The sequence below is a fragment of the Pseudophryne corroboree genome, chromosome 1 (genome assembly GCF_028390025.1).
Source record: "Pseudophryne corroboree isolate aPseCor3 chromosome 1, aPseCor3.hap2, whole genome shotgun sequence".
NCBI lineage: Eukaryota > Metazoa > Chordata > Amphibia > Anura > Myobatrachidae > Pseudophryne > Pseudophryne corroboree.
Window position 1 is genome coordinate 405,350,903 of NC_086444.1, and position 242,376 is coordinate 405,593,278.

The 242,376-nt window shown below is 46.1% G+C and overlaps 2 protein-coding genes across 6 annotated transcripts; one reads left to right on the top strand and one right to left on the bottom strand.

Annotated features, from left to right (window-relative positions):
- Positions 1 to 30,118: 30,118 nt before the first annotated feature.
- UBE3B (ubiquitin protein ligase E3B) lies at positions 30,119 to 173,222 on the bottom strand. Of its 3 annotated transcripts, none has more exons than XM_063913237.1 (28): positions 173,137 to 173,222; positions 172,216 to 172,289; positions 170,625 to 170,796; positions 170,357 to 170,477; positions 168,397 to 168,456; positions 168,008 to 168,112; positions 167,831 to 167,927; positions 142,768 to 142,853; positions 134,203 to 134,285; positions 126,553 to 126,658; positions 125,179 to 125,299; positions 118,462 to 118,639; positions 106,812 to 106,981; positions 96,284 to 96,451; positions 86,261 to 86,432; positions 85,936 to 86,054; positions 85,302 to 85,416; positions 83,975 to 84,074; positions 83,257 to 83,376; positions 70,287 to 70,463; positions 70,098 to 70,208; positions 69,880 to 70,017; positions 69,074 to 69,139; positions 67,102 to 67,160; positions 42,964 to 43,146; positions 41,518 to 41,629; positions 41,315 to 41,407; positions 30,119 to 32,582 (listed from the first exon to the last, which is right to left on the bottom strand). In XM_063913237.1, exons 3-28 carry the CDS (start codon positions 170,783 to 170,785, stop codon positions 32,391 to 32,393), a joined length of 3,213 nt encoding a protein of 1,070 aa, XP_063769307.1. In that variant the 5' UTR covers positions 170,786 to 170,796; positions 172,216 to 172,289; positions 173,137 to 173,222; the 3' UTR covers positions 30,119 to 32,390. The 3 variants fall into 3 exon arrangements, with proteins under 3 accessions (XP_063769307.1, XP_063769305.1, XP_063769306.1); XM_063913235.1 differs by lacking the exon at positions 173,137 to 173,222 and adding an exon at positions 172,906 to 173,110; XM_063913236.1 differs by lacking the exon at positions 173,137 to 173,222 and adding an exon at positions 172,800 to 172,899.
- On the top strand, positions 173,186 to 241,741 carry KCTD10 (potassium channel tetramerization domain containing 10). 3 transcript variants are annotated; one of them, XM_063913238.1, is made up of 7 exons: positions 173,186 to 173,308; positions 174,540 to 174,753; positions 189,974 to 190,143; positions 197,804 to 197,890; positions 206,150 to 206,202; positions 238,733 to 238,928; positions 240,754 to 241,741. In XM_063913238.1, exons 1-7 carry the CDS (start codon positions 173,201 to 173,203, stop codon positions 240,967 to 240,969), a joined length of 1,044 nt encoding a protein of 347 aa, XP_063769308.1. In that variant the 5' UTR covers positions 173,186 to 173,200; the 3' UTR covers positions 240,970 to 241,741. The 3 variants fall into 3 exon arrangements, with proteins under 3 accessions (XP_063769308.1, XP_063769309.1, XP_063769310.1); XM_063913239.1 differs by lacking the exon at positions 173,186 to 173,308 and adding an exon at positions 173,624 to 173,734; XM_063913240.1 differs by lacking the exon at positions 173,186 to 173,308 and adding an exon at positions 173,758 to 174,411.
- The last annotated feature ends 635 nt before the right edge of the window (positions 241,742 to 242,376 follow it).

A 242,376-nucleotide genomic window follows, 5' to 3' on the forward strand; every position in this document is an offset into this window, starting at 1 on the left:
AATCCAAAGTTGGTGAAGAATGGTGTTGAAGAAGATGAAGAATGATACTGGTTGTTATGACAGAACTCGGCCCAGGGAAGTAATTGAACCCAGTCATCTTGAGAGGAGGACACATAGATGCGGAGGAAGGACTCCAAGTCCTGATTCACCCTCTCAGTTTGACCATTGGTCTGAGGATGGTAAGCCGTGGAAAACTTTAGCTTGACTTGGAGGGCTTGACATAAACTTCGCCAGAATTTGGCTGTGAATTGAACTCCTCGATCTGAGATAATTTCTTCTGGAAGACCGTGGAGTCGAAAGATCTCTTGTATGAATACTTGAGCCAACTTGGAAGCTGACGGAAGACCGGTGAGAGGAATGAAGTGTGCCATCTTGGTGAACCGGTCAACTACCACCCAGATGGTATTAAACTTGTTGCACATGGGCAAATCTGTAATAAAATCCATCGACAAATGGGTCCATGGTCGACGGGGAACAGATAGTGGAACCAGTTGCCCCGCAGGCGACTGGCGGGATACTTTATGTTGAGCACACTTTGGGCAAGATGCAATAAACTCCAAAACGTCCTTTTTCAGAGTTGGCCACCAATAAGACCTAGAGATAAACTCCAGGGTTTTTTGGATACCTGTATGTCCGGCAAAGCGGGAAGCATGGGCCCAATGCATGAGCTTCTTCCTTAGTGTCGGCTTCACAAAACTTTTCCCTGATGGGGGCGTAGAGTCCATCCCTACCGTGGAGAATGCCAACGGATTTATAATAGGATGCTTGTCTGAAGACTCTGACTCATTTTCTTGCTCCCATGAGCGGGAAAGGGCATCGGCCTTGCGATTCTGAGAGCCCGGACAGAACTGGAGTTTAAAGTCGAACCTGGAAAAGAAAAGTGCCCATCTGGCCTGACGAGGGTTGAGACATTGTGCGCCCTTCAGATATAGAAGGTTCTTGTGGTCTGTAAGGATGGTGATTGAATGAGAAGCTCCCTCCAACAGATATCTCCACTCCTCTAGAGCGAGCTTGATGGCTAGCAACTCCTGGTCGCCAATGGCATAGTTGCGCTCCGCTGGGGAGAACTTCCGTGAGAAGAAACTGCAAGGATGTAAATGGCCATCTTTAGCCCTCTGAGATAACACCGCTCCTACTCCAACGGAGGAGGCATCCACCTCTAGGATGAAAGGAGAGTCGATGTCAGGCTGTTTCAGGACAGGCGCAGAGATGAACCTCTGTTTTAAAAGATGAAAAGCTTGCATGGCTTCTTCAGACCACTTGGACGGGTTAGCACCCTTCTTGGTAAAAGCAGTAATAGGCGCCACAATGGTGGAAAAGTCTCGTATAAACTTTCGGTAATAATTGGCGAACCCTAAGAACCTCTGGACCCCTTTGAGGGTTAAGGGTACCGGCCAATTCTGGAATGCTTGTAGTTTCTCAGGATCCATCTCTAGTCCGGAACCGGACACAATGTACCCTAGAAACGGAATGGACTTGACTTCAAAGATGCATTTCTCTAATTTGCAATAGAGATGATTGACACGGAGACGGGACAGAACCTCCTTTACCCAAAAACGATGTTCCTCTAAATTGTTGGCAAAAATGAGGATATCGTCTAGATAGACCACGACATGACGGTATAGAATGTCTCTGAAGATCTCATTGACGAAATGCTGGAAGACAGCTGGAGCATTGCTCAATCCGAAGGGCATGACGAGGTACTCATAATGTCCGTCACGGGTGTTAAATGCGGTCTTCCACTCGTCACCCTCACGGATCCGGATGAGATTGTATGCACCTCTCAAGTCCAGCTTTGTAAAGATGGTAGCTCCGCTAACTCTGTCAAAGAGCTCAGTAATCAGGGGTAAAGGATAGCGGTTCTTAATGGTAATGTCGTTCAAACCTCTGTAGTCGATGCACGGCCGCAGACCACCATCTTTCTTTTTTACAAAAAAGAAGCCTGCGCCGGCTGGAGAAGAAGAAGGTCGAATGAACCCCTTTGCTAGGTTCTCTTTAATGTATTCCTCCATAGAATGCGTCTCGGGCAGAGACAACGGATAAGTTCGGCCTCGAGGTGGAACCTTCCCTGGAACGAGATCAATCGGGCAGTCCCATTCTCTATGAGGAGGAAGGATATCAGCAGAAGCTTTACTGAACACATCCGTGAAATCTTGATATGGAGGAGGTGGAACATCAGACGACCTGGGGGAGGAAGAACAGACAGGCAACACTTTAAACAAACATGTCTCAGCACAGGAGGGACCCCATGCCAGGATTTGCGTAGTCGTCCAATCAATTGTAGGATTGTGAAGACGGAGCCATGGAAGGCCCAGGACCACAGGATGTGTGGCTCTTGGAATCACTAAAAGTGAAATAAGTTCGGAATGAAGAACTCCCACTCTCAGACGAACTGGTAGAGTCCTTAGAGCAATAACTGTATCAAAAATTTTACTGCCATCCACGGCAGTTAAGGAAAAAGAGGAAGGAAGTCTCTCGGTGGGTAGGGACCACCGTTTAACATAGGCTTCGGTAATAAAGTTCCCAGCTGCTCCGGAATCCAGGAGGGCAATGACGTTCTGATAACGTTGAGCAACTTGAAGCGAGACTGGGAGATTACAATCTTGAGGAGATGGAGAGGAGATCATTACTCCTAGCCGGCCCTCTCCTTAACGAGCTAGGACTTGGAGTCCCGGACGTTTGGGACAGGCATTAATGGTGTGAGACGGAGCTGCACAATAAAGACAGAGAGACTCGGAGAGACGTCTTCGGCGCTCAGCAGGAGTTAAACGGGAACGGCCAATTTGCATGGGTTCATCTTTAGTTGGTGACAGTTGGCGAGGAGGAGGAGCAGAAGATTTTGGAGCAGATGATCTTCCACGCTCAGTTGCTCTCTCTCTGAAACGTAAGTCAACTTTTGTACAAAGTGAGATTAGCTCATCTAACTTGGAGGGTAAGTCTCTGGTAGCTAACTCATCTTTAATACGCTCGGATAAACCATGCCAGAATGCAGCATACAGGGCCTCGTCGTTCCATGCCAGTTCAGATGCCAGGATCTGGAACTGTATAAGATATTGTCCTACAGTATGTGATCCCTGGCGTAAACGGAGAATCTCAGACGAAGCTGAAGTTACCCGGCCTGGCTCGTCGAAGATGCGCCTGAATGTTGACACGAATGCAGTGTAAGAAGATAGCAGGGTGTCGGACCTCTCCCATAACGGTGATGCCCAGTCAAGGGCTGAGCCACTGAGAAGTGAAATGATGTAGGCAATTTTTGTACGGTCACTGGGAAAATTGCCAGGTTGTAGCTCAAACTGAATCTCGCACTGGTTGAGAAATCCCCTGCAGAATCTTGGAGATCCGTCAAATTTTGCTGGCGTTGGAAGATGAAGACGTGGAGCAGAAACGGGTAAGGTGGGTGGGGTTATAGTTGGAGTCACTGTGGTTGACGCCCCAGATGCGCCTGATCCACGGAGAGTTGTCTGAATCCCATCCAGCCGAGTAGAGAGATCCTGGAGACAGCGGATGATGTGGCCCTGTGCAGCCTCCTGATGTTCAAGTCGGGCTGCCAGTTCTTGCATCGGCCTGGCCGCTTGATCCTGGTCTCCGGCTGGATTCATTTGGTCAGTGCTTACTGTCACAACTGAGGGCCTGAGCTGACGGAAGGCAGCCTCAGTTGTAGGGGCTGAGATGTACCGGAACCTGGGAGGTTGTATCAGACCCCTGTACATGTAAGTAACATGAAGAGAAACCGCCCGAAGGCGTGACCACGACAACTTGAGTAAAAGTCAATGATATTTATTTATGACAAACTCCATGCATCACAGTAGCAGTAAAAAGTAACATAAAAATCAGCAGAGAAATAATAATACAGTTCCTGGGTACTACAGGGTGGCAGGGGCCACAGAGCTCTGGTGGTATGAGACAGTTCTTATTATCTGCAAGTTGGAAAGTCCTTACCAGGCTCAACTGTAGCAATGAGGAAAGCCCAGGGTCGTACCTGCTGGTGTTCCAGGGAAAGCTGGACTGCTGTAGATAAAATGCTGCTGTGGGTACTGGTTAGAACCAGACAGGTGTTGGCACGGAGTGGATACTGGCTGGAACCAGTTAAATAATAAATAAAGCTTGAGAGCGATGCAATGTAGATGAAATGTAGAATTTGAGAGCGGAGAAATAATAATACCGGTGGAGAGTGGTAAACTGCAGAAAGGACACCGGCCCTTTAAGAGAAGCTGTACACTGCTGGAAGCTAAGCTGGAAGCAGGTGATGTTGTAGCTGGAAACAGGTGAGTCCAGAATGGATCGGAGAGTCAGGCTACACCGCAGATGGAATGCTGGTGCGGGTCTCTATAGCAGAAGTCTGGAGACAGGAGCTGGAACCTGGAAGACATTCACAGAAGAGAGACAAACTGGAACTAGGTTTGACAACCAAAGCACTGACGCCTTCCTTGCTCAGGCACAACCTATTTATACCTGCAGCAAGGAAGGCATTGGCTAGGCAATTATGCAAATTAATAATACTGACAACGGATTGGTAGGAATGATCAGCTGACAGAATCCAAGATGGCTGCGCCCATGCAGACACTTGGAGGGAAGTTTGGATTGTAATCCATGTGGTCTGGAAAACAGTAATGGCGGCGCCGGCCACCGGAGACAGGAGACGCCAGGCTGACAGATGCACATCCGACCACGCGGACACAGCGGAGGCCGCGGCTGACGTAATCGCCACTCTGAATGCAGAAGCTCAGGGACGGCGGCGGAGGCCGCGGGAGACGCCATGCCAGATGTATAAGGCGTTACTGTGACTGCGTCCAGAGAGACAGGAGAGGATGCGGGAATGTGCACATCAGGATAACAGATGGGATCCGGTCCTGGAGCGCTGAGCCAGCCTTAGGAGGCATCTGATAGGTAAGAAATGGCGTCCAGATACCCGGATCGTGACAGCGAGACACTTTGCCGTAGCTAAGCACTCTATGGGGGATCTTCGTCACTTAATTATAGATCATATCCCCAAACATATTAGGGGAGGCGACAGGGATGGCAGGCTTCTGCAATTAGAGGCCAAGTGGATTTTTGAGCTCAACACTACTAATCCAAACAAGCTCAATGAAAAAATTAGCTGGAATATCTTTAAATAATGCTGCTAGTTATCATTGAGCTACTATTTGTTACCACATTGGGGTGCCAGCTGGATACAATAGATGCAGGTTAACAGAGGCGTAGCTAGGGTTTTTGGAGCCCAGGGCAAGAGGGAAAATGGCGCCCCCCCAAAAAACAAAACAAAAAAACAACCAGCAAAAGAAGCAAGTGCGCGCGCCAGAAGGGGTGTGGCCATGCACCAGAAGGGGTGTAGCCACTGAAAATGGCCCACAGTGCCAGTTATATAGCCCCACAGTGCCAGATACAATGCCCCACAGTGCCAGATACATGCCCCACAGTGCCAGATACATGCCCCACAGTGCCAGTTACATTGCCAGATACATTGACAGATACATTGCCCCACAGTGCCAGTTACATTGCCCCACAGTGCCAGATACATTGCCCCACAGTGGCAGATACATTGCCCCACAGTGCCAGATACATGCCCCACTGTGCCAGATACATGCCCCACTGTGCCAGATACATGCCCCACAGTGCCAGTTACATTGCCCCACTGTGCCAGATACATTGCCCCACTGTGCCAGATACATGCCCCACTGTGCCAGATACATGCCCCACTGTGCCAGATACATGCCCCACTGTGCCAGATACATGCCCCACTGTGCCAGATACATGACCCACTGTGCCCCACTGTGCCAGATACATGACCCACTGTGCCAGATACATGCCCCACTGTGCCCGATACATGCCCCACTGTACGCCCCCCCCCCCCGGTCACTCACCGCCTGTTGTGTCTGTGAGGGGAGGAGAGCGCAGCGCCTCTCCTTCTCTTCACCGCTTCCGGTCTCCGGCGGCTGTGTGGCACCGGTTCGCCAGGCAATCAGGAGCCGGTCCGCAAGCTCTGATTAGCTAACGCCGGAGACCGGACATACGCAGCACTGCTGGCAGCGCTGCTAGTGCTCTGGCGGCGGTGAGGGGAGGGAGAGACGCTGCGCTCTCCTCCCCTCACATTTCGGCGTGATGGGGGCGAGTGGGGCATGTCCCACTCGCCCTACCCTTGTTACGCCTCTGCAGGTTAAAGGTTATATCAGGTTTATATATATGATATTTACCTAAGATTGGATATCAGCATTCAGACACTGAGCCTACGGGGGTGTCACATTTTTGTTTGGCCATTAAACCCTGTTTTAATCCTCTTGTTCCCCTGCATGAAGTGGTGTGTCCAGCTGCTATCCTGGTAACAGTATAGTGGATTATTAGGTTGTGTACATGTCTTGTTTCTCATTTGGTGCTGGGTACTTGTATTTTAAGTTCACTCTTTTGGTTTGACACGCAGCGCTGCAGCCCAGCCGTTTAGGCATCTGAGGTCGCTATGACTACAAGATGCGGCTTGATGACATCATCAGCAGGGAGACGGAGGAGACGCCGGAGAGCGCGCGCGGTCGGGCGGGCGCTGCTTCACATGGCGGGTTTTCTTTTGGTATTTAAGGTATGTAAATTGTTTTGTTAGCTTATTGTTCATCTTGACAAAGGGGGTGTGAGCACCCCGAAACATTGGACCATTTGTGTGGAATACAACTTTGATCATTACAGACTCTGAGTGCCGCCCCTTCTTTGTAACACTGCACCATTTGAATTGCAGGGCACCGGAGCAACGTTGCTTGTAAAGAGGGAGTGCCGGTCCGCAGTAACTCTCTCTCTCTCTCTCTCTCTCTCTCTCTCTCTCTCTCTCTCTCTCTCTCTCTCTCTCTCTCTCTATATATATATATATATATATAAAATGTGTATGTATGTATGTATGTATGTATGTATGTACGTACGTACGTACTTACGTACGTATATTTGTTCTTCATGGGCTCAGACATGGACCAAGGGTATACACATACCCTTCATTACCCAACTTAAAATACTAGCGGGGTTTAAACTAAACAGTTTAAGTCCGATATCTCTTCGATATAAAATTCATAGGTCTGTTCGTCTGTCTTCCTGGTTATGCATTTAGGACACCCCTGCACCAATTGCGATGACACCAACGTGAGATGGTCCAGTTGGATCCAAGCCAGGTTTTAAGGGGGTTAAGGTCCTGGTTGGACATCACTGTGGAATGCACCAGGAATAATTTTAACCCAGGGACCCTGTCCTGGGCCTTCCAATGCATGGATTTGGAAGAAAACTTCACAGGTAAAAGTAGATCCCAGAAGACATACTAGTGGGTTGAGGTCGGTCGGACCTCATGATGGAATGCCCTGGTCAGAAGTTTGATCCAGGGAGCTTGTAATGAGTCTTCCCCTGGATGGATTTGGATGAGAACTTTAATGAACTGTAATAATTGATTTATGGTTATATCCAGAGCCGGTCATAGGCATAGGCAAACTATGCAATTGCCTAGGGCATTTGATATGCCTAGGGGCATCATCAGCTTCAGCTGATTAAAATGATATGCGGCATGCCTATATTCTGTATGTAGCATTTCATATACAGATACAGCCACAGTCTCACACACTGTATTGGCATGCTGCATATCAGTTTAATCAGCAGAAGCTGCTTGTGCATCCTAGCCACATAGCAATGCAAATAAGGTGCATTTTCGTTAAAAAAAAGTGCCCGACGTTGGCATTTATGCAAGATTTGTGAGGACACATCTGTATCCAAGCAGAGGCAGAGGTCACAGTGTTAGTGGAAGTGTGAGTGCTGTGTGCATGTGAGTGGGTTGGTTGTGCAGTAGTGTTCAGAATATGTGTAAGGAGCATTATGTGTGTCATGTAAAAATGCATTAATAATGTGCAACATATGTGTAAAGGGCCACTATGTGTGTCATTATGTGTATAAGGGCATTAATAATGGGGGTAATTCTGAGTTGATCGCAGCAGAATTTTTGTTAGCAGTTGACCAAAACCATGTGCACTGCAGGGGAGGCAGATATAACATATGCAGAAAGAGTTAGATTTGGGTGGGTTATTTTGTTTCTGTGCAGGGTAAATACTGGCTGCTTTATTTTACACTGCAATTTAGATTGCAGATTGAACACACCCCACCCAAATCTAACTCTCTCTGCACATGTTATATCTGCCTCCCCTGCAGTGCACATGGTTTTGCCCAACTGCTAACAAAAATCCTGCTGCGATCAACTCAGAATTACCCCCAATGTGCGGCATATGTGTAACAGGGTACTACTGTATGTGTGTCATTATGTGTATAGGGGCACTAATAATGTGCAGCAAATGTGTAGGGGGCACTTTGTGTGTCATTATGTGTATAAGGGCATTAATAATGTGTGGCATATGTGTAAGGGACATTATGTGTAAAATGGCATTAATAAAGGTTGTCATAATGTGTAAGGTGCATTATGTTTATAAGGACATTAATGTGTCTCATTTGTGTAAGGGGCATTACTCTGTGGAATTGTGTATAAATGCATTACTAATGTGTGGCATTATGTGTATAAGGTGCTCTACTATGTGGCGTTGCAAATAGAAAGGGCACTACTGTGTTGTCTAATGTGAATAAAGAGCAATAAGGTGTGGTGTAATGTGAACAAGGAGCAATTCAGTGTGATGTAATGTGAATAAGGAGCTCCACTGTGAGGAGTAACGTTTATAAGGTAAAGTGATACTACTGTGGGATGTAATATGAATTATGGACACTATCGCAAGATAAAATGTGACTAAAGTTGCAGTATTGTGTGGCGTAATTGGAATTGGGGTTACTATTGTGTGGCCATGCCCCTTCCCAGCAAGAACATGCCCCTTTTTGGGCTGCGCGTCAAATGTGCGAACTGTTCCTATTTACAATATAGGGGGTACAAGGACTGCTATGGGTGAGGGGTGATGGTGCTGGGAAAGAGGTGCAAGGTCAGAGGCGGAACCAGCGGTGGTGCTAGGGGGCACCAGACAAAATCTTGTCTAGGGCATCATATTGGTTAGGGCCGGCTCTGGTTATATCGGTCATTTATCTAAAATAACTGACAGAAATGGAGGTGGGAAAACAGAAATATTTTATACCCAAAAGCCTTGGAATAACAACATTGACAACAGAAGCAAAACTTTAAACCCATCTCACAATGGAAAAGCGACTATAAAACTTAACAGAAAGAAAAGCTGGGATCAGGGCTACTGCTGACACCCAAAAAACAAAAACGACACTAGGCAGCCACCTCACGGGTGTGTTGGAAGAGTTACTAATTATTTTTTATCTATTGATAACTTAATAACTGAAAAATGTAAACCCAGTTTGCATTTTCCAGTTGTTTGCAACAGTGAAACTTACACTACGACCACTGAATTTTATTTAATGCATAGCCTGTAATATGAATAAAGCATGCACTTTATTTGTCACAGGGCCTAATTCAGACCTGATTGTAGCCACCCTGACATGCGGAGGGACACCCAGCAAAGGGCTAGTCCGCCCCGCATGTCTGGCCCTCTCCCCGCCACATGGGTGCGATAGCATCGCACAGCGGCGATGCTAGCGCACCCGATGAGAAAGTCCCTACCTGCGCAGCATTGCTGTGCTGGTAGGCATCTTTTTGCCGTGTCCCAGGTCACAGTGGCTGCATGTGACGTCACGCAGCTGCCATGGCCCGCACGGTCCGGGCACGCCTGCATTGCCCGGATTGCACCCCCAAAACGGCGGACAAACGCCGCCGGCCTGCCCCCTCCCGCCCACCGAATGCCTCTGTATGTTAATCATGCAGTGGCGATCACTGGGCTGAGATGCCAATCATATCTCTGGCATGCGCACTGCGGCACATGCACAGTTCAGACCTGATCGCCCACTGTGCAAAAATGCGCAGCAGCGGTCAGGTCTAAATTAGTCCCAAAGTGCAACAAAATGCATGAATTAGAACAATAATGTGTTCATTGCCTGCATATATAATGAGATTTCTGTCCAGTGCCAGACTGGGGCAAGAAGAGCCTACTGGGGGGAAACGTAGTAGTAGGGGACCATTCTTAGGGGTGTGGCCAGCCAATAGAGGTTTGGCTAACCAAGAGAGTAATGGGGAGAGATTCCGCATTGGATTATCGATTTTAAATTATAATTATAGTTACCAACAATCAACCGGATACTGAAGGTGGTTTAATCCCTAGCAACAATGTATGGGTGTTGGTGGTGCTCCCAAGACTTGGTAGGTAATATGAAGAGCAAAAACAATTTACCTTCCTGAACAAGTTAGTCAGGTAATAAAGAAGAACCTTTTTCTAGGGCACACCTTTACCAATTTTTGGTCAATAAGTTTAAAATAAAAAAAAACTTAATTTACCTTAAGAACAATACAGACACAAGCAAATATACAAAAAACAAACAAAAAACTCATTTATATCATAATCACCTCATGTGAATATAGACCTTGTATAATATAACTAGCATCCCTTACCAATTTATGAAAATTATGTACCATATCTTTGACCCGTATCTATGCGGGTTTAGGAGGGAATCGGGCATTTACTATTTGTAGTGGGAGTGCTGCCAGAAATTCTTTGTATACACATATATATGTATATGTATATATATATATACAAAAAGCAGTGTGTACAGGTGTGCTGATAATTAAAAGGTAATAGTTCTCAGTCCACAGGTAATCCACTCTGGGCTGTAGCACAGGTGTACATCAACACCGCAGCAACTCTCCTTACGAAGTAGTCTACGAAACATGTTGATGCTGTGCTTGCCAGACGCTTGATCTTCTCCACTCGCACTGCACAGGCTCCCTGAGTTCGTGACGCGATGTCCTGATGGGTACGGTCTGGAAAATATTCAGCCGGCGCGGTGTAAGGTCCCGGGTCCATGTGTCAGCGGTATGCAGTTTTGCCATTGTGGAATGTATTATACCATCTGCTAACCTGCCCATGGTGTGGGTTGTTCAGGGTACGAGTCCTGTAGAATTACTTGATGTTTTTATTTCATTTGTGTTTTTAAATAAAAATTGATTTGCACTATGAGCGCACTCTCTTCACTCTCTATTTTATATATATATATATATATATATATATATATATATATTGCACAATGACTCGGCACTCACTGTTATGATAATACTGCTCTGGTGCCTTCCGGGGTTAATTCATGTAGAAAACAATCCTGGCAAGCGGCGGCACTCAGAGTCTTGTCACGGTCATTTAAAGTGCAATAGTGCTTTTAATTAGTCACTCAATGTATGACATTTCGGGGCCACAACGCCCCTTCTTCAAGGTGATACATCTTGAAGAAGGGGCATTGTGACCCCGAAACGTCATACATTGAGTGACTAATTAAAACACTATTGCACTTTAAATGACCGTGACAAGACTCTGAGTGCCGCCGCTTGCCAGGATTGTTATATATATATATATCAGTGCCGTAACTAGGCATTTTAGCGCTGTGTGTCAAGAAACGGCATTGGCGCCCCCATGTAAGACAGGGGCAGTGCTCGCCGTAGGCGCGCAAAAATATATATAGTGGCGTGGCTTCATGGGGAAGAGGCGTGGCCACAAAAGAATACCAATTCATATTACAGTGCACAGTAGTCTCCATTATTCAAATTACGCTGCACAGTAGTGCCACTACACCAGGTAGAACCCCTTTTACACATTACGGCAGACAGCGACCCCCTTTTTACACATTACGGCAGACAGCGCCCCCCTTTTTACACATTACGGCAGACAGCGTGCCCTTTTTACACGTAACAGCAGCCAGTCCCCCTTTTTACACATTACGGCAGACAGCGAGCCCTTTTTACACGTAACGGCAGCCAGTCCCCCTTTTTACACGTAACGGTAGCCAGTCCCCCTTTTTACACATTACGACATTTTATATATATATATATATATATATATATATTGATGAAGAAGGCGGCACTCAGACAGGCTTGGAAAGCAGTAAAACTTTTGTCAGTTTATTCCAACATGTTTCGGGGTAAATCCCCCGTCCTCAGGGTCATCATAACCAAACTGAACAAAACACCATACATATATACCCATAACAATTACCATTAAGACTCTAATCATACTCACCTGCTATCACGCTGCTCAGACCCGCCGGACGCTCAGCAGCATTTCCTCGTTGCTCAGCAGTGACGTCATTGGGACGCGCCCCCGTTCGGTAACCATGGGAACCACCGGGCACGATCTCTGTACACTGTAGATGTAACCAGGGACTCCATGCTGCCGGCCCGTGACGCTGTCAGGCTGCAATAATGCAGGGAGGTGCCTAAGCAAAACCAACATGACATAAAGACATTAAACACATACAGTGCTATGACAAATCAAAAACTGTCCCACCCCCACCTGTCAGTAATGAATATATCGAACTGGTAATGGTGCCATTAGATTAATAAATACCAATAAAGCAAAAAAGCAAACAAAAAAAAAAAAAAAAAAAAGACAAAATAGCAGGAACATAACTTCCGCCAGAGCTCGTAGCAACAATATTATTTACTCTGATTATAATTACCATAATACTATATTGCTATAATGGTGCCTCACATAAAACAATTTAAGCCCAGATTCTCATTGAGGCCCCGCGGTGATAGCGTGCCTAATTTGAAAATCCACCTAGACTCCCTCTGAAGGAGGACTCTATCACGGTCACCCCCTCTCAGATTTCTGGGGACATGGTCAATTAGTATTGCCCTGATGCTGGGTACCCCATGTTTGTGCAGCAAACAGTGTCGTGCAAACGGCTGGTCACTATTGCCCTTTTCAAACGCTTTTTTTATGGCACTTCTATGTAGTGCCATGCGTTCCCGAAACTGGCGAATAGTTTTACCTACATAGGCTAAGCCACATGGGCAAATTAATAGATACACTACATGGGTAGATGTACAAGTAAGGCGATGGCGAATAAGCAATTTCTTGCCCGTATGGGGATGGTTAAACGTGCTGCCAGTCATAAGGGTATTGCACGTGGCACAACCCAGACATCTAAAACACCCAAGTTTAGTTCTTAAAAAATGGGTTTCCTGTGTACCTGTCATATTAGAGACATCCAGTTTGACTATGTGATCCCCTATATTACGTCCTCTAGTGTGACTGGGTAAGAGTGACGTATTGGCTAAGGATGATAGTGACCCCTCAGTCTGAATGATAGGCCACAATGATTTCGCCCTACGTACCCTCCTGGTGCTAGCTACTGTGTATCTATTGACCCAGGGAAGTTTAGGGCCACTAGTAGTGTGGCTACGGCTTGAGGGGCTAAGGGCCTCTGTTCTAGGGATACTAAGGGCCTTGGCCCTGGCCTGTTGTAAAATGCCTAGTGGGTAACCCCGTTCTGCAAATTTTGCCTGCATGGCATCCAAGGCTAGCTCTGTTTCTTGAGGATCAGACGTGATGCGTCTTACGCGCATAAACTGCGAAAAGGGTAAGCCCTTACGCAATGGGGCCGGGTGAAAACTAGAATGCTCAAGCAACATATTCCTGTCAGTTTTCTTAACATACAAGGAGGTGGACACTTGTCCCTCCTTAACAGTAATCAACACATCTAAGTAGTTAATGGAAAGGCTATCAACTATGTAAGTGAACTGTACAGGGTGTTGAGTGGCATTATGGTCCTCCCACAAGGCAATCAATTCTTCACGAGTCCCTAGCCATATTACTAGAAGGTCATCAATATACCTTCTATAGTATAGTACCTGTGACATAATGGCGGGATCAAGGTAAAACATGTGCTTCTCTAACTGATACATAAAAGCGTTAGCGTACGACGGGGCCACTGCGGACCCCATCGCACACCCCGCTAGTTGGAGCATAAACCGACCATTAAAAATAAAGTAATTGCGAGTGAGCACCTTCTCTAATAAACTAAGAAAGAACGAAATCTCAGGCCCTTGGTAGGAATCATTATCCTGAAGCAGACATCTGACTGCTTCAATGCCAGCTCCATGCGGAATGCTCGTATACAAGCTGGTAACATCTGAGCTGCACAACAACGTACCCTCTGGTATATTACCCAGAAGTAGGAGCTCACGTAGTAAGGACGAAGTATCCTTAAGGTAAGAAGGAAGGGATTGAATACATGGGTTTAAATATGCATCGAGGTACACCGACACTGGATGATACAGCGACCCCCTGGCAGACACAATGGGCCTGCCAGGAGGGTCAACCAGTGTCTTGTGGACCTTGGGCACAGTGTAAAATAATGGAGCCCTGGGATGCTCAATGGTAAGTGCTCGGACCACTTCACTGGAAATGGTACCGGCTAAATTGGCCTCGTGTAGAATAGAATCAAGCTCAATTTTGTATTCTTTAGTGGGGTCCCTAGTGAGTTTTTTTTAAACCTTACTGTCATTCAGCTGCCGTTCACATTCTTTAACATAATCAATGAGATTCGACACAACGATTGCCCCCCCCTTGTCAGCCTTACGTATAATAATGTCGGTGCGAGCCGACAATGTATTTAAAGTAACTATTTCATCTTTAGATAAATTAGGATAAACACAGTCCGACAAGGGGGTAAGTTCCTCTGTTTCAAGCATACGTAGGAATGTGCGTATAGATGGGTTGAGGCTTGGGGGATCAAATTGAGACCGAGGGGCTATACGCCGCAACTGGGCAGGGATCTCAGAATTCGAAGCATCAGCTTTGTGGGTGTTGAAATGTTCCTGCCGTCTAAGAGATCGTCCCAAGCGATATACCTCAACTTTCCATTCTAAAGGGTCCGCCGGAACAGTAGGGACAAAAGAAAGGCCCTTCGCTAACAGTCGATATTCTTGATCAGTAAGAGGAACTGAAGACAGATTAAACACCAACTCTTTCAGGCTCTGGGTGGTTTTGGTGCGGGCAATTCTTTGATTTTGGCGCGACCTCCGCGTCCTCTCCCTCTTCTTGCGTGGGGGGTGCGGTTGGATCGCGTCCGCACACCCGATGGGCCTTGGCCTAAAGGGAAGTTGCCATCCGATTGTGGTAAGGACCCAGATGCTCCTTCTGAGTCGCTAGCTGAGGTACTAGCTCCTATTTGTTGTTCACGCCTCCTCCAAGGGTTAGACCGCCACTGTTGTTGGTCCCTAGACGTCCTGGAACCACCCAGCCATGGGTATACCTCCCGTTGCTGATAATCCCTTTGGACGGTAGCTAGTTTCTCTTTCTTAAACCGCACTAATTCCTGGCGGTATCGCTCTATTTGTGTAGAGTAATCAGAGTAAATAATATTGTTGCTACGAGCTCTGGCGGAAGTTATGTTCCTGCTATTTTGTCTTTTTTTTTTTTGTTTGCTTTTTTGCTTTATTGGTATTTATTAATCTAATGGCACCATTACCAGTTCGATATATTCATTACTGACAGGTGGGGGTGGGACAGTTTTTGATTTGTCATAGCACTGTATGTGTTTAATGTCTTTATGTCATGTTGGTTTTGCTTAGGCACCTCCCTGCATTATTGCAGCCTGACAGCGTCACGGGCCGGCAGCATGGAGTCCCTGGTTACATCTACAGTGTACAGAGATCGTGCCCGGTGGTTCCCATGGTTACCGAACGGGGGCGCGTCCCAATGACGTCACTGCTGAGCAACGAGGAAATGCTGCTGAGCGTCCGGCGGGTCTGAGCCGCGTGATAGCAGGTGAGTATGATTAGAGTCTTAATGGTAATTGTTATGGGTATATATGTATGGTGTTTTGTTCAGTTTGGTTATGATGACCCTGAGGACGGGGGATTTACCCCGAAACATGTTGGAATAAACTCACAAAAGTTTTACTGCTTTCCAAGCCTGTCTGAGTGCCGCCTTCTTCATCAATATATTACTAGAGGTCTTCGCCTCCAGGAGGGCACCGCAGCACCTATCAACTTATGAGTGAGTGCCGAGTACATAGTACTCTATATATATAGATTTCTATATATATAAGCCAAAGGAACAGGCGGCACTCGGAGACTTGCACAAAGTAGGTGAAAAATAGCCAGGTGAGTTTTAATGAAGTCAACGTTTCGGGGGACGCACCCCCTTCCTCAGGACACAACACACTAGGGCAGCACACCATTGAAATACTAAAGTGTTAATATGTGTTAAGAAAGAAGCAGAAGCTATAGGTTAGAAAGTGCTACAGAAATAAGGGTGTTAATAAAATACTCAAAAGAGTAATATTAGTGAAAAAATAGGAGTGTTACATAAGTGCTAAATAAATAATATGGCGTGCTGCCCCAAGGTAGCCCAGTCACACCAGACCTGAGGGGTACCACTCCCCAAACTCACATACAGCATAATAATAATAATAATAATAATAATAATAATCACTATGGGTCATACAATTGCTTAATGTACGCCCACATGATAATGGCACATTACATGCAAAGTGAGATATTTCAAGCATTTATTTGTTATAATTTTGATGATTGTGGTTTACAGCTTAAGATAACTCCAAATCCAAAATCTCAGACAATTAGAATATTACATAAAATCAATAAAAAGAAAAAAGGATTTTAAATACAGAAATGTCGGCCCTCTGAAAAGTATAATCATGCATATGTACTAAGTACTTGGTTTGGGCCCCTTTTGCATGAATTACTGCCTCAATGCGGCGTGACATGGATTCTATGAGCCTGTGGCACTGCTGAGGTGTTATGGAAGACCAGGATGCTTCAATAGCAGCCTTCAGCTCTTCTGCATTGTCCGGTCTCATGTCTCTCATCTTTCTCTTGGTAATGCCCCATAAATTCTCTATGGGGTTCAGGTCAGGCAATTTGCTTGCCAATCCAGCACAGTAATCCCACGGTCATTGAACCAGGTTTTGGTACTTTTGGCAGTGTGGTCAGGTGCCAAGTCCTGCTGGAAAATGAAGTCAGCATCTCCATAAAGCTTGTCTGCTAAAGGAAGCATGAAGCATGCTCTAAAATGTCATGGTAGACGGCTGCATTGACTCTGGACTTAAAGCACAGTGGACCAACACCAGCAGATGACATGGCTCCCCAAATCAACACAGATTGTGGAAACTTCACACTGGACTCCAAGCATCTTGGATTGTGTGCCTCTCCATTCTTCCTCCATACTCTGGGACCTTGGTTTCCAAATGAGATGCAAAATTTGCTCTCATCAGAAAAGAGGACTTTGGACCACTGAGCAACAGACCAGTTCTTTTTTTTTTTCTTTAGCCCAGGTAAGACGCTTCTGACGTTGTTTGTTGTTCAGTAGCGGCTTGACAAGAGGAATACGACATTTGAAGCCCATGTCCAGGATCCGTCTGTGTGTGGTGGCTCTTGATGCACTGACTCCAGTCTCAGTCTACTCCTTGTGAAGCTCCCCCACACTTTTGAATGGCCTTTTCCTGACAATCCTCTTCAGGCTGCGGTCATCCCTGCTGCTTGTGCACCTTTTTCTTCCACACTTTGCCCTTCCACTTAACTTTCTATTAATGTGCTTTGATACAGCACTTTGAGAACATCCAACTTCTTTTGCAATTTCCTTTTGAGGCTTTCCCTCCTTGTGGAGGGTGTCAATGATGGTTTTCTGCACAACTGTCAGGTCAGCAGTCTTCCCCATAATTGTGAATTGTACTGAACCAGACTGAGAGACCATTTAAAGGCTCAGGAACCCTTTGCAGGTGGTTTGGATTAATTAGCTGATTAGGGTGTGACACTTTGAGCCTACAATATTGAACCTTTTCACACTATTCTAATTTTCTAAGATTTTGGATTTGGGGTTTTCTTCAGCTGTAAGCCACAATCATTAAAATTATAACAAATAAAGGCTTGAAATATCTCACTTTGCATGTGAGTCTATATAATATATTAGTTTCACCTTTTAAGTTGAATTACTGAAATAAATGAACTTTTGCACAATATTTTAATTTTCTGAGTTCACCTGCACTGTCTGCTCAGATTCAGCCACATTTAGCAAAGGTGATTGGAAGTCACTTCACAGTACAGATGACCTAAAACATACTGCGAAAGTAACCCAGGAGTTTTTAATGGCAAAAAAGTAGAATATTCTGCCATGCATAAGTCAGTCACTTGATCTCAATCCTTCGAGCAAGGATTTCCCTTGCTAAAAAAAAAAGCTAAAGGCAAAAAGAACCATGAACAAACAACAACTGAAGACAACTGCAGTAAAGGCCTAGCAAAGCATAACAGAGGAAACTCAGCATTTAGTGATGTCCAATGGTTCCAGACATCAGGTAGGCATTGCCTGCAAATGATGATCAACAAAATATAAAAAATACACAATTTATTTATAATTCTGTTAATTTGTCTGAAAATATAAAATTGGTTGAAATTCCTAAATGTTTCATACAATACTTTTGTTCAACCCCTTCAATTAAAGCTGAAAGTCTGCACTTCAATTGCATCTCTATTGTTTCATTTCAAATCCATTCTGACGGCGTACAGAGCCAAACTTATGAAAATTGTGTCAGTGTCCAAATATATATGGAGATGCGGTCAGGATCCAGACAGTCAGAATGCCGACAGCGGACACAGGATCCTGACCATCTGATATCATCCCTGTATATGGGCCTAACAGTAAAATGTTTTTGTTTGTTTTTTTAATGACAGGGCACCATTTAAATAGCCAAGATATAATACATTTTGACATATAAAACACTGGGCATCGCTGGTGGTTTGACATCGATTGTTCAAATGACTTAATAGTAAATACATTGGTTTGGGGAACATGGCTGGCAGTGTGCAGTGGTTTCGAAACCCTGGCAAAACTGCTATGTAGAAAATGTACAGTATACCTCTGTGGCAATTCATTTCTGAAACAGGTTTCCAAGCTTTGAGCATGGTCTAAACCACACTACCAGGAAAACTATAAGCTCTAAGGATCATGGATTCAAAAGCCATGCCACTGACGCCAACCAAAGTAAACATTGACGATGAAAGAGGGACTGGTCCCTTTGATATGCTTAGAATATCTTTGTCTCTGCCAATCTAGTGCTACCAGAATCCCCTTTCTTTTCTACAGAAGGGAACAGACAGATCAGATTGATGTTCCAAGGAACTGACATGGTGACTACCACAAATGAAAGACCTCATGATGAAGAAACCATTTCCCAGTAATAAGGTTTTGCTTGCTGAGTAAGGGTTTTCTTCACAGTTTTCCACCCATAAAAACTACTAATGACTGGAACATTGTAGTCCACCCAATGCATGATCCTAACGGTCTTTTTCAAGGCCAAGGCACTCTTGGTGCCTCCCTGGTTATTAATATAAGCCATGTCTATGGAGTTTTCAGAGTGTAGCTTGACAGTCCTTGCCTTACTCGCAAGAACTGGCCTTACCAACCAGTCCACTGAAAATTTTTCTGAACTCCAGCATGTTTAGCTGGAGCTTAACTCAACTGGAGTCCAATGAATCTGTAACTATGACTGAAGAACAAAAGAACCCCAGCCTCACAGACTGGTATCCTACCGTCCACTCGCTGAGGGAGAATGGATGTCACCAGATTCGAGTGTACCTTATTCTATTTATAAATCAGTTAGATTTGGAATGCCCAAGAATAAAACTCAAAAGTGGATGACATTTTGCAAGGCCAGTCATGCAAAAGTGAACTGACACCTGTCTGTGAGCCAGCAAGAACTTCGACAATCCATGTTATGGAGAGGATCCTGCCCTCTGGTATGAATACTCTCTGTTGATAGGTGCCATACTGAAGGCTTAGAAAGGTCATCCACTGCAAAGGGGTCAGCTTGTTTTATCATAATTGACAATCCAACCATGAAAGCAAAGAGTCTGCAGCAAGGCAAGGGAATTCACTTTAATTGGAAGGTAATACAGTTAAGGGATGGACCATCACCATCACCCTTAGATCTGAAAAGGGCAGCCATGTTTGTAAATACCTTCAGCACTGCTGCCAGCCTGAAGAGTAGGGCACAAAATGGGAAATTACAGAACTGAATGGCAAACCTGAGTGGAAAATGGAAAGTAAACCATGTTGCTTTTCTATTTGAACAGTAAAATACCTAGACCTTCGTCGCCAATTTCTAGCATGTGCAGTACACACTAAATTGTTCACCCCCACTTCCCAGAAGAATCTTCATCAGGTTAAGAAAAACCTCAAGATCACAGCCTTTCCCCACCTCACCTTCCTCTTGGGTGGAAAAGTCAAGAGTCTGACTTCTGCATATGGGAAAGCACTGGAAGCTCCCACTTAAGTGTTCTTAGTAGCAGTCATAACCCTAAGAAGGAAAACAGCTGCAGCATACCTTACACTAACTGTTCCAGGCCATGAGAACCAGTCAGGTTGTAAAGTGTCACTGGAGGTCAAAGGTCTGTGACTGGAGACCACAAGTGACCGTGTTGCTTCCTATGGGTATGACTTCCTAGTGGAAAAAGATGAGGTACATTCTGCTCCAGTGTTTGGCATGCTGCAAGATCTCCATGATAAGCTAAGCCATAGACAAAGCACAGCCTGGGATCTGTGAATTCAGGGGTGTGCTCACAGGCAAGCTTGTATGCTGGTCTTCTGCTTCACATGACAGGCACAGGGTATCGCCTCCGCTAAGCTGAACCCTGGATATGTTTCCCCTTCTGGGAAATAAAGGAAGTGATGGAAGAGGACAAACAGATGCAGGTTCGCCAACCAGAGGAAATCTAGCACACCAAATACACTTGTACATTACTTTCCTGCATATGGTAAGGTAGACTGGGAGGAGCCAGAAATTGCATGTTTAGGTTGTCTTCACAAGTGGGAAGTCACACAAGGGATGAAGTTCTGAAGACATGAAATCTCCCCAAAGAGCCCAGCAAAGTAGGATGGCAACCATCCAAACAACAGCCCCCTTGGTCATCCTAATGCTTAGCGTGGGGCTGCTAGGACAGGCAGCCTTCACCTAATACATCTCAGCACCATGCAACCTGCACCCACCTCCTTGTGCAATATTTAGTGAAGTCATCCATCTCCCATCGGTGTTGGGAACCAATTACCTTGTTGTGGCTCCTCCCGTGCGTGGTTCATTGCTGTACCTGGCCCAACAGCTAGGGGCACAGTGGTCACGGGGCACTACCTTTGGCAGCAGTGGTACAAACCAGGCGCAGCCACTTCCAAAGCCCACTCCAGGCACCACCAATTGTAGCTGAGGAACACTGATGAAAAAAGTCCAACACACAATGAACTAAACATAAAATGTTTAATAAAAACATGAAGGCTTTATCAGCAGCCCAAAAACCATCATCCATCTACTGGCCAAAAACAATCATCCATCTATGGTCTGCACCAATAAGGTATATACAGGGTGGAGACAGAGCATCTTAATGCTAAATTTTAAGTGCCCTAGCCCTCCAGTATCACATACTAAACCCCATGGTGTTCCAGTGTTCCTCAATGATAATTCACAAATATCACCTGTAAAATATATATATATATATATATATATATATATATATATATATATATGTATGTATGTATGTATCTATCTATCTGCAAATAGAGGAAGAAACAGCAAAGCGCCTATAGTGTAGTATCCTTTAGTATAGTTTTTGTCACACACAAGAATAATATTGCGTACCGGATTACAGCTTGACACAATGCCTGTCGATCCCCTGGTCTTTTAAGTCCAAGTCTCTGTCGAAATCTAGATAGAGTCAGGAAACAGGGCATCGCTATATAGCGTAGTAATTACTCAATAAGTAGGGTTAAATTTTGTATATCACATAAGGTTTACATGCGTACCAGATAAAGTAATAATTTGTGCATATCAGTATTGGTGCTTGTATCCTGGTCCTCATCAGAGGGAGGTGGTCATAGGATAGCCTTTGAACGATATATCAATGCTCCAATCAACAATTTATATCAAAAAGGTCTAATTTATTAAGTGTACAAAAATAATAAGATTTTACTCACCGGTAAATCTATTTCTCTGACGTCCTAAGTGGATGCTGGGACTCCGTAAGGACCATGGGGAATAGCGGCTCCGCAGGAGACTGGGCACAACTAAAGAAAGCTTTAGGACTACCTGGTGTGCACTGGCTCCTCCCACTATGACCCTCCTCCAGACCTCAGTTAGGATACTGTGCCCGGAAGAGCTGACACAATAAGGAAGGATTTTGAATCCCGGGTAAGACTCATACCAGCCACACCAATCACACCGTATAACTCGTGATACTATACCCAGTTAACAGTATGAAATATAACTGAGCCTCTCAACAGATGGCTCAACAATAACCCTTTAGTTAAGCAATAACTATTTACAAGTATTGCAGACAATCCGCACTTGGGATGGGCGCCCAGCATCCACTACGGACTACGAGAAATAGATTTACCGGTGAGTAAAATCTTATTTTCTCTGACGTCCTAAGTGGATGCTGGGACTCCGTAAGGACCATGGGGATTATACCAAAGCTCCCAAACGGGCGGGAGAGTGCGGATGACTCTGCAGCACCGAATGAGCAAACTCTAGGTCCTCCTCAGCCAGGGTATCAAACTTGTAGACTCTTGTAAAAATGTTTGAACCCGACCAAGTAACAGCTCGGCAAAGTTGTAAAGCCGAGACCCCTCGGGCAGCTGCCCAAGAAGAGCCCACTTTCCTCGTGGAATGGGCTTTTACAGATTTAGGGTGCGGCAGTCCAGCCGCAGCATGTGCAAGTTGATTCGTGCTACAGATCCAGCGAGCAATAGTCTGCTTAGAAGCAGGAGCACCCAGCTTGTTGGGTGCATACAGGATAAATAGCGAGTCAGTTTTCCTGACTCCAGCCGTCCTGGAAACATATACTTTTCTGGGCCCTGACTACGTCCAGTAACTTGGAATCCTCCAAGTCCCAAGTAGCCGCAGGCACCACAATAGGTTGGTTCACATGAAAAACTGATACCACCTTAGGAAGGAATTGGGAACGAGTCCTCAATTCCGCCTTATCCATATAAAATACAGATAAAGGCTTTTGTATGACAAAGCCGCCAATTCTGATACACGCCTGGCTGACGCCAAGGCCCACAGCATGACCACTTTCCACGTGAGGTATTGTAGCTCCACGGATTTAAGTGGCTCAACCCAATGCGACTTCAGGAAATCCAACACCACGTTGAGATCCCACGGTGCCACTTGAGGCACAAACGGGGGCTGACTATGCAGCACTCCCTTAACAAAAGTCTGAACTTCAGGCAGTGAAGCCAGTTCTATTTTGGAAGAAAATCGATAGAGCCGAAATCTGGACCTTAATGGAACCCAATTTTAGGCCCATAGTCACCTTCTGACTGTAGGAAGTGCAGAAATCGACCTAGCTGAAATTTCTCCTTTGGGGCCTTCCTGGCCTCACAGCACGCAACATATTTCCGCCATATGCGGTGATAATGGTTTGCGTTCACTTCTGTCCTAGCTTTAAATAGCGTAGGGATAACTTCCTCCGGAATGCCCTTTTCCTTCAGGATCCGGCGTTCAACCGCCAGGCCGTCAAACGCAGCCGCGGTACGTCTTGGAACAGACAGGCCCCCTTCTGCAGCAGGTCCTGTCTGAGCGGCAGAGGCCATGGGTCCTCTGAGATAATTTCTTGGAGTTCTGGGTACCAAGCTCTTCTTGGCCAACCCGGAACAATGAGTATAGTTCTTACTCATCTCCTTCTTATTATTCTCATTACCCTGGGTAAGAGAGGCAGAGAAGGGAACACATACACCGACTGGTACACCCACGGTGTTACCAGAGCGTCCACAGCTATCGCCTGAGGGTCCCTTGACCTGGCGCAATATCTTTGTAACTGTTTGTTGAGGCGGGACGCCATTATGTCCACCTATGGCCTTTCCCAATGGTGTACAATCATTTGGAAGACTTCTGGATGAAGTCCCCACTCTCCCGGGTGGAGGTCGTGTCTTCTGAGAAAGTCTGCTTCTCAGTTGTCCACTCCGGGAATGAACACTGCTGACAGTGCTAACACATGATTCTCCGCCCATCGGAGAATCCTTGTGGCTTCTGCCATCGCCATCCTGCTTCTTGTGCCGCCCTGTCGGTTTACATGAGCGACCGCCGTGATGTTGTCTGACTGGATCAGCACCGGACGGTGTTGAAGCAGGGGTCTAGCCTGACTTAGGGCATTGTAAATGGCCCTTAGTTCCAGAATATTTATGTGTAGGGGAGTCTCCTGACTTTTCCATAGCCTTGGAAGTTTCTTCCCTGTGACTGCCCCCCAGCCTCGAAGGCTGGCATCCGTGGTCATCAGGACCCAGTCCTGTATGCCGAATCTGCGGCCCCCTAGAAGAAGAGCACTCTGCAGCCACCACAACCGCGACACCCTGGCCCTTGGAGACAGGGTTATCCGCCGATGCATCTGAAGATACGACCCGGACCACTTGTCCCACAGATCCCACTGGAAGATCCTTGCATGGGACCTGGCGAATGGAATTTCTTCGTAAGAAGCTATCATCTTTCCCAGGGCTCGCGTGCATTGATGCACCGACACCTGTATTTGTATTAGGAGGTCTCTGTCTAGAGACGACAACTCCTTGGACTTCTCCTCCGGGAGAAACCCTTTTTATTCTGTTCTGTGTCCAGAACCATACCCAGGAACAGTAGACGCGTCGTAGGAACCAGCTGCGACTTTGGAATATTCATAAACCAGCCGTGCTGTTGTAGCACTTTCCGAGATAGTGCTATTTCGACGAACAACTGCTTCCTGGACCTCGCCTTTATAAGGAGATCGTCCAAGTACGGGATAATTATTTCGGCCATTACCTTGGTAAATACCTCGGTGCCGGGGACAGACCAACGGCAACGTCTGGAATTGGTAATGACAATCCTGTACCACAATTTTGAGGTACTCCTGGTGAAGAGGGTAAATAGGGACATGCAGGTAAGCATCCTTGATGTCCAGTGATACCATGAAATTCTCCAGGCTTGCAATAATCGCCCTGAGCGATTCCATTTTGAACTTGAACCTTCGTATATAAGTGTTCAAGGATTTCAGTTTTAGAATGGGTCTCACCAAACCGTCTAATTTCGGTACCACAACATTTTGGAATAGTAACCCCGGCCCTGTTGAAGGAGGGGTACCTTGATTTCACCTGCTGGAAGTACAGCTTGTGAATTGCCGCCAGTACTACCTTTCTCCGAGGGCAGCAGGCAAGGCTGATGTGAGGTAACGGTGAGGGGGAGTCGCCTCGAACTCCAGCCTGTATCCCTGTGATACTACTTGCAGAACCTAGGGATCCACCTGTGGGCAAGCCCACTGGTCCCTGAAGTTCCCGAGACGCGCCCCCACCGCACCTCTCTCCACCTGTGGAGCCCCAGCGTCATGCGGTGGACTCAGAGGAAGCGGGGGAAGATTTTTGATCCTGGGAACTGGCTGACTGGTGCAGCTTTTTTCTTCTTCCCTTGTCTCTGTGCAGAAAGGAAGCGCCTTTGACCCGCTTGCTTTTATGAAGCCGAAAGGACTGTACCTGAAAATACGGTGCTTTCTTAGGCTGTGAGGAAACCTGAGGTAAAAAAATTTCTTCCCAGCTGTTGCTGTGGATACGAGGTCCCAGAGACCATCCCCAAACAATTCCTCACCCTTATATAAGGCAGAATCTCCGTGTGCCTTTTAAAGGCAGCATCACCTGTCCACTGCCGGGTTTCTAATACCCTCCTGGCAGAATGGACATTGCATTAATTCTGGATGCCAGCCGGCAAATATCCCTCTGTGCATCCTTCATATATAAGACTACGTCTTTAATCTGCTCTATGTTAGCAAAATATTATCCCTGTCTAGGGTATTAATATTATCTGACAGGGTATCAGACCACGCTGCAGCAGCACTATTTATGCTGAGGCAATTGCAGGTCTCAGTATAGAACCTGAGTGTGTATATACAGACTTCAGGATAGCCTCCTGCTTTTTATCAGCAGGCTCCTTCAAGGTGGCCGTATCCTAAGACGGCAGTGCCACCTTTTTTGACAAACGTGTGAGCACCTTATCCACCCTAGGGGATATCTCCCAACGTGACCTATCCTCTGGCGGGAAAGGGTACGCCATCAGTAACTTTTTAGAAATTACCAGTTTCTTATCGGGGGAACCCACGCTTCTTTACACACTTCATTCACTCATCTGATGGGGGAACAAAACACTGGCTGCTTTTTCTCCCCAAAAATAAAACCCCTTTTATGTGGTACTTGGGTTCATGTCAGAAATGTGTAACACATTTTTCATTGCCGAGATCATGTAATGGATGTTCCTAGTGGATTGTGTATATATCTCAACCTCGTCGACACTGGAGTCAGACTCCGTGTCGACATCTGTCTGCCATCTGAGGTAACGGGCGTTTTTTTGAGCCCCTGATGGCCTTTGAGATGCCTGGGCAGGCGCGGGCTGAGAAGCCGGCTGTCCCACAGCTGCTACGTCATCTAGCCTTTTATGTAAGGAGTTGACATTGTCGGTTAATACCTTCCACCTATCCATCCACTCTGGTGTCGGCCCCACAGGGGGCGACATCCCATTTATCGGCCTCTGCTCCGCCTCCACGTAACCTTCCTCATCCAACATGTCGACACAGCCGTACCGACACACCGCACACACACAGGGAATGCTCTGACTGAGGACAGGACCCCACAAAGTCCTTTGGGGAGACAGAGAGAGAGTATGCCAGCACACACCAGAGCGCTATATAATGCAGGGATTAACACTATAACTGAGTGATTTTTCCCCCAATAGCTGCTAGTATACATATATTGCGCCTAAATTTAGTGCCCCCCCCCTCTCTTTTTAACCCTTTGAGCCTGAAAACTACAGGGGAGAGCCTGGAGAGCTGTCTTCCAGCTGCACTGTGAAGAAAAAATGGCGCCAGTGTGCTGAGGGAGAAGCCCCGCCCCTTTTTCGGCTGACTTTTCTCCCGCTTTTTTATGGATTCTGGCAGGGGTAATTTATCACACATATAGCCCTGGGACTATATATTGTGATGATTTGCCAGCCAAGGTGTCTTATATTGCCCTCAGGGCGCCCCCCCCCCCCCCCCCAGCGCCCTGCACCCATCAGTGACCGGAGTGTGAGGTGTGCATGAGGAGCAATGGCGCACAGCTGCAGTGCTGTGCGCTACCTTGTTGAAGACAGAAGTCTTCTGCCGCCGATTTTCCGGAACACTTCTTGCTTCTGGCTCTGTAAGGGGGCCGGCGGCGCGGCTCCGGGAACGAACACCAAGGTCGGGTCCTGCGGACGATCCCTCTGGAGCTAATGGTGTCCAGTAGCCTAAGAAGCCCAAACTACCACCTGTTAGGTAGGTTCGCTTCTTCTCCCCTTAGTCCCTCGCTGCAGTGAGTCTGTTGCCAGCAGATCTCACTGTAAAATAAAAAACCTAAATATACTTTCTTTCTAGGAGTTCAGGAGAGCCCCTAGTGTGCATCCAGCTCAGCCGGGCACAAGATTCTAACTGAGGTCTGGAGGAGGGTCATAGTGGGAGGAGCCAGTGCACACCAGGTAGTCCTAAAGCTTTCTTTAGTTGTGCCCAGTCTCCTGCGGAGCCGCTATTCCCCATGGTCCTTACGGAGTCCCAGCATCCACTTAGGACGTCAGAGAAATATAAGAAATAAATAGCTTAGCTTAAATTACAAAAATGTCGGCAGGAGTAGGTCAGCAAATCAGCAAGTCAGTTTCTCAACGCGTTTCGCCCGAATTTGGGCTTCATCGGGAGGTAATCTCCTGATGAAGCCCAAATTCGGGCGAAACGCTTAATAAATTAGACCTTTTTGATATAAATTGTTGATTGGAGCATTGATATATCGTTCAAAGGCTATCCTATGACCACCTCCCTCTGATGAGGACCAGGATACAAGCACCAATACTGATATGCACAAATTATTACTTTATCTGGTACGCATGTAAACCTTATGTGATATACAAAATTTAACCCTACTTATTGAGTAATTACTACGCTATATAGCGATTCCCTGTTTCCTGATTCTATCTAGATTCCGACAAGAGACTTGGACTTAAAAGACCAGGGGATCGACAGGCATTGTGTCAAGCCGTAATCCGGTACGCAATATTATTCTTGCGTGTGACAAAAACTATACTAAAGGATACTACACTATAGGCGCTTTGCTGTTTCTTCCTCTATTTGCAGATTTCCCTTTGGGCTACGCATACCTAGTGGCACATTTTGAAGAACTGAGCAGCCACCCGATAAAACGGGGAGAGTGTGGACTGTTGGTTAATCAAACCTTGAACTAGTTTGAAAGAACTCATTTACTGGACTGGTCATTTGACCAACTTATTTCTGACTGTAGATTGCACTTTTACAGTGAGGTACTACACATAAATTAGACAAGCGCACTGATTCACTCATTTACAATATATATATGTATATATATATGATACATTTGTTGGAAAGTTACAAAGGCAAAGAGTTATACTGCAGTGAAGTAGTGGTTTTGACCAGGTTTATATACCACATATAGGGTTGCACATACAGTATTTTATTCACATTGTTTATTAATCATCTCTGCATCCAGTGGATTGGGTATCAACATTCTCCTTGGTGGAGATAAAGTTGAAATAGAAAAAAAATCCAACACAGTGTATAATCATTTAAAAAGGCTTACATCAATTTCAGAATTTGGTCTGAACGCCAAAACATTAGCAAATTACAAAGAACAAAATCTGAAACCAAAGACACTGAGCACACATGGTTCAGAAATAATCATAACCATCATTTCGTTGTATGTGGGAAAAGAAGCAAGACACAAGAGATGATATAGGGCCTAATTCTGAGTTCATCACACCAGCAAATTTGTTAGCAGTTGGGCAAAACCATGTGCACTGCAAGGGGGACAGATATAACATGTGTAGATAGTTAGATTTGGGTGGGGTGTGTTCAAACTAAAATCTAAATTGCAGTGTAAAAATAAAGCAGCCAGTATTTACCCTGCACAGAAACAAAATAACCCACCCAAATCTAACTCTCTCTGCATGTTATATCTGCCACCCCCTGCAGTGTACATGGGGGGTAATTCCAAGTTGATCGCAGCAGGAATTTTGGTAGCAATTGGACAAAACCATGTGCACTGCAGCGGAGACAGATTTAACATGTGCAGAGAGAGAGAGTTAGATTTGGGTGGGGTGTGTTCAATCTGCAATCTAATTTGCAGTGTAAAAATAAAGCAGCCAGTATTTACCCTGCACAGAAACAAAATAACCCACCCAAATCTAACTCTCTCTGCACATGTTATATCTGCCTCCCCTGCAGTGCACATGGTTTTGCCCAACTGCTAAAAAAAATTCCTTCTGCAATCAACTTGGAATTACCCCCTTGGTTTGGCCAATGGCTAACAAACTTGCTGCTGCGATCAACTCAACTTGCTGCTGCGATCAACACCCATAGACCAGTGTTTCCCACACTCGCACTACAAAGTCCTGGTTCCAAGAATATCCATGTTTGAGCTCAGGTGACTACATTAGTTCCTCAGTTATCTTGATTTAGCTATCTGTGCTCAAGTATGGAGCTTAAAACATGGACTTTTCAGGAGATGAGGAGGGCTGAGTTTGTGAACACTAATATAGGAGTGTATCCAATAAGTGTTGGAAGCTGCCGTCTTGTCGGAAAGGCGGCAGCTTCCGACAGGTTTAGGTCGGAAGGGGTTCTGACCTATTCAATAGGGGGCCAAGCTGTCGGAATGCACGCAGATCATCCGAGTGTATTGTCGGAAGAGCGGCCAAACCAGACAGGTTTTAGCCCTGCTTCCAACAATGTCAATCCAACTTTAAAAAGAGTCGGACTGACACTGACGGGAACGGGCAAAACCTGTGGCCGCTGTCACCGCTCAGGCACCGCCCTGGGCGTGGTCTCTGTGCCCCTCACACATTCACAGGTTCTCCTCAGAGTCCCCACCCGGCTCTCCGTTTGTACACCTGGACACCCCCTGATGAGCGCCTGTGTACAGAGGCTGGACAGGTGCTGCTGCGGCGGCCGCAGAGTGCAGGTAACGGAGGGATGCGGGGCAGCAACAGCGGCGGCGGGAGCGCCATGTACTACCTGATCTGAGCCCCGCAGCCGAACACCCCTCACACAGCAGCTGCCGCCTCGGAGAGGTGAGAGACTCCTCATCCTATATACATAGCGCTGGGTCTCTGTCTTCTGGCTGTTCAATAGTATAGTTTTCTTTAAATAACTGTACTTCTTGCTTTGTAACTTCTTAAGTTCAGATTCCTGAACATGCAAACCTCTTGTATGCAAAAATAAGTTTTGAAACAAAAATAAAAGGGTGTATCGATTTATTGCAAAAGAAATGATGAATAATTTATTTAGCATTTGTACAAGCAGTTAATGGATGGCAGGACCTTCCCCATTACACAGTACGAGGATGCCCCTCATTGCCTTCTGGAGTAGCAGTGCTTGCAGATCTGTACCCTTCAGTGGCTTGCTGTTCCTATAGCAGATGCAGGATGAAGTAGTAGCTCACAGACTGATGGCAGCATCTGACAACGGGGTAAGAAAACAACCTCATGTCTCACTCTACAGCTATTTACAATTTCCATTATAATGAAAAACAAATCCCTATTAAACATATAAAATGCTATAATAAAACAGTTTTTGGACTATGATGATTTATTAAATGATGTTCGTAGTATTTAGATGTGGATGTTGTGGATAATGTCCATTTTAAATCAAACCAAATAATGACATTATACTGGTGCTATTTATGTATTTCTGACCATTGTGCATCCTACGAGATCTCCAGAAGATACAAGTATAAGGGTAGGAAATTGTGGGCTTACAATTTTAACTGTGTTCTATTAAATGTTCTGCATACAGAAACCCAGCGTTTAACAGGCTAGAATAAAGCGATTTTAAATAAGCCTTTTACAGTAACATTTCAGCCTGCAGCAAGTTACCTCCAGTCTTACAGAGAGAACCCACAGAATATATTTGGTCATAATACATATGGGCATAAAAGAAGTCTCTACCCAGTTCCTAACTTTGCACAGCTTTCAAAATAAGTAGTCAGTTGGTCTGCCTGGTGCATGGCCGCTAACATATTATTTGCTACCAGCCTCAACATAAATATCTACTGTTACTATATGTGAGGCGATGATATATATATTGCTCTTGGACCCCTTGACAGAGGTCCAACTGGGGATTGAAACGTTAATGCAACCAGCTTCTGCCTCTGCCGAATAAACCTACACTTTTAACTTCAAGTCTGGTAAGTGCACCCTCTAATTGATTTATACATATACAGTATATACAGGGTGATTCAAAAGTCGCAGTACACCCTTTTGTTTGAAAAACTGTGCTGGAAATGGGAAATCTAAATACTCCAGTAAGAGATGGGTGAGGTGGGCTATCTTTTAAGGTATGTACCGAACATGGGCACCATCTTGAAATCAGCCATCTTGAATCTTGAATCTAAGTCAGTTTTCCCATTTCCTGCACAGTTTTTGAAACAAAAGGGTATACTGCGACTTTTGAATCACTATATATATATATATATATATATATATATATATATATATACATACATACACACACACACACACACACACACACACACACACACACACACACATAAAAGCAAGTCATGGTCCTAAGGAAACAAACTAGGTAGCACTCAAGACCTTGACAAATAGTATCAGTATAGAAAGGCATGGCCACCCTGAAACGTGGATGATTTAGAATTGCTTATTAGCATACATCCCCACATATATCTGTAACGAGATAAACACCAACATACAGTAAGATAAATCAGTGGACTAGAGCTATGCACAACAGTTATCCTATCTAAGCAGGGACACATGAAAATATACTGATGCAAGGGATAAAAGGATGGCATTACTGGAGTTATGGAAAGAGAGGTCATTAGGTTATTCGATCACTTGATCAAATTAAGGATCTGTGCAATAAATAAATTTCTATTTATAGAATGTACTTTTATACCAGAAATACATATTTATATACATTACAGAGGTGGACAGTATGCTACTGATCAGAAATAGGGAAGCAGCACTAGTCTACTGGTAAAACTAGTTATAGATATTGTGTTTATACTCTTAAGAAAACAAAGATTTACTTTGTAAGACCAGTGTAAAAATAGTGCCATAGTACTGTATGTACTGTATGTTACAATGGCCAGCCTAGTGTTGCATAATGTGATCCCCAACCTTTACTATGCACAGTGCCTATTCTCTGACCTTGACTAATGAGGACCTACTGAGTACACCAGCGTGGGCGCAAATCTGTCCAAACAGCTTAAACTGGTGTTCTTACATTATTACCTAGTTCTCAAAAGGACACATTTAGAATAAAATGCATGTTTTTTTGACATTTTAGAAACAAAACACATTGTCTGCAACCGGAAGAATAATCATATACACAACAATACCAGGGAAACAGCTAAAATTTGTGATAGATTGTCTGATATTTTAGCCACTATGCTGCACAAACTTTAAACAATATGGTCCGCAGGCCTCATTGGCGGGAAATTGATCCTTGACGTTAGAACATCAGAGATGAAATCAAACCAGGAGTGCTAGGACAGCTCAAAGCCAGTGTTCATGCTGATAGCATAGCGGAGTTTCTCTCTCAAGATCCCCTTCTTGCTGTAGTTGGGTAGTTTTAGGAGGTTGAAACAGGTAGAGGAGGTGGGGAGGCGACCACCTGGCTCCCGTTTCCTTATGGTAAAGAAACCACGCAGAACGCTACCCAAAGTGTCTCCAGTATCCTAGAAAAAGGATAAAAAATATTTGTTAAATATTAACAATGCTGTTTGCATTTATGAATTGTGATATGGGCAGTTGTAGAATCCCATAGAATAGACCAATATACCAGCAGTAGCTGCAGAGCCGACCACATAGTGCAGGGGGGACCCACTTAGCACATATGTTATGATGTATGTAATATATGTGCTGGCTGGTTCCCTTGGGGACAGGCAGCGCTGTATTAGGCACCGTATGGCACCTGGGACTCAGCATAAGTCTTCACACTTCCTCTAAGCCCGCCCCCAGACTCCTGTGAAACTAGCCAATGGGAGTCTGGGGGGGTGGGCTTAGACTCTAAATAAGGCTGGAAAGGGCCTATTCAATTGTTGCTCTGATCAGACGCCCATTACCAGTTAAGGCTCCTAACAGCTCCGGGTTTAGCCACGCAAAGCGACTAAACCCGTCTACATCGCTTGAATGGCTGCCAACGTACAGCTTTGGGCACCCAAACTACATATTTCAACACATTTTTTCTCGCACCTCCGGAGGCTGCGAGAAAAAATGTGACTGCTGTGGCTTATGGGCGTCTATCGGATAAACAACTGAATTGCTCCAACAGGCGCTCATTCCTTTAGAAGGCCAGCAGGTGGCGTGTGCCACAATTGAATCTGCCCCAAAGTGTCTGAAATTTGTATTTAACTTAAAACTTACAATCAATCAGGTTTGAGCTATACCTTGCCAAATCAACTGTGGAAAAGAAGGAAAAGTGAGTGTATACTTTTTATTTAACAGCATATTCCCCGGACTCTACACCGTCTGGATTGTGTAGTGCTTGACACACTGTCCAAACTAGAAGATTAACCCAATTCCTCTACTCAATATTCTTCCACTACCTCCATCCAAGATCTGCACAAAGGCAACACTTGTGACGTTTCCTAGCATAAGCCAGGTAAAAGGTCTCTAGAATGTTCTTTATAGAAGAGGAAACTTTGACCAGACTTTGTACAGATTTGACCAAACATTGACTTTCCTCGTGTGATGTTGATAAGTGACGTTCTACTTCTTGGAAATACACACCTCTGTGTTTATCCAAGAGGTGAATGGACAAGTTAATTTAGCTTAGGAGAATAAGGAAAATGCAAAAGCTAATAAAGAAAGAAATTTGAGGGAAGAAACTGGCAACTTGACAGAACTCACAGCCATGTAGTTTTTTTTCTAGGCCCCATAAAAAAAAAAAACACATAAAGGAGACCTACAAAAAAATATTTGGTGGAAGGCTACATTCCAGATACTAGGCTAAGCAGGATTTTCCAGCTTTGTAATAGACATCAGAGGAATAGGGTTTCTGTGCCCGAGGGATGTTCTCAATAAGTGGGTCAGCAAAGATCATACACTTAAAATCATGGCTTTAAGAGCAATCCAGTTAAAGCCAGGTTTGCTAGACAATAAAAAGTCTAAGGATGGCATTAATGTTGATGGATTGGCAAGATGAGTGTACCAGGACCATCTGGTGTCATTCAACAAAGCTTTTATCCCTATTTCTCTTACTTTCTGTGGAATCTAATGAATAAGTGGAGTCGGGGGGAAATAGGTAGATGAATTGGGACTGCTAGCACATGGATGAAATATAACATTGGGTCTTAAAGCCTAGTACCAGAGGACAGCTTGTGGTTTATTTGTGAAGTTAATTTTCCTATTCTATTTCCAAGGACTCTCAGGTCTGAATAAAGTCTGGACCCAGGAGAGGATGGGAACATTTTGGGAAACCATGAAATATGGAGGAGAATTAAAAGTGCTCCCCCATCCTGGCCCTCAGAGACTCAGGGGTACCCTCTGTCACCACTGAGAATTTCCCTCATTGTCATACCGACATACTCAGGGACACCCTTGTTTGTTGTTGTGCTATGTTAGCGATTTTTCAAAATGGTATGCCCCGTTTTTCATTCAAACACATGAAAAAAGAAAAAAATGCATGATCATTTTCAAGTACAGATGTTATTATGAAATGTACGGCAAAAACCACAACCCGTTTCTTAGTGGTGATTACAAATAAAATACATTTCTTTTTAGTTCATTTTCTTGAAATTTCAATGGAAAAGAGCATTGGGCAGGGTGTCTTTGCATTGGGAGCAAAAATAAGCAAACTCCTGCGTAAGTAGAATCTTAAAAAACACAGTGACCGTAAAGGAATTGTGATTCTCCTAGATAGTAACAAACAAAAAAAGTCCACTGCCTGAGAATATTTCCACAATTTCAAATCTCCAAAGTTCACTCTGGTTTAGGCGCTGCTTGATAATGAGGACTGATGCAGGTACAGTCAAGATTATCTTATAATATAGTTCTGGAATTTGTAACAGACATAGCACTGATAAAGGGTATTTCATGTCTGAATACACCTTCTTTTTGCAAAAGCCGGCTGCAGGAGCGAGCTTGATCACCATACTGTCCTCCCTGGCCAGGACACTGGTGACCAGGACAGGAGGACTGGCATTTCTTCAAGGCTGCACAGCCTTGTCCAACCAACCTCTTCACCTGTGCAGAGAGGAGAGTTGGAGATCCCTCATTATACAAAAATAGCCACAATTTTAAAAGAAAAAAAAACACAAAAATAATAATAATAATAAAATAGGGCGTGTACTATGCCAAACCACCTATGAACGGAGAAAAGAACTGAAGGAGCAGGAGAACATGTTATAAGCAGGAAACAGAGGTCAGTTCATGTTTTCCATTGCCCCTTGTTATATGGGTGAATTATCTGTGTCCCACAATGGCTGAGGGAAAAATAATGCATCTGTGATAAACAATTACAGTAATTAAAACATTCTCAACGATGACCTTATATTTGAAAACATTATTATGGGATAAAAAAAACTGTAATGAGATTATAAATCATAGCATATATTTGCTGGGCGCAGGTATGCAAAAATGCAGGAAAAAAATGTAATGGCGGCCACATACACTGCGCATGCATGTGATCCTGACATGTAGGCAGATGCTGCGCACGCAGGCGAAAAAAGCGGGTTTCTGTGCAAATAAATGTTTAAGTCAGTGGCTAAGGTGGATGAGTAGCCTGACAAAGCTGACCCAGAGTTGTAGCATAAATATACGTACTTCTGGGCGTGAGATTTAATGGATGATCAGAACGATCATTATCGGGTCAGTTGCTGTGTAGGCTGTTAGATGGCCATACAGTTTCACAGAGCATTTGTGAAAAATGCCTCCTGGATGTTCTCCATCTTACAGTAACACTGTCCTACAGATTGGTGTTAATAAAAGGAGAAACCAAAAAATATACAGTTATGGTAGACTTACCGTCGATAACTCTATTTCTCCGAAGTCCTCAGTATCCACAGGATAACGGGGGTCATTCCGAGTTGATCGTAGTGGTGCTAAAGTTAGCATGGCTACGATCAGGCACTCAGACTTGCGGGGGGACGCCCAGCACAGGGTTAGTCCGCCCCGCATGTCAGTGCCGGCCTCCCCCGCAGAAATGCAAAAGCATCGCACAGCGGCGAGGAGTAACTCCCGGCCAGCGCAGCTCCTGCGGCTGGCCGGGAGAATCTCTTCGCTGCCCGAGTCGCAGCAGCTGTGGTGTGACGTCACGCAGCCACGGCGGCCCGCCCCCCCCCCAACGGTCTGCCCACGCCTGCGTCGGCCAGACCACGCCGCCATCCAGCCCCCTCCCGCCTAGCGACCGCCTTTGCCTGTCAATCAGGCAGAGGCGATCGCTAGGCCAACGACGGCCTACGGCCGTCTGGCATGCGCCGGCGCAGTACTGACCCGATCGCACAGCTGCGATAAACTGCAATGTGCGATCAGGTCAGAGTGACCCCCAACGTTGGGATATGAGGTAGCTTCAGCCAAATGGCACCAATCGATCAAAAGCTTCCGGCCTCTCAGAATGTAACGGGCCAATCTCCTATATCCCCACCTCCTAGCTCAGGCAATTCAGTTATTTTCCAAAGCTCAAGGCAGGAGCATCATAGAAAGCCCTAATCAGGCTAGAACATCATACATACACACTTCCATACAAGAAGGAAGAAGTTAGTAAGTATAAAGATCCTCAAATCAGGCGCGTCAGGGTGGGATCCCTGTGGACTTCAGAGAAATAGAGTTATTGACGGTAAGTCTACCATAACTACATGTTTCTCCTGCAGGGTCCACAGTTTATCCACAGGATAACATTGGGATGTCCCAAAGCAATATTAGTGGAGGGGACACTCCTGATTGGACAGGAGAATCCTTCGCCCGATTGGCAAAGGTATCAATGGCATAATGTCTAATGAATGTGTTAATGGAAGACCATGTGGCTGCCTTACATATCTGTTCAGCTGAGGCACCACACTGTGCTGCCCATGAAGGACCTACCTTATGAGTAGAATGAGCAGAGACATTAGCTGGAACATGGAGATCAGCTTGAGAATATGCTTCTGAAATAGTCATCCGAAGCCACCTCGCCAGTGTTTGCTTGTCATCAGGCCATCCTCTCTTGTGAAATCCGTAGAGAACGAAGAGAGTATCTGTCTTTCTGATGGCACTGGTACGATCCACGTAGATCCTTCAAGCACGGACTACGTTCAATGATGCATCTCCCACAGAAAAGTCCGGCCCTTAGAAAGCCGGAAAAGTGGAACTTGGAGACCACCTTAGGAAGATATCCAGATTTGGTTCTGAGAACTGCTCTATCTGGATGAAAAATCAGAAAAGGAGGGCGACATAATAACGCCCCTCAATCTGAGACTCTTCTAGCTGAAGCAATAGTCAGTAGAAAGAGAACCTTAGCTGTCAACCATTTAAGATCCACTTGATTCAGTGGTTCATATGGAGCAACTTGAAGTGCCTTAAGGACTAAAATTTAGATCCCAAGGAGCTGTAGGAGGAACAAAAGGAGGTTGGATGTGAAGCAATACTTGGAAAAAAGTGCCAACATCCTGTACAGTAGGTTAGAAATTGTCTTTTGAAACCATACAGTCAATGCTGACACCTGAACTCTCAAGGAAGCCACCCGTAGACCTTTATCCATTCCAGCCTGAAGGAATGCCAGGACTCTGAAAGACCTAGGGTCAAGCTTCCTGGCACTGCACCATTGAATATAAGCATGCTATATTTGGTAATAAATGCGAGCAGAGGTTGGTTTCCTTGCTCTAAGCATTGTTTGAATTACCTGTTGTGAAAATCCTTTTGCTTTCAGGATAGAAGTCTCAAGAACCATGCCGTCAAAGACAGCCGATCCAGGTGCTTGTAATAACAAGGACCCTGAGACAGTAGATCTGGACGTTGAGGGAGTAGAAACTGAGTATCCGCCGACAGCCTCTGCAGATCTGCGTACCAATGTCTTCTAGGCCAAGCCGGAGCTATTAGTATCACGGCGTCCTTTCCCTGTTTGAATTTTCGCATCACTCTGGGCAACAGGGCGATCGGTGAAAACACATAGGCTAGACGAAAGTCCCATCTCACTGACACAGCATCCACGAAGGTCAGTTCGGGATCCTTTGTCCTTGACCCGTATGCGGGAACTTTGTTGTTCTGACGAGGAGCAATGAGGTCTATCTCCGGCAGCTCCCACTTGTTTACCAGAATCTGGAAAACCTCTGGGTGTAAAGGCCATTCGTTTACATGAATGAACCAGGATTAACAGGTTGTCCAGGTATGGGAAAATTCTTATCCCCTGATGACGGAGATAAGCTGCCATCACCACCATAATTTTGGTGAACACTCTTGGAGCTGTAGCCAGTCCAAATGATAGGGCCTGAAACTGAAAATGTTGCAGAAGCATAGCAAACTTGAGATAGCACTGATGGGATGGTGCTATAGGAACATGCAGGTAAGCATCCTGGATATCTAGGGATACCATAAAATCCCCCAGCACCATTGCCAAGAAAATAACACGTAAAGTCTCCAGATGAAAACGAGGAACCCAAATGTATTTGTTCAGAGCTTTGAGATTGAGAATGGGTCAGTATGACCCATTCAGTTTCTGACTAGAAACAGTTTGGAATAGAAACCTTGTCCCTGCTGAGCAGGAGGGACTGGTACTATCACCCCTGATTGTAGCAATTTCTGAACTGCCTCCTGTAAACCCTGGCCTTTGTTTCCACAGAAGACCAGCTGGTACAAAAAAATCTTTGTGGAGGGTGTTTCTTGAAGGCAAATGCATAATCGTGAGATACCGCTTCTTGCACCCAGGCATCTGTGGTGGACTGCTGCCAGGTCTGTGCAAATAGAAGAAGTCTGCCTCCCACCCTGGGGGCAGAGGTAATGTAGATTTACGCACCAACCGAATGACATGCGTATCTACCTTGGGAGCAACCTCCCTTTTCAAACAATCCCAAGCCGGAAGAGGATAATGAGAATTCTATTTTTTTCGGAATTCTGAACTTTTTACTGGGTGTAACCCAAGCCTCTTGCATGATTTCTATCAGCTGTTCTGACTCTGGTAAATTCAGTTCTGACTGTTTTGGGATGTTTAAACACAGGTGCCTTGGATTTTAACACAGGCTCTCCTGCCTCCTCTAAGGATAGAATGGCTTTCATAGCATTAATTAGCTCTGGTACATCTACTGAGCTGGGACCTACATCCTCGTCTCTGTATGCAGACTCAGAATGCAAGGAACCATCCACCTCCTCTGAAACATGTGTAGACTGTGAAGATGTTGGTTCATGTCTGTGTGATTTACTTTCCACAAGTCTTTCAGCCTGTTTTTGTTGAAAGGCTGCGGATTCCTGGACTGGATGTGATAAGACCCAGGGGGAATGTTGCATATAAGGGGTTAACTGGGTAACGTATCCCTGGTATGGGAGCTGGCATTATCCGCTCAGCTATACTGGATGTTTGTGCATATGAAGCCCATGGGGGTTCTGAATGAACCTGTGCCTGCCTGGATTATTAAGGAGGCTTTTGTGAAAACTATAACAGTTCGCACATATTCCATTTTGTACCAGATCTTGAGAGGTTAACCCTGCTTTGCAAGACAAACATGATATCAATGTTGGTGCTGCTGTGGAGAGTGTATCCTCCTCACCCTTGCCTCTCAGACATAGTAAACAAATCACACACCTGTATGGTGTTAACTACACAATTTGTGACCGTATTCACTTTAAGTTTGCTATAGTGATATACAATCCGATCCCTTCCTGCCTTGCACCAGCATTGAGAATCGGTATAGACATCGGGGATGTCCTAAAGCAATTCCTCATGGGAGGGGACTCACTGTAGTGGACACAAGAACCCGGCGTCCAAAGGAAGCATCCTGGGAGGCAGAAGTATCAAAGGAATAGAACCTGATGAACGTGTTCACAGAGGACAACGTAGCTGCCTTGCACAATTGTTCTGCGGACGCACCACGGCAGGCCGCCCAAGAAGGTCCAACCGACCGAGTAGAATGGGATTTGATAGCAGCACCATTCTAATCCATCTGGCCAATGTTTGCTTATTCGCAGGCCAGCTACGTTTGTGAAAACCAAAAAGTATAAAAAGGGAATCTGACCTCCTGATAGAGGCAGTCCATTCCACATAAACACAGAGAGCCCGTACCACATCCAAAGATCTTTCTTTGGAGGACAGACCAGAAGAGATGAAGGCCGGAACCACAATCTCCTGGTTAAGGTGAAAAGATGATACCACCTTAGGCAAATAACCAGGGCGAGTTCGAAGAACAGCCCGGTCATGGTGAAAAATCAGAAAGGGTGAACGACAGGACAAAGCGCCTAAGTCCGACACACTCCTAGCTGAGGCAATAGCCAACAGAAATACAACCTTAAGTGTAAGGCATTTAAGGTGCACAGACTCAAGAGGTTCAAATGGAGACTCTTGCAGGGCATTTAAGACGGCAGACAGATCCCATGGAGCCACAGGAGGGACATACGGAGGCTGAATCCGTAGAACACCCTGAGTGAAAGTGTGAATTGCCAGGAAGAGAATTTTTCTCTGAAACCACACCGACAAGGGAGATATATGAACCTTGAGGGAGGCCAGATTAAGGCCCAAGTCTAGGCCTTGTTGAAGAACCTTGTGATTGTGTCGAGATGCCATCAGGTCTACATCTGGTAGGCCCCACTTGTCCACTAGGAGTTGAAAGACTACGGGATGGAGACTCCACTCTCCAGCGTGCACGTCTTGGCGACTGAGGAAGTCCGCTTATAAATAGTTGTTTTTTTGAGGTGCACTCTTAAATTAATAGTTATTACCTCTTAAGATGTGAACAGAGGATGTACTAGTATACCTTACAAGAATACACCCTTAGTTTAAAAGACTTTTTATTGTTAAAAAAACAATGAAAAACTTTTTCAAGAGTTCATTTCATACACATTCTCTTATACATAGAACAATGTCCAATGTTTTAAAAGTTTACATGTCTATAGATTTCGGATGCTTCCGGAGGTGGACACCCGGGTGGACATGCTTCAGGAATGGAAGTGCCTTTATTATGTATGGAGATAGATATATAGATATATAGATATATATATATATATATATATATATATAAACTCCTCAGAAAATCACGGCACTGGAGACTAGGTGCACAAGAAAGTATAACTTGTATTACCGGTACAAGTCAACTAGTCTCCAGTGCCGTGATTTTCTGAGGAGTGTATGCTGTTTCAACACTGGTGCACGGAGACCTGCTGTTTCTCAGAGTTGGAGTGCCGGCTGCTATGGACTATGTATGTATATGTATATATATATATATATATATATATATATACACATATATATATATAAATAAAACCTGTAGGTTGTTTATAAGTATCTCACCTGATCATCTGATACTTCCACACAGCGGATGGAGAATGGAGGTTTAAGATAGGCAAACCCTAACAAAGGAGGTCGGGAGCAGCTGGTAACAAACTGAAAAACAAAAAACATAAAAAAAAACAAGTGTTTGGATGTTATAGGCACATACAAACGTCTTACATGATGAGTTTTACAGAACAGTAAGAATAGATGCACATTAATACCTTTAGAAACATTGCTTTTTCATCAGAGGTGAAGTCATTAGCCATAATATCCCACAGCCAAATAATAACACGATGACTGCCGTGGAAACCGCCATAGTACACAGTGTGCTTCCTGCAAAGAAAACATGCATTTTAGCATAGTAATGTGGGTATATAAAGGAAAAATATATATACACATTTTACAGATTTGATAGTTTGTATAAATCTATTTCAAAATATCATATATAGGTGAGTGACAGAGATAATGGCTAAGCTAAATTGCAGGCTGAAACCACATTGGTATGATTCACTAAGAGCTGAGTGACTTATTTTAAAGCTCCCAATAAAAGTACCTGATTGTAGAGGTTGCGGCAGCTGCAGGCCCAAAGATAAAGTGTGACACTAATTTATCCAACCTCTGCTCTTCTGAGAATGCAGCCCTGCTATATACTGAGACGCAAGCCTGATAGCTGCATATTGGATGAGTCCTGAAGGAACCAGCCTCCATTCCATGTATTATCAATACAGTATCCATAATAACCTGAATGGAGTATATCACTTTGTTATGTAACCCTCCGAATACCTTTAGAGTTACATGGACATTGCATTTTGAAGCCTCGGTGACAACAAATGGACCAATATCATATCAACTAACAATCTTTAAAAATACTTTGGATTACACATTCCTTTATTACCAATTTTAGCATTTCCCTCTCCACTCCATCCGTCTACCCATACATTTTTTCAGTACATGAAATATCTAAAACTTACCGGAAATGTATTAAATACTTCATGTTCTTTACATACTAGTTTGTAAAAAACTGGGGAGAACTTCATTGTTTCCCCTTGCGGCTGCCACTAGATGGCACCCAAAGAAGCAAGTCGATTGTTGCTCCGTTCGGGTGCAATTAGCCCCAGGAAAACACAATCCAGCTCGCTGCCCCCGAGGATGGTGAGCTGAAATGTGCAAAGTGATCGTTTAGTTGTTAAACCCGGTCTGTTTGGGCGTGACGTGTGCGTTAAAGAAAAAAAAAATTGAGTATCACCCCCACAATCTCCCGTCACTGAAGGGAGCGATAAAACAATTGAATCACCCTCATTGTGTCTCTACTATTAAACATAACAGTATAGCATGTCAATTACATTTATTTGAATGGCCATTAAAAACCAAACCATAAAAATATATATATAAAAAATAACAATCACAAAATAAAATAAAAATCACTGATCTGCTGTGCGACCTGTGATGTGTTCTGCACCGCTATACTGCTCCTGGCCATGGAATTAAAAAGTCATTCTTCCACAACATAACTAATTGTAAAGGTCATGCTATAAGCTGGTCTCACAGTAACTTGTGTTTCCTTCTCATTTACCTATTGCTGTGTTATGTGAAGCCAGTATTGCAGCACCAACAACTCTCCAAACAATGACATTAAGACGGACAAACACCTTAAGTATTTAACTCACTTGAGATCATCCAAGTCTATCTCAGCATTGTCTCCTGATATAAGACGCTGCAGCTCAGGTGCAGAGAACATGCGTATCCATTCTGGGCGGATGATGGAGCGAAAGCCACTTATTAGAGCAGCAGTCTGGTTCTTAATCTGTGTGTGCATGCGGAAGTGGGCCATGAGGTGGATGTAACTGATCCTGTAGAGCAGAGGAGAATTAAAGAACCTTAACTCGATTTTATTTTGTACTGGTTTAAGGAGAGAAAGCACAATTTCTGTTTGTTAGTTACATAAACTCCTCTCTGCTGGCTGCCACTGTATGATCATTAGGTAATCAACATTAAGGAACAAAGCCATGACCACACACATAAGATAAGAAGTCAGAACGCCAAACATGGAGAGAGCATTGCAACAAACCATACAGGTAAACTTAACTATGCAACAATACTGTACATCACAGAGGGGTCTATTTACTAAGCCTTGGAGAGAGAAAAAGTACCAGCCAATCACCTTCTAACTACCATGTTATAGACTGTGTTTGAAAAATGACAGGAGCTAGTTGGTTGGTACTTTATCCATCTCCACTTTATCGCTCTTAGGGCCTAATTCAGACATGATCACAGCAGCAAATTTGTTAGCAAATGGGCAAAACCATGTGCACTGCAGGGGGGGGGGGGGGCAGATATAACATGTGCAGAGAGTTAGATTTGGGTTGGGTGTGTTCTACCTGAAATCTAAATGGAAGATAGTGTAAACAAAACAGCAGCCAGTATTTACCCTGCACAGACACAATATGACCCACTTATATCTAACTCTTTCTGCACGTTATATCTGCCTCCCCTGCAGTGCACACAGTTTTGGCCATTTGCTAACAAATTTGCTGCTGCGATCAGGTCTGAATTAGGCCCTTAGGCTTAGTAAATAGTCCCCACGTCAGCTAGGAAGACAGCACTCAATTAGACATTGAGAGAGTATAATGATCAAATTCAAGAGCTCAGAAGCCAGTATACAATCCAGACAAGAAGAAAGATAACTTGAGCTCGGAACATTTGCGTTCGGAATGAGAAAGTAAATTGACATTTAAGCACTGAAGCCAAAAAGCAAACTACAACGGGTTGAGAGAACAGAATGATAGAATATGATATAAAAAAAAAGTCCGTACTCAGTCTACACAGGGTGAGAAAGTAATGTGCCATAAGGTGAGCTAAAGAAGTCAGGGGCTCACTCTGTACAGCCTGAGACAGTAGCCCAGCATCAGAGTCGTAACTAGAGATTTTGGTACCCTTTGTCCCTGTGTCAGATAGTATATTGGTCGCCCTTCCCCCCCCCCCTTCCCTATTTTAAATAGCAAAAGTGCGTGCCAGAAAAAGGGAGTGGTCTTGTGGGAAAGTGGCATGGCCACAGAGTAATACCCCCGCACAGTAATGTCTCTTATTCACATTACACCACACAGCAAAGCCCCTTACACATCATGCCCACACAGCAGTAGTAGTGCCCCTTACACATTACGCCCACAGCGGCATGCCCCTTACATATTATGCCCACACAGCACATATAGCACTATAGAATCCTCCCTCCCTTCCTCCAAGAGCAGTGTCACTCACCATGGCTAGGGTCTGAGTCTCCGGCGTCAGTCACGCTGCTGCTGCACAGCTCACTCGGTCAGCGCCTGTTCAAGTTTTCCTTCTAACTGCTGTGCTGCCCTAACGCTGCAGCCGAACTAACAGCTCTTCAGCGAAGTGGGAATGAACTAGTAGAAACATCATGACATGTCTCCCACTCCCAAGAGGCACTGCAAGAGATGGGGGAGCGGCGGAGCACATGGGCAGGCAGCTGGCAGGGGCAGATCTAGACTTTTCTTTTAGGGGGGCAGTACTTGGAATTGGAGGGAGAGACCTCTCTTCCAGGCCAAAGAAAACATTTTGCTCCTTTATGATTGTAGTCAGTGCAAGAATAAATGTCTGCAGCCCTGTGCGCGTGTTTTATTTATTACTTATATTAGTATTCTTTATTTATATGGCACAACAAGGGATCTGTAGTACCTTACAAAGTACATAGAATCAGAATGAACAAAACAAGAAAACTGACTTACAGTATAGGACATTGTAGGGCATGGACATGGTATAAACAATGTCGCACCAGTGGTCATAACACTCAAATAAGCAGCAGGGCAGCAGAACCCAAGGGTTAGGTGTTTTTGTAGGCAGTGTGGAGGAGATAATGGTATAAGTGAGAAAAGGAAAAGCACATAAGGGAAGATGGTCCTGCTCGTTAAAGCTTACAGTCTTTGTCACGCGAGAATCTTCTAGCATCGGGCGTCTTTTTTGCAAAAAATGTGTTTTAATCGCAATGCAATGTGACTAGGACACATGAGGAGACTGTGCTGATAAATTTGATATGCGACACTTGTATATCTGTGCGCGACTGAGTCCAAATCTGTACACAAAGTGCTACAATGTAGCAGCTGCAGCTTTTTTCCATTACAAGTTTTGTTCAGGTCCATATACAGACTCAGTCACACAAGTGTCATATAGCAAATTAATCACCACAGTCTCCTCATGCATCCTAGTCGCATTACATTACGATTAAGACGCATTTCCAGCAAAAAAAAAAAACGCCTAGTATGAGCCAAGCATCTCGTATGAGATGTATGAGTATGCATGTGTACTGCTGTGCATGGCATAGAGCTTGGAGAACAACAGTCAAGCAAGATCAAGTTAGCCTTACATGCCGGAGGTTCAAGTGACATGGGTGAGGAGGTTTACATGGAGGAACATCAAAAAGCTGAATATGAGAGACAAGTCTGTCCTGAAATTATTGTGATGGAGCACAGGAGACAAATGAGTCAGATACCCCAGAACAGTGTGGAGAGGTCCTGTGTGGAGAGTGGTTATCCCTAACAAAAAGAGTGTAATCTCTGATGGTTAATATTGTGATGCCGCAAGTATAAAGCTGGGTACAAACTGGCCCGATGCGTACACAGCGGATATGTTGGTCCGGCGGGGCGACATATCAGATCCTGGGGACGCATTGAGCGATGTATCGGGCTGATATCATCTCAGGGTGGACCCAGTTTAAGTAATGAAACTAAGAACAGTGCTCCTTTTCTGCAGCAGGTTACATTGGTTTACACAGTGAAACATCTGGTATGTCCTAAAGCAGTCTCTAAAGGGAGGGGAAGCACCTTAGCGGATTTTAGAATCCGGCGTCCAAAGGAAGCATCCTGGGAGGCGAAGGTATCAAAGTCATAGAACCTAAGAAACGTGTTCACAGAGGTACACATAGCCGCCTTGCACAATTGTTCTGCTGACGTGCCATGGCGGGCCACCCAAGAAGGTCTTACAGGCCGGATAGAATGGGCTTTAATAGCAGCAGGAGCTGGGAATTCAGCCTGCGCATAAACTTGTGCAATCACCATTCTAATCCATCTGGCCAAGGTTTGCTTATTCGCAGGCCAGCCACGTTTGTGGAGACCAAACAGTACAAAAAGGGCATCTGACCTCCTGGTAGAGGCAGTCCTCTCCACAAATACGGAGAGCACTAACCACATCCAAAGAATGTTTTTTTGGAAGACAAAGCTGAACAGATAAAGGCTGGAACCACAATCTCTTGGTTAAGGTGAAAAGATGACATCACCTTAGGTAGATAACCAGGCCGAGTTCGGAGAACCGCCCGGTCATGGTGAAATATCAAAAAGGGTGGACGACAGGACAAAGCGCCTAAGTCCGACAACCGTCTTGCAGAGGCAATAGTCAGCAAGAACAGGACCTTGGCTGTGAGCCATTTAAGGTCCAGCGATTCAAGAGGGTCAAATGGAGACTCTTGCAAGGCATGCAGTACAGCAGACAGATCCCATGAGGCCACAGGAGGGACATAGGGAGGCTGAATCCGCAGAACACCCTGTGTGAATGTCAGGTAGAGGTGCAACTTTCCTCTGAAACCATACCGACAAGGCAGATATGTGAACCTTGAGGGAGGCCAGATGAAGACCTAAGTTAAGGCCTCTTTGCAGAAAGTCCGCTTCCCAGTTCAGGACACCCGTAATGAACTCTGCCGATATGGCTGGCAGATGGCGTTCCGCCCAACAAAGGATCTTTGACACCTCCAACATTGCCATGCAGCTTTGAGTGCCGCCTTTATGGTTTATGTATGCCACCGTGGTGGCGTTGTCTGACCGTACTTAAACAGGCCTGTTCTGTACCAGAGGCAGGGCAAGAGATAGTGCATTGAACACTGCCCTCAGCTCCAGAATATTTATGGGAAGGAGTGATTACTCCTTGGTCCAACGACCTTGAAAAAGAGTGTTGCTCCAACACCGCTCCCCATCCCCTCAGACTGGCGTCCGTAGTCAGCAGGACCCAGTCAGGGATCCAGAAGGGACGGCCCCTGCTCAATTGCTGATCCTGGACTCACCTGGTCAGCGATAGACGTACCTCCGGAGTCAAAGAAATCATCCGAGATCTGATCCGATGAGGTAGGCTGTCCAACTTGGAAAGAATTAACCGTTGTAGTGGGCGAGAATGAAATTGAGCGTACTCTACCATGCTGAAGGTTGATACCATCAGGTCAAGTACTTGCATCGCCGAGTGTATTGACACTCTGGGGCAACAAATTAAGTGTCTTATCCTGTTCTGAAGCTTCAAGACTTTGTCTGTAGACAGAAACAGTCTTTGACTGTGCGTGTCCAAGAGTGCCCCTAGGTGCACCATGCTCTGAGATGCGACCAGCAAGGACTTGATTAGCCACCCATGGGCTTCCAGGAATGTCACTGTAAGTTGCAGATGACTGAGGAGGACTTTGTAGGAATTTGCCAGAATCAGCAGGTCGCCCAAGTACGGCAGGATTCTGACTCCCTGGCGATGGAGGTGGGCCGTCATCCTGGCCATGACCTTGGTGAAGATCCGAGGAGCCGTAGCCAGTCCAAATGGCAGAGGCTGGAATTGGTAGTGAAGGTCGCCAATAGCAAACGGCAGGAACTGCTGATGCGATAGGACAATAGGAATATGCAGATATGAATCCGGTATATCCAGGGATACCATATAGTTCCATAGCGAGTACAATGGAGCGCAACGTTCCCATACGAAACCTGGGCACTCTAACAAACTTGTTCAAAGATTTTGAGATTTAGTATAGGCCGGAAGGACCCATTGGGTTTCCCTCTCTGGGACTGAGGTACCAGCACAACAACTCCTGTACTCAGGAGGGAAACTCACCAGTTTGTAGAGCTTGCAACTTTAACGGATCCGAAGGGAGGGCCGCAGTGCAGAACTGGCGAGGGGGACGTCTCTTGAAGGAGACAGCATACCCATGAGAGACAACTTCCAGTACCCATGCTTCTGAAGTGGTCTTTAACCAGACCTGGGCAAACTGTAGAAGTTGGCCTTCCACCCTGGGATCCCCCAGAGGAAGGCCAACCCCCTCATGCAGCAGGCTTGTCATGTTTCGAAGTAGGGTGACGGGCCGCCCAGGATTGTTTTGCCTTGGGCTTTGTGGTTTCGGGAGCACGAGATTTTCTCGGGTATGCCTGACCTTTTGCTTTCCCTTGAGACCGAAAGGAACGAAAAGTGATACCTTTTGCCTTCTGTGCAGAAGGATTATTAGTGGGGATAAAAGCCGTCTTAGCGGCTGCTAATTCAAACACTATTTTATTTAGGTATTCCCCAAACAAAATGTCCTCAGTGAAGGTCTATTTGGAGTCCAGGTCCACTTTCCACGACCTCAACCATAGTACGTGTCGAGCCAGGACAGACGTGGTCGACGCCGTGGCTGCCAATACACCTGCCTCAGAGAATGCCTCCTAAATGTAATATACGATGGTGGTAATGTGAGACAGGTATTGACTGGCATTGTCAGATATATCCTCGGGCAGCTCTTCATCTAATGAGCCCACGCCTCAATACCTTTTGCAGCCCAGAAGGCAGCTATAGTGAGTCTATGAATAGCTTCAGTAAGGGAGTATATAGACTTCAGGCATCCCTCCACATGCTTATCTGTTGGTTCCTTCAGTGAGGTGACTGTGGTGACAGGCAGAGTGGACACCACCAGACGGGTGACGTGAGAATCCACCAGCGGTGGAGTATCCCATTTGTTACATAACTCTGCAGGGACAGGATAGCGAGCCAAGGCCTGTTAAATGCAGAGGGAATTTCTTTCTTCCCCGGATTAGACCAGTGTTCCCATCTGATGTCCACAAGATGATCAGAATGGGGTAATATAGTTTTACCACCTTCCGCTGTTTAAACTTGTCAGTTTTCTTTGTCATAGTATTGGAATCCTCATCATCAGTGATTTGGAGGATATGCTTAATAGCAACCACTAACGCAAGGACATCTGCAATCTCCAAAGGAGAATCCTCATCAGTAACACAAGATTCAGTGTCTGACAGGACCGTATGCTCCCCCTCCTCTTCAGATGAAACATCAGAGAGGTTTGTGGATTGCGAGGAGGAAGCAGCAGGCTTAGAGGACCCAGAGACATGGGAGTGGCCTGGTGTAGATTTCTGTCTAACGAGAGACTGATTCAATTGCTGCAGACAAATTTTCCGCCCAAGGCGGATTAACCATAGGGACAATATGTGGTGGTAATGGCACCAATGGTCCCATAGGGGGTGCTAGGCGTTCCACCAGAGTACCCAGTAGGTTGGTGAACACAGCCCGGGTTGGCTCCTGTGTAGATGCAGGACCTGCAAACTGACTGGGAGGTGCATGGCAGACCATCATATAACACTACCCCCTGTGGTAAATCCCTGGAGCATGCTCTGAATGATGCAGGAGCTTCCACTGATTTACTGCCCTTTCTGTTACACATTATGTGAAAATGCAACAACTGGGTGACTTCGTACGCTAAAGTCAGACAAATTACAATACCTGCAAAAAGAATCCGGTATTATGTGACTGAAACACAGTAGAATATACGTATTGGATAAATACTGTGTAATACTATATTGTTTGACCCAAATGCACCTAGCCCAGGGTACAGAATATAGTGACAGTTATATCTTAGAAACACTGAGAGTGAAACCAGACAGCAGATACAGGCACACAGTCACAGGTAATGCAGAAATAATTTTCACAATACAGCTGCACTGGACTAGTATAAATATGTATAAATATATATATATGTATATATATATATATATATATATATATATATATATATATATATATCACAACGCGGTCAGTGACCGGAGGATATATCTGAATACTCATACAATATATTCTGTAATGGTACACTCTTTCTCAACTCAAGCTGTCTGTATCAAGACATGTAGGATACTCAAGTGTTTGTAAAGTCTCAGCGCTGTGTACAGGCGGCTTTACAAGGGAGACCTTGCCCTGCAATCCCGGAGACCAGCAGCAGCTACGCTCAGAAGATGGGGAAATCTGCAGTGAGATGGCGCCCTTGGCCGGAGGAGGGCCTCCCCTATGCTGGACTTCTACCCCAGGTTCTAGTGAGCCTTATTAAATGGGGCGTTAGTACACACGACCTGTGCTGCCCGGTAGTCTAGAGGAGTCCCTGCCCAGTGACAGTATCCATGCCAGTGCCGCGACCTAGAGAGACGGACGGAATGCGATTTAATAGCCCTCTTACCTCCTCCCCGTAGCAGCCACGCGAACCAGGAGAGCGGTCTGCGACTCTGTTCCTAAGCCGTGACTTCTCCGCAGCAAGTACCCGGGAACCAGGCCGCAGGAGTATGCCATGCCGCTTGGGAGGTGATGGAGCTGCAGTGCTGAAATGTCACTATGATTTACAGCGCTGTCAGCCCAGCCAGAGATGAAGAAATCTTCTTTCAGAAAATCTTTTTCAAGGCTGCTCCCTGCAGCCCTACTGTTAGGTGACCAGCTGCTGCAGGCACCAACTCGAAACTGAGCTCTCAGTGACTGGAGGCGGGGTTATAGAGGAGGCCCCAATGCATCCTGGGACAGCTAAAGCTTTAGGGGTATATGCAATTCCGGGCGAATTGCGGCAATTTTTCGCCCGTTTTTAAATTCGACACAATTCGACCGTTGAATTCCGGCCGGCGGGTGCCGGAATTCGACATATTCAATAAAAAACGGATTCGACAGTCCCGCTGTCGAAAAACGGACCAATTGACGGATTTTGAAACTACTTTTCAGATGGTACAAAAAACGGTAAAAAAAACAGAAAAAAAATTGCGTGGGGTCCCCCCTCCTAAGCATAACCAGCCTCGGGCTCTTTGAGCCGGTCCTGGTTGCAAAAATACGGGGGGAAAAATTACAGGGGATCCCCCGTATTTTGACAACCAGCACCGGGGCTTTGCGCCTGGTCCTGGTGCAAAAAATACAGGGGACAAAAAGAGTAGGGGTCCCCCGTATTTTTTGTACCAGCACCGGGCTCCACTAGCTGGACAGATAATGCCACAGCCGGGGGACACTTTTATACCGCTCCCTGCGGCCATGGCATTAAATACCCAACTAGTCACCCCTGGCCGGGGTACCCTGGAGGAGTGAGGACCCCTTAAATCAAGGGGTCCCCCCCCCCCAGCCACCCAAGGGCCAGGGGTGAAGCCCGAGGCTGTCCCCCTTGTTGGAAATAAAAGAATATTGTTTTTTGCAGAAGAACTATAAGTCCCAGCAAGCCTCCTCCGCAAGCTGGTACTTGGAGAACCACAAGTACCAGCATGCGGGGGGGGGGGGGAAACGGGCCCGCTGGTACCTGTAGTTCTTCTGCAAAAAAAATACCCAAATCAAACAGGACACACACACCGTGAAAATACAACTTTATTTCACACATGCCGACACACACATACTTACCTATGATGACACGCCGACTGCCACGGCTCCAATGTCGAAGAATCCGGGGTACCTGAAAATAAAATGATATACTTACCTAAATCCAGTGTCCTGTGATATTTGTAATCCACGTACTTGGCAAAAAAAAACAACGCATACCCGATCCACACGGACTGAAAGGGGTCCCATGTTTACACATGGGACCCCTTCCCCCGAATGCAGAGACCCCCCGTGACTGCGGTCACAGAAGGTCCCTTCAACCAATCAGGGAGCGCCACATCGTGGCACTCTCCTGATTGGCTGTATGCGCGTCTGAGCTGTCAGACGCGCATCGCACAGCCCCCTCCATTATATTCAATGGTGGAAACTTTGCGGTCAGCAGGTAACCCCACCGCTGACCACAAAGTTCCCACCATTGAAACTAATGGAGGTGCTGTGCGATGCGCTGTCTGCCAGCTCAGACGCGCATAGGGAATCAGGAGAGTGCCAGGACGTGGCGCTCCCTGATTGCCTGAAGGGACCCTCTGTGACAGGAGTCACAGGGGGTCTCAGCATTCGGGGAAAGGGGTAAACATGGGACCCCTTTCAGTCCGTGTGGATCGGGTATGCGTTTTTTTTTTTTTTGCCAAGTACGTGGATTACAAATATCACTGGACACTGGATTTAGGTGATGATAATTATCTTTTCTTTTCAGGTACCCCATGGATTCTACTTGGAGAAGTGGACCGAACATCGTGTCAACATAGGTAAGTATGTGTGTGTCGGCATGTGTGAAATAAAGTTGTATTTTCACGGTGTGCGTGTCCTGTTTTTATTTGGGTATTTTTTTTGCAGAAGAACTACAGGTACCAGTGGGCCCGTTTCCCCCCCGCATGCTGGTACTTGTGGTTCTCCAAGTACCAGCTTGCGGAGGAGGCTTGCTGGGACTTGTAGTTCTTCTGCAAAAAAAAAAAAAAAACAATATTCTTTCATTTTCAACAAGGCTATCAGCCCCCCATCCGCAGCCCTTGGATGGGGGGGACAGCCTCGGGCTTCACCCCTGGCCCTTGGGTGGCTGGGGGGGGGGGGGACCCCTTGATTTAAGGGGTCCCCGCTCCTCCAGGGTACCCTGGCCAGGGTTGACTAGTTGGGTATTTAATGCCACGGCCGCAGGGAGCGGTATAAAAGTGTCCCCCGGCTGTGGCATTATCTGTCCAGCTAGTGGAGCCCGGTGCTGGTACAAAAAATATGGGGGACCCCTACTCTTTTTGTCCCCCGTATTTTTTGCACCAGGACCAGGCGCAGAGCCCGGTGCTGGTTGTTAATATACGGGGGATCCCCTGTCATTTCCCCCCCCGTATTTTTGCAACCAGGACCGGCTCAAAGAGCCCGAGGCTGGTTATGCTTAGGAGGGGGGACCCCATGCAATTTTTTTACGGGTTTTTAACCCATTCCATAAAAAAAAAAAAATAAGAATTTACTTACCGATAATTCTATTTCTCGTAGTCCGTAGTGGATGCTGGGACTTCCGTAAGGACCATGGGGAATAGCGGCTCCGCAGGAGACTGGGCACAAAGTAAAAGCTTTAGGACTAGCTGGTGTGCACTGGCTCCTCCCCCTATGACCCTCCTCCAAGCCTCAGTTAGGATACTGTGCCCGGACGAGCGTACACAATAAGGAAGGATTTTGAATCCCGGGTAAGACTCATACCAGCCACACCAATCACACCGTACAACCTGTGATCTGAACCCAGTTAACAGTATGATAAAACTTGGGAGCCTCTAAAAAGATGGCTCACAACAATAAACAACCCGATTTTTTGTAACAATAACTATATACAAGTATTGCAGACAATCCGCACTTGGGATGGGCGCCCAGCATCCACTACGGACTACGAGAAATAGAATTATCGGTAAGTAAATTCTTATTTTCTCTGACGTCCTAGTGGATGCTGGGACTTCCGTAAGGACCATGGGGATTATACCAAAGCTCCCAAACGGGCGGGAGAGTGCGGATGACTCTGCAGCACCGAATGAGAGAACTCCAGGTCCTCCTCAGCCAGGGTATCGAATTTGTAAAATTTTGCAAACGTGTTTGCCCCTGACCAAGTAGCTGCTCGGCAAAGTTGTAAAGCCGAGACCCCTCGGGCAGCCGCCCAAGATGAGCCCACTTTCCTTGTGGAATGGGCTTTAACAGATTTTGGCTGTGGCAGTCCTGCCACAGAATGTGCAAGCTGAATTGTACTACAAATCCAACGAGCAATCGTCTGCTTAGAAGCAGGAGCACCCAGCTTGTTGGGTGCATACAGGATAAACAGCGAGTCAGATTTTCTGACTCCAGCCGTCCTGGAAACATATATTTTCAGGGCCCTGACTACGTCCAGTAACTTGGAGTCCTCCAAGTCCCTAGTAGCCGCAGGTACCACAATAGGTTGGTTCATGTGAAACGCTGAAACCACCTTAGGGAGAAATTGAGGACGAGTCCTCAATTCTGCCCTGTCAGAATGAAAAATTAGGTAAGGGCTTTTATATGATAAAGCCGCCAATTCTGAGACACGCCTGGCTGAAGCCAGGGCTAACAGCATTACCACTTTCCATGTGAGATATTTCAAGTCCACAGTGCTGAGTGGTTCAAACCTTAATGGATCCTAATTTTAGGTCCATAGACAGTCCTGCTTGCAGGAAATGTAAGAAACGACCCAGTTGAAATTCCTCTGTGGGGGCCTTCTTGGCCTCACACCACGCAACATATTTTCGCCAAATGCGGTGATAATGTTTCGCGGTTACATCCTTCCTGGCTTTGATCAGGGTAGGGATGACTTCATCTGGAATGCCTTTTTCCATCAGGATCCGGCGTTCAACCGCCATGCCGTCAAACGCAGCCGCGGTAAGTCTTGGAACAGACAAGGTCCCTGCTGAAGCAGGTCCTTTCTTAGAGGTAGAGGCCACGGATCCTCCGTGAGCATCTCTTGCAGTTCCGGGTACCACGAGTATAGTTCTTACTCCTCTCTTTCTTATGATTCTCAGTACTTTTGGTATGAGAGGCAGAGGAGGGAACACATACACCGACTGGTACACCCACGGTGTTACCAGAGCATCCACCGCTATTGCCTGAGGGTCCCTTGACCTTGCGCAATATCTGTCCAGTTTTTTGTTGAGACGGGACGCCATCATGTCCACCTTTGGTTTTTCCCAACGGTTTACAATCAGTTGGAAGACTTCTGGGTGAAGTCCCCACTCCCCCGGGTGGAGGTCGTGTCTGCTGAGGAAGTCTGCTTCCCAGTTGTCCACTCCCGGAATGAACACTGCTGACAGTGCTACCACATGATTTTCCGCCCAGCGGAGAATCCTTGCAGCTTCTGCCATTGCCCTCCTGCTTCTTGTGCCGCCCTGTCTGTTGACGTGGGCGACTGCCGTGATGTTGTCCGATTGGATCAATACCGACTGACCCTGAAGTAGAGGCCTTGCTTGACTTAGGGCATTGTAAATGGCCCTTAGTTCCAGGATATTTATGTGAAGAGACGTTTCCATGCTTGACCACAAGCCCTGGAAATTTCTTCCCTGTGTGACTGCTCCCCAGCCTCTCAGGCTGGCATCCGTGGTCACCAGCATCCAATCCTGAATGCCGAATCTGTGGCCCTCTAGAAGATGAGCCCTCTGTAACCACCACAGGAGAGACACCCTTGTCCTTGGAGATAGGGTAATCCGCTGATGCATCTGAAGATGCGATCCGGACCATTTGTCCAGCAGATCCCACTGAAACGTTCTTGCATGGAATCTTCTAAATGGAATCGCTTCGTAAGAAGCCACCATTTTTCCCAGGACTCTCGTGCATTGATGCACTGACACCTGGCCTGGTTTTAGGAGGTTCCTGACTAGCTCGGATAACTCCCTGGCCTTCTCCTCCGGGAGAAACACCTTTTTCTGGACTGTGTCCAGAATCATCCCCAGGAACAGTAGACGTGTTGTTGGAATCAGCTGTGATTTTGGGATATTTAGAATCCACCCGTGCTGACGTAACACTACCTGAGACAGTGCTACTCCGAACTCTAACTGTTCCCTGGACCTTGCCCTTATCAGGAGATCGTCCAAGTAAGGGATAATTAAGACGCCTTTTCTTCGAAGAAGAATCATCATTTCGGCCATTACCTTGGTAAAGACCCGGGGTGCCGTGGACAATCCAAACGGCAGCGTCTGAAACTGATAATGACAGTCTTGTACCACAAACCTGAGGTACCCTTGGTGAGAAGGGAAGATTGGGACATGGAGATAAGCATCTTTGATGTCCAGAGATACCATATAGTCCCCTTCTTCCAGATTCGCTATCACTGCTCTGAGTGATTCCATCTTGAACTTGAACCTTTTTATGTAAGTGTTCAAGGATTTTAGATTTAAAATTGGTCTCACCGAGCCGTCCGGCTTCAGTACCACAAACAGCGTGGAATAATACCCCTTTCCCTGTTGTAGGAGGGGTACCTTGATTATCACCTGCTGGGAATACAGCTTGTGAATAGCTTCCAATACTGCCTCCCTGTCGGAGGGAGACGTTGGTAGAGCAGACTTCAGGAATCTTCGAGGGGAAGACGTCTCGAATTCCAATTTGTACCCCTGTGATACTACCTGCAGGATCCAGGGGTCCACTTGCGAGTGAGCCCACTGCGCGTTGAAATTTTTGAGACGGGCCCCCACCGTGCCTGAGTCCGCTTGTAAAGCCCCAGCGTCATGCTGAAGACTTGGCAGAAGCGGGGGAGGGCTTCTGCTCCTGGGAAGAGGCTGCCTGGTGCAGTCTTTTTCCTCTTCCTCTGCCCCGGGGCAGAAATGAGTGGCCTTTTGCCCGCTTGTTCTTATGGGAACGAAAGGACTGAGTTTGAAAAGACGGTGTCTTTTTCTGCTGAGAGGTGACCTGGGGTAAAAAGGTGGACTTTCCAGCCGTTGCCGTGGCCACCAGGTCTGATAGACCGACCCCAAATAACTCCTCCCCTTTATACGGCAATACTTTCATATGTCGTTTGGAATCTGCATCACCTGACCACTGTCGCGTCCATAACGCCCTTCTGGCAGAAATGGACATCGCACTCACTCTTGATGCCAGGGTGCAAATATCCCTCTGTGCATCACGCATATATAGTAATGCATCCTTTAAATGCTCTATAGTTAATAATATACTGTCCCTATCCAGGGTATCAATATTTTCAGTCAGGGAATCAGACCAAGCCACTCCAGCGCTGCACATCCAGGCTGAGGCGATTGCTGGTCGCAGTATAACACCAGTATGTGTGTATATACCTTTTAGGATATTTTCCAGCCTTCTATCAGCTGGTTCCTTGAGGGCGGCCGTATCAGGAGACGGTAACGCCACTTGTTTTGATAAGCGTGTGAGCGCCTTATCTACCCTAGGGGGTGTTTCCCAACGTGCCCTAACCTCTGGCGGGAAAGGGTATAGTGCCAATAATTTGTTAGAAATCAGCAGTTTTTTATCGGGGGAAACCCACGCCTTATCACACACCTCATTTTATTCATCTGATTCAGGAAAAACTACTGGTAGTTTTTTCACACCCCACATAATACCCTTTTTTGTGGTACTTGTAGTGTCAGAAATGTTCAATGCCTCCTTCATCGCCGTGATCATGTAACGTGTGGCCCTACTGGACATTACGTTCGTCTCCTCACCGTCGACACTGGATTCAGTATCCGTGTCTGGGTCTGTGTCGACCATCTGAGGTAACGGGCGTTTTAGCGCCCCTGACGGTGTCTGAGACGCCTGAATAGGCACTAACTGATTTGCCGGCTGTCTCATGTCGTCAACAGTTTTTGCAAAGTGCTGACATTGTCACGTAATTCTTTAAATACAACCATCCAGTCAGGTGTCGACTCCCTAGGGGGTGACATCACTAACACAGGCAATTGCTCTGCTTCCACATCATTTTCCTCCTCATACATGTCGACACAATCGTACCGACACCCAGCACACACACAGGGAATGCTCTGACAGAGGATAGGACCCCACTAGCCCTTTGGGGAGACAGCGGGAGAGTTTGCCAGCACACACCAGAGCGCTATATATATTCAGGGATAACCTTATATAAGTGTTACTCCCTTTATAGCTGCTGTATTATATATTAGCTGCCAATAGTGCCCCCCTCTCTTGTTTTACCCTGTTTCTGTAGTGTAGTCTGCAGGGGAGAGTCAGGGAGCCGTCCTTCCAGCGGAGCTGTGAAAGAAAATGGCGCTTGTGTGCTGAGGAGATAGGCTCCGCCCCCTTCACGGCGGCCTTTTCTCCCGCTTTTTTCTGGAAAACTGGCAGGGGTTAAATGCATCCATATAGCCCAGGAGCTATATGTGATGCATTTCTTTAGCCACATAAGGTTTTTATCAAGTTTTATTGCGTCTCAGGGCGCTCCCCCCCAGCGCCCTGCACCCTCAGTGACCGGAGTGTGAAGTGTGCTGAGAGCAATGGCGCACAGCTGCAGTGCTGTGCGCTACCTTATCTGAAGACAGGAACGTCTTCTGCCGCCGCTTTCTCCGGACCTCTTTGCTCTTCTGGCTCTGTAAGGGGGCCGGCGGCGCGGCTCCGGGACCCATCCAGGCTGAACCTGTGATCGTCCCTCTGGAGCTAATGTCCAGTAGCCAAGAAGCCCAATCCACTCTGCACGCAGGTGAGTTCGCTTCTTCTCCCCTTAGTCCCGCGCTGTAGTGAGCCTGTTGCCAGCAGGACTCACTGAAAATAAAAAACCTAAGTATACTTTTACTTCTAAGCAGCTCAGGAGAGCCACCTAGATTGCACCCTTCTCGGCCGGGCACAAAATCTTAACTGAGGCTTGGAGGAGGGTCATAGGGGGAGGAGCCAGTGCACACCAGCTAGTCCTAAAGCTTTTACTTTGTGCCCAGTCTCCTGCGGAGCCGCTATTCCCCATGGTCCTTACGGAAGTCCCAGCATCCACTAGGACGTCAGAGAAATATATATTTTAAAAAATATATAAATAATACTTGTGCCTCCTAAATAGACAAACCAAGTACCTAAATCCCTTCTAATATAAAAAGATATGCTATTAGCAATTAAAAAAAACACAAAAAAAAACATGTTTTTAAAAATTTTTATTACATTCCGCCAGCAAAGTGAGGCGGATTGAAAATGACGAATTTACTGTCAAAAAGCACTGTTGTCGAATTTACATTCTTCAATTGAATATACTTTTGTCGAAAAGCCGCATTTGTACCATTGCAGAAATGTCGAATTTGTCAAATGTCAAATTTCAAAAAGTCGAATTTGAAAAGTCCGTTTTTTTTTACGAAAAGTACTGTATTGCATTGTCGAAATTTTTTTTGGGGCGAAAAAGTCCAGTTTTTCGACATTTTCGGGAATTCGACCGCAATTGCATATACCCCTTAGCCTGTTGGTGCCTCTGGTTCAAGATCCACTCTACACTACCCGATGTTTCCCTGTGGAAACCAATGTAACCTGCTGAAGAAAAGTTGCTATAAGTTGTTTTTAAGAGAATTGCTGATTTCATCAGAAAGAGGAGCCTGTCATGGGCTGCTATCCCTGCCTCAGCATTCAGTCATGTTTAATGCTTTCATAACTTCATGAGCAAAGGACACCAGCTAGCATACTGTAGGGCACATATTGTATTCTGAGGTGGATAGACTTTGTGATGAGTATCAGACAGATCCCAGAGGTCAATGGTTTGCACAAACACGGCCTCACTGTAATTGGGGGCTGCATTCTTACATCTATTGTACTGTAGATCTACATTTCACTGATCTCTGACGCACGAAGCCCGCTCTTTCCCCATGTGGTGCCTGAGTGAGGAGCTCCTGCCGCCTTCCCATCCTCCTGTGAGAGGAGCCAAAACCCTGACCAATATGAGGTGATGCTGCTGGCGCTGGTTGTATGATGGCACTGCCTGAGGTGATCGCGGTGCCTGCGTGTCCGCAGCTCACCCCAGCCTATGCTCTGCCCAGAGCTGCACGGCTGCCTGCAGGAGCAGCTGGTGGCGGCGCATACATAGGAGATCACGGATGGATGCAGCCGATTCCGCCCACAGGGTATATGTGCTGTGTGCAGTGCACCGGCCGCATCACCTTAGTTATGGCCCTGCATGACAAGTGAGCTAATAATGTCAGTACTCTATCTAACATAGAGTGAGAGTAGTGAGCCAAAACATGTGTGAGCCCTGAAGACAGTACACACAGGGTTGAGAAAAGAGTGTGACGTAACTTAACTATAAAAGAGAATATACAATCTAACATACCGAGACAGTAACAAAATCACACAAGAGAATCTTGAAGTCAGCACTCAACCTACCCTGGATGAGGGAGCATATAATCTAGTACAGACAGTATTCAACCTAGCACCAAGGTAGAGAGAAATGGACAATGAATCTACATGCCATCGACATACTGAAAAGCATTTCCACAGGACTTGACCCATGTAATGTAGTACTCAAACTAATGCAAACAGAGTAACGTGTCATAACTTAAAAAAAAATAAGACTTTAAACCTACCGGTAAAATATTTTTCTCCTAGTCCGTAGAGGATGCTGGGGACTCCGTAAGGACCATGGGGTATAGACGGGCTCCGCAGGAGACATGGGCACCATAAAGAACTTTAGAATGGGAGTGCACTGGCTCCTCCCTCTATGCCCCTCCTCCAGACCTCAGTTAGAGAACTGTGCCCAAAGGAGACGGACAGTACGAGCAAAGGATTTTGTTAATCCAAGGGCAAGATTCATACCAGCCCACACCATCCACACCGTTTAACATGGAATATACTCAACCAGTTAACAGTATGCAACAAAACAGTATCAGGAAAAGACTGATTACAACTGTAACATAACCCTTATGTAAGCAATAACTATATACAAGCCTTGCAGAAAGTAGTCCGCACTGGGACAGGTGCCCATCATCCGCTACGGACTAGGAGAAAAAGATTTACCGGTAGGTTTAAAATCTTATTTTCTCTTACGTCCTAGAGGATGCTGGGGACTCCGTAAGGACCATGGGGTTTATACCAAAGCTCCCAAACGGGCGGGAGAGTGCGGACGACTCTGCAGCACCGACTGAGCAAACGCAAGGTCCTCATCAGCCAGGGTATTAAACTTATAGAACTTTGCAAAAGTGTTTGAACCCGACCAGGTAGCTGCTCGGCAAAACTGTAAAGCCGAGACGCCTCGGGCAGCCGCCCAAGAAGAGCCCAACTTCCTAGTGGAATGGGCCTTTACCGAATTTGGTAACGGCAATCCTGCCGTAGAATGAGCCTGCTGAATCGTGTTACAGATCCAGCGAGCAATAGTCTGCTTCGAAGCAGGAGCGCCCACTTTGTTGGCCGCATACAGGACAAACAGTGCCTCTGTTTTCATAACCCGAGCCGTCCTGGCTACATAGATTTTTAAGGCCCTGACTACATCCAGGGACTTGGAGTCCTCCAAATCTTCCGTAGCCACAGGCACCACAATAGGTTGGATCATATGAAACGATGAAACCACCTTGGGCAAAAATTGAGGACGAGTCCTCAACTCCGCTCTATCCATATGGAAAATCAGATAGGGGCTCTTGTGAGACAAGGACGCCAATTCGGACACCCGCCTCGCAGATGCCAAGGCCTACAACATGACCACCTTCCAAGTGAGAAACTTTAACTCAACCGTCTGAAGCGGTTCAAACCAGTGAGAGTTTAGGAACCGTAATACCACGTTAAGGTCCCATGGTGACACTGGGGGCACAAAAGGAGGCTGGATGTGCAGCACTCCCTTTACAAAAGTCTGGACTTCTGGGAGAGAAGCCAATTCCCTCTGAAAGAATATAGATAAGGCCGAAATCTGTACCTTAATGGAGCCTAACTTCAGTCCCATATCCACTCCTGTCTGTAGAAAGTGGAGAAAACGGCCCAGATGGAAATCCTCCGTAGGAGCATGTTTGGCTTCACACCAAGAAACATATTTCCTCCAGATACGGTGATAATGTTTCACCGTCACCTCCTTCCTAGCCTTTATCAGCGTAGGGATGACTTCTTCTGGAATACCTTTCCCAGCTAGGATTCGGTGTTCAACCGCCATGCCGTCAAACGTAACCGCGGTAAGTCTTGGAACACGCAGGGCCCCTGCTGTAACAGGTCCTCCCTGAGAGGAAGAGGCCACGGATCTTCTGTGAGCATTTCCTGAAGATCTGAGTACCAGGCCCTTCGAGGCCAATCTGGAACAATGAGTATTGTCCGCACTCTTTTTCGTCTTATGATTCTCAATATTTTTGAGATGAGAGGAAGAGGAGGGAAAACATAGACCGACTGAAACACCCATGGTGTCACCCGGGCGTCCACCGCTACTGCCTGAGGGTCCCGTGACCTGGCACAATACCTCCGAAGCTTCTTGTTGAGGCGTGACGCCATCATGTCTATTTGAGGAATTCCCCAAAGACTTGTTATCTCTGCAAAAACTTCTTGATGAAGTCCCCACTCTCCTGGATAGAGATCGTGCCTGCTAAGGAAGTCTGCTTCCCAGTTGTCCACTCCTGGAATGAAGACTGCTGACAGAGCGCTTACGTGATTTTCCGCCCAGCGAAGAATACTGGTGGTTTCCGCCATTGCCACTCTGCTCCTTGTCCCGCCTTGGCGGTTTACATGAGCCACTGCTGTGACGTTGTCTGATTGAACCAGAACCGGTAGGTCGCGAAGAAGATTCTCCGCTTGTCGTAGGCCGTTGTATATGGCCCTCAATTCCAGTACGTTGATGTGCAGACAAGCCTCCTGGCTTGACCATAGTCCCTGAAAATTTCTTCCTTGTGTGACTGCTCCCCATCCTCAGAGGCTCGCGTCCATGGTCATCAGAACCCAGTCTTGAATGCCGAACCTGCGACCCTCTATAAGGTGAGCACTCTGCAGCCACCACAGAAGAGACACCCTGGCCCTGGGGGACAGGCTTATCTTCTGATGTATTTGTAGATGGGACCCGGACCACTTGTCCAGAAGGTCCCACTGAAATGTCCTCGCATGAAACTTGCTGAAAGGGATGGCCTCGTAGGCTGCCACCATTTTCCCCAGAACTCGAGTGCATTGATGAACAGACACTCTTTTTTGGTTTTAGCAGGTCTCTGACCATGTTCTGGAGGTCCTAGGCTTTTTCCATTGGGAGAAAAACCCTCTTCCGTTCCGTGTCCAGAATCATGCCTAGGAATGATTGTCGAGTCATTGGAATCAACTGTGACTTTGGCAGATTTAGAATCCAACAGTGCTGTTGTAGCACTTTCAGGGAGAGCGATCCGCTCTTCAGCAATTGTTCTCTCGATCTCGCTTTTATCAGGAGATCGTCCAAGTACGGGATAATTGTGACTCCCTGCCTGCGCAGGAGCACCATCATCTCCGCCATCACCTTGGTGAAAATTCTCAGGGCCGTGGAAAGCCCAAACGGCAACGTCTGAAACAGGTAATGACAGTCCTGTACAGCGAATCTCAGGTTCCTACTGATGAGGAGGATATATGGGGAAATCCCCCCCTTCCAGACTGGAGATCACTGCCCGGAGCGATTCCATCTTGAATTTGAACTTTTTCAAGTACAGGTTTAGGGATTTTAGATTTAAAATGGGTCTGACCGAGCCATCCGGCTTCGGGACCACGAACAGGGTCGAATAGTAGCCTTTTCCCTGTTGGACTATGGGAACCTTGATAATCCCCTGCTGTTGACACAGCTTTTGAATCGCAGCTAACACTACTGCCCTCTATGGGGGAGAAGCTGGCAAGGCCAACTTGAAAAATCGGCGAGGGGGCACCTCTTCGAATTCCAGTTTGTAGCCTTGGGATACAATTTACATTGCCCAAGGATCCACGTCTGACCGAACCCAGACCTGGCTGAAGAGTCGAAAACGTGCCCCCACCGGCGCGGACTCCCTCAGTGGAGCCCCAGCGTCATGCGGTGGATTTAGTAGAAGCTGGGGAGGACTTCTGTTCCTGGGAACTAGCCGAAGCAGGCGTTCTTTTCCCTCTACCCTTACCTCTGGCGAGGAAGGATGAGCCCCGACCTCTTCTGGACTTATGCGACCGAAAGGACTGCATCTGATATTGCGGAGTTTTCTTTTGCTGCGGGGGAACAAAAGGCAAAAAGGTAGATTTACCCGCGGTAGCTGTTGAAACCAGGTCCGCAAGACCTTCCCCGAATAAAACTTCACCCTTGTAAGGTAAAACCTCCATATGCTTCTTTGAGTCGGCATCACCCGTCCATTGGCGGGTCCACAGGGCACGCCTAGCAGAAATCGCCATGGCGTTGGCTCTCGAACCTAGCAGCCCAACATCTCTTTGAGCGTCTCTCATATATAAGACTGCGTCTTTAATATGACCTAAAGTCAATAAAATGGTATCCCTATCTAGGGTATCAAAGTCAGCTGGCAAGGTATCTGTCCAAGCTGCAACTGCGCTACATACCCATGCCGATGCTATTGCCGGTCTGAGTAAAGTACCCGTATGCGTATAAATAGATTTTAAGGTAGTTTCCTGTCTGCGATCAGCAGGATCCTTGAGGGCTGCCATGTCAGGAGACGGAAGCGCCACCTTCTTGGACAAGCGCGTTAAAGCCTTGTCTACCCTGGGCGAGGATTCCCACCGTACCCTGCCCTGCGCAGGGAAAGGATACGCCATAAGAATCCTCTTGGGAATCTGCAGTTTTTTGTCTGGAGTTTCCCAAGCTTTTTCAAATAACTCGTTCAGCTCATGAGATGGGGGAAAGGTTACCTCAGGTTTCTTTTCCTTATACATGCGCACCCTCGTGTCAGGGACAGAGGGGTCATCTGTGATATGCAAAACATCTTTTATTGCAATGATCATATAATTAATACATTTGGCCACCCTTGGGTGTAACCTTGCATCATCGTAGTCGACACTGGAGTCAGAATCCGTGTCGGTATCAGTGTCTGCTATTTGGGATAGAGTACGTTTTTGAGACCCTGAAGGGCCCTGTGACACAGTCAAAGCCATGGATTGACTCCCTGCTTTTCCCTGGACTCTGCTTTGACCAGCCTCTTATGTAATAAGGTCACATTTGCATTTAAAACATTCCACATGTCCAACCAATCAGGAGTCGGCGTTGCCGACGGAGACATCACAATCATCTGCTCCACCTCCTCCTTAGATGAGCCTTCCGCTTCAGACATGTCGACCACCCCCACACACACAGGGACATATTTATATGGAGACAGTTCCCCACTAAGGCCCTTTAGAGAGAGAGAGAGAGTATGCCAGCACACACCCAGCGCCAACTGACACTGGAAACAAATTCCCAGATAATATAGCGCTTTTTTTATATATAATTATCTGTGTAATACACTCACTGCGCCTTACAAGTGCCCCCCCTCTTTTCAGCCCTGTGTCACCGTATTCAGCAGGGGAGAGTCCAGGGAGCCAGCTTCTCTGCAGTACACTGTGGAGAAAATGGCGCTGGTTAGTGTTGTGGGACCAAGCTCCGCCCCCTCCAGCGGCAGGCTTCGGTCCCGCTCAATTTTGTATAACTGGCGGGGGATTTTTATAACTACTGCCTCCGCAGCCTATATATACTTATATGCCAGTCCTAGAGGTTTATATTGCTGCCCAGGGCGCCCCCCCTGCGCCATGAACCCATCAGTGCCTGCTAGTGTGTGTTGTGTATGGGAGTAATGGCGCGCAGCGGTAGGGAAGATCAGAAGTCTTCTGCCGCCTTCGAAGTCTTCTTTCTTCTTATACTCACCCGGCTTCTATCTTCCGGCTCTGTGAGGAGGACGGCGGCGCGGCTCTGGGACGAACGGCAAGGGGAGACCTGCGTTCCGACTCCCTCTGGAGCTAATGGTGTCCAGTAGCCTAAGAAGCAGAGCCTATCACTTAAGTAGGTCTGCTTCTCTCTCCTCAGTCCCACGATGCAGGGAGCCTGTTGCCAGCAGTGATCCCCAGAAAATAAAAAACCTAACAAAATTATTTTTTCAGAGAAACTCAGGAGAGCTCCCTGTAATGCACCCAGTCTCCTCTGGGCACAGGATCTAACTGAGGTCTGGAGGAGGGGCATAGAGGGAGGAGCCAGTGCACACCCATTCTAAAGTTCTTTATGGTGCCCATGTCTCCTGCGGAGCCCATCTATACCCCATGGTCCTTACGGAGTCCCCAGCATCCTCTAGGACGTAAGAGAAAATCTACATATCGTCGGCATATAGAGTGTGCATGTTAATATCGCATTCCCTTCAGCAGGCTACATTGCATAAAGTAAACTGTGTCACACAATACAGTGAAAACAGTTCAGCTCCATAAAAACAGACATGGAGCAATAAAGCATCTGACCAAGGCTTAGCTTGGGCCATTAGTTTTAACAGAAGTCAGACTTTACTTACAAGAAGGGCTCTAGGACACAAGAATCACAATGTATCTGGAAAGAATGGAAAGAACCTGCAATTCCAGTTGAAAACAACAACCAAACTGTAACACTGAAAATATGCAAACTGACTTACTGTACCGCCTCCTGCATGTACAGTATTCTCTGCAAGCCACTCCCACTAATTGGAGGTGGAATAATAATGGAAGTATATGGAGCTATAGGAATTTTGGCACACTATTGTTAAAAAAAAAAAAAAAAGAAGCTCCCTGCAGGAGAGACATGGATGTGTTTCAACCGAGGTTCTTGTCAGACCACACCAAAATCTTGGCAAAGGTGCGGGCCAACTACTGTGGAGAGCCAGCATTGACCATCCCTCCCAGCTACTGGATGCCCAACAAAGGGAGTCCAGTCTCAATTGCAGTGAGAAAGATGGATTCACTGTTGTTGTTGTTGTTGTTGTGGTTTCCTGCACGGTCCCCATTTCTAATTGAGAGGCAGGAGGCCAGTAGCTGACACCTGTAAGTGCCCGATCGCAAAAGCAGCAGAGACTGAAAAACTTCTCCACCGGAAGCCGGACTCTGCAATGATTAAGTGGCATAAGCTTAAATAAAACGTTAGAAAATCCAGCAGCTAACTCAAAGTAAAACGGAGGTCCCATGGCCTGATGGAATTTATAAAAGGAGGACCATACCTTTACAAACAAGTTTAGTTTAAATTTTGTGCTTGCTCCTAGTTTTGGTAGTGTCCCCCAGATAGGACGAATGAGAAATACTTATGCAACTTTCACTGTGATTTTCAAAATCTGATAAATCATGCAGTATACATCATGCCAGGACTCCACGGAGGCAAAGCACAAAGCAATAACCGGGGATTTATTATTTATTTAGTGAATTATCATTACACCTGTTTGTCAAGGTCTTGGAAAACCAACAACCACAAGTCACCTCAAAAGCACTGGCTCCTCCAAGACTGAACTGAGCTACCTTAATAGCGATTCCCCAAAAAAACAGACAGACAGCAGCAACAAACACACTTCTTAATAGAACGAGAAGTAATTCTTAAAATACATTTATCTTTCAAGCAATACATAAAACTCAGTACTCACTTGTTTTCATTGGTAACTGTAATGGATTTCCCTCCTGGAATAAGCTCATGACATACCAGCTGCAAAACATATAAATACATATATGTATTTCAGCCCAAGTTCTTGAACTTTCATGCAGATCCAATTCTATGCAATATTAATGAAAATAGGACTAAGGGGGTTATTCAGGATTGTCAGCAAACCAAAAAAGCACACTAATGAGAAAAACCATGTTGCACTGCAGGTGGGGCAGATGTAACATGTGCAGAGAGTTAGATTTGGGTGGGTTATTTTATTTCTGTGCAGGTAAATACTGGCTGCTTTATTTTTACACTGCAATTTAGATTTCCGTTTGAACACACCCCACCCAAATCTCTCTGCATGTTATATCTGCCCGACCTGAGGTGCAACATGGTTTACCGGTTTGCTAACAAACATGAAAAAGGGCCCTAACTACAAATATTTACATACTATAATTGTGGCAGTGTCTTATAAAGGAGGGGGGTGCCTTTACAAGACACTTCCACAATTATAGTTTGTAAATGAATCACTTGCAATGAGGAATCAGTCGCAGAGTGAGTGACAGGAAGAGGCATTGTGGGGGGAGGTAACGGGGAGTGTCTGCAAAAACGCATGCATGCCATTACCAGTTTTTGAGAGGTGTCTTATTGTGCACCTGTGATCTAGTACGCATAAAACATGGCGCCAGCGTCGCAGCCACATGGCCATGAAGGCACTCAGGGAGTTGATGTTCCTTGAGTCTGTGTCACAGTTGTGAAGGAGTACGCAGTTGCTGAGCATGTTATTATTATTATTACCAGTTATTTATATAGCACACACATATTCCGCAGCGCTTTACAAAGACTATTTGGCCATTCACATCAGTCCCTGCCCCAGTGGAGTTTACAAACTATATTTCCGACCACATGTACACACACACACACACACACATACACACTAGGGCTAATTTTGTTTGGAGCCAATTAACCTACCAGTATATTTTTGGATTGTACCCGGTGGAAACACATGCAAGCACGGGGAGAATATACAAACTACAACCGTTAGGGCCATGGTGGGAATTGAACTCATGACCTCAGTGCTGTGATGCAGTAATGCTAGCCATTACACAGTCCATGTTGCCACTGTCCATGTTGCCATGGCTTCGGTGGGAGTCCCTGTTCACGTGTGCGTGGCTGCTACACTTGGATGCCTCACAGTTCTGTCACTGAAAAGGACTGCTGCTGCATCAGCATTGCGTTTGGATCTGAATCAGGCCCAATGCACCTGAATATGACCCAAAACTCCAAGTCTTGTACATACCTATGAAAACATCTTTCATAGAGCACCCATGTCAGCCTAGTGTTCTGCAAGTTCTATGTAGATGTGCACCTTTTATATGGTCCCCCAAAGCAATACATATCCGTGACATGACTAATGATTGAGCCATATACCGATGTGTTAACTTACACTGTCGCTGGCAGCGCGGCACAGCATGCCAATTTCCATGCATGTACCCGACACAGTACACCATCCTGTGGCACCGTTCGCACCATGCAATCCTATGGGATTGTGAGGGCGAACACTGCGCATGCCCCTTTTTCATGGCACACATACTGCAGCACAAACAACAGATATAAAAGGACACATCTGTATGTAAGGCAAAAGCTGGTGCTACATTGTTTTACTGCCCTATGTGATATTTCACATCTGCTACCACTCAATTGTCCAGTTACAGGACTGTGGGGCAGATGTATTAAGCCCGGAGAAGTGATAAAGCAATGATCAAGCAGCGATAAGTGCATGATCAGAACGCACCAGCCAATCAGCTCCAATATGTAAATTAACATTTAGGAGCTGATTGGCTGGTGCGTTATCACCTTGCACGTATCACTGCTTTATCACTTCTCCAGGTTTAATACATCTGCCCCTATGTTAGCCATGATTGAGGGGTCTAAGACAAAAATAATTTCAAACAAATTAAACAATCATATACCTGACCCATGACGTCTTCATCATAAGAAAGTGTGAGGCCTAGATCGCCAATATCTCCGTCGTAACGCTGCAAAATATTACACATCAATAAAACACAATGTCACAATCCAGTCTGTGGAGTTTCTGCAGAACTGCCATATACAGTTATCTGATTTTACTATGAGTAGATGAATAAGGAGAGCTTTGCAAGTATCAAATCTTCAAAAACTGATATGCTAACAACTTAATAACAATCGACCAACATTTTTTTAATGGCACACTATCATACCTCCCAACATGACCCTCTCCAGGAGGGACACAATGCTCTTCTTCTGGACTTTTCTCTTACTGTATGATTGCCATCACCTGTGCTGAAACACCTTTCTTATCCATTAACCTGTTCAACACAGGTGATGGCAATCATACATTAGGAGAAAAGTCCAGAAGCAGAGCATTGTGTCCCTCCTGGAGAGGGTCATGTTGGGAGGTATGCACTATTAAGTGCACTGCACTTAAGGTAGCTAAAATGAAATGACAGGATTGTATATCGTAAGAAACTACTAATTTTATTGTGCCTGGGAAAATTACACAACACTGCTTAAAAAGATATTTATTCATAAAATAATCAGAATAACAATTTGATTTACTGAACTGGAAACATTAATGGAAACCGATTTTTTTTTAATGATTTCATAATACAGCTGGTATTAATTTTGAGAAATGTATAATTGTTTAATAAATGGTTCTTGTCATGTTTACACATATAGGTTATCATCACCACTACGTACTGTAAGAATACAAAATATAAGTGACTCATGCCACACTGACCTTAATGGATGTGAGATTCTTGTAGAACTCAGAGTCCAGAGACGGCAGCTCATCCACAGAGCTGTAGAAAATGCTGTGATGGTGCCCTAGCAGCTGGCTGACAAAGAAGGAAGCAAAGGGAACATCCACCACAATACCCTACAATGGCAAATGCACAAGATTTCAGTTTAACAGCTGCATTGAGTTTTTTGGAGTAGAATTTCTGGACGTTAATATACCTCGTAGACTGCCTTTCCCAGCATCTTCCCTACAAACTCAAACAACTGGAGGTAGTTCTCATGGATATAAGACGTAGGAGATGGGTATAATCGATCTCCAGAGCTGGTAGTCTGAAGGAATTGAGATGAAAAAAATATATAATAAAGGAAGCACTGAGGAGTACGAAACTTACCTGGCTTGTCAATTACCTTGAAAAGATTCAGTGCAGGATCAAACACTTTCTTAATGATCTCCTCTAAGAATTCTTTAAAGACTCCATCTTGGTCAATTCCAGCCTCATCTACCCCTAGGTCATTGACAAATTTCACTCGAATAACACCTTTCATTGCATTCTGGGAGAGCTGTCTCAGCTGGTCATACCCATCCTATCAAGCAAACACAACAGGTAACTACAAACTGACATAAATAAACAAGTAATTTATTAATTTTTTTCCTCCGCCTTTTCCTGTTTCCAGCTCCCCATCTCCATCAAAACCCCCAACAGCAATATTAACAAATTTTATACCATGCAAAAAAGAGGTTGCATATAAAGCAAAAATTTACTATATTTAAACCCCAATTAAGTGTTTAACAGAACCTCAAGAAATTTTAAATTGAAGAGGGTACTCTAACTAGTAGTGAGGCAACAACTAAAAGCCCTCTAGATGCAATGCCAGAGGAGGAAATATAACCAACAAGTTGGAATCGAGCGCTAAACAAGGCCTCCTGTCACCCCTAAATTCATTGGATGGATTTTACCTTTGCCTGGACCATCACTGGACCCTCATCTAAACAACTATTTGTTGGACATTCTTATTTTCATCTAAGGATCGGATTCCACCTAAAGGACACCGTAACTCTGGTGAGGACCCCACATTCTAAACATCCATGTTTATGGGACTTTTTTTCCTCCAGCAATGAACGTGTGGTACAACCTTTCCTGTGACTGTGTTGTCAGTCTTAAGAAGTACTAACTGTCCACTCACATTTGCCTTAGGCCCAGTGTCATTCAATACGAACAGGCAAAGTTCAGTAAGATTGATAATCCATGGTCAGTAGCGGATCTTGCCACGGGCAAGCAGGACTTTTGCCCGGGGCGCCGCCTTCCGGAGGGCAAGATCCGCTGCTGCTGTGTGCCCCCCCGCTGCCCGCCTGCTGCCGCTGGCCGCTGCCCCCAGCTGCCGCTGGGAAGGCAAACTACACACGTACGCGTCTAGTTTCCCTTTGTGGAGAGGCCCTTTACTGTGCGGTGTGCGATGACGTCATCGCGCACCGCACATCATTTCAGTCTCTACAGGGGGCGTAAATGACCACGCCCCCTGTACAAAGCCACGCCCCCTAATGCCGCCCGGGGCGCCAGAAGCCCCGGAACCGGCCCTGTCCATGGTGATCAACTGAGCATTGTTTTTATACTTCATTTGTGTATTAAATTTCTGAATTCATTCTAACAATCCATCCGGTTTAATTAGCTAGCACTGCCACTCTTTCTCTTTATCAGTACTGTTAGGTGCAAGTTGCAGAGCTGCGATTTTCTCTGCAATTTAGAATTTAGCATTCCACTTAGAAACTTGCATTAAAACCAGGCAGCGTAAACTTGCATTTTCCATTTTCACCTCACTAAGTGTGAGCAATGGTTGTGAAAATCCTTATTTTAAGTTTAAATGTCAGGACACCATGCAGAACCCCTTAGACACCGTCCCTAATGACTATTTAGGCAGTTGGAAGTTCCAATTTGCTTTATTAGTCTCATAATTACATGTCATTTTTGGGGGTTTAAAATTACTCCAAAATCAACTTCTCTGTTGCTTTATGCACTCCAAATTTGATTACAGTATTTAAATACTTTTGGGGAAAAAAAGATTGTTATTTTTTTTACATTTAATGTCACCTCAAAGTACCCCATATTTTTTCCTGCTTTTTTCCATTTTTTTGTATGAAAGTAAATGAAAAAAGTTGGCGTTTTATAATCCCTATACATAGTAAATTTATGAGCAGGGTCCTCTCCTACCTCTATTACTGTCTGTTATTACCCAGTTTTATTTTATCACTATTGTATCCAATTGTAAAGTACAAGGTAATTTGATGCGCTATATAAGAAACTTTTAAATAAATATTTTTTTTTACTTTAAAAAAAATAATGCACAAATCAGCCAATTAACACCATTTAAAAATCTCAAGTACTTTCTTTATGACCACTAACAGCCATCTGCATGAAAACTAAATTGTAATTTTTTTGGGGGTTCAGGAAGGTCATCCCACTTTTTCATGCACTTCTCTCACATCGCATAAGACCAACAATTCACAAATCCTTTCTGCGAGTACCGCAAATAAGCATATTTCATTGGATTGGACAATTCTTGGAAGTGCGCATTCATGCAGATGTCTACGAGTTTCATGAATCAACTCACAACTCAAACCTAATAGGATTGACCCCTATGTTGTATAAAATAATTATAAAAACGGTTTTCTCTTACGTCCTAGAGGATGCTGGGGACTCCGTAAGGACCGTGGGGTATAGACGGGCTCCGCAGGAGACATGGGCACCTATAAAGAACTTTTAGCATGGGTGTGCACTGGCTCCTCCCTCTATGCCCCTCCTCCAGACCTCAGTTAGATCTTGTGCCCAGAGGAGATAGGGTGCATTACAGGGAGCTCTCCTGAGTTTTTCTGTGTAAAAGAATTTTGTTAGGTTTTTTATTTTCAGGGAGCACTGATGGCAACAGACTCCCTGCATCGTGGGACTGAGGAGAGAGAAGCAGACCTACTTAAATGATAGGATCTGCTTCTTAGGCTACTGGACACCATTAGCTCCAGAGGGAGTCGGAACACAGGTCTCACCCTGGGGTTCGTCCCGGAGCCGCGCTGCCGTCCTCCTTGCAGAGCCGGAAGATAGAAGCCGGGTGAGTATGAGAAGAAGAGAAGACTTCAGATCACAACACACACAGGCACAGATGGGTGCTGGGCGCAGGGGGGGTGCCCTGGGCAGCAATAAATCTAGTTTTTGGCACAAATATATATATTAGGCTGCGGAGGCAGCAAATAGACGATCCCCCGCCATTTTAATGAAATTGAAGCGGGACCGAAGCCCGCCGCTGGAGGGGGTGGAGCTTGATCCCTCAGCACTAACCAGCACCATTTTCTCCACAGAAGCTGCAGAGAACGCTGGCTCCCCGGACTCTCCCCTGCTGAACGCATCAGAGGGCTGAAAAAAAGAGGAGTGGGGCACATTTCAAGCGCAGTGAGTGGGAATAACATTGGCATTATATATAAAAGCGCTATCTGGGTTTTCCAGTGTCAGTTTGGCGCTGGGTGTGTGCTGGCATACTCTCTCTCTGTCTCTCCAAAGGGCCTAGTTGGGGAATTGTCCCCGTATAGTTATATCCCTGCGTGTGTGGGGGGTCGGTACGTGCGTGTCAGCATGTCTGAAGCGGAAGGCTTATCAAAGGAGGAGGTGGAGGAGATGAGTGGTGTCCCCCCGTCGGTAGTGCAGACTCAGAAATGGATGGATATGTGGCATATGTTAAATGCAAGTGTAGCATCATTACATAAGATGCTAGACAAAGCAGAATCCAGGGTGACATCAGGGGGTCAATCCACGGATTGGACCGACTCACAGGGCCCGTCAGGGTCTCAAAAGCGTCCCGTCACAAATTGTGGACACAGATACCGACACTGACTCTGATTCCAGTGTCGACTATGATGATGCTAGATTGCACCCTAGGGTGGCAAAAACTATTCAGTATATGATTATTGCAATAAAAAATGTTTTGCATATCACAGACGACCCCTCTGTTCCCGACACGAGGTTGCGCATGTATAAGGAAAAGAAACCTGTGGTAAACTTTCCTCCATCTCATGAACTAAATGAGTTATTTGAAAAAGCTTGGGAATCTCCAGATAAGAGACTGCAGATTCCCAAATGGGTTCTTATGGCGTACCCTTTCCCTACACAGGACAGGGCACGTTGGGAATCCTCTCCCATAGTGGACAAGGCTCTAACACGCCTGTCCAAGAAGGTGGCGCTGCCGTCTCCAGATACAGCGACCCTCAAGGACCCTGCGGACCGCAGGCAGGAGACTACATTAAAGTCTATTTATACACATACTGGTACTTTACTTAGACCGGCAATAGCGTCGGCATGGGTATGTAGTGCAGTTGCAGCTTGGACAGATACCCTGTCAGCTGACCTTGATACCCTAGATAGGGATACTATTTTGCTAACTTTAGCACATATTAAAAACAAAAGGGAGGGAGAATATCCAAAGGATAGATGTGGGCGCTGTTTAGTTAAGAGAAAGTGTTGTTTAAAAAAGAAAAAACAATATTGTTTTTATATATATAAAATATATTGTAATTTGTATGGTTTTTCCAAAAAGTACCAATCACCCTTCTGGCTGCCCACAATGGTGGACCTGGGTACCCACCGTATATACAACAGAAAAAAGAAAATATGTGGGCGCTCAGAGGGGATGATAATACAACGGCTGCTGGTTTTGTAAATATACAAATTAGTTTATTGGTAAAATAATAGTTTTAAAAGATAAATAAATAAACACTGGAAGGCTGAGTGCCTTTACATTGCATATACACAGTTAAAAATAAAAATAAATAAACATATATGTAGTATTCAAGACTGTGTCCTAGGCCTCAGGACTTGCTGGTATTTAGACACAACTTAATGTGTTGTTTTCCTTGCATGCAAAAATCAACTGTTAGATGGCTGTAAAAAGTTGGTGCATATTGAGCTCAAAGTGCAAAGTTAAAAGAAAAGCTGGTTAGAATTGTAAAGCTTATTGATACTTCACCAATGTTGAACTGGTATATGGAAAGTTCGGAAGCAAACTTATGATAATGCTGGCTGAGCTGGGTCCACCTGTCTCACGTCCATAAGCCTTGTTTGATTCACTGACCAATAGCGTAGCCAACCGCTCTGCGGCGGTTCCCTGGGGCAAGTCCTGCCGTTGGTGGTGCAGTGTGCTGGCGGCTGACACTAGGCCAGGATGGGACGGAGAGCAGAGAGTCCCACGTGCAAGTCCTGGGTAGCAGTGGACGCTGTGGTGCCGCGTTCCGCGACTTCCGGGTTCGGGGCTTCCGGTTGCGTTCCACCTGCGTTCCACAGTCGGATGAGTCACCTGACGCGTTTCTCCGCCTCCAAAGTGGGCGGTTTCATCAGAGGTATGCTTAATGGTGTTTGTGGTCTCAATTTATATCAGCGTGTAGCTCCTTATTGGTTACCAGAAAACGGGTTATCTTTAACCCTTTGTATGTACTGTTATTATGAGAAAAAAACCATCAGTAGAACAGCATCAATAGCCGTGCAAAAATTTTTTGGGATCAATAATATATTGAATAAATGCAATCTTAAAACACATATGTGAATGATAACGATATGCCTATAAGGCCACATTGAGATGTTCATTAACTAATCATACATATTTAACTATCCAATTTGGACTACAAGTGTTATAATCATTTATAAGGCTAGATCTGGGAGACATAGCTAATAAAGTGCTAATGCTAAGTATACATAGAATAAGTCCCGGTATGTTTCTGCTACCTAAAATCCTGATGGATTGTGACTTTGAGCAGACTGTTATTATATAATTATATAGTTATAATATCATTCATAGAATAGACAAATACAGAGGAGGAATATTCATCTAGGGGATCCCACATAAATATTCAGTACAGATGTAACCTACTGTTATGTGTGGGTCTACCCTCAGACATACATAGACTTCAAATACTTAAATGTAATGGCCAAGTGTCTTTTGTTTAATTAATTAGTAGTACATCCTTAGGTAAACCAAAAAATAAGTAGACAAAAAATGCAATGGGATGAAGGATTTTACTAATGTAGCTATTTATAACTTCCCCCTCATCCCACAGATGTGTCTTCATGTGTAGACGACTGCATACATACAGAAACTCACTTCAAAACAGTTGACACCAATGGCTTCCTTATGTACAGTAACAGCCACCTCCAAGCATGGCGTAATAACATACCGAAGAGCCAGTTTTTAAGGCTCAAGAGGAATTGTTCCAGGGAGACCAGCTATAGAGAACAAGCACACAAATTATACCTAGCCTTTCAAGAACAGGGTTATCCTGATCAGATCCTGTTAAAAGCCCTCCATGAAGTGGATCATATAAATGTGGGATCCCCTAGATGAATATTCCTCCTCTGTATTTGTCTATTCTATGAATGATATTATAACTATATAATTATATAATAACAGTCTGCTCAAAGTCACAATCCATCAGGATTTTAGGTAGCAGAAACATACCGGGACTTATTCTATGTATACTTAGCATTAGCACTTTATTAGCTATGTCTCCCAGATCTAGCCTTATAAATGATTATAACACTTGTAGTCCAAATTGGATATTTAAATATGTATGATTAGTTAATGAACATCTCAATGTGGCCTTATAGGCATATAGTTATCATTCACATATGTGTTTTAAGATTGCCTTTATTCAATATATTATTGATCCCAAAAAATTTTTGCACGGCTATTGATGCTGTTCTACTACTGTTTTTTTTCTCATAATAACAGTACATACAAAGTGTTAAAGATAACCCGTTTTCTGGTAACCAATAAGGAGCTACAAGCTGATATAAATTGAGACCACAAACACCATTAAGCATACCTCTGATGAAACCGCCCACTTTGGAGGCGGAGAAACGCGTCAGGTGACTCATCCGACTGTGGAACGCAGGTGGAACGCAACCGGAAGCCCCGAACCCGGAAGTCGCGGAACGCGGCACCACAGCGTCCACTGCTACCCAGGACTTGCACGTGGGACTCTCTGCTCTCCGTCCCATCCTGGCCTAGTGTCAGCCGCCAGTACACTGCACCACCAACGGCAGGACTTGCCCCAGGGAACCGCCGCAGAGCGGTTGGCTACGCTATTGGTCAGTGAATCAAACAAGGCTTATGGACGTGAGACAGGTGGACCCAGCTCAGCCAGCATTATCATAAGTTTGCTTCCGAACTTTCCATATACCAGTTCAACATTGGTGAAGTATCAATAAGCTTTACAATTCTAACCAGCTTTTCTTTTAACTTTGCACTTTGAGCTCAATATGCACCAACTTTTTACAGCCATCTAACAGTTGATTTTTGCATGCAAGGAAAACAACACATTAAGTTGTGTCTAAATACCAGCAAGTCCTGAGGCCTAGGACACAGTCTTGAATACTACATATATGTTTATTTATTTTTTATTTTTAACTGTGTATATGCAATGTAAAGGCACTCAGCCTTCCAGTGTTTATTTATTTACATATTAATAACGCAGTCTTATATATGAGAGACGCTCAAAGAGACATTGGATTGTTGGGTTCCAGAGCCAATGCCATGGCTATTTCAGCGAGACGATCCTTATGGACCCGCCAATAGACGGGTGATGCGGATTCAAAAAAAGCATATGGAGGTTTTACCCTATATGGGTGATGTGTTGTTTGGGGCTGGGCTCGCGGACCTGGACTCCACAGCTACCGCAGGTAAAGCTACCTTTTTACCTTTTGTTCTCCAAAGGCAAAAGAAAACTCCAGAGTATCAGATGCAGTCCTTTTGGTCGCAAAAGCCCAGAAGAGGTCGGGGCTCCTCCTTCCTTGCCAGAGGTAGGGGTAGAGGGAAAAGAGCACCTTCCGCGGCGGGTTACCAGGAACAGAAGTCCTCCCCTGGCTTCTACAAAATCCACTGCATGACGCTGGGGCTCCCCTGCGGGAGTCCGCACCGTTGGGGGCACGCCTTCGACTCTTCAGCCAGGTCTGGGTTCGGTCAGACGTAGATCCTTGGGCGATGGAGATAGTTTCCCTAGGATACAAGCTGGAATTCGAAGAGGTGCCCCCACGCCGATTTTTCAAGTCGGCCTTACCAGCTTCTACCCCAGAGCGGGAAGTAGTGTTAGCTGCAATTCAAACGCTGTGTCAACAGAAAGTGATTATCGGGGTTGCCCTGAGCCAACAGGAAAAAGGGTACTATTCGACCCTCTTTGTGGTCCCGAAGCAGGATGGTTCGGTCAGGCTCATTTTAAATCTAAAATCCCTAAATCTGTACTTGAAACGTTTCAAATTCAAGATGAAATCACTCCGAGCTGTAATAGCCAGCCTGGAAGGGGGGGATTTTATGGTGTCACTGGACATAAAGGATGCTTACCTTCATGTCCCCATATATCCCACTCATCAGGAGTACCTGAGATTCGCGGTACAGGATTGTCATTTCCAGTTTCAGACGTTGCCGTTTGGGCTTTCAACGGCCCAGAGGATTTTCACCAAGATAATGGCGGAAATTATGGTGATCCTGCGCAGGCAAGGAGTCACAATTATCCCATACTTGGACGATCTCCTGATAAAGGCGAGATCAAAAGATCAATTACTGAAGAACGTGTCACTCTCTCTGAGAGTGCTCCAGCAACACGGTTGGATTCTCAATCTGCCAAAGTCACAGTTGGTTCCAACAACTCGACTATCGTTCCTAGGTATGATACTAGACACGGAACGAAAGAAGGTTTTTCTACCGTTGGAAAAAGCCTAGGACCTCCAGAACATGGTCAGAGACCTGCTAAAGCCAAAAAGAGTGTCAGTTCATCAATGCACTCGAGTTCTGGGGAAAATAGTGGCAGCCTACGAGGCCATTCCCTTCGGCAGGTTCCATGCGAGGACGTTTCAATGGGACCTTCTGGACAAGTGGCCCGGGTCCCATCTACAAATACATCAGAAAATAACACTATCCCCCAGGGCCAGGGTGTCTCTCCTATGGTGGCTGCAAAGTGCTCACCTTCTAGAGGGTCGCAGGTTCGGCATTCAGGACTGGGTTCTGGTAACCACGGACGCGAGCCTCCGAGGATGGGGAGCAGTCACCCAAGGAAGAAACTTTCAAGGACTACGGTCAAGCCAGGAGTCCTGTCTGCACATCAATGTGCTGGAATTACGGGCCATATACAACGGCCTTCGGCAAGCGGAGGGTCTTCTTCGCAATCTAGCGGTTCTGATTCAATCAGACAATGTCACAGCCGTGGCTCATGCGAACAGCCAAGGCGGGACAAGGAGCAGAGTCGCGATGGCGGAAGCCACCAGGATTCTTCGCTGGGCGGAAAATCACGTAAGCGTTCTGTCAGCTGTCTTCATTCCGGGAGTGGATAACTGGGAAGCAGACTTCCTCAGCAGACACGATCTCCATCCAGGAGAGTGGGGACTTCATCAAGAGGTTTTTGCAGAGATAACGGGTCTTTGGGAAGTTCCTCAAATAGACATGATGGCGTCACGCCTCAACAAGAAGCTTCGGAGGTACTGTGCCAGGTCCAGGGACCCTCATGCAATAGCAGTAGACGCTCTGGTAACGCCATGGGTGTTCCAGTCGGTCTATGTGTTTCCTCCTCTGCCTCTCATCACAAAGGTGTTGAGGATCATAAGACGGAAAAGAGTACAGACAATACTCATTGTTCCAGACTGGCCTCGAAGGGCCTGGTACTCAGATCTTCAGGAGATGCTCGCAGAAGATTCTTGGCCTCTTCCTCTAAGGGAGGACCTGTTACAGCAGGGACCCTGCACGTTCCAAGACTTACCGCGGTTATGTTTGACGCCGGATCCTAGCTGAGAAGGGTATTCCTCCGGAGGTCATACCTACTCTAATAAAGGCTAGGAAGGAGGTGACGGCGAAACATTATCACCGTATCTGGAGGAAGTATGTATCTTGGTGTGAAGCCAAGAATGCTCCTACGGAAGATTTCCACCTGGGCCGTTTTCTCCACTTTCTACAGACAGGAGTGGATATGGGCCTGAAGTTAGGCTCTGTTAAGGTACAGATTTCGGCCTTGTCGATATTCTTTCAGAAGGAATTGGCTTCTCTTCCAGAAGTCCAGACTTTTGTGAAGGGAGTGCTACACATCCAGCCTCCTTTTGTGGCCCCAGTGGCGCCATGGGACCTGAACGTGGTGTTACAGTTCCTTAAGTCACACTGGTTTGAACCCCTTAATACGGTTGAGTTGAAATTTCTCACCTGGAAGGTGGTCATGTTATTGGCCTTAGCTTCGGCAAGGCGGGTGTCTGAATTGGCGGCATTGTCGCACAACAGCCCCTACTTGATTTTTCATGTGGATAGAGCAGAACTGAGGACTCGTCCTCAATTTTTACCTAAGGTGGTGTCTTCATTTCATATGAACCAACCTATCGTGGTGCCTGTGGCTACGAGTGACTTGGAGGATTCCATGTCCCTGGATGTAGTCAGGGCCTTAAAGATTTATGTAGCCAGGACGGCTAGAATTAGGAAAACAGAGGCTCTGTTTGTCCTGTATGCAGCCAACAAGATTGGCGCGCCTGCTTCATAGCAGACTATTGCTCGCTGGATCTGTAACACGATTCTGCAGGCTTATGTTACGGCTGGATTGCCGTTACCACATTCAGTAAAGGCCCATTCCACTAGGAAGGTGGGCTCTTCTTGGGCGGCTGCCCGAGGCGTCTCGGCATTACAGCTTTACCGAGCGGCGACTTGGTCGAGTTCAAACACTTTTGCTAAATTCTACAAGTTTGATACCCTGGCTGATGAGGACCTAGCATTTGCTCAGTCGGTGCTATAGAGTCATCCGCACTCTCCCGCCCGATTGGGAGCTTTGGTATAAACCCCATGGTCCTTACGGAGTCCCCAGCATCCTCTAGGACGTAAGAGAAAATAAGATTTTAAACCTACCGGTAAATCTTTTTCTCCTAGTCCGTAGAGGATGCTGGGCGCCTGTCCCAGTGCGGAAAATCTGCAAGACTTGTATATAGTTATTGCTTAGATAAGGGTTATGGACCGATGCTGTTGTTTGTTCATACTGTTAACTGGTTTTGGGAATTCCAGGTTATATGGTATGATTGGTGTGGGCTGGTATGAATCTTGCCCTTACATTAACAAAATCCTTTCCTCGTATTGTCCATCTCCTCTGGGCACAGTTCTCTAACTGAGGTCTGGAGGAGGGGCATAGAGGGAGGAGCCAGTGCACACCCATACTAAAAGTTCTTTATAGGTGCCCATGTCTCCTGCGGAGCCCGTCTATACCCCATGGTCCTTACGGAGTCCCCAGCATCCTCTACGGACTAGGAGAAAAAGATTTACCGGTAGGTTTAAAATCTTATTTTCGTAATTAGGTGGTTTTTCTAGTATAATCACAAAACAGACCTTTTTTCCTGCAAATGGTAAATGAACAAAAACGGTCTGCTCAAATGTTTGTAGAAAATATTTCAGAAGCATAAGATGTTTTCAGTTAGACATGGTGAACAAAGGGCTTTTTTCCACCTATTCCCACCATATAAAAATTGTTGACAAGGCAATATTCATTATATTTATATGATTATTATTAAAAATGTAGACAAGGTAATATATTATAAATTATATTTATAATGGGCATGTTTATAATGTTTATTGGACGGAGACATGTCCAAAAACACTGGAGAGATTACATTAAACCAGAGATTTTCAAATGTGGTCCAGGTTTTAGGTATAGCCATAGCTCAGCACAGATGGTTATATCAAATTGACTGAGGTGCTAATTTAGTCACATGTGGCCAAACATGGATAAACTTAAAACCTGGACCGTTGGGATGCCTTGAGGACTGCATTTGAGAATCTCTGCATTAAACTTATCTCTAGAGAAGAATCGAGATGTAGCACATCGTACATCCTTGATGACTCCAACAAGGTGAAACGGGTTGAAGGAGGAGCTACAGGGTCTAGGACCAGCATTTGACGATAGATACAAGTACCTGTGTTTTGCTGGCAGAACCCTTCTTACCAATATCCATCCTTGGGCTTATTCAATCCAATGGTAAATACTACAGTACCATCAGGAAAAGGGTGAGTGGAATCTGACACCCCTTAAAGTGAATATCACAATATGTATTTCTCAACAAGTTTTCTTTGAGAACTATAAATATTTGAATATATAATACTGGAACTGTGGTCTACATGTTTACAACTGCATATACAGTATACTGCGGAGACAATTTAAAATGATCAATTATTTTTCATCAAGCCTTTTCACTTTTAATTTTTATGAACTTTTACATGTTGTAATGTCCAGTTGTGTGTCTCTATACTGGTATTCAGGCTTTTAAGATACAGAAGAATATCTGACAATAATTTGAAAGTATAAATTGGCATATTTTAACAATTCAATAAATATTATATTTGAATGTAAGATTTATTTATTTTTTAGCATTTCTTTATTCCTGTAATTATTTTTTACAGTTTATTGAACTGGTTAATTATAGGTGATTCACTGGGATTTCTATTATATTTTACTGTTTTAAAAGGGATAGGAGGATCTCTTTAACCCCACTAGCAGCAAACCGTATTATAACCACTAAACACTATCAGTTAGCGCTCACTGCTTTATGCCAGGGGTGGGGAACCTTTTTTCTACCAAGGGCCATTTGTATATTTATAAAATCCTTCGGAGGCCATACAAAAATTATCAACTTAAAAATTAGCCTGCCCCCAGTAGATATGCCCCCTAGTAGCGCCGCTTACACACACACATTAAAAGAAAGAAAAAACAAAATACTCACCAGCCCCGCTCCTGCTTCCGGACCCTTGCCCTCTGCCTGGCTGCCCGATCCTCAGAACTATGGGAGAGACGTCATGACATCTCTTCCATAGCACCGCACAGGCATACACGCACACTGCCAGAGCCGTAAGCAGGAGCTCAGGAGTGAGCTCCTGCCTCCGGCTGCTGCGGAAGGGAAGAAGCCGGGCGCCCGCTAGTAACAAAATCTCAGCAGGCGCCCAGCATCTCCCTTGGTTAGGTGAGCCTGGGAGGGCCGGATCAAGTTGCTTTGCGGGCCTTATCTGGCCCGCGGGCCTGAGGTTCCCCACCCCTGCTTCAAGCCATCAATTGCAGCGCTAAATCATTCTCATGTGAAGGTAGAAGCGTGGGTTCCATGGACTACATTATTCAGTACTTCAGCTGTAAAACACGATTTTACAATTTTCCACATTTATAAAATCACAGAAAACAATCCTGAAATGCTTGGCTGACATAACCCCTAATGGTTATGCTGCATGTCGTTTACATGTGGAAAATAAACTGTTTATACTGGGCAGAATAGATTTATTGAGTGACTGTTCTTTCCATCAGATAATATGTCGCAATATGAACAAAATGTCTGCTGTTTCGTAATCAATTACATACCTCCAGCATTCGTGATCGACGTATAGTGATGTGTGTAACATGTGGAGAAGCAATGTTGGTCTCCACTAAACCCAGCTTCTCCTTCTCTTTAGTAACTATGTTCCTGAACAAAAGGACTCTCTGCAGGACAGAAAAAGAAGCTCATTTTTACAGTCTAGTGCAGGTGAAAAGTACAGGTAACATAAACTGTGACTTTTTACAGTAGAAGAGAAGAACGTAAACTATCACATTCCTTGGCAGAATTTGTATGAGCTTTTAAAGATACATAAAATATATAAAGACAGCCCAATGCATTTTAAAACGTTGATCAGGAACAAAGATACACGTTTTGGCGTCTGCCTGTCTGAATGGGTGTACTATGATTGGCCGGCGGTCGGGATCCCGGCGCCCAGCATACCAGCGCTAGGATCCCGACCGCAGGAATGCCGGCAGCGGGGCGAGCGCAAAAGAGCCCCTTGCGGGCTCGCTGCATTTACCATGCTGCGGGCACTGCGCTATGCACGCCACGCTATTTATTCTACCTCCAGGGGTATCGTGGACACCGCAAGAGGGAGAATAGTTGTTGGTATCCTGGCGTCGGGATCCCGATGGATGGTGTATAGAGTGACTCCCTGTCTGAATATGACAGGCTTTATTAATGTACTATATTAATGTAATGGATAGCGGCAATTATGACTTATTTCCAATATGGATTAGGGATACTTTCAATGCTACTTACATTCTTGTGTGGGATGACATGAGGGATGTACTGAAGCAAGAATTGGGCTCTCTTTCTCTCCTTGTCCAGTTCTTGGAAGAGCAAAGCTGGTTTAAGATCCCTGGAAGATCACACAATGTACTGTATTATACTATCATACTATCTGTATTATACAATCATTAGAATGTATTCAGACCGATAAGTCCTGTCAGAATGAAGAGAACAATTTAACTTCCTTACACCAGGGCAATTAAGTCAGAAGCCAACTACTACATCATATCTTTAGACACTGAGGGGGTTATTCAGAGATGAACGTAGATGGCTGCATACGCAGCAAGATCTGCGTTCATCTCTGCACATGCTGAGGGCCGGCCACCCAGTATGTGTGGGGCCACCTTCCGATGCGTTCGCAATCTATTTCTGCATTCGCAATCTAGCCATTGTTTTTCCATAGTGGCTGCATGTGGAGTCACGCAGCCACCCTGAAAACGGTCCCAGACCGCCCCCATTCGCCTCGTTTCCCAATGCCGCGCTGCTCCCCCAAAAACGCACATGGATGGTCAGACCCAAAGTAGGATACATACTGTGATAAACAACTGAGAATTAAATTGAGTTTTACGGCAATATCTGAACAGAAGTGTAAGTATACCAACACCTCCTAATACTAAAACATGCCCAAAAATACTAATGTGTGAGATTAACAAATGTGGGCTAAAACAAAAGAAACTGGATGTACACAGTCTAATCAGTGTCAATTAACATATCTGGAGGACTAGCTCTATTTTACATGCTACACAGTGCATGCACCAAGCTATGCTCAGTCTAAAGGCCCGTATTCACAGGCCGATGTGGGAGAGATGTGTGCTGAGCGAACCGCTTAGCACACATCTCTCCCACCGCTCAGCACAGCGTGATGTGTGCTAAGCGTGCGGGGGGAGACGGGGGGGGCGCTCATTTCACCCAGCGGGTGACATGCTGCAGGCCAATCTAACACCATCTATAGCGATGCACGGGGCTGCGCATTGCTATCGCTGTGGGTGCTTGAAATCTAAGCAATCTAGTCAATATACTGTAGCTAGGCTTTCTCTAGTTCTACACTACCAGCATACCTGGCCCCCCGATCTTACAAACCTATTTCCCCAATGCTGTGCTTCCCACTCTACTTATTAGCGTACTACCTCACACCACAACCCCCTACACCAACTATCTTTGTTAACCGTACCACTTTTACTTCCCCTCCATGTCAGGATTTGTTTTCATTGATTAAGAATTTAGGAGTTTCTTTTGTTTCCAAAACACTGCTGTAAAAATGTATCACACACATCCTATAACACACACACACACTCACTTTCGTAACCAATGGTCTTCTGGAGCAAATCTCCTGCGGCAATCTCGCTCATATAGAACCATCAGCCAGCCGTGCACTGAATGGAAAAGCTCAAGGGTTTCTCCTTTTGCATTCTCTACAAAAAACAAACACACGCAAACATCACATAACAGAGAGCGAAATGTTGTTGGTAGCAGTGTAACTCCATTATGGGTTATACGGTAGTAATATTGCTTAAATTAAGATGTTAATCAATCTAAAAGACAGTGGGCATCAGTTCTCATGCACTGTGTGCATGGCACTAAATGGGTTTACTCGCAGGCTATATGCATCTCTGCAGCTGGACCTCCCCTATCCATACACCTGGTTTCATAGCAGTCATCAATATCAATGCATACTTGCACCAGCACTACGCTTGTTATAAAAGATGCATCTGGAAACAGACATTTATGCGTATGCTCAACTTGTACTTGCTTTCACCTCTGCTTCAGTCAGAGTGTAGGGAGTAGGAGTTATGTTTATTGAGAGTAAAGAATAGTTACAAAATGGGAACTACAATGAGGAAAGGTTATGGATTAAATGGAAAAAGTCATGAAAGTCCATCAGTAGAAGGTCACATGAACACAGTGATTCTGTGCCCTACTGCCAGTCTTACCCAGGAGACCGTCCCAAATCATTTTGAACACAAAGCAGTTGAGAAAGGAAGAGATTGTGACAAGTTCCTCCAGTTTAAATGATATCTGCTCTTCATACACCTCAATATCATCAAGAATCCTGTCAGACACAACAAAACACCATCATTTGATAGATTTTAGCATTCAATGAGCGGTAACACACAGAATATAAAATGGGTAAATTATTTCTGCTTCTTTGATGGTTCAGCTCTGAAAATGTCAATTATGGGGTATTAATATTTTTAGTCTGTGCAGACATTACATACACAGTATTTAGATCCAGCAATAGATATTGTAAACACTCACGTAATTAAGTGCCTGGAGCAGTCACAGAAGAGAACTAGCATGGCCAGAAGTCTGCAGGACTCTTCCGTATCATTGCTCAAGCACTCTAGGAAGAGTTTCAGCCCTCCTTGAGGTCCCAATTCACAGATGAAAGCCCATAGCTTGGGGAGAAGATCATCCAGGTATGTGAGACCTTGTGACAAATGAAGAGACCGTTTTATGCCTATGACATAAACTAGCACAATCATATAAAGTTACCAGATATATCTGTATACTGATGGAAGTAAGAATATTCCTAATTGCTAAATGCAAAATGCCTACATAATGTTAAAATGGGATTTTGGTACTTACCGATAAATCCTTTTCTCGTAGGCAGGGGACACTGGGAGACATCATTTACCCTGGGGGTATAGACGGTGGCTATAGGGAGCTGGGCACTTTAAATAAATCAAGAAGTGTAACAGGCTCCTTCCCTATCATCCCTCAGTTAAGAATGAGCAGAGAGGAGATAGGAGCCAAGAGACAGAACTACAACGAGGGGAGAATAAACAGAACAATTAGAACAACAACCTGAACAACAATCAAGGCAAGAGAACAGTGCTGGGTGGGCATCCAGTGTCCTTTGGCCTACAAGAACATTTTTTATCGGTGAGTACCAAAACCCCCTTTTCTTATACAGCCACTAGGGGACACTGGGAGACATCCTTTACACTGGGGACTTCACAAAGTTCCCCCCTGGGCAGGAGAGCGCTGAGGAACCTGAAGAACTAAACGTCCAAATCTAGAAGCTGAAACCGCAAAAGTATCAAACTTGTAAAACTTTACAAAGGTATGAATGTGAGACCAAGTGTCCGCCCGGCAGAGTTGAGTCGTGGTATCCCCACAACCAGCAGCCGAGGAGCACAATGGCATGGGTAGAATGAGCCGAAATTGACACCGGAGGCCTTTGACCCTTGTGAAGACAAGCCTGACCGATCGTTAACCTGATCCAACAAGCGAAGGTCTGCTTAGAAGCTGGCCACCCCTGACGGAAGCATCATACAATACGAAAAAAGCATCAGCTTTCCATAAATCTGTAGTTCTAGCAACATAAGTTTTCAAAGCCCGAACCACATCTAAGGTGGAAGACGTCCCAGAATCTTCCTTTAGAAATGGAACCACAATAGGCTGATTGATATAAAAAGATGAAACCACTTTCGGTAGAAACGAAGAATGCATTCTCAATTCAGCTGTATCATTATGGAAAATTATGTATGGAGATTTACAGGACAATGCACTTAACTCCGACACCCTTCGTGCAGACGCCAGAGCCACTTCCTCCAAAAGGTATAAAGGTATTAGAATGGAGGAAATCCAGCACGAGATTCAAGTCCCAGGGTGCCGTAGGTGGAACAAACAAAGGCTGGACTCCCTGCAAGAATAGAAACAAGGAAATATTCCCAGCGCCAACCAGGTACCCAGTAATTAAATCTACAGTTCTATCGCTGCTTTCAACAAACAAGAGGTACTCAGCCCCTATATAACCAAAGTTAAAAAAAAAGGAAATTTTGAAAGCGCCGACACACTGTATAATATGTATAAAGAATTACTTTTATTTATTTGTATTCTTTTAATAGTATATAACAAAAAAAAAAAAAAAAAAAATATATATATATATATATATATATATATATATATCTCAATTAAAAAAACTATAAATCAATAAAATTCACAGTCACCCTCTCCGTATATATCATATGGGTATCTCACCCTTTTTTCCGATCTCCAGAGACTGTTCTAATTATTTGTTATTTTAATAGCTTTCTATTTATATCAAAACAGTCTCTGCAGAGTAGAAAAAATAGTTACTCCACTATAGTTTGCAACAAAATATATCTTATTTATTTATACATTTATACTCCGTTAAAAGGCAATTCTTAGTACTCTAAAATAGCATGGCAATGTCCACATTCAAGTAGTTTCTGTTATATAATCACCAGAACATTATCTTCAGTCCGTTTTTAATTGGACTTAATTGATGGACTCGGCTGGAATATGTTGAAGTTCACAGTGATATATTTATTTTCCTTTCCACAGTGTGTTTTATTATGATATTAGAGTCCTTTTATTCCATTATGGAAAACAGTTATTTGCACCATTAGTGCTAAGTTATCTACATGGTCATGTAACTATTCAGAGGAATAAATTCACTTTACCCCGTTTGCCGTCTGTGGACAAATGAACAGATCGGTTCGCTCCCGGCTCTGGTAGCTGAATTTCCTTTCCGTGAGCCTTATCCGGAGATTCTGATCCCGTTCCACACAGGCTTGCAGGGGACTTGTAAAACAGAGAGGGTCCGTGTAACTGCTGCTGATAGTCACAATACGCGTTTCTCCGCCTCCTATCACCCTCGGCGGCTTCCTCAGTTAGTGAATGGTAATCAGTAATGTGAATTTTATTGATTTAGAGTTTTTTTAATTGAGATATATATATATATATATATATATATATATTATTATTATTATTTTTTTGTTATATACTATTAAAAGAATACAAATAAATAAAAGTAATTCTTTATACATATTATCCTTTTTTTTTTTTCCCCTGCAAGAATGTCTGTATTTCCGGTAAAAGTGCCAGTCATCGTTGGAAGAAAATGGAGAGAGCGGACACCTGCACCTTTAAGAATTCCAGACGGAGGCCGGCATCCAACCATGCCTGAAGAAACCGCAATAATCGAGATAGGCGAAAGGAGTGATATGGGAAACTTCTGCGTTCATACCAAACCACATAGGACCGCCAGATGCGGTGGTAGTGGGTTTACGAGCACGCAACATAGTGGGAATATCAGCTTCTGGAATTCCCTTCTGTTTGAGGATGTCCACCTCAACTGCTATGCCATTAAACATAGCCGCGGTAAGCCTGGATGAATGAATGCACCTTGTTGCAACAGATCCGGACATAGAAGAAGAGGCCATGGGTGAGAGATCGCAGGTCAGAAAACCAAGGCCTCCAAGGCCAATCCAGCGCTACCAGAATAACCATGATGTGTTCTTGTTTAATTCTTTGGAGGATCCGAGGAAGAAGTGGAAATAGGAGAAACAGGTAGACGAGGTTGTACGGCTTCCGCCTGAGGATCTCCAGTTCTGGACATGTATTGAGGAAGCTGACGATTGTTCCTGGATGCCATGAGGTTCACTTACAGATGACCCCACCTGTGCACCAGAGCGTTGAATACTTCCGGATGAAGAGCCCATCCTCCTGGATGGAGGTCTTGACGACTTTGATAGTTGGCCTCCCAATTCTCCACTCCCGGAATGAACACGGCTGAGAGAATGACCTGGTTGCACTCTGCCCACTGCAGGATACCCACAGTCTCGTGCACACTCTCAAGGTAAATAAATATATATAGCGAGAGAGAGAAAGAGTGCGTGGGTGCGTGTAATGAGAGCGGCAGGAGGATAGAGTGAGGTACAATGTAAAAAAAAAATTATTTACTTCCCTTGTCAAGGAAATCCCCTTAGCTACCAGCTGTACCCTGTATGCAGGCTCTGTGTGTGTAGAAAGGCACCTGTTTCTGTGGAGAGAAAGGAAGTGTTGCTATTATACAGAGCTGGGGGAGCCTGCCTAAATTGAATGTAAAAAAAAAAAAAGATATCACTGAACTGTCTGAGCATGTGTATACCATGAAATAAAAGATAATTTATTATGCAGCAATGCTACACTGCTCATGAGAAATAAGCCACATTAAGCAAATAATTCCTCATATGACTGGTGGAAAACAGTGGCAGATAAAGTGGCAGGATTAAAGAAAACATTTTAGGTTTTTAATAGTTGAACTGGTGAAAAAGTTTAGAATTTGAAAAGGATAAAACTTTTCACATATATCAGCTGCACGCAAAACAGCCATAAAAAGACAATGGGACAGCACTTAGGAGAGGACAACCAGACATCCCTCAAGTTCAGCAAACTCCAACTAGCCAAGCACAACAAGGCATCCCACCAGCTCAAGAAGATAAATGCATACCAGCGATGCCTGACACAATAATAATTACTGATGGGACAGTTCAGCAAACTCCAGAAGAGAGCATCAATATACCCACCAGCCGCCACAGTACAGACACTATCCCCTTAACAGTGGGAACATTTACTTTCCACTCACTACTTGGAAAGGGAGGTTATGGCACAGTGATGCTTGCCACAGATGCAATTCACAAGGAAAGAGTAGCTGTTAAGATCTTGAGGAGAGAACTGAGGACATTTTAGCTGAGTGTCGGGTACTTCAGTTGGCACAGAAGAGTAAGTTTCTAACTTATGGATATACAGTCTTACACACAAACAGCTATCTATACTGAGTCAGGGGACCTGCATCGTTTTATGAAAAAGAACGCATTGCTGGACCCAACCATAATAAAATTTATTGCAGCAGAACTGGTCTGTGGTTGAAGTTCATGCATTCCAGAGGAATAATACACAGGGACTTAAAATTGGAGAATGTTTTGCTGACCGCAGACGGGCATGTAAAGATCACAGACTTTGGTCTGGCCCTATTGAATGCATATGGAGTAATAAATTCCACAGTAATTATGGGGACAGCTGGCTATATGGCTCCAGAAGTTATAACTCGCAGTCATACAGTGCAGGCGTAGACTAATTTGCATTTGGAGTTATGCTTTATTTACTCACCCTACAAAAGTACCTTTTTCCTGGAAGGGATGGTGAAAGGAAATGCTTAAGAACCGTTATGGTAGAACCAACGTACTCAGGGCTTACTAATTCCATAACAAAGGACTTTTTATCCCAACTGCTGTGCAAGGACCCAGCACTCCGGCTTGGGGAAAATGGCAATGTGAGAGAACACCTCTCCTTTTCTTCAATTATCTGGAAAAACATACTGTAGCATCTGGAAAAACAGAATCCCCAGTCAAAACACAATATGGGCCTAAATCAGACCTGATCGCTAGGCTGCGTTTTCGTAACACGAGCAATCAGGTCTAGACTGCGCAGGCGTGTCGCACGGGTACTAAGCGGATAGCCGCTCAGCGATGGGTTTGTGTGAAGAATCCATTCGCACGGGCATTCGCAAGGAGATTGACAGGAAGAAGCAGTTTGTGGGTGTCAACTGACCATTTTCTGGGAGTGGTTGGAAAAACACAGGCGTGTCCATGCGTTTGCAGGGAGGGTTCCCGACGTCAGTTCCAGTCCCGGACAGGCTGATGTGATCGCAGCGGCTGAGTAAGTCCTGGGCTGGGCAGAGACTGCACAAAATCAGTTTGTGCAGCTCTGCTACACATGCGTTCGCACACTTGCAAAGCGAAAATACACTCTCCTATGGGCGGCGACTATGCGAACGCAGGACTGCAAAAAAAACCCTAGTGAGCGAACACGTCTGAATTAGGCCCAATGTCATAGATATAAATGAAAACCAACAAATTCCTGTGTCCTACAGTGAGGCTTACAAAGAGCCAATGCCTGCCACGTACCAGAGCCTTTATGATGACATTCAATTTGTTTTCCCTAAATGGGGTGAAACGTATCATAACGTGCCAATGGAACCAGATACCATAACATCAGTATACGGCGATCTGCACTGCACGACTAAAAAATAAAAAATCTTGCACCTGCTGCATCTGTTGCCTGCTCGATCTGCTGAACATCTTATAACATCACAGGGTGGGCGGAGGGTTGGACTTGAGCAGCAGCCTCCTCCACGTGGTGAGCACTGGGTTGTTGCATGTATTTGTTTGCAACAAGCTGAGAGCTGCAGAAAGAGGGCAACAGATACCCTTCTACTCCATTTTAGATGATATGGCTATGTTGAGCGCACTATAGGGGTAATTCAGACCTGATCACTGCTGTTCATTTTCGCACAGCGGGCGATCAGGCCTGAATTGCACATGCGTATGCACCGTAATGTGCAGCCGCGACAGACCGCAGCAAGGGGGATGACCGGTCAGCGACGCTTTTGTGCAAAGGATCCGATCGCATGAGCGTTCACAAGGAGATTTAACAGGAAGAGGGCGTTTGTGGATGGCAACTGAGCGTTTTCAAGGAGTGTCTGGAAAAACGCAGGCGTGTCCAAGCTTTGGAAGGGAGGGTGTCTGATGTCAAATCCGGTCCCAGACAGGCTGATGTGATCGCAGCGGCTGAGTAAGTCCTGGGCTGCGCAGAGACTGCACAAAATCAGTTTGTGCAGCTCTGCTACACATGCGATCGCACACTTGCACAGCTAAAATACACTCCTCCTGTAGGCAGTGACTGTCTTATTGCAGGGCTGCAAAAATCGCTGCCAGGCGATCAGATCTGAATTACCCCCTATATGACATGGGGCCTAATACAGACTTGATCATAGATGTGCAAGAAAACGCACATCTATAATCAATTTCTTTGACATGCGGGGGAGACGGCCCAGCACAGGGCACGTCCACCTCGCATGCCGGATCCAGCCCCCCCTGCAGACATGCAAGAGCAATGCACGGCGGTGATGCTTTTGACTGTTTACAGTAGCCCTCTGCCTGCGCAGCCTAGCTGTGAAGGCAGACGGCTACCCGCCATGTTAAGGGGGCAGCAACTGCGTGTGACCTCACACAGCAGCCGTGGCCCGCCCCGCAAACAGTCCAGACACCCACGCGTTGTCCGAAACACGCCCCTAAAACGGAGCATCGTCACCCCGTTGCTGTCCCCTCCAGCCCGCACATGCTACACCGCATAGTAGAGCCCCTTATACACGTTACGCTACACAGTAGAGCTCCTTATACAAATTACGCCACACAGTAGTGCTCCTAATACACGTTACGCTACACAGTAAATCTCCTTATACACATTACTTCACACAGTAGTGCTCCTTATATTCGTTACGTCACACAGTAGTGCTCCTTATACAAATTATGCCACACAGTAAATCCCCTTATATACGTTACACCTAACAGTAGAGGCCCTTATACATGTTACACCTCACAGTAGAGCTCCTTATACACGTTATGCCACAAAATAGTACTCCTTACACATGTCACGCTGCACAGTAGAGTCCCTTATAAACGTTATGCTACACAGTAGTACTCTTTATTCACATTACGCCACATAGCAGAAGTGCCCCTTACACATTATTCCAGAAGTGATCCGGATGCCTAACGCTGCTGAGAACAGTAAATAAGTGGGCTAAGGAGGGAGGCAAGCAGAGCTACACTTTTAGGAAGCAAGGCTCTGGAGAAATAAGGTTTAAAGTAGGAGAAGGAAGGAGAGGGGAGAGTGGCCCCTCACCCCCTCTGGCTGTCTCGCACTGCAAATTGAATGTATGTTATTGTAAACACACAATGTCATGCGTAAATTGGACCCAAAGCGGAGCATTTTTCCAGACTTCATGCAAGGTCAGGACGAGGCTGCAGGAAGTTACTCAGAGGCTTCCAAGAGTCTGTGCACGGTACCTGCATGTCTGCTGCTTAAGCTCCCTGCTCCTTGTGCTGGGTGGACAGTCACCACTGTCACTCAGTAATAAATTACAACTAGGAAGGACAGTCATGGCCGCATTGCCAAGTCTAGGGGGTGGAGCTGAGAGGAGAAAAGGGAGATCAGCCCCACCCCCTCCCTCCGGCCAGGCCTGGACCGCTGTCACTCAGCAATGCTTACCCTTCCAGTTTCCGTGTTCAGGCAGCGACTAAGTCTGGGGCACTGGCAACAGCATATAATGTTTGAAAAGTCGGTTGGGTGTCTGTTTTTTTCTGTCTATTAGATAGGAAAAAACAGACACCCAACTGGTTTTTCAAACAACTGAATATCCCCGAATGAGTCAGTGTGCATCATTGTATGCAAGCAGCTACCGGCCCCTTCACTTGCGACGGGTCCTGGTGCAATACACTGGCTGCATCGCCGCTAGTTCCGCCTTTGGTAAATTGCATTTGTCAGGGAAATGAGTCCGTAACAGGGGTAGAATTGCTCAATAGAAATATATTAGACCTATTCTAGTTAATAATAAGACCAGTATAAATTGCAAAGACATTGACCATGTCAAGCAGACACCTTAAAGAGCAATCGGTGTAAGTCAAAACAAAACATGTCGTCAGCATTTAACCCAATATTATCCACAACACACCCAAGATAACAGGATGTGAGGAGAAAACATGCTAAGGGCTTACTGGAAAGGGCAACAGAGTGGGTGACATTGTTATAGATGTGCGGAGCCCATGGCAAATTTATATCACTGTCTTTGGCAATACCCTTTAATTGTGAGTTTTTGGTTGCAGGTTAAGGTGTATGCAGAGACCTCCCTGGTCAATTTCCTGCCACTTACACCCGAATGGGCTGTCTTCGGGATTATCCCCACTCATCCCCGGATCACCACTGGAGGTAGATGACTGCTGATGGCAGTTGGTGCAGCCGCTCGTAAGGCCATCCTTCAAACATGGAACCCCTTAGTCGCCCCAACTCTATCCATTTTTAAAGCAAAATTCTTTTATCTTTTAAGAATTAATTGGGTGGAGGTAATTTTAGATAAAGGATCCAAGACCAAATTTTTTTTTGAAATGTGGGAAAGTTTTATCGATCGCCTGAAATTAAGAGTCACATTCATAGAAGCTTACGTTATAAATCTTTGTATTTGACTGGAGAGCTGATTGGCGACCCTCCTATTTTGATGTGATGAGGAATTTTTGCTCTTGTTCTTTATAATAGTGTGAGGGATGTTTCCCTGGGTGTGTGGGGAGGGGACGGGACGGAAACCTTTTTCTTTTATGTTTGAATTGAATCATTTAATTAAACTATATTGTAATTTTTCACGGTGGAGACATGCAGTTTTATGTGCAATTTTCAGGTTCTGATACAGAAAACGGACATTAAAAAGATAGACAGTCATTAGGTCGACAGTAAAAGGTTTGACGGGGTCAAAAGGTCCACAGGTTCAAAAGGTCGACACACACAAAAAAAATGTAGGTATTGTTTTGTGTTTTTAAACATTTTTTACCCCAATTATTTGAAATGCGTTTGTTCGCCATGCTTCGGGTATGGTGGCTCGCTCCGCTTCGCTCGCCCCAAGGTTACTAAAGGTAATAGTTGACATGGATAGTAAATGCATCAAAAATTGTAAAAAAAAAAAAAAAAACAACACAAAATATGTGTCGACCTATTGACCCTGTCAACCTAATGCATGTCGACCATTAGTGGTCGACCTATTGACTGTAGGCCTTTTTAGTGTAGATCTATACACTAGATAAACAATTTTCACTGGTCATTGCCTATACAGGTTGAGTATCCCATATCCAAATATTCCGAAATACGGAATATTCCGAAATACGGACTTTTTTGAGTGAGAGTGAGATAGTGAAACCTTTGTTTTATGATGGCTCAATGTACACTAACTTTGTTTAATACACAAAGTTATTAAAAATATTGTATTAAATGACCTTCAGGCTGTGTGTATAAGGTGTATATGAAACATAAATGAATTGTGTGAATGTAGACACACTTTATTTAATGCACAAAGTTATAAAAAATATTGGCTAAAATGACCTTCAGGCTGTGTGTATAAGGTGTATATGTAACATAAATGCATTCTGTGCTTAGATTTAGGTCCCATCACCATGATATCTCATTATGGTATGCAATTATTCCAAAATACGGAAAAATCCGATATCCAAAATACCTCTGGTCCCAAGCATTTTGGATAAGGGATACTCAACCTGTAAAATGTTTCCTATAACTCTTCACTGTTATCACTCTATGCGACACTTACATTTTTTTAACACCCTTTTGGCAATATTGTTTAATGCTTCTGAATAATGCAATTGTATCTTATGCACATGACGCTTCAATAAAAAACATGTCTGAATAAAAACAAAAAAAAATCCAGAGGGTGGCAAACGGCAATCCTGTCTGGTGTCCACTGCCATAAAAACAAGGGACCAAGGTCAGTATAGTAGCTGGATCAATCATAATCTTACTGTACAACCTAAAGACCTAGATGGAAATGAAACCCCATATATCATTGCTGTATGGAAAAATGTTTGAATGTTCATTTTGGTCAAAAAATTGACTAGAAGACATCAGCATAAAACTACAAAAAATGGGACTGACCAGTAAGTATTTGAAGCCGAATTTGGGTGAGAGTTGTAAGTGCTGTTTGGTACAACACACAGATATTGCAAACCTTCTGCACCTCTTGTGAGTCTACTCTTTTACCTCCGATTGGCTTCAAGATATGGCGGACAGAGGCAGATTTCTGGAATGCCCTTTTAAAAAGGTCTGCAAAAAAGAAAAAAGAAAAAAGTCCTAGATTAAAAACAAAACAAAAAAATGTATAAATACTGATCAATTTCATGTAAATCAAACCCTAAAAAACAAAATCTAAATTAATAGTTTTTTAATATAGAATTGAAAGCATTGATTGAAATTTGTTACAAATAAATAAAATGAAAACAAAAACCAGTTAAAATTAAATTAAGACAGATCTAGACAGTGATCCCACAAAACAATTTTAAGTGTTCAATCGCTTCTATCATTTTTTTCTTTATCCATCCAAAACCTGTGGAAGATGTCACATTTGCTTGTCCTCCGTGATTAAATAGAAAAAGATTTTTAAAACTATAAATTCCATCTACCAGACAGGCCTAGAAACTTAAACAATGTTGGATTCTATTACCTTAGGGATCTTCATAAGCATTGCACAAGATTTGGTTATACTTTTGAGCAATAAGCATCGAACAATTAAAAATAAAACCTACTTAGTAATAGAATTAATACATCTATAATAAAAGCCTAATTATTCAGGGTAAACACGGGGAAGTCACGATTAATCAAAAAATGCATGTGCAATGTAAGAACTGATCAAAATGTAAGTAAATATTACATGAATTTCTTAAAGAAACAGTATTTGTTTACAGAAGGAAAGTGAAAATAATTAGGGTTGTCTGGAACTAAAAAACTAATGAACACTTGCACTGCTCTACAGTATTTACTGTATTTATACTGAGTATTAGTAAAAATAGGGTATTTGATCACTTAACGTTGAATCCTTTTCTCATAAGCAGGCTGGGGGACATTAGACCATTGGATTGCTGAGTTTGGTCAGGAGCTTGGCACTTAAACTACTGTAACTTTAAAACCTAAGCTCCTCCCCCCTGCAGCCCCAGAATTCCAGCACATCTTTAAAAGAGTCCGGAATGGAATAGCAGTAATCCAATGAAACATAACAAACCAGTAGTGAAAAAGACAGTCAAGAACCAAAGCCTTGCATGACTGAGCATGAGGGAGGGAACGCAGTGTCCCCCAGCCTGCTTAAGAGGAAAGGAAACAGCAGTAAGTGACCAAAAGTAGGATTTTGGTACTTACCAGGTAAATCCTTTTCTTTGAATCCATAGGGGGCACTGGAGTACTCTTGGGATATGGACGGCTTAGCAGAAACAAAGGCACTGCATATTTAAATTTAGAACTCTCCACCCCTCCATATCCCAGAGTACCTCAGTGTACGACCTCAGTGTTTTTTACTGAGCGAACAGGAACTATAGAGAGGTTGACAATGGAGAATTCCTATAACATAACGGACAACAACAAAGTTGACACATAACGTTACTGTCAACTAAACAGTTGACACCATAACCGATAGACCTTTATAATTTGAACCAATCGGTGAAAATGTGTTACCATAAGCTCCTCTGAGCTTAATACAACCCAGGTAAAACTGCTCTGGGTGGGCGTCCAGTGCCCCCTATGGATTCAAAGAAAAGGATTTACCTGGTAAGTACCAAAATCCTACTTTCTTTTTCATCCACTAGGGGTCACTGGAGTACTCTTGGGACGTACCAAAGCTTCCCTCGTGGGCGGGAGAGCTGTTTGACACCTGTAACAGTAGGCGGCCAAAGCTAGATGCTGATGCCGCAAACGTTTCAAAACGTGTAAACGCGCACAAACGTGTGCACTGAAGACTATGTAGCCGCGTCGTAGAAGCTCCACGACCAGCTGGTCATGACATTCCCACAGAACCTGTGTGATGAGCTATTACTGACGTAGGCGACTGTAACTTAGCCTTAAGGTAAGCCTGACTTGTAGTCAGTTTTATCCAACTGGATAATGTCTGCTGAGAAACTGGCTAACCCCAGTTGGCAGCATCATAGAGAACAAACAACGTTTCCGTATTACGAACTGTAGACGTTCGGGACATATAAACGCGTAATGCGCGTACCACATTCAGAATTCTAGAATGTGCTGTCAACACAGGAAACACTATTGGTTTATTGATGTGAAAAATAAGAAATCGGAATTCGTCCGAAGTTCCGCTCTGTCATGAGGAAACCCAAATACGGTGGCTTGGAATACAAGGCACCCAAATGTGAAAACAAAACCCTTGCCGAAGCTAAGGTTAGAAGAAAAAAAAACGTTTTCCAAGTGAGAAACTTAATCCCCATTTGTTGTAAGGGTTCAAAATATGAAAACTGTAAGAAATCTGAACCCAGGTTCAAGTCGCATGGCGCTGTAGGTGGGATAAATGGAGGCTGCACTCTGATGACACCTTGTAGAAAGGTGTGTACCGACGCAATAGAGTCAAACGTCTTTGAAAATAAATTGACCACACAGATACCTGCACCCTCAGTGTAGATAAACGCAGTTCTCCATCCCACCCCGTCTGTAAAAGAACAGAATACGGGTAACTTGAAAGATGATGTCGGAAACTTCCGAGCTTCACACCCACCTATATAGGCACACCAAATTTTGTAATAATGAGCTGCCGTAAGCGGCTTTCTAGCTCGTAACATGGTTGGTATAACCGATACTGTAATGCCCTATGTCTTTTCTTAAGAGGGCGGTCTGAACCACCACCCCGTCAACCGCAGCCGCGGTACATAGGTAAATAGGGGTAAAAGAACGGTCCCTGTTGTAACAGGTTGGACGTATTATGAGCGGGCAAAGATCGTGTGCGAGTATTCCTTGGAGATTCGAGAAGCAAGCTCTCCGAAACCCATGAGATATCACTAGTATGACTGTGACGAACTGTCTTATGATCCGCTTTAGCAACGGAGAGAGCAGCGGAAAACGGTGGAGCCAGATACACGAGGCTGTATGACCACACGAATGTGAGAGCCTCCACCGCCACTGCCCTTGTGATCTGTCGTTCTGTACACATACTGAGCGTTTGTAATTGTGGCGAGATGCCATCATGTACACCTGAGGGTAACCCCACCTGTGGATCCACATGTGAAATACCTCTGGATTTAATGCCCAGTTTTCTGGATGAAAATCCCGACGGGTGAGATCATCTGTCTAACAGATGTCCACTCCCGGAATGAACCCCGTCGACAACATCACCTAATGGTGTTCTGGGCAATTGAGGATTCGAGCTACCTCCCGCATTGCCATGCGGCTTCTCGGTCCTCCCTGGTTGTTGTGTATGCAACTCCCGTTGCGTTGTCTGACTGCACTTGGACAGACTGAAAGCGAAGCATGTAGTGCCTTGTAAATTGCACGGAGTTCCAGGACATTTATAGACAGCAATCTGTCGTGATCCGTTTTAGAACCCCTGTCGCTGACCTTTTTAACTACAACTCCTCAACCTCTGAGACTCTCGTCCAGAGTATATACACCCTCGCCCCCCTGTGGGAAACGCGAGTGAAACCCGGCGAACTAAAGCGCTTTGAAAACACATCATTGTTCCTAATAGGCGAATAAACCAATGTACCGCTAGTGTGCGTGGCTTTTGCACTAATTGTACTAGATGGTATAATGTGTTCTTTCTGGTGTAGTAGGTAAATCTCTTTGATTTACCGTATTTATAATCATACCTAGGAATTGAAGTCGTTCAGACGGAATTAGATGCAATTGTTTTTGAACTTGACCTGCCACCGTGGTGTACGTTAGTAGCGCAAGTAAGAGGAACCTCTGTTGAGACAGAGTTCTTATGAGCAGATCGTCTAAGTATGGAACGATTGTCACCGCCAGGGCTCTGAGATGAGCTATCATCACCAACATCACTTTGGTGAATACCCGAGGCGTTGACAAGAGGCCAAACGGTAGAACCTGAAATGGTTAATGGTTGTGGCGTATTGCAAAACGCAAGAACCTGTGATGCGGTGACCAAACCGGAATGGGTAAATACGCATTGTGAAGATCAAGCGCAATCATGCAATCTTGTGGCTCCAAATATGCAAATACTAACCGCAGAAAATCCATTCTCAAACTGTAATAAGTGACTTGCTGATTGAGACTGCGACGGAGCCCTCCGGCTTCGTTACCCCAAACAGAGGGGAATAAGTAACCCTGACTCTGTTGGTGTACCAGGCCTGGAAATAAAAACAGCTGAAACCAGCAGAGACTGAATGGCAACCTGACAAAACGCCTAATTTCGTCCGACAGAGGCAGTCTTGTCTTTTAAACTGTAAATAGCGGATACATCCATGAGTGGATGTCTGGAAACCCGGCCAATGTAACGTGTAAAGGCGCGCTTCCACAATTGGAAAATCGAAATGGCCTAAGAGGCCGTCAAGCCACTGGCTTGTTGACTTTAGCACCCTGGCGTTACAAGTCGTGACTGTTTTTGTACCACAGCCTTGAAAAGACTGAAGTCTAAAGGGATTAAACGTCGGACCAAAGTATTTCCGTTTTGATACCGGAGGCGGCAATGGCCTGAATATCAAATTTAGGACCAAACAACTTCTGGCCTTGTTGTGCTGAAACTAGCGACGATGAAAAGCGAGAATCGAGGTAACAGGCGTCAGCAGAAGCTTCACAGAGATACTCTGCAGCTTCTCATTAACAGTGATCGTCATTGTTTCCATACATAGAGCGTCTAGTGACCCAAATGTATCTTGGGTCTTTATAATGTTTGTCACAGACGAATTCACCAATGGCGGATTGTCCCATTTAGATGTGGAAACGGGTAAATAGAGTTAAATGTTAGTCAGATATTCTAAATAATAACTCATTGAAGATCTGTTGTTTATTAAATTCGACGGATTAGATGTTAGAGTCTACTTAGTCTCTGTAAAAATTGAGACACTGACTCACTGGTTATTAGCAATGTATGGTTGTCAAAACCCCGCACTATCTGACTGCTGGTCTAATGTACCCTTCTCACTCGTAGGTATCGCTGTGAGGTTTGACATATAATTGTCAGACTGCATTAAATTATAAGACCAGTTAAATTAACACCCTGGTACCCAAAGGGAAATTGGACCCTTGGAAAGACTGAGACTCCTTCGTTAGAGCTGGCGGAGTAACTTCCGAGACTCCGATCTTACCGCTCCTGTCGAGCGGAGTTAATTTGAATTGCCAATGCTTAACATAGGATCTGGGACTGACCCGGCTTCCGGAGTGGAAACCTACAAACCAACTGAATCTGTGGTAGATTTATGTACAGACCTTGTAGTAAACCTTATATTTAGTCTGTGTTGGAGCCTTACCCCTTATACAGACAGACACCACAATAGCCAACGGACAGACACTTGCACGACTCAGTAAAATGTTTACTTAAGGTGCGTAATATATATATATTTATGGCTAAATACAGTTTACATGGGCCTATGTGAAACCTGAACCAAAATTCCCACTAACACCCCTGCGCCTCCGGTGGCGTAGAGATGTAGGGCAGGAATGTTCTGGAATTACCACTGGAAGAAACAGGAAACATGATTAAAATGTCCCCCATGCCATGCTTACACTGAAACTCACAGGAGAAGTTACAATACCTGCTGCCACTGATAATCACAGTCTAGTATACACTGATAATCACAGTCTAGTATACACTGATAATCACATGCAGGTTACAATACAATCACAGGCAGGTCACATTTAATATAAGCTCTGCCTGCAGTTAATTATGTATTAATATCTTCTATAGATATGGCAGCCTGTTAATATTAATATCTTCTATAGATATTGATTTTCCCCTTGCAGCATCTGGCAGCTGCAGCCACGCAGTAATCAGCCAGGTTCCCCCCCCCCCCCCCCCTTCCCTGTACTCCCTGTAGCGCTGTGTCTCAGCGGGGAGCCGGGAAGCTCATTGCAGGGAGGCGAGGGACCATAGTCCAGAGCAGCAGATGTCGGCTGGCCGGAGCGCGGCGTCGCTAGGCAAGCTGCGCGGGTCTGTCTCTGAGAGCACCGCTGACGGAGCGAAGCTGCGGCGGGTCTCCCTGTGTGCGGCGGGTCTCCCTGTGTGAGCACCGCTGACGGTTGTGGCGGGCGGCGCGCCTGGCGGGAGGACGGAGCGCCTGGCGGGAGGCCGGAGCGCCTGGCAGGGGGACGGAGCGTGGGGCGTCGGAGCGGCAGACGGGGCACTGGAGCGGCTGGGGCGGCTATCACGGTAGTGAGCGGTCGGCTTTACCCACGGACCCCACACAGCGGGGCGGCAGCCTGCGCTGACCGCCCCGTTTCCCCAGCATACCTTTTGTAGGAAGGTCTGCGACGCTTTCCGGTCATGGCTGCGACGGGGCTTCTATCTGTAAGCTCCGTCCAGCTCCTCAGATCATGGCTGCGACGGGGCTTCTATGTGTAAGCTCCGTCCAGCTGTTGCAGGAGACAGTGGGCTGCCTGTAGCTGTGAGGGTGCTCTTTGTGAGGACCGACACGCCATGCGCTGCCTTGCAGCGGCACCATCCCGGACCCATGTTTTTCCAGAAACTGGGAAGGGATGTGCCAAGTGTAAAAATTAAAAAGTAAAAATGAAAAATGAAAAATTAATAAAATCTTCCACCAAGTGTGGGAAGTCCCCACAAGCCTTGTTATTGCTGTGAGCACGGAAAAAACACTGAGGTCGTACACTGAGGTACTCTGGGATATGGAGGGGTGGAGAGTTCTAAATTTAAATATTCAGTGCCTTTGTTTCTGCTAAGCCGTCCATATCCCAAGAGTACTCCAGTAACCCCTAGTGGATGAAAAAGAAAATCCTTTATTCTCTCTTGCAGCAAGTCTGGGGGACACTGGACCATGGGATGTTCAACAGCCACCCTTAGTGGTGGGAACACTCAGGCTGCCTGACCAGAGAACTGTACACCCAAAGTGGGCATTGCCGGAGGCAAATACCTGAGAACGCGTGGACAGAGGACTAGGAAAATGCGCAACAGGCCTCTTCTGACGAAGCCCCGATTCACGCTGCCCAAGAGGTCACCAATGCTCTAGTATGCTGACACATGGTGTGGTGCCGGTTGTCCTGCACTAGCATAGGTATGAAAACTCCACCCAGCAGTTCCTGAACAGGAGCAACTGCTGTCCGACTTGTGACCGTACTGGGTGGAGAAAGCCCAAGTTAGGTGCCAGGTGTCTGGGTCCCCAAACGTCAGTTGGCACTAGAAAAACTGCAGTTAGAAGCCGAAACCCTGCCGGGAAAGCAGAAGCCAAGGTAGATTGATCTCCAGCGGACTCTAGACTTCGAAAGGAGGAGCAACAAACTGGAAAACGTGGGCCCCGCAGTTTTTCGGGCAGCTACCGGAAGAATAACACTACCGGTAACCTGGGAAATAATGGCATCCAGCTTTATCGCAAAGATGTTCTGCCAAAACCAGTAGGGAAGTCCCAAACTAATAGATATGAAGGTCCTTTATGAGTTTGTTGGCCTAAGTTTCTATAGCTTGAGCCATCCATAACAAGGCTAGTCAAGGTCAGATGACCTAGGAGACCATAAAAATTTACTTGACAACCTTCTAATATACAATGCAGATGTTTAAACAGGAAGCGCCGTGTGTTGAGACAAATGCACCAACGGCGTGAGGCAGTTCCCAATTGGATAGAAGATAAAGTGAAGCAAATTTGCGAGGAATGGAGAATTTTCCATCTGGTGCCTTCTAGGCCTCCTCACTGAGAGGGGAAAGATTTGAAGGAAAAGTAACAACCATCCTGCGTCGACACATGAAAGGACTCATAGCCTCCGCTTAGGAATCCACCTCCAAACAGTCTAGAAAGTGGCGCACCAAAATAATCAGGTCTTCTATGCCATGACTGGGGGAAGACTTTAGGTCCTCACTCCTCAGGACAATGCCAGTTTCTGTAAGTTCACCCTCCTCCGAAGCAATCCTGGAAGTAGGAAGACACTTATGCGCTGCACGTAAAAGAGGATACTCAAAAAAAAGCATTCCACTTAAGAGGAAACCTTTTCAAAACCCCGACTCTGAACACTAATGGTATTGCGCCAGGGTGTACCAATTGAGCATTTGCACCACCAGGGGCAGACGACACAGATTTGCACATAGAGGGTACAGGTGCAGCTACTACTGTAACCTGATTGTCCTGCTGAAGCGCTACAAGCTTCACTAATGCAGAGACTGACTGATGAAAAGCCTGTGCCCACGCTGTTATGTAAGGATAGACGCGATAGCCTCGGACGCCTGCGCATCCCTAGACTTTACCAACAATTTGTGCTCAATGTCTCAGATTCCACCTGACCACATGGCAATGACAGTGGCTGCAAGTGAAAAACAGTCATAGTAGCATTTTTTTTAATGGGTTTTGCTCCGTCTGTTCTTGTCCCCATGCGACCACACCATGTACAGCGGCTGACAAATTGCTAGACATCGCTAATAACATCACAGGTTACTGAGCAACTGCACACTTCTGCAGAAATAGCAGAGGCAATAATAGAATTAAAAATAAGTCAAATACATAGCCTTCCTGAGCCGAGGAGACACTTGAACCAGCCACAAGTGCCACTTGCATGGTCCAGAAAGTTCCTCATTGCCCCTTCTAGGTGCTGCTCCATAGTAGGAAAGACAGGGGAGACAAGCCGCAGTAGGCTTCGCCCGGAGTATCTGAATGTGCTACTCCCCTGAGAGAGGAACACATTTTGTGTGCACAATAGCCGGCTTGCCTGTGTGTGTGATTGTGGCGCAGGGAGTTTCACCTACCCCTGGACCCAGGAATATTGGTTTGTCCCCTGCCTTCCAGGACAGGGCAGCCACATGGGACACTGTAAAAGGGTGAGGGCGAATACTGTCATTCCTGGCATGCACAGGGAACCGGGGAGCTGTGAGGGGTCCCCACTGGCAGCGCACCTCCCGCACAGCGCCTGCCACTCTGAGCCAACCAGTGTACTTCCCCCTCCACCGGGGAAAACACTGGTGTTGCCCGCATCTAGGGCTGCCTGTGTGTGCTCTCCCTATGGGAAGCTGCACTAATACCTATAATGTCTGTGGCATTGACAGCGCTGCAATCCTGCCCCCTCTAAAAGGGTTAGAGGGTCAGATGTATTAAGCCTGGAGAAGTGATAAAGCAGTGATAATTGGAAGTTGATAAGACTGCAGCCAATTATTATAAGTTTGAAAAATTACAGATAGGAGCTAATTTGCTGATTCATTATCACCTTCCACTTATCACTTCATTAGGCTTAATATATCTGCCCCGGGTCCAGTGTGTCTGAAATCAAAGGGGGCAAATAGGGAGCGGTGCCATTCAGCTCTCCAGAAGCTGCGAACAGCTGCTGCATCCCCCTCGCTGTCTGATGCTATAAGCTGCGAACAGCACCTCACTAAAAAGAAAAAAAGAAAAGTTGCAAAAAACACATAAAGGAACAAACTATACAAGAGGCCAAGCAGCAGAATCCCAAAACGTGCCCTACTCCTGGAGGCACCTAAAAAAAAACTGGAATTCTGGGGTTGCAGAGGGAAGGAGCTTAGATTGTACAGTTACAGTAGTTTAAGTGCCAACCTACAATCTCATAGTACAGTGTCCCCCACCCTTGCTGCAAGAGAAAATAGGATTTATCTACTTCCCGTAAATTAAATTTCTCTGAATCCATTGGGAGGTATTGCCTTCCCACCCATTCTTTAGCTGTTGTGTTTGCAGTGTCCCCCAAGTGGATTCAAAGAAATTGATTACAGTAAATCAAAACATCCTATTTGATCTATAATTTTATGGGGGACACTGGACCCCGGTGACATCCCATAGCTGCTCTTAGGGAAGGGTACACTTACACGCCGCTGAGGAAAGCCTTCTTCCACATACTGGTGTCTTCAAACTAAAAGACATTGAATCTGTAACATTTGGTAAAAGTATATAGAGAGAGGAGGTTGCCACCTCATCCATCTTAATAAGACTAATGTATGCATATCACCACTCTCTTCCTATAGATATCAGTGATAATGTGTCTATCGAGCTGGCAAAAATGGAACAATAACACCAAATTTATGGGTGGTCTTCAGTATGCCGACTGATGGGATCCCGGCGCACAGTATACCGGCGCCGGGATCCCGACAGCCGGCATACCGACACTTATTCTCCCTCGTGGGGGTCCACGACCCCCCTGGAGGGAGAATAAAATAGCGTGGCGCGCGTATCGCGGCGAGCCCGCAAGGGGCTCATTTGCGCTCACCACACTGTGGGTAAGTCGGCGGTCGGGCTCCCGGCGCCGGTATGCTGGTCGCCGGGAGCCCGACCCCCGGCATACCATAGTGAACCCCAAATTTATGCCTGCATTCACATACTGTACTTGTAGAGTCTCATGAAAAAAGATTGATTGATTAGCCTGCGTCATTATGAGATCAGGTGACAACTAAAAATTCGGAATTATAGGATAACAGAATCTAAAAATCACCATATTCCGGTTTCCTCATATTTATACGGAGTGGCCAAGTACAATGACAAGAGACATTCAAACCATGCATCTGCTCCATTTTCACTGAAGAACTCACTCTTCATGGGCAGGTTGTTTTGTGGGGAGGAGCTTGATGTGGTCACAAGAGACACCTCATGATTCTCTGCTAATTTCTTACTAAGGACTTCTCGAAATAAAATTCTGATCATATGGACACCCCACAGATGCTGAAGCTGCTTGGTGAGTAAAGGCATTGACTCATTGAGCCTAGAACAAGATACAAGAGATAAAAAATAACCTAAGGAAAACACATTCACAAAACGAAGAGAGGGAAATAAAAAACGAAGGAAAAGAGAGGGGAGACGAGCGGGGGGGGGGGGGGGGGAGGAGGAGGAGAGGAGAGAGAGAGAGAGAAAGAAGAGGAGTAGAGAGAAAGAGAAGGGAATTAGAGAGAACAAGAGTGAATAAATTCAAGTTTTGCCCCCCAAAAATAGGAATTTAATACCTACCGGTAATTCCTTTTCTCCTAGTCCGTAGTGGATACTGAGGATCTGTACTTACGTACCATGGGTATAGATCGGGTCCACTGGAGCCTGGCACTTTCAAACCTTTAGTGTGTGTATGTGTGTACGGGCTCCTTTCCTCTATGCCCCTCCTACCAGACTCAGTCTAGGATAACTGTGCCCGAGGAGAAGGACATACCATGAGAGAAGAACAAATCCAACAGCGGTGAGGCAACAAGCCAACACACAACCAAAACCAAAAGGAGGGCGCTAACCAGAACAGAGGATAGCAACATCAACCAAACCAGGATAGCAAAATATCCCAAAAACATAAAGGGACCGCAACGGCTGGCCAACCAAATACTTACTCAGGTAAGCAGGAATCGAAGCACTGAGGCGGGCGCCCAGTATCCACTACGGACAAGGAGAAAAGGATTTACCGGTAGGTATTAAATTCCTATTTTCTCTTACGTCCTAGTGGATACTGGGGATCTATACTTTAGTACCATGGGGAAGTCCCAAAGCTCCCAAATGGGTGGGAGAGTGCCGAGACCCCTGTAACACCGCCTGAGCAAACAGAAGGTCATCCTTGGCCAAGGTGTCGAACCGACAGAACTTAACAAAGGTGTTCGAACCAGACCAAGTAGCAGCTTGGCACAACTGTAAGGCCGAGACATCCTGGGCAGCTGCCCAGGAAGAGCCCACAGATCTTGTCAAGTGGGCCTGAATAGACGTCAGCAAAGGCAGAGCCGCCGAAGTATAAGCTTGTTGAATGGTCAACCTGAGCCAACGAGCAATTGATTGCTTAGAAGCCGGACGACCAATCTTGGTGGCATCATAAAGGACAAACAGCGAGTCAGATTTCCGATGACGAGCCATCCGTCTGACATAAATCTTTAGAGCCTTCACCACATCCAAGTACTCAGGACCAACAGAAGAGTCAGACAACATTGGAACCACAGTGGGTTGATTGACAGTAAAAGCTGAAACCACTTTTGGCAAAAACAGAGGACGGGTCTTGAGTTCCGCCCTGTCTTCATGAAAAATCAAAGAAGGGCTCTTACAGGATAAGGCCCCTTATTCAGAGGCACGTCTGGCAGATGCCAATACTAACATCACCGTCTTCCAGGTGAGAAATTTTAACTCCACCCTATGTAAGGGTTCAAACCAGTCTGACTGAAGAAAGGAAAGAACCACATTAAGATCCCAAGGAGCCGTGGGAGGCACGAAGGGTGGTTGTATATGAAGAAATCCTTTTAGGCAAATTTGTACTTCCGGCAACATGGCAAGTTGTTTCTGGAAGAAAATAGAGAGCGCTGAAATCTGGACTTTGATGGAGCCTAAACGTAGGCCAATATCCACTCCCACTTGAAGAAAAAATAGAAAACGACCAATTCTAAATTCCATAGGGAGACACCTTTCTACTTTCACACCAGGAAACATACTTTTTCCAGATATGATGATAATGTTTTGACGTAACCATCTTCCTGGCCTGGACCATGGTGGAAATAACCCGGGAGGGAAGACCTTTTCTTACTAGAATCTCCCTCTCAACTTCCAAGCCATCAAACGTAGCCGCTGTGAATCTGGATAGATGAACGGACCGCGTTGAAGAAGATCCTTTTGGAGCAGCAGAGGCCAGGGATCCTCCAGAGCAATGGATAGGAGGTCCGAGCACCACGCCCGTCGAGGCCAATCAGGGGTAATTAGAATTGCTTGAACACTTTCCCTTCTTAGTCTTTTTAGAACCCTTGGGATTAGCGGTAGAGGAGGGAACAGGTACACAAACTGGTACATCCATGGTGACGTCAGCGTGTCCACTGCTACAGCCTGTGGATCCCTCGTTCTGGAACAGTAACGGCCTAGCTTCTTGTTGAGATGAGAAGCCATCAGATCTATCTGCGGACAGCCCCACCGATGAATTAACTGTTGAAACACCTGGGGATGTAGGCCCCATTCCTCCGGATGGAGATCGTGTCTGCTGAGGAAGTCCGCTTTTCAGTTGTTCACTCCTGGAATGAATATGGCTGAGATGGCCCTTGAGTTGGCCTCCGCCCAGACAAGTATTCTTGACACTTCTCGCATCGCCGCTCTGCTTTTTGTTCCCCCTTGTCGGTTTATGTATGCCACGGCGTTGTGCGATTGAACCTGGATCGCCTGATCCTTCAGGAGATGGGAAGCTTGCAGAAGAGCATTGTAAATTGTTTATCGGTAGAGCAGATTCCTGAACTGACCATATCCCCTGGAACTGGGCCCCTTGGGTCACAGCCTCCCAACCCGGGAGGCTGGCATCCGTCGTCAGTAGAATCCACGAGTGGTTATTGAAATTCCTGCCTTCTACCAGGTGAGGAGCTTGAAGCAACCATAATAGAGAAATCCTGGCTTTTGGAGATAAGGTCACTTCCTGATGCATGTGAAGGTGAGACCCCGACCATTTGTCCAGCAGATCCAGCTGAAATGGCCGGGCATTAAATCTGCCGTATTGGATTGCCTTGTAAGCAGCAACCAACTTGCCCAGCAAACGTATGCAAAGATGGATGGACACCTTGCGAGGACGGAGCACTGAGCGGACTAAAGCCTGAATAGCCAAGGCCTTTTCCATCGGAAGAAACACCTTTTGAGACACTGTATCCAGTATCATTCCCAGGAATTGGAGACGTTGGGTCGGTTCCAGGTGAGATTTCTGGAAATTTAGGATCCACCCATGATCCGTAAGCAGGAGAGTCGTCACATTGATGTTATGCAATAGATGCTCCCTGGACATAGCCTTTATCAGGAGATCGTCCAAGTAGGGGACTATGTTGACTCCCATCATACGCAGTTGCAGCATCATCTCCGCCATAACCTTGGTGAAGACCCTCGGAGCTGTGGACAGACCAAAGGGCAAGGCCTGAAACTGGAAGTGGTCATCCAAGATGGCGAACCTGAAGAAAGCCTGATGAGAGGGCCACATGGGAATGTGCAGGTAAGCATCCTTGACATCAAGGGATACCAGAAATTCCCCCTCCTCTAGATCGGACAGCACTGCCCCGCAGGGTTTCCATCTTGCCCGCAGATACGGGACCGCCCCACATGTCAGGCCTGCCCTCCCACCGCAGAAGTACAATAGCATTTTGCACTTCAGGAGTAGCTCCCGTCCAGCACAGCGGCCCGCCCCCCGCATGGTCCATCCACGTCTTCGTTGGCTGGAGCGCGCCCACAAAACGGTGGACAAACGCCACCATGCCGCCCCCTCCCTCCCAGCGACCGCCTCTGCCGGTCAATAAGGTAGAGGCGATCGCTAGGAAACGACAGCCGTCGGCTGTCAGCCATGCGCCGGCGCATGTGCACTTCTGACCTGATCCTCCGATGCGATGAACGGAAGCGTGCGATCAGGTCAGAATGACCCCCTGTGTCCCTGTGTAGATAAGGAGCATTGTTCACACATGAGGGACCCTGCTGATGAAGGGGTAGAGTTACAAGCAGCACACATAACCATGGCAAAAAAGGATTCTATCAATAAGATAAAAAGATCGGGCGCTTATATGTACTGTTGCTCAAAAGCTGCTGCTATAAAATTGGGTAAGTCACCCCCAATACCAAACACGAGCAAAGAAAACCAACTAGCAGCGCTAATAAAACAATTAGTAGAATAGATGGATTGAGTACTGATTCATAATATTTAATCAAACATGAAATTATTCACTAGCACAATAATAAAAAAATAAAAAAAATAGGAATAAAAAAATCTGACAATTACTATAAAAGATTACTATAAAAGAGAGGGGTCATGGTTATAGCTGCCTGATTTGTGTGTAGTCCGTTCCTGATTATTATAGACTGGATAGCAAACAGATGAATAGTCGTCCCTGGACTGACAGCGCAGTCATAGGATTAGAAGTTATTTACCACAATTGGCCGCTGGAGGAAATAGTCCCTTAAAGTAGTGATTGCGGGTCCTCACTGCATCGCGGTATCCTCCTTAATTGGAAAAGAGTAGTGGTAGTTGATAAAGCTGCAGGACGTGCAGCGAAACGCGTCAGCACACAAGCTTTTGGGGTCACTACTTATATGAGAATTGCTGCCTTTGTGTATCCGGACCAGGACTGGACATTGTGCTGAGCCAAATTATTGCACGAACTTTCATCAACAGAACTACCACTACTCTTTTCCAATTAAGGAGGATACCGCGATGCAGTGAGGACCCGCAATCACTACTTTAAGGGACTATTTCCTCCAGCGGCCAATTGTGGTAAATAACTTCTAATCCTATGACTGCGCTGTCAGTCCAGGGACGACTATTCATCTGTTTGCTATCCGGTCTATAATAATCAGGAACGGACTACACACAAATCAGGCAGCTATAACCATGACCCCTCTCTTTTATAGTAATCTTTTATAGTAATTGTCAGATTTTTTTTATTCCTATTTATTTTTATTTTTTTATTGTGCTAGTGAATAATTTCATGTTTGATTAAATATTATGAATCAGTACTCAATCCTTCTATTCTACTAATTGTTTTATTAGCGCTGCTAGTTGGTTTTCTTAGCACACATAACCATGTCCACAGACATATTTACACAACTGAAAATACAGGGCAGCTCACTGAAAATAAGAATTTACTTACCGATAATTCTATTTCTCGGAGTCCGTAGTGGATGCTGGGGTTCCTGAAAGGACCATGGGGAATAGCGGCTCCGCAGGAGACAGGGCACAAAAGTAAAGCTTTCCGATCAGGTGGTGTGCACTGGCTCCTCCCCCTATGACCCTCCTCCAGACTCCAGTTAGATACTGTGCCCGGACGAGCGTACACAATAAGGGAGGAATTTTGAATCCCGGGTAAGACTCATACCAGCCACACCAATCACACTGTACAACCTGTGATCTGAACCCAGTTAACAGTATGATAACAGGGGAGCCTCTGAAAAGATGGCTCACAATAACACTAACCCGATTTAGTTAGCAATAACTATGTACAAGTATTGCAGATAATCCGCACTTGGGATGGGCGCCCAGCATCCACTACGGACTCCGAGAAATAGAATTATCGGTAAGTAAATTCTTATTTTCTCTATCGTCCTAGTGGATGCTGGGGTTCCTGAAAGGACCATGGGGATTATACCAAAGCTCCCAAACGGGCGGGAGAGTGCGGATGACTCTGCAGCACCGAATGAGAGAACTCCAGGTCCTCTTTTGCCAGGGTATCAAATTTGTAGAATTTTACAAACGTGTTCTCCCCTGACCACGTAGCTGCTCGGCAGAGTTGTAATGCCGAGACCCCTCGGGCAGCCGCCCAAGATGAGCCCACCTTCCTTGTGGAATGGGCATTTACATATTTTTTGCTGTGGCAAGCCTGCCACAGAATGTGCAAGCTGAATTGTACTACAAATCCAACGAGCAATAGTCTGCTTAGAAGCAGGAGCACCCAGCTTGTTGGGTGCACACAGGATAAACAGCAAGTCAGAATTCCTGACTCCAGCCGACCTGGAAACTATATTTTCAAGGCCCTGACAACATCCAGCAACTTGGAGTCCTCCAAGTCCCTAGTAGCCGCAGGTACCACAATAAGCTGGTTCAGGTGAAACGCTGACACCACCTTAGGGAGAAACTGGGGACGAGTCCACAGCTTTGCTCTGTCCGAATGGACAATCAGATATGGCTTTATGAGATAAAGCCGCCAATTCTGACACTCGCCTGGCCGAGGCCAGGACCAACAGCATGGTCACTTTCCATGTGAGATATATCAAATCCACAGATTTGAGTTGTTTAAACCAATGTGATTTTAGGAATCCCAAACTACGTTGAGATCGCCCAGTGCCACTGGAGACATCAAAAGGGGGTTGTATATGCAGTACTCCCTTAACAACTTCTGGACTTCAGGAACTGAAGCCAATTTCTTTCTGGAAGAAAATCGACCGGTCGAAATTTGAACCTTAATGGACCCCAATTTGAGACCCATATACACTCCTGTTTGCAGGAAATGTAGGAATTAACCTAGTTGAAATTCTTCCGTGGAGCCTTCCTGGCCTCACACCATGGAACATATTTTCACCTAAGCGGTGATAATGTTGTGCGGTCACCTCCTTCCTGGTTCTGACCAGGGTAGGGATGACCTCTTCCGGAATGCCTTTTTCCCTTAGGATCCGGCGTTCACCCGCCCTGGCGTCAACGCAGCTGCGGTAAGTCATGGAACAGACATGATTCTTGCTGAATCAAGATCCTTTCTAGTATCTCTTGAAGTTCCGGGTACCAAGTTCTTCTTGGCCAAACCGGAGCCACGAGTATAGTTCTTACTCCTCTCCTTCCTATCATTCTCCATACACTGGGTATGAAAGGCAGAGGAGGGAACACATACACCGACTGGTACACCCACGGTGTTACCAGAGCGTCCCAGCTATTGCCTGAGGGTCTCTAGACCTGGCGCTTCATGTGAGACGCCATCATAACCACCTTTGGTCTTTCCCAACGGTTTACAAACATGTGGAAACTTCCAGATGAAGTTCCCACTTTTCCGGGTGAAATTCATTCATGCTGAGGAAATCTTCCTAGTTGTCCACTCCCGGAATGAACACTGCTGACAGTGTTATCACATGATCTTTCGCCCAGCGAAGAATCCTTGCTGTCATTGCCCTCCTGCTTCTTGTGCCGCCCCGTCTGTTTACGTGGGCGACTGCCATGATGATGTCCTACTGGATCAGCACCGGTTGACTTTGAAGCAGAGTTCTTCCTAGGCTCAGAGCATCGTACATTGCCCTTAGCTCCAGTATATTCATGTGGAGAGAAATCTCCAGACTTGACCACACTTCCTTGGAAATTTCTTCCCTGTGTGACTGTTCCCCAGCCTCTCAGGCTGGCATCCGTGGTCACCAGAACACAGTCCTGAATGCTGAATGTGCTGTCCTCTAGAAGATGAGCACTCTGCAGCCCCCACAGAAGAGACACCCTTGTCCTTGGAGACAGGGTTATCCGCTGATGCATCTGAAGATGCGATCCGGACCATTCGTCCAGCAAATCCCCCTGAAAAGTTTTTGCGTGAGATCTGCCGAATGGAATCGCTTCGTAAGAAGCCACCATTTTTCCCAGGACTCCTGTGCATTGATGCACTGATACTTGGCCTGGTTTTAGGAGGTTTCTGACTAGGTCGGATAACTCCCTGGCTTTCCCCTCCAGGAGAAATACCTCTTTCTGGACTATGCCCAGAATCATTCCTAGGAACAGCAGACGTATCATCGGAAAACAGCTGCGATTTTTGGAATATTTAGAATCCACTCGTGCTGTCGTAGAACTACTTTAGATAGTTCTTTTCCGACCTCCAACTGTTCTCTGGAAACTTGCCCCTTTCAGGATATCGTCCAAATAAGGGATAATTAAGATGCCTTTCTTCTTTTAAGAATCATCTTTTCGGCCATTACCTTGGTAAAGGCCCGGGGTGCCGTGGATAATTCAACGGCAGCGTCTGAAACTGATATTGACAGTTCTGTATCACGAACCAGAGGTACCCTTGTTGAGAAGGGCAAATTTGGACATGTAGGTAATCCTTGATGTCCAGGGACACCATATAGTCCCCTTTTTTCCGGTTCTCTATCACTGCTTTGAGTGACTCCATCTTGATTTGAACCTTTTTATGTAAGTGTTCAAAGATTTCAGATTTAGACTATGTCTCACCAAGCCTTCTGGCTTCAGTACCACAATATAGTGTGGAAGACTAATACCCTTTTCCTTGTTGTAGGAGGGGTACTTTGATTATCACCTGCTGGAAATACAGCTTGTGAATTTTTTTCCAATACTGCCTCCCTGTCGGAGGGAGCCGTTGGTAAAGCAGGCTTCAGGAACCTGCGAGGAAAAAATGTCTCGACTCTCCAATCTGTACCCCTGGGATAATACTTGTACGATCTAGGGGTCAACTTGCGAGTGATCCCACTGCGCGCTGAGACTCTTGAGACTACCCCCCCACTGGTGGAGGGCTTCTTTTCCTGGGAAGGGGCTGCCTGCTGCAGTCTACTTCCCTTTCCTCTATGTCTGGGCAGATATGACTGGCCTTTTGCCCGCTTGCCCACATGGGAACGGAAGGATTGAGGCTGAAAAGACAGTGTCTTTTTCTGCTGAGATGTAACTTGGGGTAAAAAGGTTGGATTTCCCAGCTGTAGTCGTGGCCCCCAGGTCCGATGGACCGACCCCAAATAACTCCCTCCCTTTATACGGCAATACTTCCATGTGCCGTATGGGATCTGTATCACCTGACCACTGTCGTGTCCATGACATCTTCTGGGAGATATGGACAACGCACTTATCTTGATGCCAGAGTGCAAATATCCCTCTGTGCATCTCGCATACAGTATATATATAGAATGCATCCTATTAAATGCTCTATATCAATAAAATATTTTTAGTCAGGGAATTCGACCAAGCCAACCCAGCACTGCATCTCCAGGCTGATGGCGATCGCTGGTCGCAGTATAACCACCGTATGTGTGTATATACTTTTTAGGATATTTTTCCAGCTGCCTATCAGCTGGCTCCTTGAGGGCGGCCGTATCTGGAGACGGTAACGCCACTTGATAAGCGTGTGAGCGCCTTATCCACCCTAAGGGGTGTTTCCCAACGCGCCCTAACTTCTGGCGGGAAAGGGTATAACGCCAATATTTGCTATCGGGGTAAACCCACGCATCATCACACACTTCATTTTATTTTATCTGATTCAGGAAAAACTACAGGTAGTTTTTTCACTTCCACATAATACCCATCTTTTGTGGTACTTGTAGTATCAGAAATATGTAACACCTCCTTCATTGCCCTTAACGTGTGGCCCTAATGAGGAATACGTTTGTTGATTCAGTGTCCGTGTCTGTGTCTGTGTCGACCGACTGAGGTAAATGGGCGTTTTTTTTTTGTTTTTGTTTTTAAAACCCCTGACGGTGTTTCTGAGACGCCTGGACCGGTACTAATTGTTTGTCGGCCGTCTCATGTCGTCAACCGACCTTGCAGCGTGTTGACATTCTCACGTAATTCCCTAAGTAAGCCATCCATTCCGGTGTCGACTCCCTAGAGAGTGACATCACCCTTACAGGCAATTTCTCCGCCTCCTCCAACATCGTCCTCATACATGTCGACACACACGTACCGACACACAGCACACACACCTGGAATGCTCTGACAGAGGACAGGACCCACTAGCCCTTTGGAGAGACAGAGGGAGAGTTTGCCAGCACACACCAAAAAAACGCTATAATTACATAGGGACAACCTTATATAAGTGTTTCTCCCTAATAGCATCTTTATATATATATTTATATCGCCAATTAGTGCCCCCCCTCTCTGTTTAAACCCTGTTTCTGTAGTGCAGTGCAGGGGAGAGCCTGGGAGCCTTCTCTCCAGCCTTTCTGTGAGAGAAAATGGCGCTGTGTGCTGAGGAGATAGGCCCCGCCCCTTTTCCGGCGGGCTCGTCTCCCGCTCTTTAGTGAAGTTTGGCAGGGGTTAAATATCTCCATATAGCCTCTGGGGGCTATATGTGAGGTATTTTTAGCCAGTATATAGGTTTACATTTGCCTCCCAGGGCGCCCCCCCCCAGCGCCCTGCACCCTCAGTGACTGCGTGTGAAGTGTGCTGAGAGGAAAATGGCGCACAGCTGCAGTGCTGTGCGCTACCTTTAGAAGACTGCAAGGGTCTTCAGCCGCCGATTCTGGACCTCTTCTTACTTCAGCATCTGCAAGGGGGCCGGCGGCGCGGCTCCGGTGACCATCCAGGCTGTACCTGTGATCGTCCCTCTGGAGCTAATGTCCAGTAGCCAAGAAGCCAATCCATCCTGCACGCAGGTGAGTTCACTTCTTCTCCCCTCTGTCCCTCGTTGCAGTGATCCTGTTGCCAGCAGGACTCACTGTAAAATAAAAAACCTAAGCTAAACTTTCTCTAAGCAGCTCTTTAGGAGAGCCACCTAGAATTGCACCCTTCTCGGCCGGGCACAAAAATCTAACTGGAGTCTGGAGGAGGGTCATAGGGGGAGGAGCCAGTGCACACCACCTGATCGGAAAGCTTTACTTTTGTGCCCTGTCTCCTGCGGAGCCGCTATTCCCCATGGTCCTTTCAGGAACCCCAGCATCCACTAGGACGATAGAGAAAACACTGAAGAAACGGAGACCAGCACACAGAACACAGCTGCCCAGTGTGTGAATTTAAGTGTACAACCTGATATAAGTGCCGCTGGAGAGCTCCCCCCCCCTGCTATGATCCCCTGGTACCAGGACAGAAGTCTGTAACAGCATGGGTCCCCAGAGGCCTGTATGATCCACCGCAGCAGGAAATGGCGCCTTCCCGCCTTGGTCCCGCTCCGGGAAGCCCCAGCCCTTGCAATGGCGCGCGGTCCCTGATGTTTGTTTTATTATACTGGCCATGTTAATACACAGTAAAACCATAACAGTACACACAAAGCCTTGTTTCACAGTGAGCACTGCGGAGGAGAGCCAGTTTTGTCATCGGCGGGCACCGCAGCTCGTGGCCCGTGACCGCCGCGCAACATGCCGCCAAAACTGCATCGGGGAATCACTAACCGGGACCCCGGTGTAACACTCACTGCACCTTGATCTTCACTATCTGTTAGAGGGTGGCGGCTAGCTGCTGGCATGGGCACACATACCAATGATGTGTAATTAGCACCTCAGGAGCTCGGTGTCCTGTCAGCTGGGATTACGAACCATTAACCCTCAGGAGGTTGGTTCGGTCCCCCCTCTAAGTCCCACAAAGCAGGTAGCCTGGTTGCCAACCAGGGCTACCTGAAAATAACTAAAATAAAAAATAAAGGAAACTCTCTGGAGCTCCAGAGAAATGCACCCATCTACTTGGGCACTTTTTTCTAAACTGAGTCTGGTAGTAGGGGCATAGAGGGGAGGAGCCAGCACACACATACACACACTAAAGATTTTAAAGTGCCAGGCTCCAGTGGACCCAATCTATACCCATGGTACTAAAGTACAGATCCCCAGTATCCACTAGGACGTAAGAGAAAGCAACATATTACCTAAGTTATGTTATGTATGGAATCTGAAGATTCTGTCTGTCCACAGATGGATTAGTTAATTAGACACTAAAGGGCAGATTCAGTTAGGAGCGATGTGCCACCTAATATGCTGTGACATTCGGCTATGGACATATTTGGACATTACAGTAGGAGGAACATTGCTAATTTTCCTGGGCATCTCTATGGGCAGCAAGCAAGAACTCGTGATATTGCTGTGAATGCTAATTGAATTGACCCCCATGAGACAACATACCCATAATCAACAGTCTGAGAGAACCAGCCTAAGACAGAGTGCCAGTGTGTAAGATTGGACTTCTTCTGGGACACATATTTTTGGCAATATGATAACATTTGTGTAAGTACGCTGACAAAGTGACCCGTTTCTTCCTCCAGAACTTTCTCTGTCAGATGGCCCAGGTGGATAAGGTTACCTAAAGCAAAATAATGAAAGTGATCCAATTAAATACATTTTATAGTTACTGGTTATAAACATTTGACAATCAAGAATCTCGTTATTCTCGCTGCGGGCATGTTATTTCCTATGTTAGTCCCTGCTAGTCGGCATGCCGACTGTCGGGATTTAGAGGGGGGCGGGATGTAGCTGGTCAGCACATAACTACATCCCATTAGAACATTGGGGGTCATTCCAACCTGATCGTAGCTGTGCTAAATTTAGCACAGCTACGATCATCTTCCCTGCCCCCTGCACGGCCAGGCCACGCCTGCATTGGCCGGATCGCTCCCACAAAACGGCGGCCGAACGCCGCTGTGCCGCCCCCTCCCGTTCTGACCTGAACGCTGCACTGCGAAGAACTGCAGCGAGCGTTCAGGTCAGAATGATCCCCATGGTCCCTCCACCGTCCTGACTGCAGGTGAAAGTCAGATGCAAGCAATACTGCAGAAGTGCATACAGTGCACTGTGAATGTTTACATGGTGTGTTCAATAAAAACACGAGAACATATAATTGTTTGTGTGGTATTAGTTTCAGCAGACTGTGTTTGTCTATTGTTGTGACTTAGGTGAAGATCAGAACACATTTTATGACCAATTTATGCACAAATCCAGGAAAGTCCAAAGGGTTTACATACTTTTTCTTGCAACTGTATGTAAGTGGTAGAGATGAGCGGGTTCGCTTCTCCGAGATCCGAACCCCCTGAACTTCACCCTTTTTACACGGGTCCGAGGCAGCCTCGGATCTTCCCGCCTTGCTCGGTTAACCCAAATGCGCCCGAACGTCATTATCCCGCTGTCGGATTCTTGCGAGATTCGTATTCTATATAAAGAGCCGCGCAACGCCGCCATTTTCACTCGTGCATTGGAGATTGAACGGACAGGACGTGGCTGCGTTCTCTCCCTGAAAAGCTCCGTAATCTGTGCTCAGTGTGCTGCACATATCTGTGCTCAGTGTGCTGAAAATATCTACGTTCTCTACCTGAAAACGCTCCATATCTGTGCTCAGTGTGCTGCAAATATCTGTGCTCAGTGTGCTTTATTGTGGGGACTGGGGACCACCAGTATATAATTATACTTATAGTAGTACAGTACAGTAGGCCATTGCTGTATCTTGCAGCTCTGTGTCACTGCAAGTATCCATTCCATATCTGCGCAGCATTTTTGTGAGCAGTATATATAGTATTACAGTGCAGCATTTTGGTGACCCAACAGTATATAGTTGTGTACAGTAGGCCATTGCTGTATCTTGCAGCTCTGTGTCACTGCAAGAATCCATTCCATATCTGTGCAGCATTTTTGTGAGCAGTATATATAGTATTACAGTGTAGCATTTTGGTGACCCAACAGTGTATAGTTGTGTACAGTAGGCCATTGCTGTATCTTGCAGCTCTGTGTCACTGCAAGTATCCATTCCATATCTGTGCAGCATTTTTGTGAGCAGTATATATAGTATTACAGTGCAGCATTTTGGTGACCCAACAGTATATAGTTGTGTACAGTAGGCCATTGCTGTATCTTGCAGCTCTGTGTCACTGCAAGTATCCATTCCATATCTGTGCAGCATTTTTGTGAGCAGTATATATAGTATTACAGTGCAGCATTTTGGTGACCCAATAGTATATAGTTGTGTACAGTAGGCCATTGCTGTATTTTGCAGCTCTGTATCACTGCAAGTATCCATTCCATATCTGCGCAGCATTTTTGTGAGCAGTATATATAGTATTACAGTGCAGTATTTTGGTGACCCAACAGTATATAGTTGTGTACAGTAGGCCATTGCTGTATCTTGCAGCTCTGTATCACTGCAAGTATCCATTCCATATCTGCGCAGCATTTTTGTGAGCAGTATATATAGTATTACAGTGCAGCATTTTGGTGACCCAACAGTATATAGTTGTGTACAGTAGGCCATTGCTGTATCTTGCAGCTCTGTGTCACTGCAAGTATCCATTCCATATCTGTGCAGCATTTTTGTGAGCAGTATATATAGTATTACAGTGCAGCATTTTGGTGACCCAACAGTATATAGTTGTGTACAGTAGGCCATTGCTGTATCTTGCAGCTCTGTGTCACTGCAAGTATCCATTCCATATCTGTGCAGCATTTTTGTGAGCAGTATATATAGTATTACAGTGCACCATTTTGGTGACCCAATAGTATATAGTTGTGTACAGTAGGCCATTGCTGTATCTTGCAGCTCTGTGTCACTACAAGTACCCATTCCATATCTGTGCAGCATTTTTGTGAGCAGTATATATAGTATTACAGTGCAGCATTTTGGTGACCCAACAGTATATAGTTGTGTACAGTAGGCCATTGCTGTATCTTGCAGCTCTGTGTCACTGCAAGTATACATTCCATATCTGTGCTGCATTTTTGTGAGCAGTATATATAGTATCACAGTGCAGCATTTTGGTGACCCAACAGTATATAGTTGTGTACAGTAGGCCATTGCTGTATCTTGCAGCTCTGTGTCACTGCAAGTATCCATTCCATATCTGTGCTGCATTTTTGTGAGCAGTATATATAGTATTACAGTGCAGCATTTTGGTGACCAACAGTATACATATATAGTACAGTACAGTAGGCCATTGCTATTGATATATTACTAGTACTAGCATATAATTCCACACATTAAAAAATGGAGAACAAAAATGTGGAGGGTAAAATAGGGAAAGATCAAGATCCACTTCCACCTCGTGCTGAAGCTGCTGCCACTCGTCATCGCCGAGACGATGAAATGCCATCAACGTCATCTGCCAAGGCCGATGCCCAATGTCATAGTAGAGAGCATGTAAAATCCCAAAAACTAAAGTTCAGTAAAATGACCCAAAAATCTAAATTAAAAACGTCTGAGGAGATGCGTAAACTTGCCAATATGCCATTTACGACACGGAGTGGCAAGGAACGGCTGAGGCCCTGGCCTATGTTCATGGCTAGTGGTTCAGCTTCACATGAGGATGGAAGCACTCATTCTCCCGCTAGAAAACTGAAAAGAGTTAAGATGGCAAAAGCACAGCGAAGAACTGTGCGTTCTTCTAAATCACAAATCCCCAAGGAGAGTCCAATTGTGTCGGTTGCGATGCCTGACCTTCCCAACACTGGACGGGAAGAGGTGGCGCCTTCCACCATTTGCACGCCCCCTGCAAGTGCTGGAAGGAGCACCCACAGTCCAGTTCCTGATAGTCAAATTGAAGATGTCACTGTTGAAGTACACCAGGATGAGGATATGGGTGTTGCTGGCGCTGAGGAGGAAATTGACAAGGAGGATTCTGATGGTGAGGTGGTTTGTTTAAGTAAGGCACCCGGGGAGACACCTGTTGTCCGTGGGATGAATATGGCCATTGACATGCAAATTACAAAAAAAATCACCTCTTCGGTGTGGAATTATTTTAACAGAAATGCGGACAACAGGTGTAAAGCCATGTGTTGCCTTCGTCAAGCTGTAATAAGTAGGGGTAAGGACGTTAACCACCTAGGAACATCCTCCCTTATACGTCACCTGGAGCGCATTCATCAGAAGTCATTGACAAGTTCAAAAACTTTGGGTGACAGCGGAAGCAGTCCACGAACAACTAAATCCCTTCCTCTTGTAACCAAGCTCCTGCAAACCACACCACCAACTCCCTCAGTGTCAATTTCCTCCTTACACAGGAACGCCAATAGTCCTGCAGGCCATGTCACTGGCAAGTCTGACGAGTCCTCTCCTAACTGGGATTCCTCCGATGGATCCTTGAGTGTAACGCCTACTGCTGCTGGCGCTGCTGTTGTTGCTGCTAGGAGTCGATCGTCATCCCAGAGGGACAGTCGGAAGACCACTTGTACTACTTCCAGTAAGCAATTGACTGTCCAACAGTCCTTTGCGAGGAAGATAAAATATCACAGCAGTCATTCTGCTGCAAAGCGGATTACTCAGGTCTTGGCAGCTGTGTTGATGTTAAACGTGTGTCCGGTATCCACTATTAATTCACAGGGAATTAGAGAATTGCTTGAGGTACTGTGTCCCCGGTACGAAATACCATCTAGGTTCCACTTCTCTAGGCAGGTGATACAGAGAATGTACACAGACGTCAGAAAAAGAGTCACCAGTGTCCTAAAAAATGCAGTTGTACCCAATGTCCACTTAACCACGGACATGTGGACAAGTGGAGCAGGGCAGACTCAGGACTATATGACTGTGACAGCCCACTGGGTAGATGTATTGCCTCCCGCAGCAAGAACAGCAGCGGCGGCACCAGTAGCAGCATCTCGCAAACGCCAACTCGTTCCTAGGCAGGCTACGCTTTGTATCACCGCTTTCCGTAATAGGCACACAGTTGACAACCTCTTACGGAAACTGAGGAACATTATCGCAGAATGGCTTACCCCAATTGGACTCTCCTGGGGATTTGTGACATCGGACAACGCCACCAATATTGTGCGTGCATTACATGTGGGCAAATTCCAGCATGTCCCATGTTTTGCACATACAAGAGATGCTATCGGTGGCCGAAGAATTGCGGGCCACTTTCGGCATTCAGCCACCACGTGCCGAAGACTGGAGCACCAGCAAACACTCCTGAACCTGCCCCGCCATCATCTGAAGCAAGAGGTGGTAACGAGGTGGAATTCAACCCTCTATATGCTTCAGAGGATAGAGGAGCAGCAAAAGGCCATTCAAGCCTATACATCTGCCTACGATATAGGCAAAGGAGGGGGAATGCACCTGACTCAAGCGCAGTGGAGAATGATTTCAACGTTGTGTAAGGTTCTGCAACCCTTTGAACTTGCCACACGTGAAGTCAGTTCAGACACTGCCAGCCTGAGTCAGGTCATTTCCCTCATCAGGCTTTTGCAGAAGCAGCTGGAGAGATTGAAGGAGGAGCTAAAACTGAGCGATTCCACTAGGCATGTGGGACTTGTGGATGGAGCCCTTAATTTGCTTAACCAGGATTCACCGGAGGTCAATCTGTTGAAATCAGAGAACTACATTTTGGCCACCGTGCTCGATCCTAGGTTTAAAGCCTACGTTGTATCTCTCTTTCCGGCAGACACAAGTCTGCACATGTTCAAAGACCTGCTTGTGAGACACTTGTCAAGTCAAGCGGAACGTGACCCGTCAACAGCTCCTCCTTCACATTCTCCCGCAACTGGGGCTGCAAGGAAAAGGCTAAGAATTCCGAGCCCACCCGCTGGCAGTGATGCAGGGCAGTCTGGAGCGAGTGCTGACATCTGGTCCGGACTGTAGGGCCTGCCAACGATTACTGACATGTCGTCTACTGTCACTGCATATGATTCTGTCACCATTGAAAGAATGGTGGAGGATTATATGAGTGACCGCATCCAAGTAAGCACGTCAGACAGTCCGTACGTATACTGGCAGGAAAAAGAGGCAATTTGGAGGCCCTTGCACAAACTTGCTTTATTTTACCTAAGTTGCCCCCCTCCAGTGAGTACTCCGAAAGAGTGTTTAGCGCAGCCGGTCACCTTGTCAGCAATCGGCGTACGAGGTTACTTCCAGAAAATGTGGAGAAGATGATGTTCATCAAAATGAATTATAATCAATTCCTCCGTGGAGACATTCACCAGCAATTGCCTCGAGAAAGTACACAGGGACCTGAGATGGTGGATTCCAGTGGGGACGAATTAATAATACTCTGTGAGGAGGGGGATGTACACAGTGAAAGGGGTGATGAATCAGACGATGAGGAGGAGGTGGACATCTTGCCTCTGTAGAGCCAGTTTGTGCAAGGAGAGATTGATTGCTTCTTTTTTGGTGAGGGCCCAACCCAACCAGTCATTTCAGCCACAGTCGTGTGGCAGACCCTGTGGCTGAAATGATGGGTTTGTTAAAGTGTGCATGTCCTGTTCATACAACATAAGGGTGGGTGGGAGGGCCCAAGGACAATTCCCTCTTGCACCTCTTTTGTTTTTTTTGTTTTTTTTAATCTCTGCATCATGTGATGTTTGGGGCTAATTTTTTTAAGTGCCATCCTGTCTGACACTGCAGTGCCACTCCTAGATGGGCCAGGTGTTTGTGCCGCCCACTTGGGTCACTTAGCTTAGTCATCCAGCGACCTCTGTGCAAATTTTAGGACTAAAAATAATATTGTGAGGTGTTCAGAATAGACTGGAAATTAGTGTAAATTATGGTTATTGAGGTTAATAATACTATGGGATCAAAATGACCCCCAAATTCTATGATTTAAGTTGTTTCTGAGGGTTTTTTTTTTTTTAAAACACCCGAATCCAAAACACACCTGAATCAGACAAAAAAAATTCAGGGACGTTTTGCCAAAACGTGTCCGAATCCAAAACACGGCCGCGGAACCGAATCCAAAACCAAAACCCGAAAAATTTCCGGTGCACAGCTCTAGTAAGTGGTCTATTTTCTGAGCATGTGAAAGCATTATTTTTCATATTTTATGCTACCCAATGTGGTATAACTTCAACTCTGCATCAACCCCATGGTCTGTGAGTGTGTGTTTGCGTATAGTAGGATCTCTCATAACACAGACACAAACCAAGTAACAATACCTAGCAAGCAGAGGGTGTGGCTTCCTTCAAGACACATGCACACATCTCTACACTGTTCTTCTCGACTCAGGAACAAAATGAATTTATGAAAGAGCCCATTAGATTCTATCACTGACAAACGCTGAAATGAAATTGAAAAACAGTAAAAAATAATTTTAAAAAGCATGAATGTGCAATTTATCCATCTGTATGTGGAATACATTTTTGTATTTTTCTACTTAATTTCCAGTTGCACTAAGCTGACCCCTTTAATGCACAGTAAATGTTCTTTAGCAGTGTTTCCCAAGTGCAGTCCCCACGGACATCTAACAGTGCATGTTTTACACATCTCCTCAGTATCACAATAGAAATAATTAACTCCACCTGTGGATCATTGTAAATGTATCAGTGAATAATGAATACACCTGAACAGGTTGGTATCCAATTAGCTTTGGTAATTTACCGCAGATAATGGTTTCGCCGGGGGATATTCAATTAGTCCTGATACCCGGCACTTATGGGGGATCATGCTTTGCGTGCCTCAGGCACACAAAGTATAATCCCCGATAAGCCGCAATAACACATCGGTCCTGGAACTTATTCCGGGTCCCATGTGTTATCGCCAGAAAATTGAAAACAGTTTGGCTGACAAAAATGGGCTATAATTGGATAGCCCAATAATAACTATCGGGTAAAAATCATGCTATCAGCCCGTTTGTTTGTTTTTTGGATCGAAAAACTAGAGCACATAATTGGATACCCCCATAGTGTTCACTCTTGCACCCTGCACCTAATCAGTGAGGAGGGTATATTTTAATTTTAAGGGCATAATTTTATAAGTGTTCGCTAGAGTAGCTGTAGTAATACTTCACATATAAAATGTTGCCCTTCAAAATTAAAATATGTCTTTCTCACTGATTAGGTGCAGGATGCTATAGTGAACACTAGGTGATCTGGAAAACATGCACTGTTAGAGGTCCTTAAGGACTGCAGTTGGAAAACACTGCACTATGGGCCTAATTCAGATCTGATCGCAGCAGCAAATTTGTTACCTAATGGGCAAAACCATGTGCTCTGCAGGGGTGCAGATATAACATGAGCAGAGAGAGTTTGATTTGACTGTCGTGTGTTCAAACTAAAATCTAAATTGCAGTGTAAAAATAAAGCAGCCAGTATTTACCCTGCACAGAAACAATATAACCCACCCAAATCTAACTCTCACTGCACGTTATATCTGCCCCCCCTGCAGTGGACATGGTTTTGTCCATTAGCTAACAAATTTGCTGCTGCGATCAGGTCTGAATTAGGCCCAATGTTCTTTCTATGGGAAAAACATTCCACTATACCTTACATTGCATTGCATAATGTAGTTAGTCAATTGTAAAATCAACTTACATCTGGAGAAAGGATAGAAAGGTGAGAAATCAGAGCCGGTACAGACATTATGTTGACCAGGAATGAGCGGAGAAGATTGTCAGAAAACTGCGCTGCCACCACAGGACTGCGAGAAAACAAACAAAAAATAAGATTTTACTCACCGGTAAATCTATTTCTCGTAGTCCGTAGTGGATGCTGGGAACTCCGAAAGGACCATGGGGAATAGCGGGCTCCGAAGGAGGCTGGGCACTCTAGAAAGATTTATGACTACCTGGTGTGCACTGGCTCCTCCCACTATGACCCTCCTCCAAGCCTCAGTTAGGACACTGTGCCCGGACGAGCTGACATAATAAGGAAGGATTTTGAATCCCGGGTAAGACTCATACCAGCCACACCAATCACACCGTACAACTCGTGATACTATATCCAGTTTGACAGTATGAAAACAACTGAGCCTCTCAACAGATGGCTCAACAATAACCCTTTAGTTAGCAATAACTATTTACAAGTATTGCAGACAATCCGCACTTGGGATGGGCGCCCAGCATCCACTACGGACAACGAGAAATAGATTTACCGGTGAGTAAAATCTTATTTTCTCTGACGTCCTAGTGGATGCTGGGAACTCCGAAAGGACCATGGGGATTATACCAAAGCTCCCAAACGGGCGGGAGAGTGCGGATGACTCTGCAGCACCGAATGAGAGAACTCAAGGTCCTCCTCAGCCAGGGTATCAAATTTGTAGAATTTTGCAAACGTGTTTGCCCCTGACCAAGTAACAGCTCGGCAAAGTTGTAAAGCCGAGACCCCTCGGGCAGCCGCCCAAGATGAGCCCACCTTCCCTGTGGAATGGGCTTTCACTGATTTAGGATGCGGCAGTCCAGCCGCAGAATGCGCCTGCTGAATCGTGTCACAGATCCAGCGAGCGATAGTCTGCTTAGAAGCAGGAGCACCCAGCCTGTTGGGTGCATACAGGATAAATAGCGAGTCAATTTTCTTGACTCTAGCCGTCCTGGAAACATAATTTTTCAAGGCCCTGACTATGTCCAGTAACTTGGAATCCTCCAAGTCCCTAGTAGCCGCAGGCACCACAATAGGTTGGTTCAAGTGAAAAACTGATACCACCTTAGGGAGAAACTGGGGACGAGTCCTCAATTCTGCCCTATCCATATGGAAAATCAGATAAGGACTTTTATATGACAAAGCCGCCAATTCTGATACACGCCTGGCCGAAGCCAAGGCCAATAACCTGACCACTTTCCTCGTGAGATATTTTAGATCCACGGTTTTTAGTGGTTCAAACCAATGTGATTTTAAGAAACTCAACACCACGTTGAGATCCCAAGGTGCCACTGGAGGCACAACCGGGGGCTGAATATGCAGCACTCCTTTTACAATGTCTGAACTTCAGGTACTGAAGCTAATTCTTTCTGGAAGAAAATCGACAGAGCCGAGATCTGTATCTTAATGGAGCCTAATTTTAGGCCCATAGACACTCCTGCTTGTAGGAAATGCAGAAATCGACCTAGTTGAAATTCCTCTGTTGGGGCCTTTTGTGGCCTCACACCAAGCAACATATTTCCGCCATATGCGGTGATAATGTTTTGCAGTTACATCTTTCCTGGCTTGAATCAGCGTAGGAATGACTTCCTCCGGAATGCCCTTTTCCTTTAGGATCCGGCGTTCAACCGCCATGCCATCAAAACGTAGCCGCGGTAAGTCTTGGAACAGACAGGGCCCCTGCTGCAGCAGGTCCTGTCTGAGCGGCAGAGGCCATGGGTCCTCTGATATAATTTCTTGAAGTTCTGGGTACCAGGCTCTTCTTGGCCAATCCGGAACCACGAGTATCGTTCTTACTCCTCGCCTTCTTATTATTCTCAGTACCTTTGGTATGAGAGGCAGAGGGGGGAACACAAACCGACTGGTACACCCACGGTGTTACCAGAGCGTCCACAGCTATCGCCTGAAGGTCCCTTGACCTGGCGCAATATCTTTTATAGCTTTTTGTTGAGGCGGGACGCCTTCATGTCCACCTGTGGCCTTTCCCAATGGTGTAAAATCCTTTGGAAGACTTCTGGATGAAGTCCCCATGAAGTCCCCACTCTCTCGGGTGGAAGTCGTGTCTGCTGAGAAGATCTGCTTCCCAGTTGTCCACTCCGGGAATGAACACTGCTGACAGTGCTAACACATGATTTTCTGCCCATCGGAGAATCCTTGTGGCTTCTGCCATCGCCATCCTGCTTCTTGTGCCGCCCTGTTGGTTTACATGGGCGACTGCCGTGATGTTGTCTGATTGGATCAGGACCGGCCGGTTTTGAAGCAGAGGCCTTGCCTGACTCAGGGCACTGTAAATGGCCCTCAGTTCCAGAATATTTATGTAGGGAAGTCACCTGACTTGACCAAAGTCCCTGGAAGCTTCTTCCCTGTGTGACTGCCCCCCAGCCTCAAAGGCTGGCATCCATGGTCACTAGGACCTAGTCCTGTATGTCGAACCTGCTGCCCTCTTGGGCACTCTGCAGCCACTACAGTAGAGATACCCTGGTCCTTGGAGACAGGGTTATCAGCCAATGCATCTGAAGATGTGATCCGGACCACTTGTCTAACAGGTCCCCCTGAAAAGTTCTTGCATGGAACCTGCCGAATGGGATTGCTTCGTAGGAAGCTATCATTTTTCCCAGGACTCGCGTGCAATGATGCACCGATAACTGTTTTGGCTTCAGGAGGTCTCTGACTAGAGATGACAGCTCCTTGGCTTTCTCCTCCGGGAGAAACACTTATTTCTGGTCTGTGTCCAGAACCATCCCCAGGAACAGTAGACGTGTCGTAGGAAACAGCTGTGTCTTTGGACTGTTTAGAATCCAACCGTGCTGTTGTAGCACTTTCCAAAATAGTGCTACCCCGACTAGCAACTGCTCCTTGGACCTCGCCCTTATAAGGAGATTGTCCAAGTACGGGATCATTAAAAACTCCCCTTTTTCGAAGGAGTATCATCATTCCGGCCATTACCTTGGTAACACCCTCGGTGCCATGTACAGTCCAAACGTCAGAGTCTGGACTTGGTAATGGTAATCCTGTACCACAAATCTGAGGTACTCCTGGCGAGGATACTAAATGGGGACATGCAGGTAAGCATCCTTGATGTCCCGGGATACCATGTAATCCCCCTCGTCCAGGCTTGCAATAACCGCCCTGAGCGATTCCATCTTGAACTTGAATTTTTTTATGTATGTGTTCAAGGATTTTAAATATAAAAAAGGGTCACACCGAACCATGCGGTTTCGGTACCCCAAACCGTGTGGAATAGTAACCCCGTCCTTGTTGAAGTAGGGGCACCTTAAGTATTACCTGATGGGAATACAGCTTATTAATTGCCTCTAGCACAGCCTCCCTGCCTGAGGGAGTTGTCGGCAAGGCATATTTGAGGAAACGGCGGGGGGAAGACATCTCGAATTCCAGCTTGTACCCCTGAAATACTACTTGAATGAAACAGGGATCCACCTGTGAGCGAGCCCACTGATCGCTGAAATTTTTGAGACGGCCCCCCCACCGTACCTGGCTACACCTGTGGAGCCCCCGCGTCATGCTGTGGACTCAGAGGAAGCGAGAGAAGAATTATGATTCTGGGAACAGGCTGACTGGTGCAGCATTTTCCCTCTTCCCTTGTCTCTGTACAGAAAGGAAGCGCCTTTGACCCGCTTGCTTTTCTGAAGCCGAAAGGACTGTACCTGATAATACAGTGCTTTCTTAGTCTGTGAGGAAAACTGAGGTAAAAATATTTCTTCCCAGCTGTTGCTGCGGATACGAGGTCCCAGAGACCATCCCCAAATAATTCCTCACCCTTATAAGGCAGAATCTCTATGCGCCTTTTAAAGTCAGCATCACCTGTCCAGTGACAGGTCTCTAATACCCTCCTGACAGAATGGACATTACATTCATTTTGGATGCCAGCCGGCAAAATATCCCTCTGTGCATCCCTCATATATAAGACGACGTCTTTAATATGTTCTCATGTTAGCAAACTAGTATGTTTGACAGGGTCACCGACCACGCTGCAGCAGCACGCTCTGCAGGCTTCAGTCTAGTACCTGAGTGTGTAAATACAGACTTCAGGATAGCCTCCTGCTTTTTATCAACAGGTACCTTCAAAGTGGCCGTTCCTAAAACGGCAGTGCCACCTATTTTGACAACCGTGTGAGCGCCTTATCCACCCTAGGGGATATCTCCCAGCGTAACTTATCCTCTGACGGGAAAAGGTACGCCATCAGTAACTTTTTAGAAATTACCAGTTTCTTATCAGGGGGAACCCACGCTTTTCACACACTTCATTCATTCATCTGATGGGGGAACAAAACACTGCCTGCTTTTTCTCCCCAAACATAAAAACCCATTTTTAGAGGTTAATGTCAGAAATGTGTAACACATTTTTTATTGCCGGGATCAAGTCACGGATGTTCCTAGTGGATTGTGTATATGTCTCAATCTTGTTGACACTGGAGTCAGACTCCGTGTCGACATCTGTGTCTGCCATCTGAATGAGCGGGCGTTTTTGAGCCCCTGATGGCCTTTGAGACGCCTGGGCAGGCGCGGGCTGAGAAGCCGGCTGTCCCACAGCTGTTACGTCATCCACCCTTTTATGTAAGGAGTTGACACTGTCGGTTAATACCTTTCACCTAACCATCCACTCTGGTGTCGGCCCCACAGGGGGCGACATCACATTTATCGGCATCTGCTCCGTCACTATATAAGCCTCCTCCTCAAACATGTCGACACAGCTGTACCGACACACCGCACACACACAGGGAATGCTCTGACTGAGGACAGGACCCCACAAAGCCCTTTGGGGAGACAGAGAGAGAGTATGCCAGCACACACCAGAGCGCTATATAATGTGGGGATTAACACTATAACTGAGTGAATTTTCCCCCATAGCTGCTTGTATATACAATATTGCGCCTAAATTTAGTGCCCCCCCCTCTCTTTTTAACCCTTTGAGCCTGAAAACTACAGGGGAGAGCCTGGGGAGCTTTCTTCCAGCTGCACTGTGAAGAGAAAATGGCGCCAGTGTGTCTGAGGGAGATAGCTCCGCCCCTTTTCCGCGGCCTATTCTCCCGCTTTTTTCTGGATTCTGGCAGGGGTATTTACCACATATATAGACTCTGGGGCTATATATTGTGGTATTTTTGCCAGCCAAGGTGTTATTATTGCTTCTCAGGGCGCCCCCCCCCAGCGCCCTGCACCCTCAGTGACCGGAGTGTGAAGTGTGTATGAGGAGCAATGGCGCACAGCTGCAGTGCTGTGCGCTACCTTGGTGAAGACTGATGTCTTCTGCCGCCGATTTTCCGGACCTCTTCTTGCTTCTGGCTCTGTAAGGGGGACGGCGGCGCGGCTCCGGGACCGAACACCAAGGACTGGGCCTGCGGTCGATCCCTCTGGAGCTAATGGTGTCCAGTAGCCTAAGAAGCCCAAGCTGGCTGCAAGCAGGCAGGTTCGCTTCTTCTCCCCTTAGTCCCTCGCTGCAGTGAGCCTGTTGCCAGCAGGTCTCACTGAAAATAAAAAACCTAATTCTATACTTTCTTTCTAGAGGATCAGGAGAGCCCCTAGTGTGCATCCAACCTCGGCCGGGCACAAGATCTAACTGAGGCTTGGAGGAGGGTCATAGTGGGAGGAGCCAGTGCACACCAGGTAGTCATAAATCTTTCTAGAGTGCCCAGCCTCCTTCGGAGCCCGCTATTCCCCATGGTCCTTTCGGAGTTCCCAGCATCCACTAGGACGTCAGAGAAAATACCATTGCAACCAAGTTAGTAAACAAAAGCTTCAGTCAGTCAGCTAAGCTAAATATATGTCTGCATTAGACAGAAATCCTAGATTAAATATAAAATTATGCAAATAACATTTTATGTATGTAGACAAATCAGTTCCAGGAACCCCCAAAAAATATTTACTAAAGGGAATTAATACCCATTGCAGTAGAAGTAACAAAAAAGAAAATCAGGGGTGAAATGCATAATACGTTCACACAAGCTCAATATCACCAAGTATACTCATATCACCAAAATAAGCTACATCCAGCAGCAGTACCAAACACAGAGCCGGCCATAGGCAAACTAGGCAATTGCCTAGGGCATTTGGTATGCCTAGGGGCATCAGCAGTTTCTGCTGATTAAAATGATATGCGGCATGCCTATATTCTGTGTAGGATTTCATATGCAGATACAGCCACGGTCTCACACAGTATATAGGCATGCTGCACATCACTTTAATCAGCAGAAGCTGCTTGTGCATCCTAGCCACATAGCAAATTAGATGCATTTTCATAAAAAAAAGGTGCCCGACGTTAGCATTGATGCAAGATTTGTGAGGACACATCTGTATCCAAGCAGAGGCAGAGGTCACAGTGTTAGTGGAAGTGTGAGTGCTGTGTGCATGTGAGTGGGTTGGTTGTGCAGTAGTGTTCGGAATATATGTAAGGAGCATTATTTGTGACATGTAAAAATGCATTAGTAATGTGCAACATATGTGTAAGGGGCACTATGTGTGTCATTATGTGTATAAGGGCATTAATAATGTGCGGCATATGTGTAACAGGGTACTACTGTATGTGTGTCATTATGTGTATAGGGGCACTAATAATGTGCAGCAAATGTGTAGGGGGCACTATGTGTGTCATTATGTGTATAAGGGCATTAATAATGTGCTGCATATGTGTAAGGGACATTATGTGTAAAAGGGCATTATTAAAGGTTGTCATAATGTGTAAGGTGCATTATGTTTATAAGGACATTAATAATGTGTCGCATATGTGTAAGGGGCATTACTGTGTGGAATTATGTGTATAAATGCATTACTAATGTGTGGCATTATGTGTATAAGGTGCTCTACTATGTGGCGTTGCGTATAGAAAGGGCACTACTGTGTCGTCTAATGTGAATAAAGAGCAATAGGGTGTGGTGTAATGTGAATAAGGAGCAATTCAGCGTGATGCAATGTGAATAAGGGGTTCTACTGTGAGGAGTAATGTTTAAGGTAAAGTGATACTACTGTGGGATGTAATATGAATTATCGACACTATCGCATGATCAAAAGTGAATAACGTTGCAGTACTGTGTGGCGTAATTGGAATTGGGGTTACTATTGTGTGGCCATGCCCCTTGCCAGCAAAAACACACCCCTTTTTGGGCTGTGCGCCAAATGTGTGAACTGTTCCTATTTAAAATATAGGGGGTACAAACACCAAAATAAGGACTGCTATGGGTGAGGCGTGATGGTGCTGGGAAAGAGGTGCAAGGTCAGAGGCGGAAAACAGCGGTTGTGCTAGGGGGCACCAGCCAAAATCTTGCCTAGGGCATCATATTGGTTAGGGCCGGCTCTGACCAAACAGGCCAAGATCTGTTGATGCAGAACCATACATCATAATGTATCTAATACTCCAACTACATTAAGTACTATTTAAATATTAGATTAAAACCATCCTATCCAACCACGCCCTTTTACACTAATTCCCATGTTTTATATAGACAGATACATTTACAGGGGGGGGGAGTTATTTAATGTTACACCCTTTACCATCACAATTAATAATTACTTTCCCAAATGTCATAGATAAAGCTGCCAGAAACCACTTTGCCCCAGTAAAAGGCATAGGTGGGCAAGCATTGATGTGATTCTCACCGTAATGCCAGAGAAAACAGGGCTGTTAAGGTGGCTTTGGACAGAGATGGGCGAGATCGGGCCAAGCCATTGGTGAGAACGATCTGCAAAGAAATAGTTTTTTCTACTCAGAATTATTTATTTTACAGCTCGATCAAATACGTTACATCTAAAATGAACTAATAGTAATAATAGTGCTTATAATAATATAATCACTATATCACTCATTTAATACAGATGTGCCCCTTTCCGTCTTTGCTGGGGTGGTCTTCAGTATGCCGACTGACGGGATCCCGGCGCACAGTATACCAGCGCCGGGATCCCGACAGCCGGCATACCGACACTTATTCTCCCTCGTGGGGGTCCACGACCCCCCTGGAGGGAGAATAAAATAGCGTGGCGCCCGTAGCGAGCCCGCAAGGGGCTCATTTGCGCTCGCCATACTGTCGGTAAGCCGGCGGTCGGGCTCCCGTCGCCGGTATGCTGGTTGCCGGGAGCCCGAATGCCGGCATATCGTAGTGAACCCCTTTGCTGCTATTTGCAGCTTACCAAAGGCTGCCAATAGCGTATCGCCCGCATTTCTATAGGCCACTGACTCTGCCGGCTCCAGCACTCATATCTCCGGGTAGAGGCCACATTAATCCAGACCTCCTGCCTCCCCCTTACGTCTGGGTAGCAGGAGCATCGCTCCCCGCTTCCCGCAGCGGCCGTGTGCCTCCATGTGCTTTCTGTACGCTATGGCGTGCCTTATAGCCTGCGATGCGCAAGATGGAAGAGGACACATCTGTATGTGGAACTTTATAAACAATTAATTTTACTAATAATGTACTAAATTAGTTTGAGGTGAATTATTCTGAGTACATCAATACTGTTATTAGCCCAGAAAATGCCAAAACACTAAGCAGTAATAGTGTGGGTACAGTTTTGCTGCAGTTATGAAGGATCTATCACACACAGTACCAAGTATAACAAACCAACCCCTATATAAAATGAACTGTACTGAATAAAGCTAAGATGGGTATATTAATTCGCTAGCATCTACAGTAAACAAGAAACGAATGATCCTGAAGTTGAAAACACTGCTAGAAGCAGAACAGAAAAACAATGGATAAATGTCTGCTAAATGCAATATACATTCTCTGTCATTCCAAAAGGGGGGCATAAGATCCAGTAGATAATAGTCTCCCTCAGGACATTGGCACATTAAATATACTGAAGTGCTGGACACTTTTTTTTTTTTGGTGCCCATAGGACAGGGCACTTATGAGGCTGCTGTGGTAGATTAGTGCACCTTTGGGACTATGTACTAAACCTTAGAGAGATAAAGTGGACAGAGATAAAATACCAGCCAATCAGCTCCTAACTGCCATGTATTACAGGCTGTGTTTGAAATATGACAGTTAGGAGCTGGTTGGTTGGTACTTAGGGGTCTATTTACTAAGCCTTGGATGGAGATAAAGTACCAGCCAATCGGCTCCAAACTATCATTTTTCAAACACAGCCTGTACATGGCAGTTAGGAGCTGATTGGCTGGTACTTTATCTCCATGCAAGGCTTAGTTTATAGAACCCTTAATCTCCATCCACTTGATCTTTCTCCAAGGCTTGGTACATAGCCCCAGACCCCTTTATAGAAATGACTGCAGTCATTAATTCTTTGTTTTTACTACTACCTCTATACAGGCTAATAGCGACTGACAGCACTAAACTGTTTAGTTTCGGAGTGATCAGGTGAAAGTCTGGTCACACAGCTAACATCTACCCAATGTAATTCTCCAAATGACAGTCCCTCATAATTAGCTTTGTGGGTATCCAAGGGTTCTGTGGTGACACCATCATTGCATGCAGCAGCACTAGGAAGAGGTGGCAACCTAATCGTCTTCTTCCTGTAGCCAGTAGAGGGGGACAGGGCAAAGCTGCAGTAAACTCCCTGGGATGTCTCTGGCACATTAGGCATTCACCATTCCACAGCTCTGCTAGAGATGCCAGGTCAGGTAGGCAGCAATAGCAATGGCTGTCCTGCATTAGGCACTACAAAACAAAAGGGGGCCATCATCCAGGATGGTTGCTGCAGTAACACTGGGTCCGAAGAACAGGTGTATACCCTGTGCAGCCAAGGCCTCTCCTTCCTAACCTATTCAGCTATGCAGCTGAGGTTCAGTATATAAAGAGACTGCCAGCAACTTCTGCTCTCTCTGTGCCCTCAGCTGAATGGAAGTATGTTTTCAAATTATACTTCTCTTCTGGGTATTGTGTTTTTGTACTTTCTTTTTTGTGTCTTATTTGCCTCTATTAACACTGATCAATAGAGTAACATCAGGCTTAGGTGTGGTGGAGCTTCATCAGGGGCATTTTAAACATGTGTAAAATGTCACACAAAATTTCAGAGTGGACAATATGGTGTGGACGCTTTCAGCACAGCTTGTGAGGTGAACAGTAATCTGTTGCACACTCCTGCATGGTTTTCCACTGATCTGTTAGAATCAGCCTGAGCAAAATATCTAGTGCAGCTTAACATGTGACCCACGGTTGTAGGTAAAGGGAAACCTCCCTAGCTTCATTTTGAACTCATGACTCCAAGCATGTCATTGTGTTCAGCCCTTAGCGATGTCACAAGAGGAACGGATTTTGGACGCAGTGGGGCAGATGTGTTAAGCCTAGAGAAGTGATAAAGCAGTGATAAGTGCAAGGTGATAACGCACAAGCCAGTCAGCTCCTAACTGTCATTTTTCAAAACCATAATGACTGGATGGTGCGTTATCACCTTGCACGTATCACTGCTTTATCACTTCTTTATCCCTTATCCAGGTTAATACATCTGCCCCAGTGTTTGGCCCAATTGGTACAAAGCTTGGCAAAGCTTCCTCTGCCTTAGAGATAATTCGAGAGACCTCTTCCCCAACCAAGTTTCGGATATATCAGCATTCTGCCTTGGCACAGTCCTGGAGTTCCTCTCAAGAAAAGGTGATTTTTGTTACTTACCGTAAAATCTCTTTCTCTGATTCCATCTGGGGGACGCTGCGCCATTACTTGTGGGTTAGAGGTGTGTGGTTGTGGAGTTTGGCACAGAACTATTAAAACCTGACTCCTCCCCCCTCTAACCCCTCCCATCTCCTTCCTGTCTAGCCAGTACCTCAGTTAACGTTTAGCCAAGCCAAAGGAGATAGATCAAAGAAAATTAACTGGTTAAACCAGACAAACATCTGGGAGGGATCGCAGCGTCCCCCAGATGGAATCAGAGAAAGAGATTTTACGGTAAGTAACAAAAATCACCTTTTCTCTTTCATCCATCTGGGGGACGCTGCGCCATTACTTGTGGGATTTCCCAAAGCAAGCTAATAAGAGGAGGGAGACGGGGACGGCATAGCCGTCCGCAAAAAGTGACGCCCAACAAAGGCAGTCTACAAACCGAAAGTCTGAAAACTGTAAAACTGTTTAAACGTATGCACAGACGAGCAGGTCGCCGTCCGACACAGCTGCTCTATAGATGTAACCCCGCGAACAGCCCAAGAAAAACTCCAACAGCTCGAGGCGAAGGAGCTCGGATCGATTTAGGAATTGAAACATCAGAAGACTGTTTGCTGACCGAAGTTACCCAACGAGCCATAGTGTACTTGGAAGTTGTCCAATCTCGTTTTGGACGCATCAATCAAAAACCAACAAAGCATCCGTTTGATGGATAGAATCCGCACGAGATAAAGAAATCCGTAAGGCCCTAAGGACATCTACAAGTCAACTGGGAATCCTCCCTGGAAGGAAAGGGAGTAAACGCTAGAGGGACGATGAAGAAGTAAACGCTGAAGGGACGATGTCCTGATTAGATGAAACGCTGACACAACCTTCGGAAGGAAGGTTTTGTTCGCAGAACCACCCGATTTTCCTGAAAAACCAACAAGGGTGGTCTGCAAGACCATAGCTTCCAATACAGATACTCATCTTGCGGAGGCAATTTTTTATATAAAGACAACAGCGGAACGTTCGCCAAAGGCTCAATGTAGATCCGTAAGGACTAAGTTAAAGTCCCAGGGAATAACCGGAGGAACAAAAAGTGGTTAAATCCGCAGAAATCCCTGATGGAACGTGAGAACGTCTGGAATGATAGCCAGTCTCTTTTGAAAAAGAACCGACAAGGCAGAAGCCTGACCCATTTGTGAAGAAAGTCTCAGACCCTTATTGAGACCCTCCTAAAGGAAGAATAACAGACAAGGAACTCTAAACAAATCCGGTAGTAAACCACGCTTTTTACACCAAGCAATGTAAATATGCCACAGTCTGTGGTAATTCCAGAAGCCACCGGCATGAATCATAATTTACACAACAGGACGGGAATAAAACTTTAAGAAAACCAGCCGATCCAAACTGGGTGGTGAGATGTTCCTTGAATCATAAGATGTGGATGCAGAGGGAGTCGGAATGGTTCCCTGATGACCACAGTGCGCAGAAGAGCGTACCACTGTCAGTTTGGCCAATCTGGGGCCACCAGAATGATTGGAAGACCGTCTCTCTGAATGCGTTGAAGCAGACTTGGGATCAGTGGAAGTGGTGGCACATATCTCAGTTGAAAGTGCCACAGCGCCATCAGTGCGCCGATTAAAATTGCTTGAGGCTCCTGAGTACACGACCCGTAGAGATGAAATTTATTGTTGAGACGAGACGCCATCAGATCTACATCGGGCATCCCAGAACGGGCTACTAGAGTCAGAAACCCCACCCGGTGAAGTTCCCACTCTCCCGGATGCACCGTGTGATGGCTTAAGAAATCCACTTTTCAGATCTCGAGTCCTGGCATGTGAATCGCGGGTCTGGCCGGAACCCAATGTTCCGACCATAGGAGAATCTGATCGTGTCAAGGCAGATCAGCTCCGAGTGTCTCCTTGCTTGTTTATGTAAGTAACTGCCGTGGTGGTGTCGGATTGAATCCGCACTGGATGACCCTGTACTCTGGTTTGAATCTGCAGTAGTGTCTACCGGATTGTCCTCAACTCCAAGATGTTGATCTGCAACTTCTACTCTTTGACTGACCCAGAACCCCTGAAATTGAAGAGTCTGAAAAGCCGTACTCCAACCTATGAGGTTGACATCAGTAGTGACCATCACCCAAGGCCAAAATGTGAACTGAACTTTTGTTAAATTGGAGCTGTAAAGCCACCAGCAAAGCAACTGACAAGTCTGTACCGACAAGCGGAACAGCTGTAAGTGGAGATAAGTTCCTGTACGAGTCCAACGGATGAGAATCTGCGCCTGAAGGAGTCGAGCATGAACCTGGTATATGGAACTGCCTCGAAGGTTGCCACTATCTCGTCTAACACCTGCATGTATCGGAGAACCGAAACCACCTGTAAATGCCGCAGTGTTCAAATTCGGGACTGTATGTCCTGACTGAGGAAGAAATACTTTCTGGTTGTTGGTATCGAATAAGAGTCCCAGAAAATTATTATTATTTTTTTTTTTTTTGAGAAGGAAGCCAAGACGACTTTTGGACAATTTATTATTGAACCGAATGGCTGTAGAGTCTCTATTGTGAAACGCAAGTTCTGTTGAAGAATCAACTCTGACGGTATCCTGAGTAACAGATCATCCAAATACAGAGTAATGTTGACTTCCTGACACTGCCACCGCATGGTCCATGATCTTTGTGAATACCGGAGAAGCCGTGGATAAGCCAAAGGGAAGAGTATCAATAGGAACAAGCAGATAGGCGTCTTATGTCTAATGAAGCCAAATATCCCCCTGGTTCCATGGCGATGATAATCGAGTGGATGGAGTCCATTCTGAGCTTTTGTTGAAACTAACAGTCTAGTTTGTCCACGAGTACAATCCCCGACCTCTCTGCGGAGTGGGAACTAGAAAAATTTTACTTCATTTCGTAGAAGAGTGGCTGTTGCATGATGAAAAGCTCGACATCTGGAGGGACCGTTTGGAAGAGAAGAGAAGAACACACGATATGGGACTGGTTCCTCGAGATCTAACGTATATCCTTTGGATATGACCTTCGTCACCCACCTATCTGGTTTCGACAGGAGCCACCCTTCGTTGAACTGTAGTAACCGAGTCCCAACCGTCACTGCTCCCTCCGGTGTCATGCAGTAGGTCTGTCGGAAGGTTTACTTCCACCTCTGAAACTCTTTTCATGGATATGTGGAGACAGCACGAAAGGAATGGAACTACCGCTGTCCTGTACATGAAAGGAATGATCCCTTGTAGTATTCGGTTTTGGAGGAACCGCCAGAAGAAAGGGGCTCCTGCCCTTCTGTAGTAGCTGAAATAATCTTCTTTGATTCCGACCCAAAGAGAACTCACCTTCAAAGGGTACCGCCGCCAAGGTCTGTTTGGAGTCACAATCGGCATTCCAAACCCGAAGCCAAAGAGACCGTCTTGCTGACACTGTCAAGGCAGAAATACGGGAGCGCCGCGTAGTAGAATCAATCAAGGTCTCACCCACATAAGTAAGCCGAAATTTGTTCTGCTAATTGAATGTCTTCTGATGGATCGTCAGACTGCATTCCAGATATGATCTGTGTTAGTCAGTCATCCGCGGCCCTGAGGATCCAAGCGCCAGCTAGAATCGTGATGAAGAAAACAGATTTAGGCATTGCTGCCATCGTCCTATCTGTAGGATCTTTCAATGTCACCGACTGTACCGAAGGAATAGCCGTAGCTCCTGCTAAATGGAAAATGGAAGCGTCTACCTTTGGGGCTGTTTTCTGTAAAAGAATATAGAAATTTTAACTTCTGAGGGACTTGGGAACGAGAAACCGGCTTAAGTTAGGGCTCCTTTAAAATATCCCTGTTAGTAATAGAGTGCTGATAGACACCATCCGTCAGACTAACACCTGAGCTATTAGACCAATCACTTTCCCAGACCGAAACTTCGTCCCACTCTGGGTCTACGTCCCCATTTTCTCATGGAAATGACTCCAACTCCTCCCCCATAAAGTTATAGCGGGCAACGGTTGTGGCCGTGTTGTATCAGAAAAACTGCCGGCAGAGTTTATAAACTTGTTTAGGGATTGAGTTAAATTAGTAATACATGTGCCCATATTTTTTGAGTCCACAGAGACAGGTCCGCAGAACTTCCCTGTTGGACCACCCCAGATGCACCAGAACATGTCCGTTCACATTGTACGCAGGCAATTTAAACCCCCGAGGGTGTCTTCCCCCTTGTAGATCTGTCTTTTTTTTTTTTTTTTTAAACAAATGCACTACCAAAGAACTATAAACACAGTAGAGTAGTGGACAGTATTGTGAAGCATACTGTGTAATTTATATTGAAACAAATACTGTTAACTTTAATAGAAATCCTCTAGGTGACACTAGGATTGAACCCAGGTCCCTCTATACCACAGATCTCTGTATAGAATAACACAATGCCCCCAAAGTATACTTGCTGTTAGGTGATCCCCCCTGAATAAACAGGGTGAGTAGTACTGAAACATTTTCCAAGTTGTGTGCTGTGTGCTGCACCGCGTCCCCCGTACTGCCTCTGGAGAAAATGGCGCCCGGCTCTGTAGACGCTGGATCAGAGTGTGTGAGGTAGTGCAGGGCGGGAATCCCTTCTTTGAAGCAAGTAAGCGCCGGGTAGCTCAGCATAGGCGCGCTATAACCGGAAGTCTGCAGATTCTGTGTTCGGGTAGCGGCTCCCGCGCACCGCTACATACAGCGTGTCTCTTCGGGAAGCGGCCCCCGGGTGCCGTTACCTACAGCATCTGTTGTTCTAGCAGTGGCTCCCGCACGCCGCTATGTACAGCGGCTCGATCGGTAGTGGCTCCCGCGCGCCGCTACTTACAGCGGCTCTGTTCGGCAGCATCTAGTAAACCCCCAGGGAGTGACTCAACACTCTCCCGGGCTACTCAGAGGTGACCCCCCTGTAGCAGAAATAAATAAATGCTTGTGCGGGAGGTTGGGGGGGGGGAGGGATGGAGGGGGGACACTCAAGTAATAAAAATAAAATCAAATATATATATCTATATGAAAAATATAGAAAGATATAGGGAAGGATAGACCAATACTGTCAGAGACAGATTGTGTCTATCCTGTACCTTCTCACTGCCGACTTCTTAGAAATAGGAATCCAGCCCCAGTGACCGAAGTATGGTGACCTCCAGCGGCAGATTATAGAGTGGGACTTCTATCTAACCCCACTCTAGTAGTACCTGTCACCTGTATACAGGGACTAGGCACTCAAATCATAAAATAAGAAAAAAACCTAACTAAAATCTTCAGAGAAAAAAAATCTGTGTCTGTACTCCACAGGCACAAAACAAAAACTGAGGTACTGGCTAGACAGGAAGGAGATGGGAGGGGTTAGAGGGGGGAGGAGTCAGGTTTTAATAGTTCTGTGCCAAACTCCACAACCACACACCTCTAACCCACAAGTAATGGCGCAGCGTCCCCCAGATGGATGAAAGAGAAAGTGAGGTAGTTAAAGAATCAGTCATTGAGAATTGTTCATGTTTTGAGAAGGATTCCACAGAAGAGTATGGAATCGATGATCTAGTACAAGCAGTCTGGCAAGCACTAAGCATCCAGGACAGCAAGAGTCAGGGAAACATGGTAATACAGTGCATAAAAGGAAATCGGCGCTGACCTGTAACACAGAGTAAAAGCCTTTCTGGTTGAGCTGGCCCATTATATTTGCACAGATATGGTTCATTGCCGGTCTCAGACTTTCTCCTGCAAGAAATAGAGAGTAATACATGAGACAAAATATCCTGGGGCGGTTACTAAACACTAAATCAATTTTAACTCCTGGAGCAAGAGTCAAAAATACGTAGTTATGGTAGACTTACTGTCGAAAACTCTATTTCTCCTAAGTCCACAGTATCCACAGGATATACATTAAGATATGAGGTAGCGTCAGCGGAATGGCACCAATCGAGTCAGCGTGGGATCCCTGTGGATACCGTGGACATAGGAGAAATAGGAGTTATTGACGGTAAGTCTACCATAACTACGTATTTCTCCTGCAGGGTCCACAGATTATCCACAGGATGTACATTGGGATGTCCCAAAGCAATTTTAGTGGAGGGGACGCTCCTGATTGGACAGGAGAATCCTTCGCCCGAATGCAGCATCCTGAGAGGCAAAGGTATGAAAGGCATAATGTCTAATGAATGTATTAATGCAAGACCATGTGGCTGCCTTACACATCTGTTCAGCTGAGTCACCACGTTGTGCTGTCCATGAAGGACCTACCTTATGAGTAGAGTGAGCAGAGACATTAGCCAGAACAGGGAGATCAGCTTGAGAATATACTTCTGAAATCGTCATCCGAAGCCACCTCGCCAGTGTCTGCTTACCAGCAGTGAAATCCGTAGAGAATGAAGAGAGTATCTGTATTTCTGATGGCACTGGTACGACCCACGCAGATCATTAAAGCACGGACTACGGCCAAAGATGAATCTCCCGCAGAAAGATCCAGCCCTTGAAAAGCTGGTACTACAATTTCTTCGTTAAGGTGGAATCTAGACACCACCTTAGGAAGAAAACCAGATTTGGTTCTGAGAACCGTTCTGTCTGGATGAAATATCAGAAAAGGAGGGCAACATAACTATAGGGGTCATTCAGACTCAATTGCACGCTGCCTTTTTTCAGACGTGCGATCGGGTCTGAACGACGCATGCGTGCGGTCCGCAATGCACAGGTGCGTCGCTGTGTCGCCAGACAGCGACTGTTTCTATGACGAAAGTGATTGCAGGGGCGATCGCAAGAAGATTGACAGGCAGAAGGCGTTCCTGGGCGGCAACTCGTTTCCTGGGAGGGTTTGGAAAAACGCAGGCGTGTCCACCCGTTCCGGAGGAGGATTCCTGACGTCTCCAGTGGTCCGGATGGTTGCAGCGGTTGAGTTAGTCCTGGGCTGTACAGAAACGTGCAGCTCTCTGCACAGCCATTTGCACCCCTGCGATGCGCTTACCCCCTCCCCTGTAGGCGGTGATTACCTGGTTGCAGCAGTGCAAATAACTGCCTGCGTGTGAGCAGATCTGAATTAGGCCCTATTCTCCCGAGCCTGAAACTCTTCTAGCTGAAGCAATAGCCAGTAGAAAGAAAACTTTAGATGTCAACCATTTAAAATCCACTTGCTTCAGTGATTTAAATAGGGCAACTTGAAGCGACTTTAGGACTAAACTTAGATCCCAAGGAGCTGTAGGAGGAACAAAAGGAGGTTGGATGTGAAGCATTCCTTGGAAAGAAATGCAAATATCCTGTAGGTTAGAAATTTTCTTTTGAAACCATACACTCAATGCTGACACCTGAACTCTCAAGGAAGCCACCCCATAGACCTTTGTCCATTCCTGCCTGAAGGAATGCTAGGACTCTGGAAACTCTGAAAGACCAAGGGGAAAATTTCCTGGCACTGCCCTATTGAATATAAGCCTGCCATATCCAGTAATAAATGCGAGCTGAGGATGGTTTCCTTGCTCTAAGCATTGTTAGAATTACCTGTTGTGAAAATCCTCTTGCTTTCAGGATGGAAATCTCAAAAGCCACGCCATCAAAGACATCCAATCCAGGTGCTTGTAATAACAAGGACTCGGAGACAGTAGATCTGGACGTTGATGGAGTAGAAAGAGTATCCACCGACAGCCTCTGAGGATCTGTGTACCAATGTCCTCTGGGCCAAGCCAGAGCTATTAGTATCACGGCGCCCTTTCCCTGTTTTACTTTTCGCATCACCCTGGGTAGCAGGGCGATCAGTGGAAACACATAGGCTAGAGGAAAGTCCCATCTTACTGACAGGGCATCCACGAAGGTCGCTTTGGGATCCTTTGTCCTTGACCCATATGCGGGAACTTTGTTTTTATGAAGGGAAGCCATGAGATCTATCTCCAGCAAAACCCCACTTGCCTACCAGAGTCTAGAAGAACTCGGGGTGTAAAGCCCATTAGTTTGCATGAATGGCACGTCGACTGAGAAAATCCGCTTCCCAGTTTAGGACTCCCAGAATAAACACTACGGACAAGGCTGGATGATGAAGTTCTGCCCACCTTAACGTGCGGCTTAGCTCCTTCATTGCCTTTTGGCTGCGAATACCTCCCCGATGATTGATGTACGCTACTGCCGTTGCATTGTCCGAGCAAATTTGAACTGGTTTCCCATGAAGAATGTCCTTTGCCTTAATGAGTGCCATATACAGTATATGGCTCAAAGTTCCAATATATTTATTTGCAGGTGACTTTCTTCCTTGATCCACTGCAGTTGGAAACAACTTTTCTCTAACGTCCTTGAGGATGCTGGGACTCCGTAAGGACCATGGGGGATAGACGGGCTCCGCAGGAGATAGGGCACTTTAAGAAAGCTTTGGACTCTGGGTGTGCACTGGCTCCTCCCTCTATGCCCCTCCTCCAGACCTCAGTTTTACACTGTGCCCAGAGCAAGATGGGTGCACTGCAGAGAGCTCTCCAGAGTTCTCTGCCTAGAAGCATTGTTGTTTGGATTTTTTTCTACCTTTTACTACTTTTTCACAGGGAGCACTGCTGGCAACAGGCTCCCTGCATCGAGGGACTGAGGAGAGAGGAGCAGACCTTCTTGTCAAAGATAGGCTCTGCTTCCTCGGCTACTGGACACCATTAGCTCCAGAGGGGGTGAACGCAGGTTCTTACTGGGCGTCCACCCCCCCCCCCCCCCCGGAGCCGCGCCGTTCTCCTCACAGAGCTAGAAGTACAGAAGACAGAAGTCGTCAGGCGGCAGAAGCCTTCAGCTTCACTGAGGTAACGCACAGCACTGCAGATGTGCGTCATTGCTCCCATACACCTCACATACTCCGGTCACTGTAAGGGTGCAGGGCGCAGGGGGGGGGCGCCCTGGGCAGCAATATAAACCTCTGCATGGCAAAAAGACGATATACATGTACAGGTGGGCTCTGTACATGTATATAAAAGAGCCCCCGCCATATTTTACTAAGTTTGAGCGGGACAGAAGCCCGCCGCCGAGGGGGCGGGGCTTCTCCCTCAGCACTCACCAGCGCCATTTTCTCTCCACAGCACTGCTGAGAGGAAGCTCCCCGGACTCTCCCCTGCTTACATACGGTGAAAGGGTGCTTAAAAGAGAGGGGGGGGGGGGGGGCACATCATTGGCTGTTTACATATTATACAGAGCTGCTGGGGAAAAACATTTTGTGTTGGTCTCCAGGGTCATTGCGCTGGCATACTCTCTCTCTGTCTCTCCAAAGGGCCTTGACAGGGATACTGTCTTCAGGAAAGGGGTTCCCTGTGTGTGTGGGAAGTGTGTCGGTACGAGTGTCGACATGTTTGACGAGGTATGGAAAAATCCTTATCCCCTGTCGACGGCGATAAGCCACCATTACCACCATAATTTTGGTGAACACTCTTGGAGCTGTGGCCAGTCCAAATGGTAGGGCCTGAAACTGAAAGTGTTGCTGGAGGATAGTAAACCTGAGATAGCACTGATGGGATTGTGCTATAGGAACATGCAGGTAAGCATCCTGGATATCCAGAGATACCATCAAATCTTTCAGCTCCATTGCCAAAATAATGGAACGTAAAGTCTCCATATGAAAGCGAGGCACCCAAATGTACTTGTTCAGCACCTTGAGATTGAGTATGGGCCGGAACGACCCATTTGGCTTATGAACTAGAAACAGGTTGGAATAGAAACCGTGTCCTTTTGCGCAGGAGGAACTGGAATTATCACTACTGATTGAAGCAACTTTCCACTGAAGACGGGCTGGTACAAAAGAACCTTTGTGAGGGTGTTTCTTGATCGCAAACGCATAACCGTGAGATACCGCTTCTTGCACCCAGGCATCTGTCGTGGACTGCTGCCAGATCTGTGCAAAATGAAGAAGTCGGCCTCCCACCCTGGGGTCCCCCAGGTGGAGGCCCGCACCATCAGGCTGATGGCTTATCTTCTGGCTTGGAAGATGGTCCTCTGGTAGCCCAATGCTTTTTAGTCTTACTAGACTTGTCAGATTGGGACTGTTTGCCATAACGCTTTCCTTTTGCTTTTCCCTGGGTCCAAAAGGGCCGAAAAGCTGGAGACCTAGGCTTGGATGTGTGTTGAAGGAAACTTCACTTTCTTGGAGTCTGCCTCTGACTCCAAAATACTGGTTAAATTCTTTACCAAAAAGAATATCTCCAGTAAAAATGGGGATTTTTGTTTACTTACCGTAAAATCTCTTTCTCTGAGTCCATCTGGGGGACGCTGCGCCGTTACTTGTTTTACTTGTGGGTTAGAGGTGTGTGGTAGTGGAGTTTGGCACAGAATCTATCTAAAGCTGACTCCTCCCCCCTCTAACCCCTCCCATCTCCTTCCTGCTCAGCCATCACTCAGTTAACGTTTAGCCAAGCCAAAGGAGATAGATCAGAACAAAAAAACTAACCAATTAAACCAGACAAAACCATGGGAGGGATCGCAACATCCCCCAGATGGACTCAGAGAAAGAGATTTTACGGTAAGTAAACAAAAATCCCCATTTCTCTGTCATCCATCTGGGGGACGCTGCGCCGTTACTTGTGGGATTTCCCAAAGCAAGCTAATGAGAGGAGGGAGACGGTGATGGCATAGCCGTCTTCAATATATGACGCCCAACAGAGGCAGTCTCCAAACCAAAAGTATGAAAACGATAAAACTTTGTGAAAGTATGAACTGACGACCAGGTCGCTGCTCTGCACAGTTGCTCAACAGATGCACCACCGCGAACAGCCCAAGAGGCTCCAACAGCTCTAGTCGAATGAGCCCTAATTGAGTCAGGAACCGAAACATGAGAAGACACGTAAGCCTGTCTTATGGCCGAAGTTATCCAACGGGCCACAGTATTTTTGGAGGCCGGCCAACCTCGTATCGGAGCATCAATCAAAACCAGTAAGTTATCAGTACGACGGAATGACTCTGTGCGAGACAAATAGATACGTAAGGCTCGAACCACATCCAGGAGAGCCAAATGAGATTCCTCCCCAGGAGAAGATGTCGGATTAAAAGCCGGAAGGACAATGTCCTGATTCACATGGAAAGTTGAAACAACCTTTGGAAGGAAGGAAGGCTTAGTCCGTAGAACCACCCGGTTCTCATGAAACACTAACAAGGGGGATCTGCAAGAAAGAGCCGCCAATTCAGATACTCGTCTAGCCGAGGCAATAGCCAACAGAAAAACAACTTTTTGCGTCAGATAACGTAGTTCCACCGATTCCAAAGGTTCAAATGGAGAGGATTGAAGAGCCGTAAGGACCAAGTTTAAATCCCAGGGAGGAACCGGAGGAACAAAAGGTGGTTGAATCCGAAGTACACCTTGTAGGAATGTTTGAACCTCTGGAATATTTGCTAGCTTCTTCTGAAAAAGAACCGACAAAGCTGAAACCTGACCCTTTAGTGAAGAAAGCTTTAGGCCCTTATCGAGACCCTCCTGAAGGAAAGAGAGCAGTCGAGGTAGTCTAAACAAATGCGGAGTTAGGCTCCGCTGTTCGCACCAAGTAATGTAAATACGCCATACTCTATGGTAAATGCCAGAAGTCACCGGTTTCCTAGCTCGAATCATCGTCTGAACAACCGATCGAGAAAGACCTTTTGCCTTTAAAATCTTGGATTCAAGAGCCAAGCCGTCAAAGCCATCCGATGTAAATCTGGGTGGCGACAAGGTCCTTGAAGAAGAAGATCTGGTCGCAGAGGTAGACGAAAGGGGTCTCCGACGACCATACTGTGCAGGAGAGTGTACCACTGTCGACGCGGCCAATCTGGGGCCACCAGAATCACTGCGAGACCCTCTCGCCGAATGCGTTGAAGTAGGCGTGGGATCAGTGGGATTGGCGGAAATACATACCCCAGTTGAAACTGCCATGGAGCAGTTAGAGCATCGATCAGGAATGCCTGTGGATCCTGAGTCCTTGCGCCGTAGTGAGGAAGTTTCGCGTTGAGGCGAGACGCCATCAGGTCTATGTCTGGCATTCCCCATCGGTCCACTAGAGAGAGAAACACTTCCTGATGAAGTTCCCATTCTCCCGGATGAATCGTGTGACGACTCAAAAAGTCTGCTTCCCAGTTCTCGACTCCTGGAATGTGAATTGCGGAGATCACCGGGACCCAACGTTCCGCCCACGCGAGAATCTGAGCGACTTCTCTCATTGCGGACCAGCTGCGAGTTCCTCCCTGTTTGTTGATGTAAGCCACTGCGGTGGCATTGTCGGACTGCACACGAACTGGATGACCCTGTACCATGGTCTGAATGTGAAGGAGTGCATATCGAATCGCCCTTAGTTCCAGAATGTTGATTTGTAAGTTTGACTCCTGATTGTTCCAGCGTCCCTGGAAGTGATAAGTCTGGAACACTGCCCCCCAGCCACTGAGACTTGCATCCGTGGTGACCATCATCCAAGACCAGATCGTGAACGGTGCACCCTTTTTCAAATTGTGACTGTGAAGCCACCAGTGAAGAGACTGACGAGTCCTTATCGACAAGCGGATCAACTGCAATTCGAGACGTGGTTCCGTCCGAGTCCAACAGTTGAGAATCTGAGTTTGAAGAGGTCGGGCATGAAATCTGGCATATGGAACTGCTTCGAAAGAGGATACCATTTTGCCCAACACCTGCATACATCTGAGGACCGACACTACTGGTAAGTGTAACAGGGTTCGGATTCTCGACTGCAGATCCTGAATCTTGTCCGCAGGAAGAAACACCTTCTGGCTGTTGGTGTCGAATAAAAGTCCCAGAAAAATCATCTTCTGAGAAGGGAGGAGAGATGACTTTGGAAAGTTGATTATCCACCCGAACGACTGTAGCGTCTCCATCGTTAGCTGCAGGTTCTGAGTGAGAATCTCCGCTGACGGTGCCTTGACCAACAGGTCGTCCAAATATGGAGTGATGTTGACCCCTTGGCAACGAAGAACTGCGACTACATGGCCTATGACCTTTGTAAAAACCCGGGGGGCCGTAGAAAGACCAAAGGGAAGAGCTTGAAACTGAAAATGCTCCGGGCCGACTGCAAATCTCAGCAGAGACTGATGTCCTACCCAAATCGGGACATGTAAGTAGGCGTCTTTTATGTCTATTGAAGCCAAATATTCCTCTGGCTCCATGGCGGCGATAATTGAGCGAATGGATTCCATCTTGAATTTTTGGGTTGAGAGATACGGGTTGAGAGCCTTCAAATTCAGAATGGGCCGAAACGAACCATCCGGCTTGTCCACGAGAAAAAGACCTGAGTAAAAACCCCGACCCCTCTGATGAGAGGGAACCGGAATGATTACTCCATTTTGTAAGAGGGTTGTGATTGCCTGAAGAAGCGCTTGCCGTCTGGAGGGATCGTCTGGGAGAGGTGTTATGAATAGTCGGGCTGGGACCGTGTCTTCGAAATCCAACATATAACCTCTGGATATGACCCCCATCACCCATCGATCCGGTTTCGATAGGAGCCACACTTCCCTGAACTGAAGTAACCGGGCCCCAACCTTCATCGATCCCTCCAGGGGACCTGAGGCGTCATGCCTCAGGTTTGTCGGCAGGCTTACTGGCCGGTCTGCGAATAGCCTGGGATCCTCTTCCTCTGAAAGACCCCCGTCTTGGAAATCTGGAGGAAGCACGAAAGGATTGAAAACTACCTCTGCCCTGTGTACGAAAGGACCGAAACCTAGTAGGTCTTGGTTTGTGAGGTGCAGATGGAAGGAAAGGGCTCTTTCCTCCAGTAGTATCTGAAATAATCTTCTTTAACTCTGAACCAAAAAGAAACTCACCTTCAAAAGGCACTGCCGTCAATGTTTGCTTTGAGTCAGAATCAGCATTCCAAACTCTAAGCCACAAAGAGCGTCTTGCGGATACTGTCAAGGCTGAAACCCGGGTCTGTAGCGCAACCGAATCCAACAAGGCTTCACCCACATAAGTGAGCGCCTCCGAAATCTGTTCCGCTAAGTGAATGGCTTCCGACGGATCATCCGACTGCATTCCAGATAGCACCTGTGCAAGCCATTCATCCACGGCCTTAAGTACCCAGGCACTTGCCAGCACTGGACGGAGAGAAACACCTGATAAAGAAAACATAGATTTTAGTAATGCTTCAATCTTCCTATCGGTAGTATCTTTTAAGGTCACAGACTGTACCGACGGAATAACCGTAGCTTTTGCCAGATGTGAAATAGGAGCGTCTACCTTAGGGGCCGTCTCCCAAAATTTTGTATCCTCTTCTGTAAAAGGATATAGAAATTTTAACTTTTTAGGCGCCTGAAAACGAGAATCCGGTTTAAGCCAGAGTTCTTTTAAAATATCCGCAAAGTGAGAATAAGAAGGGAAGGCAGTAACCTGTCTCTTCTGTCGTTTGAAAAAGGGGGAAGGAGTTTCCTCCACCGCCGTGTCCTGAATACTAAGAGTCTGACGAATGGCTTCTATTAACAATCTAACACCTGAACCAGTAGAAGGTTCCTCATCTTCCCAAGCCGAAACTTCATCCCATTCAGGATCTACCTCCCCCTCCTCCAAAGGAGATGACAGAGAGTCCACCTCCTCTCCTGGAAACGCTATAGCGGGTAACGGCTGCGATCGCTTAGTAGCGGTCGAACTGCTAGCAGCATTGACAAACTTATTTAAGGACTGAGTTAAATCAGTGAGGCACTTGCCCATATTTTGGGCCCATAAAGGCTCCACCTGAGTCCGATCAGATTCAGTCTCTCTAGACTGACGCAAATCTGAAATGGCATCCACCATGTTTTTAGCCCATGGGGGCATCGGCTGATCTGTGGAACCTCCCTGCCGATTTGTCACTGATGCACCAGAGCATGAAGTACAGAGGGTACCTGCGTCAGTACTACCTTTAGCCAGCTTTGAGCCACACTGAGAGCAGGAAAAATAAACTACCGAGGCCGTTTTGCCCTTTGTCATTTTTTCCATTCTGAAATTATATACTAAATAAAAGTATCATAAACTTCTGCCTAGTGAGCTGCTGTGTTCCAATAGGGCCTGTAATCCCCCCCTTGATTAGCCCCTCTATACTTGCGGTTAGCTGCTATTTGAATAAAAATTCTCCCCCTGGAAGGCTCCGTGTGTGAAGCGCACAGCGTCCCCATGTCTCCGGGTGAAGAAGATGGCGGCAGGCAGAGTGTCGCGCGCGGGCAGGGCGGGAAGCCGTCCCTGCACTGCTGACGTAACCCCGCGTTCTTCAAACCGGAAGTTCGGGGCGTCGCTACCCACAGCGTCCGCGGCGGCTTCTAGCTGGTCCCAGGAGATCAGAAGACTCTCCCGGACTTGTCTTCCGTCTGTCCCCACAACCCCTCAGGTCTCACACTGTGGGTGTAGGGGAGAAGTCTCCGACGCCGCTGACGGCCGTGCGCCGGGGGGGGGGGGGGGGGGGGGGGGAAATCACACTTGAAAGATAAAATAAAATAAACAAGCTGAATAAGATCAATAGTGATAGCCCAATACTGTCAGTGACAGATTGTGTATCCTCCTCACCCTTGCCTCTCTTAGACATGGTAAACAAATCACACACCTGTATGGCGTTAACTATACAATTTGTGACTGAAATCACTTTATAGCTAGTTAAAGTGATATACAATCTGATCCCTCTCTGCCTGCACCAGCATTGAGGATCAGTATCAACACAGAAACTGACAGGAATAGTAAGGACAGCAATCACACTAGCAATCAGTCATAAGTTATACATTAGTATAAAAAGCAATATGAGCACATATTCAACTAGATACATTTCAAGTATGTAGGAGAAACATATTACCTTATAAAGGTTGAGTATCCCATATCCAAATATTCCAAAATATGGAATATTCCGAAATACGGAATTTTTTGAGTGAGTGAGATCGTGAAACCTTTGTTTTCTGATTTCTCAATGTACACAAACTTTGTTTAATAAACAAAATTATTTAAAATATTGTATTAAATGACCTTCAGGCTGTTTGTATAAGGTACATATGAAACGTAATGCACTAAGTTATTAAACATATTGGCTAAAATGACCTTCAGGCTGTGTGTATAAGGTGTATATGAAACATAAATGCATTCTGTGCTTAGACTTGGGTCCCATCGTCATGATATCTCATTATGGTATGCATTATTCCAAAATACGGGAAAATCCGATATCCAAAATACTTCTGGTCCCAAGCATTTTGGATATGGGATACTCAACCTGTATAGGTCCTTTAATGTATTCATTCGCACAGCGACTGAATACGGCAGCAATAGTTTACAGACTCATATGCACCAGGCACTTATCCAACTACTCGTACTCAAGTATTGAACACTGAGTGGATCCAGACGGAAATAGTGAACACTGACGCCCAAGTGAACACATATGTTATCAATAAACACAGACGCCCAAGTGAACACAGACACACCAGCAACACAGCCGCCTATGCTGCGATTGGGTCAGTTAGATATCTAGCGTCTCAGACGGAAGCGGTAAATCAGTTTGTGGCGGGAAAGTCGTGATCCGGGGGGAGGGGTGAACAGAGGAGCGTCTTACTCCCCACTGCTGACATCAACCCCAGGGATCGCGGCCTCAAACTAACCCCTGGAGCCAATAATCCCTGAGGCCTAGCGCTGATGTAACAGAGGTGGCAGCCACGTCAGCGACTGTTCGGTAGTCTCCTCCCAAAAATAGTGCGGCTGTGTCTCACGTCTACCCCTGGTAAATGGAACCGACACCTTACCTTCTCCCCGTGCTCCGGCCACAGCCTGGTAACGTCAGCTGGACTTGCTAGTACATCCATAAAGACGCCCGCCGTAACAGCACTGTGCACATGGGTAAGCTGTCGCTTCCCAACAGAGTTGTTGGAACGACTCTTTCTAAAGGTGCTTATATGATGCTTTTTAGAAAGATCACTCAAAAGAATAAGGCTATAAAAATAAAATAAAAAGCTTATGGCTGCAAAAAAACAGCAGCCCCATGACCATGGTCCGGTTCCACACCAAACCAAAAACTGAATTGCCTGAGCCAGGAGGCGGGGCTATAGGGGACTGGCCCGTTGCATTCTGGGAGGCTGAAAGCTTTTGATGGATTGGTGCCTTTCCGCTGATGCTACCTCATATCCCAATGTATATCCTGTGGATAATCTGTGGACCCTGCAGGAGAAAATAGTTTTTTTTACTCACCATAAAATCCCTTGGCAAAGTCTATCTGGGGGGACACTGCTTCATCACCTCTGGGGTTAGAGTCTGTGCTATGGAGTTTGGCACTAAATACTTAAAAACTAAACTCCACCCCCTCTAATCCCACCCAACTCCAGCAGCACCTCAGCCATTGTTTTGCAAAGCTGCATAGAAAAAGAACAGAAGAAAAATTATAAACATATAGCCAACAAACGCTAATTGGCACAAACAACTGGTAAGAAAACCAGACAAGTTAGGGAGGGATTGCACTGTTCCTCAGATGGACTCCAAGGAAGGGATTTTACAGTGAGTGAAAGTCCAATTTTCTCTTTCATCCATCTGGGGGAGTCAACACCTCTCTGGGAATTCCCAGAGCAAGCTAAAAGGAGGGTGGGAGTATCTAACAAGGCCACATGCAAAATCCTTCACCCAAAATTGGCGTCCCCGTATCAAACGTATGGAAGCGGTATATTGTGAAAGGGTGCACAGATGACCAGGTCACCACTCTGCACAGCTGTTTCGCTGAGGCACCATGGTGAACCACCCAAGTAGCCCCGACAGAGTGAGTGGAATGAGCCCAGAGAGAATCTGAAACAAGCTAGTGATGTGCGGGTTCAGATTTACTCGCTTCTTAATGCCAGAATTAACACGAGTTCGGATTTATCCGTATTTTTCTTATTGGCTAACCAAAACACGTGACACCTGAAAGCCAATAAGATGCAGTTTTGAGATCCGGGTAAATCCGAACCCGCACATTTCTAGAACAAGCACGTCTGAGTACAAATAGGCCTGACAGATGGTAGAGATGGCCCATCGCGTTGGGTATGGGATGCCGGCAGGCATACTGATGGCGGGATCCCGGCTGCTGGAATGCCAGCAGGGGGCGAGCGAAACTGAGGCCCTTGCAGACTCGCTGCACTCACCACGCTGCGGGACATGTAACTACATACCAGCCCATCGAGCAATAGTACTTTTAAAAGCCAGCCAGCCTCACTTGGGGGCATCAAGCAGTACAAACAAGGAATCCATACACCTAATGGAGGATGTACGGGCTAGATAAATCCGAAAAGCACGAATAACATCCAAGAGCGCCAGAGAAACGAAGAAACTTGCGGAAAGGTCAGAAGGACAATGTTGAGATAGACCGTAGACAAGACCTTAGGCAGGGAGGAAGGTTTAGTCTGTAGCACCTCCCTATCCAAATGGAAAATGATCAGGGGAGGTTTGCAGGACAAGCCAGCCAATTCAGAAACCCGTCTGGCACATGCAATGGCTAGATGAAACACAACGGCAAAGTGAGGTAGCCCAATACACAGATTCAACAAGACTCAAAAAGTGCCTTCGAGAGAGTGTCAAAACCAAACGTAAATCCCAAAGAGGGACAGGCAAAATGTATGGTGGTTGGATACAAAGGACACCCTGAAGAATATACTGAACCTCCTGAATGATGGGCAACCGCCTCTAGAAAAGGACAGAAACCTGCATTTTGAGAGATGAAAGGCGAAGGTCTTTAGTCAAAGCATCCTGGACAAAGGATAAGAGGCATGCAAATGAAAGGCAGCAGCCGACAGGTGCTCATGTTCACACCAGGACATGTAAACCTTCCAGACTCAATAAATTTTGGAAATCACTAGTTTGCGGCTTAAAAAATGGGCTAATCCACTGGCCAGGAGAAGCCCTGCACCTTCAAGATCTGGGCCTCAAGAACCATGCTGTCATAGCCAGCCGAGGGAAAACGTGGTGCAGATATGGCCTGTGATGAAGGAAGTCTGGCCAAAGAGACAGTAAGGAGCATTGGCCAACATGTCTTGAAGTAGAGCATACTACTATGAACGAGGCCAGTCCGGAGCAATCCGAATAACTGGCAGAGCTTCTTGCCTAATCTGCTGAAGGATCATGGGTACAAGTGACAGAGAAGAAAACAGACGTCACTCCGACGCCCACCGTTGTCCTGGACACGCCTGCGTTTTACTCACCACTCCCCGAAAACGGCTCCAAACGGTACGGATCCGCCCATCCACGCCTCCTTCCTGTCAATCTTCTTAGCGGTCGCCGCTGCTACCGCTTCCGTCGGTAGCCGCAATGTCGCGCATGCGCATTCCGCACCCGTTCGCATCGCAGCGAAAAATCGCTGCATGCGAACGGGTCGGAATGACCCCCTTGGTTGGATCCTGAATCTTCCAAAATCACATTTGGAACCAACCAGGAGGTTGTCATTTCTAGGAATGATCCTCGACATGGAAGTGCAGAGGGTGTTTCTTCCAGAGGAAAAAGCGTTGGTGATACAAACAATGGTCCGGAATGTCCTGAAGCCAGCCCGGGTGTTGGTTCATCAGTGCATTTGCCTTCTGGGGAAGATGGTGGCCTCTTACGAGGCTCTGCAGTACGGGAGATTTCATGCTCGGTCCTTCCAACTGGATCTCCTGGACAAATGGTCGGGATCTCATCTACACATGCACCAGAGAATACATATGTCCCAAAGGCCAGGATCTCACTCTGGTGGCTGCAATTACCTCACTTTCTGGAGGGCCGCAGGTTCGGGATTCAGGACTGGATCCTTCTAACCATGGATGCAAGTCTCCGGGGCTGGGGCGCAGTCACTCAAGGGGAAACCTTCCAAGGAAGGTGGTCAAGTCCGGAAGCTGGCCTGCCGATAAACATTCTGGAACTAAGAACCGGCTACAGCGGTCTTCTCCAAGCGGCCCATCTTCTGAGAAATCGGGCCATTCAAGTGCAGTAAGACAATGTAATGACAGTGGCCTACATAAACCAACAGGGCGGAACGAAGAGCAGAGCAGCAATGGCAGAGGTAACAAGAATCATCCTCTGGGCGGAAAAACACGCGTTGGCGCTGCTGGCAATCTTCATTCCGGGAGTAGACAACTGGGAAGCGGACTTCCTCAGCAGACACGATCTCCATCCAGGAGAGTGGGGTCTCCATCCGGAGGTGTTCAAGGAGGTAACAGATCTTTGAGGCGTTCCCAAAATAGACATGATGGCCTCTTGTCTCAACAAGAAGATTCTGCGGGACCCGCAAGCAGTGGCGGTGGACGCCCTAGTGACTCCGTGGGTGTTCCAGTTGGTGTACGTGTTTCCTCCACTTCCACTCATTCCAAGAGTGCTAAAACTCATAAGGAGAACAAGAATTCAGGCAATCCTCATTGCTCCGGACTGGCCAAGAAGGACTCGGTATGCGGATCTTCTGGATCTACTGCTAGAAGAGCCAAGGCCTCTTCCTCTCCGGGAGGACCTGCTGCTGCAGGGGCCGTTCGTTTATCAAGACTTACCGCGGCTACATTTGACGGCATGGAGGTTGAACGCCAGGTATTAGCTCGGAAAGGGCATTCCGAACAAGGTTATTCCTACCCTGATACAGGCTAGGAAAGGAGTAACGTCAAAGCATTACCATCGCATTTGAAAAAAGTATGTGTCTTGGTGTGAATCCAAGAAGTTTCCTACGGTGGAGTTTAAACTTGGACAATTTCTCCTCTTCCTCCAAGAAGGTGTGGATATGGGCCTGAGATTAGGTTCCGTAAAGGTCCAGATTTCAGCCCTATCCATTCTCTTCCAGAAACAGTTGCCTGTCCTCCCTGAGGTTCAGACCTTTTTGAAGGGAGTTCTGCACATCCAACCTCATTTTGTGCCGCCTACGGCGCCCTGGGATCTTAACATGGTGTTGCAGTTCCTCCAGTCTGACTGGTTTGAGCCTTTACAGGAGGTTGAGGTCAAGTTTCTCACGTGGAAGGCTGTCACTGTTGGCCTTCGCTTCTGCTAGACATGTGTCGGAGTTGAGGTCTTTGTCATGTAAAAGCGATCGCAGCCCTGCTAAGCTAAAATACACTCCCCCATAGGTGAGGACTATTGATCGCAGCAGCAGCAAAAAGTTCCTGGCTGCGATCAACTTGGAATGACCACCCATGTTCCTGAGAAGCTGGGTCGTGAGAGCTATGAACTGTAATAGCTTCTCCTTGGATGATGCTTTTATCAGTCCAGATATGGAATTACATTCCCCCCCCTGTCTGCGGAGGAGAACCATAATTTTCGCCATCACCTTGGTGAATACCCTCGGTGCTGTGGAGAGGCCGAATGGTAGGGCCTGGAATTGAAAATGACAGTCCAACAGTGCGAATCGGAGATAAGCTTGATGCGGCGGCCAAATCGGAATGTGGAGGTACGAATCCTTGATATCCAGGGATACCAGGAATTCCCCCTCCTCCAGACCTGATATCACGGTCCTTAGAGACTCCATCTTGAACTTGAACTCACTCAGGAAGGGGTTTAGTGATTTTAAATTCAGAATGGGCCTGACCAAACCATCCGGTTTCGGTACCACGAAAAGCTTCGAATAGTAACCTTTATTTTGCATCTGGGGAGGAACTGGTACAATAACCTGTGCCTCCACCAACTTCTGGATGGCTTCCTGTAGGATAGCCCTGTCTGCCGGCAAAGCTGGCAAGCCTGATTTGAAGAACCGGTGAGGAGGGAGATCTTGAAATTCCAGCCGGTACCCCTGGGACACAATATCTTGTACCCAGGGATCCAGGCAGGACGACACCCAGACGTGACTGAAATGTCCGAGTCTCGCCCCCACCGGCCCTACCTCCAGGCCGCGCAGTCCACCGTCATGCTGAGGACTTTGGCGTACGTGAAGCAGGCTTCTGTTCCTGGGAACCCGCAGCAGCAGATTTCTTGGATTTTGGTCGACCTCCTCTAAACAAGGTGTTGGACGGTTTGGCCTTTCTTGGTTTAGCAACCCGAAAGGACTAGGATGCAACTGAAGAAAAAAGTTTCTTCGTAGCAGGTGCAGCTGAGGGAAGAAAAGGTGACTTACCCGCTGTAGCCGTGGAGATCCACGCATCCCCAAAGAGAGCCTGACCTGTGTAGGGTAGGGTCTCCACACCTCTCCTGGATTCCGCGTCGGGAGATCACTGGCGCAGCCAAAGACCCCTGCGAGCTGAGACAGACAGTAGTATCAATCTTGCGATCAGCCGGCTCCTTTAAGGCGGTAGATCCTGGAAAAGGTAAAACCACCTTTTTTGAGAGTCTGGATACAGATGCGTCCACTATGGGTGGGTTTTCCCATTTTTTCCTATCCTCCTTAGGGAAGGTAAAAGCAACCAGAACCCTTCCAGTGATCTGGAATTTTTTCTCTGGGTTTTCCCATGCTTTTTCAAAAATATCATTCAATTCTTTGGATGCAGGGAAGGTTAGCGAGGATTTCTTATTGTCAGTGAAGTAAGCCTCCTCAACCTGCTCAGGTGTTGTATCAGCAATATTCAACACATCCCTGATAGCCTCTATCATCAACTGCACCCCTTTAGCAAGAGATGCGGCCCCCCTGAGCACATCCCCATCACCGCCTGCCGTGTCACAATCGGTATCCGTGTCATCTTGCATAATCTGGGCAAGAGCACGTTTGTGGGAACCTACAGAGGCGGGCCCTGAGGTAACAGAACTGGACCAAACTGCCATAGAGTTCTGTAAAACCTGAATTACAGATTCATTCTGTGCAACCCTAGGAGAAATCTGAGAAATCATAGATTTGATAGAGGATAACCATTCTGGCTCCCTTGCTGGTATCTGCGCTAAAACAGTGCAATCCTGATTACATGGAATGAGATCATCCTGAGAGGACATATCCTTTGCAGCATATGACGACACAGAGTCCCTGGACATAGCTAAATAGAGACCCCAAACACTCCACACACACACAGGGGAGGCTAGACAAAGTTTCACCCCCAAGAATGGCAAGAGAGACACAGAGATTGGAGCCAACGCACACACAGCACTTTCAAGGCCCAACCAGCGCTGACTGTGTACCTTAATAGGTTACACAGTCCTTACACAGCTCCCCCCCTAACTACAACCCCCTGGTACCATAAGAGATAGCTGGAGTTGCTCTGTAGGGACTGCTGTTCACTGACAGCGTTTCTGCAGGCAGGAAAATGGCTGCTGGGTCCGCTCTGAGGAGAAGCTCCGCCCCCTTAATGGTGCTGTCTTCCCGCTCTTCATGAGATTATACTGGCCTGAGGATTCATGCTGGCAGTGATCCTGGGACCTTGACAGGCTTTAGAGGACAGTGTAGGGTGTAGGTGCTGGCTCAGGGCGCCCCTCACAGCGCCGCACTATGTACCGCTGAGCCCCGGAGCGCAGTTAGTACTGCTCTCCATACCCTGTTGCCACCATCTTCACACCGGCTCCCCGCTTGCTAGGGGGGCCGGTGACTGACACGCCACTGATCTTCTGGCTCTGTAAAGGGGTGGCGGCATGCTGCAGGGGTGGGCGATCCCCTGTGGCGGCGAACGTTCGATCCCCTGTGGCGGCGAACGTTCGATCCCCTCAGGAGCTCGGTGTCCTGTCAGCGGAGATAGTGGCTCAGACCCCGCAGGGCGGACACTACTCCCCCTCTTAGTCCCACGAAGCAGGGAGGCTGTTGCCAGCAACCTCCCTATAATAATAAACTCTAAAAATAAACTTTTACTAAAAAAGCTCTGTAGAGCTCCCCTAGCTGTGACCGGCTACTCCGGGCACATTTTCTAAACTGAGTCTGGTAGGGGGGGCATAGAGGGAGGAGCCAGCCCACACTCTCAAACTCTTAAAGTGTCAATGGCTCCTAGTGGACCAATCTATACCCAATGGTACTAATGTGGACCCCAGCATCCCCTAGGACATAAGAGAAAGCATACATAATGTGCAAGTTATCAACAGTTAAACACTGATATAACCCCACTAACTGCTCATCTCTGCCCTTGAGGTGAAGTAAACGCCTTGCATCATGTCCCCCTTGTCTGCTAAGCCGGCTCACTGTAGTGGAAAATGGCACTGAAGCCTGAGAACCCACCAAGGATTGTTGGAAGCAGGGCTTAATAATGCTGGGAGCAGGGTCTGAAAATGGGATTTTGGTACTTACCGATAAATCCCTTTCTCGAAATCCACAGGGGACACTGGAGGCTGATTACACTGGGGATAGACCGGCTGGCTATCAGGAGCTGGCACTTTAAATTTATCAATAAGTATGCAGACTCCTCCACCTCTATCCCCAGCAGACCGAGTTTTAATAACTGAGCAGAGTGGAGACATAACAGAGGAGAGCACAACAACAACAACCAAACAATAACAAACAACAAACCTTGAACCTGAACCACAATGCAGGCAGGAAACAGTGCTGGGTGGGCATCCAGCTGTCCCTGTGGGTGGGAAAGCACTGAGGAATCTGCAAAACTAATCACCCAAACTGCGTAGCGGCAGCGGCAAACGTATCAAACTTATAGAATCTGACAAAAGTATGAGCCGTAGACCATGTAGCCGCACGGCAAGGCTGAGATAGAGAGGAACCACAGCTTGCAGGCCATGACGGACCCACAGAACGAGTGGAGTGTGTTAAAATAACCGCCAGAGGCTGGTGGGCAGAGTTAAGGTAGGCCTGTTGGATGGCAGACCTAACCCATCATGCAGCACAAACAAAGCCTTGGGTTTTCGCAAGGGCGCTGTCCGAACCACATAAATACGAAGTGCCCGGACAACATCCAAAGATGATGGTTCCCCCGAGTCGGCAGGAACCCAGAGTGCATGCGAAGTTCCGCCCGATCTTCATGAACATGAGATAGGGCGGCTTACACGACAAGGCACTCAAATCAGAGACCCTTCGAGCTGATGTTAAGGCCAAAAGAAGAACCATTTTCCAAGTAAGTAACTTCAAATCCACATCTTCCAAAGGCTCAAAAATTGAAGATTGCAAGAAGTGAAGTACCAAATTAAAGTCCCACGGGGCAGTAGGTGGTACAAATGGTGGTTACAGCCGCAACACACCCTGCAAAAAAGTCTGTACTTCTGGCAAAACTGAAAATTTCTGCTGGAAGAAGATCGACAAGGCGGAGACTTGTACCTTGAATGATCCTAGGCATAACCCACTATCCAATCCAGTTTGTAAAAAATAGCAGGAGACGGGCCAATTTAAAAGACGAGTGTCAAAGTCTCTAGCTGTGCACTACGACATATATGCTCGCCATATGCGATGGTAATGGGCAGCCATAACAGGCTTAAGAGCCGAGCCTTAACATTGTAGAAACAACTGAAGAAGGAATTCCCCTACTTCTTAAGATAGCCACCCCGTTAACAAGTCTGGATGAAGAGGCAACTGCCACGGGTCGTCTGCGAGGAGTTAGAGGAGGTCAGAGTACCAAGCTCTCTGAGGCCAATTGGGGGCCACTAGAATGACCCACGTTGACTCCCTCTTGATCCATTTGAGTACACGAGGTAGAAGTGGAAATGGAGGAAAGAGGTAAACCAGATCATATGGCCATGGAGCATTGCGTCTATTGCCTCCGCTCCGGTATTCCGAGTTCTGGATAGGTAATGTGGCAGTTGATGATTGAACCGGGAAGCCATGAGGGTCCACCTCTGGGCGACCCCATCACCGAACCAACTGTTAAAATACCTGAGGGTGGTGAGCCCACTCTCCTGGGTGAATATCCTGATGGTTGAGATAATCCGCTTCCCAGTTGTCCACTCCCAAAATGAAAACTGCTGATAGCAAGACCTCGTGAAGTTCGGCCCACCGCAGAATTTGGGCCACCTCCCGCATGGCCATGCGACTCCGTGTGCTACCTTGACGATTGATATAAGTGACTGCAGTCGCATTGTCCGATTGCGCGTGCACCGCTCTTGACCGAAGAAGGTGAACGGCTTCCCGAAGGGTATTGAAGATTGCTCTTAGCTCCAATATGTTTGTGAGCAGCAATTGTTCCTGTCCCGACCATAGACCTTGGAAGTGATACTCCCGTATCACCGCTCCCCCGCCTATGAGACTGTTATCGGTAGTGACCAGGATCCAATTTCATATGCCGAATCTCTTCCCCGCCATGAGATTGTGTAGATGAAGCCACCAGAGAAGAAATACTTGAGTCTGCGCAGCTAGTTTCACAGTCCCATATAGATGTAGATGGGATCCCGACCACTGAGTTAAGAGGTCCAGTTGAAAGGGTCGAGAATGAAACAGACCGAATTGTAACGTCACGAAGGCTGCAACCATCTTCCCTAAGAGACGAATACAAAAGGTGTAATGACACCTTCCTCAACTTGAGAGCCTGCTGAACCATCAGGCGGATACTCTGTGCCTTGTCCTCTGGCAGAAATACATTCTGTCGTCTGGTATCCATAATCAGATCCAGAAACAGGATGCGTAGGGATGGAAAGAGATTGGATTTTCGGAAGTTGAGTATCCACCCGTGCCTCAAGAGAACTTTGTGAGTGATCAAGGCATGCTTTCAAAGGATTTCCTCTGATGGTCCACTGAGCAAAAGGTCGTCTAGGTACGGTATAACAGTTACCCCGAGAGATCGAAGGTGTGCCACCATGACTGCCATGACCTAGGTGAACACTCTTGGAGCTGAAGACAGTCCAATAGGAAGTGCTCTGAATTGGTAATGGTCTTGCAGAATTGCAAATCTCAAGAACTCCTGATGTGGATCCCAAATGGGGATGTGCAGGTACGCATCCTTTATGTCCAGAGATATCATGAACTCGTTCGGTTCCAGACCCGCCATCACCGAGCCAATGGACTCCATCTTGAATCGGTAATATGTGAGGTATTGAGTCAACGACTTCAAATTCAGGATGGGTCTTACCGAACCGTCAGGCTTTGGAACTACGAACAGGTTGGAGTAGTAGCCCTTTGTCCGTTGAGGCCCTGGGACCGGCATTAATACTGCTGTATCCAGGAGGGACTGAATTGCCCCTTGAAGAGCCAACTGTTTGTCCTCTGAAGCTGGAAAACCGGTGGTAAAGAACCATGTTGGAGGTGCAACTTCTAAATCGATTTTGTAACCTCTGGACATAAGGGCACGTACCCACAAATCCGTGGACGTGTGCACCTACGCCTCCTAAAAATTTCAGAGACGCGCTCCCACCACTGTCTTGTTAGTAGGCTTGAGCTCCTAGTGACGAGAGGCAGTTTGTTGTCGATCACGGCCTCTTCCACCTTTAGGTGGAAGAGGTTGAGGTTCTGGATCTCCGAAAGGAAGCTGTGGTCCGAAAGGAGCGAAAAGAAGGACCACAATAAGTCCGTTTTGTTGGTGGAAGTATGGACGGCAGGAAGGTGGATTTCCCACCCGTAGCTTGAGAGATTAGTTTTTCTAACTCATCTCCAAAAAGAGCCTTCCCTGTAAACGGCAAGGCTTCTGCCGTTCGTTTAGATTCCGCGTCAGTCTGCCAAGTACGTAACCATAGGGCTCGATGAGCCGCAACAGCGGAGGCAGAAATTCGTGCCCTCATCTGACCAATATCCTTTGAAGCTTCTCCTAAGTAGGCCGCAGATTCTTTAATATATTCTGCCAGAACTATTCATTCAATTCATCAATCATTGGGTAGCCCAATGCTCCACTGCCTCGTTTACCCAGGATCCTACAAACGCTGGGCGAAGCAAGTCACCAGTATAGATAGACTTCAGGGTCATTTCAATCTAACGACCTGAAAGATCCTTCCAGGCAGTTGCCCCCTGAACTGGTAAAGCAGTCTTCTTTGATAATCTGGAGAGTGACGAATCCCCCGGAGGGGGTAGTTCCCACTTTTCCGTCATATTGGAAAAGGATATGAAGCAAGGAACCGTTTTGGGACGTGGAATCTTTTATCCGGGTATTTCCAAGTTTCAGACAAAAGTTCCTCTAATTTTGTTGAAAAGGGGAAGGTTAGAGAGTTTGTGTTTATTACCAAACAAAAAAGAATCCAGGGATTCTGGAGGAGCAGTGTCCGTGATGTTTAATGCATGACAAACCACCTTTATAAGGGCTTCTACCCCCTGTATGTCATCTCTGGATGTGGTATCCTTAGAATCGGACACTTCCTCGAGGTCTTCTTCTTCACCTTCCTCACCCTCTCTCCGTCTATGTTCCTTGTCCGAATCATCCGACTGAAGAATCGCCGGAATAGTCCTCTTCTTTTTTTGGACACTCCGGAACTGCCCATGGTTGTCTGTCGGAGGAATCCATTCGTTTAAATAGACCCTCCACCGATTTGGCCAGTCCTGTTGCCCAGGCCAGTTCTGTAGAGAGACAAGATGGTAAGGAAGAATCACCAACCCTGGCTGACTCTCTGTCCCTATGAGAAGCTGCCAGTTCGGAATGTAGGTCCGAAATAACCTGAGCTAACTTCAAAACGCAGGGAGGATTAGAACCCTCTGCAGAAGTAGATGCCTGGGCCCAGTCGTCCTATGCGCAGGTCGGGCATACTGTTGACCCCTCAGAGGCCTGTGGCAACTTCTTGCTGCATTTAGTACAGACAAAGAATTTTTGTGAAGTTTTTTGTGCTTTTCTCTTTCCTGACATTGTGATCCAGGTTCAAGGAAAACAATTGTCAGACAAGCACACTCACACACACCCACGTATGCCAAGTAGGGTTTAAGGAGGCAGGTAGAGGTTTATGAGAGAGCACACTCTAAGCTAAGTAGCTCTGTCATTTGGGAGTCAGTACAGCTGTGCCTGACACTCCAATTTCCTATGCCAAATGTCAAGCCCAGTGTACGTTAACCTTCAGATAGATGAAGATGTCCGGAGACCTGCAGGCTTCGTGAGTATAGGCTGCCTGCAAGATAACAGAAGGAGAGTAACTGTGCAGAGCCTGTATTACAGGACAAGCTACGCCCCCTCCCTTCTTCCCGCCGTGTACCCACCAGCGCCATTATGAGTGTGGCTGGGCACTTTCATTGGCTATAATATAAGCCTAGAAGCCTTGTTCCCCTCTCCCTGCACAGTGCTCCGGGAAGACTGACCGGTGTGGGCGTTTCTGCCCCTCCGCATATAAGCTGTCACCCTGTCTGTTCCTGCCGCGGGCTCTGCTTAGTACTACCGCCACGGCCAGACTGAAATGTGCGTCTGACCGGCAGGGTTGGTGTACAGCTCCCGCCCCCCGAACGAGTCACTCTGTATTTGCAATGTGGAGAAGGGAAGGCAACGGAGCCCGCGCTTACCTTACTTAAGGCCCCAGAAGCGTGGCTTGCAGCGGGGATGCTGGCAAGCATATTTGAGGGAAGCGCTGACAGACCCTTCCTGACTCCTCTCAGGCTGCCTGAGGACCCGGACCCCTACAGAGGTGGCGAAGGGCATCTCTGGAGCTTTCTCTTCTTTTCTTCAATAGTGCTAGAGCACTAGTAGTTCGTGACCGGCTCCCTTGGCACATTAAAAAAACTGGGGCTGCTGGGGATAGAGGGGGAGGAGTCTGCATACTCATTGATAAATTTAAAGTGTCAGCTCCTGATAACCTGCCTGTCTATCCCCAGTGTAATCAGCCTCCAGTGTCCCCCCTAGTGCAGTGGTTTCCAAACTTTTTTGAATCACAGCCTCCTAGAGTATCAGAATTTTTTTCACGGCACCCCTAGGCCAAAAATTTCTTATTAAGAAATTTAGAAAGAAATATGAATTTAGGTAAATTGTATTTATATATCATCCATAGGCTCAATTGTGTGGTGAGGGACAAGATTTGCTTCTGTTTGTCCCCATATTGTATGACTGACAGCCACCAGCACTGGTTTTGCCTATAATATTGACCATAAATAATTTGAATTGGTCCTTGACCACCAATCCAAGGCACCCCTGCAAGTGTCCCGAGGCACCCCAGGGAGCCACGGCACACAGTTTGGGAACCACTGCCCTAGTGGATGCTAGAGAAAAGGAGTTTTCCTAGTGCCACAGACTTTAAACAGCAGACCAGCGCTTGCAGAAGTAGCAGAGTGCACTGGAGAAACAGCAGAGAGGCCCGGTCACAGTCCTATATGGCACAGTGTACAGGATCCAGCAGTGAAAGGGTTGCAGCCCAGCGCTACCAGGGTAGCCTGTTGCTGCTCCTACCTGTCCCGATGCCTTCTTGGAGTGTGGTCCCGCAATGGCAGAGTCCCAGGGACCAGCTTCTGGTTTGGTGACTCTTCAGAGGCTGTGTGCAAACTGGGATAAGGGCTCACACTAGCCCTACTAAACCATGCTGATCCTGGTCTGCTAGTGCACTGAGTTTCCTGTGAACAGGGACTGAGGCACGAGTCTAATAAAACCAAAAATTATAGAAATAAACCCCAACTAAAAGCTGGAGGTAGGCGGGGTTAGAGGGGGAGGACTTTAGTTTAACTATTTTAGTGCCAAACTCCTTAGCCCACACTCTAACCCCCACCCCCAGAGGTAATGACGCAGCATTCTCCAGATGGATGTAAGAGTGCCCTGATATTCGGGAGCCCACCAGTACTTACAATGAGGGAGACCTACTTGTTCACAATGGGAACAGCACAATTATGAACTGTACAGCTGGATGCCCAGGCACAACAGCATACAGAGGTAGGGAGTGACGTTCCATATCCGCAGATTAAGCTTATTATGCCCCAAAATAGAATTTCTTTGAAAGGGACAAGAAGCCCTAATACAGTTATCTTAATCATCACTATAACATACTTTCAATATAAACATTCACTTCACTCTTTTCTTGAATATATAATTTTTCATATGTATTACAAATACAGAGAGTGTAAATAATAGAAGTGTGAAACAATCTAATGAAAAAGATGCTTCATCATACCTATTATTATCCTCATTAACTAAACAGTGGTAAAAAATCATGTAGAATGAATGTATACCTTTTCCTCTGCATATCTTCCAGGTGGACGTGTCTGTGAAGTTGACCAGCATAGTGAGGTAGAGGGTGATAAGTTTGGAATCCTGCATGATGTCCGGCTGAGCAGAGAATGGGAAATGCATCAGTATGACATTTGTGTAAAACCTCCAAGCAACAAATCTCCTCATAGAAGACTCACTTTTAATATCTTGAGAAACTCACAACACAGCCATAGGATGTCTTTAATTTGCTTTATCCACAACAGAGTGAGGTCCTTGGACAGAGCAAGAGACACAAACCAGACCTGCAAGAGGGAGTGAACAAAAATATTCTATTGTTCATGATCCCTCTCTTAAAATACAGTCACAGCAATTAAAGTACTTTTTCATGTGAGCATTCATAATCTTCCTGGTGTATGAAACACATTGTATTTAATAAGCCACCAAAACTAATGTATATCATAAAACAGTTTAAGCAGAACATTAATATGCCATTGTGGATACATCTGTATTGTTCTCTACCAATATATGACATGTTGTGATCTAATCACAGGAGGCATCACCAAATAATGGAATTTCCAACACATACCTTAGGTTCATTCTCATACTCCATGCTATTTAGTATATAGCGACAAAGTTTTTCAAACCTCTGCAAAATTAAAAACATTTTGTTACTATGAAACCTATACACAGTTTTTTTTATATGACCTTACTTAAAATCAGGGATGCAATAAATATATGGTTGATGTTAAGTCTATGACTAACCTTGCTATATATCAAACACTTTATTTAATAAAAAGGAATTATATTTACTTGATTTGTTATCTCCATGTTGACCTCCACAGCAAGTAATTAACTACTCTTATTCCAATTATCCTGCGCCTACAAACGATCCTCACACTGACAATGGCCCTCATTCCGAGTTGTTCGCTCGCTAGCTGCTTTTAGCAGCAATGCAAAAACTAAGACGCCGCTCTCTGGGAGTGTATCTTAGCAGAAGTGCGAACGAAAGGATCGCAGCGCTGCAACAAAAAAAAAAAATTGTGCAGTTTCAGAGTAGTTCTAGACCTACTCCTACCTTGCGATCACTTCAGACTATTTAGTTCCTGTTTTGACGTCACAAACACGCCCTGCGTTCGCCCAGCCACCCCCCGTTTCTCCAGCCACTCCTGCGTTTTTATCAGGCACGCCTGCGTTTTTACATACACTCCCCGAAAACGGTCAGACCTTGTGTAAAACTGCATCGGCTTTTGTGAAAGTACGTCGCACGTGTGCAGTGCGCACCATACGCATGTGCAGAAATGCCGATTTTTAGCCTGATCGCTGCGCTGCGAACAACGGCAGCCAGCGATCAACTCAGAATGACCCCCAATGTTCTTCACAAACCTCACATGCTTCTCATAGATACGCAACTTATGGGCTCTACACACTTGCCGGTGTTTCTGATTTGGACGATGTTCAATTTCAACGATTAACGACCATCGTCAAAATTGGCTTGCTATTCTAAACGAGGGAAAACCAATGATGAACGACCACAGGGAACGTGCCTCGTTCATCGTTGGTACATAAACACTAAGCAATATGAACAATTTATCGTTCATTACTGAACAAGAACGTTCATATCGCGCATACACATCAGCAAGTGTGTAGGGTCCATGAGATTGAAGACCTCAAGGGCCCGATTCAGAGCTGAAGGCAGACGCGTCTTTTGCTGCAAATACACCTGCATCTTATGCTAATACTGCAGCTAAGTTTCTAAAAACTGAGACGGCCACTAGCAGCATCTTGCGATGGTGTATTTCCATCTTATAGCGTCTTTGGATGCATCACTGGCCACCCCATCAATACTTACACAAGTCCTAAGGCTGATGCAGTTTCTCCACCTGATAGTGTTCATATTAGCACCCTGCACCTGTCACAACCCGTGCAGTTCCTCATTCCCGCCTGTGGTGTCGCAATCTGCTCTGGTGCTTCTAGCACACTCTAGTCTGTACAGAGCAGAGCGTACTAGAAGCACCAGAGCAGAGAGCGACACCCCAGGCAGGAAAGAGAAACTGCACGGATTGTGACAGTTGCAGGGTGCTAGAATGAACACTATCTGAGTATGGCCTCCTATGTGAGAGGCCCGCATCAGCCCACCTCCAAGGTACGCCCACTAAAATCCACAGACCCTGCGTAGGATTCTGTACAGCAGCTCAGAGAAGTAACAATCAGGACGCATGCGTTGTGCTACTCAGACGGATGTGAGGACAACATCGGCCACCTGTATGCGGCATCGACACTGCGTCCAGCTCTGAATCAAATGCCATGTAATAAACAACACAGAAACATTTTCATAAAATAGCTAATATTCAGATGTAAATGGTTCTACATCATCAAGGGATATTAGGAGTAACGGTTTATTAAAAATCTTTTAAAAATGAAGCTGTAATTAATCTTGCACATTGACAATCAAAATTCAATTTAAGAGCGTACACACTATATGTAATAGTGAATCTAACAGGAAAACCAGGTGTACTATTATTTATATAATTAACAATAAGACCCACCACTCGGTCTTGCTGTGGCCGGAATATTATCAGAAGTTTCCGTGCTATTCTGAAAATAGAGAGTGCATTGGCCTTGACGGATCCATTTTCTGTGCCTTCTAGAAACTCATCTACTTCTTGTCTGTAATCAGCAGTAAAAACAGAAATCATACTCTACAGATGAGGTTACTGAATAGGACACTCAGTCACAACAGCTCATCAGGATGGTGAGTATGTTTTAGAAACACTACAGTAAATGGGCTGAAAGATTGTGATTGGTAGATGTTACCTGATTTCTCTCTGCAGCCGACACCGGCACAGAAATCTTCTGATGAGGCCTTGGATTTTTATTGCAGCTCTCTCTCGCTCTTTGAGACCTTTCCTCTCCTCACGTGCCTGCCTTGCCTTGTCCAAGAACTGGGCCTTTGAAATCTGAGTTGCCCCAAACATTTTTAACAACTCTGAAAGAAACAGATTTAGTTGTAACATCATCAGTAAAACAACAGCTCAGCTCGGTACCAAGCTTATTCACGGGACCGATCCGGGCCTCCTTCAGTGTGAATGGTGCAACTCGGATTTTTAGACTCTGGTTGTGCTGGAAATACTTGATTGGCTGTTTGGGGTGCTTGCAGATTTATTTATTATCAGTTTCTTATATAGTGCAGCAAATACTATTGCGTTTTACAATTGGAGAAAACAATGATAAAACAAAACTGGGTAATAACAGACAGTCATAGAGGTAGGAAGGCCCTGCTCGCAAGCTTACAATCTATAGGGAAATAGGCCTTGATACACAAGGATAGGTGCCATCTATTGCATAATTGTCCACCAGACTGCAAAGGTTCTTGATGGGCTGCATGATGTGACCACACAGCAATGATGAACCAGTGTAAGATGACCTCATCTGCAAGTGCAAGAGAACAAGACAGCACCCAAGTCGTGTGTGGTATAACAGTGTCTAGACAGTCAATAGATAGACACCACAAGTTAGACAGTCAAAAGGTTGACAGGGTCAAAAGGTAGACAGGGTCAAATGGTCAACATAAAAAAGGTAGACAGCATTTTTGGGGTTTGTGTGAATAGTTTTGTCATCTGGGACCCCCAATTGTAGAAAGGCTTCGTTCACCAAGCTTCGGGCTCTGTGGCAAGTGCAGTGCCGACATGGATAGAGAAGATATGAAAAAGTCCAAATACATGTAAAAAAAATAAAAAAACTGTGTCTACCTATTCAATGTCGACCATTTTCATGTAGACCTTTTGACCCTGTAGACATTTTGTACTGTCTACCTTTTTCTTGTTGACCTTTTGACCCCGTCGACCTAATGTCTGTCTAACATGGTGTCTATCTATTGAATGTCTAAGTAGACACTGTCTATCTATCGACCTGATACCAGGTTAGATATGGGTACAGTGTGAATGGGGTTGACCTGTGAATTTCCCAGGTCGAAGGTGTGGCGTCAAATGGGGTACCTAGCTGAGACAAGGGTTGAAGCCATATTCAAAAACCCGGGTCGGAGCCTTGTTGGAGCCCCAGCTCATGTCTGAAAGGGGTATTAGAAAAACATTATATAAGCATTATATGAGTCCTCAAAAAGGAAGAGTGACTTAGGATGGGAACATATTTAAATGCATGCAGCCAACTGTTCTTTATAGCTTTTAACAACACTTCTGAAAGTCTTCTAGGTTCCATGTATTTATAATATAAGATATTATTTGGATACATCTTATAATTTAATACATTACATTGTACTGGCATTTTTATGTAACATTTGTGTAGCGGCACAAAAAACCCACAACTGACAATTTCTAAACATCCATATTATTTATTCCAGCACAAAACAGAGCCACACTCCTACCGCCTAAATAAAACTAAAACTCACCTTATTGTCTTAATATCAAATGAACACGGCTGTACACAACATGATGCTGCCTAGTGACGGCCAACTCGAAGGCTCTAGAATATACAACAGGACTTCTTGTTAGAAGCAAATACAGTAGATCAGCTTGAATTCTATTATGTTGCATGCAGGAGAAAGTTTTTTTTGTGGAAGTTATTTTTCAAGGATTTGTATAAGTTAGCACTATTCATAACCATCAGGTATGGAGAAGGGTTAATGCCTTCTTGCCAGCAAGACAAGCAATTATTAGCTTTAAGAATTAGATGTTTTTGGAATCTCCTTTTTTAGCCACCCACTAAGTATACTCTGTTCTAATTAGATCTTTTTGGATCAAAGGTAACCCCAGCTAATGACAAGCTTCTAGCAATAATAACATGTAATGTATCACATATAAGACAATAGTGATGTGCTGTGGCTAGTGTTATTATCTCATCCAATACAAATTGTGTCCTGCACTATATTCTGAATCTCACTATAATATTACTGTTATACCCCATGTATAACACATCTCTGCGGGAAGACATGATCGCTGCAAAATACTGTAGATCTGGTAGAGTGATAATTACCAGCCAGCTATTGGGTAGGAAAGGACAGGTCACTGAGCAGCATTACACTGCAAGTACTGAGGAGGGGAGCAGATACTATGCGAGAGCATTACAGAGGGTGTCTGACCTTACAGGGCTAATAACTCCCAGTTCCCCAAAACAAAAGCCACTCCCGGCGGCAGCCAAGAAGAGCAGACGTCTCCGTCGGAGTATGTTTACCCCTGCATCAACCCCAAGTGAGGGCGGAAGTAGGTCAGGGCATAGCAACCTATCACAGGCAGGAAGTGTGTAAGAAACCATCATAGTTGTGGGCACGTTCGTGACTTTATTGTAGCTATATAATAAAGTTGCGTATTACTCGAGGACACTACTCATGTGTCAGGTGCTATCACTGTAACGTCCCTGGCTGGGTGTAATGACTAATGCGTGCACGGGCGCCGTGTGTGTACGCGCAGCGTCACTATGCTGTGCACAGACTTCCGCGTCGTCTCGCCGCCGCTGCCGGAGGATGCGACGTGGTCGCCCACAGGGTAGATGCTAGAATCAAGTGGGCTAAGGGACCTTTTCCGTAAAGGGGAGGAGTTACGACGCAAGGGGGAGGAGCTAGGCCAGCGGGATAGTTCCTCTACTATCCACGCCACCAACTATTACCTTTAGTAATTAGGTGGTGAGCGAAGCGAGCCACCGTGCCCGAAGCGTGGCGAGCGAAGCGAGCCCGCGAGGGTACTTTTCGGGTACCCTGTACGCCCGTAGCTCCTCCCCTCAATACGTCACAAGGTCCCTTCAGCCCCTCCGATATAGAACCAACCGTCGCCACAGCTCGGAGCGCCCCTATCACATTGGGGAGGCTGTGAGCGTAATCCGGCAAAGGGGAAGTGCGTCAGTGGGAGGGCGGAAGTGTGCTGTGTGGTTGGGTGGTTCCCTTTCTGGCCTGAGGGAAGTATATCGGGTTGATGGTAAGTAGTGACCCGTGATAGTAGTTTACCATGGTATACACGGAGGGATACGCTGATACACTCGCAGAGGGTCATGATGCGTTCTAGGAGCGGACACTCACATCACATGCACCATTACTCTCCCATCATGTGCTGAGCTCGGGGTTCTTCTATAGTGGCTGCGCCGCTCTGTGTGTCAGAGATATATATGTGTGTAAGAGAGATACCTCTGTGCACACTGCCGCAGGAGTCCGCTCTCTGGTGCTGGAGCTCCCCCAGTACTTATGCTCCCATTACTATGTCTTCATTCCTTTGAGTACCCCGAGAAGAAATCTCTGACACTTGTAAAACGTGGCTGCTGCGCACACAGTTACACAGCATAGTTGCAGATGGGTATGAGATACCTTTATAGAGATAAGCATTACATTACATTTTGTAATGCTTCTCACATGGAGAGCAGCTAACCTACATAAAGCATAGTATATGCTGTATGATACAACACATTATTATGTATTACTAATAATGCAGATGTATCTAATAAAGCCACAGCCACTGTGCATATACATCATAACAGATTTTGTGCTGAGTGACGCACACTAACTACTCCTTGACCTGACATGAGCCTGTTCCAAGTCAGACATGTTCCTGCTGCCCATATCTCACTCAGTCTAGACAGCAATTGTAGAATTGCTATATAGGTAATTATTATAGTGTTTTGTTTTTTTCATGTGCCCCACTTCAATACAACTTTATTGTAAATCTACACCCCACACCCAAAGATGTTGGTCATTGATGTAAAAGTTTTCTTGTTCCTCATTTCCTGCAGGAAGAAATGTCGGGAGAGAGTGTGGTGACTTCTGTGGTACCTGCAGCTACAACCCGGACCACTTCTTTTAAATGTGCCAGCACGAGTTCTAAGTATGTGAAGCTTAATGTTGGTGGTGCGCTGTACTACACAACTATGCAGACTCTCACCAAGCAGGATACCATGCTCAAGGCAATGTTTAGTGGGAGAATGGAAGTGTTAACAGATAGTGAGGGTAAGTGTGGCCATCATTCGTTTGCGATACTTTTACATATGCATATAATCATTTTCTATATTGTTTCTATTGCAGGGATCCTGTGTCTTGTTTTAATTACAAGTAGAACATCAGAGTGTTATCCTTTGGGGTTATGTTCACTGTGAGCCTTGACCAGGGAGATATCACTTTAATAGTAACCTTCCTGTATCATCTGCCCCATGTGGAGCGTAATGCGCAGATGTGCCCCGTTCACTGGACAGTATCAGGAGCTAGGTCTGTGAAACTGGCTAGCTATCAACAAAATTAGTGACATTAGATAAAATATTCACTTATCTACCAATTATTGGTGACCTGTCAGGGCTTCTCCTACGTTAATAAGTTCTGCAGCATGCTTTCTTGTGTGTGTACACTATCTTCACAGTTCTTTCTTAAAGAAAGGAAAGAAGTGCACCTTTAGTGGTGCAGGGAACTTAATGTATATGATTAACCATGCAAAACAGTTTCACTTCAAAATACCAGGAAGTAGAAATCCCCATAATCACAGTAGTCACTGCAGTGAATACTGTAAGTGTGCTTGGTCAAGCATGACTTATCTGTTGATGTGTTTCAGGCCATTTTTGTCCCTTATCTAAGCTAGTCCTACTACAGTGTAGTCATTAGTATGATTAGGTTGTAAAAAGGCGAAAGAGCTAAAACACAGAGCTAGTCATGCCGTGCTCTGCCACACCAAATCTTCACACCAGTAACCAGTGTTAAGTTGTTTGCTGGCTCGTTTCACATGCACCACTTTAAAGAGACAGTGTTTCCGACATAAAAGTAATGAGAGTGCCTGGTCTCGTAACAGCGGCTTAATTTTTGATATGTGGCATGAATTGAAAATGTAACTGCTAACCTACATTAGCATGTCCCTGGCTAAAGAAGGTGCTAAATTGAAACATTCTCTGGCTCATATACTTCACCTTAAACATCATGAACAGCTGCATTATCTGCAGTACTTTTGACTGTCCACCCTTAATTCCAGGCGTGCTGCACATTGGTACCTACACAATGAGGCGGTGGAAGTGTGCCCCTTCCAGTGGCTATGCCTCCCAGCACCCAGATCTGCCTTTATTCTCGGCCACCATGTTTATTCCTCCACTTGTCAGAGTGTATGACAGTGTAGATTGCACTGAGGTTGTATACGATCTCCTATTTCAAGATTATGTTGCTTGCTGGAGCTGGTAATGTAATAGCCCCTGAATGTAATAGGGCACCGATGGACAACTTGACATAAGTTAAAGCCTTCAGATGTGCATTATCCTATTTTCAAGTGTTAAAAAAATCGACCCAAAACAATCTCTACACATTCTTCTTTCATCTCAAGATGCACACACATTCCCTCACTTACTCCAAAATGTCACGACTTGTATCAAAATTCCTTACCGTGTATTCAATGCCCCACATGTGCCCTCAAATACCACATGTATTCCAAAACATCCCCACATGCCACTCGGACATCTTCAGATATTACTCAAATTTCTCCACTAACTTATCTAGGGGGCTATAGCCAATACTCTTACCCTTAGTGCACTCAAAGAAGAAGAAGAAGGAGGTAGAGTACATGGCATAGAATTCAGGGTACTCCCTCCTTCAAGTTGATGTGCTGCTTAACCTCCCTCACATGACACGGAAGCCTATAATCCTCGTATGTCTAATAAAGTGGACCATTAGATAGAACCAGGAGGTTTAAAACCCAATTCAATTATCTGTGAAAATCCATAGTAGCTTCATGGGATGCCCGTTACTAATTCCGGTAAGTATTATTACTCAATTCGGCTTGCACCCGTATAAAGTATTAGCAAAGATCATTACCTTAACATCATTCATTAACATACTAGTGAGGTTACCTTGCGTGTTATATTTTATGGCTCTTACAGTGAATGGTGTCTGATTAACATTTATTGGCTGACCATGTTTTTTGGGAATACTGTAAAAAATCCCAGCAGTTGGGATTCTGACATTCAAAAGACCGATATTGGTATCACAGTGGATCCTGGAGGTAAGTACCGGGGTTGGAGTTAGGCTGTGGTGGAAGGGGGGGTTTAATTAGGCTGCAGGAGAGGTGCGTTAGTATTGTGTGTAGGTTAGAGTAAAAATACTTACCGGAATTCCTGTAGGTCTTCTGACTGCCAGAATTTTCGTACCCAACCCTGTTATTTGATCATTCAGGTACTTGGTTTTTTGTTTTTGTAAGGCTTAATGATGAATCTTACAGAATGAGTATGACGTTTTTAAAGCTAGATCTTTAGTTATGTATAAAGAATATATGATTTGTCACTTAAGATAGTTGGGGACAGTTATGTTATTGCAGTGCAGAAAATAAGGTGGTGTTGTCCATAGCAACCAATTATGTTTGCATTTGTTTTCTAAATTGTCATTTTAAAATGCAGATACACCACCTTTTCTGTATGAGCCAGACTATATATTAATGTCCTTCAGTGTGTGGTTAGTCATTAAACCGTTACGTTTTGTATGTTTACACATGCAATCAGAAGTCCCAAATAAACTAGTCTTCTGCAACTAGCCCAAAGCCCAACACTTCATTATACAGCTTTTCACTTCGAGTAGTATGTCTAATTATGATAGTGTAGAGCTAAATAATTGAATCCACTGTATATAAACACCGTTTACTACAGTAGATTTGTTTCATTTTTTACTGTAGGAGCTGTTAGTGTTGCTTTGGGTGTGACCGGTGAACAGTCATTGTTCTAAAATGCTTCTTCCTCTGGCTTTTCCTTTCCCTTAAAAGACCTATATACCCAGCACCTGCCCTGTGTGATTACATTTGTGGCCCAGTGGCAGCCTAATGTTTCTACTCTTGCATATCCCATAAAGTATAAAGAGGTCCGAGGGAAGACAAGTATTCTAATTGTGAGGCACACATTAACTGTCGTGAACATTTATAATAGAACCATTATTGGTAATGACTAAATCTGAGAAATATAAGAAACATAGGTTATGGAAATTGTGTAACTGTTAAAAGAAGAGTTACTGGGAGCTAACAGTAAGTTTTAATCTCCGAATCATTTGTCTCTAATGATTATTTTCTCTGTACTGGTAAACAATATAGGGGGTTTCCTATTAGCTGGAGTCATTTATATTGTGAAAAAACTGGCCTTTTTCACAATTTTTGCCCGATGGTCATTATTGGGTAATCAGATTATAGACCCTTTTGGGGTTTTATTTTGCTAAAAGAAATAGCACTTTTTTTTGCTTGAGAACACAAAGGGCCAGCGCAAAGCCGTGGTTCTTGGCCAAGATTGGTGACAAAAATGCTTACTTATCGTGGATTTGGATTTGGCCTCAGGCAAGCTGACGCAAAACCCCCCATAAGTACCATCATCAGAACTAATAGGATACCCCCGAGCCAGTCAATTAGCAGCTAATTAGATACTGCCCATATAGGGGTCTATTCAATGCCTGTCGGAATTGCCGTCAACTCGGTATTCGACCTATTCAATGGAGTTGCCGTTTTCCCGACTTGTCAAATTTGCGGCCATTTCCAACAGGTTTTTGGCCTGTTTTCGACAATGCTGATTCGACTTAAAAAAAAAAAAAAAAAAAGTCGAATATGGACAAAACCTGTCGGAAATGCCCACAAATTGAATAGACTATTTTCCTAATACTCATTTGGGTAATAATAATTTTCCTGGTTTTAAAGGATTTGAGTTTATTTTTTATATTTTGCAGTTTTAGTCATTTATATATTACATTTTCACAACAGTTAATGTCCCCCATAATTAGAATACTTGTATTCTGTCATACCTCTTTATGCTAATTACACTATACAATTTTCTGTCAAATCACGGATTTAACCATTTTCTATGAATGACCATTTTTGTCCGTTTTCCAGTGTTTGGGAGCAAAAGGTCAATTGTCATATGCGCTCGTCCATTACCAGATTCTCATCTTGACCAGCCAGATCTGGCAGATTATCTGACATAATTGTATAGTGTATGCCCAGCATTACAAATAATAAAGTTAATACCTCACAATACAGCTTTGTTAATTATAGTGGTGTTATGAATACTCTTATATTGTGTATCCTACCCTTTGTGGGGATTGAATGTTATCCCATAAAGTGTATAGATAGACACATTTGACCACTATTGTCATTACAAGTATTGGAATTCCACGTTCATGGCAAGTGTAACATTGCTCATCCCATTTTGACAATGTTTTTTGCATTTTTCTAAACCACTCTTTCATTTATTGCTGGGTTTATCTGAGGAGCCTCTGTGTTGCTACTTTCGGTTGTTTGTACAGATTTGTCCTCGTACATCTAGCCTCAATATGCCATGCAGCGTGAGTGAGCTGCCAGGACCTGTGCAAATCTGTATCCAGATGATAGGTTGACATTGTCAAAAGGTTGACAAAACATATGGTTGACATGAGTTTATTGGAATCCTTTTCAACTGTTTTATACTGAACCATCCATGTAGACTACAATTGGGAACAGTAACCTGTCCCAAGCAGAGCAGTAGTGGAGCAAGGCACCTTGCCTGAAAAATGTTTAATGAAGTCATGCAAGGAGGTGCAGTACACTATTTGAGGTTCCATGTGCTGGAAGCTAAAATTTGACACCAAAAAAAACATAACGCATGTTGACCTTTTCAAATGGCAACCATTTCATTGTGCCAACCTTTTCCACATGTCGACAATTTGGTGTGAATCTTTTCACTGACTACCTATTCTACCATAACCTTGCAACTTGACTAGGGTTGGGCTTCTGTTTTTGATGAATAGACATCTTAGTCGCAAATTTGACAGATTATACTTGTATATTGTGTGTGACTGAGTATGTATACGGAGCACAACAGAACTTGTATTGGGAAAAAGCTGCGACTGCTACTTTGTAGCACTTCGTGTACAGATTCAGAGACTCTGTAACACACAATATACAAGTGTTATATCAAATTAATCGGCAGAGTATTCTGATGCATCCTAGTCACATTGTGTTGCAAGTAAGATGCATGTTCTGCAAAAAGACACCCGGTGCTTGCAGAGTCTCAAGGGACCTGGGGCACCAGTGATCACAAAAATGCGCTATAGCTCGTATTTTACCCAAAAATAGTTCCCTAGGAGCCACTTTTAAGAAATCAGTGGGTCCCGCAGGACTCGTTATAATCTGGCTTTATGTTCCACCTCCTTTGCCATAGCCAATCGCCACTTGCAGGGTCTCCCCAGCCAATAGCCATGCTGCCTGTAGTGTCACCCCTCCCAACTGCCATGTCGCCTTCTAGTGTCTTCCTGCCAGCACGCCACTCTGAATCCAGCTCTACAGAGGCACATTTGTATCCTCCTCCAGTGGCGCAAGATGGCACCTGTATACTCCGCTCAGTGACCCACTACTTAGTGACCCAAGATCCCTGCTGCCTCTCACCTTTGCTGAGTGCCTAGGGAGTGGCTGCGGAGGGGTGGTTTGGCTTGACAAACATTTGTCAAGCCCTGCACTAGACACAATTTTAGTGGGTCTTTTGACATTTGTTACCTAAACACACCCTCATTCTTTTTTCCTAGGTACATGATATCTTTATATTAATTCATTCATAATAATATTGCTATACACAGTAGTTTTTATATTCCTTGAGACCTGGCTGATCTACAATTACTTTATGCAGACTTGTAGCTAATTATACGACTAGTACTAAACTGAAAACAGCCTTAGAGCATTTCAGTCACTTGAATGGGACTTCCTCTGACAGTTAGGTTGAGCGTAATTGTTTATATACAGCCTGTATAGAGCTGATGTGAGAACTGGTAACCAGATGTCATATATACATCGAGCATGCAGACCTCATCAGGGATGTCCACTGTTTCTTTATTTGGGATTGTATTGTAACTCTTATCACAGTAGATATACAATTTGTTAGGCTTATATCTAGCAACGGTGGTGGAAAAGATGTGTGCAGATTAGTTACTGTATTACTATAGCAAATTTCCTAATGTCGTTTTAACCTTGCTCATAGGCCCTACACACTGGGCGATGTGTGCGGGTGATACGAACAATCTTGTTTGGTAATGAACGAGAAATTGTTCATATCTCTTTAAGTGTGTATGCACCAACGATGAGCGGCCCTGCTTGTTCATCGTTGGTGCAGTCTTGTTTATACTTGCAAGCCAATATGGACAATATCGTCCATATTAGCATGCAGGGCTATGGGGCCAGGTGACATCATGGAGTGAAGAAGCTTCGCTTCACTCCCTCCCCCCACCTGCCGCCGGGTCGTCCATCAGCCATATTGTGTTTGTCAAAATCTCCTACTTGCCAATTCAAGGGAAAATGCTCAGTCAAAATCTCTCATAGACAAAATCTCTCCTTGGTGAGGCAGAGGTTTACTCCTATTAGTATTAATCTCACTTTACTGGTATACCTGGAATTTTTTAAATAAATCTTATCTAAAGTTATTAACATAACTGAGGTCGGGCACGTGTAAGCAAGACATCTTTTTTAAACTTTATTTTATGGAATGAGCACAATGTAAATATTTGAGTTAAAAAAAATAAATCAATGTCTATAGTAGATAATCCAACTATAGCCGAGGTCAGGACAGGCAGCACATAGCACTGCCTGCCCCTAACCCTCTCCTTGCTCCCCAGTACTGCCCCAACTGATATCTAGACTTATCCCCCCCCCCCTTCCTACCCCAACTGCCACATGCTCTTACCCTCCTTCACCCCTCCCCCCACCATCCCAACTGCTCCCTGCTTCAACCACTAGCTCAGCCCCAAACTGCTGAGTGCCCTTAACCCCCCTTCCCCCAACTGTAACCTGTCCCCACACTACTCAAGCTGCCACGTGACCCCAGCAATATCCCAACTGCGACCTTCCATTATGCCTCTGCCCCCAGCACTGCTCCTGTTGGCTATATGAGAGCAAGGCAATGTAATTATAAATGTTATTTGTACCGTGAAATGAGTATGACTTCCCATGGTGTATATTTTATGTATATAGCGTTCTTTTTCCAACAGGACTCAAGGCACTTGTAGGGCATGTGGGGTGGTCTGATGCTATGCGAGGAGCCCAAAAGCATACTTTGTGATGGAACCCACAAACAGTGGAGTAGGACTCCCAATTTTTTGAAGTGAGAGGTGGTCCCTGGGACCCACACATTTTTTTGTTGTTGATCATTGGGTCTACCTGAAAAAGGTTAACAATGTCTAGGCTTACCTAAAAGGTTAACACGGAAAAGGTCGACATGAGTTTTTTAAAATTTCGATGGTGTTGTTTTCGCCGTAAAATGACTGAACCCCAATTATTGCACCGCGTCCTCTTGCATGACTCTCTTCGCTCCCATGCTGCAGGCAAGGTGCATAGCACAAGTTACTATTCCAAATCGTAATCCATGTGGACGATAAAGTATGAAAAAGTTGAAAGTGAAATAAAACTGTAAAAAACTCATGTTGACCTTTTCCCGTGTCGACCATTACCATGTCAATCTTTTGTCAGTGTTGACCTAATGTGTGTCCACCTATTGACTGTCGACTTGTCATCCGGATACCAACTTTCTTCGCTGAGCGCAATGTCTGGGCACCAAAAGTCACTGTTTGGTGCAACTGCAGCAATGATGTATGAGGACACATCTGTATCGGGGCCAGATTAACAATGAGGCAGATGGATCTACAGATCCAGGCCTCCACATAAAATAGGCCCATATAATGGCAGCCTTTGTTTTCTCAAATTTATGCAGTTTTTATATTTTTATGTACTTGGGGAAACAGCGGAGCTGATAGTGTAGGAGGCAAGGGCGTAGCTACCATAGGTACAGGCAGTGCAGCTGCTATGGGACACGGAAATGACAAGGGGATCATCTATCCTTTCAAAGTTACATGTATTATATACATTTTTCACCATTGGGTGGTAAGGGGCCTTTACACACTTTTGCCTTGGGGGCTACAGTATATCTATAGTGTTCACTCTAGGCTGTTTTAGCAGGGCGCTGCGCCCTGCCCGATTTTTTTTTTTTCAAGGGCAAAACCCGCCCTGCCCTTTCTGCGGTGCCGTGCTAAAACAGCCACCTGCTTTCTACCCTCTCAACGTGTAAAGATGCCTCATGAATGCGCACGGCATCCATTCACGCTGTCCGAGAGCTTGGGGGAAGCACAGCACCTCCGTAGGTGCTGGGCACGCCCCCAACAGTGACGGCGCCGGCCGCCCACGACCCCGTCTGTAGACTGAACCGCCCACTTGCATTACGTACGCAAGTAGGAGGCGTACGCACCCACGTGATTCTGGCCCCACACACACCCACACTGATTGAACTCCTCTACATCTCACAGTAGGCCCTTGGAACATTTTGTAGCCCATAATCTGGCCCTGATCTGTATCGTATAGTTGTTTTCTCTGACGTCCTAAGTGGATGCTGGGGACTCTGTCAGGACCATGGGGAATAGCGGCTCCGCAGGAGACAGGGCACAAAAGTAAAAGCTTTAGGATCAGGTGGTGTGCACTGGCTCCTCCCCCTATGACCCTCCTCCAAGCCTCAGTTAGGTTTTTGTGCCCGGCCGAGAAGGGTGCAATCTAGGTGGCTCTCCTAAAGAGCTGCTTAGAGTAAAAGTTTTATTAGGTTTTTTATTTTCAGTGAGTCCTGCTGGCAACAGGCTCACTGCAACGAGGGACTTAGGGGAGAAGAAGTGAACTCACCTGCGTGCAGGATGGATTGGCTTCTTAGGCTACTGGACACTAGCTCCAGAGGGACGATCACAGGTACAGCCTGGATGGGTCACCGGAGCCGCGCCGCCGACCCCCTTGCAGATGCTGAAGAGAGAAGAGGTCCAGAAATCGGCGGCTGAAGACTTCTCAGTCTTCATGAGGTAGCGCACAGCACTGCAGCTGTGCGCCATTGCTCTCAGCACACTTCACACCAACGGTCACTGAGGGTGCAGGGCGCTGGGGGGGGCGCCCTGGGCAGCAATGAAAATACCTATACTGGCTAAAAATACATCACATATAGCCTCTGGGGCTATATGGATGTATTTAACCCCTGCCAGGTTGTCAGAAAAACGGGAGAAGAAGCCAGCCGAAAAGGGGGCGGGGCCTATTCTCCTCAGCACACAGCGCCATTTTCCCTCACAGAACTGCTGGTGGGAAGGCTCCCAGGCTCTCCCCTGCACTGCACTACAGAAACAGGGTTAAAACAGAGAGGGGGGGCACTTATTTGGCGATATGATTATATATTAAGATGCTATAAGGGGAAAACACTTATATAAAGGTTGTCCCTGTATAATTATAGCGTTTTGGTGTGTGCTGGCAAACTCTCCCTCTGTCTCCCCAAAGGGCTAGTGGGGTCCTGTCCTCTATCAGAGCATTCCCTGTGTGTGTGCTGGGTGTCGGTACGTGTGTGTCGACATGTATGAGGACGATGTTGGTGAAGAGGCGGAGCAATTGCCTGTAATGGTGATGTCACTCTCTCTAGGGAGTCGACACTGGAATGGATGGCGTATTTAGGGAATTACGTGATAATGTCAACACGCTGCAAGGTCGGTTGACGACATGAGACGGCCGGCAAACAAATTAGTACCTGTCCAGGCGTCTCAAACACCGTCAGGGGCTTTAAAACGCCCATTTACCTCAGTCGGTCGACACAGACAGGGACACTGACTCCAGTGTCGACGGTGAAGAAACAAACGTATTTTCCTTTAGGGCCACACGTTACATGTTAAGGGCAATGAAGGAGGTGTTACATATTTCTGATACTACAAGTACCACAAAAAAGGGTATTATGTGGGGTGTGAAAAAACTACCTGTAGTTTTTCCTGAATCAGATAAATTAAATGAAGTGTGTGATGATGCGTGGGTTTCCCCCGATAGAAAATTATTGGCGGTATACCCTTTCCCGCCAGAAGTTATGGCGCGTTGGGAAACATCCCTTAGGGTGGATAAGGCGCTCACACGCTTATCAAAACAAGTGGCGTTACCGTCTCCAGATACGGCCGCCCTCAAAGAGCCAACTGATAGGAGGCTGGAAAATATCCTAAACAGTATATACACACATACTGGTGTTATACTGCGACCAGCGATCACCTCAGCCTGGATGGGCAGCACTGGGGTGGCTTGGTCGGATTCCCTGACTGAAAATATTGATACCCTTGACAGGGACAGTATTTTATTGACTATAGAGCATTTAAAGGGCAAGCGGGCAAAAGGCCAGTCATATCTGCCCAGGGATAGAGGAAAGGGAAGAAGACTGCAGCAGGCAGCCCATTCCCAGGAACAGAAGCCCTCCACCGCTTCTGCCAAGTCCTCAGCATGACGCTGGGGCCGTACAAACAGGTGCGGTGGGGGGTCGTCTCAAGAGTTTCAGCACGCAGTGGGCTCACTCGCAAGTGGACCCCTGGATCCTACAAGTAGTATCCCAGGGGTACAGATTGGAAATTCGAGACGTCTCCCCCTCGCAGGTTCCTGAAGTTTGCTTTACCAACGTCTCCCTCCGACAGGGAGGCAGTATTGGAAACAATTCACAAGCTGTATTCCCAGCAGGTGATAATCAAAGTACCCCTCCTACAACAAGGAAAGGGGTATTATTCCACACTATATTGTGGTACTGAAGCCAGATGGCTCGGTGAGACCTATTCTAAATCTGAAATATTTGAACACTTACATACAAAGGTTCAAATCAAGATGGAGTCACTCAGAGCAGTGATAGCGAACCAGGAAGAAGGGGACTATATGGTGTCCCTGGACATCAGGGATGCTTACCTCCATGTCCCAATTTGCCCTTCTCACCAAGGGTACCTCAGGTTCGTGGTACAGAACTGTCACTATCAGTTTCAGACGCTGCCGTTTGGATTGTCCACGGCACCCCGGGTCTTTACCAAGGTAATGGCCGAAATGATGATTCTTCTTCAAAGAAAATGGACGATCGCCTGATAAGGGCAAGGTCCAGAGAACAGTTGGAGGTCGGAGTAGCACTATCTCAAGTAGTTCTACGACAGCACGGGTGGATTCTAAATATTCCAAAATCGCAGCTGTTTCCGACGACACGTCTACTGTTCCTAGGGATGATTCTGGACACAGTCCAGAAAAGGGTGTTTCTCCCGGAGAAGAAAGCCAGGGAGTTATCCGAGCTAGTCAGGAACCTCCTAAAACCAGGAAAAGTGTCAGTGCATCATTGCACAAGGGTCCTGGGAAAAATGGTGGCTTCTTACGAAGCGATTCCATTCGGCAGATTTCACGCAAGAACTTTTCAGTGGGATCTGCTGGAAAAATGGTCCGGATCGCATCTTCAGATGCATCAGCGGATAACCCTGTCTCCAACAGACAGGGCGGCACAAGAAGCAGGAGGGCAATGGCAGAAACTGCAAGGATTCTTCGCTGGGCGGAAAATCATGTGATAGCACTGTCAGCAGTGTTCATTCCGGGAGTGGACAACTGGGAAGCAAACTTCCTCAGCAGGCAACTGGAGCTAAGGACAATTTACAATGCTCTAAGCTTAGCAAGACCTCTGCTTCAAGGTCAGCCGGTATTGATCCAGTGGGACAACATCACGGCAGTCGCCCACGTAAACGACCTCCACCCGGGAAAGTGGGGACTTCATCGGGAAGTCTTCCACATGATTGTGAACCGTTGGGAAAGACCAAAGGTGGACATGATGGCGTCCCGCCTGAACAAAAAACTGGACAGGTATTGCGCCAGGTCAAGAGACCCTCAGGCAATAGCTGTGGACGTTCTGGTAACACCGTGGGGGTACCAGTCGGTGTATGTGTTCCCTCCTCTGCTTCTCATACCCAAGGTACTGAGAATTATAAGACGTAGAGGAGTAAGAACTATACTCGTGGCTCCGGATTGGCCAAGAAGGACTTGGTACCCGGAACTTCAAGAAATGCTCACAGAGGACTCATGGCCTCTGCCGCTAAGAAGGGACTTGCTTCAGCAAGTACCATGTCTGTTTCCAAGACTTACCGCGGCTGCGTTTGACGGCATGGCGGTGGAACGCCGGATCCTAAGGGAAAAAGGCATTCCGGAAGAGGTCATTCCTACCCTGGTCAAAGCCAGGAAGGAGGTGACCGCACAACATTATCACCACATGTGGCGAAGATATGTTGCATGGTGTGAGGCCAGGAAGGCCCCCACGGAGGAATTTCAACTCGGTCGATTCCTGCATTTCCTACAAACAGGAGTGTCTATGGGCCTCAAATTGGGGTCCATTAAGGTTCAAATTTCGGCCCTGTCGATTTTCTTCCAAAAAGAATTGGCTTCAGTTCCTGAAGTCCAGAAGTTTGTCAAGGGAGTACTGCATATACAACCCCCTTTTGTGCCTCCAGTGGCACTGTGGGATCTCAACGTAGTTCTGGGATTCCTCAAATCACATTGGTTTAAACCGCTCAAATCTGTGGATTTGAAATATCTCACATGGAAAGTGACCATGCTGTTGGCCCTGGCCTTGGCCAGGCGAGTGTCAGAATTGGCGGCTTTGTCTCACAAAAGCCCATATCTGATTGTCCATTCGGACAGGGCAGAGCTGCGGACTCGTCCCCAGTTTCTCCCTAAGGTGGTGTCAGCGTTTCACCTGAACCAGCTTATTGTGGTACCTGCGGCTACTAGGGACTTGGAGGACTCCAAGTTGCTAGATGTTGTCAGGGCCCTGAAAATATAGGTTTCCAGGACGGCTGGAGTCAGGAAAACTGACTTGCTGTTATCCTGTATGCACCCAACAAACTGGGTGCTCTTGCTTCTAAGCAGACGATTGCCAGTTGGATGTGTAGTACAATTCAGCTTGCACATTCTGTGGCAGGCCTGCCACAGCCAAAATATGTAAATGCCCATTCCACAAGGAAGGTGGGCTCATCTTGGGCGGCTGCCCGAGGGGTCTCGGCTTTACAACTTTGCCGAGCTGCTACTTGGTCAGGGGCAAACACGTTGAAAAATTCTACAAATTTGATACCCTGGCTGAGGAGGACCTGGAGTTCTCTCATTCGGTGCTGCAGAGTCATCCGCACTCTCCCGCCCGTTTGGGAGCTTTGGTATAATCCCCATGGTCCTGACGGAGTCCCCAGCATCCACTTAGGACGTCAGAGAAAATAAGAATTTACTTACCGATAATTCTATTTCTCGTAGTCCGTAGTGGATGCTGGGCGCCCATCCGAAGTGCGGATTGTCTGCAATACTTGTACATAGTTATTGTTACAAAAATCGGGTTATTATTGTTGTGAGCCATCTTTTCAGAGGCTCCGCTGTTATCATGCTGTTAACTGGGTTCAGATCACAGGTTGTACAGTGTGATTGGTGTGGCTGGTATGAGTCTTACCCGGGATTCAAAATCCTTCCTTATTGTGTACGCTCGTCCGGGCACAGTATCCTAACTGAGGCTTGGAGGAGGGTCATAGGGGGAGGAGCCAGTGCACACCACCTGATCCTAAAGCTTTTACTTTTGTGCCCTGTCTCCTGCGGAGCCGCTATTCCCCATGGTCCTGACGGAGTCCCCAGCATCCACTACGGACTACGAGAAATAGAATTATCGGTAAGTAAATTCTTATTTTCTATACTCATCACATTTACTAAAGGGGAATACAGTTAAAAAAGAAAAAAAAAAAAACATTTTGGGGCATACGTAATAGGGTCCAAGTTTGCCAGAGGTGCAGGTTGCTAGACGATCTCTGACTTTTTTTTTTTACAGAGCAATCATTTACAAGGCAAAACCAACCTGTTTTTGCTTTTTTGATTGACCAGCATCCCACAAATCCAGCAAACTGACCATATTACATATGACCTTTTGGATGAAAATATTGGAGTGTAAAGACTATTAAATAAATACGAAAAACATGCAATGACAGCAACTTATGGATGCATAGGGCTATATGCAATTGTTTTATCGCTCCTGATCTCCCATCTAAAGTGACGGGAGATCAGGGGGCAATATTTAATTGTTTTGGTTTTATGGCGCTTGTTGCGCCCAGAGGGGTCGAACCAGAGAAGCCGACCAAACTAATGGGCTCGGCTTGAAAAGTCCCGTTACAGCATTCAAACGGGTCACACTTCACTCATTTCAGCTCGCCAACCCCTGGGGTGTGAGCTGAAATGCCTGCGTCGGCAGCCGATTGTGCGCAAACGGAGCAGCAGTTGAAAAGCTCCGTTGGGCGCCATCTACAGCCTGCCGGCAAGAGAATAGATTACATATCGCCCTTAGAATGCATTTGAGCTTTAAGGAACTCTATATATTTTAAAACAATCCTTAAAAATGTGCTTTTAAACAAGCTATTACTTTCGCCTCTAACTTGCGTTAGTACTTTTACAGCTTAAATTTTACAGCTCTGTATATGGGAAAAATACATCAGTTCATATTTTTATTGCAAACCATTGACAATTCTATAACTTGCTACTTGTTTAACTGTTTATAGTTCTGTGAACTATCAAATACTTTGTATTATAGGGCCTGATTCTGAGTTCTAGAGAATAAAGTAAGAAAGAACAAGTACAGATATGTCACCCTCATCTATACCTCGAATGGGCCGCATCAGGATTGTGACTTTCCACTGCAGCTTGTGACCCGTCCGCAGCAGAGTACGCACCCATGCGATCCTATGGATTTTGGGTGCCTGCGCAGTGTGGCCATGGGCTTGCTAGTTGAGGCTATCAGCATGCAATTGCCACAGCAAGCGGTAAAGATGGGGAATGTCTCATCTGGACAAATGCAGCATTGCAAGGGGTGCAAATACATAAAATCTTTTTGTGCATAGGGTATAATGTTCACTCTAGCACCCTGCACCTTTCAAATCCTGTGCAGTTCCTCTTTCCTGCCTGCGGTGTCGCTCTCTGCTCTGGTGTTTTCAGCACACACAGGTCTGTATCATAGCACTGAGTAACAGATCAGAGTGTTCTGAGAAGCATCACAACAGAGAGCGACACCCCAGGCAGGAAAGAGGAACTACACGGATTATGAAAGGTGCAGGGTGCTAGAATGAACACTAGGGTAAATACTGGCTTGCTCTTGCATGTAGCCAACAAATGCTGGACTTTTAAAAAAAAAAAAATATATATATATATATTTTTACACTGCAATTTTTAGATTTGAGTTTGGACGTGCCTTACTCATATAAATTGCTCTACACATTTTATATCTGCCACACCTGCTGTGCAACATGGCTTTACCCAGGTGCACGGTAACTTGCTCTAGGCCCATAGAATGTTTCTTGTCGTAATGAGTTGTGAGTGCAGTGGCATAGTCCGCCATTGATCAGCATATGTTTATATTGTCTGTAGGTTGGATTTTGATAGATCGGTGTGGGAAGCATTTTGGTACTATATTGAATTACCTACGAGATGGAGCTGTTCCACTTCCAGAGACTCGAAGAGAAATTGAGGAGCTCTTGGCAGAAGCAAAGTATTATTTGGTGCAAGGATTGGCTGATGAATGTCAAGCATCTCTTCAGGTAGGCTTACACCAAGGAGCGATGCTATGTCATGCCTTTTAAGCGTGGGATTATTCAATACTGCACTGCAAATTATTTTCTAAGAATGGTGCAATTTAAAAACAAGTTGCTTTCTTTGGGCTCAGTTCTGCGGATGTTAATAGCGTTGGGAAGGAGGTCCTAGAGATATTCCGTTTTCATCATCACTAGTCTGGGGATGCCAGTTCTTGCGCCTTAAACCACGTGTTAAGTTGTGAGAACTGGCATTCTCCGACTTAAGTGCCTGCTTAAGGATGCTAAATCCAGAAAACAGCATTGTAACACTACAGCAGTAGTTTAGTCGGATTTCTGCCATCCACCTCAGGAGGGGTGCGAGCAGAAATCTTCTAGTCGGGCATAACAGTGCGATCAAGTGAATAGCTTTGGGACCTCACAGAATTGAAATGAGGGGGTTATTATAAAAAAGAACACTAATGGGCAAAACCATGTTGCACTGCAGGGAGGGCAGATATAACATTTGCAGAGAGAGTTAGATTTGGGTGGGTTATATTGTTTCTGTGCAGGGTAAATACTGGCTGCTTTATTTTCTCTATCGTCCTAGTGGATGCTGGGGTTCCTGAAAGGACCATGGGGAATAGCGGCTCCGCAGGAGACAGGGCACAAAAGTAAAGCTTTCCGATCAGGTGGTGTGCACTGGCTCCTCCCCCTATGACCCTCCTCCAAGCCAGTTAGATTTTTGTGCCCGGCCGAGAAGGGTGCAATCTAGGTGGCTCTCCTAAAGAGCTGCTTAGAAAAGTTTAGCTTAGGTTTTTTATTTTACAGTGAGTCCTGCTGGCAACAGGATCACTGCAACGAGGGACTTAGGGGAGAAGAAGTGAACTCACCTGCGTGCAGGATGGATTGGCTTCTTGGCTACTGGACATCAGCTCCAGAGGGACGATCACAGGTACAGCCTGGATGGTCACCGGAGCCTTGCCGCCGGCCCCCTTGCAGATGCTGAAGTAAGAAGAGGTCCAGAATCGGCGGCAGAAGACTCCTCAGTCTTCTAAAGGTAGCGCACAGCACTGCAGCTGTGCGCCATTTTCCTCTCAGCACACTTCACACGGCAGTCACTGAGGGTGCAGGGCGCTGGGAGGGGGGCGCCCTGGGAGGCAAATGAATACCTATTTTGGCAAAAAATACCTCACATATAGCCTCCGGAGGCTATATGGAGATATTTAACCCCTGCCAGAATCCGTTAAGAGCGGGAGACTAGGCCGCCGAGAAAGGGGCGGGGCCTATCTCCTCAGCACACAGCGCCATTTTCCCTCACAGAAAGGCTGGAGGGAAGGCTCCCAGGCTCTCCCCTGCACTGCACTACAGAAACAGGGTTAAAACAGAGAGGGGGGGCACTAAATTGGCGTTAGAAATATATAAAAAAGATGCTATAAGGGAAAACACTTATATAAGGTTGTCCCTATATAATTATAGCGTTTTTGGTGTGTGCTGGTAAACTCTCCCTCTGTCTCTCCAAAGGGCTAGTGGGTCCTGTCCTCTATCAGAGCATTCCCTGTGTGTGTGCTGTGTGTCGGTACGTGTGTGTCGACATGTATGAGGACGATGTTGGTGAGGAGGCGGAGCAATTGCCTGTAATGGTGATGTCACTCTCTAGGGAGTCGACACCGGAATGGATGGCTTATTTAGGAAATTACGTGATAATGTCAACACGCTGCAAGGTCGGTTGACGACATGAGACGGCCGACAAACAATTAGTACCGGTCCAGACGTCTCAAAAACACCGTCAGGGGTTTTAAAACGCCCGTTTACTTTAGTCGGTCGACACAGACAGGGACACTGAATCCAGTGTCGACGGTGAATAAACAAACGTATTCCTTATTAGGGCCACACGTTAAAGGCAATGAAGGAGGTGTTACATATTTCTGATACTACAAGTACCACAAAAGAGGGTATTATGTGGGATGTGAAAAAACTACCGTAGTTTTTCCTGAATCAGATAAATTAAATAAAGTGTGTGATGATGCGTGGGTTCCCCCCGATAGAAAATTATGGGCGGTATACCCTTTCCCGCCAGAAGTTAGGGCGCGTTGGGAAACACCCCTTAGGGTGGATAAGGCGCTCACACGCTTATCAAAACAAGTGGCGGTACCGTCTATAGATAGGGCCGTCCTCAAGGACCAGCTGACAGGAGGCTGGAAAAATATCATAAAAAGTATATACACACATACTGGTGTTATACTGCGACCAGCGATCGCCTCAGCCTGGATGTGCAGAGCTGGGGTGGCTTGGTCGGATTCCCTGACTAAAAATATTGATACCCTTGACAGGGACAGTATTTTATTGACTATAGAGCATTTAAAGGATGCATTTCTATATATGCGAGATGCACAGAGGGATATTTGCACTCTGGCATCAAGAGTAAATGCGATGTCCATATCTGCCAGAAGATGTTATGGACACGACAGTGGTCAGGTGATGCAGATTCCAAACGGCACAAAGGTGTATTGCCGTATAAAGGAAGAGGAGTTATTTGGGGTCGGTCCATCGGACCTGGTGGCCACGGCAACTGCTGGAAAATCCGCCGTTTTTACCCTAAGTCACATCTCTGCAGAAAAAGACACCGTCTTTTCAGCCTCAGTCCTTTCGTCCCTATAAGATCATATCTGCCCAGGGATAGAGGAAAGGGAAGAAGACTGCAGCAGGCAGCTCATTCCCAGGAACAGAAGCGTTCCACCGCTTCTGACAAGTTCTCAGCATGGCGCTGAGACCGTACAGGACCCCTGGATCCTACAAGTAGTATCCCAGGGGTACAGATTGGAATGTCGAGACGTTTCCCCTTCGCAGGCTCCTGAAGTCTGCTTTACCAAGGTCTCCCTCCGACAAGGAGGCAGTATGGGAAAAAATTCACAAGCTGTATTCCCAGCAGGTGATAATTAAATTACCCCTCCTACTACAAGAAAAGGGGTATTATTCCACACTATATTGTGGTACTGAAGCCAGAAGGCTAGGTGAGACTTATTCTAAAAAATTTTTTTGAACACTTACAAAGGTTCAAATCAAGATGGAGTCACTCAGAGCAGTGATAACGAACCAGGAAGAAGGGGACTATATAGTGTCCCGGGACATCAGGGATGCTTACCTTCTATGTCCCAAAATTTGCCCTTCTCACTAAGGGTACCTCAGGTTCGTGGGGCAGAACTGTCACTATCAGTTTCAGACGCTGCCGTTTGGATTGTCCACGGCACCCCGGGTCTTTACCAAGGTAATGGCCGAAATGATGATTCTTCTTCGAAGAAAAGGCGTCTTAATTATCCCTTACTTGGACGATCTCCTGATAAGGGCATAGTCCAGGGAACAGTTGGAGGTCGGAGTAGCACTATCTCGGATACTGCTACAACAGCACGGGTGGATTCTAAATATTCCAAAATCGCAGCTGATCCCGACGACACGTCTGCTGTGCCTAGGGATGATTCTGGACACAGTCCAGAAAAAGGTGTTTCTCCTGGAAGAGAAAGCCAGGGAGTTATCCGAGCTAGTCAGGAACCTCCTAAAAACATTGCATCATTGCACAAGGGTCCTGGTAAAAATGGTGGCTTCCTACGAAGCAATTCCATTCGGCAGATTTCACGCAAGAACTTTTCAGTGGGATCTGCTGGACAAATGGTCCGGATCGCATCTTCAGATGCATCAGCGGATAACCCTATATCCAAGGACAAGGGTGTCTCTCCTGTGGTGGTTATAGAGTGCTCATCTTCTAGAGGGCCGCAGATTCGGCATTCAGGATTGGATGCTGGTGACCACGGAGCCCAGCCCGAGAGGCTGGGGAGCAGTCACACAAGGAAAAAATTTCCAGGGAGTGTGATCAAGTCTGGAGACTTTTCTCCACATAAATATACTGGAGCTAAGGGTAAATTTATAATGCTCTAAGCTTAGCAAGACCTCTGCTTCAAGGTCAGCCGGTATTGATCCAGTGGGAAAAACATCACGGCAGTCGCCCACGTAAACAGACAGGGCGACACAAGAAGCAGGAGGGCAATGGCAAAAACTGCAAGGACTTTTCGCTGGGCGGAAAATCATGTGATAGCACTGTCAGCAGTGTTTCATCCCGGGAATGGAAACTGGGAAGCAGACTTCCTCAGCAGGCACGACCTCCACCCGGGAGAGTGGAAACTTCATCGGGAAGTTTTTTCCACATGATTGTAAACCGTTGGGAAATACCAAAGGTGGACATGATGGCGTCCCGTCTGAACAAAAAACGGGACAGGTATTGCGCCAGGTCAAGAGACCCTCAGGCAATAGCTGTGGACGTTCTGGTAACACCGTGGGTGTACCAGTCGGTGTATGTGTTCCCTCCTCTGCTTCTCATACCTAAGGTGCTGAGAATTATAAGACATAGAGGAGTAAGAACTATACTCATGGCTCCGGATTGGCCAAGAAGGACTTGGTACCCGGAACTTCAAGAGATGCTTACAGAGGTCTTATGGCCTCTGCCGCTAAGAAGGGACTTGCTTCAGCAAGTACCAGGTCTGTTCCAAGACTTACCGCAGCTGCGTTTGTCGGCATGGCGGTGGAAAGCCGGATCCTAAGGGAAAAGGCATTCCGGAAGAGGTCATTCCTACCCTGGTCAAAGCCAGAAAGGAGGTGACCGCACAACATTATCACCACATGTGGCGAAAATATGTTGCGTGGTGTGAGGCCAGGAAGGCCCCACAAAGTAATTTCAACTCGGTCGTTTCCTGCATTTCCTGCAAACAGGAGTGTCTATGGGCCTCAAATTGGGGTCCATTAAGGTTCAAATTTTGGCCCTGTCGATTTTCTTCCAGAAAGAATTGGCTTCAGTTCCTGAAGTCCAGAAGTTTGTCAAGGGAGTATTGCATATACAACCCCCTTTTGTCCCTCCAGTGGCACTGTGGGATCTCAACGTAGTTCTGGGATTCCTCAAATCACATTGGTTAAAACCAGTCAAATCTGTGGATTTGAAGCATCTCACATGAAAAGTGACCATGCTCTTGGCCCTGGCCTGGACCAGGCGAGTGTCAAATTGGTGGTTTTTTTCTCAAAAAAGCCCATATCTGTTTGTCCATTCGGACAGGGCAGAGCTGCGGACTCGTCCCCAGTTCTCTCCCTAAGGTGGTGTCAGTGTTTCACCTGAACCAGCTTATTGTGGTGCCTTGCACCTACTAGGGACTTGGAGGACTCCAAGTTGCTAGATGTTGTCAGGGCCCTGAAAATATGTTCCAGGACGGCTGGAGTCAGGAAAACTGACTTGCTGTTATCCTGTATGCACCCAACAAACTGGGTGCTCTTGCTTCTAAGCAGACTATTGCTAGTTGGATGTGTAATACAATTCAGCTTGCACATTCTGTGGCAGGCCTGCCACAGCCAAAATATGTAAATGCCCATTCCACAAGGAAGGTGGGCTCATCTTGGGCGGCTGCCCGAGGGGTCTCGGCTTTACAACTTTGCCGAGCAGCTACTTGGTCAGGGGCAAACACGTTTGCTAAATTCTACAAATTTGATACCCTGGCTAAGGAGGACCTGGAGTTCTCTCATTCGGTGCTGCAGAGTCATCCGCACTCTCCCGCCCGTTTGGGAGCTTTGGTATAATCCCCATGGTCCTTTCAGGAACCCCAGCATCCACTAGGACGATAGAGAAAATAAGAATTTACTTACCGATAATTCTATTTCTCGGAGTCCGTAGTGGATGCTGGGCGCCCATCCCAAGTGCGGATTATCTGCAATACTTGTACATAGTTACAAAAATCGGGTTATTATTGTTGTGAGCCATCTTTTCAGAGGCTCCGCTGTTATCATACTGTTAACTGGGTTTAGATCACAAGTTGTACGGTGTGATTGGTGTGGCTGGTATGAGTCTTACCCGGGATTCAAAATTCCTCCCTTATTGTGTACGCTCGTCCGGGCACAGTACCTAACTGGCTTGGAGGAGGGTCATAGGGGGAGGAGCCAGTGCACACCACCTGATCGGAAAGCTTTACTTTTGTGCCCTGTCTCCTGCGGAGCCGCTATTCCCCATGGTCCTTTCAGGAACCCCAGCATCCACTACGGACTCCGAGAAATAGAATTATCGGTAAGTAAATTCTTATTTTTACACTGCAATTTAGATTTCAGTTTCAGCACATGCCTCTCAAATCTAACTCTCTCTGCACATGTTACCCGCCCACCCCATCTGCAGTGCAACAAGGTTTTGCCCATTAGTGTGCCTTTTTTGGTTTGCTTACAAACCTGAATAAGGCCCTGAGCCCGTTAAGAGTATTATGAGTTAGATAAAAAAATGTATGTCAGATTGTAATTCGTTGTAACAATGTGATTTTGCAGAAGTAAATGTAGCACTTCAACGTGCTAGCTACCTACACTGTTAGGCCAGTCATTAATTGCATCTTACTTCTAAAATGATTGCCTGTTTGGACTACCTTTCTGCTAACTCATGAGGTGAAGGGACCATTGGCCTTTATTTCAACTGTCACAATTGTACATATTAATTGTTTTATGCTTGTATAATACATTTATATGTACTTCTGAGATGCAAGTTATTAGGTGAGACTGGAACTTTTCCATGTGTAATTTTTATGTGTGCATATAAATGCACTTTTCCCATAGAGCATGAGCAGCAGAGGGCTTCCTGTTGAAAGGAATGGCTAACTAGCAAAATCCACTGCACCTAAATTCTGTGCACCCCAAAAATGTGGCCACTACTTAAAATGGGTCTGTGTCCTTAAGAGTGGCTCTTATATGTGGATGTACAGTATTTGCTGGCGTATAAGACTACTTTTTTGCCCTGAAAAACATGCCTCCAAGTGGGGGGGTCGTCTTATACGCCGGGTGCACTTCAGTTGGGATAGACATAGCTGCCATAGTGGCCTTCCGATACTCGCCCGGTGCCCATAGTGGCCTCCCGATGCCCGCCCACCCACCTCATTCTACTCACCATCCAGTATCGCGCGATATCAGTGCGGCCGCGGCGGGTCACTAGTGCCAATTACAGGGAGATGCAGGGACTGGCCGGAGGCGCTGCAGTCGCGTTGTGGCCGTACAATGGTGACAATGACCGGTACTGTAATGGCACTAATACTAATACTAATGGCACTCATGTGAAACCGGTAACACTAAATGCACACAGGGGTATACTTTTATACATTTTACAACTTTCTCCTCGCCCCCTCCCCCCTTCTTATGCATACCTTGATAAATACTCCCTATCCAAATCTCTTATCAGGTCATAATATACAGTATGTCACAAATCTGATGTTCTTTTACGTTTTATTTGGTGTGTGGAAGGGGGTAGTCTTATACGGCGAGTATATAACAAACTCTATATTTTGAGTGGAAATGTTGGGGGTCGTCTTATACGCCCAGTCGTCTTATACGCCGGCAAATACGGTACTTGTTTCTGTCTGGCTGGTCTCATCCCCTTGTGGAAGGAGGGCAAATGGATCTCAAAGCTCTAGAGAAGAGGGTGCATGTATGAGAAGAAGTGTTCCACTCTCTGTTTTTAAAAAATGTGCATGGACACTCCAGTAAGTATAGAAATAAAAGGACCCCATTTCAGCTTGTTTTTCAGATTTGCTAAATGTAGGCTGAGATATGCCGAGAAGCCCTTTAGAAATAAAACCTCGTGATGACTTGATAACCGTGTATAATACATAATGTTTTTTCAATCCTGCAGAATAAAGATGTATACGAACCTTTCTGCAAAGTCCCAGTTATCACCTCTTCAAAAGAGGAGCAGAAGCTGATTGCCACGTCCAACAAGGTGAGCAACCCCGGCATGTTAGAGTGTACTTCTCTCCTACTTGCAGGTGGGTCGGCCATTCTCAGAATACAACCTGTTATGACACTGCAGCCTGGTAGTTCCTGGTTACTAAGGGCCTGATTCATGTTTGTAAGTAAAGCAAAAAGGCATGCAACTGGACAAAACCTGCAGATAATACAGATGTAACATGTGCAGAGAGATTTAGATTTGAGTGGATTGTTTTTTCTGTGCAGGGTACATACTGGCTGCCTTTGCATGTAGCGCTCAAATACTGGACAGCTTTATTTTTACACTGCAATTTAGATTTCAGTTTGAACACACCCCACCCAAATTCAAATCTCTCTGCACATGTAGTATCTGCCCCACCTGCAGTGCACATGGTTTTGCCCAGTTGCTTAATTTTCTTTTTTCTCTTACGTCCTAGAGGATGCTGGGGACTCCGTAAGGACCATGGGGAATAGACGGGCTCCGCAGGAGACATGGGCACTAAAAAGAACTTTAGATATGGGTGTGCACTGGCTCCTTCCTCTATGCCCCTCCTCCAGACCTCAGTTTGATACTGTGCCCAGAGGAGACTGGGTGCACTACAGGGAGCTCTCCTGAGTTTCTCTGAAAGAAAGAATTTTGTTAGGTTTTTTATTTTCAGGGAGCCCTGCTGGCAACAGGCTCCCTGCATCGTGGGACTGAGGAGACAGAAGCAGACCTACTTAAATGCTAGGCTCTGCTTCTTAGGCTACTGGACACCATTAGCTCCAGAGGGAGTCGAAACGCAGGTCTCCCCTCGCTGTTCGTCCCGGAGCCGCGCCGCCGTCCTCACAGAGCCGGAAGATAGAAGCCGGGTGAGTATAAGAAGATAGAAGACTTCAGAGGCGGCAGAAGACTTCAGATCTTCTCAGAGGTAACGCGCAGCGGTAACGCTGCACGCCATTGCTCCCACACACAGCAGCAGGCACTGATGGGTGCAGGGCGCAGGGGGGGCGCACTGGGCAGCAATAATAAACCTCTAGGACTGGCTCTGCGGACTGTATATTTAAAACCCCCGCCAGTTTTGAAGAAATCGAGCGGGACCGAAGCCCACTGCTGAGGGGGCGGAGCTTGATCCCTCAGCACTAACTAGCGCCATTTTCTCCACGGCACACCGCTGGGAAGCTGGCTCCCCGGACTCTCCCCTGCTGAACACGGTGACAGAGGGTTTTAAAGAAGGGGGGGGGGGGGCACATAATTTGGCACAGTTATTATATAAAGAAAAGCGCTATATATATCTGGGATTTTTCCAGGGTCATTGGCTCTGGGTGTGTGCTGGCATACTCTCTCTCTGTCTCTCCAAAGGGCCTTGTTGGGGAACTGTCTCCAGATTAGAGATTTCCCTGAGTGTGTGGGGTGTCGGTACGCGTGTGTCGGCATGTCTGAAGCGGAAGGCTCTTCTAAGGAGGAGGTGGAGCAAATGAGTGTGGTGTCTCCGTCGGCAACGCCGACACCTGACTGGTTGGATATGTGCAATGTTTTAAATGCAAATGTGAATTTATTACACAAGAGGTTGGACAAAGCGGAGTCCAGGGAATGTATAGGGAGTCTAGCCCTGCCTTTCACTATGACGCAGGGACTTTCTGGGTCTCAGAAGCGCCCACTATCCCAAGTAGTTGACACTGATACCGACACGGATTCTGACTCCAGTGTCGACTATGATGATGCGAAGTTGCAGCCTAAATTAGCTAAAAGTATTCATTATATGATTATTGCAATAAAGGATGTGTTGCATATAACAGATGACCCCTCGGTACCTGACACGAGGGTACACATGTTTAAAGAAAAGAAGCCTGAGGTTACTTTTCCCCCTTCTCATGAGCTAAATGAGTTGTTTGAAAGGGCTTGGGAAACTCCAGACAAGAAACTGCAGATTCCCAAGAGGATTCTTATGGCGTATCCTGTCCCGACTAAGGACAGGATACGGTGGGAATCCTCCCCAAGGGTGGACAAAGCGTTGACGCGCTTATCCAAAAAGGTAGCGCTGCCATCTCAAGATACCGCAGCCCTCAAGGATCCTGCTGATCGCAGACAGGATATTACCTTGAAGTCTATTTACACACATACTGGTACATTAATCAGACCGGCGATAGCGCCGGCTTGGGTTTGTAGCGCTGTAGCAGCGTGGACAGATACCTTATCTGCTGATATTGATACGCTGGATAAGGAAACCATTTTATTGACCTTGGGTCATATTAAGGATGCTGTCCTGAGTATGAGAGATGCTCAGAGACACGTTGGCCTACTGTGTTCCAGAGCCAACGCAATGGCGATTTCTGCTAGGCGAGCCCTATGGACCCGACAATGGACGGGTGATGCCGACTCGAAGAGGCATATGGAGGTTTTGCCTTACAAGGGTGAGGACTTATTTGGGGAAGGTCTGACGGACCTAGTTTCCACCGCTACTGCAGGTAAATCAACTTTTTTGAAAAGAAACAACTAACTGTTATATAGCGCCCCCAAAATTTATTATTTTATATATATATATATATATATATATATATATATATATATATATATATATATATATATATATATAATACATATACATACACATAAATATCAGTAGCAATTATAATATTATCCTGGAAGACTGCGCATCCGTGAACACTGTGTGGTGTTGACAGGATAAAGGAAAAAAAATTACGGCTGCGCTGAGTACCAGGAAATGAGTTAGACGGTGAGAGCCAACAAATTAAATATATACAAATTTATTGATAATAAAACCACATATATGACCTTATAAAATCTATTCAAGAACACCTCTAAATGCTCCGTTTGTGGGCGTCTGATGAACATATATTAGTATTTGTTATAAATGAGGAAAATGTCCATAGTTCATAGAGCACGAATGATTGCTAGGCAAATAGCCGGCAAATGGAGTTCAAATGCAGTCCCGGAGTGTAACAAGCTGAGTTTGTTGAGATAAAACGGCTGGCAGGTGAATATTAGGCTGCAGTCCCGGGATTATAAGTGTATGATATCATCAAACCTGAACTGACTGATTTACTTCTCGAATGGGCTGGCGACGGGCCGAGCGTCCTCGGCCAGATGTCCTGCAGTGCCCACTTGCGCTGTGCAGCGAGGTAGAGGTAAAGGTGACCACCGGGATGTTCAGAATGATTCCAGCGATATATTGCAGAGCCGCAGCCAGCGGCGGTGAAGGAGCTTGAAAACACTCACGCTGGAACAATAGTGTGTTGTAATAACACCTGAATAGAGGTCTCCAGCCCATTCGAGAGGTAAATCAGTCAGTTCAGGTTTGGTGATATCATACACCTATAATCCCGGGACTGCAGCCTAATATTCACCTGCCAGCCGTTTTATCTCAACAAACTCAGCTTGTTACACTCCGGGACTGCATTTGAACTCCATTTGCCGGCTATTTGCCTAGCAATCATTAGTGCTCTATGAACTATGGACATTATCCTCATTTATAACAAATACTAATATATGTTCATCAGACGCCCACAAACGGAGCATTTAGAGGTGTTCTTGAATAGATTTTATAAGGTCATATATGTGGTTTTATTATTAATTTAATTTGTTGGCTCTCACCGTCTAACTCATTTCCTGGAACTCAAATCAACTTTTTTGCCTTATGTTTCCTCACAGCCTAAGAAAACGCCACATTATCGGATGCAGTCCTTTCGGTCGCATAAATCCAAGAGCGTACGGGGATCTTCCTTTCTTGCCAGAGGTAAGGGCAGGGGGAAAAAGCTGCCAACTACAGCTAGTTCCCAGGAGCAAATCCTCCCTGGCTTCTACAAAATCCACCGCATGACGCTGGGGCTCCGCTGAGGGAGTCCGCTCCAGTGGGGGCACGTCTTTGACTTTTCAGCCACGTCTGGGTTCAATCACAGGTAGATCCCTGGGCAATAGACATTGTTTCCCAGGGTTACAAGCTGGAATTCGAAGAGGTGCCTCCTCGCCGGTTTTCCAAATCGGCCCTACCGGCTTCTTCCCTAGAGAGGGAGGAAGTTTTAGCAGCAATTAAAAAATTGTGTCTTCAACAAGTGTTGGTCAAGGTTCCCCTGCTTCAGCAGGGGATGGGGTATTACTCAACCCTTTTTGTGGTCCCGAAACCGGACGGTTCGGTCAGACCCATTCTGAATTTAAAATCCTTAAACCTATACTTAAAAAGGTTGAAGTTCAAGATGGAATCACTCAAAGCGGTCATCGCCAGCCTGGAAGGGGGGATGATTATATGGTGTCCCTGGACATAAAGGATGCATACCTTCATGTCCCCATATATCCGCCTCATCAGGCGTTCCTGAGATTTGCTGTACAGGATTGTCATTACCAATTTCAGACGTTGCCGTTTGGGCTTTCCACGGCCCTGAGGATTTTCACCAAGCTAATGGCGGAAATAATGGTGCTCCTGCGCAAGCCGGGAGTCACAATTATCCCGTACTTGGACGATCTCCTAATAAAAGCGAGATCAAGAGAGCAGTTGCTGAACAGAGTAGCACTCTCCCTGAGGGTGTTGCACCAGCACGGCTGGATTCTCAATCTCCCGAAGTCACAGTTGGTTCCAACGACCCGTTTGCCTTTCTTAGGCATGATTATGGATACAAACCAGAAAATGGTTTTTCTCCCGATGGAAAAGGCCCAAGAACTCATGAACTTGGTCAGGGACCTCTTGAAGCCAAAAAGGGTGTCGGTGCATCACTGCACTCGAGTTCTGGGAAAGATGGTGGCGTCTTACGAGGCCATTCCATTCGGCAGGTTCCATGCAAGGACTTTTCAGTGGGACCTTCTGAACAATTGGTCCGGGTCGCATCTACAGATTCATCAGATGATCAGCCTGTCCCCCAGGGCCAGGGTATCTCTCCTGTGGTGGCTGCTGAGTGCTCACCTTCTAGAGGGTCGCAGGTTCGGCATTCAGGACTGGGTTCTGGTAACCACGGACGCGAGCCTCCAAGGATGGGGAGCAGTTACACAGGGAAGAAACTTCCAAGGTCTATGGTCAAGCCAGGAGGCTTGTCTACACATCAACGTACTGGAATTAAGGGCCATATACAACGGCCTTCGTCAAGCGGAGAATTTGCTTCACGACCTACCGGTTCTGATTGTCGGACAACATCACCGCAGTGGCTCATGTAAACCGTCAAGGCGGAACAAAGAGCAGAGTGGCAATGGCAGAAGCCACCAGGATTCTTTGCTGGGCGGAAAATCATGTAAGCGCTCTGACGGCAGTCTCCATTCCGGGAGTGGACAATTGGGAAGCGGACTTCCTCAGCAGACACGATCTACATCCAGGAGAGTGGGGACTTCATCAGGAAGTCTTTGCAGAGATTGCCTCAAATAGACATGATGGCGTCACACCTCAACAAGAAACTTCCGAGATATTGCGCCAGGTCAAGGGACCCTCAGGCGGTAGCAGTGGACGCCCTGGTGACACCGTGGGTGTTCCAGTCGGTCTATGTGTTCCCTCCTCTTCCTCTCATCTCCAAGATATTGAGAATCATAAGACGAAGAGGAGTCAGACAATTCTCATTGTTCCAGACTGGCCTCGAAGGGCCTGGTATCCGGATCTGCAGGAAATGCTCACAGAAGATCCGTGGCCTCTTCCTCAGGACCTGTTGCAACAGGGGCCCTGTCTGTTCCAGGACTTACCGCGGCTGCGTTTGACGGCATGGCGGTTGAACGCCGGATCCTAGCGAAAAAGGGCATTCCGGATGAGGTCATTCCTACTCTGATAAAGGCTAGGAAGGACGTGACAGCAAAACATTATCACCGTATATGGAGGAAGTATTTGTCTTGGTGTGAGTCCAGGAATGCTCCTCCGGAAGAATTCCATCTGGGCCGTTTCCTTCACTTCCTACAGACTGGAGTGAATTTGGGCCTAAAATTAGGCTCCATTAAGGTTCAGATTTCGGCGCCCTATCCATTTTCTTTCAGAAGGAATTGGCTTCTCTCCCAGAAGTTCAGACTTTTGTGAAGGGAGTGCTGCGTATCCAGCCTCCCTTTGTGCCTCCTGTGGCACCATGGGACCTTAACGTGGTGTTACGGTTTCTTAAGTCTCACTGGTTTGAGCCTCTTCAAACGGTGGAATTAAAGTATCTCACTTGGAAAGTGTTCATGTTGTTGGCCTTGGCATCGGCAAGGCGAGTGTCTGAGTTGGCGGCTTTATCTCATAAAAGCCCCTATCTGATTTTCCATGTGAATAGAGCGGAGTTGCGGACTCGTCCTCAATTTTTGCCTAAGGTTTCCTCTTTTCATATGAACCAACCTATTGTGGTGCCTGTGGCTACGCGGGACTTGGAGGATTCCGAGTCCCTTCATGTGGTCAGGGCATTGAAAATTTATGTAGCCAGAATGGCTCGGGTTAGGAAAACAGAGGCACTGTTTGTCCTATATGCAGCCAACAAGGTTGGCGCTCCTGCTTCTAAGCAGACTATTGCTCGCTGGATCTGTAACACGATTCAGCAGGCTCATTCTACGGCTGGATTGCCGTTACCAAATTCAGTAAAGGCCCATTCCACTAGGAAGGTGGGCTCTTCTTGGGCAGCTGCCCGAGGTGTCTCGGAATTACGGCTTTGCAGAGCGGCGACTTGGTCGGGTTCAAACACCTTTGCAAAGTTCTACAAGTTTGATACCCTAGCTGATGAGGACCTCATTTTTGCTCAATCGGTGCTGCAGAGTCATCCGCACTCTCCCGCCCGTTTTGGAGCTTTGGTGTAATCCCCATGGTCCTTACGGAGTCCCCAGCATCCTCTAGGACGTAAGAGAAAATAAGATTTTAAACCTACCGGTAAATCTTTTTCTCCTACTCCGTAGAGGATGATGGGCGCCCGTCCCAGTGCGGACTAAATTCTGCAAGACTTGTATATAGTTTTGGCTTACATAAGGGTTATGTTACAGTTTTGATCAGTCTCGGGCTGATGCTGTTTTGTTTCATACTGTTAACTGGTTCGTATATTCCATGTTATACGGTGTGGATGGTGTGAGCTGGTATGAATCTTGCCCTTAGATTAACAAAAATCCTTTCCTCGTACTGTCCATCTCCTCTGGGCACAGTTTTCTAACTGAGGTCTGGAGGAGCCAGTGCACACCCATATCTAAAGTTCTTTTTAGTGCCCATGTCTCCTGTGGAGCCCGTCTATACCCCATGGTCCTTACGGAGTCCCCAGCATCCTCTACAGACTAGGAGAAAAAGATTTACTGGTAGGTTTAAAATCTTATTATTTTTTTTTGTTTTACTCCCAACATGAATCGGGCCCTAAGTCGATATTCAGCCTACATCCACATATTAATTTGCTCAGACCTAGAACAGGAGGGGATGCCCTACTGCAGGTATAATACAGAAGGTTACATTACTGCACATATTACATTTATTGCTGGTTGCTAATGAAGGTCTGTTTATACTTTTTTAGCGTAAAATGTGAAGTCTTGATGTCTAGTGTATTAATTCTTATAAGAAACCTATGTCTAATAGGCCCTACACACTGGGCGATTTGACTGCAAGATATGAACGATCTTGTTCATTAATGAACGAGATATCGTTCATATCTTTCAGTGTGGAGGCACCAGTGATGAACGATGCGCGGCCCCGCGCTCGTTCATCACTGGTGCCCCGACGGCTGTGCGTGCAGGCCAATATGGACGATCTTGTCCACATTTGCCTGCACGTCTATGGAGCCGGGTGACGGGGGGAGTGAAGATACTTCACCCCCCCCCCCCCCTCCCGTCACTACCCCCCCCCCCGCCGACGGGTCGCCCATTTGCCGTATCCGCCGTCGGGCAGCTCGGCGGCGGATCTATTAATGTGTAGGGCCCTTTAGTGTTGTGCTACAAGTTTCAGGAAAGATAAACAGGCCATACAACTTTGGTGTAATAGGGTATGGGTAAATAATGGACTACGTAAACGGGTGATGTCTGTAGAATCACAGACCAGACATAAGAGGATAGCTGAGAATTTTGCTTTGGACAAGTCGGCATTTTGTATTGCTTTGGCCCACTGCCCAAAAAAATAATTGCTTTTGATGAATGACAGCGGCACCTGAAATATTAACAAGTGTTATGTAACGTTTATCTACTGCCAAATGGATTATCTTGCAATAACGAGAGCAATTGATCAAGATATTTTGCTTTGTAACCAAAAGCATTTGAAAAAGTAATTGTATAGCAGGTTAATGGGTGGAATAATTGAACTGCCCACCATGCATCTGCTAAACAGACCCTATAGAAACTGCTGAGAAAATCACTGACTTTTCTGTCTTCCCCTCACAGCCCGCAGTCAAGTTGCTTTACAACAGAAGTAATAATAAGTACTCCTACACCAGGTATGGTTTTGCCATTTATTGTGTATGCTATTTTGGAAATGGTTTGCCAAGGAATGGGGAAGCTGCATTGCTCAGTGAATGTCCCTAATCTTCATCAGAATGTTTTTTGTGTAGACCATTGCAGTTACTTGTATGGAGACAAGCACATCCTTAAAAAAAACATCAAACTCTGTTTAGTGTTTTTCCTTGATTAATCCCCCTCACCCCCTCAGTTGCAGAACTGTAAAAGTCCCATGTCTGAACCCTGTATCTGTTCCTTCTCCAGGTTTCAACTCCATGGAGAACTAACCAGGGTGTTCAGCACTGGAAATGTACTATTTATTCATGGTCTGCTGGACCATACGGTCACCTAAGGTGTCTGCACTGCGGCCAGCTTTAACATTTCTCTTACCCTAAGCTTCACATCTATCATATATTGCCTTTATATTCTCATTTGCTTTGTGTACTATCCTGTGCATATAATGTTATGGTGTTCCCACTACCCTAAAATTATGCTATTCATGAAATGGAAACAAATGCCATGTAGTGGAGTTTAATGACGGCACAATGGAAGATGCTGGAGCTATGAATAAAATGTGTGTACTCTATACAGAGTCGCCATTGAATAGAATAGCTTATGGAAGTTATGAGGGTGGTTCTGGTAACTATCTTAATCACCTTTAAAAAATATAAGTAGAAGGTAAGAAATGTAAAGTATCAATAATTATTTAGTAATACAAGAACCTAAGAAGAAGGTAATAGTAGTGCGCTCAAAAGCTGTCTATGCTCGACCATTGAAATAGGATTCACACACTTGCTCCCAAAGATACATGAACCAGAAGCAAATTATCAATAGTGAGCACTGGCGCTTAGTAACATGTAGAAATAGATAATACTCCCCTTAGGATAATCCAACATAAGATTCCTTTTCTTATTGCTTGGTTTAGTGGTTATGTCGGCGTGTAAAGAGAAAACACAAATCGTTCTTGTGTAATACAGTCCACCACCAAATGAATAGCTCACGGGGATGCTCTCACAGGCTTATCAAGTGTGTCTTTAAGGCTGTATTATACATTTGGATTCCATGGTTCCTAGTGTCATATGTTGTGTATATATCCAGTAAGGCCTTAAGTTCCCTTATGTAACTACCCTTAGTCTTTTTTTTATTTTATTTCTCTAACGTCCTAAGTGGATGCTGGGGACTCCGTCAGGACCATGGGAATAGCGGCTCCGCAGGAGACAGGGCACAAAAAGTAAGCTTTTAGGATCACATGGTGTGTACTGGCTCCTCCCCCCATGACCCTCCTCCAAGCCTCAGTTAGGTTTTTGTGCCCGTCCGAGCAGGGTGCAATCTAGGTGGCTCTCCTAAAGAGCTGCTTAGAAAAAGTTTTTTAGGTTTTTTATTTTCAGTGAGTCCTGCTGGCAACAGGCTCACTGCATCGAGGGACTTAGGGGAGAGAATTTCAACTCACCTGCGTGCAGGATGGATTGGATTCTTAGGCTACTGGACACCATTAGCTCCAGAGGGAGTCGGAACACAGGTCTCACCCTGGGGTTCGTCCCGGAGCCGCGCCGCCGACCCCCCTTACAGATGCTGAAGATTGAAGGTCCGGAAACAGGCGGCAGAAGGCTCTTCAGTCTTCATGAAGGTAGCGCACAGCACTGCAGCTGTGCGCCATTGTTGTCACACACTTCACACCAGACGGTCACGGAGGGTGCAGGGCGCTGCTGGGGGCGCCCTGGGCAGCAATATATAATACCTTTCTCTATCGTCCTAAGTGGATGCTGGGGTTCCTGAAAGGACCATGGGGGATAGCGGCTCCGCAGGAGACAGGGCACAAAAGTAAAGCTTTTACAGGTCAGGTGGTGTGTACTGGCTCCTCCCCCTATGACCCTCCTCCAGACTCCAGTTAGATTTTTGTGCCCGGCCGAGAAGGGTGCAATTCTAGGTGGCTCTCATAAAGAGCTGCTTAGAGAGTTTAGCTTAGGTTTTTTATTTTACAGTGATTCCTGCTGGCAACAGGATCACTGCAACGAGGGACAGAGGGGAGAAGAAGTGAACTCACCTGCGTGCAGGATGGATTGGCTTCTTGGCTACTGGACATGAAGCTCCAGAGGGACGATCACAGGTACAGCCTGGATGGTCACCGGAGCCACGCCGCCGGCCCCCTCACAGATGCTGAAGCAAGAAGAGGTCCAGAATCGGCGGCTGAAGACTCCTGCAGTCTTCTTAAGGTAGCGCACAGCACTGCAGCTGTGCGCCATTTTCCTCTCAGCATACTTCACACGGCAGTCACTGAGGGTGCAGGGCGCTGGGGGGGGGCGCCCTGGGAGGCAAATGAAAACCTTTAAAAAGGCTAAAAATACCTCACATATAGCCCCAGAGGCTATATGGAGATATTTACCCCTGCCTAAATGTACTAAATAGCGGGAGACGAGCCCGCCGAAAAAGGGGCGGGGCCTATCTCCTCAGCACACGGCGCCATTTTCTGTCACAGCTCCGCTGGTCAGGAAGGCTCCCAGGTCTCTCCCCTGCACTGCACTACAGAAACAGGGTATAACAGAGAGGGGGGGCAGAATAAATGGCAATATATTAATATAAAAGCAGCTATAAGGGAGCACTTAATCATAAGGCTATCCCTGTCATATATAGCGCTTTTTGGTGTGTGCTGGCAGACTCTCCCTCTGTCTCCCCAAAGGGCTAGTGGGTCCTGTCTTCGTATAGAGCATTCCCTGTGTGTCTGCTGTGTGTCGGTACGTGTGTGTCGACATGTATGAGGACGTTATTGGTGTGGAGGCGGAGCAATTGCCAAATATGAGGATGTCACCTCCTAGGGGGTCGACACCAGAATGGATGCCTTTATTTGTGGAATTACGGGATAGCGTCAACTCGCTTAAGCAGTCGTTTGCCGACATGAGGCGGCCGGACACTCAATTAGTGTCTGTCCAGGCGCCTCAAACACCGTCAGGGGCTGTAAAACGTCCCTTGCCTCAGTCGGTCGACACAGACCCAGACACAGGCACTGATTCCGGTGGTGAAGGTGACGAATCAACCGTATTTTCCAGTAGGGCCACACGTTATATGATTTTGGCAATAAAGGAGATGTTACATTTAGCTGATACTACAGGTACCACAAAACAGGGTATTATGTGGGGTGTGAAAAAACTACCAGTAGTTTTTACCGAATCAGAAGAATTAAATGACGTGTGTGATGAAGCGTGGGGTGCCCCGATAAAAAACTGCTAATTTCAAAGAAGTTATTGGCTTTATACCCTTTCCCGCCAGAGGTTAGGGAGCGCTGGGAAACACCTCCTAGGGTGGACAAAGCGCTAACACGCTTATCAAAACAAGTGGCGTTACCCTCTCCTGAGACGGACGCACTTAAAGATCCATCAGATAGGAGGATGGAAAATATCCAAAAAGGTATATACACACATGCAGGTGTTATACTACGACCAGCTATTGCGACTGCCTGGATGTGCAGTGCTGGGGTAGTTTGGTCAGAGTCCCTGATCGAAAATATTGATACCCTGGACAGGGACAATATTTTACCGTCGTTAGAACAAATAAAGGATGCATTTCTTTATATGCGTGATGCACAGAGAGATATCTGCACACTGGCATCACGGGTAAGTGCTATGTCCATTTCGGCCAGAAGAGCTTTATGGACACGACAGTGGACAGGCGATGCGTAGAGGAGTTATTTGAGGTCGGTCTATCGGATTTGGTGGCCACGGCTACGGCCGGGAAATCCACCTTTCTACCTCAAGTCACTCCCCAACAGAAAAAGGCACCGACCTTTCAACCGCAGCCCTTTCGTTCCTTTAAAAATAAGAGAGCAAAGGGCTATTCATATCTGCCACGAGGCAGAGGACGAGGGAAGAGACAGCAACAGGCAGCTCCTTCCCAGGAACAGAAGCCCTCCCCGGCTTCTACAAAAGCCTCAGCATGACGCTGGGGCTTCGCAAGCGGACTCGGGGGCGGTAGGCGGTCGTCTCAAAAATTACAGCGCGCAGTGGGCTCACTCGCAGGTAAATCCCTGGATCCTGCAGATAATATCTCAGGGGTACAGGTTGAAATTAGAGACAGAGCCACCTCGCCGTTTCCTGAAGTCTGCTTTACCAACGTCCCCCTCAGAAAGGGAGACGGTTTTGGAAGCCATTCACAAGCTGTATTCTCAGCAGGTGATAGTCAAGGTACCTCTTCTACAACAAGGGAAGGGGTATTATTCCACTCTATTTGTGGTACCGAAGCCGGATGGCTCGGTAAGGCCTATTCTAAATCTGAAGTCCTTGAACCTATACATAAAGAAGTTCAAGTTCAAGATGGAGTCACTCAGAGCAGTGATAGCGAACCTGGAAGAAGGGGACTTTATGGTATCCTTGGACATCAAGGATGCGTATCTCCACGTTCCAATTACCCCTCACACCAGGGGTACCTCAGGTTCGTTGTACAAAACTGTCACTATCAGTTTCAGACGCTGCCGTTTGGTTTGTCCACGGCACCTCGGGTCTTTACAAAGGTAATGGCCGAGATAATATTTCTTCTTCGAAGAAAAGGCGTATTAATTATCCCATACTTGGACGATCTCCTAATAAGGGCAAGGTCCAGAGAACAGCTAGAGATGGGTTTAGCACTATCTCAAGAGGTGCTAAAGCAGCACGGATGGATTCTGAATATTCCAAAATCCCAATTAATGCCGACAACTCGTCTGCTGTTCCAGGGGATGATTCTGGACACAGTTCAGAAAAAGGTTTTTCTTCCCGAAGAAAAAGCCAAGGAGTTATCTGACCTGGTCAGGAACCTCCTAAAACCAGGAAAGGTGTCTGTACATCAATGCACAAGAGTCCTGGGAAAAAATGGTAGCTTCTTACGAAGCAATCCCTTTCGGCAGATTCCATGCAAAGGGATCTGTTGGACAAATGGTCAGGGTCGCATCTTCAGATGCACCTGCGGATAACCCTGTCGCCGAGGACAAGGGTATCCCTTCTGTGGTGGTTGCAGGAGGCTCATCTATTGGAGGGCCGCAGATTCGGCATGCAGGATTGGATCCTGGTGACCACGGATGCCAGCCTGAGAGGCTGGGGAGCAGTCACACAGGGAAGAAATTTCCAGGGAGTGTGGTCGAGCCTGAAAAAGTCTCTTCACATAAGCATTCTGGAACTAAGAGCAATCTACAATGCTCTAAGCCAGGCGGAACCTCTGCTTCAAGGAAGACCGGTGTTGATCCAGTCGGACAACATCACGGCAGTCGCCCATGTAAACAGACAGGGCGGCACAAGAAGCAGGAGGGCAATGGCAGAAGCTGCCAGGATCCTTCGCTGGGCGGAGAATCACGTGATAGCACTGTCAGCAGTATTCATCCCGGGCGTGGACAACTGGGAAGCAGACTTCCTCAGCAGACACGACCTTCACCCGGGAGAGTGGGGACTTCATCCAGAAGTTTTCCACATGCTATTAAACCGTTGGGTAAAACCAATGGTGGACATGATGGCGTCTCGCCTCAACAAAACACTGGACAGGTATTGCGCCAGGTCAAGAGATCCGCAGGCAATAGCTGTGGACGCGCTGGTAACACCTTGGGTGTACCAGTCGGTATATGTGTTTCCTCCTCTGCCTCTCATACCAAAGGTATTGAGGATTATACGGCAAAGAGGAGTAAGACTAGTGGCTCCGGATTGGCCAAGAAGGACTTGGTACCCGGAACTTCAAGAGATGGTCACGGACGATCCGTGGCCTCTACTTCTGAGAAGGGACCTGCTTCAGCAGGGTCCTTGTCTTTTTCAAGACTTACCGCGGCTGCGTTTGACGGCATGGCGTTGAATGCCAGATCCTAAAAGGAAAAGGCATTCCAGAAGAAGTCATTCCTACCTTGATAAAGGCAAGGAAGGAAGTCACCGCGAAGCATTATCGCCGTATTTGGCGAAAATATGTTGCGTGGTGCGAGCAGCGGAGTGCTCCGATGGAGGAATTTCAACTGGGTCGTTTTCCTACATTTCCTGCAATCAGGATTGTCTATGGGTCTCAAATTGGGATCTATTAAGGTTCAAATTTCGGCCCTATCAATATTCTTCCAAAAAGAATTGGCCTCAGTCCCTGAGGTCCAGATTTTTATCAAAGGAGTACTGCATATACAGCCTCCTGTGGTGCCTAAGGTGGCACCGTGGGATCTAAATGTAGTTTTAGATTTCCTCAAATCCAATTGGTTTGAACCACTAAAGAAGGTGGATTTGAAATATCTCACATGGAAAGTGACTATGTTACTGGCCCTGGCTTCGGCCGGGAGAGTATCTGAACTGACGGCTTTGTTTTATAACAGCCCTTATTTAATTTTCCATTCGACATAGGGCAGAGCTGCGGACGCGTCCGCATTTTCTCCCTAAGGTGGTATCAGCGTTTCACCTGAACCAGCCTATTGTAGTGCCTGCGGCTACAGACGACTTGAAGGACTCCAAGTTGTTGGACGTTGTCAGAGCCTTAAAAATATACATTTAAAGGACGGCTGGAGTCAGAAAATCTGACTCGCTGTTTATACTGTATGCACCCAACAAGTTGGGTGCACCTGCTTCTAAGCAGTCGATTGCTCGTTGGTTTTGTAACAAAATTCAACTTGTACATTCTGTGGCAGGCCTGCCACAGCCTAAATCTGTTAAGGCCCATTCCGCAAGGAAGGTGGGCTCATCTTGGGCGGCTGCCCGAGGGGTCTCGGCATTACAACTCTGCCGAGCAGCTACGTGGTCAGGGGAGAACACGTTTGTAAATTTTTACAAATTTGATACCCTGGCAAAGGAGGACCTGGAGTTCTCTCATTCGGTGCTGCAGAGTCATCCGCACTCTCCCGCCCGTTTGGGAGCTTTGGTATAATCCCCATGGTCCTTTCAGGAACCCCAGCATCCACTTAGGACGATAGAGAAAATAAGAATTTACTTACCGATAATTCTATTTCTCGGAGTCCGTAGTGGATGCTGGGCGCCCATCCCAAGTGCGGATTATCTGCAATACTTGTACATAGTTATTGTTAACTAATTCGGGTTATTGTTTAGGAAGCCATTTTTCAGAGGCTCCTCTGTTATCATACTGTTAACTGGGTTTAGATCACAAGTTGTACGGTGTGATTGGTGTGGCTGGTATGAGTCTTACCCGGGATTCAAAATCCTCCATTATTGTGTACGCTCGTCCGGGCACAGTACCTAACTGGAGTCTGGAGGAGGGTCATAGGGGGAGGAGCCAGTACACACCACCTGACCTGTAAAAGCTTTACTTTTGTGCCCTGTCTCCTGCGGAGCCGCTATCCCCCATGGTCCTTTCAGGAACCCCAGCATCCACTACGGACTCCGAGAAATAGAATTATCGGTAAGTAAATTCTTATTTTTATGGCAAAAGAATACATCACATATAGCCATTAAGGCTATATGTGTGTATTTAACCCATGCCAAATGTCTAAAACTCCGGGAGAAAAGCCCGCCGGAATAGGGGGCGGGGCTTATTCTCCTCAGCACACAGCGCCATTTTCCTGCTCAGCTCCGCTGTGAGGAAGGCTCCCAGGACTCTCCCCTGCACTGCACTACAGAAACAGGGTAAAACAGAGAGGGGGGGCATATTTTGGCGATATTTTTATATATTTAAGCGGCTATAAGGAACAACACTTATATAGGGTTGTTCCCATATATATTATAGCGCTTGGGTGTGTGCTGGCAAACTCTCCCTCTGTCTCCCCAAAGGGCTAGTGGGGTCCTGTCTTCGATAAGAGCATTCCCTGTGTGTCTGCTGTGTGTCGGTACGTGTGTGTCGACATGTATGAGGACGATGTTGGCGTGGAGGCAGAGCAATTGCCGATAATGGTGATGTCACCCCCCAGGGAGTCGACACCGGAATGGATGGCTTTGTTTATGGAATTACGTGATAATGTCAGCACATTACAAAAATCAGTTGACGACATGAGACGGCCGGCAAACCAGTTAGTACCTGCCCAGGCATCTCAGACACCGTCAGGGGCTGTAAAGCGCCCTTTACCTCAGTCGGTCGACACAGACCCAGACACAGACACTGAATCTAGTGTCGACGGTGATGAAACAAACGTATTTTCAAGTAGGGCCACACGTTATATGATCACGGCAATGAAGGAGGCTTTGCATATCTCTGATACTACAAGTACCACAAAAAGGGGTATTATGTGGGGGGTGAAAAAACTACCTGTAGTTTTTCCTGAATCAGAGGAATTAAATGATGTATGTGATGAAGCGTGGGTTAACCCAGATAGAAAAATGCTAATTTCAAAAAAGTTATTAGCATTATACCCTTTCCCACCAGAGGTTAGGGCGCGCTGGGAAACACCCCCTAGGGTGGATAAGGCGCTCACACGCTTATCGAAACAAGTGGCGTTACCGTCTCCTGATACGGCCGCCCTCAAGGATCCAGCTGATAGGAGGCTGGAAACTACCCTGAAAAGTATATACACTCATACTGGTGTTATACTGCGACCAGCCATCGCCTCAGCCTGGATGTGCAGTGCTGGGGTCGTCTGGTTGGATTCCCTGACTGAAAATATTGATACCCTGGATAGGGACAGTATTTTATTGACTATAGAGCAATTAAAGGATGCTTTCCTTTATATGCGAGATGCGCAGAGAGATATTTGCACTCTGGCATCGAGAGTAAATGCGATGTCCATATCTGCCAGAAGGAGTTTATGGACGCGACAGTGGTCAGGTGATGCGGATTCCAAACGACATATGGAAGTATTGCCGTTTAAAGGGGAGGAATTATTTGGCGTCGGTCTATCGGATCTGGTGGCCACGGCAACTGCCGGAAAATCCACTTTTTTACCTCAGACCCCCTCCCAACAGAAAAAGACACAGTCTTTTCAGCCGCAGTCCTTTCGTTCCTATAAGAACAAGCGGACAAAAGGACAGTCATATCTGCCTCGGGGCAGAGGAAGGGGTAAGAGAGGGCAGCAAGCAGCCCCTGCCCAGGAACAGAAGCCCTCCCAGGGTTCTGCAAAGCCCTCAGCATGACGCTGGGGCCTTACAAGCGGACTCAGGAACGGTGGGGCGTCGACTCAAGAATTTCAGCGCACAGTGGGCTTGCTCACAGGTGGACCCCTGGATTCTACAGGTAGTATCTCAGGGTTACAGGTTGGAATTCGAGAAGTCTCCCCCTCGCCGGTTCCTAAAGTCTGCTTTGCCAACGTCTCCCTCGGACAGGGCGACGGTATTGGAAGCCATTCACAAGCTGTTTGCTCAGCAGGTGATAGTCAAGGTACCCCTCCTACAACAGGGAAAGGGGTATTACTCCACGCTATTTGTGGTACCGAAGCCGGACGGCTCGGTAAGACCTATTCTAAATCTCAAATCTTTGAACCTGTACATACAAAAATTCAAGTTCAAGATGGAGTCACTCAGAGCAGTGATAGCGAATCTGGAAGAAGGGGACTTTATGGTGTCCCTGGACATAAAGGACGCTTACCTGCATGTCCCAATTTGCCCTTCACATCAAGGGTACCTCAGGTTCGTGGTGCAAAACTGTCTATCAGTTTCAGACGCTGCCGTTTGGATTGTCCACGGCACCTCGGGTCTTTACCAAGGTAATGGCCGAAATGATGATCCTTCTACGAAGAAGAGGCGTATTAATTATCCCTTACTTGGACGATCTCCTGATAAGGGCAAGATCCAGAGAACAGCTGGAAGACGGAGTAGCACTAACCCAACTAGTGCTGCAACAACACGGGTGGATTCTGAATTTTCCAAAATCTCAGTTGACCCCGACGACACGTCTGCTGTTCCTGGGAATGATTCTGGACACGGTTCAGAAAAAGGTGTTTCTTCCGGAGGAGAAAGCCAGGGAGTTATCCGAACTTGTCAGGAACCTCCTAAAACCAGGGACAGTGTCTGTGCATCAATGCACAAGAGTCCTGGGAAAGATGGTGGCTTCTTACGAAGCGATTCCATTCGGCAGATTCCACGCACGAACTTTTCAGTGGGATCTGCTGGACAAATGGTCCGGATCGCATCTGCAGATGCATCAGCGGATAACCTTATCGCCACGGGCAAGGGTGTCTCTTCTGTGGTGGTTGCAGAGTGCTCATCTGTTAGAGGGCCGCAGATTCGGCATACAGGACTGGGTCCTGGTGACCACGGATGCCAGTCTGAGAGGCTGGGGAGCGGTCACACAAGGAAGAAACTTCCAGGGAGTATGGTCAAGCCTGGAGATGTCTCTTCACATAAATATACTGGAGCTAAGAGCGATTTACAATGCTCTAAGTCTGGCAAAACCCCTGCTTCAGGGTCAGCCGGTGTTGATCCAGTCAGACAACATCACGGCAGTCGCCCACGTAAACAGACGGGGCGGCACAAGAAGCAGGACAGCAATGGCAGAAGCTGCAAGGATTCTTCGCTGGGCGGAAGATCATGTGATAGCACTGTCAGCAGTATTCATTCCGGGAGTGGACAACTGGGAAGCAGACTTCCTCAGCAGACACGATCTACACCCGGGTGAGTGGGGACTTCATCCAGAAGTCTTCCACATGATTGTGAACCGTTGGGAAAAACCAATGGTGGATATGATGGCGTCCCGCCTCAACAAAAAACTGGACAGGTATTGCGCTAGGTCAAGAGATCCTCAGGCAATAGCTGTGGACGCTCTGGTAACACCGTGGGTGTTCCAGTCAGTGTATGTGTTCCCTCCTCTGCCTCTCATACCAAAAGTACTGAGAATTATACGGCAAAAGGGAGTAAGAACGATACTAGTGGCTCCGGATTGGCCAAGAAGAACTTGGTACCCGGAACTTCAAGAGATGCTCACGGAGGATCCGTGGCCTCTACCTCTAAGACGGGACCTGCTTCAGCAGGGACCGTGTCTATTCCAAGACTTACCGCGGCTGCGTTTGACGGCATGGCGGTTGAACGCCGAATTCTAAAGGAAAAAGGCATTCCGGAAGAGGTCATTCCTACACTGGTAAAGGCCAGGAAGGAGGTGACTGCACAACATTATCACCGCATTTGGAGGAAATATGTTGCGTGGTGTGAGGCCAGGAAGGCCCCCACGGAGGAATTTCAACTGGGTCGATTCCTACATTTCCTGCAAACAGGATTGTCTATGGGCCTCAAATTGGGGTCCATTAAGGTTCAAATTTCGGCCCTGTCGATTTTCTTCCAGAAAGAATTGGCTTCAGTTCCTGAAGTCCCAGACTTTTGTAAAAGGAGTACCACATATACAACCCTCGGTTGTGCCCCCAGTGGCACCGTGGGATCTTAATGTAGTCTTGGATTTTCTAAAATCCCATTGGTTTGAGCCGCTCAAATCGGTGGAGATGAAGTATCTTACATGGAAAGTAACCATGCTACTGGACCTGGCTTCAGCCAGGAGAGTATCAGAATTGGCGGCTTTATCATATAAGAGCCCATATCTGATTTTCCATACGGACAGGGCAGAACTGCGGACGCGTCCTCATTTTCTGCCTAAGGTGGTGTCAGCGTTTCACCTGAACCAGCCTATTGTGGTGCCTGCGGCTACTAACGAGTTGGAGGATTCCAAGTTGTTGGACGTGGTCCGGGCATAGAAAATATATATTTCAAGAACGGCTGGAGTCAGAAAGTCTGACTCACTGCTTATATTGTATGCACCCAACAAGATGGGTGCTCCTGCTTCTAAGCAGACGATTGCTCGTTGGATTTGTAGCACAATTCAACTTGCACATTCTGTGGCAGGCTTGCCACAACCTAAATCTGTCAAGGCCCATTCCACAAGGAAAGTGGGCTCATCCTGGGCGGCTGCCCGGGGAGTCTCGGCATTACAACTCTGCCGAGCTGCTACTTGGTCAGGGGCAAACACGTTTGCAAAATTCTACAAATTTGATACCCTGGCTGAGGAGGACCTTGAGTTCTCTCATTCGGTGCTGCAGAGTCATCCGCACTCTCCCGCCCGTTTGGGAGCTTTGGTATAATCCCCATGGTCCTGACGGAGTCCCCAGCATCCACTTAGGACGTTAGAGAAAGTAAGAATTTACTTACCGATAATTCTATTTCTCGTAGTCCGTAGTGGATGCTGGGCGCCCATCCCAAGTGCGGATTGTCTGCAATACTTGTACATAGTTATTGTTACAAAAAAATCGGGTTGTTATTTGTTGTGAGCCGTCTGTTCAGAGGCTCCTACGTTTGTCATACTGTTAACTGGGTTCAAATCACAAGTTATATGGTGTGATTGGTGTGGCTGGTATGAGTCTTACCCGGGGTTCAATATCCTTCCTTATTGTGTACGCTCGTCCGGGCACAGTACCTAACTGAGGCTTGGAGGAGGGTCATGGGGGGAGGAGCCAGTACACACCATGTGATCCTAAAAGCTTACTTTTTGTGCCCTGTCTCCTGCGGAGCCGCTATTCCCATGGTCCTGACGGAGTCCCCAGCATCCACTACGGACTACGAGAAATAGAATTATCGGTAAGTAAATTCTTATTTTTTACCTCTTAAATGTCTGTAACTGTCTCATGGGCTCTTTTTCATGCATAGCTATAGCCATAGTTGCCACATCATTCTTTAAATTATCAAGCGCACATCTCTTTATAGTACAAATTATTATTTCTCTGACGTCCTAGTGGATGCTGGGACTCCGTAAGGACCATGGGGAATAGCGGCTCCGCAGGAGACAGGGCACAAGAATAAAAGCTTTAGGATCAGGTGGTGTGCACTGGCTCCTCCCCCTATGACCCTCCTCCAAGCCTCAGTTAGATTTTTGTGCCCGAACGAGAAGGGTGCAGGCTAGGTGGCTCTCCTGAGCTGCTTAGAATAAAAGTATATTTTAGGTTTTTTATTTTCAGTGAGTCCTGCTGGCAACAGGCTCACTGCATCGTGGGACTAAGGGGAGAAGAAACGGACTCACCTGCGTGCAGAGTGGATCGGGTTTCTTAGGCTACTGGACATTAGCTCCAGAGGGACGATCACAGGTTCAGCCTGGATGGGTCCCGGAGCCGCGCCGCCGGCCCCCTTACAGAGCCAGAAGAGCGAAGAGGTCCGGTGAAATCGGCGGCAGAAGACGATCCTGTCTTCAGACTAAGGTAGCGCACAGCACCGCAGCTGTGCGCCATTGCTCTCAGCACACTTCACACTCCGGTCACTGAGGGTGCAGGGCGCTGGGGGGGAGCGCCCTGAGACGCAATATAACAGATAATACCTTAGGTTGGCTAAAAGAATACATCACATATAGCTCTTGGGCTATATGGATGTATTTTAACCCCTGACATTTTTTACAGAAAAAGCGGGAGATAAGGACGTCGTGAAGGGGCGGAGCCTATCTCCTCAGCACACAAGCGCCATTTTCCCTCACAGCTCCGCTGGAAGGACGGCTCCCTGACTCTCCCCTGCAGACTTGCTACTGAATCAAGGTAAAAAAGAGAAGGGGGGGCACTATTGGCAGCTAAAAACTATATAAACAGCAGCTATAAGGGAATAACACTTATATAAGGTTATCCCTGTGTATGTATATATATATATATATATATATATATATATATATATATAGCGCTTGGTGTGTGCTGGCAGACTCTCCCTCTGTCTCTCCAAAGGGCTTGTGGGGTCCTGTCCTCTATCAGAGCATTCCCGGTGTGTGTGCTGTGTGTCGGTACGTGTGTGTCGACATGTATGAGGAGGAAAATGATGTGGAGGCGGAGCAATTGCCTGGGTTAGTGATGTCACCTCCTAGGGAGTCGACACCTGACTGGATGATCGTATTTAAAGAATTAAGTGATAATGTCAGCACTTTGCAAAGAACGGTTGATGACATGAGATAGCCGGCAAATCAATTAGTGCCTGTCCAGGCGTCTCAGACACCGTCAGGGGCCCTAAAACGCCCGTTACCTCAGTGGGTCGACCCAGACACAGATACTGAGTCTAGTGTCGACGGTGAGGAGACAAACGTAATGTCCAGTAGGGCCACACGTTACATGATCACGGCAATGAAGGAAGCATTGAACATTTCTGACACTACAAGTACCACAAAGAAGGGTATTATGTGGGGTGTGAAAAAACTACCAATAGTTTTCCCTGAGTCAGATGAGTTAAATGAGGTGTGTGATAAAGCGTGGGTTTCCCCCGACAAAAAACTGCTAATTTCTAAAAAATTATTGGCACTATATCCTTTCCCGTTAGAGGTTAGGACACGTTGGGAAACACCCCCTAGGGTAGATAAGGCGCTCACACGTTTATCTAAACAAGTAGCGTTACCGTCTCCTGATACGGCCACCCTCAAAGAACCAGCAGATAGAAGGCTGGAAAATATTCTTAAAAGTAAATACACACATACTGGTGTTATACTGCGACCAGCAATCGCTTCAGCCTGGATGTGCAGTGCTGGCGTCGCGTGGTCTGATTCCCTGACTGAAAATATTGATACCCTGGATAGGGACAATATACTGTTAACTATAGAGCATTTGAAGGATGCATTACTATATATGCGTGATGCACAGAGGGATATTTGCACCCTGGCATCAAGAGTAAGTGCTATGTCCATTTCTGCCAGAAGAGCGTTATGGACGCGACAGTGGTCAGGCGATGCGGATTCCAAACGACATATGGAAGTATTGCCGTATAAAGGGGAGGAGTTATTTGGGGCTGGTCTATCGGACCTGGTGGCCACGGCAACGGCTGGAAAATCCACCTTTTTACCCCAGGTCACTTCACATCAGCAGAAAAAGACACCGTCTTTTCAAACTCAGTCCTTTCGTTCCCATAAGTACAAGCGAGCTAAAGGCCATTCCTTCCTGCCCCGGGGCAGAGGAAGGGGAAAAAGACTGCACCATGCAGCCGCTTCCCAGGAGCAGAAGCCCTCCCCTGCTTCTGCCAAGTCTTCAGCATGACGCTGGGGCTTTACACGCAGACTCAGACATGGTGGGGGCCCGTCTCAAGAATTTCAACGCGCAGTGGGCTCACTCGCAAGTGGACCCCTGGATTCTACAGGTGGTATCGCAGGGGTACAAACTGGAATTCGAGGCGTTTCCCCCTCGCCGGTTCCTGAAGTCTGCTCTACCAAAGTCTCCCTCCGACAGGGAGGCAGTTTTGGAAGCCATTCACAAGCTGTATTCCCAGCAGGTGATAATCAAGGTACCCCTCCTACAACAGGGAAAGGGGTATTATTCCACGCTGTTTGTGGTACCGAAGCCGGACGGCTCGGTGAGACCAATTTTAAATCTGAAATCCCTGAACACTTACATAAAGAGGTTCAAATTCAAGATGGAATCACTCAGAGCGGTGATAGCAAACCTGGAAGAAGGGGACTATATGGTGTCTCTGGACATCAAGGATGCTTATCTCCACGTCCCAATCTACCCGTCTCACCAAGGGTACCTCAGGTTTGTAGTACAAAACTGTCATTATCAGTTTCAGACGCTGCCGTTTGGGTTGTCCACGGCACCTCGGGTCTTTACCAAGGTAATGGCCGAAATGATGATTCTTCTTCGAAGAAAAGGCATCTTAATTATCCCTTACTTGGACGATCTCCTGATAAGGGCAAGGTCCAGGGAACAGTTAGAAGTCGGAGTAGCACTATCTCAGGTAGTGTTACGTCAGCACGGGTGGATCCTAAATATTCCAAAATCGCAGCTGATTCCAACGACACGTCTACTGTTCCTAGGAATGATTCTGGACACAGTCCAGAAAAAGGTGTTTCTCCCGGAGGAGAAGGCCAGGGAGTTATCCGAGCTAGTCAGGAACCTCCTAAAACCAGGCCAGGTGTCAGTGCATCAGTGCACGAGGGTCCTGGGAAAAATGGTGGCTTCTTACGAAGCAATTCCATTCGGAAGATTCCATGCAAGAACGTTTCAGTGGGATCTACTGGACAAATGGTCCGGATCGCATCTTCAGATGCATCAGCGGATAACCCTGTCGACAAGGACAAGGGTGTCTCTTCTGTGGTGGCTGCAGAGTGCTCATCTACTAGAGGGCCGCAGATTTGGCATACAGGATTGGGTCCTGGTGACCACGGACGCCAGCCTGAGAGGCTGGGGGGCAGTCACACAGGGAAAAAAAAATTTCCAGGGTTTGTGGTCAAGCATGGAAACATCTCTTCATATAAACATTCTGGAACTAAGGGCCATTTACAATGCCCTAAGTCAAGCGAAACCCCTGCTTCAGGGTCAGGCGGTATTGATCCAATCGGACAACATCACGTCAGTCGCCCACGTAAACAGACAGGGCGGCACGAGAAGCAGGAGGGCAATGGCAGAAGCTGCAAGGATTCTTCGCTGGGCGGAAAATCATGTGATAGCTCTGTCAGCAGTGTTCATTCCGGGAGTGGACAACTGGGAAGCAGACTTCCTCAGCAGACACGACCTTCACCCGGGAGAGTGGGGACTTCACCCAGAAGTCTTCCACCTGATTGTAAACCGTTGGGAAAAACCAAAGGTGGACATGATGGCGTCACGTCTAAACAAAAAACTAGACAGATATTGCGCCAGGTCAAGGGACCCTCAGGCAATAGCGGTGGACGCTCTGGTGACACCGTGGGTGTACCAGTCAGTGTATGTGTTCCCTCCTCTGCCTCTCATACCAAAAGTACTGAGAATCATAAGAAGGAGAGGAGTAAGAACGATACTCGTGGTTCCGGATTGGCCAAGAAGGACTTGGTACCCGGAACTTCAAGAGATGTTCACGGAAGACCCGTGGCCTCTACCTCTAAGAAAGGACCTGCTCCAGCAGGGGCCTTGTCTGTTCCAAGACTTACCGCGGCTGCGTTTGACGGCATGGCGGTTGAACGCCGGATCCTGAAGGAAAAAGGCATTCCAGATGAAGTCATCCCTACCCTGGTCAAAGCCAGGAAGGATGTAACCGCAAAACATTATCACCGCATTTGGCGAAAATATGTTGCGTGGTGTGAGGCCAAGAAGGCCCCTACAGAGGAATTTCAACTGGGTCGTTTCCTCCATTTCCTGCAAACAGGACTGTCTATGGGCCTAAAATTAGGGTCCATTAAGGTTCAAATTTCGGCCCTGTCGATTTTCTTCCAGAAAGAACTGGCTTCAGTACCTGAAGTTCAGACATTTGTAAAAGGGGTACTGCATATACAACCTCCTTTTGTGCCTCCAGTGGCACTTTGGGATCTCAATGTTGTTTTGAGGTTCCTTAAGTGACATTGGTTTGAACCACTCACCACTGTGGACTTAAAATATCTCACATGGAAGGTGACGATGCTGTTAGCCCTGGCTTCAGCCAGGCGTGTGTCAGAATTGGCGGCTTTATCATATAAAAGCCCTTACTTAATTTTTCATTCTGACAGGGCAGAATTGAGGACTCGTCCTCAATTTCTCCCTAAGGTGGTTTCTGCTTTTCACATGAACCAACCTATTGTGGTGCCTGCGGCTACTAGGGACTTGGAGGACTCCAAGTTACTTGACGTTGTCAGGGCCCTGAAAATATATGTTTCCAGGACGGCTGGAGTCAGAAAGTCTGACTCGCTGTTTATCCTGTATGCACCCAACAAGCTGGGTGCTCCTGCTTCTAAGCAGACTATTGCTTGTTGGATTTGTAGTACAATTCAGCTTGCACATTCTGTGGCAGGCCTGCCACAGCCAAAATCTGTAAAAGCCCATTCCACAAGGAAAGTGGGCTCATCTTGGGCGGCTGCCCGAGGGTTCTCGGCTTTACAACTTTGCCGAGCAGCTACTTGGTCAGGGGCAAACACGTTTGCTAAATTCTACAAATTTGATACCCTGGCTGAGGAGGACCTGGAGTTCTCTCATTCGGTGCTGCAGAGTCATCCTGATAAAGCTGAATCTATTTATCGTATATATAACCCTTTATGAGGTCCAAGAACACTATACGCTGTGTACTTAAGAAGTACCGTAAGGGTACGTAAGTTGCGTAATGATCGCTCAGCCGTAGGCGAGACGCTCAAGCGTCGCGTTCGCTCACGGCCCAGAGATCACAGACTGGCACACTATTGGCTACAGACAAACGTAATGTTTCGCTATGGCGTAGCGGACGCTCGAGACCACGAGGAGATCACCAGCGGCGCAGACGCTCACAACGCTATACCTTGATATCTATACCTTTAACAATGAGATACACAATATACCTTTATGTAGAGACAGTGTGTAAGTGCAACCTGGTGTAACCTGATTAACTACAAAGCTGCTAGAGCGTCACCGACGCTCTGTGAACACTTAACACTATGAGAAAATACACAGATACTTGTTTAGGGTCCAAAGCCTATTAAATGTATTATAACTAATATGCTTGTAAAAAGGAATCACAGTACAAATGATACACTACAATATAACAGAGACTTCCTAACCAAATAACTACACTATAAATACAATACAATACAATTCGAGATACTTTAAGGAAAATATGGGAGAAAGAGTAGAGAGAGAGAGAGAGAGAGAGATGAGATGAGAGAGATGGCTCACAGTAAGACAATATGATCACGGAGAAAAACTTACGCACAAGGGGAAACGATCGCATGCGCCTGGACATCCAGCACCCGATTTTCAGCAATGAGAACCGTTGAAGAGTGAGAGCTGGATGTGGTCGGCCTGCCTATTTATGCCCCACACACAATGCAATCTAATGGTCCCTACAATCTTGTCGTCCATTGGACACAGGAATTCGGCTTCGCATCATAACAAAAGGTCATTGGGTAATTCATACAGGTGGGCTGTGACGATTTCAAACAGCTCAGGTGGGTGGGAAACTGGGTTTCCCGCCGCATACCTGAGTAAGAGTAAATAATAGTAATGGACATAAACTTCTTATGTCCATAACTATTCGCACGAGCGATTAATACGCTCCAAACCAACACCGGAATATTGCTATTTAAATACTCTTCCGATGGGTACCAAACACTACTGTATGACTCCTGTTAGACCCTTCCTACAATACAAAGAGGGATCCCTCCGTTCAGAGACATTCTATATTAACCAAACTTTCAGAATCTATCAAAGGGACCATGATCTATAAACTACGTTAATTGTGGAAATATGTAACGATTGGGTCGCACGCTACGACTACATACTCTTTACCGTAAATACGCATACCGACGCGAGCGGGTGCACGCATCAGCGGGTATGCGCTATCACGGGAAAGCGCCCGCATGCGCAGCGCGGACCAGCGTGAGGTGCAAATATGGCAGCATGTATAGGGATATTTTTCTGACTTTGACAGTCCACCCTTTGGCAGTCAATAATAACTGCCACCTTCTAAAACATTTCAAAAGGAGAAAAATATATGTCAGGGGTTAATTCATTTCTATGGTTGGGTAGGGGAGGAGAGAGGAGTAGGTGTGAAGAGGGTATGACCTAGTGAGATAGCAGAAGCATGTGTGTATGAGTCCATGTTTGGGGGGTCATGTATCATCGTGCCGTACGTGTTGTAAATCAAGCTTCGAGGTATTGCGAAGTATACATTTGAATTCCTTCTTATCCTGTGGTACAGGTCTGTGGATGGGCTGTCAAACTTTACCGAGCTCTTTTCGGTTTTTGAACAAAATGGGGAGCACATTTTAGTTGATGATACATGAATGGGGGAATATGTGTTTGCTGATATCTGTGCCTGTATTCCCTATACTATGTGTGTTATTACCTGAGGGTTGTAGAGATGAAGATGAAGAACACTTATGGAAAATGCAATGATATTCTATGTCAGGTAAATGTACATCTGTCATCGAAGTTTTGTTCGGTATCAGTTGAAAGTCGTCTTCTTTGCGCTGTTTTGCTCCTTAGGCATGAGCAACAAGCTTTGTCAGTGCCATCAGATTTACAAAAAATGTTGGGCTAGCGTGAGTTTAAAAGTACTAGGGAAACTGGGGATCCATGGCAAAGTTCATCAAGTGTCCATTTCTCAAGTGGTCAAAAACTCTTTCTTTGGTCCATCCGTTGTCTGTATAGCGTCTCGTCAACTTCCTCGTCCAAGGGGGTCTTTTTTTTATCTTGGAGAAAAGCAGAAAAACAGGTGAAAGAAACGGACCGTATAATCGCATTTTTCATCACATCCTGGTTTCTATCATTGGGTCATAAATCAAATCCAGGTTAATTACAGTTTCCTCACTCCTCAAACTCATCACTCTTGTACTTTGTTTGCACCTCATTAAAGCCTGCCCGCATCTAAATATCAATCCAATAGATATAACAACACCTAAAATACATAGGAGAAACTTCCCAACATCCATTATGACTCCTTGAGCCCAGTCTCCCAAACCGGAGAACCAATTTCGCGGGTTCAACCATGACACCCAACCAGTCAGCTCATTACCTACAGCAGCAAGAGTGAGATTGTGTTTTCGGCGAAATTCCCACTTCAATTGGAGAATATCGTCCATCTTTTGGTCTATGACCTCTACCGGATCCTCGGTGCTATTCGTGATGTACGTGCAACACTTCACGCCGTACTGTGTTGCCAATGTAACACAATATCCGCCTGTCACTGCTGTGAGGTAATTAAGAACCATTCTATGCTGTACCAGTTCTGTTTTATAAGCTTGGAGTTCTCTTCCAGTGTATCTAAACGTGTCATCATACATTTCAGTGATATTATCTAACAAATTGGCGAGTGCGGAAATGTATCTATAATTCATCACTCCTCGAGCGGTGCGAGTGAAATCTAACGCCACCAGAACCTGAATCCCGGTGGATTCATGGATCAGATCAGAGGCCGGATGCTCTAATCTTTCTGACAGTTGTCTTTTAACTCGGTGCTCGTAATGAGTGTGAGTATAAGGAGCTTGGGCACCACGGTGTATGTCTTTCATTTTATCATGAGTTACAGTCATCACTTCAGGCAATACTTTTCCAATATAACACAATCCTTCAGAGTTTGGGGCAAGCCACTTGTACGCCTTTCTCCCGCATATGAAATAAGCATCATCGGGGAGAACATATGGGACGGAGTAGGACATTACCATATTGCATACCTTCCAGGTGAAATCTCCTGACCCTAATTCTTCCATCTGCTTAATACACGTATCGGGTTGTACGATATGTGCACAGTATCCTGGTGATACTTCTCCAACTCTAGTAATCCTATTTCCTAAGGTATATCTATACCTGAAAGATTTTCCTCTACTGGCTATGTGGCGTACAAGCTCTGTATCTGTAGGCATTCTATCTGCTCTATGCGAGAAGGTCATGGTCAGGTTGCTCCATGACACTTCCCAATTTCCCGGCTGTCGGGGATTGGAGAGGTTGAAACATAAGAGGGACCTATCCACATGGTATTGGTGGAGCTTCAAACTAGGAGGGCTGGAGATATTAAACCTCCTGTCCACCGGTCTCCCACCATTTAACTCAAGTACCTCCCCTATTGTTAAAGGAAATGGTACTAGCCCTGATTTGCTATGACCCTGAGGTACTTGAGAGCATACCCAACAATCTGTTTTGTTTAATACATTACCCACTAAGGAGTGATAATCACTCAATGGATGCCGGTCCATATGGATATTAAAACTGGATTGGCATTTCTTTATGCACCCATCCTCAACCAAGTTGTTACAAAGCCTGCAGATACAGTTTTCTTCAGCTAACAATCCATCACAATTTCTTCTATCGGATCGTTTTCTGATACTCGCCTTTGCTTGTTGGTTATGTTGATCTTGGAAAACTACGCCTTCATCATCATAATCGGAACCCATTCCAGAACCTCTCTCGACCTCCATGGTACTCTCGCCGGAACAGACTGCTCTAGTCAACATCCTGGTTAACAGGAAAATCCGGATCACAGTCTCTTGGGGCAAGTCCATCTTTGAGGAGGAAATGAAGAAGAATGAGAAGGGGGAAAAAGAAATTTCAAGGGAGAGGGGATGGGAAGTGGAGAAAAACAATAAAAGGGATTGGGGAGTCGACAACTGCTTTCGGTCTTCAAGGCTCAGGTGCCGCCTCAGTCCTCCTGGAACAGACACTCCAGTGATACAACCTCTACCGTCTGTTCCTTATCACGGGACTTCTCTGGATCAGCAACCTTTTTGCAGTGGGATGAATGGACCCAAGTCTCTCTCTCAGCAACCTTCAATGCTGTGGTGCTAGTCAATAAGACCTGGTATGGTCCTTCCCATCTATCAATAAGACAACCTGAGCGTAGAAAATTTCGTATCATTACATAATCCCCAGGTTCAATGTCATGACAATTACTATCAGGTAGATCAGGAATCACCAACTTCAGATTCTCATTTTGATTCCTCAACTGTTTACTCATGTTAATTAAGTACTTTACAGTTACTTCATTGTTACATTTCAAATCATCCTGAGGGTTAATCATGACATGCGGTTGTCGACCAAACAAGATTTCAAAAGGGGACAGATTAAGAGGGGACCTGGGAGTGGTTCTGATGCTATACAAAACAATGGGTAAAGCTTCTGGCCACGTCAATCCTGTCTCTGCCATTACTTTACTCAATTTATTTTTAATCGTGCTGTTCACTCTTTCGACCTTCGCACTCGCCTGTGGACGGTACGGAGTGTGCAGCTTGCTATCAATTCCCATCAACTTACACATTCCTTGAAAGACATCACCTGTAAAATGGGTACCCCTATCACTTTCGATTATTCTAGGGATACCATATCTACATACAAATTCCTGCACAATTTTCTTAGCTGTAAACATAGCGGTATTTGTAGCCGCTGGAAATGCTTCGACCCAATTCGAGAAAACATCTATACAAACAAGTACATATTTCAAATTCCGACATGGGGGTAATTGAATGAAGTCAATTTGTATTACCTGAAAAGGGCCACCGGCAGGTGGGATATGGGATGGTTCTGTAGGTATTGCCTTTCCAATATTCTTTCTCAGACAGGTAAGGCATGACATTGCTCTTTTACTCGCATGAGAGGAGAATCCTGGGGCGCACCAGTATGCTCTTACCAATTTGCACATCCCCTCCTTGCCTAGATGAGTCAGCCCGTGAGCTGCTTCAGCCAGACATGGAAGATATGTCCTGGGGGCCACTGGTTTACCATGTCCATCCGTCCAGAGCCCTGAGGACTCCTGGCCATATCCCTTTGCCTTCCAGACTGCTCTTTCCTGTGCGGAACACAAATTCTGCATTTCACACAACTTCTGTGTGTTGATGGTATTGAATACCATCAGTTGTGTGGTGTCTGTCGGTATGGGGGTAGCAGCTGCTAACTTAGCAGCTTCGTCTGCTCGGCTGTTACCAAGTGATACTGGGTCTTGACTATATGTGTGTGCTTTACATTTGATAACAGCCACTCTGTCGGGTTCCTGTATCGCTGTTAGAAGCCTTTTTATGTGAGCTGCATGCGCTATCGGTGTACCAGCTGCCGTCATGAAATTTCTGAGGCGCCATAGGGCTCCGAAATCATGGACTACCCCGAATGCGTATCTAGAATCGGTGTAGATATTGGCTGACTTACCCTTAGCCAATTCACATGCTCTGGTTAGGGCGACCAGTTCAGCAACCTGGGCTGAGTGAGGTGGGCCTAGCGGTTCCGCTTCTATGGTGTCTTGGTCATCTACGACTGCGTATCCAGTACACAAGTCTCCCGAGTCTGACTGTCTGTGACAACTACCGTCCGTGTAGAACGTGAGTTCTGCATCTTCCAGTGGATTGTCACTGATGTCAGGCCTTGCGGTAAAATTTTGGGTCAAATATTCCATACAATCATGTGTATCTTCCTTTGTATTAAATCCTCCTTCCCCAGCACTCTCACCTTCCACCCTTTGTGCATGACCAGGCACACCTGGGAGATATGTTGCAGGATTTAATGCACTGCATCTCCTTATGGTGATGTTTACTGGGGCCATTAGCGCCAATTCCCATCTTGTAAACCTCGCTGATGAGACGTGTCTGGTTTGGGCAGAATTCAATAAGGCTGACACTGCATGTGGTGTATGGATTGTGAGGTTGTGGCCTAGCACGACATCTTCGCTTTTTGTTACTAGCAATGCTATTGCAGCAACGCTTCGCAAGCATGTGGGGAGGGATCGCGCTACCGTGTCTAGCTGAGCGCTGTAGTATGCAACTGGCCTGCTGGCATCACCGTGTTTTTGGGTTAGTACACCTGCTGCGCAACCAGCACTTTCTGTTCCGTATAGTTCAAAGGGTTTCCCATAGTCTGGCATACCTAGTGCTGGCGCCTGCGTTAGGCACTGTTTGAGTCTCTCAAATGCTGTTTCGGATTCGTCGGTATGCGAAATCCTATCAGGTTTGTTTGAGGAGACCATTTCCTGCAAAGGTAGCGCCAATATGGAAAACCCTGGGATCCAATTACGGCAATACCCACACATTCCTAAAAACGTTCTGATCTGTTGCTGGGTTTGTGGCAGTGTCATGTCTCTAATTGCTTGGATTCTATCAGCGGTCAGGTGTCTCAGTCCTTGTGTTAGACAGTGTCCCAAATATTTTACCTTAGTTTGGCATAATTGCAACTTGTCTTTGGAAACCTTATGTCCTGTGTCTGAAAGATGAAACAGGAGCTGTTTCGTATCCTTCAGGGATGCTTCCAATGAATCAGAACACAGTAGTAAATCATCCACATACTGTATCAATACTGATCCACTCTCTGGTTGGAAAGACTGTAAACAATCATGCAAAGCCTGAGAAAATATACTTAGACTATCTATGAAACCTTGGGGTAAGCGAGTCCACGTGTATTGGACTCCTCTGTATGTGAATGCAAACAAATATTGTCTGTCAGGGTGCAGAGGTACCGAAAAGAAAGCGGAGCAGAGGTCAATAACAGTGAAAAATTTGGCAGTGGGAGGAATTTGCATTAGGATGACAGCTGGATTTGGCACTACGGGGAACTGACTCTCAACTATTTTGTTAATCCCCCTTAGATCCTGCACTAGCCTGTAACCCCTCCCCCCACTCTTTTTAACAGGGAAGATGGGACTATTGGCAGTGCTGGACGTTCTTACCAGAATGCCCTGTTGTAGCAAGCGCTCTATTACTGGGAAAACTCCTAACTCCACCTCTGGCTTCAGAGGATACTGTGGGATTTTTGGAGCTATCCTACCATCTTTTACTTGTACAACTACTGGAGCTACGTTTGCCATTAATCCAGTGTCCTGTCCGTCTTTTGTCCAAAGTGACTCTGGTATTTGAGATGTCATCTCTTCTACTTGGGAGGGAGTCCTATTTGTCATAGTGGTATGTGACATTAACTTTGATGGGGAGTCTAACATGTCTCGTACTTCCTGAGCGTGATTCTCAGGTATGTCCAAGAATACACCTTCAGAAGTACAATAAATGACGCACCCCATTTTACATAGTAGGTCTCTTCCCAGGAGATTGGTCGGTGCCGATGCAGCCAGCAAAAAGGAATGCTTGGTATGTAAAGGCCCTATTGTAATCTCGGCTGGTTTGCTAACAGGGTAGTGCTGGACTACTCCTGTTATTCCCATGGCTGGAATTGTCCTACCAGTGGTTCTCATGCCCACTGTCGAATTTATCACTGACTTGGCCGCCCCTGTGTCTACAAGAAAGTTTAAAGTTTTACCAGCTACATTGATTGCAATCTCTGGTTCACTTCCAAGACTGGCAATCAATTTAATTGGCTGCAGATTACAGGTATGGCCACACCCCTATTGGGTATGCTGACCTCCCTGAATCCCGCTGGCAGCAACTACTTGTGAGGGAGTTAGCTGGGAACTACCAGAGGCATGCCAATCTCTGTTCGGGGGGTATCTTTTTGTTTCCCCTGTATGTGGCTCAAAACTCCGCCTCTGTGGACCCTGCTCCCAATGTCTTGTGTTGTGTCGTTGTCTAGGGGGTTGAAAAGATCTTTGTACACTCTTTGTTCTACAGTCTCGTGCATAGTGTCCCTGTCTGTTACAGGAATAACAAGTTATTTCAGTTGACTTACTTACAGGATTCGATGGTACATACGCAGGCTGCTTTGTGGTCAGCGCCTGTATACTTACTGACATTAACTTATCACTTTGCGATTCTCTGTGCCTGGTGATGTTTCTGTCGTGATCAATAGCAGCCTCTCTCAAAGTGGACACTGACAGACCTCGCCAACATGGTTGTGTGGTCTGTACCCTAGCCTTTAATGTTTCCTTTAAACCATCCATCAGTACAGATACTGCTACTTCTTGGTGGTTTGGGTTGGTCCTAATGTCTTCTATACCAGTGTATTTTGCCATTTCTAATAGTGCCCGGTGAAAATATTCTGTTGCCGTTTCGGACTCTTTTTGTCTAATGGAGAATATTTTGTTCCATTTAACAACGGCTGGGAAATACTCCTTTAGCTGTAAATTTATCCTTTTTACGTTATCTTTGTTGTACACATCTGAAAGCGGCACATCTTTATCTAGTCCACAATCAGCCAAGAATTGAACTGAGTCGACATTTGAAGGTAAACAAGCTCTTAGCAGTATCTGCCAATCTTTGTTGTTGGGCTCTACAGTGTTCCCTAGATCCCTGATGTATTTTTGGCTAGCAACTAAGTCTTTCCTGGGGTCAGGAAATTCGGACACTATGGTTCTTAATTCCATTCGGGAAAATGGTGTGTACATGGCAATGTTCCTTATGGGAGTGGCTCCTGATGCATCTGTTTTCCCATTGGGAACTGCTATTACTCTAACAGGGTTAACTCTTAACAACCTCATTCTGTGTAGATTCTACAGCTTGTGGTGAAATTGTTTCGGTATAATGCATGGTGCCGTACTTACCCGTTGACACGACCTCACCTATCCCTCCGCTAGGGGCCTTCACTAATCTCGTGAGTGGTGCAGTTCCTACTGTGGTTTCTGATATGGTGGCCGCTAGAGAGAGCGCTGAAATTGTTGCCGAATCGTCTTCTTGATCACACTCCTGAGGAAAGTTCAGAACAGGGTACAACTTGCACGGGTCAATACTTGTATGGGTTACTTGGTTAACATCATTAACATTTACAGGGTTGCTAAGAGTTTGTGTTTTACGCCCCAGTGCGTTTTTCTCCGCAATCAACTTCTCTCCTGCAATGTATGGTGGAGGCGGGGCTGTGGCTATCAGTTTCCTGACTGCCCCAGATCCCGCCGCCAGAGCCAAACCTCTCTGTATCTCACCTTCCTGTTGCCATAACTGTAAATAATCATGATGCTGGATTCGTCTCTTTGTTGATTTTATGAGACATATCCTCCTCCTTAAATTTTGTAACACTACTGGACTGAAGCTACCTATTCTTGGGAATTTCTCCCTGTCTTGTACAGTCATTCTCTCCCATTCATCACATAAAACCTCTGTGTGACTTCCGTATTTCTCACACATGATGTACCTTGCCGACCCGACTGGTCGGTTCTCTGAATCAACCCGAACCGAGGTTGATCGCCCCCTACTTGAACAACTGGCCCCCATAATCTGCAGGTGTTGCTTACTACTCCTTTGATCTTTATATCACGGTCTTCAGCGAACCCTTACAGCAAACCAAATTATTCAAAATAGGCCGGCGGTGGCGGTTTACCGAGTACCCCACTCACTCGCCCACCTCGACCAATACGACCTGATCACACCGATATGGTGCTGGCGTACTCGATACAGGGCCCTACCAGAAACCTTCTGTTTACTGGAACATATGAGGGTTACCCGCAGGACACTTACTCTTTCCAGTAAAGGTGGGGTTGTTAGATAGTTCCTGAGTGACCAGCGAACTTCCCTTCAAAAATAAAAAATTACACAAATCACGTCAGAATGTACAACTAGCGTTTATGACTTTTGTACGCAAAATGATACTAGTCAGGTTTACTAATGCACACAATGACGTGCGGTACAATCGTTCAGTACATAAGCACTACCTGTTATGTACTGAGAGATCAGTGGAATCGAAAATTTCGGCTGCGAATTCCTTCAGCCAGAGCTTATATGGCCTATATGGGTTTTGCACCAACCCCCGGGGTTGTGCCTCTTACCTTTATAGCGGACCTCTTTGTCTCCTTATGACCTCCTGGTCTTGTCTGTACGACCTCCTGGTCTGACCTCCTGGTCTTGTACTGGTCCGCTATACTCTAATGCTCAAATATTATGTTTAACCAGGGATGCCTCCCTAGCCACCGTATATGTCACTTACACGTATGTCCCTTACGAGTACCCGATTTCTTTTTGGTTCAACCTCTAAGTTATATAAACTTATGTGATAAAAACACACTCACTCAACACATGTACACTTTCGTTTCTATATCTATTTCTGCGCAGAAATTTTCTTTAGCCCAGCTGTGTTACCAATTAGGAGCAGGATCTGTTAAACTAAATTTCAGATTTTCCAAAAGTAGACTTGCGTTATTTATCGCCTTTTTGCGCTATTTACCGCTTAGCGCTAACTATCGCCTTTGCGTTAATTATCGCTTTGCGCTAAAATTCAACTTTTCGTGATTTGAGCTACGTGGGCGTAACCGGACTTTCCGTTGCGTAATGTACGCTGCGTGCGTCGGCCTTTGGATTGCGTACGCTAGTCTTTGTTAGAGACACGTGTACGCAATGCAAAGATCCACCGTAACACAATATACTTTTATCAATGTAGACGATCCCTGATCATCTACCGCGTACCCCACTGGCTTTGCCTTATCTCCCAGGCAAACCTGTGTGTTTCTCTACACTTTTAACTATTACCTCTATTCTTAAACTATAAAATAACAGCAAGTCTCTTTTAGCACTTTTCTATCAACTATAAAATTGGCAAACAGGATAGTGATATACGAAAATGAAAAAGAAATGCAGATATATATATGCGTGCGTGTGTACGCAAGACAGAAGACAAATAAACAGTTTTTTTAAAGACACAAGCGTTTTGTTCTTACCTCCGGTTCCCGGATTCCTTCAGCACTCTTTATCTAAGTGAAGCAGACGCTTATCCCGTCAGCACTGCGAGACAACCTCCCACCCTTTGCTGGGGGATAATGTCTGCTGATCTACCTAGTGCAGATATGTGAAGGACAGGACGAGCCGCCAATTGATAAAGCTGAATCTATTTATCGTATATATAACCCTTTATGAGGTCCAAGAACACTATACGCTGTGTACTTAAGAAGTACCGTAAGTTGCGTAACGATCGCTCAGCCGTAGGCGAGACGCTCAAGCGTCGCGTTCGCTCACGGCCCAGAGATCACAGACTGGCACACTATTGGCTACAGACAAACGTAATGTTTCGCTATGGCGTAGCGGACGCTCGAGACCACGAGGAGATCACCAGCGGCGCAGACGCTCACAACGCTATACCTTGATATCTACACCTTTAACAATGAGATACACAATATACCTTTATGTAGAGACAGTGTGTAAGTGCAACCTGGTGTAACCTGATTAACTACAAAGCTGCTAGAGCGTCACCGACGCTCTGTGAACACTTAACACTATGAGAAAATACACAGATACTTGTTTAGGGTCCAAAGCCTATTAAATGTATTATAACTAATATGCTTGTAAAAAGGAATCACAGTACAAATGATACACTACAATATAACAGAGACTTCCTAACCAAATAACTACACTATAAATACAATACAATACAATTCGAGATACTTTAAGGAAAATATGGGAGAAAGAGTAGAGAGAGAGAGAGAGAGAGAGAGAGATGAGATGAGAGAGATGGCTCACAGTAAGACAATATGATCACGGAGAAAAACTTACGCACAAGGGGAAACGATCGCATGCGCCTGGACATCCAGCACCCGATTTTCAGCAATGAGAACCGTTGAAGAGTGAGAGCTGGATGTGGTCGGCCTGCCTATTTATGCCCCACACACAATGCAATCTAATGGTCCCTACAATCTTGTCGTCCATTGGACACAGGAATTCGGCTTCGCATCATAACAAAAGGTCATTGGGTAATTCATACAGGTGGGCTGTGACGATTTCAAACAGCTCAGGTGGGTGGGAAACTGGGTTTCCCGCCGCATACCTGAGTAAGAGTAAATAATAGTAATGGACATAAACTTCTTATGTCCATAACTATTCGCACGAGCGATTAATACGCTCCAAACCAACACCGGAATATTGCTATTTAAATACTCTTCCGATGGGTACCAAACACTACTGTATGACTCCTGTTAGACCCTTCCTACAATACAAAGAGGGATCCCTCCGTTCAGAGACATTCTATATTAACCAAACTTTCAGAATCTATCAAAGGGACCATGATCTATAAACTACGTTAATTGTGGAAATATGTAACGATTGGGTCGCACGCTACGACTACATACTCTTTACCGTAAATACGCATACCGACGCGAGCGGGTGCACGCATCAGCGGGTATGCGCTATCACGGGAAAGCGCCCGCATGCGCAGCGCGGACCAGCGTGAGGTGCAAATATGGCAGCATGTATAGGGATATTTTTCTGACTTTGACAATCCGCACTCTCCCGCCCGTTTGGGAGCTTTGGTATAATCCCCATGGTCCTTACGGAGTCCCAGCATCCACTAGGACGTCAGAGAAAATAAGATTTTACTTACCGATAAATCTATTTCTCGTAGTCCGTAGTGGATGCTGGGCGCCCATCCCAAGTGCGGATTGTCTGCAATACTTGTACATAGTTATTGTTAACTAGATCGGGTTATTGTTGTTGTGAGCCATCTTTTCAGAGGCTCCTTCGTTGTTATCATACTGTTAACTGGGTTCAGATCACAAGTTGTACGGTGTGATTGGTGTGGCTGGTATGAGTCTTACCCGGGATTCAATATCCTTCCTGATTATGTACGCTCGTCCGGGCACAGTATCCTGAGGCTTGGAGGAGAGTCATAGGGGGAGGAGCCAGTGCACACCACCTGATCTTAAAGCTTTTATTCTTGTGCCCTGTCTCCTGCGGAGCCGCTATTCCCCATGGTCCTTACAGAGTCCCAGCATCCACCACGGACTACGAGAAAAAGATTTATCGGTAAGTAAAATCTTATTTTTTTTCTTTTTGATCGCTTTCAAATCCTCTAATACTTGAGCACTAAAAGTGTTGAGGAAACTCCCTATTATAAGACTAGGGTAAAAAGTGAATTTGGGTTTAAATGTGGAAGTGGACCCTTCCTCCATTCCATCCATTTCCTTCTCATTTTCTTTGGATAATTTTTTTATTTTTTTAACAGTTAGTTTACAGATAAACTTCTCTAAATCCATATATAAGTAATATTTACCACATTTCATGGGGGAGACCTATATCAAGTACTATTTCCAATACTGAGCTGTCGTGCATCTAAAACGTAAGCCTAAATTAAAAAAAATTTTAACTTTCCTTGAGCTTTGAGATCTCCTTATTTTCAATCATTAACTAGGGTGTGTGTTTTTGTCTTTTTCTTCTTACACTTTTTTTTTTTTTTTTTCCTCTTTTCTGGGAATCTTAAGGGGGTACACACGTACCGATGTGTGCTTTAAATTCTAAGCAATCTGACTAGATTGTTTAGAAATGAAGCACACATCTCACCGTGTGTATGCTCCATAGCTATAGCCATGCACAGGCCAAATCTAGTTAGATTGCACACTTCACCGCTAGGTGAAGTGAGCGCCCCCCTTCCCCCTCCCTCACTCGGCACACATCACGCTGTGTTCTGAGTGGGGGGAGAGGTGTGCAGAGCGTTCTGTGCTAGACATCGCTACGTGTGTAACCTGCATTAGTGCCCCCTCTTTTTCCCCAGTTTGTATGGTAACTCATCTTCAATATCTTTTCCCCTCCCACTCTCTAAAAAAGTGATCACCATCCCTGAATGCCTGGAATCTATTGGACAAATGAATTGTCGTATTACCCCAAGGGGATTATTATCTATTTCTACATGTTAGTAAGCGCCAGTGCTCACAATTTATTTAATAGCCTATCTATCCCCATAGTGTGTGCTTTGTTATTCACGCCGAACTTGATCATTGTGCCCATTGTTTTTTTTTTTAAATAGCCTGCTTATTTGAATAGATTGTATAATAGTCTGTATTGTAAATGTAAGAAATGATTATGGTTTACAGAATAAAGTAATGTTTTGCAATTGGTGAAGTTATTCTTAAAGCAGTGGTATGAGATGCACAGGTGGGACTAGATAAAATCAGGCTTGAATTGATTTGACTGTTGATCCTTATGCTCAGGCTAAATAGGTACTTGCATTTACTAAATGATTTCACTCGCTCTGAAAACCATACAGCAGTGAAATATGATTCAGAACATCACTATATACTGGGGGGGAGATGTACTAAGCCTGAAAAGTGATAAATCACAGTGATAAACTGCCAGCCAATCCACTCCTAACTACCATGTCACTGGCTGTGTTTGAAAAATAACAGGAGCAGATTGGCTGGTACTTTATCACCGTGATATTTATCACTTTTCAAGGCTTAGTACAACTGGCCCTGTATGAGGCACTCATCACTTACATAGTTTGTACTTTATCAGCTTAAAGGGTATGAAATGTGCAGCTGGAGATATTGTGCAGCCGAGGGGCGTACCTGGATGAAGAGACAAACCCACAATTGTATATATAGTTATGTGATTGGCTGAAAGCTATCTTCACGGTAACATCTTTGTCCCACTGATGTCCAATCTCCTGGTTGCATTGCAGGAAGTGTTGTAATGTTCCTACTCTTATCACTGCCAGATTTGTTTCTCACAATTGGTCTGGAACTCAGGTCTTTCTTTCAACTGCATTATTAATCAATCCTCTTTTGTTTACAGTAACTCAGATGACAACATGCTGAAGAACATTGAGCTCTTTGACAAATTGTCTCTGCGGTTTAATGGAAGAGTTGTGTTTATTAAAGATGTGATTGGTGATGAGATCTGCTGTTGGTCATTCTATGGCCAGGGTCGAAAAATTGCAGAGGTGTGCTGCACATCCATTGTATATGCAACAGAAAAGAAGCAAACCAAGGTAGGTAACATTTTTACAGCACAGTAGCTCTCTGACTGCAGTTTCCTGTACACTTTCTGCTTTCCCTGCTTCCCCACCATGCAAACATTAACAGTTCCGGTTAGCGCAGTCACTTCATGTGTGGTATAAGCGTGCTAGTTTCAATCAATTATGGGTGCAAAGTGTAATTGTACAGCTCTCGGCTTTGCCCAGGTTTACATTTTCCAGTTATTCTGTTGATGAGTTAGAGGTTACTGTCAACATATTAAAAATAATTAGTAGCTCTTCCAACACACCCATGAGGTGGCTGCTCAGTGTCGTTTTTGTGGTGTTGCCAGTAGCCCTAATCCCCAGCTATTCTTTCTGTTCAGTTTTATAATCCCTTTTCCATTGCAAAATGTGTTTAAAGTTTTGTTTTTTTCCTTCTGTTATCAATGTAGCTATTCCAAGGCTTTTGAGTACACAACTTTTTTTTTTTTGTCTTCCCACCTCTTTCTGTCAGTTATTTTAGTTAATTGACTTATAGTCATTTCTGTCAGTTACTACAGTTCATGAAAGTTTTCATCCAAATCCATCCAGTGGTTACCTGTGTCAAAGTTCTGCTTAGCATACACCGACAGGTGGTCCAACTGGGAACCCAACCCCCTAGTATATCTTCTTGGATCCAGTGTTACCACTTTGAAGTTTTCTTCCAAATCCATCCAGTGGAAGGCCCAGAACAGGTTCCCTTGGTCAATGTTCTGCCTGGTGCACTGCGCCGTGAGGTCCAACTGGGAGCCAAAGCCCCCTAAAACCTGGCCAGGATCCAACTGGACCACCTCGTGATGGTGTAATCCCAATCAATGCAGGAGTATCCAAATACATAACCAGACAAACAAACAGACCAATCAATTTTCTATATAAGATAAGATACATGGCTCTGGCCCCAAAAGGGGTGGATTTTTTTTTAGTTGAAACCCTGCCAGTTTTTTGAGTTGGGTTAGGAAGTACCATGTGTACCAAGTTTGGTCCAGATCAATCAAGCCATGTAGTAGCCTATGAAGAACATAGGTACATATTTTCACTTTTATTTGTCATACCTGTGACCTTACAACGACTGTAAGTAGATATCTGAAAACCTATTTCCCCCCCCCCTCCCTCCCCCCCCCCTCCCTCCCACACTGTGTTTTGAAAATATCTCCTCAATTGATTTATTTATTTTCATGTCCTGTAACAACAAACATATCAACTGGAAAATTAAGGTCCATACACATTAGAAGATGTCGCTCTGTGAGTGACGTCGCTAATGTTTCCCCGCCCGTGGCCGGACGGTCGGCGGCCGACTGTACACACTGACCGATATGACTGCTCATATCGCTCAGTGACGTCACGCCTCCGCCAGCCCTGCATGCAGGTCATGGACGACAGTCCAGATCATGCATGCACTGGTGACAGCGACGATCGTTGCCGACCCACGGGGCCGCGCATCGGTTGTCGCTGGCGGCATACACACTTGCCGATGAAATGAGCGACGTCGCTCAGGGAGAGGGGGAAAATGAGCTACGTCGCTCATTTTATCGTCAAGTGTGTATGGGCCTTTATTGTTCTGCATCACAATTTACCAAATATTCCCTTACTATGTGTGTCATAAGGTATGCTATTTTATTAACATTAATATGAGTTTGTTTTGACCCTGTAATGAAATACCCCAGCCAGAACACCTTATCAGTAGACACCACTGGATCCCCCTCCTCCACCCCGCCCACCCCCATATAAGTATACTGCATTTTTAAATCTTTAAATTCCATGATATGCTGTATAGTTTGTTGTTTTCCTGTAAGTTATTAAGTTATCTATGGTTGCTTAGGTTGAGTTCCCAGAGGCAAGAATTTATGAAGAGACACTCAACATTCTACTGTATGAGGCACAGGATGGACGAGGACCAGACAATGCTTTACTGGAGGCCACGGGAGGAGCCGCTGGACGATCCCACCACTTAGAAGAGGATGATGAGCGGGATCGCATTGAGAGAGTTAGACGGATCCACATCAAACGGCCAGATGACAGGGCTCATCACCAGTAGAACTTTTTTACATTCATTGTCATTTCTCCGTCCACAAAGAGCTCTGTCTGCTCTCATTCAGCTCAAGCCACACAGGAGAAGGCCTGACTTAACGGTTGAGGTTGTTATGTATTACGCACCTTTGTGTTCCAAGCCAGCCGCACCAGTTATACTTTTATTTATTTAAATCACTTTGAAGGGACAGTGACCTAAGTTGAGTGGGTTTTTTTTTTCTTTATTCTTTCTGTGTATGGATTTTCCCAGCCATAAGTTATTGTAAACTATATATTTGTACAATTGCCAGCAAATAAAGAGCTGACATCGGATAGGATGTAAGTGGGAAAATGAAGATGAATCTGTGTCTGAATGAACTGCATATGTTGCCTTAATGCGTTGCTTGATAATCTATGATACACGTTGTCTGTACGCCCAGAAACATACTAATCTTCAACTCATTGCAAAGGATTCCAGGAAAGTCCGAGGAGCTAATTTATTAACAGATTTGCTTACAGCAACTCTTCCTTCATTACTGGTCAGCTCTGTTAACCAATGATTAATATCAGATGACTTACTGTACATGTACTAACTGTTACAGCTGTATACCTTTTGTGGCTCTATATGATGCAAGCTGGGAATTCTCCTAATCACTCAAGTAATGCACCTTCAAGTATTCATTCCTGTTTTTATGTCAGAGTTGATATTCCATTTGTTTTTAAGTAGCTTTAGTCTCTCTTGTGTACAAAAATAATTTATATTGCTGATACCTCCCAATAAATAAATATGGATATTTTAATCTTTCACTGGTTTCTTGTGTGTGTGTGTGTGTGTGTGTGTGTGTGTGTGTATACATTTCTTGGTGATGCAGTTTATAAACGGAGTGCATATATCACCTAAAGGCCAGTGACATGTTCTAAAGAGACGGAGAACCGGAACAGACCTTCAGGGATCTCTTGTTATGCAGGTATTGACACAAAAGGTTGACTGCTACCTGGTTTTACAGTACCTGATAGGCAGTATAACTTTAGTAGTCTGCATGGCTATAGTAAGGCTATGGGACTGGTGCAGAGTGAGTACTGTGCCAGTTTGCATCAAGTATCTTCTGTGAAATTGCTCCACCGATGCTCAGAAAGTGGACAGATGTATATTCACTTTTCTCTGACGTCCTAGTGGATGCTGGGAACTCCGTAAGGACCATGGGGAATAGCGGCTCCGCAGGAGACTGGGCACAAAAAGAAAGCTTTAGGACTACCTGGTGTGCACTGGCTCCTCCCCCCATGACCCTCCTCCAAGCCTCAGTTAGATTTTTGTGCCCGACCGAGCAGGGTGCAATCTAGGGGGCTCTCCTGAGCTTCTTAGATAAAAGGGGAGAAGAAGCGAACCTGCCTGCTTGCAGCCAGCTTGGGCTTCTTAGGCTACTGGACACCATTA

Coding starts and splice junctions, on each gene's coding strand:
- UBE3B (XM_063913237.1), bottom strand. CDS start 170,785: ATGTTTGGGGCAACTCAGATTTCAAAGGCCCAGTTCTTGGACAAGGCA. Junction 84,075..85,301: donor GAAGACCATTGGTTACGAAA/GTGAGTGTGTGT, acceptor GTGATCTTCCAG/GGATCTTAAACCAGCTTTGC. Junction 70,209..70,286: donor CTGCACTGAATCTTTTCAAG/GTAATTGACAAG, acceptor CAATTCCTTCAG/ACTACCAGCTCTGGAGATCG.
- KCTD10 (XM_063913238.1), top strand. CDS start 173,201: ATGCGTGCACGGGCGCCGTGTGTGTACGCGCAGCGTCACTATGCTGTG. Junction 173,309..174,539: donor GCGACGTGGTCGCCCACAGG/GTAGATGCTAGA, acceptor CATTTCCTGCAG/GAAGAAATGTCGGGAGAGAG. Junction 190,144..197,803: donor AATGTCAAGCATCTCTTCAG/GTAGGCTTACAC, acceptor TCAATCCTGCAG/AATAAAGATGTATACGAACC.